Source organism: Rhinatrema bivittatum, chromosome 3, assembly GCF_901001135.1.
Source record: "Rhinatrema bivittatum chromosome 3, aRhiBiv1.1, whole genome shotgun sequence".
Taxonomy (NCBI): domain Eukaryota; kingdom Metazoa; phylum Chordata; class Amphibia; order Gymnophiona; family Rhinatrematidae; genus Rhinatrema; species Rhinatrema bivittatum.
In genome coordinates, this window is record NC_042617.1 from 416873601 (window position 1) to 417081596 (window position 207996).

The 207996-nt window shown below is 44.4% G+C and overlaps 2 protein-coding genes across 14 annotated transcripts; one reads left to right on the top strand and one right to left on the bottom strand.

The window, feature by feature from the left end:
* Positions 1-23109: 23109 nt before the first annotated feature.
* LOC115087952 (glutathione S-transferase A4-like) lies at positions 23110-99578 on the top strand. Of its 8 annotated transcripts, none has more exons than XM_029595730.1 (10): positions 23110-23249; positions 24143-24216; positions 27312-27408; positions 28288-28344; positions 30199-30250; positions 50443-50575; positions 72838-72979; positions 78798-78929; positions 90122-90220; positions 99175-99578. In XM_029595730.1, the coding sequence occupies exons 6-10, from the start codon at positions 50481-50483 to the stop codon at positions 99331-99333; spliced, it is 627 nt and encodes a 208-aa protein (XP_029451590.1). In that variant the 5' UTR covers positions 23110-23249; positions 24143-24216; positions 27312-27408; positions 28288-28344; positions 30199-30250; positions 50443-50480; the 3' UTR covers positions 99334-99578. The 8 variants fall into 8 exon arrangements, with proteins under 8 accessions (XP_029451590.1, XP_029451586.1, XP_029451584.1 ...); XM_029595726.1 differs by lacking the exon at positions 28288-28344 and adding an exon at positions 24838-24887 and having other exon boundaries at positions 99175-99576; XM_029595724.1 differs by lacking the exon at positions 28288-28344 and having other exon boundaries at positions 99175-99576.
* Positions 99579-111415: 11837 nt separating this feature from the next.
* TMEM14A (transmembrane protein 14A) lies at positions 111416-128063 on the bottom strand. 6 transcript variants are annotated; one of them, XM_029595735.1, is made up of 5 exons: positions 127882-128063; positions 126244-126327; positions 115638-115739; positions 113020-113107; positions 111416-111849 (listed from the first exon to the last, which is right to left on the bottom strand). In XM_029595735.1, the coding sequence occupies exons 2-5, from the start codon at positions 126317-126319 to the stop codon at positions 111810-111812; spliced, it is 306 nt and encodes a 101-aa protein (XP_029451595.1). In that variant the 5' UTR covers positions 126320-126327; positions 127882-128063; the 3' UTR covers positions 111416-111809. The 6 variants fall into 6 exon arrangements, with proteins under 6 accessions (XP_029451595.1, XP_029451594.1, XP_029451592.1 ...); XM_029595734.1 differs by having other exon boundaries at positions 127836-128063; XM_029595732.1 differs by having other exon boundaries at positions 127777-128063.
* Between the last annotated feature and the right edge of the window lie 79933 nt (positions 128064-207996).

Genomic DNA, 207996 nt, shown 5'->3' on the forward strand with positions numbered 1-207996 from the left:
CTTTCTACCAGCTGCCAAGCAGGAAAAGCAGATTAACCTGATCATATAGAAAGCCACTACCCAATACTTCCCAGTCTACAAAAAGGTCTGGCACGTGCACAAAACCTACTGTAATTATTTCACCATACTGAAATGCAAAAGAAACAGATAAATATGCATACAGTGGCAAGCAGTTCTGTTTCATATATCTTTTAGAACATGTTCTTATGTTAGAATATGTTCTTATGTAACTGGAAGCTTAAATGCTTCCTGGTATACTTTATTGGCATTACTTTATCAGTAATGATAACTTACGATTTTAGTGCAATATGTGACTACTTAAAATTTGCCTCTCTTGTGATGCTTTTTGTTTCCACAATCTGATTTCAGCTTGTGGTTGTGGGCAAAGGACATACAGCAAGAGGCCAGTGGCAGTTAATAGCATCCTTCCATCTGCCTGTAGATAGTGGAGGAGAAGAATGCTAGGGCCAGTGACATAGCCGTGTCACAGTGTGGGAGGAAGTTGTCCGAGAGAGTGCTGATGCTATTTCCCAACGTCTACAGCTGACTGGTTCTCCTGAGGAGGGTAAGCCAGTCAGCTGTAGGATATGGGAGATAAAACATCCAAATGTTCAGAAACACTTGGCGACTGTTGCTGCTAACTGGTATTTATTATTTCTAAAGTGCTCCTAGATATATGTAGCACTGTGCAGATACATTTAAGAGAAAGTGTGTGCTCCATGGAATTTATGATCTAGTCAAAGCAAACACACATGACAACACAAGTCTAATGGAAATGTATTTATTGTAAAGAAATACATAGGATTTAAAAGCAGCTTCAGAAAGGTGAGTTTTTAAAATGGATTTGAATACAGCCAGAGAGGGAGCATGATGCATGGACTCAGGAAGTCTGTTTCAGGCATGCGGCACAGCAAGATAGAATGGGTGGAAACATAAGTTGGTGGTGGAGGAGAAGGGCACAGATGAGCAACTTGCCAGATGAACAGAGTTCATGAGGAGGCATGTAAGGAGAGAGAAGAAAAGATGGGTAATAAACAGCAGAGTGAATGCATTTATAAGTGAATAAGGAAAGCTTTAATTGGAAGCAGCCAGGGAGATAGTGTAGCTACTTGAGAAAAAGGCATTACATGGTCATAGTGATGCTGAAGTTAAGTCGTGCAGCTGAATTTTGAACAGATGATAGTGGAGAAAGATGGTTCAGCAGGAAGCCCACAAAGGGTAAGTTGCAGTAGTCTTAAGTGGAAGGTGATAAGAGAGAGAGGCTAAACAGGTTAGGACTCTTCAGCTTGGAGAAGATGGCTGAGGGGAGACATGATAGAGGTCTATAAAATAATGAGTGTAATGGAACAAGTAAATGTTAATCAGTTTCACTCTTTAGAAATGTATAAAGATCAAGGGGGACACAATGAAATTACTAGGCAATATATTTAAAACTAATAAGAGAAAATATTTTTTTACTCAATGCTTAGTTAAGCTCTGGAATTCATTGCCAGAGGATATGATGAAAGTTGTTAGTGTAGCTGCGTTTAAAAAAGGTTTGGACAAGTTCCTGGAGGAAAAGTCTATTAACCATTATTAAGATAGAGTTACAGAAATCCCTCTTGGGATAAGAAGCTTGGAATCTATTTACTCCTTTTGTATCCTACCAGGTGCTTGTGACCTGGATTAGCCACTCTTGGAAACAGGGTACTGGGCTTGAAGGACCTTTGGTCTGACCCAGTATGGCAGGTCTTTTGTTCTTCTTATGTTCTTAGTGGATGAGCATTTTGGTAGCACGCTTAGAAAGAAGGGATAGATTTTAGCAATATTATAGAGGAAAAACTCACACATTTTAGCAGTATTTTCAATATCCATAGAGGAGAAAGAGGCATCAAAGTTGACCACGAGTTTATAGGCTGAGAGAACCACGAGGATGAAAGTGTCATCCACAGAGACACAAAAAGAGGGAAGAGAGTTTTTGGGGGAAACCCAGAAGTTCTGTCTTGGCCATGTTAAGTTTAAATAGTGGTGGGACAACTAGGTGACAATGTCAGAAAAGCAGACTAAAATTTGGAACGATCTGTGGTGAAATTTTTGGTGTAGACAGGTAGATCTAGGAGTCATCAGCATAAAAGTGGTACTGAAAGCTGGGGGAGGAGATCAGAACACAGAGGGAAGAAATGTAAAGAGAAAAGAGAAGGCCCAGGGCAGAGTCTTGAAATATAGAAGATATCAGAATTTTTTCCATTGTATGCAATCAAATGAAAACACCCCACAAGAGGGACATCAGCTTCATAAGATGGACTCTGATATGTATGTTTCAACAAAAAAGCAAGATGGTGACCTTTTGACCAGAATAAGAAGATATGTCCAGGTTATCTGATCTGTCTGTTTAACTTAAAGGCTATAGCTTCTTTCCACAAACAATGCTGTCCTGGATAGAGACAGGTCACAGACACAAAAACAACCCAAATCTGCCCAAAGACAAAAGAAAGCCTATCCCAAAGACAGTTTATCAGACAAGTCAGCTCACAGAAAAGTGCTGACACCTTGACAGCTTGCAGGTCAAGAGGTTGCAGGACCAAGATCAGATCCTGGTCTGGGGTCACCGTGTGGCAGGAGCAGTGACCCCCCTCCCTCCCCAATGGGAAAGGGGGGGGCCAGCAGTGTGAAATGGAGAAATACCTCCGTCCATCTTGCTGCTTGACTGTGCATGAGTTTCTTACATATTCATGATTTCCCTGTTAAAAGCAGCCCTAGAAAGGGCTCAGGGGGCCAGTGAAAGAACCATTAACACCTGAGGACAATGACCAAGCAGCAGCCCCTGGCCTCTCCCTGCAGATGAAGCAGATGGGCTCCGGTGTCCTGTGCATGTAAGAAGCCCTATTGTTAACTGGTTGTTCATCTCAAACATGTCTTTTTCCTCTCCAGGGCTCAGACCAGCCTTAGCCCAGTAAGCAACTGGGGCCAAGGACACCTGCTCCCTTTGGCAGAGACTGCCTCCTCAGAGACTTCATCGGGTGAAATGGAAAGTAATCTCTTAAAGTTATAAGGTTAGTTAGTTAGTTATGTTTATTAATATAGCCTGAGCAAATTAAAGTCTACTAATGATGCAGAGCCTTATTCAGTATAAATCAATGCTGAGCAGCAAGGACTGTAGAGATGTCTTGTCTATTTTATTTTAATTGATAAAGTCTAACAAATAAAAGCATGATTCTGTGGAAAAAAACCCCGTGGTCTTTTCTGAGCTATTCAGAGGTGATAGTGATAATTGTCTATAGCACTGCTCGTCCCAACAGGTGTGGGGAAGATGGAAGGAGGTGTGTTAAATCACAGGTTATAGAACACCGTTATATTGTTTACAGAAACCCACCAACCAATAGCAAAATAGCAGTGGAGGAAGAACCACTAGAGCATACAGTAAAAGTACAATGAGAGAGGTAAATAGAAAACCAGGAAAGAGCAGAGTCCCGAAATCTAATCAAGTACAGCATGTCAAGGAGGTGTTCAACAGTGTCAAAAGCAGATATGTTGAAGAGGATGAGGATCAAGTAAAAACCTTTGGCCTTGGCTACAAAAACGTCGCTGGAGGAATGTGTGCCTGCTAAAAGAAGCTAAACATATGCTGGGAGTGGAGAGGGAAGATAGGAGAAACCTGAAGGTAGAAGAGAGGGAAAGAAAGATAAAGGGGAAAGAAGAGCAGCAAAGAGGAAGGCCAAGACTGACACTGTGCAATTCTGGAGGGATACAGAGAGGAGCAGAGGCTCAGATTTTGCAGCAGGAGGAGGCCACAGGATCAGGAAAGCAGCAGGACTCCAAGGAGCTGTGCTGCCAGAAAGGAGGAGGAGGCCTGGAGCTGCATTATAGAGTCAACTGCGGCAGATAAAGGAGGAAAGTAGATAGAGGCCCAGAGGAGAAGGACCTGTACAGCAAGGGAGTGGAGCATGAGTGAGTCTTTGCATCATCTATTGTGGGATGGGCCAAGAAGGAGGACATGGGCTGAAGGGGCAATGAACTGTAGGGAGGGGAGTGTGAAGCAGAGGATGAAGCAGGCAAAAAAAAAAAAAAAAAAGCAACTCATGATTTGTATACTAAACCTCTTAGAAGGCAAAGTTCATAGGCATTTAGCTGAATAATTTGAGAGACTCCTCAAGAAATTGGGAGGTCATGGGATCAGAGATAGTGTCCTCTTGGGGACTGGTCACTGGATAAAAAGACAAGAAACAGAGGATAAAACTAAATGGTCAGTTTTCCAAATGGAAATAGGTCATTAATGGAATGCCCCAGGGGTCTGTATTTGGATCTGTGCTATTTAGCATATTCATAAATGATACGGAGAAAGGAACAAGTGAGGTGTTTACATTTGCAGATGACACAAAATTGTTTTGTGTCATTAAAATGGCAGCAGATTGTGAAGAACTGCAGAAGGGCCTTATGAGACTAGGAAGACTTGACTTCTAAATGGCAGATGCAATTTAGTATGGTCAGCTACAGGTACTAGATGCTGGGTTTCGTGTTAGGAGTCACCATCCAGAAAAAGGACCTCCAAGTCCTTATGAACAATACTTGAAATCTTTAGTGTGCGGTGGCAGTCAAAAAGACAAAGAGGAACTATTTGGAAAGGAATAGAGAATAAAACTGAGGATATCATAATGCCCATGTACAGATAACATAAGAAAATGCCATACTGGGTCAGACCAAGGGTCAATCAAGCCCAGCATCCTGTTTCCAACAATGGCCAATCCAGGCCATAAGAACCTGGAAAGTACCCAAAAACTAAGTCTATTCCATGTTACCATTGCTAATGGCAGTGGCTATTCTCTAAGTGAACTTAATAGCAGGTAATGGACTTCTTCTCCGAGAACTTATCCAATCCTTTTTTAAACACCGCTATACTAACTGCACTAACCACATCCTCTGGCAACAAATTCCAGAGTTTAATTGTGCGTTGAGTGAAAAAAGAACTTTCTCCAATTAGTTTTAAATGTGCCCCATGCTAACTTCATGGAGTGCCCCCTAGTCTTTCTACTATCCAAAAGAGTAAATAACTGATTCACATCTACCCGTTCTAGACCTCTCATAATTTTAAACATCTCTATCATATCCACCCTCAGCCGTCTCTTCTCCAAGCTGAAGAGTCCTAACCTCTTTAGTCTTTCCTCATAGGGGAGCTGTTCTATTCCCCTTATCATTTTGGTAGCCATTCTCTGTACCTTCTCCATCGCAATTATATCTTTTTTGAGATGCGGTGACCAGAATTGTACACAGTATTCAAGGTGCAGTCTCACCATGGAGCGATACAGAGGCATTATGACATTTTCCGTTTTATTCACCATTCCCTTTCTAATAATTCCCAACATTCTGTTTGCTTTTTTGACTGCTGCAGCACACTGAACTGACGATTTCAACGTGTTATCCACTATGACGCCTAGATCTCTTTCTTGGGTTGTAGCACCTAATATGGAACCCAACATTGTGTAATTATAGCATGGGTTATTTTTCCCTATATGCATCACCTTGCACTTATCCATATTATTTTATTTATTTTATTTATTTAAAGTCTTTTTTATACCGAAGTATAGCAAAAAATGCCTTCACTCCGGTTTACAGAATAACAACTTGATACATACAACGAGTTTGATACATATAACTAACAATATGAAAGAGAATCCAATTAAAAACAAACAATGAACAATATAAATGGGTAACATGTAAACAAGATGTTACGGGGACTATTAAGTAATTATTTTAGGTTGAACAAGTCTAACTATGTCTAAATATTGCTTATCAGGTTGAAAATAATAATAATAGTAAATATATATCTAACTATGTAAAATATTGCCTGAATATTAAATTTCATCTGCCATTTGGATGCCCAATTTTCCAGTCTCACAAGGTCTTCCTGCAATTTATCACAATCTGCTTGTGATTTAACTACTCTGAACAATTTTGTGTCATCTGCAAATTTGATTATCTCACTCGTCGTATTTCTTTCCAGATCATTTATAAATATATTGAACAGTAAGGGTCCCAATACAGATCCCTGAGGCACTCCACTGTCCACTCCCTTCCACTGAGAAAATTGTCCATTTAATCCTACTCTCTGTTTCCTGTCTTTTAGCCAGTTTGCAATCCACGAAAGGACATCGCCACCTATCCCATGATTTTTTACATTTCCTAGAAGCCTCTCATGAGGAACTTTGTCAAACGTCTTCTGAAAATCCAAGTACACTACATCTACCGGTTCACCTTTATCCACGTGTTTATTAACTCCTTCAAAAAAGTGAAGCAGATTTGTGAGGCAAGACTTGCCCTGGGTAAAGCCATGCTGACTTTGTTCCATTAAACCATGTCTTTCTATATGTTCTGTGATTTTGATATTCAGGAGAACGATAATGGCGGCCAGGCTGAGGGGCGTGGTCCGGCAGTGTCGGCAACAGTCCAGGCAGCGGCACTAGGCCACGGAAGACAGTGGCACGGTGTCTGCGGCCCACCGCGGAGACAGTCGGCGGCGATGAGTAGTGGAGAGGCCTGCTCGCGGGATGAGCTCCGCGAGCAGGATTGTAACATATTACGAAGAGGTTTTTAGACTTTTTTTAAAAAGTCTATAGCTCAAAGAGAGACAATGTGACTGTAAAAACCACATTCTTTGACAATTTGACTTGGCCTAAGCGGGGGATGATAAACTAACAAGGTTAAATAAACCTATTGGGGATTCTGAGGTCTTTGTGCAGTTTAAGAGTTGAAATTTTGGTAAGGCATGCAGATTGGATGGATTTGGTTCTGAGTATTATAAAATTTTCAAGTTTCATATTCTGGGCCTTTAACTAAACTGTTTAATGAAATGCTTGCCACATAGAAACATAGAAATGACGGCAGATGAAGACCAAACGGCCCATCCAGTCTGCCCAGCAAGCCTCACACATTTTTTCTCTCATACTTATCTGTTTCTCTTAGCTCTTGGTTCTATTTCCCTTCCACCCCCACCATTAATGTAGAGAGCAGTGATGGAGCTGCATCCAAGTGAAATGTCTAGCTTGATTAGTTAGGGGTAGTAGGGGTAGTAACCGCCGCAATAAGCAAGCTACACCCATGCTTATTTGTTTTACCCAGACTATGTTATACAGCCCTTATTGGTTGTTTTTCTTTTCCCCTGCCATTGAAGCAGAGAGCTATGCTGGAAATGCGTGATGTATCAGTCTTTCTCCCATGCCGTTGAAGCAGAGAGCCATGCTGGATATGCATCGAAAGTGAAGTATCAGGCACATTTGGTTTGGGGTAGTAACCGCCATAACAAGCCAGCTACTCCCCGCTTGTGAGTGCAAATCCTTTTTTCTTCTCCCCTGCCGTTGAAGCAGAGAGCTCTGCTGGATGTGTGAAGTATCAGTTTTTCTTCAGCCCTGCTGTTGAAGCAGAGAACTATGCTGGATATGCATTGAAAGTGAAGTATCAGGCTTATTTGGTTTGGGGTAGTAACCGCCCTAACAAGCCAGCTACTCCCCACTTTGTGAGTGCAAATCCTTTTTTCCACATTTCCTCTTGCTGTTGAAGCTTAGAGCGATGTTGGAGTCACAGTAACCATGTGTATGATTATTGAATAAGGGTATTATCTCCAGGCAGTAGCTGTCATTCTGGCGAGTCCCCCACTCTTCATTGGCGGCCTCTTGAATTTATGGATCCACAGTGTTTATCCCATGCCCCTTTGAAGTCCTTCACAGTTCTGGTCTTCACCACTTCCTCCGGAAGGGCATTCCAGGCATCCACCACCCTCTCCGTGAAGAAATACTTCCTGACGTTGGTTTTTAAGAAGATCACAACCAATCTAAAAAGAATAGAGACCTTCAAGATGTGGGTTCTTATTGATCCTTCTCTCTAAGAACATAAGAAATTGCCATGCTGGGTCAGACCAAGGGTCCATCAAGTCCAGCATCTTGTTTCCAACAGAGGCCAAACCAAGCCCCATGTTGCATCCGTCGCTGCTCGATGCCCTCACTCCGCCCTCTTTACCTCTGTGACGACTCCCTCCAGGTCTAGTGGATGGCTGGCTGCCGCAGCATCTCCATTCCGACTCCCTCCGGCGTCCCCGGACTGGCTCGACGTTGCAGAGCCGCCATTTTGCCTGATGACCTAGGGCGCACGCGTGCGCGCGCTCTGACTGAAGTACCAGCAAGGGCGCGAACCTCAGGGGCAACTCCTGAGATGACGTCATCCACTTCCAATATTTAAGGTCTCTATTTTCACTATCTAATTGAGTTAGCAAGGAGTGGAGAAGATACGGATACGGATCCGGTTACGATTCCTCCAAGCTACTCTGCCTTCTCGGACTTACCAGAGGTACCCACTCCTCGGGGGCCTCGCTCTCTCTTTACCTTTCAGATTACAGATAGGAACCGGTACTCGCTCCTCGAGGGCCCATGTTCCTGTATACTCTGAAGATTCTCTACTGCCTGGAAGATATCGCTACTACAAACAATTGTGAGTTACCATCGCTGTCTCATAGCTTTCCCTGGAGCCAGGTACTCGCTCCTCGAGGGCCTATATCGTTCCAGCTCCTGAGCTTCCTTGAGACCTTATGTGAGTTTTATCATCTAGTTCTGTTCATGAACCCTGTCTACTCTGCCTACTCACGTTCTACAGTTTCTCAACAGCTCAGCCATCCTGGATCGCTGTTCCAGTACCTGAGGGACTACAGCCCTGCCGGGCATATCAGCTCACTACTGCCACCTCTGGTGGCTTCATACCTGTTTAATAAAAGAACTAATGTGTGTCTATCTCCATACTCAATCCTAGCCGGTGGTCCCTCTCAGGATATCCTCCCGAGGGCGTGGTCATCTGCCACCAGCCCAGGGATCCACCCACAATTATATCAAATACTACAGATTGCTACTCCGCAGTCTACTAGTACAGATTCCTTCTGCTTGCTCCTCCCATCAGCATAACAGTTTCTATCAGATTGTTAACTCCTAGCAGAAAGTCTAACAGATTCATAACAGGTGACTGTAGAAGAGTTATATGTGGGTAGCGACACTGGCAAAAGATAAATCATGCAGCTGAATTTTGAATAGATTGTAGTGGAGAGAGATGGTTTACTAGGAGACCTATGAGGAGCAGGTCACAGTAGTCTTAAATGGGAAGTGAAGAGAGAATGGATAAGGGTTTTGATAATGTGTTCAGAAAGGAAGAGACAGATTTAGTGAAAGAGACAAGATGTTTTAGCAGTGGTTTGGATGGGTGTAGAGAAGGAGAGAAAGGGGTCCAAAATGACCCTAAGGTTACAGGCTGAGGGGATGGACTGTACACAGGTTTAGGGGTGCAGGGATCTGTCTGCTACAAGACACTGCCAACTGCCTTCCCACCTTACTTGCGATCCTAAGTCATGGAAAAGACAACCTGTATTCTCCTCATTCCTATCTCTAACATTCTGGCCACTAAGCACCAGTTTTCCCTAAAGAAAGTTCTGTATCATGGGTGGTAACAAAACATGCCAGATAAATCTCATTCGTTTTCAGATCTTTATTGAACAAGTTCAGGGCTATAGTCTTGATCTAAGCTTGGATTACAAACTTAATTTAAGAGAACAATTTTGGATTTTTACAGTTAATTCAGTGACTCCTTATGGATTAAACACAGAAATTGATTGGTATTCGCTAGTTAAAATGTTTGTATTTAATCGACATAGTGACTAATGATGTCATTTTGGGATGATTTCCTTTTTTGACATTTTTTATGTCTATTTTTGTATTCAATCCACATAGTGACTGATGATGTCATTCTGGAACCATATGAGCCAATAGAAGATTTTTTTGACATTCTTTACATTTAATTTACTTGGTAAGCAATGATGTCATACCATTATTTCAGGGCCGATAGGAGACATTTCTTCAATGAGCATTGGTCTATATAAATCAGATTACTTCTGGGGTCGGGTTTGAACCTGTGAGAAAATGAGGTTTAAAAGTATGGGGGGGGGGGGGGGGGTGTATGTGATGTTACCTTATAAGCTATGTGCTAGCATTCTGTTTCACTTCTTTTTCCTTATTTCAGCTTTTGGATATTTAGTAACCCCATCCCCTGAGGCAGTTTTCACTCGAAACATGGCGTGTGTCGGGACCGATGGAATTCGTTACATTACTAGTTTCATGAAGAAAACAAGAAAAATAGAAGAACCACACAAGCTCTTGTTTCAAGATAAGTGCCTGAAAAACAACAAAATAAAAAAAAATAAAGCTATTACAAATTTTTTTCATATTGACTCCTAGGAATTTTGGTTGGCACTTAAGTTTTCTAAAAATATTCCCACTCTTGCCTTTATAGGAGATTTGTTGTCCCACTATAAGAACTTGAGTCAATAAAAACTGATGATGCACTTGCAATGCTAGGAAAGAAAACTGACTTTATTACTATGTCCAGAAATGTCCCTGGCTTCCCTGATTTTCTTGTTGCATCATCCCTTTGCAGGTTTTATGTGAAAAACTGCTCAGTTTAGAGAATATCATGAGTGTGGTTGTGAAGACTGTCAACTTAATCCGAGGCAGGGTGTAGCAACAAGGACTATTCAAGACACTGCTGCCTGTGAACTTTATTTATTTAAAATTATCTAACTTATCTTATCTAACAGCATGCAGTCTTAAGCATGGTGACTCAGCAAGACAAAAGTATTGGAGTGTTTCCAGGCCTCCCTTCTAGAAATGAAAACATATTTTGAAGACAGAAGGCTCGATGATCAGCCATGGCTCACTTCTAAACCAAATGCTGTGAATCTTGAATGTCAAGGGCAGAACAAAACTCTGACCTAACTGATTGGATCAGTGACTGTGTAACCCTCTGTTGCTTCTTAGTTTAAGCTCTCCAGGTAGAAAGAGGTAGCTACAGGGAGAAGGGGAAAACATAATATCAAACAGCAATCTCCTCACTTTCCCAGGGTTCTTCAAGATGGAATTCTGGCTGTAAATGTCTGCACTTTTGCATAGGAGAACAAATCCAACATTATCTCCCATGCGCTTGCTACTTCTGAGCATGCAACGGTTAGGGCACATGGTAACAATAAACTATTCAACACAGGAAAGGAATTGCAACAGATGACTTTTTACTGAGGCAATCGAATAAGAGGAAGTAACTTTCACATTAGTATAGATATGCATGAATTAACACAATTGTTTTCACTGTATGTAATGTAGAACATTCTGCTAGCATTTAAACTTACAGTCCTATAATGTTGCTGAGTTCAGTTCCTTGGCTCTGTAGATCAGTGTTCCCCCATCCTCTCCTGGAGGCATCCCTACCCAGTCGGGTTTTCAGGATATCCATGAGACACATTTGCATACATTGGAGACCGAGTGCATATAAGTCTGTCTCATGCATATTTATTGTGGCAATCCTGAAAGCCTGACAGGATAGATGTGCCTCTAGGAGAGGGCTGGGAAACACCGCTGTAGATGAATACCAGTTTAATCCGCTTTCTGCATGGGTGCACAAGGTTTTCGTAAATGCACTCCTACTGTCTCTAGGTGGAATTGCTTCTTGCAGGGCTGAAACTTCAAACAGCAGGGGCAATGGGCAGTTGCTTGCTTCCCAGCACCTCCAGGATAGCCCTTTTTTTCAAATAAATAATAAGATTAGGGTCCTTCCCCGGTCTTGTATTCAGAGCTCAGTTAGCTTGGGAAATGACTTCTACTGCAGTTCTCTGCTTGTCTGATGGAGCAACTAACTCTCAGACAGACACAAGACCCCTAGTGATGACTTGCAAGGTTTGTGGAAGTCCTAAAGAGATCCCAGCTTTTGTTAGTACGTCAGTGCAGGAATTCACAGTAAGGGTTACAAATGGAGTCAGAACTAAGCTGCTCAAATCAAGAAAGCAGTTTTCACTTGCATTCCAGGTCCAGAGAAGAAGCAGGAAGATGATGCATCCTTTGGCCAGGTAACTTATGGTGAAAAAGGTTTTAAAAAATTGCAGGCGACTTTTAAAGACAATTCAGTGACTTCAGACACATCAAGCTCACTGCCAGTTACCTTCAGAATCCTTTCACTGACACCAATTACAGTGAAACTGCATCTAAGAGAGCAAACGTGGTGGAATGTGACAATGTCAGCCTTGTCTTATGGGGCACTTAAGCGCCAGTCTCTCTGTGAATTAAAAAAACAAAACTGGTCGAGCAGACGGTGTAGTGGATCTGGCGCAGAGGCAAGAGTCATATTACCCATACTGAGTTCAGAAATTGCCACAAAACATTTCTTTCCCCTCTGAGATCCCTCTGACTGCATCTCGACTTCTTGCAAGGACTGACAAAATGTCTCTCTTTAATCCACACCCTGGGTCTGTGGAGGGTCTCACTCAAAAGGTATCCTTAAAGAGACAATACTTTTATTTTTCTGGGGTTTCCAGCCAACTATTATATTAAAAGAAATAGAATAAAGTTTAAATAATTAACTGAATAAATCAAGGTTCACAGGATCTTACAACACTGATTTAGCAGCATCAATAGCAACAACAAAATACTCTTCCTCCAAATCTTCTCTTCAGTAGTACAAAAAATATCTCCCACTCTTCCTCAGCTCAGATGAGTTTCAGTATCCATATTTCTTCTCATTCATAATCCCATAGTACAGTTCACTCATTCTCCAACCGATTTCATCACAATCTGCTCGGGATTTAATTACCCTGTATAATTTTGGTCATCCGCAAATTTAACTCCTCACTCGTCGTACCCCTTTCCAGATCATTTTTAAATATATTAAAAAGCACTGGACCAAGAACAGATCCCTGAGGCACTCCACTATTTACCTTTTTCCACTATGAAAACTGACCATTTAATCCTACTCTCTAATTCCTGTCTAACAAGTTTACAGTCCACAAAAGGACATCGCCTCCTATCCCATGACTTTTTAGTTTTCTTAGAAGCCTTTCATGTGGGACTTTTTCAAAAGCCTTCTGAAAATCCAAATACACTACATCTACCGGTTCACTTTTGTACACGTTTATTCATCCTTTCAGTTGATAGGGATAATTTGGAATTCTTTAGCTCAGGTGATTCTTTACTTATAGGCACATGGACTATTTTTGCTTTTATTGGAACCTGTCTATTGGGATGCCCTAACTCTCCTGTTTTATTAGTATCCTTCAAAGATACATTCATCCGAACCATGCACTGAGTGACTGTTGGCTTTCCCCTTTGTTCTAATTTAAAAGCTGCTCTATCTCCTTTTTGAAAGCTAGTTCAGTTCTTTGGTGTCTTCAGTGTCTTTGCCAGCCCACCTGTGTTGTTCCTTGTCTTCCTGCCTGCCTATCCGTCCCATCTGCCCTTGGACGGATCTCTGGTTCTGACCTTGGCCTGACTATGCTTGAACTCCACCTGATACTGACCACTGCCCGACTCTTGCTCACATCTGAACTCTGCCTGCCTCAACCATCGCCTGCTCTCCAACTATGCCTATACCACCTTCCCCAGACCCTAGCCTGTGACCAACCTTTCTCCACAGATCTCCAGCCCAGCAGAGGCCACCACCTAAGACCTGCCAGCCCCGGCACCCGAGTGCTCAGCCTAAGGGAAACGATGGCTAGTATAGGTGAAACTGCAGTTCAGCCTGTCTCAGCCAGCTTTGCCAGATGATGTGGGGACCTGCAGGGCTCCACCCTGCATGTTGTGCCAACTCCACCTTGGTCCAAGTGTCCACACCTAAATCAAAAAGTACTGGAGAAGGTGTTTTTCTTTTGGGAACGCCAATTAGAGACTTATATAATCAGAAAAATAGGTTAATGACACAATGGCTGATTTCCAGCAAGGTGTGAGATAGCAGATGATGCTTGGAAGATGATTTCTCCTTCAGTGATGTGGCAGGGCAGAAAAAGGGTTTGGTCTGTACTCCTGCTGCAAAAAATGTACTGCTGTGTATCAAGATACATTTACTCAGTTATGGAAGTCCGTGCTGGTATTCTTTGAGAAAGAAGACGGTAAATACTCCTGAAGAAAAGAGATGTGGAAAATTATGCTAACGTTGATATCCTACAGCCAGTTCCCTCTCTCCAGAAAATTAGGAACTGAAAATAAGTGATTTGTGAATATATTTGTTTTTAATGAAAATTAAGTTTAAAAAAAAAAAGAAGATGGGTGGTGATGTTATCTATGTAGGTTGACTGAGAAATTATGCTTTATGTATATGATGGCAAAATATTATTATTAACCTTGTCTATGTTTGGTATCAATAAAAATGTAAATGAAAATAAGGAGACTTGACAAAAAATTGGGATGTGTTCATCTGCATTGTAGAAAATGACAGTGAAATGTTGTGTTGGCAGACAAGGATGTGGACCCTTTGCCCGAGGGGGAGTTGGCGCTACCTGAGAGGGCGAACCCCCGCAGGTCCCCACTGTCGGGAGGCAAGGCTGAACTAACGCAGGGGCCGGCTGGAGCTTCACCAATTTAAAAACATCTAGGCTAGTCAGCAGGGTTTTAAGGGTTGGTGCTAACAAGGTAAAAGGGAGGCTAGTTAACTAGGGGGATTAGGAAGTCCTGTCCCTTACCTGGGTGAACAGGGAACGAACTGGGAAAACTGGTAATTGCATTGGCGTGCATCTACTAAAATTCCCGCACTTACGCGGTAGAGGCGACATTTGCGCGCTCGTGCTCACGTCCATATAAAACTGTGTACACATGTATGCGTGTATGGCCTATTTTATACCATGTGCACATGTAAGCGTGTATGTTATCAAATGGACAAGTGCTTTGGTGCGAGCTGGCATAAGCGTGTACATGTGTGCCCGCGTGCCGGTGTCAAAGTTACCGTCCTTGTGTTTCCTCGCAGACAGAGCACATTAGCAAACATTACATGGTAACACGGAATAGACTTAGTTTTGGGGTACTTGCCAGGTTCTTATGGCCTGGATTGGCCACTGTTGGAAACAGGATGCTGGGCTTGATGGACCCTTGGTCTGACCCAGTATGGCATTTTCTTATGTTCTTATGTAAAACTGTGAACACTCCGTTCTCCAATACAGGCAATTTGATGCCAAAACGCTGCTGTGTCGGAGAGAGAGAAATGTGATATAAGAGAAAGTGTGAGAAACTTAGCGGGATGAAAACCTCACTATAGAGATTGTTCCACAATGCGAAATACCTAGATATCATGTTTCCAGAGTTGATGGCCTGGAAAGAGGACAATTGGTGAATAGAGATTATGAGGTCAATACTCAGTAGGCCGTTTAGTTGAGAAGTTATCCGGCTAAAGATGGCTGGATAACTTGTTCTGTATATTCAGATGGATAACTGTCCGGCTGAATACACCTGCTTAAAGTTATCCAACTACATATAACCGGATAACTTAAAAACCTAACTGGTTAGGTCTGAATTTAGCTGGTTAGGTTTCCAAGTTATCTGGCCTTGGGCTATTTATCTGGATAAGTACCCCCAAGAAAAATAAAAAAAAACAAAAACCAAGTACAGGGCCCTGTGGCCTGATTTCCTCCCATCTCCATCAACAAATAGCAAAAAGGCCATAGTGGCCTTGCAGTCCCCACCCCTCATCACCTCCTATATGCATCACATTAACATGCCCCGCTGTGGACCTTCTCCCCCCTCTCCCGGATTTGAAAGGATTGCATCAGGCCCTCCCACTCCCACTCTCCCCACTATCGTGATAAGCAGGCCGCAACACCCCCACCCCCAGACCCACTGTCCATCCCCCAGAACCCATAAAAGCTCTACTGGGAGCGGGATCCCAACTTACCCATTCCCGGCAATGTCCAGTGCAGCTTATCAAAGCTGTGCTGAAAGAATAACCTTGCAACCCCTACCCCACATCACCAACAGCAGCAGGAGGCTGTGATGGTGTGGATAAAGGATCAGCCTGCTGGGAGGAGGAAGGGGGTAGGGAGAAAGACAGCGGGGGGGGGGGGGGGGGAATGCAGCTGGACAACAGGGAAAGAGATAGAAAGATGCTGGGCTCTGTGGGCAAGGGAGAATGAAAAAGGGGGTCTGGGTAGAGAGATAAGAGAAGGTGCTGCTGGGCAGAGGGGGGATGCTGTGCCAGAATCACCACTATCGAAGGGGGAAAGGCTGTGCCAGAGATGCAGTCTCCGAAGGAGAAGAGGGGACGCCAATTTAAGTTTACACACAGGGCACCAGTTAGCCTACAGCCGGCTCTGTATTTTTTTTTATCTCCCCTTTCCCTCATTTGCTCCAGGGTATCAAGGTAAGCCTGTCCCCAGATGCTCTTATGATGAAGACTGCTGACCATTTTAATAGCTGCCCTCTCTTCGGTTTGTCAGGCTGAAGGTCTCTGCAGCACACACACACACACACAGGATTTAAGTTGCAATAGTGGATTTACTTAAGAGATGGTGATAACATAACAGTTCCTGCCTTCTGCACTGCATGAAAATGTAAATCATTCACAATTAGAGTAAGGCTTGCTTCTAGTCCAGGTATGCAGTCCTGGTCTTTTCACCATAGATTCTCTCAGTTAACAGCACTCAAAACAAAAGCAGACAAGACTTCTGGTTAGAGACACGGAACAGACTTCCGGACTTTAGCTCCATATAACATTAATACACATCCAAGGAAAGAACTCACAGGTCTCACCCGGCATCCCATGCTTTTTTTTTTACTTCCACATTGTCTAAATGCTGGAAACATCCTCCAGATCCCTCAGGAACTATATAGGAGGCTAATTTTAGTCCAAGGTTGGCTTTCTCCGAGCCATTCTTGTTGGGAAACCTGGCTGCGGCTCCCCCTTCCCTTACCCGCTGACGCCAGCTTCCTCTGCTGCCTTCATCTCCCCGGGCTAGGCCGCTCCGGGGCCTTGTCGCGGCGTTCTCCCCACGAGGGAGATGCTGCCGAACTCTTCTGGGGCTGTGCCCCTGTTGTGTCCGTCGCTGTTCAACGTCTCTGCTCCGCCCACCTTACCTCGTTGGCGACTCCCTTCGGGGTTGATGGAAGGCTAGCTGCTGCGGTGTCTCCATGCTGTCCTCCTTCGGCGTCCCTGGACTGGCTTGACGCTGCAAGCCGCCATGTTGATCTGATGCCTAAGGGCGCGCGCGCGCGTGGCCCTACGGATGTACCAGTGTTGGCGTGAACCTCAGGGGCGTCCCCCTGAGATGACGTCACCAGCTCCAGATATTTAAGGTCTCAGTTTTCGCTAATAAGACGAGTTAGCAAGGGATTCGTTTACCTAGCTTCCTCCTGGTCGCTGCGGATGGGATTCGCTCTCCGCAACCCTAGCTACTCTGCCTCCTCGGACTTTACTAGAGGTACCCGCTCCTCAGGGGCTTCGCTTTCTCTTCTTTTCAGGTCGCAGTCCGGAACCGGTACTCGCTCCTCGAGGGCCCGCGTCCCGGACTTGCTCCTGAATACCATCTCTGCTAAGAAGTCATCGCTGCTTACAACATCAGTGAGTTTCCATCTCTCTCTCAGAGCTTTTCCTGGGATCAGGTACTCGCTCCTCGAGGGCCTAATGCATACCATCTCCTGGGCTGCCTCAAGAGACTATTGTGTGAGTGTTACCATCAAGGACTTGTTCCAGAACTCTGCATATACTGCCTACTCACTTTCTTAGTTTCTCTACAGCTCAGTCACCTGGGGATCGCTGTTCCAGTACCTGAGGGACTACAGCCCAGCCGGGCGCTTCCAGCTCACTACTGCCACCTCTGGTGGTTTACTATATTGTCTAATAAAAGAAATAGTGTATGTCTGTCTCCTACACTAAGCCTGACCAGTGGTCCCTCTCGGGATTTCCCCCGAGGGCGTGGTCACCTGCCACTGGTCCAAGGATCCACCCACAACTATTCTAAATAACAACAGATTGCTCAATACCAGCTTTATCAACAGAGCTTTCTGACAGATTGCTAACTCCTAGCAGAGCATACAACAGATTGCTAATTCCTCTACAGAGCTTTGTTAACAGATTGACAACAGATTGCTAACTCCTAGCACAGATTCTGACAGCCCCCTTAGGCGCGCATAGGCCCGGGATTTAAAGGGGCCAAGGCGGGGAAACCTCGGCCCGGCCCCAAACTTGATGTCATCGGCAGAGGCCTATTTAAGACCACCTTAGACTTCTCTGCCTTGCCTTGGCAACAGGTCAGCTCTTCTGAGTAGCTAGTTGCTTGTTCCTGCTTGTTCCAGTGTTCCTGCTTGTTCCTGACGCCATTCCAGTATTCCTGCTTGCTCCTGCCTCCATTCCTGAGTTCCTGCCTGTTCCAGCTCCGTTCCTGTTCCTGTGGTTCCACTCCTTCTCCCGCCTTCGGTCGTCTCTTCGGTTCTAACTTCGGCCTGGTATCTGGATTCTCCTGTCTTCTGCCCGTCCTGACCTTTGGCGTGTTCTCCGGCTTCCGCTTGTCTTATGCCTGCCCCACCCTCTGGCCTTGTTCTTCGTATTGAACCTCTGCTGCCCGCCACGACTCCTGGACCACCACCGCCTCTTCAGACTTCTGCCAGCCCCAACTTGGATTGCCCTCTAAACTTCCTCCGCCAGGAGACCTTCGCCTAAGTCCTGCCGGCCCTGGCATCCAAGGGCTCAACCTGCGGGGAACGAGGGCTGGTATAGGTGAAGTTCCTGTCAGGTCTCCTGGTCCAGTTCCGCCTCCCGGCTACGAGTGCCACTGTAGGCCTTCCTTCAGTGGATCCTCCAACTCTTGAGTCGGCTCAAGGGTCCACATTTCCAACAATTCTATGGCTCTGTGCACAAGGCACCTGTCCTGAACCAAGCAGACCCCATTTCCAGCCCAGGAAATACACCTTTCTCCTGATATTTATATCCTTTTGAAGGTGAGGTCTCCAGAACTGTATATGGGATTCCAAATGGGGTCTTACCAGAGATATAAGAGGCAATACCACTTCCTTTTTCTTGCTGGCTATTCCTCTCTCTATGCACCCAAGCTTTCTTGTGGCTTTTGCCGATGCCTCGTCTACCTGTTTGGCCACCTTAAAATCATCAGATATGATCACTCAGATCCTGCTCTTGTTTTGTTCATGGAATGTCATTCCCTCTACTGTACTGCTCCCTTGAGTTTATGCAACTCAAAAATATGAGACAGCATATTTTTAGCATTAAATTTTAGCTGCCAGACTCCAGACCATTCCTCAAGCTTCACTAGATCTCTCCTTATGTTGTCCAAACCTTTCAGCATGTCTACTCTGTTGCAGATTTTGATATCATCTGCAAAATATAAACTTTTCTCGACAGCCCTTCTGCAATACTGCTAACAAAAATGTTGAACAGAACTGAACCAAGGACACCACTGGAAATCCCCCTTTCCTTGGAATAAACTCTGTTTAACACTACTCTCTTCCACCTTCACTTCAATCAGTTTCTAACCCAGTCAATCAATTTAGGGCCCATACCTTAGGGCACTCAATTTGTTTATAATTTGCCTATACAGAACTGTGTTAAAGGCTTTGCTGAAATTCAAGTAAATCTCATCTAGCGCTCTCCCCTGATTTAACTCTCTGGTCACCCAGTCAAAGAACTTGATTACATTCATCTAACCAGATCTACCTGCGGTAAAACCACGTTGCCTTAGATCTTCTATCCCATTGGGATTCCAGAAACCGCACTATCCTTTGGGTTAGCACCAATTCCATTAATTTGGTCACACCAGAGGTTAGACTCACTCCAGCCTGTAGTTCTTAGATTCTCCCACTTTTGTGACAAGGATCCATCTCTGCTTGTTTCCAGGCTTTTGGAACTACTCCTGACTCTAAATAAAGCATTGAAAAGGTCAGCCAGCAGAGTAACCTGAACTTCCCTCAATACGCTTGGATGTATCCCATTCGGCCCCATCACATTTTCTACTTTAATTTTCTAGCTCCTTGCAAACAGTCTGTCGTGAACAGACAGAATCTCCAACAGTGAGGACCTTAATATTCAATCAGGATTGTACAAGCAATCCAGGGTTTGCTCTTTTTAAACTCCCGATGCATTAGCATACTATGGGGCCGATGTTAAGCGCACTGTTTAATCCGTGGTTGAATGCACATCCACAGCCCCTTTTAAGGGGATTAGCGCGTCCAACTCCCTGTGAAACTAATAGTGCTCATCACATAAAAATGCATGTTGATGAGGCTATTAGCTATTCTCCTTAAATCTAAAAAAACATGTGTCCAACCCAGTGGCGTAGCCAGAATTGATTTTTTGGGTGGGCACAAGGTTAACATGGGTGGGCTGTAGGCATGCAGGTCTACTAGTTGTTTTTTTACTGATAAATAATGCCAAATTATGCAGCATAGCATTCACATCTACGCCTAAGTATGAGGTTTACTTAATGATACAAACATAATTCACGGTGATTTGTGGTACTTTAGCCTTCTTATTATTACGATTTTATACACGGCTCCTACCTGTCCATAAATTTTGAGAGAGCGGTTGTGTTGCTTATATTTAAATTGCTAACATCTCAAAATATAGATATATATTTTTACCTTTGTTGTCTGATCTTTGTATTTTTCTAATCAGTTGGTCCTGGTCTCTTTTTCCCATTTTTTCCCTTATAGCTCATTTCCTAATTCCTTTTCAGTGTCTTTCTTCTATTACTGTCTTCTTCCCTTCCACACACACACACACACACACACATACACGCTTTCTCTCACAGACTCCCTCTCACACACTCAAGCTGTCACTCTCATATGCTCTCCCCCCCCCCCCCCCCCACAAGCTCACATTCAAGTTCTCACTTTCTCACCCCTCCCCAGGCTTATATTCTTATGCACACACAGACGCACATCCAGGCACCCATTCTCACCCACACACATAAACCCAGACTCCCATTCTCACCCACAAACCCATGCTCCCAGTCTCACCCACACATATTCAAGCTCCCATTCTCATCCATACATATACACATTTAAGGTACTATTCTCACCCACACATACACACATTCAAGCACCCATTCTTATCCACATATACAAGCTTCCATTCTCACCCACCCACACAAACCCAGGCTCTCATTCTCACCCATATATACACACATTCAAGCTCCCATTCTCACCCACCCACAAACCCAGGCTCCCTTTCTCAACCACACATACACACATTCGAGCTCCCATTCACCCACATATTCAAGCTTCCATTCTCACCCACATACACACCCAGGCTCCAGTTTTCACCCACACACACTCCCATTCTCATCCACACATACACATTCAAGCACGTGCACAGCTTCCGCTTTCTCCCCCAGAGCAGGAAGATCAGCTGCCTCTCCTGCTGCCACCGGCCTCCTGCTATCTTCGGGCGTCGGGCCGTACTGCCCGCCGAACTTCCTGTCGGGGGGGGGGAGCGGAAGCGCAGCGCACAACGTCCGCTTCCTCCCTCCCCCCAAGCAGGAAGTTCGGCGGGCAGTACGGCCCGACGCCCGAAGATAGCAGGAGGCCGGTGGCAGCAGGAGAGGCAGCTGATCTTCCTGCTTTGGGGGAGAAAGCGGAAGCTGTGGGCGGCGCTTCCGCTCCCCAAACAGGAAGTTCGGCGGGCCGTTTGGTCCGAAGATAGCAGGAGAATGGGTGGCAGCAGGAGAGGCAGCTGATCTTCCTGCATTGGGGGGAGGAAGCGGAAGCTGCGCGCGGCGCTTCCACTCCCCCCCCCCCCGAACAGGAAGACCGGTTGGCCGTACGGCCGCAGCAGCGCTTCCCCATGTGTGCCGTGATGGCGCGCAAGGCGTGGGTTCTCTTGTTCGCTGTCGCGGGGATGGGATCCCGCGACAGCCTTGCAGTTCCGGTGCCAGTTGGGTGGGCCTGGGTCTAAGTTGGGTGGGCACCTGCCCACCCAGGCCCACCCGTGGCTACGCCACTGGTCCAACCTACACGTTTTTACGCTCAGAAATTAACCCCTACCCAGAGCAGGGGTTAATTTCTGAGCAGCCCCAAAACGTGTACAGAAAAGCAGAAATACTGCTTTTCTGTGTGGCTGTGCACGGGTTAGAAAAACCGATGCTGGTAAAATTGAGCATCTGTTTTCCCAACCCGCTGACAGCCACCTCTCCTGGGTGCCTGCTGCCAAGGAGGCACTAGGTGCCTACATTTGTCCCTAGAGCCTCCTTGGCACGACCCATCATTTACATATTGCATCATGCACTCAGGTGGTGCCTGGGCACACGATAGGAAAGCAGGCAGTCAACACTGAGTGTCGGCTTTCTGCACTCATTGCATCGGCCCCTATTTGCTGGAGTTATACATTTTTTCCCCATTTGGGTTAAAAAACTGCGAGCTGAATTTCAGCAGTTTTACCACGCACGTTATTACGTCGGGCCCTTTGATTTGTCTCAGATTTCTACGCCCACAATTTCTCTCTGAAATTCTCTAAAGTGAACATCTGCATCCTGGAATTTCTCCATATAAAATAATTCGTGCCTGTTAGTGAAATCACCAGTGCAGGGATCGTTCGGCTATGTCCAAAACTCAGAAGCATAAATCTTTCTTTAGTGCCCCAGGCCTTGCGGTCACTCGTAACCCCCTTCTATAGGGGCTGCTGCTTTCCTCTGCTCTAGCCCGTGCAGCAAAGAAAAGCGGCTCACGTGCCGGCAGGTGCAGTACTTCTAGCCCGCTTATGCTGGTTCCTTTCCCTTCTCCAGCAGTCAAACAGCTGATATGACCGGCATGGGAGCAGTAAAGAGACATCAGACCCCCGGTCTCACTCCACTGCTGCCCAGAATCTGGACGGGGTAGGCAGGTGAGGGAAAGGTCCAAGGAGGCGGAGGAGCAGATTAGGTGTTTGAGGGTGGGGGCAGAGATGGTTGGGATTCAGGGACGAGGGGTAGAGGTGATGACTCAAAAACGAGACGAGGACTGGAGAGGGCAAGGCAACCACGCCCGCTATCACTTCTAGCTGGCCAGGAGCTACTGCAAGTATAAACAAAACCCTCTTAGTCGCCCCCGCCCAAGCTCTTCCATCTGAAGCTGGGAGGACTCACTGAAGACTCGTGCCCCACACCCCACTATGCCCAGCTCTGCTTCCAACCCCCTTCCTCTGCACCCCTGCTTTCTACGAGCATCAGAAAAAAAAAAACACACCCGAACCCTTGACGCTTTGTCACGGCACCGCTGCAACGTTCCCGCCACCGATTGGTGGCAATCAGCACCCTCCCTTCGAGGCGGGGCGGGGCCTTTGGCCGCCCCGCCCCCTCCCCGCCCACAATAGTAGCACCCTCCCTTCGCGCCTCGCGTGCTCCGTGTTAGCCACACCCCCGAGAGATCTCCTGTGAGCGCGAGCGGCCAGGGTTCCTCCTTTCTGGTCTGTTCACGCGCTGTTGGGGGTCTCGCTGGGCTGCTGGTTGTTGATCTTCGCGCTCGGTGAGTCCCGGGCCGGGGAACGTGCATCGAGCGCGCGCTTTACGTCCCCCGTTTATCTGCTCGCTCGTTTATTTTGTTCTTTGCTATCTGGAGCGCTAGACTGCTGGAAGGTTTTAAGCAAGATGAGGGAGCGGATTGTTGGGACTTTTCAGAATTGCCCAGACTTTTGCTCCTTGCATTTGTGTTATGGGTGTTTTGTCTTCTAAGATTGGTAGGCGAGGAGCTCACGTTACTTCAGTGCCCCAGCTTTGTGTTGCATTTCGCGCACAATCAAACTGTGGAATCTGTTGCTAAAGGGCGATTAGTTTAGCAGGGTTTAAAAAGAGTTTGGTCAAACTGTAGGTAGGATTACTAGCCTCGGGCGGTTCGCCCCTATTCCCCTTTTACCATTTAATGCCAGCTCTATTGGTTCTTAAGCACTACTAGTATTGAAGAGAGGTAACTTTTAAAAAATCAAGTTTAGCACCCCCAGGTCACTTAAAAATGTTGGTTCCTATCCCTGTTAATAATAGTATGCAGCCAGTCTAGGCATTAAATGATTCTGTACTACTTAAACCCAGGATAACTACTTTAGTTTCTTTTCTGACCTGATGGAGAGAGGCTTACTGTAGAAACTCGTCGCGGATATATTACGTTAAAAGGTTCCACGAACAACTTGTTTGTTGACCGTTAGTTCTTCACGGAAAGTGGTAAATGAATAGAACACCACAAACAAACCAGCCTCCTCCTAGTGCAAGAGTTTCAAACCGAAATATGTAAAAGTTGTGAACCTTGGGAGTGCTGTCTGCATCTTTTTGTGTTATAAACTTGAAAATTGTGCAGAGAAGCTATAGTGAAATAGTGTGAATGGTATCACATTAGTGCAGTGCTTTTAGTAGACATTCTATTGGCAGATATATAAAAGGGGAGCCGCAGTACGCGACTCGGGAGGAGAGAGAGAGGACTGTTCAAAGAAAATTCACATGCAGTAAGTTTACCTTTTATTACTTTTATTACACTTTATTCACTTTTGTGTTAATTTTCGCCCTGCCTTGCTTCGGGAGGGGGGAGGACTCTCAATCCCCCCTGGTACCTGTCACTTTAAACGTCATTTGAAATGACAGGTACCAGCGCACTCAGGATACTGTATAGGCGCTGTATAGTGCTCTATACAGTAAAATGGATTGCCGGGCCTAACGCTTCACGGACGCTTTTCGGACGTGGCTTGCATTTGCATGCTATTTCAATACAGTATCGAGCGGTAGGTGATCCGAACTGTGCGTGCGGCAAATGCGGGTGCGCCCGGCCGTAACGCACCTCTTCCTACCGCTCCTTACTGTAGCGGCTGTAAGTTAGCTTAATTAAAAGCAGGTAATGGACTTCTCCTCCAAGAACTTATCCAATCCTTTTTTAAACACAGCTACACTAACCACATCCTCTGGCAACAAATTCCAGAGTTTAATTGTGCGTTGAGTGAAAAAGAACTTTCTCCGATTAGTTTTAAATGTGCCACATGCATCAGGAAGGGGCAGACTAGATAGCTACTATGGTCTTTGTTGCCATGTTTAATTTTCTGAAAGATGTACTTAACACTCTCATTTTTCTCCAGTACTGACACAGCAAGAACTAATCCTGTGCTGTTTGGCTGGAGACAAAAAAGTGAGTGGCTGGGAGTGGTTGCATTCCTGGAGTCTGGGCATCTCTCATGCACTGGGAACTCAAGGCTGTAAAAGTACCCTGCAGTCATCAGGAATGCCTTGCTCGTTGTGCATAGTATGTGATATGTGGGCTGGGTACAAGCACAGTACAGTCCTTTAAACACATATTTAGGTCAGCAGTGCCTCTTGGAGTCACATTTTGCACACATTACTACTTCTTCATACCATGGTTATTAGCCTTAAGGTCTTTGCTAGGTATTTAACTTTAAAATAGGTGATGTGCCCGTACACATCAGTGTGAGCAAACCTATTTCATCTATCTCCTATTGGACTTTGCCAGCTTTAATGCGCATATGTAAATGGATTTTAAAACGCAGTCGTATGAAGAACATTACCATTTTTTTCCAACTAGTCCCCTAGTTTGCCCAGTCAGTATTGAGGCCTCTCAGACCCCCCTGGTTCTTCATCCTGCATGCCCCCCTCACACTGGCCTGTAATTCCTAAAACAAGAGATCTACAGACCTGCTCCTTATCAGGAGCAGCAGTAAAGCTACACGACTAGCAAGCTGACACACTTTATGGCTTCCAGTTTTAAAGTACAGAGTTAGCACACGTAAATATTGGCTATGCCCTGCCTCTTTTCCGCCCCCTTATTTATGGCGTGTGCATGGGTATATACACACGAACATTTTAGCTTTTTAAAATCTGTGCTGTGCACGGCCCACGTACTTGCATGTATGGACGTCTTTGCATGAGCAACACTTTTAAAAATTGACCTCGTAGCATTTTCTGAGGCACTGCCTGGTCATGGTAAGTGAGAGCAAGGGCTGTGTCATCTCCCTAACTTTACATCAGGTTTTGAGCCATGTATTGAAGAGGGTGACTTGCATGGAGCAAAAGGCTATACTGAAGGATGTCCTAAATCTTTGTAAGCGGGAAAAGGGTCCTAAGTGACAGATTCAGGTCATAGTTGAAACATAGAACATAAGGGCAGGTAAAGACTATGGCCCATCCAGTCTGCCCATCCACATCTGCTGCTCAGTTTTATCTTCTCTTCTATTCCCCAGAGATCCTCTGTTCTTGTTCCATGTTTTCCTGAATTTTAATTATGGTCCTTGTTTCCACCACTTCCACTGGGAGGCTATTTTGTTCATTCACTACTCTCTCTGTAAAGAAGCATTTCCTTAATTACCCCTGAGTTTACCCTCATCCAGGGGTGGATTCCGGGTAACGATTGGCCCGGGGATTTTCCCCGGTTACTGGCCCAGAAGATACCTCATGGTCTGCTGAGCACGGCTCTGTCGCGGCTGTGCTTGGCAGACCACGTGACCAGAGCGACCGGCCCTGGCCTCATCCTATACACCTCGGGGCAAAGCCTTCTTTCTGTTGAGGCCCACTTCCTGTGCATTTATTAATTCCTTGGAGGTATGGAAATGATCACCGTTAACTATTTCAGTAGCTGTCTTCTGGAGAGCTTATTCGGTTTATACCCTTTGGAAGGCGCAATCTCTAGAAGTGTATACAGTACTGCCAATGAGGTCTCACCAGAGACTTACACAGAGGCATTGATGCATCCTTTTCCTGTTGGCTGTTCTTCTCCTGAAGCAACCAAGTGTCTTTTTTTGGCTTTTCTTTTCACCTTATCTACCTGTTTGGCCATCTTAAGATCATCAAATGTGATCACCCTCAGATCCTGCTCTTGTTCTATGCACAGAACTTCACCCCCTAAACTGTACTGCTCCCTTGGGTTTTTGTAACCCAAATATATAACTGTTTTAGCTGCCAAACGCAATTCCTCAGTCTTAATTAGGGAATAGCCACTACTTATCACTGCATGAAAATAGCATGGGTTCTATTTTCTGTTTAGGATCTTGCCAGGTACTTGTGAAATAGTTTGGCCATTATTGGAAACCGGATACTGGGCTTGATGGACCTTTAGTCTGACCCAATATGGCAATTCTTACGTTCTTATACATCCTCACGTTTTCCATACCTTCAAGGATGTCTAGCCTGTTACAGATTTTGGTATTTGCTAAAAGTTTGCTGTATAAGATAAAGGAGGGATAGTGAATGGAGACTGATCGATTTGGGCTGATTCCTTGGACAAGGTAGTGGAGCAATATAAAAGTGATGTTCTTATAAGACTATTCTTGAACAGTAGGATAGATGAGGGAAGCAGGGATGAGGCTTACATAGACTAGACAAGGTAAGGAGAATAGCTGAAAGGCTAAGAGCAAAAATGTTCATGGTCTCTAGGTATTTTTAGAATTGGCCATCCAAATGTGGAGATGGCTTCAGAAATATTTGCAGAAATAAAAAATGAACTCGTAAATGCTAAATATGCTGGATGCCCTACAAAATCAAATGAATCAAGGCTGCCACACCAAACCCATATATTTATTTCAATATTTTTTTCTTCTTTTAGATAACAAAACATGACTGCAAAACCCAAGCTTGTCTATTTTAATGGAAGAGGCAGAATGGAGTCGATTCGGTGGTTGCTGGCAACAGCTAATGTTGAGGTTTGCTATTAAGTTATTTAAAGAATTATGTTTATGCAAAGTGCCTGTGAAATGTTATCCATTTACTGAGCATTTTAAGACAAGGGACTCGTGGTTAAGTGATTTAAAAAGTAGTTTTCTAGATTAATCATTCATTGGAGGCAGCTGCAAGATGCATCTTTTTTTGCGTTTCCTCCTTTAAAAATTATTTTTCTAATTAATATTAGCTGAAACAAAAGATTTGCAATTGAAGTATCTCTATTACAACACCCCTCTTCCACACCACCCTTCTTTCCCCTCTTCCGATCACCACTCTTGCAGATATGGCCAGTTTCCTCTGCCACTGCAGCCTCGGGTTGCCAGACCATGACATCTTTGCAACCTTCTGCCTTGCTGTGTGACCTAGTAGCCCCCAGTGCAGCCTGATGCTACTACTCTGTTCCTTGCATGTTACCTCAAAGGCCCTGACATCCTCTGTACTTCCCCTCAGCTCAACAGTGTGGACCTTGCACATTGTGGCCTTCTGCCTTGCCGTACTGATGGCCCCCAATGCAGCCTGATGTCACTGTTCTGGCCCTGATATCTTCTGGAGCTTCCCCCCCCCTTTATGGCCAGACTCTCCATAATGAGCCTGGCAAAGCTGTAGCCGTTCTCTGCAGTATGCTCTGACCTGATGTCCCAGAGCAGCTGTTTCACTTGCTTTCCGTGGTGTTGGACCACAGTTGGACATGGTGTACGTGTTTACCAGAACTACAGGTACTAGGATAGTAAAGCAGTGGTTCTAAAATCCTGTTCAGAGTTCTCAGGTACTGGTCTGGTTTTCACAGTAAGCAAAATGTGCAAATTAACCTGTTCTTAGACCAAATGTTTGCAAACCTAACTTATGAATATTTATTATAGATATCCTGAAAACCAGACTTGATGGATTCTTGATCACTGGATTTAAAGTTCACTGTAGTAAGGTCATTTCCAGTATGCTATTCATTGTATTGACCACCTGTCTAAAATTACCAGAAGCCTGTTATCTAGCATTCTGAACCATATAAGTGTAACAATATCTCTCTGAAGATTTTCCGCTGTTTCATTTTTCTCTCATGATGCTTGAAAATATATCGTAGGCTGTTCCAGGAAGATTTACTGCTAAGCAGTCTCTACATTTTTCTGTAGAAATAAAGACTGCTTTGAAGAAGCAATGTAACTGGGAAGAAGATTACATCCTTGGTGTGGCAGGAGGTGATCCTGTAGCTAGGTTGATGCCTTATCCTCACAGCAAGGCTGTCTCTCCAGGGGCATGTGCCCAGGAAGGAAGGGTTAGGACTTCCATTGTAGTTAGCAATCCCATCATTAGGAATTAGATAGCTGGGTGGCTGGTGGGTGTGAGGATCTCTTGGTAACTTGCCTGCCTGGTACAAAGGTAGCAGATCTCACTCATGATCTAGGTAGGATTTTAGAGAATACTGTGGAGGAGCCAGCTGTCATGGTACATGTAGGAATGGGTGATCTAGAAAGAGCAAGGTTCTGGAAGCTAAATTTAAGTGTTTTAGTTAGGAAATTAAGTCCGGAACCTCCAGGGTTGCATTTTCAGGCATTATGCACTATTAACTGTGTTTAAGTCTTGCCTGGCTGAGAATAGTCTTTGAATTTAAGAGACCAATACTTTTACTTTCACGTCTTCCTGTCACTGATATGCCCTCTATTCTCATTGAGTAATTTACATGTTCCTGTTAGTGATTAGGTATGAAATTTGAGAGCCCAACTGGACTTTCTTTATCCACTTATTAAAGATGTGGTCAAAAACTCATTTTTCAAGCTTTGTCTCTTGTAGAACTTAAAACTTTTTCTCAGTCATGCGAACGTATGTTCCTTTTTGTCTAGGTAGGCCAGTCCATACAAGTGGGTTATGCAATCCTGCTAGCAGATGGAGATGTCACATATATGCTCAACTGAGGAAAGGAGGCTGGACACACAGATGGCAGACATGCATCCCTTCTTCTATGGACATAAATAGGCTTAACAAGTGGCGGCTGGCTCCTGAAGTGATATAGCTTGCCTCCTTTCCTCAGTTGAGTTAACAGTGTGGAGCTCTGTTAGTTCCCTGCCCCTGAAGACTCAAAAGTTGCTTCCAGCTGAGGTAGAAAGCTTAGGGCTCAATTTTTTTGACTGTTTTCACTAACTTTTTTCTATTAAATTTTTCTCTTTTTTTTTTTTGTAGTTTTTTATTTTGTGTTTTTGCTTATCTAATTTTTATTTGCCCTTCCTCTCTGGCCACTCCCCTCCCTATCTCACCAATTCTTTTGCCCTAGGTGGGCAGCAACTGCGATCTCTCTCTCTCTCTCTCTCGCTAGATAAATACCTGGCAGCAGCAGGAGTACCTGGGATGGAATCTGAGAGTAATAACTCTTCCTGGGTTATGGAACACTGCAATGAGAGCAAATCTTCCTATGTCTGGGCCTGCTGCAGAGGAGCAGTTCTTTTCCCAGCCCTACTGCAAAGGAAGCAACTCCTCTCCCTAGCCTGGTGAAAGAGATGAATAACTAAGCTGCAACATACTTACAACAACCACACTATGCCTTGGCAGCCCCCTCCCTCCTGCGCTTCCAGTGCCTCTATGCTACAAAGACTGCACAGCACAGACATCCTTTTTTTTTTTTTTTCCCCTGTCCTCGATCAGGCAGCCATTGTGCCCTCCTTCAGGATTGTTCATAGCCTCTCACCCCCATCCCAAATTAGTGCAACCCTGATGTTGATTGCAATCATCTTTTTAAAGTAAGGGTCATCAGTGTAACCATCTTACATGGCTTTCTTTTCTAGTTTGAAGAAACATTTTTGACTACCCGACAGCAATATGAACAGTTGCTACATGGTGAGTATTGGTATTTTTGCATCTCACTTAGAATATATTTGTGGATTGTAAAATGTTGTGTTCTAGCACTCTGCATGTTGAGTTGAACAGCTTAGAAACTTGAGGCCAGGGTGCCTTCTGTTTTTCTGAGGGTTACATTATTGTTCTGTTCCTAGACCATGATGGCAGGAAAAGACCATACATCCTATTCAGTCTTCCCATCCATACCAACTATTCAGCTCTCCAATCCCTACCACTCCCTTAGAGGTTCCCTCTACTTTCCCATGCTTTCTTGAATTCAGATACTGTCCTTGTCTCAACCACCTCTACCTGGAAGCTATTCATGTATTTCCTAGCGTGTAGCAGATGGACTCAGAACAAATGGGTATAGCGTGCTCGTGCTAGCAGTTGGAGACGGATCTGACATCAGCACGTGTACATATACCCCGCAGGAAGTGCAGCAAGTCAGTAATTTCCGTCTCCAAAGCAGTTTGGAGCAACCTTACGCTCGCTGAGCGTTTTTCCAAATTCTTTGCTGAAATCCTACCTGAAGACGAGCCCCGCACTCCTGCGGGATACCCTCTGGTTCCTCCCCTAGTTGTTTCCCGAGGTGATTTCCGTGGTCCCTCGGAGGTAAGCGCCTTGGTCCAGTGGCCGGATCGCGGCAGGGACCTAGCCCCCGAGTGAGAAGGGCTCGGGCGTGGCATAGAGGCAGCCTCGGTCCCGGTGAGGACTTAGTCCCTGAACGAGACGAGTTCGGGCGTGGCATAGAGGCAGCGGGTGCACTTCCTCGAGCGCGGCGGTGACGGTACTTACCCTCTCCCCCTGCAGCCGGAGACCGCCCGGGTCGCAGCCGGGAAGCGCCGAAGATCAGGTAAGGTGTACATCTTTACTTTACTGGTCTCCGAAGAGCGAGGATTAGCAGGGCCTGCCTTCGTGGCAGCCCGCAAAGGAGATCGCCATCTTGCCTGCCTACTTGCCGATCCGCCCTGGTTCGCCGCCTTGAGCTACGCGGGGCGACGGGCGCGTATGATAGGCACACATTGCTACGCGCATTGTAAGCGCACGTTCAGAGGCGCACAGTCATAGGCGCATACTCATAGGCATAGGTGCATATTGATCGGCGCACGTTGATAGGGAATCAGACGTTATGGAGCGTATGAGAGCCCCTGCGGCCGCAGAGCCGGCACCTCCAGAGTCAGGCATAAGAGCTCTAGGCCTCTGCTCAGCATGCCACCTCAGAGCCACACAGAGTGAGGAAGCAGACTCCCTATGTGCCAAATGTGAGGAGGCCCTGGGAGTTCCAGGCCAGGGCCGGTCACAGCCCAGTTTGACTGCCAGTTCCTCGGGGAACACCCCGAACCTAGCAGGCCGTGGTGAGCAGCCAGGGAACCCCACTGACCTGGGGCCCCTACGGCTAGAACCTGCCTCACTCTCCTGGGTGGAATTGTTTAAGGGGATTCATGCCTTCGTTAAAATGCAGTCTGATCCTCGACCGGACCCTTACGTACTAGATGACCCTGCCCCTGGACCCTCCAGACCTAGCCATGGCCACCCACCACCCGGAAGCCCCACTTTTGGGGACTCAGATTATTCTGAGGAAGAAGGCGAACCCCCCCCGAGGAGGGAGAACTTCCCTCGGGGATAGAACTGTATCGAACCATGAGACGCTTCTTTCCTAAGGAGGACCTTCCAGACCTGGTCTCTCAATGCCTGTTGGAGCTGGCTATCCCGGGCCAGGGCACCCCAGGGGAACCGAGGATGAACCCCCTGCTAGAGGGCCTGTGCCAAACGGCTCCCCATTTTCCCCTTCTACAAGCGGCACAACAGTTAATCGATCTGGAGTGGAATGCGCTGGAGGCTTCATTCAAAGGGGGTCGGGCTTTGTCTAGCATGTACCCCCTAGACCCGGCAACCAAGGAGCTGCTGGCGTGCCCGTTGGTAGATGCCATAGTTGGCGCAATTGTGAAGCGTACCACCATTCCGGTGGAGGGAGGGGCGGCCCTCAAGGATGCACATGACCGGCGCATGGACGCCATTCTGAAACAAGCCTTTGAGGTGGCAGCCATGTCCCTACGAATTGCGACCGGCTGCACGGTGGTGATACGCTCCTGCTTATCACAAGCCAGAAACAACACCCCGGGAGAAGAAATTGAATCAGCCCTCTCGTTCCTCACTGACGCTGCCTCCGACCTAGTTTGTACGGCAGCCAAAGGAGTGTCATCCTCAGTGGCAGCCAGAAGACACCTCTGGCTACGTAATTGGTCGGCCGACTTCTCCTCCAAGTCTCGCCTCATGAGAATGCCCTTTAAGGGATCCCTCCTGTTCGGCAGCGACCTCGAGAAACTGGCTAACAAATGGGGCGCATCTCCCTTACCCTGTCTGCCCGAAGACAGGTTAAGGAGGACCCAGCGCCCTTTTCCTAGACCATCCAGAGGTAGAAGCTCTCAACGCTTCAATCCTTACAGGGCCCTCTACCAAGCACCTCGTTTTCGGACCAGGCACAACAAGAGGGGAACCGGCTCGGGGTCGGGCCCCGGCCGCACCCCACAATGAGAATCAGCCGACCCATCTGGGGGAAGAGGCCATAGGGGGCAGGCTAACCCTATTTTACCACAGGTGGATCGAGATTACTTCGGACCAGTGGGTCCTCGCCATTGTCCGGGAAGGGTATTACCTGGACTTCCTTCATCTCCCATCCGGACAAGTTTGTGGAATCACCGTGTCCACCCCTCAAGAGGGCGGCTCTGGCAGCTACCTTGGAGAGACTCCTGTCCCTAAAAGCCATAATCCCAGTGCCTGCATGGGACATAAATTCTGGGCATTACTCCATTTATTTCATTGTCCCCAAGAAGGGGGGTACCTTCAGACCCGTCCTGGACCTCAAGTCATTCAACCGGCACTTACGGGTCCCAGGATTTCGCATGGAAACTCTGCGGTCGGTCCGAAGCGCAATACAGCCAGGGGAGTATCTCACATCTCTGGATCTGTCGGAGGCCTATTTGCATATCCCAATTCATCGGGATCACCAGCGTTACTTACGCTTCAAAGTCCTGGGTCAGCACTTTCAGTTCCAGGCTCTACCCTTCGGGTTAGCCACCGCACCTCGGACCTTTACCAAGGTAATAGTAGTGGTGGCGGCGTCACTCAGAAAGGAAGGCATTCTCGTCCATCCCTACCTAGATGATTGGCTGATCCGGGCAAAGTCACTGGAGGAGAGCCACCAGGCAACCATCCGAGTTATATCTCTCCTGGAAAGCCTAGGATGGGTAGTCAACATACACAAGAGTTCCTTACAGCCTTCGCAGTCGCTGGAATACCTAGGGGTCCGATTCGACACCCAGGAAGACAAGATCAGCCTGACCTCCAAGAGGAAATCGAAACTCCGAGATTGCTTGCAGAATCTGCTACGCACCGCTCGGCCCACAGCTTGGGATTACCTACAGGTCCTCGGCCTAATGGCCTCCACTCTGGAAGTGATACCATGGGCACGGGCCCATATGAGACCATTACAGCGCGCCCTCCTATCTCGTTGGCGTCCACGATTACGGAACTACACCGTGCATCTACCTCTACCGGCCAGAGTACGGAATCAGTTACGGTGGTGGCTGCAGCCCGGCCACATGAGCCGGGGGTCAAGGATGTCCTCCCCATCCTGGACCCTGCTCACTACAGATGCCAGCCTGAGCGGCTGGGGAGCCCACTGCGAAGAGCTAACCGCCCAGGGGCGGTGGAACAGAGTAGAGTCGGAGTGGAACATCAACCGACTAGAGGCACGGGCAGTCAGGTTAGCATGCCTGCAATTTGCCCACAGACTTTGAGACAGAGCAGTCAGAGTGATGTCTGTGGAACAGGTGGTTTGGCATACATCAACCGACATCCATCAACTGATAGGGCGGAACCAGAAGCCGACAGGTATCCTTAGAAATAGCCTCCCTGATGGCTTGGGCGGAGGCGAATCTCCAGGACATCTTCGCCGTCCACATCGCCGGGAAGGACAACACCACGGCAGACTTCCTTAGCAGGGAAAGCCTAAACCCAGGGGAATGGCAGCTGTCACCCACAGCTTTCCAGATGATTGTGGATCAGTGGGGGACTCCGGGCATGGACCTACTAGCGGACAGGTCCAATGCTTAAGTACCCAGATACTTCAGTCGCAGACGAGATCCTCTCTCCCACGGGATCGACGCTCTAGTACAGCCATGGCCTCAGGGGATCCTGCTATATGCCATTCCTCCATGGCCCCTGCTGGGCGCCATTATACACAAGATTCAGCGGCACAGAGGCCTAGTTCTTCTAGTGGCCCCGGACTGGCCAAGAAGATCCTGGTACGCAGACATGAGAAGACTGTTGGCAGGGAATCCACTACCCCTGCCTCCACACAGGGACCTGCTGAGACAAGGTCCCATCCTCCACGAGAATCCAGCTCAATTCTCTCTTACGGTCTGGCCATTGAAAGGGCTCGACTGAAGAAAAGGGGATACTCGGGGCCGGTAATAGACACACTCCTCCGAGCATGCAAGTTCTCCACATCACTAACTTATATAAGGATCTGGAGAGTATTTGAAGCCTGGTGCGAAACTCGCAGCACTAATCCGCATGCCACTAAAATCCCCATCATTCTGGATTTCCTGCAAGATGGACTTCAGAAGGGTCTGTCCCTCAGTTCAATCAAGGTTCAGGTGGCAGCGCTATCCTGCTACGGCCTCAGGAGTGCCGGCAATAGCATTGCCACACACCCAGACGTTTCACGTTTCCTGAAAGGAGTCAAACACATTCGCCTGCCGCTGAAGTGGCCAGTGCCCCTGTGGAACCTCAACCTAGTCTTGGAATTCCAGACGGGACCCGCCTTTAGACCCCTCCGAGGCCTGTCCCTCCGGTTGTTAACCTTGAAGATGGTGTTCTTGCTGGCCGTATGCTCAGCACGCCGCATCTCTGAGCTACAAGTGCTGTCCTGCCACGATCTGTTTCTCAGAATCACTCCAGGGGCTATCCATCTTCGCACGGTTCCTTCCTTCTTACCCAAAGTAGTCTCACATTTCCACCTCAACCAAACCATATCCTTGCCAACCACGGAAGGTTTGAAGAAGTCCGAAGAAGGTCGAAGACTGCGCCATCTCGACATTTTTCTGCTGCCGTGCCCCGAGATGCCCATTCCTCGTTGGACTGTCAGGGATGTGAATTCCCCTGTCTGTGAGTGTAAAAAAAAAATCATTTATTTCACAGAGGACCTTCCAGCAGTTAAAAAATTTAGACTTTGCTAGTGAGAAAAAAACCCAAAAAGGCAGCAGATTTTTGTGAGGAGGGAGCAGGGTTCGATCTCCCACCCATCTCCTCAGGGGCTCCCCGGTCAGCTGTTTCTCTTTGTATCGCAGCTGTTTCCCTGCTTCATGCCACGGCCTCACTGCTGTTTAGCGTGTGGAGTCTGCCTCCCGACTCTCCCACGAGGGGGTGTGCTCCAAGTGCCTTTCGAGGGGGGGGGGGGGGGAGGCTCCTCTTCGGCACTGCAAGCTGCTTGAGGACGGGCTCCTCGTCGCGTAGCCAGGCCGTTCCCGTCCCAGGAACAGCAGCCATTTTAAGTGTTTCTGAGGAAACAGATACTGCTCCTGGGGCAGGGGATCCAGTTTCTTCACTTTTACCCCCCGATTTGAGCCCGGTTCGCTCTCGGGGAGGGGATTCGGGCCCCCCCCCCCCGTGGAAAAATTGGCCCGGGCCTGTTTTTCTTCGGAATTTGTTCTTTTATTACATGAATCATACTTGACTAGCCTACAGAGGGAGGTAGGACCCCCCCCAATAGTTCCCCCTCCCCCAAAAATTCCTAGTTTGCCCGTGCCATCTCCCACTGCGATTCCAGACCCTCGGGGCTCGGTTCGGGTGGTCCCAGGCCCCCCCCCCCCCCCGCTCAAAGGCGACGATCCCAGTGTCCTGCGTTTGTTTCAGCGGGAGGAGCTGGAGCCTCTTATTCCCTTTGTTCTCCAGGAATTGGGAATTGATGCCCCACCAGATGACTCTGTGGCGGCGGCGATGACGCCAAACGTGGACCCGGTCCTGGCGGGACTCAGGGCATTACCACCTATTTTCCCGTTCCATCTGATGCACCGCTTGCTCCTCCTCCGGGAATGGGAGTCCCCAGAGACGGGTCTTCGAGTTGGTAGGGCTATGGAAAAGCTCTACCCGCTTCCTGAGGACTGCCTGGAAATGTTGACTATTCTGAAAATGGATTCTTCTGTCACCGCGGTAACAAAGCGTACCACCATTCCGGTGGTGAGTGCCACAGCATTACGGGATGTGCAGGACCGTAAGCTTGAATTTTATTTGAAGCGCATTTTTGAGGTTTTAGCTCTCGGAGTCCGGGCGACAATCTGCAGCAGTCTTATGCAGCGGGCAAGCCTTAGGTGGATGCAACAGTTATTCAGCACCCAGGACCTCCCGTCTGCAGAGGCAGAGCAGGCCGAGTCTTTGGAGGGCGCTATAGCCTATGGTGCGGATGCCCTCTACGACTTGCTTTGAGTCCAGGCAAAGGCTATGGTTTCCACTGTCTTGGCCAGACGTCTTCTCTGGCTACGTAATTGGTCTGCTGACGCTTCATTGAAGGCTCAATTGGGCACTCTTCCCTTCAAGGGCAAGTTATTCTTTGGTGAGGTCCTGGAGCAGCTTATTAAATCCTTGGGTGAGAACGAGGTCCACAAGCTGCCAGAGGACCGTCCCAGTCTAAGTCTTTCTTCCCGACTCGCACTCGCTTCAGGGGGAACCGCCGGTATGGCAACAGGGCGTGTGGCTCCTTCCCTAGAGGAGGCGTGTCCAGGTCCCAGTCGTGGTCGCATTCCTTTCGTGGCCGTCGAGGTTTCCGAGACGGCGACCACCAAGTCAACTCCCCAATGAGATTCGGCCGGTCCATTCCTCCGCATGAAACTTAGGTGGGCGTCTTTCTCTGGTTCACGAGGAGTGGGCCAAAATCACATCCGATCTCTGGGTCCTCGAGGTGATAGAACACTGCTACACGTTAGTTTGCCCTGGACCTGCCGGATCTATATATCGTGTCCCCTTGCGGCCGTTCCAAGTGGCCCGCGGTTTGTCACTCCCTGTTGAGACTCCAGGAATTGGGGGAGATCCTCACAAGAGCTGGAATTCCTGGGCGCTCTTTTCAACACTCGGGTTGGGAAAGTATTTCTTTCGGACTCGCAGGCACTCGGCCTGATCGATCAGTTGAACAGTTTCGTGTCTCTACCGCTTCCCACGGCGTGGGATTACCTGCAGGTCCTGGGGACCATGGCTTCCATGATCGATCTGGTCTCCTGGGCATTTGCACATATGCGTCCTTTACAGAAAGCATTGTTATCCCGCTGGAAGCAGATGTCCGAGCAGTACCAGGAGATTCTCCCTCTCTGACTCTACCATCGCCAATATACAATGTGGTTTTCCCCAGCACACCTCCTCAAGGGGATGCCTCTCCTGACTCCCTCATGGGTCATAGTTATGATGGATGCCAGCCTCTCTGGTTGGGGGGCCATCTGCCAATATCAAACGACTCAAGGTTTCTGGTCCCTGTCCCAGTCACGGTGGCACATCAATCGTCTGGAAGCCTGGGCGGTGCGCCTGGCCCTCAAATTTTTTCTTCCCCTGATTCGCCACAAGGCAGTCCAGGTGTTATCAGACAATTCCACCACTGTGGCCTACATAAATCGATAGGGGGGGACTCGAAGTCGTCTAGTGCAGTGGTCCCCAACCCTGTCCTGGGGGCCCACCAGCCAGTCGAGTTTTTAGGATATCCACAATGAATATGCATATGAGAGAATTTGCATGCACTGCCTCCATAACATGCAAATTTTCTCTCATGCATATTCATTGTGGATATTCTGAAAACCTGACTGGCTGGTGGGCCCCCAGGACAGGGTTGGGGACCAGGGGTCTAATGGCACTAGAGGCTGGCAAGCTCTTTCTCTGGGCAGAGGGGCACTTAGATCGCCTGGCGGCCTCCCACATAGTGGGCAAGGAGAATGTTCAAGCAGACTTCCTCAGTCGACAGCATCTCGATCCCGGCGAGTGGGAGTTGTCAGACGCAGCGATGGACCTAATCGTGCACAGGTGGGGTCCCCCTCACCTGGACCTCATGGCGACGCTAGCCAACGCCAAGGCTCCCTGGTTCTTCAGCCGGTGGAGGAAGCATTGCTCGGAGGGAGTGGACGCGCTGGTTCAACCTTTAGGGATGCATGTTGATTAACATCCTCATGACAGAGGAAAGCAGAAAAGTGGGAAGATTAGCTTCATTCTTCCAAGCAAACTCTGATCCACTCCAGATGCTTTTCTGCTCATCTGGCATGCAGATCTCAATATTTTTCCACAGATTCTGTTAAATAACCAGGACAATGTAAAAAGTGCTCAAAGATCAGACTTGCGTGATTCAGTATTATTGTAGGGGGCATGGTCCAGACAATTGTGGTTCTCATGCATACAATTAACCATCAGTGCCTGATTCCTCTAGGGACCAATCTGACCTTATTGACTCGAAGGCCATCTGTATCTTCCAAACCTCCTCTCGCTCAACTTGACAGCATGGATTCTGAGTGCTCTGTGATCGCATCCCTATCCCTACCCAGGGAAGTGGAAGACATTGGTATCTGCCAGGAATCCCTCAACAAGAAGGAATTAGTTTTAAATGAAAACTGTTTTCGTTCTGGAGTTGTCAAAGCTCCTTGGACCTGTTTGCAAATCACAGGAGCTGCTTCAGTGCTTATTCTCTTTCCTTCTAGGGACTTGGTACCTTGTCTGGGCTGCAACTCAGTACGATAGCTGCCTACCATATTCAAATGGAGGATAAACTGATATCCATTCATCCTTTAGTGACCACCCGCTGTGGCCAAACCACCTGTTCCATCGGACCTTAATATGGTCTGGCGCAGCTTATGAAGCCACCCTTTTAACTGTGGAGTTGATTTCTTTGAAGTTTTTTATTTGGAGAGTTATTCCTTGTTATGATGTCAGCTAGGAGAGTCGGTGAGCTTCAGGTATTGGTACATTACTGTCCATACATGTAGTTCTTCCACAGTAAGGTGATGCTCCAAACCACCCCAAGTTTCTACCAAAGGCGGTGTCATCCTTTCTTATAAATCAAGTCATGTTACCGATGCCCATGAAGGGGGGGGGGGGGGAAAGCCCTTCATTCATTGGACTATAAGAGTCTTGGCTTATACCAAAAGAGAACTCTGCTACATTGTCAGGCATCTTGACTATTCATCTTATGATCCTAACCATCTGGACATGGCAATTAAGTCACTTTGTCCAACTAGCTAGCAAACTATATTGGATATTGTGCACTTGCTGGTCTCCAGATTGCAGACTCATTAAAAGCTTATCAAGTGAGAGCCATGGTTAAAACTGGTGGCTCATCTAAAAGCCATGTCTGTCAAGGATACTTACAAAGGTGCGACTTGGTCATCAGTTTACACCTTCGTGTCCCATTACAGTTTATTGAGAAGTGACAGTAAGTTTGCACAAGCAATCTTTGTGCAGCCTGTTCACCCAGTAGTCCACTCTCCATGGTGGGGTTTGGGTTGGGTTTTCAGTAAGTGCTGCACTGCAACCCTTATCTTGGGACTCCCCACAATTCATGGCTAGTTCAGCCTAGCTTGTTGATGGAGAGAGACAGTTTTTTTCTGATGAATTAGCGATGCTGAATACCTGCCACCTCTCTGGAGAGTCAACTTCATAGCTACAGCTTAGCTCTAAAATTGAGGGGCTCATGAGGCAATACTTAAGCAGAGCTCCCGCATATGCTCTGTAGTGAAGAAGCTGTATGAGATGAAGGGTCCATTGAATGCCATTGGAGGATATTGCCCCACATATCATGGCTAACTCATCCTACTGTCTACAGAGAACATAGTTTATGGTAAGCAAACTTGCTTTTTATTCTGAGATTCATATTAATCAAGATATTGTATGGTCAAAAGTGGCATAATCCCCAAAACAGAGAGAAAAAATATTGAGTTCCTTAGATGTTAAGCTATCATTAAAATATTATTTACAAAAACAAATGACCAGGTGTGTGATTTGTATGCTCCTAATGAAAAAGGAATTACCAGCAACAAAGCCCTCTTTGCAGGTGGATAAACCCTGCAATTTCAGAAGCTTATAAACTATGTGGAAAAAATGTCTGCGGTTCATTAAATCCCATTGTACCAGATCCATTTCCACATTCATTGCAGAGGAAGCTTTAGCATCAGTTAAATGTATAAAGCACAAACTTGTAAGTCTAGCCATACACTTATCAAGAAGTAGTTATTAGCAGGGCAGCCTTTGGGAAAAAGAGTGCTTCACTTTGCAGTCGGTTCCATGATATAAAACACTGCGTTCACAAGTCCTTGGTTACAGAATAGTGGCAAACGCTATACAACAAGAATTGTTTTACTACATACCAGTCCTTTTATATTATCTCTTTCCCAGTGCCACGAGCCTTCAATCACGATGAAGCAGGAATCTTCCCTCCCCACCCCCCCATGTTTATATCCTTTCCCAATTTGCCTATCCAGTCTGCCCATCACTTCCTTTAGTGATCCCCTTTATTTCTCCCATGCTTTCAAGAATCCAGATGCTGTTTTTGTCTGCACCACCTCCAGTGGGAGGTGATTCCATACATCCAGTACCTTCTCTGTAAAGAAATGTTTCCAAAGATGACTCCTGTGTCTATCTCCTTTCACCTTCACCTTGTTCTAGAGCATCTTTTCTGTTGAAAGAGCCTCACTTTCCTGTACATGGAAACCTTGGAGGTATTTACATGTCTCTCATGTCTCCCCATCTCATCTTTCCTCGAGCCTAGGGAATGCAAGTATAGATCTTTGTTTTCCCCCAGTGCTTGTTCTATCCTGTAATCATGGCCCTAAATCCGGCCACTAGGTGCCACCACTGCTCCCTCACCACACAGGGGCTTTGAATGCTGCCTCTGTGGTATCTCCTGGCAGGCCTCTGCGAGTGGAAGCCCTGGCTCAGGAATGAACCTAGGTCCTGTTTGCATGGCTGTGTAGCAGTGCCACTGAAATCAGCCCCTTTTTATGTATTTGTTAGAAAATAGTTTCTAGATAAACTTGCTATTGGTCTTTGTTTAAAAAAAAAAAATAAAAAAAAAAAATTGGTAACCTAGTAATTGATGGCAGAAAGACTGTCCAGCCCATCCACTCTGCCCAGTTATGCTATGTAAACTAAGGATAAACTCCAGCTAGCCACAATGTTACACCTACAAAATTTCTCCTTAACCAGAAGAGAAGTGTGTGTGTGGTTTCTTTTTTTTTTTGTCTTCCTCCTTTGTACGCCTCCATCTTGGGTAGAAGACTATACAAGATCTCCTCATATTCCCTCCAGCACCCACCTTTCTCATGCCTAACCACAAGGCTCTATAATCTAACTAGCCAGTAATTCTAACATGGATATTGGCCAAGCATTGTCTTGTAGATCCTCTGCAAAGCCTGCCTTGCTATTTTCATTAAGGTTTACTTATAATTTTGAGCTCTGCCGCAAAAGAGAGCCGTGGGGCTCTGAGGAACATGAGCTTTGCTCTTCTTTAGCTTTGGTAAGTTCATCCTCTAGCAGCTGAATTGTTAAAACACAACCCAAGGCGTAGACTTATGTCATTACTAATATAAAAGGAATTTGTAGGTAGGACAAAATAGTGGCATAGAAGGACAGTGTATGCTGTGCCCTCGTGTAATGCGCAGTTCTAGTGGCTGTATTGGTCCTGGAGAAAACTAGTCTTCGTATGCTGTGAACTTTTTAAGGGGGCAATTTTGTAACCTTGCACATAAGTTAGCTGGCAAATACATGCATAAGCTGCACCAACAAAGTGGACTCACACGCAATAAGTCTACTTTGAAAATGATCCCACCAAATTTACCCACGCACACCTATACCTGCTAAAATGTGCATAGCTTTTTTTTTTTTTTTTTTCATGAACATTCACACACGCATGCATACTCCTGGATTCCCTCCCAAAATCCAAACTCCTTTCTAACCCTGCACACAGGAATGCTTCTGCTCAGTCCAGGTAAACTTGCACATATTCATGACTTATGTAAACTTACCAAACATATATACTGGGCAGGCAATTTTTGTAAAAGGCCATTTCTGTGCATAAAACACTATTTTAACCATAGAAGTCCCTTGAAAATTACTTTCTAAAGGACCAACAAAAAAGATGTTTGAGAAACATGAGCTTTTGAAACCTTAAGACCTTCGCTTCAGTTATTGAAAGCTCATGTTCTGCATCTTTAAAAGATATTACAGGCAACAAAAGCTCCTGCTTGAAAGTGAGGGTAGAGAGAGCTGGAACTGGTGCTAACATGATGAAGGCTCTGCATTTGTGTCAGTCCATGCTGTCTTTTCTCCAGCTAAATTTTCTGGGAGAGTATCTGCATCTTTGTGCCTCCATTAACCCAATTGCAGTTGACAAATGGCAGTATTCTTCCTCTCAACCCTTCAATATAGCACAGTACGAGAAATGCTTCCAGGCCATCCATCCAAGAGGTGGTTGCATGTGTGATGACATCAGTAATGCATCTGGCCACCTTTATGACCGTTAGATCTGTGGTGACCCATTCTGGTGGCAAAGGAACACCTGGCTTGTCCGTGGCAGTACAGGGCGCCCCACTCAAGCACGAACACGAAGATGACATCAAGTCAGGGGAAGTAAATGCCTCTTCCCTCCCCCCCCCCCTCCCCACTGCATTAGCTGGTGCTTTGTGTGATGCATATTCAGCCCTTGTCTAAGTGCCACTGGGGTGGAGGCAAGCGTAGTGGCTGAAGGGGATCCGTCATTATAGACAATCAAGGGTGAGCTGAGAAACAGGGAAGTTTTGCTGCAGAGAATATCAGCAGAGCAAATGGTGCAGTGGGGGAGAAATCTGAAATTTAGCTGGGTTTGTTTGTCCTCAGCAACCCGGTCTTTCCACCTGTGGAATTGAACGTGTGTAATTATTAGCCCCCCCACCCCTTGTTAGGCATAGTTTATCTTCAAACTTGAAATTTCATTATCTGGCTGGCTCCATGGGCCTGATTAAAGTTTCTGACTTCGGAGTCCAAAGCTTCTGAATGGGCCTTCACACTACAGGAATTTAATACAATGGAAGGGTTGCAAAGCCATGTTTTGCAATGTTAATTCTTCTCTGGTTAAAGAGAAGTGTGTTGCATGGAAAGTAGAAAACACTAGGACAATCTTTGATTCATTAACTTTCCCAAATTACAACCTTATGTGGTGCATTAGATAATCTGGAGGTAGCTGGGGAAAAAAACAAATTTTCCAGCAAGGTTGCTATTCCACCCACCTATAAAGTGTACTTGTTCCTTCTGGCCAGGCACAGAGCAGTTGAACCAGAAGTGGATAGAGATGGTCATCTGTCTAGAGATAGCCTGAACCTTAATATATTAGAATATTCACAGAGAATAAGCTGGCTTCCCAGGGGTACTCTTATTTCTTTAATATTTTAGCCTGAGAGGGAGTGGATTTTAGAGCACTTTTCTGCTAATAGATCCTCTTTTTTTGGTAAAACTATTCAGATTTAGAAGGAAAATATTCTTAGATGCCCAGTTTTTTGGGTTTTTTAACCCTATACAATCGAATTTTTTTCTGAAGGATAGCGTGCTTTGAGAGTAATTGCAGGAGTGCTTTCCTTCTCCTGCCCTCTGGCCGCCACCGGGCTCGTGCAATCGGCACCTCTCCCATCGGGGTAAGAGCCCCTTGCACCGCACCCGATTGATCACCCTCTGAGACCCGACCGAGCATCCGACTGCGTGGACTGCCCCAGACCGTGCCCCCAAGATCATCCGGGCCGATCGAAGGCCAGGTGCAGCTGAAACGGCATTAGCAGACAGCCAGCCGCGCGCATGAAGGAGCGTGACCAAAGGGGCCTGCCCCTTTGTGTGCCCCTTCATGCAGCCTCTTAAGTGCACTACAACCTTAACCTCCCCTCCCTACCTCCGTTCTCCCTGTGCCTCACCAAACTATTCTCACCCCTTCCACACCCCACCTTCCACCACTACATACCCTCTACACCAAAACAAAGATGCAAACCTTCCCCATCAATCATCTATACCGCAACCAGGAAAAAGCCATCCGCTTATACACAATCCCAACAAAAGAGATCCCTCTTACCCATCGTGACCGTCCCCCCTTACACAACTCCTTGGACTCATGCTCTTCTCACTAATGCTCTTAAATGCCCAATCCCTCACTAAAAAAACACACATTCTCAATGACTGCCTACTAGACTCGAAGCCAGACCTTTGTGCAATAACTGGCTTAAACACTGACATAGTTCTGACAAACCAATTACCACTACACCTCTGATATATTCTCACTATCCAGACATAAAAAAAAGAGGTGGCGGCCTACTATTAGCCGCCAAAAAAGATCTAAGACTAATTCCTCAAACTGCGAAGACACTCTAAACTTGAAATCGACCTCTTCAGTCTAATCAACTACAAATCTGTGTAATCTACTCTCTTCCCCCCCCCCCCCCGGGCTACTGGACACAGATGCCTCCCCCCCTTAATAGAATTCATCGCCAAATACATTAACACAGACTCCCCTGCTATTATCATGGGGGACTTCAACCTCCATGTCGACTCGACTCCATTACCCCCCAACTGTGAAGCAATTCTAGCTTCCTTTAGGGCTATGGGATTTAAGCAAATTAACAGCCCTACCCATAAAGCTGGCTATACCCTAGATCTCATCTTCATAAACTCATGCCTCTCATACATCACTACTCCCACCTGCACCCCATGCTCCTCCCACCAGATCCACTCATCGCACCGCCACTAGGGAGCGAGCCTTCTTTGCAGCTGGGCCAGCTCTGTGGAACACCATGCCTCCAGACCTATGACAAGAACACTGCCCGCTGACCTTTAAGAAAAAGCTTAAGACTTGGCTGTTCAAACAAGCCTTTCCTTAACCTTTTAATATTTAATGTTACTTCCAGTAATTCATAGTATATATCTTAGATGTATATTATTATTATAACCAATAGCATTTTATTTGTTCCTCTTACATCTGCTATTCGACTTATACTACTACTCAATTGTTCCTTTTACCCTGCACCTTCTTCCTTCCTCCAAGTTCTAGTAACCCTCGTTTCATTGTAACTTACCTCTTCTCTTAACTCTACCAGTATCTTCCTAGCTAAGACTATGATCAAGTTAATGTTAATATAATCTTGTTTGATGTAAATCGATGTGATATGACATGCGTCATGAATGTCTCTATAGAAAAGAATTAAATATTTTATTGTGCCCAAGAAAGAGGGGTCATTCCGACCCATCCTGGACCTCAAGAACATCAACCGTCTAAGGATCCTACGCTTCCGCATGGAAACTATCCGCTCAATAATAATGGCAGTGCAACCAGGAGAGTTCCTAACCTCCCTGGATCTCTACGAGACATACCTTCACATCCCAGTCCATCAAGACCACCATTACCAGTTCTGGGCACTACCCTTCACCCTGGCAACCACCCCAGAACGTTCTCCAAAATTATGGTGGTCGTGGCGAAGTCTTTGGAAGCGAGCCTGCAGGTGACCAGCAGAGTCAAGAACCTCCTGCAGGAACTCTGGGTTATGAAAACGGTCAAGAGCAGTCTGCAGCCCTCTCAGTCAGTGATCAATGGGTCCTGGAAGTGTTTTATATATGTGTGTATATATATATATATATATATATATATATATATATATATATATATATATTTGTATATATATATATATATATATATATATATATATATATATATGTATATATATATACACAATCTTTAGGAACATCTTATCGGTTTCCAGAAAACATAATGCAGCAACAGGCTTTACAAGGAACATGGAAAAACAAAAAAGGGGTAATAATGCTAGAGGGAATCCAAAAACAGGAGGAAGAGCTATAGAATCTAACGCAAAATTGTCGATTATGACAGTTGAAGAACATATATACACGGGCAAGCAACAATCTTGAATAATTACAGTTGTAAAGTGCGTGGCATTGAAAAGGGGAGGAAGTTATGGGGGGAGGGAAAGGGGGCAAAAGGCTATGGGAGAAGATAAGTAGGAAGGGAGGAGGGGCGAAGGCAGGGGGACAGAGTATAAGGGGGAGGAGGGTAAGGTATTGAGTTTCAAGTGAAGGCTTGCTTGAAAAGCCAGGTCTTGAGGTTCTGCTTGAATTTATGGCATGGTTCTAGGCGAAGACTGGGGGGCATGTTCCAGAGTGTAGGACCTGCTGTGGAGAGAGCACGGTCAGAGGTGGACTTAAGCTTTGTAAGTTTGTGAGAGGGGTGTGTAATATTGCCAAGTGTTGGTTTCTTGTGGGTCTTTTAGAAGTACGAAATTGAAAGTGTTCATTGAACAAGAGCATATTTTTGGTGTGTAGAGATTTATGGATGATGGTGAGGGACTTGTATCGAATCCACGATGTGATTGGCAGCCAGTGCAGATGTTTGAGAACAGGGGCAATATGGTCATTTTTGTGGGCATTTAGTAAGGTTACGGATGGCCGCATTTTGGAGCATCTATAGGGGCTGGATAGCATTTTTAGGGAGGCCTAGGAGGAGGGCATTGCAATAGTCAAGTTTGGACAGGATGGTGGCTTGGAGAATAGTGTGGAAGTCATTGAGATGAAGGATTTAAGTTTTTTTAGGGTATGCAGTTTGAAGAAACAGTCTTTGAAGGTAGTGTTGATGAACTTTAAGTTGATTGTCTAGAGTGACGCTGAGGCTATGAACGTGTGGAGAGAGGGTGATGTGTGAGGGGAGGATGGAGTGGGTATTGCATGGTGAGATGGCCAAGAGCTCAGTTTTAGTGGTGTTGAGGGCAAGGTAGTTATCAGAAAGCAGGGAGCTGATTGAGGCGAGGGCCAATTCCCAGGTTTTCAGGGCATTGGACAGTGTGTCAGTAATAGGTATGAGGATCTGTATGTCATCCGCATATATGAAGTGCGGAAGACCAAGATCTGCTAGGAGGTGGCAAAGGGGGAGGAGGTAAATATTGTGCTTGTCTTTCGCAGTATTCCTTGAAGTGTTGTCTCCTTGCCACTCCCCACAGAAGAAGCAGGTAGTGGAGTCTATGCTTCTAAGGCTCTTCCGGCTGAGGGCTGTGGTTCCCTTGTCTGTCTGTCTCAGGAAAGTACAGGGCACTATACAATTTATTTTATTGTGCCCAAGAAGGGAAGGTTCCTTTTGTCCCATTCTGGACCTCACAGGTGACAATAGTCATTTGAGGATGACTCATTTTCATATGGAAACCTTAAGCTCTGTAATGGAAATCGGGGTAATTTCTGACCTCCCTGGATCTGTCTGAGGCCTACCCTCATATTACCCATCCGTTTGGAGTACCAACGTTTTCTGTGTTTTGTTGTGATGAGATGCCAATGTCTGTTTTGGGGTGCTGCCCTTTGGTCTAGCCACTACCCCCAGAACGTTTTCCAAGGTTATGATAATAGTGGTGGTGTTGAGAAGAGATGGGATCCTGGTGTGCCCATACTTGGACAACTGGCTAATTTGGGCCAAGTCTCATGAAGACAGTCTCTTGGTGACCAACAAGGTGATCTCCTTGTTGCAGGAGCTTGGTTGGGTGGTGAACCTGGCCAAGAGTAGTCTCCAGCCTTCTCAGTCATTGGAGTATCTTTGTGTTCGATTCGACATGAGGCAGGGCAAGATTTTCCTGCCGGATGTTCGGATCCAGAAGTTGGTGAACACTATACGCTCGACAGTGTGGTGCTATCTACAGGTGCTCGGTTTGATGGTAGCAACCCTGGAAGTGGTGCCATGGGCAAGGGCGCATATGCGTTCTCTTCAGCACTCACCGCTTTCTAGTTGGAATCCGCAGTCTCAGGACTATTTGGTTTGCCTCCACTTGCCAATGGAAATCTGCTCTCACCTCCAGTGGTGGTTGTAGGGGGCTCATCTGAGAAGGAGAATTTTTGTCCTCCCTGACCTGGTTGCTTTTCATAACTGATGCAAGTCTCCAGGGTTGGGGAAGTCACTGTCAGGAACTAGCGGCCCAGGGACATTGGATGGCCAAAGAAGCATGGAAGCCTGGGTGGTCTGGTTGGCATGCTTGCAGTTCAGCTGCAGTGTCAAGCGGTCTGCTTGATGTTGGACAACATTGACTGACTGGCCTACATCAGTTGCCAGGGAGGAACCAAGAGCCAGCAAGTGTCCAGGAAATAGATCAACTTATGGAATGGGTGGAAGGACATCTACAGATATCTTGGCCTCCCACATTGCAAAAAAGACAACGTAAGAGCAGACTTTCTGAGAAGGAAGAGTCTGGACCCAGGAGAATGTGTTGTCAGCCGAGGTGTTTCAGCTGATAATGGATTACTGGGGGCCTGCTGTTCCTAGATCTGTTGGTGACTTCTCATAATGCAAAGGTTCCTCGATTCTTCAGTTGCAGGAGACATCCATGGTCCCTGGGCATCGATGCTTTTGTACAGGTGTGGCCGGAAGACGAGTTGCTTTATGCCTTTCCTCCGTGGCCCTTTTGGGCAGGATAATTCACAGGATTGAAGGCCACAGGGGGCTGATACTCCTGGTGGCATCGAATTGGCCTAGATGTCCATGGTATGCAGATCTGTGAAGATTTCTGGAGAGACCTCCCTTTATCTTCCCCCACACATGGATCTGTTGTAGCAGGGGCCAGTTCTTCATGAGGATCCGACTCTGTTCTGTCTTACGGTTTGGCCCTTGAGAGGGCTTGCCTGTTAAAGCATGGATATTTTTCTGTGGTGATTACCACCTTACTCCATGCTCGGAAATTCTCCACTTCTCTAGCCTATGTGTGGGTTTGGAGAGTTTGAGGCCCGGTACAAGGAGTGCAGGATTCTTCCTCATTCAGTTAAGATCCCGCTTATTCTGGATTTTTTTGCAGGATGGGTTGAATAAAGGATTGGCCCTTAATTCCTTGAAGGTACAGGTTGTGGCTCTTGCCTGTTTCAAAGGCCCAGTGAATGGTGTTTCCTTATCCTATCCTGATATGGCCCGTTTCTTGAAGGGAGTGAAGCATCTTTGGCGTCCCTTGAGGCTACCTGTTCCCCTGTGGAATCTTATTTGCTGGATTTTTTGGCGGGCCCTATGTTTTTTGATCGCTGCATAGCCTTTCCTTGCGGTTATTGACCTTGAAGACAGAGTTCCTGGTGACTAAGTTCTGCATGTCTCACATTTCCGAGCTGCAAACCTAGTCTTGCCGGGAGCTGTTCCTTCGGGTGACTCCAGGGGCATTACAGCTACGTAATGTTCCACCCTTCTTGCCTAAGGTGGTTTCGGAGCTTCATTTGAATCAATCCATTTCCTTGCTGTCAGGGTTGCAGAGGAGTATTGCCTCCTATGTCCTTTGGACGTCAAGGTACGTGTCTTGCAATATCTAGAGGATCAGAAGATGAATCGCCTGTTTTGTCCTTCATGGTGGCAGGAAATAGGATGAGCCGGCTTCACGGGCTACAGTAGCTTGCTGGATTAAGGAGGTTGTCATGGCCACGTATGTGGCTGCAGAAAAGCTGTTGCCTACTCAGGACTCATTCCACTAGAGATCAGGCAGTGTCATGGGCGGAGGTTAGATTGTCTCCCATAAATCTACAAAGCTGCAATGTGGTTCTCATTGCATACTTTTTCCAGATTTTATCGTCTGGATGTGCAGGCCTGGGAGGACGCAGCCTTTGCATGTGTGGTGTTGACTGGACTATGGGCAGCCTCCCATCCTGTTCGGGAGTAGGTTTGGTACATCCCATTGGTCATGAGTCCATATCAGGATTTTTGCTAAGTCTGTCCATAGTGGCTGGGGTCACAGCAGGAGTATAATCTACCATGACGTCAGCTTGCTCAGTCTCCATCTGCTGGCAGGGGCGCATATCCCACTGGTCCTGAGTCAATCAGTCTAAACTAAGGAAAACAAAATTATCAGGTAAATATCATCTCCATTCTTGCCAGTCATCCCCTCAGTATTTAACATCTTTAAACATTTATTAATCTTATATCGATATCAGAGCTACCAAACTGCACTGTTTTTCTCTTAACTATGGTAACTTTTTTATTTTTGGAGAGCTCCCATAGTATTCACTTTCTACTTTCTCCCATTCATTGTTTTAATGAAAGATAGATACGGACTATACGATGCAAAATGATCTAGTTGGCCATCAATCATTTGCCTTGGATGTGGAGTAGTAATCTAATCAATGATTTCATGGTTTTCTTTCAACAGATGGACTTCTGCTTTTTGAACAAGTGCCCTTGGTACAAATGGATGGGATTAATTTGGTGCAGACCAGAGCCATTCTAAACTACATTGCTGAAAAATACAACCTGCATGGGAAGGACATGAAGGAGAAAGTTCTGTATGAGATCTTCAGCATTTCCTCTTATATAACTACATGTAGCTTTGCTGAAACTTATACAGTTGTCATTGCTGCATGAACTCTTTATGACTTGATAGTCTTCTGACCGCCATTTAAGAGGCATCTCTGGTCAAACTGTATGTTTCAATGAATCTCTAAGTGAACAGAAACTGACACAACCTCTGCATGGTACAAAGTTAAACATAAAAAAAAAAGAAAAAATTGGAAAAAATTATTGTATCCTCTAGTGCAATAATTCTGAGCAGGGAATAGCGATAAGGTAAACAGGTATAACAAAAGCTATGATCCCAAACAATCCATGCAATTAATCGTGTAAGTACACAGTATAATGGTTGCAGACAGACCTCATATCAAGGCATACATATTCATTGCTATTTAGCAAAAGGTATACCGGAAATATATTATCATAGGTCTTAGTTGTATTTTTTAAGCTTTTCTTGTTGCTCAAGTGCAATAGTGCATAGTCCATACGTGACCTATATTAGGTTATTACAAAAATTTTTTAACTTAGCTTCATAGGCAAAATGGAGAATCGCCAGAGACATGGTCGTGAGTTCTTACAACTGGAGAGCCCGCCATGGACCGCGTTTCGGCGTCAGTAGCCTTCGTCAAGGGCGAATAGTATCTATGAATGCAAAATTTGAATTAATAACAATATAACAATAATAATAGTTACACATCCAACAGTTCCAAGGTACTAACGTGAAATAGTAAGCGTAGCATATCAGAATAGTAATGGTTCTCCTCTATCCGAGGGTCCGTTTTCGCGCCATTTTTAAAGGGAAGAATTAACCAATAGAATTCAACCTAGACCGGAAATGACGAAAATTGTTGATAAATTGTCATAGCAACGAATACCACTCGATAGCTGCATTTAGGCCATCGGGTTGCATAGTTTTTAACTGGAAAATCCAACGTTGCTCACGATAAATAAGAAGCTTCTGAGGATCACCACCGCGAGATGTCAAAAAGATACGGTCAATAATGCGCCACTTTAGTTCCACGAAAAGGTGTTTCATATCGAGGCAATGCTGAACGATAGGAGCATTAATCTTGCCCGTATTCAGGCAACTCCGGTGTTCAATAAGACGAGTTCTAAGCGCACGTTTTGTCCTCCCTACATATATCTTCATGCATGGACATATAATAATGTATATAACATGGCAGGTAGTACAGTCAGAATGGAAACGGGCTGAATGGGAATAGCCAGTCTGATCGGACCATGTGACTCCATTCATTGATTGAGAGCATACAGTGCATTTGCCACAAGCCCAATGTCCAAGGGGTCCTTCAGAAGAGGGATCGAAAGCTGGTTGAATAATCGGACGAGTGAGTAAGTCCCGTAAGTTCTTGCCCCTGCTGTACGCTATTAGTGGAGGTTCGTTGAACACTTCATGGGTATGTAAAACGTACCAATATTTGTGTATAATCGTAGCAATTGCTTTTGATTTAGTAGAAAAACGAATGGTGCATACCAATGGTGGATCTTGGGATTCATCGGTGTTTTCCAACAGAAGCCATTCACGTTGTGCATTAGATGCTCGTTTGAAAGCCCTTTTAATAACAGATGGAGGGTAGCCCCGGTGTAATAACCTCGTAGCTAAATACTGTGCCTGAGTTAAAAATTCAGCTTTGTCCGAACATAAACGTCTGAGACGGAGAAATTGGCCAGTTGGTAGGCTCTTTTTTAAACTGTAAGCATGGTAACTTGAAAAATGCAATAAAGTGTTCCTATCAGTTTCTTTTTTATACAAAGTTGTGTTAAAGTAATCACCAACTTGGCTGATAGAAATATCCAAAAAAGAAATCTGGAAATGATGGTATTGCATAGAAAAAACAAGGTTTGAATCCAAAGAGTTAAGCCATTGTAAAAATAACTTGAGCTTAGGAATATCATCATGCCACAGGAAAAAAACGTCGTCAATGTAGCGCGTCCAATGGGAAACTGATGCAAAATTAGAAGCCGGATATAAAAATCGCTCTTCAAAATCAGCCATGTAAAGGTTCGCAAGGCTGGGGGCCATAGTGGCCCCCATTGCAGTACCATGTATTTGATTATAAAAATGATTATTAAACAAGAAATAGTTGTCACAGAGAGCGATTTTCGCCAAGGCCACTAGAAATGTCGTAGGTACTCTGAGGACGAGGATGTGTGTCCAATGCTTTTGTCAAGATCACTAGAGCCGCATGCTGAGGGATACTCGTATATAAGGCTTTTATGTCCAGTGTAACCATAACACACGGAGAGGTGATATGTATAGAATCCATCCGATTCAACATTGCCTTGGTATCCTTAATAAGAGGCCATATGTGGAATTAAGGGTTGAAGGAATTTATCGACAAAAATAGATAATGGTTCCAAAAGAGATCCTATTGTGTTAACAATGGGTCTACAAGGTGGTCTGTCTATTTGCTTATGGATTTTAGGAAGCATATAAATAATCGGAGATCTATATGCCTTATTAATCAAAAAAGTGTATTCCTTTTTGGAGATAAAACCAACAGCAAACCCATCTTCCACAATGTCTTCAATCTGTTGTAAAAGAGCAGGGCCCGGATCTTGAGTAAGCTGCACATAGTTGTTTAAATCAGACACGTGGGCAAGTACAGAATTCGTGAAAACGACTCATCCATAATCACAGTGGCACCACCTTTATCTGCCTGTTTAATAGTCAAGGAAATTTTTGTAATTCCATGAGAGCTAAATGTTGTTCATAAGAAAGATTAAATGCAGGACGTTCACTACATTGTTCAATGAGGTCTAAATCACAAAGGACAAGGTCAATAAAAGTTTTATATGGGTATCTATAGGGCCAGGAGGAAGCCAAAAGGACTTAGGAAACACAACAGAGCCATCGGTCGTAGGAGTTTGAGTTGAAAAAAATAAACGCAACTGGAGTTTGCGAAAAAATTGGTAAAGATCACATCTAGTATGAAAGGCATCATATTGGTAAAAAGGCACAAAAGATAGACCCTTTTCTAGTAGTGATAGTTGTGAGCATGATAACTGATGGGAAGAAATATTGACTACGGTGGATTGTGGCTGCTCTGTGAGCGGGTCTGTGGACGCCCGCCCGTATCTGTCCAATTGTTCCCACGTTGGCGAAAAAAACGACGTCTAGAACGGCGAGTTGATCGGTAATTGTTGTATCTCGAATTAGATGTAGTCGATTGTTGGTTCTGATTGTCTGTATTATCTTCTTCAGAACCAGAAGAGGATTCAGCAAAAGCAACCTTTCTAGGTCTGGGATTTTTACGACGTTGCCAAGTGAAGATGGTACCTGCTGCATAGTCTTTCTCATCGCGCTTAAATTTAAACATGACATATTTCTGGCATGTGCAAAAGTTTGGACACCCAGTTGATTTAAAGGCCTAAAAGATGTCTGTCGTTAGACCTTCCGTTAGTCAGGTGAAGACAATTTCACAGTTGAACAAATGCTCTGACCCTTCTGTCTACTTTCAAGTGCCTTGTTCTCATTTAAGCAGCTGTCTGAGCATTTGAAAATGATGATAATTCATTCTTACAAAGCAAGGGAAGGCTATTAAAAAATAATAAAAAAAAAATCGAAATGCTTTCAGCTAGCAATTTCCACTATCAATCACTGTAAAGAAATTAGTGTCGTGTGTGGTTGTGGCCGAACAGTTCGATTTTTGTTTAGTTAGGCCATAGCACTTTGTTCCAAAAAACTTCCAGGCTTATCAAGGCTTTGTTTTGCATATTGTAGATGAATTTTGTAATAAGGAAACCTTTTCCTTGACCTTTTGACAACTTTCCCATGCAGATCATTGTATAAACAATGCTGTATTTGGAGATATGAGTAGTTGTCCATAAGTGCCAGCTAAACTATTTAGGAGGTCATTTGAAGTGGATTCTGTTTTGCAGATCTGAGTTTTTGGGAAGTTCAATCTGAGATTTTTCTTGGTCGTCTAGATTTTGTGTTGATTTCAACTGTTCCATGTAACTTCCATTTCTTAAGTGTTTCTGACATTTGATATTGTTACTTGGAAATGTCTAGAGTGTGTTGTTGTTTTTGTTTTTTTTTTTTAAATGGCCTTCTCCTGCTTGGTACGAATGAACTATCTTCCTTTTCAAATACTAGACAGCTGCTGCTTAGATGAGCCCATGGTTGAAAGTAGACAGAACTGAAGAGGTTAGAAGGGTCAGAGTATTTGTTCTACTGTGGAATTTTTCACCTGACTAAATGAAGGCCTTACGAGCTAATTATCTTTTCAGACCTTAACTCCTTTATTTTATTTTTTTTTAAGTAGTAATGAAGGTGTTCAAACTTATTTTTTTATACCTGCCATATTTACTATTTTTACTATTTTTAATCTGTTAAAATTGGCAAATAGTAATGCATTAAAAATTGCAGACAGATTTGTTTAACTTTGTACCTTGGTAGATTCATTGAAACATACAATTTTGACTACACTGTAGAGTTGACTTCTCCAGTGGTAGGTAGATATGTATGTTTCCTTGCTTGAGACTAAATCCTGATGTCAGAAGGGATAAGCTATTTGTGACTGCTATACTGGATGCTGGCACATAACAGCCATGCATTGTGGCACCTCACCGACTGTTAATACTCATTAGTGATGCTGATCATGTGCATTTAAATATTATCCACACTGATGTAAAATGTTCATGCATACCTATTGTCTTTACACCAGTTTTCAGAGTATGTAGAGGCTTCTCTTTTTGAAACTTATTGCGTGTGCAAATTACTCATGGACACTTGCACATCGCTTTGAAAAAGCCATCTATGCTCGTACGTTTCCTCATTTAACCTAACCTGTTGAGGGTTAATCAAAATTAACACTTCAAGGGGCTCTGCTCAAGCGTTAATAGAACCCACAAGGTAGGGTGTGATGCTTGACCTATGCTCACTAAAGGGGATAATGTGTCCCAGTGTCCAGGTGGGTGCCCACCTGAGCACCAGTGATTATCGAACGGTATGGTTTGATATCGCAAATAGGATACAGAAAAGTCACACGAAGACCCGAGTTTTGAATTTCAAAAACACAGACTTGGTCAAAATGGAAATGGACCTGGAGAGCTAAGACTGGGAGAAAATGGGGGAGGTGGAACAGTGGGCCAAATAAAAAGGAGCTATTACAAAGGCAACAAATCTATATGTTAGAAAAGTAAACAAAAGTTAAGAGGAATAAGAAACAGATTTAGTTCTCAAAGGAGGTAGCTAAAAAAATAAAGGCAAAAAGAAGTGTTCAAAAAGTATAAAGGATCCCAAAAAGAGGAACACAGGGAAGAATACTTGATGAAACTGAGGGAGACTAAGAAAAATCAGGAAAGCAAAAGGTCAAGCAGAAGGAAAGTATTGCCAAAGAGGCAAAGCAAGGTGATAAAACTTTGTTTTCAGACATATCAGAAAAAAGGAAGGTCTGAAGTAGTATAGTGAAATTTGAAAGGTGACAAGGAGCAATGTATGGAGAGAGATGAAGAAATAGCAGAAATATTGAACAAATACTTCAGTTTGGTGTTCACTAAAGAAGTCCCTGAAGAAGGACTGTTGCTGGTTGACAATGTAGATGAGGCTGGAGTACACCAAACTCCATTTACAGAAGAGAATGTCTGGGAAGAACTAGGAAAACTGAAAGTGGACAAGGCCATGGGGCAGGACGAGGTACATCCCAGGATATTGAGGGAACTCGGAGATGTGGTGGCCGAGCTGTTGAAAGACCCTTTTAATAGATCCTTGGAAACAGGAGTGGTGCCACAAGTGTTAAGCACCAAACACGCTTAAGGTGCTTCTCCACAGACACAAGGATACCATACCAAAATTTGTAGAAACAATTTTTTATTACATATCGGTAAGCAATATAGAGGTACCCTTGGGAGGTACAGAATCACAGGACTTCTGCTTATGAGAAGCACTAGCCTTTGTCTGTTTGTACATTAGTTACCTCTTCTTTTTATAGATGAAACAGGCAATCTCCAGTAAGTAAAATTGCATGAACCTATGGGAGTATCACGTACACAGTTTCTCATGTCATAAAAGAAGATAAAGTAGACCTATAGACCTGTTACCCTGATCCCCTTCTCAAATTGAGGCCTAATTGCCTGGTGTTCACATTAATCTTCCATTAGTCCTTTGTCCTGTCATTTATTCATCCTCAGATCTTCATGGCTTAAGCAGTTTTTTTTCAAGTGCTGCTGTAATTGAAACTTTAGCCTGTGATTCTGACTTTTGCCTTCTGCTTTTTTGACCCTATGACCCTCCATCACAAGTTTTAGACAAGTCCAGCTGCTGTCCAGATGTTTCCTGTAACATAAAAAATGGAATCCTAAATAAACAGGAAACTGTTGATCATACACAATATAGAGATCCTGAGTATGTATGTAGTGGATTGAAAATTTTATGGTATTTTATAATATTTCTCTAAGTGACCTCATATATCGTGCCTATAAGCAATAGGCTACGAAAGCTACAGGCTCTTCACTGAGCCGTAGCTTTCGATGCGGTGACCAGAATTGCACACAGTATTAAAGATGCGGTCTCACCATAGAGCGATAGAGGCATTATGACATTTTCCATTTTATTCACCATTCCCTTTCTAATAATTCCCAACATTCTGTTTGCTTTTTTGACTGCCGCAACACACTGAAACAATTTCAATGTTATCCACTATGACACCTAGATCTTTCTTGGGTGGTAGCACCTAATATGGGACCTAACATTGTGTAAATATTACATGGGTTTTTTTCCTTATATGCATCACCTTGCACTTATCCACATTAATTTTCATCTGCTATATCGATGCCCAATTTTCCAGTCTCACAAGGTCTTCCTGCAATTTATCACAATCGGCTTGTGATTTAACTACTCTAAATAATTTTGTATCAGCAAATTTGATTACCTCGTATTTCTTTCCAGATCATTTATAAATATATTGAAAAGTACAGGTCCCAATACAGATCCCTGAGGCATCCCACTGCCCACTCCCTTCCACTGAGAAAATTGTCCATTTAATCCTCCTCTCTGTTTCCTGTCTTTTAGCCAGTTTGTAATCCTCAAAAGGACATCGCCAGCTATCCCATGACTTTTTACTTTTCCTAGAAGCATCTCATGAGGAACTTTGTCAAACACCTTCTGAAAATCCAAGTACACTACATCTACCGGTTCACCTTTATCTACATGTTTATTAACTCCTTCAAAAAAGTGAAGCAGATTTGTGAGGCAAGACTTGCCTTGGGTAAAGCCATGCTGGCTTTGTTCCATTAAACCATGTCTTTCTATATGTTCTGTGATTTTAATATTTAGAACACTTTCCACTATTTTTCCTGACACTGAAGTCAGGCTAACCGATCTGTAGTTTCCCGGATTGCCCCTGGAGTCTTTTTAAATATTGGGGTTACATTAGCCACCCTCCAGTCTTCAGGTACAATGAATGATTTTAATGATAGGTTATAAATTTTTGCTAATAGGTCTGTAATTTCATTTTTGAGTTCCTTCAGAACTCTGGGGTGTATACCATCTGGTCCGGGTGATTTACTACTCTTCAGTTTGTCAATCAGGCCTACCACATCTTCTAGGTTCACCATGATTTGGTTCAGTCCATCTGAATCATTACCCATGAAAACCTTCTCTGATACGGGTATCTCCCCAATATCCTCTTCAGTAAACACTGAAGCAAAAAAAATAATTTAATCTTTCCACGATGGCCTTATCTTCTCTAATTGCCCCTTTAACCCCTCGATCATCTAAAGATCCAACTGACTCACAGGCTTTCTGCTTCAGATATATTTTAAAAAGTTTTTACTGTGAGTTTTTGCCTCTATGGCCAACTTCTTTTCAAATTCTCTCTTAGCCTGTCTTATCAATGTCTTACATTTAACTTGCCAACGCTTATGCATTATCCTATTTTCTTCTGTTGGATCCTTCTTCCAATTTTTGAATGAAGATCTTTTGGCTAAAATAGCTTCTTTCACCTCCCCTTTTAACCTTGCCGGTAATTATTTTGCCTTCTTTCCATCTTTCTTAATGTGTGGAATACATCTGGACTGTGCTTCTAGGATGGTATTTTTTAAGTGACCACGCCTCTTGCACACTTTTTACCTTTGTAGCTGCTCCTTTTAATTTTTTTTCTAACAATTTTTCTCATTTTATCAAAATTTCCCTTTTGAAAGTTTAGCACGAGAGCCGTGGATTTGCTTACTGTCCCCCTTCCAGTCATTAATTCAAATTTGATCATATTATGATCACTATTGCCAAGCGGCCCCACCACCTTTGCCTGTCACCAAATCCTGTGCTCCACTGAGAAGTAGATCTAAAATTGCTCCCTCTTGTCTGTTCCTGAACCAATTGCTCCATAAAAATGTCATTTATTCCATCCAGGAACTTTATCTCTAGCATGTACTGATGATACATTTACCCAGACAATATTGGGGTAATTGAAATCTATATAGAAACACGTGGTATTGAAAAATTAAACAATCACAACGCTATGAAACTTTATCTTGTATGTTTAAGGACCATCATACCACCCACAGTGCTCACAAGTCAAACTTGCATCTCATGCACTTTCACAGGGTCACATTTAATCAATTGGTCCAGATGGAAGGCATCAAAATTCAATTTTGTGTACTTTTTATAAATTTTTTACTATATATATTAAAAAGGCAACTTCCCTTGTTTTTGGGTTATCGGGGTTACTTATCCCGTAGCTGTCGGGGTAACTTGTCCGACGCGCGCGTTTCGCCACACAAGCTGCTTCAGAGACATCCGTATTCAAACTCTCCTGATCCAGCACATCCCCGTATCTTTAGCGGGGGTACAAGCCAAAGAAATTCATACAAGGTGCCGAAGGTCCATCAATTTTTCTAAAGTAAAAGAGCTTATGGTTATGAAGAGATTTCAGCGATTACAATTTTCTTAGAAATATTTAACAATGTATTTTAGCAAGTGGGAAAAAAGTTGGGTTAGTCTGACTCACCGAACGCCGACACCATCTCCCTGCCTAGTTAATTCTAGCAGTGAGGCGGCTCGGGTCGGTCTGATTTTAAATGCAGCGGTATTTTGTAACCACCTGATAGTCAAGTGATTCCTGATTTCGGCGGGCAATCACCAAAAATGAAACCATTCTATGTCCTTGTTTAAACCACCAGGTGTCACTGATTTCAATTGAAAAATCCACTTTTGTTCGCATTGCCTGAGTGTCTGTACACGGTTTCCACCTCTCCAATGTGGGTTAATGATTTCAAGTATTGTCCACTTGATATCATCAAATTCATGCTTGAATTCCTTAAAGTGAGAGACCAAGGGTTCCTCAACTCGATTGCTGAACACAAATACTGAACACAAATGCTGCATCAACACTAATCGAGTTGAGGAACCCTTGGTCTCTCACTTTAAGGAATTCTAGCATGAATTTGATGATATCAAGTGGACAATACTTGAAATCATTAACCCACATTGGAGAGGTGGAAACCGTGTACAGACACTCAGGCAATGCGAACAAAAGTGGATTTTTCAATTGAAATCAGTGACACCTGGTGGTTTAAACAAGGACATAGAATGGTTTCATTTTTGGTGATTGCCCGCCGAAATCAGGAATCACTTGACTATCAGGTGGTTACAAAATACCGCTGCATTTAAAATCAGACCGACCCGAGCCGCCTCACTGCTAGAATTAACTAGGCAGGGAGATGGTGTCGGCGTTCGGTGAGTCAGACTAACCCAACTTTTTTCCCACTTGCTAAAATACATCGTTAAATATTTCTAAGAAAATTGTAATCGCTGAAATCTCTTCATAACCATAAGCTCTTTTACTTTAGAAAAATTGATGGACCTTCGGCACCTTGTATGAATTTCTTTGGCTTGTACCCCCGCTAAAGATACGGGGATGTGCTGGATCAGGAGAGTTTGAATACGGATGTCTCTGAAGCAGCTTGTGTGGCGAAACGCGCACGTCGGACAAGTTACCCCGACAGCTACGGGATAAGTAACCCCGATAACCCAAAAACAAGGGAAGTTGCCTTTTTAATATATATAGTAAAAAATTTATAAAAAGTACACAAAATTGAATTTTGATGCCTTCCATCTGGACCAATTGATTAAATGTGACCCCGTGAAAGTGCATGAGATGCAAGTTTGACTAGTGAGCACTGTGGGTGGTATGATGGTCCTTAAACATACAAGATAAAGTTTCATAGCATTGTGATTGTTTAATTTTTCAATACCACGTGTTTCTATATAGTTCATTTCAATCGTGGGATTTTTCATTAAGAGAATTTGTGTGTTTGGTAATTGAAATCTCCCATTATTACCGCACTACCAATTTGGTTAGCTTCCCAAATTTCTCTTAGCATTTCACTGTCAGACTCACCATCTTGACTAGGTGGATGGTAGTATACGCCTATCACTATAGTCTTCCCCAAGACAAGGGATTTCTACCCATAAATATTTGATTGTGCATTTAGTCTCATGCAGGATGTTTATCCTGTTGGACTCTGTGCCATCCCGGACATAAAGCGCCACACCGCCTCCAGGTCAGGCTCAATAGTGCATTTAGAGTTCACATGGCCAGAACTGCAAACAGGCCAAGGCAGCAGAGGATTCTGGGTAAATCCGTCTCCATGTTGGTCTCAGACTCATGCACACATTATTGGAGAAGTGGTGCTATCCCACTTAAGACCTGATATTATTAATCATGAATATACAATACTATTATAGTCCTGAGTATATGATATTTATATATTTGATATTATTTAGTCCTGAGTATATGACCTGAGATTATTTAGTTCTGAGTTACTCATGCCTCTGGCTCTTCCTCATCCCAGTTCGAGTGCCCCTGTTTTATTGTAAATTTTCACTTTTTCCTCTATTTGTTTGTTAATGTTATTGCCCCATTGTTTCTTGTAAACCGAGATATGATCGGTATCATGAATGTCGGTATAAAAAAGCACTAAATAAAATAAATAAGAGTGGGAGCAGAGAGGAGTATGGAAACTATAGACTAGCTAGCCTCGCATCAGTGGTGTGAAAATTGAGATTTTGCTGAAGGAAAGGATAGTTCACTATCTACAATCCGATAGGATGCTAGACCTGAGACAGCAAGGATTTACCAGATGAATGTTCTGTCAAACAAATTAAAAATTTTTTTTTTAATTTAGTGACTAGAGAATCTAATTGTGGAAGAGCACTAGATGTGATTTACTTGGATTTCAGCAACGCTTTTGACATGATCCCACATAGATGAGTATCAAAAAGAGAAGCTTGGAAGTTGGTGCCAAGGTAGTGCATGGATTGCAAACTGGTTGACTGAAAGACAATGTGTAATGGTAAATGGAACCTACTCAGAAGAAAGAATGGTGTTAAGCAGAGTTCCACAGGGATTGGTTCTGCTCAGTATCTTTGTGAGTGACATTGCGGAAGGGATAGAAGGTAAAATTTTGTCTTTGTGGATGATACTAAGTTCTGCAACAGAGTGGACACACCTGAAGGAATAAAGAGAATAAAAAGTGATTTTAAGAAAGCTAAAGACTGGTTGACTATTTGGCAGCTGGGATTTATTGTCAAGAAGTGCAGTGAATCCCAGCTGGGGTACAGTAATCCAAAAGAACTGTATGTGGGGGTGAAAGACTAATGTGCACGGACTGGGAGAGGAACCTTGGGGTGATAGTGTCTGCTGATCTGAAGGCGGCAAAGCAATGTCACAAGGCTATAGCTAAAGCCAGAGGAATGCTGGCATGTATAGAGAGGAATAACCAATAAGAAAAAGGAAGTAGTGATGCCCTTGTATTTGGTAAGGCCTCACCTTGGGTACTGTGTTCGGTACTGGAGCCCATATCTCAAAGGATAAAGACAGGATGGCTGTGGTCCAAAGAAGCTGGACCAAAATGGTGTGAGGTCTGTATTGGAAGACTTAATGAGGGAAGGCTGAATAATCTGAATATGTACACCCTGGAAGAGAGGAGATGCAGAAGGATATGATCAGACCTTCAGATACTTTAAAATGATTTAATGATGCACAAACCTTTTGAACCTTTTCCATTGGAAGGAAACAGAACTAGGGTTCATGAAATGAAAATCCAGAGGGGAAGACTCAGAACCAACATAAGGACATATTATTTTTTCCACAGTGTAGTAGATGCCTGGATTGCTCTTCAAAAGGGCATGGGATAAACACTGTAGATCCGTAAAGGCTTGAGGAGGATGAAGAAAAGGCTGCATGGGGTTAACTTGCGTAGGTGGCAGTTAGTACCCTTAAATAGAAGGTATGAGGGATTACTACCCATAACCAATTAGCCTTGATAATTTTGACACAACTGCAACGTCGCTCTCCACTTTGATGGTGGGACAGGGGAAAAAGTGTCTTGAATTCTGAAGGCAGCCAACGCTGGGCCTCAACCTTTATGGTCTGGGAACTGAAATGCTGACATTGGGGATAAAGCTTCTACGGCCAAGAACCAAAGCAAAAAACATTCAAGCAACATTGTCTGTCTGAATTTATCAGGAAGGCCGCTCACCAGGTAAAAATGTTGCAGTTATTTTGTTATGGATTTGACAGTTGCTTGGTTTTGCTTGTAAGTATTACTATCCTTAACATAAGGCATGGTGGTAACCTGCACGGAGCGGCAATTACTGCCCTTGGTGGACACTTGGGGATAATCTGCATGGAGAGACAGTTGCTGCCAAGGGAAGCTTGCTGGGTAGACTGGATGGACCATTTGATCTTTTTCTGCCAAAAATAGTTACTAGGTTATGCCAGAGCTTTAGAAAGATCTTTAGAATATGGAATATTATAAGGAGAGTGCAAGGGAATTCAGAAACCGTCTTTCAGAGCATTGTTTATACAATAGATTAATCCAATTTACACACCAATGAACTAGTTTGTTTGCAAAACACTTTCCTAATTGGTTGACTCTAATTTTGTTAATGAGCAGGGATTCTTGTAAGTCATATGATTGCTTCTAAATTGAACCCAGAAGGCACAAATAAGGCTGAACTCGACATACTTTTTTTTTTTTTTTTACACTTCTGGCATATATTTTGGTAGGTGAGCAACTTTTGATTATTATTATTTTTTTTTTTTTTTTACAAGTCTGATCAGTGTAAACTCACAGTGCACTAATAGCTTCATAGGAAAACCTTTCAAAACACCCTAACAAAATGCCCTGAGGAACACTGCCTCTTGGCGTGGCCAAAAGTTTGTGCCTTGTGGAACATCATGACAACCTCTAGCTGCTTTGAGTGGGTAATTTTCCGACAGGTGATCTATGAGAATAAAATGCTCTGAAAATTGCACTCACAATGTTTAACTTAAGCTGCTTTTGTTTTCTATATATTCTGCGTAGCTTCAAAAGCTCATTTTATGAAGGAGTGGATATTTCAGTGTAGTACCTTCCCCCCTCCCACCCCCATAACCACTAAATTGTAAGTTCAAATCCAGTTCAGGTTGGTAGTGATTGAGCCTCATTGCCACCTGAAATCCATGTGACGCGCCTAAGGTTTCATTCCAGTTCCCAGCAGAGAGCAGCATCCCCATAGTGTTTTTTGCAATGGCTAAGTAGGACCATTGGTGGTAGTATTGGCAGAAATGCCAAGGATGGATTGGGCGTAGAGAAACAGGTCTGGCGTGAACCGGTGAGCATTTGCATGGGGCTGCACAGCAGGAGAGGCCGCGGGACTGCTGGCAGCCAAAGGAGAGAAGCTGGCAGCTGTTTGCGGCCGTCAGAGGCCCGTCTTCCATTTGCACACAGCTTCCTCTCTCCCTTCCCCCAATCAGGAAGGCCCGCGGGGCCGTGCTGGGGCTCATCCCACCTTGGCCCGAAGATAAACGTGTGTGTGTGTGTCACCTATAGGCTATCACAGGCACACACACACAATGTATCTGTGAGGGAGAGGGAGCCTGGGTATGTTGAGAGAGGGAGTGTGAGACAATATGAATGTGGTGTGTGTATGTGAGAGAGAGAATTACAATTTGGCATCCCTACCTTCCCAACTCACTGGAAATCAGATCATAGGTTTGGAGATCAGGAGGGTTGGCTTTTTTTTTTTTTTTTTTTAATCCTTAGTTTTAATTTGGTGTAATTTGATAATTCTCCTCTTTCAAAATATTTAATTATTGGGGGGGGGGGCGGGAATAGAACATTTTTTTTATTCAGATTTTGAAATATTTTCTTGGTGTTTTGGGAAATTTTGTATATTCTATTCATTAACTGTTTGAAATATTTTCTTATGAATGATTTTAATATTATGATATTTCTTGGTTTTAATATTTTTTATGAAGAATGGTAATGTTTCTACTTTTCCATTATTGCTCTGCATATAGAGGCTGGCTTGTTGTGGGTTGCAGTTCATTTCTTCTCAGCATGTTTCTATTGCTACTGTCTGATCTCTTTATTCTGTTTGGTCAGGGTCTCTGTGTTCTGCATATGTGACCGAGGTGAGGTATTTTGCTAGCATGTAATTTCTGTGTAGGGATCTATTGCAGCCTAGTTTCCTAATAGTTTTATTGGTGTTCTATGGCATGGTGTAATATGTGCAGTGTTGCCTTTTCATAGATAAGGTGGTTAAGGTTGTTTTGGTATGGGAGGTTTACTATATTGTAGTAATTGTTCATGGCTTTCTGAGGGCCAAACATAGAAGTGACGGCAGAAGAAGACCAAACGGCCCATCCAGTCTGCCCAACAAGCTTTCACACCTATTTGTTTTCATAATCTGTTACTCTGACCGCTGAGGTCAGGGCCCTTATTGGTAACTTTTTGGTTCCAATTCCCTTCCACCCCCACCATCGATACAGACAGCAAGCTCACACCCAATACGTATTACAAAAAGTATAATTCCATAGGCCAGGGGTCGGGAACCTTTTTGGCTGAGAGAGCCATGAACGCCACATATTTTAAAATGTAATTCCGTGAGAGCCATACAAGACCTACCAAATTAATTTACTACAACCCCCTACTCTCCTGACATCCCCCAAGACCTGCCAAATTAACTTTCTACAACCCCCCCACCCTCCTGCCCCCCCCCCCCCAAGATCTGCCAAAAGTCCCTGGTGGTCCAGCGGGGGTCCAGGGCTCGCAGACAAATCTTTAATAAAGTAAAAATCTAACAAAACCCTCCTGACGCCCCCCAATACCTCCAAAATTAATTTACTACAGTCCCCCACCCTCCTGACCCCCCCCAAGACCTGCCAAAAGCCCCTGGTGGTCCAGCGGGGGTCCGGGAGTGATCTCATGCACTTGGGCCATCGGCTGCCAATAGTCAAAATGGCACCGACGGCCCTTTGCCCTCACTATGTCACTGGGGTCGACCAATGGTGGCGGTAACCCCTGTGACATAGTAAGGGCAAAGGGCCGTCGACGCCATTTTGATTACTGGCAGCTGACGGCCCTTTGCCCTTACTATGTCACAGGGGTTACCGCCGCCATTGGTCGACCCCAGTGACATAGTGAGGGCAAAGGGCCGTCGGCGCCATTTTGACTATTGGCAGCCGACAGCCCAAGTCCAGGAGATTGCTCCAGGACCCCCCTGCTGGACCACCAGGGACTTTTGGCAGGTCTTGGGGGAGGGGTCAGGAGGGTGGGGGACTGTAGTAAATTAATTTTGGAGGTATTGGGGGGCGTCAGGAGGGTGGGGGGTTTTGTTAGATTTTTACTTTTTTATTAAAGATTTGTCTGCGAGCCAGATGCAGCCATCAAAAGAGCCACATCTGGCTCGCGAGCCATTGGTTCCCGACCCCTGCCATAGACGTTCCAATTGTCGTCTTTTGCGGAGTTTTCTGGTTGGCACCACAGGAGTACATGCAAATATAATGTGCATGTTATTTTTGCCTCAGCAGACTGTACTTTTGAATGTCTTTTTTTCATGTTAAATTTATTTTAAATGCATAATTTGCCTGTAAAAGATGTGGGGCTGTGTGGAGTGGTGTGGGCAAGGCTATAAGGTTTGCCTAGGATACCTAATACTCTTCCTTATCCATAGATTCTGGGGTGGGGGAGTGTCTGTTTTTAAAAATATAGATTGCAGGATGGAGCTGGACTTTATTTGATGGACCCAGGTGTGTGTGTGGGGGTGGGGGGGGACAGCACAGTAACATTTTTGCACAGGGAGGCAAAAAAGCTAGCACCGGCTCTGATAGAGAATGAATTCACAGAACAGGACCGAGGTAAACTGGCAGGGCAATGTGCTGAAGGATGCCATTGCCTTGTTAACTGTCCTGTGGACAACTGGAGGAGGGTGACTTGATACAATCTGCTGCCTGAAGTGAGAGGGATGAGATGGCGCTCACTCCTCAAGGTGCAGCATGGGTCAGATAACTGAGGGGGCTGGGGGAAGGGTCCTTCCTGGAATCAGATGTAATGGTGTGCACTGCCTAGCGTACAGGCTGACATTTGTTTTGGACGTACTAGATTAGCACCTGATTCAATAAGGGGGTTTAGTGTGTCCAAAACATGCGCCCAAGCAACTGTGCAGCCGATAGCACTCTTCACATGGAAATTTTGTGTAGATGGGGCTATTACCCCCTGATTCAGTAAATCACCGGGTATACAAGGCAGACTTTTTAACGTGGCAAATTTAACTCCAGCTCCAGAGCTGGCATTGTCATTCTGCAAGTCAAGAGCTCATGAGAAATGCAAAAATACTGTTCTGTGTGGTTCCTCCTAAGTATCATTGCAATACTTAGATCTGCTGTTTGTGGTGTTTAAGATTGAAGGAATAATGAAATGACCTGATCTTTAAAAAAAAAAAACAAAAAACTGGACGAAAAATATACATGTTCAGGTGATATTGGGCGAAACTGAGGTGGGATAAAACAGATGCTTCTATTGAGCGCCCATTAAATTGTAGGTGTACAGACACGTCTCCTGGGCGCTCGATTGCTTTGAATTTTTCTCAAGTGTCCTTTTTAATGCAGTAAACATACCTTCAGCTATCGGTGTGGATATAAATTCCATCGTGTTATCATGGAACCAAGCAATTGAAAATACTTTAGACTCAATTGCTCCATTCAAACACAAAACCAAACCCTCGGCACCCTGGTACTCTGCTTTACTTCACTCAAAGACTAGATTAAGGCAACTTGAATGCAATTGGAGAAAAGACTATGATCGCTAAGAACTTCTTTTTTTTTTTTTGTTTAAGAAAATATAGAAAGGAAGTCAGCATTGCTAAAAAGAACTTCTTTTCAAGCAAAATCAAAGCCGCAAATGGTAACACCCATTTTATTTAACATAGTTAAAACTCTTAACACTGTGGACATTGCCAGACTCAAAAATTGACAATAACCTATGTAATCAATTTGCTATGCACTTTAAGAATAAAATTCTAAATATTTCCAATTGTTTTCTAAATCTTCCCTATCCGGATGACACCTCTCACGTAGTAAATTGTACTTGCATCTACAGTAAAAAAAAAAAAAATTTGACCAGCTACCATCTTGAGTGTATTACACAAGATAAGTCTTCATCCCCATTCAACCCCTGCCACGGTCAATACCTGAAGGACTTATCAGATTTGATAAGTGACTTTCTTTCACAACTAGTAAATCAATCTCTTGCTTCAGGTGAATGTTCTGCTCTTTTTAAACAAACATCGATTTTGCTGATACCAAAGAAAAAAGTAATGACATTGCAGATTTCAATAGTCTCCACCCAAAAGCCTCTTTAACCATCTTAACTAAAATGACAATCTATAGTACAATATCAACTCACAAACTACTTGAATAATAATCTCCATCACAATCAACATGGGTTTAGAAAAGGGCATAGTACCGAAACTTTTACTTTCCTCTTGACACTATTCAGAGGCTTTGATGCCAATACAGATTACATCCTGGTGTTAGATATTTCTGCTGCATTTAACACCTTAGACCATTCAATATACCATTGGACTGAAGCCTTGAGAGTAATAACAGGCTTGTATTTAACTGGTTTCATTCATTCTTAATGAATCGCTCAATTCAAAGATTGGTCCCAACTCTTCCGACCGGTACACAATCTCCTCGGGTCGTGCCACAAAGTGTCCTGCTCCTTCTGCCACTCTCCAACATTTACCTGTTACCTTTATGCTACCTATTAAACAACTTAGGCATCCAATGTAAGATTTATGCTGATATTCAGTTCTTCATCATGGTCCAGTGCTCTCTCCAATGTCTCCCTATACATCAAAACAATAAATAGTTGGCTCTCACATAACTGTTTGAAACTTTATTGCAAAGACCAAAATTCTCCACCTAGCCGCAATTCCCCACTCTGCTTGTAGTCCCCCAACACAACTTAGATGGTATCTTAATTCCAATACCTAACTTTTGTGCTTTTGAAGTTATCATACTGGACTAGTCAGTTGCATCAAATTTCCCATATTGTAAACAATTAATTCTTCAAACTCAATATGCTGAAACACTTATGTCTGTTTTTATACTTAGATGGACTTTCACACAGTTTTACAATCTTTAATCTTTAGCGGCCTTGATTTCTGTAATGCGCTTCTGATTGGACTTTGAGAATGCCATCCGTCCTTTACAACTAGTACAAAATTCGGCAGCTTGTATTATACCTGGCACATCTTGCAGAGAACATATTTCTCCCATTTTATACTCTTTACATTGGCTTTGCATCCATTACAGAATAAGAGACCAAATTCTCTCCATTATACATAACTTAATATACAATGACACTTCCACCTGGTTAAGTACCCAACTTCAAAAATATCAACCGAACAGAAATTTACATTCCATGCACAAAAATTTACAAGTACCCACAATTAGAGTTGCCAGATTAGATATCACAAAAAGATGTGCCTTCTCTGTCACTAGCCCTCAAATCTGGAACCCTGACAATTTGAGACAGATTACCAATCATAAAGAGTTTGAAAACCTTTCTTTTCAGGAGTGCCTTTGATGCTATTATGTCTCCTTAAATACCCTTCCCCCTCTGCATTAAGAACATTATCACCGTAATACCACCATTATTTTGGCACAGTGTTTTCCGTTATGTCTTTGGTTTGTCAGTAGTCCAAATCTGTTTTAACTATTTCTTTGTGTTTTAGTTTTAATGTCATCTTATACTTTTATTATGTATGTTACTCGACTATGTAAACTGCTTTGACCACCATTAAGTGTAACAGCGGTATGTAAATTTTAAATAATTTACATATTGCCTCGGGCGCCCAGGAGATGTGGCTGGGCGTGCATTAGGAAAATGGGGCACACAATGAGTACCTGTTTTACCATGCGTCTTACTCCATTTGCCCGTCAATGATTTGACATGCTGGGGAAGGGGGGGGGGAAGCAGAAGTTGGGGGTCCCTGAGGAGTGGCAGATAGTGTCAAGTGATATTTCTAGAGAACTGGCAAACCTAACACACTCCTGGGAGCCCTACCAACTGCCACTCTCTCAGGGCATGTAAAAGGGTATTAGGTGCCCTAGTTGAACCTTGCAACCTTGTGCCATCACCACCCTCACACAATTAAAAAATCATATGTTTGTTTTAAAATTACTTATCTACTGTCCTAATCAAAAAAGGGAGATTTGATCTAAAAAGGCGTTCAAAGTACAGTCTTCTGATATACATGTTGAAGTGATATTTTTATATTATATTTACATGCACTGCTGTGGTGCCAGCCAGATAACCATGCATAAAATATATTTGGAACACACATTGTATTAGACCTATTATAAAGTACATTGTGTAAGCTTGGATCTCACATAGCCATTAGTAAACTGAATTACAATTATAATATAGTAAACCTCTGATACCAAAACACCACTAAATGCTAGCACTGAAACAGTAACAACCCTACCTATGAAAAGGCAAAACTATAAATATTACAGCAGAACCTAAAACACCAATCAACCTCCTATCTGGAAAACAGAACAAGGCAGGCTCCTATAAATCCCTACATGGAAACTATATGCTAGCAGAATACTTCACCTTAGTCGCTCATGCAGAACACAGATAGACCCTTGCCAAATGGAATAAATAGCCTATAAAGTATAAATAGAAACAGGCAGACAAAAACTGAACTGGAAACTGCAACAAGCCAGATTCTGCATGCAGCACCATAATGGAAAAACAAAAACATCACTATTCCTCATAAACCATCCAACAGAATAAAAAAAAAAAAAAAAAAGTTACCATACAAATAAAAGGAATAAATATTTTAAATCATCTAATGAATAGAATAACGTTCAATTACAAATCAAAAGTTTAAAATTTTATCAAACACCAATAAAATATTTCACAAAAGCAGACACCTCAAATAACATCTGATAATTAAAACTAATACAGATATAAAAATCTTCTCTTTACCTGTGAACTTTTAATTTCTAGCCATCCTGAGATTGCCCTGGATTAGTAGGGAAGAGGGAGGGTGCATAAAGTTTATATTCTCATGTACATACATTTATTCTCATGCACTCTCCCCCCCACACATGCTCGTTCAATGGCTCTCTCCTCATAAACATGCACAATATCTCACTTAACCACTCAGTGGTTCTCTCCCCCTCACACACATACACATACAGGCACTCTGATGTTCAGGGGCTCCCTCTCCCTCACACACTTGCATTCTCTCCTTCAGTGGTGTACTCTCTCCTTCACACAGTCTTTCCTTCACACATACACACAATTACTTTTTCACTCTGGCTTTCTCCCTCACACACACACACACACTAAGGTGCTCACTCTCTCACACTCAGTTGCTCTCACATAGGTGCTTGAGCTCTTTCACGCACACAGGCTCTCACACAATCAATGTCTTCCTCCTTTTTTGGGCCTCCCCCCCCCCCCCCCCCCCCCCCGGGCTGCTGCTGCAGAATGGAGTCCATGGTGGCCACATCAGGCCTTTTCTTTGGCAACTGCGGAATGGGTCCACAGTGACCCTATCTAGTTTCATCTTTGGCTATTAGGGGTGCGTTAAGGAAGCTATGCCGCCACAGATTTTTTTTTTTTTAAATGCCTGCAGTGGATGGGAGCACCGCAGGCACTTCACTGAAGCTGTCGCTGGTGCTGGCCTGAATGCAGGGTGAGGTGGCTGTGACAGCAGTATTTTGGGGGCAGTTTTTGCCACTTCAATTTTGCTCCCGGAGGCAGCCTCCTCACCTTGCTTCATGATAGAACTGCCCCTGGGGCTGTTTCCAAATGCTAAAATTTCACTGGGAACTTTTTAAGGTATAGAAACATGTAAATAACCTGTGGCTATAAAAACACATGTAAGATAAAACTGTTGCAATATGTATGGAGGGCAACCTTTCAAACTGGGACCCGTGCTTTTCAATATATTTATAAATGATCTGGAAAGGAATACGAGTGAGGTAATCAAATTTGCAGATTCAAAATTATTCAGAATAGTTAAATCACAAGCTGATTGTGATAAATTGCAGGAGGACCAATTTCTGCATGTTAAAACATTTGTTAGGAAAGCAACTTTCAATCTGCTAGTGTGTGCACACTATTTTCTTTTCTTGGGTTTTTTTTCATTGTTTTTCTGCATGGAAAATGCTATAGCATAATTCATTTTATGTGCATTTACAAATTACAAAAAATGTAAAATTAAATTTATTTTCATTGACACTTTTTTTAATTTAGTTTTCAAACTGAAACAGCCTATTTTGTTTTCAAAGCAAATGCACGTTCCTATTCGTTGCAACTCCTGTGGAGTTGAGCAGAGTTCTAGTAGCGATTTGGTCTGAGAAACTGGGAGGTCCATATTCATAGGGAAGTGTCTGGGTAACTTTGGAATTACCCAGATGTTTTAAGTTCCTGCCCCTCTGACTGGGTACATGTTAGCTAGGTAAGTCATTATCCAGATCAAATTTATCTGGGTATGAGATGGGGGCAGTTTCTGAGTGGATTTAAGTTGTCTGGCTAACTTAGCTGGATAACTCGGATATTCAGAATTTTCCAGATAACTTTAGTTGTGCTAAGTGGCAGCCCTAATGTTTGGTTTGTCTGGGTATATTTGACAGTGTGACTGTATCACTGAATATGTGATTATAAGTAACCCAGGTAACTTATCCAGACAGCCTGTAGCTCAGTATGGACATCTGGATGCTTTGCAGAATAGAGGTAGGAATTATCCAGCGATGATGTACAGGAGCATTCAAGAACTCCAGAAGCCCCTTCAGATTTGATTAGTAATGGACGCATCATCTGTGGATAATTTTGTCAATCCACGAAAAGGTATTGCAGCCTGTAGTGTTTCCAGTTGCCATCGGCTTTAAGTAGGCAGTTTACTTACTGAAAGATATTGCTTTATGAAACTTATCTTTTTCAGGATTGACATGTATGTGGACGGAGCAACAGACCTGATGATGCTAATCGTGGCCTATCCCTTTCTAACACCCGCTGAGCAGGAAAAGCAAGTCAACCTGATCGCACAGAGAGCCACTACACGATATTTCCCAGTCTACGAAAAGGTCTGGCGCCTACTGTAATTAAATCAGAGAACTACATTTAAAGCAGCTGTTTATTTTAGGTGGAAATGGCATTTAATGCCCAAAATTGTTAGAACATGCATAGTTCCTGTAAGTATGTGTAGATTGCTATATTTAGTAACATAAAAATATTGAAAACATTGTCCAGAGGGGTCAGTTTTCCAAAAATGCTCAGTACCTAAATTTCATCCTAATTTAGATACCTGAACCCAAAATTTATTTTATGTGCACTATTTGCATGTGCAAAAATGTAAAATGAAACTGATTTCATTGACATTTTGTTTAGTTTTCAAACAGCATGTCTTGATGTTTTCGTGCTTCAAAACAAATGCACGTTCCTATTTGGAGCTGAACAGAGTTCTAGTAGCTGAATTGGTCTGAGAAAACTGGGAGGTCCATATTAATAGAGGGCATATTTCATTAAGGACCCTAAAAAACAATCCACAAAAGAGAACGTCAGCATAAATAAAACTCAAAGGGTGCTCTGCCTGTTATCGTGCAACCATATCCTGCTGTAGATCTGCAGAGGACAAGGCTAAGAAGCCCTGCTACTCAGAATGAGTAGCTATTGCTACTTCGCAGCCATGGGAGCTATTCAGAATAGTCCATTCTCTGATTTCTATTCCTGAATGCAATTATCTCCCAACCGCTGTGGCTAATATTTACCAGGGTAAGACATCAGAGGTCATTGCTGGACTTGCCACCTCCCCTTCTCTCACTGTGCATCCTAATGCCTTTTCACTGACCTTGGATCCAGTACACCTTCCCATGTCTTACTTGGGTACTGTGCCTACATCTTGGACCAAATTCCCTCCTATCTGCTCGGCTGAGATTTTCTGTCTTGGCCGAGCAGAAAGATGAATTACTGCCCACTTAATTCCTGTTCCTCACCACCCTTATAAAAGTTCTGCATTCAGATGTGGCCGGTTTCCTTGCAGGCCTTGTGAATGTTTCTGTATCTGAAGGATGGTACCTATCCACTGCCATCTGCTATTTTGAATCTACTCATGAAAAAAAACTAACCTTGATGTTCTCAACCTACATAACTATCAGCCAGTTTCTTCCCTGCGACTTTTGTCCAGAGTTCCAGAAAAGTCTGATTTCATGCAGCTACACCAGTCCAGGCCTTAACAAGTGGGTTGATTCCCTGTACCAGCAGATGGAGGCAGCATATACTATTTTCTCACTGTGACATTACAGCCACTGCTTAGGAGTGGTGCTAAGCTGCAGGAGTCCCAGTATTTTCTGCCTCCAGCAGATGGTAGGATGGAGTGGTGTGCAGCTCATCGATGGATTCGAGATCAGACCCTGAGCTAGGCCACTGGTTGTGATCAGCAGAGCAAGCCCGCACAGTAGCTCCCTGTCCCACTGGGAGCTACTGTGCAGTTAGTATAGCTGTGTTTAAAAAAGGATTGGATAAGTTCTTGGAGGAGAAGTCCATTACCTGCTATTAAGTTCACTTAGAGAATAGCCACTGCCATTAGCAATGGTTACATGGAATAGACTTAGTTTTTGGGTACTTGCCAGGTTCTTATGGCCTGGATTGGCCACTGTTGGAAACAGGATGCTGGGCTTGATGGACCCTTGGTCTGACCCAGTATGGCATTTTCTTATGTTCTTATGAGGTCCTGAGTGAGCCTGGTAGGGGGTGAGGCACCTAAAAAAAATGTACTTGGGGCCTTCAGCCTTTACTCTTCTTAAGCTCCCCTCCTCCTCCTCTCTAGCAGATGGTAGGACTGGGTGGTGTATCTGAGGTCAGACCCTGGGCCAGGCCACTGTTTGACCAGCAGTGTGAGCGTGACTAGCCACTCCTGGTCCCCAGAGGGTCCTGGTTGAGCTTGATAGCTTTGGTTGAGCCAAATGAGAGAACTAAAAAAAAAAAAAAAATCCTGCTGAGGAAGCTCCTGTTTTGGCTCTGTTTCTCCTCTACCCCCGTCCCCATCTCTTTCTCTCATCACATTTCTGTCCCTGCTCCAGGACTGTCCTTTTGCTTTATTAAAGCTTAACAAAAAAAAAAAGGGGGGGGGGGGGGAAACATTAAGTGTTGAAAAGAACAGAGATAACCATTCTGGAGGACCGTTTTTTGGGTTCGGGGGGGGGGGAGGAGAGATTCCCACGGGCTGCTTGTGAACATGCCAGTGCGGTGAGCGAGGGGCACGCTGGGCCGGTGCAAGCGCCGAGTGCTTTGAGCCACAGCAAAGAAGGGGGCCCTGGTGCTTGGAGTATGAGTATAAGGGCGCGACGCACAAGGGGGTAGTTTGGGGGCCGGGTTTCTTCTTCTCTCCTACGCATGGCTCCTTATCAGTGCTGCCAAGCCTTGAGGGCCCAGCCACGTGGTCAGACACAGGTGCCTCAGAGCCAGTGGCCAGTTTGAGTGTTTTTCATGCGTGGGTAGGCCCAGGAGATATATAGACTTCAGGGGGTTTGTGAGGGGTCTAATGCTCCTCTTATCCTGGTGTCTGTGCTTTTGCCATCGGGAGCTTCAATGGTGAGGGTACTGGGTGCCCGTGAGGATTTCTCCCCAGTTTTCTTTAGGTTTTTGTGGAGATATTTGCGCCTTTTCTCGGCATGGGGAAGGCTCACACAGAGCTGGCGGTAAAGCAACTGAAGTCTTGCTGCCAAGTTTGGCCCCCCAGGTACCACCAAGAAGGGTGTGAGGGGCCATTGAGGCACCAGGTCCTTCCTGGGAGGTCCCTGGAGATGCGGAGGACCTGGGAGATGCTGATAGTTCAGCATCTCTGAAGGAGGGGGAGGTGCCAGGCCCAGATGAGGATTCTGATTTGGTAGTTTCACAGAGGACATAGGACTTTTGTTACAAGCAGGTTTTGTTTTGCCTCCACTTCAATGAGCCAAAGGCCCAAGAGACCCTCCTGTAGGCCCTTCCATCGAAGGACAATGGAAGTCTACTAAGGCTTTTCCCCTCCACCCGGAGGAGGAGATGATGTTGGCAGTGAGGGAGTCCCCTGAATCCAGACTGCGGGAAGAGGGGCAGTTCCTACAGAGACTGTATATCAGACCTATTAGTAAAAATTTGTAACCTATCATTAAAATCATCCATTGTACCTGAAGACTGAAGGATAGCTAATGTAACCCCGATATTTATTTAAAAAGAGCTCCAGGGGCGATCCGGGAAACTACAGATCTGTTAGCCCGACTTCAGTGCCAGGAAAAATAGTGGACAGTGTTCTAAACATCAAAATCACAGAACATATAGAAAGACATGGTTTAATGGAACAAAGTCAGCATGGCTTTACCCAAGGCAAGTCTTGCCTCACAAATCTGCTTCACTTTTTTGAAGGAGTTAAACATGTGGATAAAGGTGAACTGGTAGATGTAGTGTACTTGGATTTTCAGAAGGCATTTAACAAAGTTCCTCCTGAGAGGCTTCTAGGAAAAGTAAAAAGTCATGGGATAGGTGGCGATGTCCTTTTGTGGATTACAAACTGGCTAAAAGACGGGAAACAAAGTAGGATTAAATGGGCAATTTTATCAGTGGAAGGGAGTGGGCAGTGGAGTGCCTCGGGGATCTGTATTGGGATCCTTACTTTTCAAAATATTATAAATGATCTGGAAAGAAATACGACTAGTGAGGTAATCAAATTTGCAGATGATACAAAATTGTTCGGAGTAGTTAAATCACAAGCAGATTGTGATAAATTGCAGGAAGACCTTGTGAGACTGGAAAATTGGGCATCAAAATGGCAGATGAAATTTAATGTGGATAAGTGCAAGGTGATGCATATAGGGAAAAATAACCCATTCTATAGTTACACAATGTTAGGTTCCATATTAGGTGCTACTACCCAAGAAAGATCTAGGCGTCATAGTGGATAATACATTGAAATTGTTGGTTCCGTGTGCTGCGGCAGTCAAAAGCAAACAGAATGCTGGGAATTATTAGAAAGGGAATGGTGAATAAAACGGAAAATGTCATAATGCCTCTGTATCGCTCCATGATGAGACCACACCTTGAATTCTGTGTACAATTCTGGTCGCCGCATCACAAAAAAGATATAATTGCGATGGAGAATGTACAGAGAAGGGCTACCAAAATAAGGGGAATGGAACGGCTCCCGTATGAGGAAAGACTAAAGAGGTTACGAATTTTCAGCTTGGAGAAGAGACTGCTGAGGGGGGATATGATAGAGGTGTTTTAAAATCATGAGAGGTCTAGAACGGGTAGATGTAAATCTGTTATTTACTCTTTCAGATAATAGACTAGGGGGCACTCCATGAAGTTAGCATGTGGCGCATTTAAAACTAATCTGAGAAAGTTCTTTTTCACTCAGCGCACAATTAAACTCTGGAATTTGTTGCCATTGGATGTGGTTAGTGCAGTTAGTATAGCTGTGTTTAAAAAAGGATTGGATAAGTTCTTGGAGGAGAAGTCCATTACCTGCTTTTAATCAAGTTGACTTAGAAAATAGCCACTGCTATTACTAGCATCAGTAGCGTGGGATATACTTAGTTTTTGGTTACTTGCCAGGTACTTGTAGCCCAGATTGGTCACTGTTGGAAACAGGATGCTGGGCTTGATGGACTCTTGGTCTGACCCAGTATGGCAAGTTCTTATGTTATGTTACTAACCTCAGATCATATTTTCACACATACATGGGGCCTATTTGCTTCCTATCCATACATGTACTCTTCACATCCTGTTTCACTTCACACTAACACACCACTCTCCACTACAGTCTTGTCTAGTCATCACCAGCACTTTTAGAAATATCCAGGCTATTGACCTTTGTCTCATCTCTCCTCTGCAACTTTTTCAGTCTGAGGAAGTTTCTTCTTAACACTGTACTCTCCTCCGCTTTGGATACTCTTGTTCCACCCCTCTCATGTCCTATTAAGGAGAGCCAGAAACCAACATTGGCGCACCTCCAGAATTTGCTTCCTACATTCCTGCACCTTCTCAGCAGAGTATCAATGCTGGCTGAACTCCTGTTCTCATGTAGCCTTCATGGCATCAGATCCCAGCCCTGGTTGTGACCTGGTTGGAAGTACAAAGGGGTAGGAAGAAATAAACAAGCTTGTGTGCCACTACCCAGGGATTTTCCTCCTGTTTTTCATTGCTTTGCCCTCTCCTCTTCTTCCCCCCCCCCCCTTCTCCAAATTAGTCTACAGCACTGCTACTGAGCCATCGGCCAACTGTTTCATTTTTACTATTGGATGAGTTGTTGTTCATGTAGAAATTACTAACAGGTAAGGTTTGAAAATCAAATGTGACGTGCATTTTATAACATAACTTAGCAACATTACAAACTGCTTTCAGTGTTTTCAGTATTACTTAACTGATTAAACCATCAGGCTGATGGTTTCCCAACCCACAGTTTGAGAATCTCTGCTCTACAGTTCCCTGTGCAGTGCAAAGTGAGTAGGGACTCAGGTGACAGGATACTGCCCGAGGCCTTGCTCTCTTCCTTCAACTGAGCAGCTGGTGGGAGCAGCAGAGATATGGGGGAGAAGAGGTGATCTGCTAATTTGGGAAAATTAGTTCACTGGGATTGGCACTCCGTGATGAGGGGATGGTTGGGTGGGATGGGTGAAGGAGTAATAAGAGGAAACAGAGGATGCTCCCTCCTTATGTGGCTAGTTCCTGGACAGTTTATTTCCTGAAGTTCTATGGAGCATGGCAAGATTGTACAGCTGCAGCCAAGTCACATCATCCTGGGGGAAAACCATGGGCTGCAAGAATGTGAATATAACCTTAGAAAAATTGTTTTGGTTCTGCATATTTTAGCTATAACTTATTCTCCATGTGAAAAATATGAATGTGCATTTGATTTTTTTTTTCTAGGCTTTTAAATGTCATGGTCAGGACTTCCTTGTTGGGAACCAGCTGAGCGTAGCTGACGTACAGTTGCTGGAAGCCATTTTAATGGTGGAGGAGAAAATAACCGATATTTTGTGTGACTTTCCTCTGCTACAGGTATAGTCATTTTTGGCCAAATTCAGGAAGTTGCAGGGGTAAGCTCTAGGGCAAGCATAAAACTAATTTGAAATTGAACATAGCCCTCCCCCTTCTCTCACTCTTGGGGTGTGAAGACTGATAGGAGGTAACCTGCATGGAACAGCAGTTACTGCCAAAGGAAGCTGGCTGCGCAGACTCCATGGACCATTTGGTCTTTTTCTGCTGACCTTACATTCTGGCTGATTTCAGTATGGTGCGCTTGGCTGAGCGCACCTTTAGCCCCAGTTTGGCTGCGCATTTTCGACGTGCTATTTTTACCCCTTATATAGTAAGGGGTAGCGTGTCAAAAACGTGCGGCCAACCCCCCCCCTCCCCCGAAACTAATAGCGCCTTCAACATGCAAATGCATTTTGATGGGCCTATTAGTCATTCCCGCGTGATACAGAAAGTAAAATGTGCAGCGAAGCCGCACATTTTACTTTCAGATATTAACGCCTGCCCAAACGCAGAAGTTAATTTCAGCCAGCAGAGGGAAAGAGTACAGAAAAGCAGAAAAAACTGCTTTTCTGTACACCCTCCGACTTAATATCATAGCAATATTAAGTCGGAGGCCCCAAAATTTTAAAAACAAATTAAAAAAAAAATAAAAATTTAATAACGCCCGCGGGTTGGAAGGCTCAATTTAGCCGGTGTCTGTTTTCCTGTGGGTGTCAGTGGGTTCGAGAACAGACGCCGGTAAAATTGAGCGTCGGCTGTCAAACCCGCTGACAGCCGCCGCCTCTGTCAAAAAGGAGGCGCTAGGCACGCGCTAGTGTCCCTAGCGCCTCCTTTTACCACGGGCCCTCATTTAAATACTCGATCGCACACCCAGGAGAGTGGGCACTCGCCTCAGAGCGCTGGCTGTCCCGCAGTTTTTACTGTATCGGCCCGTATGAGGGAGAGGGATTAGTATAAGAATAAACACCACTCATAGCAGCAGCGTGTATAGCACAGCTTCTAGAAAGATGAGGACAAAATGTCAAATTTCCGATGCCCTCTGTTCAGACACTGCCCTTATCAATATTCAATAGAACATACACCAGGGTAAAATTCAAACTTAGCAGCAGTAGCCAGGTAAATAGCACATCTACAAAAACTGGATTATTATACAAGAAGTATACAGCAAATAACACAAACAGCAATTGCAATTGAAACCTTTTTTTTAGATGAAAAGGTAGTAAAGTGAGTATAGCTTTCACATCTGAGTCCAACAAAACAGCATAGTGCAGTTTCTGAAATCCAGTGACTTGCAGGATGTGAGGCCACATGGATTTACCAGAGGTAGGTCTTGTCAGATGAACTGATCAGGGGAGAGCTTTGGAAATAGTGTACTTGCATTTTAGCTCGGCCTGTAACACAGTTCCACATAGGTGACTTACAAACAGAGAGCTGCTGTTATGGGCCTTGAAGTAACCGACTGGATTAGAAACTGGTTGAGTGGGAAGCTATAAGGGGCCATGGTAAATGGAGAGCAGTCTGAAAAGGGGGGCATGATGTAGGGATCAGTCCTTGGGCCAGTTACTTTCAACACTTTCCTAGGTGACCTTGTGTGAGGGATTGTTTGTAAAGGTTTGGGTATTTTTGTTGCTGATACAAAGATCTGTATCGAAGGTGTGGGATCTAGTGAAGATGGAGGAATGGTCTGGCAGCTAAGGTTTAATGCTAAAAAAAAAAAAAAAAAAGTGATGCATTTAGGCTGAAAAAAACACAAGGGGGAGAGGTACTGCAAAGGGGGTGAAATTCTTCTAAGCATGAAAGAGTGGGATCTGGGGGGTGATCACATCTGATCTTAAGATGACCAAACAGGTGGTTAAGGTGACAGAAAAAGCCAGAAAAATGCTTGGGTGCATAGGGAGAAGAATGGTCAGCAGAAAAGATATTCTGGATGTTGCACCTTCAAAAGGATTTTGAAGACCAGTTGGAGTCTAAAAAGGGTGGCTACTAAAATGATCAGTGGTCTTTGTTCTAAAACACATAGGGGTAGACTTAAAGATTCAAACATGAGGGGAGATGCTAGAAACATTTAAATACCTCCAAGGTTTCCATGCACAAGAGGTGAACCTCTTTCTCAGCAGAGTTTGGAATAACTGTACAAGAGGATAGATACAGGAGTAATCTAAGGAAATATTTCTTTTCCCGTCAATAGCAGGGCTGAATTAGCCATGCTGTCATGGGATCTGTCAATCAGGCCCGGGAGGCGGAGCTTGTCAAAGCAGAGAACAGAGCTTTGCTCTCTGCGGCTGCGCGTGTGTTCCCGCGCAGGAAAGTAACGGAATCTCCTCAGTCTGGTTTTTCCGCGAGCGGGATCGCATACGGAGCTGATCTCTCCTCAGTGTTTAAAGATAGAATTAAAATGTCAAAACCGGTGTTTAAACCCTGTCCTTGTGGTAAAGTAATGTCGGTCACGGACGGACACGACCGATGTTACAAATGTCTCGGACCACATCACAATCGAGAGGATTGTGAATTTTGCCCTAAGATGTCACCTAGAGCATTAAAACAAAGGGCATATAGGCTTCAGGAACTTTTTGCCTCAAGAGATCCGTCGGAGGCTCATTCATCGCCTGGCACGCTAACTTTATCAGCTCCATCAAGAAAAAGAACTTTGTCGCTGGATCCTAAATCCTCCACTCTGGGAGGTAAGGGAAGCACAAAAAAACGAAGGCCAATGGATTCTCAGAAATCCTCAGAGCCTATAGAGCCGCAACATACCTAGTCAGAGAAGGAAACCTCGGCGCCGACAACTTCCAGGACTACGGCGCCGTCTGCGCATAACACATCGGCGCCGAGAAAGGGATCTGCGCACAACCTAGCACTTCCGGCGCGCCTGGCGCAGAAGAAACCACCGCACGCAACACATACGCGCACGGTGCCGGGAAAATCTACGCGTACGGCGCCAACTGCAGAAAAACCTATGCACATCGGCGCCGATAACACTGGCGCGTTCAGGATCAGGAACATATGCGCATACAACTACAACCGCGCACAGATCTACTTCCGCGCACAAATCTACAGTCGCGCGTACCTGCGCATAAGTCTACAGTCACGCATATCTGCGCATAACTCTACATCTGCGCGTAAGCATGTATCCGCGAATAAATCCAAATCTGCGCATAGATCAAAATCTGAGCGTATAAGCCACACTTATTCACCACAAAAATTAAAGGCTCAGGTGAAGAGACAGTTACCCTTCACACAGCTCTTCTTCGGGGGCTGATGCCACAGACACTGACTCATCGTCTGACAATTATCATAAGCACTCAGGTCACTCTCACCTTAAAAAATTGACAAAGAGGAGTGCTAAATGGGAGATAAGTCCTTCGACTTCTAAATCTTCTCGTAGAGTGCAATCTAGTACCTGCTCAAATAGAGAGGTGGTACAAATTCTTTCCTCTAATACTTCTTCAGATTCGGAAGACTTAAGAAGTACTTCATTCAATAAAAAACAAAAGGATAGGAAAGTTCCTACTACTTCACCTCAAAATTACTCTATGGACCTTAAAGCAGGTACCTCACAACAACAAGACAATCGTATGATAATGCCCTCTCATACAAGAGAAGCATTTCATCAATTGTCACAGTCTTTAGCAGGTTTTTATGAAACGCTGCAATCATCATTTAAAATGACTAATATTGCTGATGACAATTCTACGGAACATAAAGCACAGTCTAATGAAGAGCAGTCGGCAGAACCACCTATATCTCCCATGGTAAACCGACCAGCCTCGCCAACTCATATACATGATGCATCTTTTTTTTTTTTTTTAATTTATTCTTTATTCAATTTTCATTCAAAACAATTTCAAACAAAAATATACCGTATGTAATAGTGAATACAATAAAATTAAAATAATTCTTTTACATCAACATAAGTAAGTTTAGTTTCACTAATTACGCCTCATAATTGGGGGAAAAACCCAAATATTTAATTCATAACATAAAAAAAAAGATTCAAGAGGAGAGGGAGAATACTCTTACTTATTGACCATCTACATTTCCACCTTCTGTATTTTTATCCTGTAAAAACATCTCCAAATGTGATGGGTCAGAAAAACTAAATCTATTTCCCTGAAAAGTTACATAACATGTACTTGGATATTTAAGGAAAAAACTAGCCCCAATTGCTAGCAATTTATTTTTCAGGGAGAGGAAATGTCTCCTCTTAGCCTGAGTGGCTCTAGAGACATCAGGAAATATATATATTTTCTGACCACAGAAACTAAGATCTTTATGTTTAAGAAAATCCTTAAACAATCTGTCTTTATCAGACTCTAACTGCAAAGATAGAAATAAAGTTGCCCTTTTCTGAATAAGGTCTATGGATTCTTCTAGAAATGTTGAGACACCTATAGATGATGTCTCTATTTTCTGCCCTCTTTGTACCTCAGCTTTATCTATAAAATAAAAAATCTTAGATACCAAGGGTAGATCTTTATCCTCATACTGTAATATGTCTCTCATATACTTTTTAAACATTTCCATTGGGGATAATAGCCTAGTCTATGGGAAGTTGTTTATACGTAAGTTTTTATACCTCATCATATTTTCCAATCTCTCCATCTCCCTATGTACAGATAGACTATCTTTTATATATGCTGTTTCTGTTTCCTCCAACAATCTAATTTTAGAATTTACCTTTCCTAGATCTTCCTTTAAACAGGTAATATCCTGTTTTTGTTCACCAATTTGCAACTTATTTGAATTCACTATGACCGATAAAGACATATTCATTTGGTTAACATTTTCATTCATTTTTGCCATCATTGTCCAAATATCCTTTAATGTAACTTCTTCAGGGGGGTCAATAGGCCATTGATATGGCACTCTTGACTCTCCTTCCGGGTTCTGTAAAGCTTCTGCATCACTAGGTACTGCACAGTCCTTTCCCTTAGGTTGACTAGCAGTCTCTAGATGGAGAAACCCTTCTGGTAATGAAGGCAAAGGTTGGAGGGGGGATGATGGTCCCGCGCCAGGGCTCAAGGAGGCTGAATACTGACCTCCTGAGATATCCCCTATTGGCGATTCTACACGTCGAAAGACGTGATTGTCCATTGGGCCCTTAGGTGTTATAGGGGATATGGGGAAGCTTTTGACTTTTCTTTTCCTCCCCATTACATGGATCGAATAAGATGTAAAAAGTTTCCAATATCCAATCTTCAGTGTTGAGACTCACCTATAGGTCTTCCGGGCTTCCGGTCTTCGCCGGGCAAAGCCAAGCGCGCCCCTTCGGAGCGCGCGGCTTAGGAGTGCGGCGGTGATGCGCCGCAGTCCCGGCAATTTTATGGCCGGCTCTCGTCGATGACGTCACGAGCTCCGCCCCTCCAAAACGGGGCTCAGCTGTTTCCAAGGCGCAAAGATGGCAAAAAAGACCGGCTCACAGTCTCAGCACACTGGGGACCTCTCTCCCTCTCCTCTACTGAGGTTCCCCAGTTAAAACGCCGCAGGCCCGGCGATTTTATGGCCGGCTCTCGTCGATGACGTCACGAGCTCCGCCCCTCCAAAACGGGGCTCAGCTGTTTCCAAGGCGCAAAGATGGCAAAAAAGACCGGCTCACAGTCTCAGCACACTGGGGACCTCTCTCCCTCTCCTCTACTGAGGTTCCCCCTACATGATGCATCTTTTGATTCTCCTTCATTACAAACATCCCCATCATCATTTGTGGGATGTCTGTCAGATTCGCAGGATCAAATACAGGAGCCGTATTCACCTCCTGAAGACCTTACATACCCAAAATTCCTAGAAAAAATGGGTACCATACTACAGCTAGAGGTCCAAAAAGAAACAGACCCTAGAGCAGAAACTCTTGGTCTTCTAAAGATTTTTGATACTCAAGTGGAACCAACATCTCTTCCACCACAAGACATCCTGCATTCAGTCTTACAAAAATCCTGGGAGGCGCCTTATACAATTGCAGCCGTTTCCAGGAAAACAGACATTAAATTTCGAATGAAGAAAGCATCACTATACACTCTACCACAATTACCTCACGCTTCAATTGTAGTAGAGTCGGCAATGCAAAGGTTCACGAAAACAAAGTCACATACCACTTTCCCACCAGGGGAAAGACAACAAATATCTAGATTAAGTTGGCAGGAAAACATACCATAACTCGATGTTAACTGCACGAATTATGCAACATCAATTCTACATGGTACAATACCTATATGAGTGCATACAAGCCATGAAGGGTATGCTTTCCTCCACTGCTGATCAGATACCTCCGCCTCTTCATGACATGGAGGAGTGTTCTCGACATCTTTTACGTTCAATCTACAAAGCACATGAGACATCATCCAGGGCATCAGCAACAGCCATTGCAGCCCGCAGACTAGCATGGTTACGTTCCAGTTCAATACGTGAAGACTTGCACGAGAAACTTATAAACCTTCCATGTACAGGAGATACCCTGTTCGGAGAAAGGTTCCAAGACGCAGTCAGCAAATTAAAAGAAGAAGCTCTAGCAGTACAATCATTAACATCACATCCTACTTATTCGACTACACGTCGTTATATGGGATTTACTCGTAGGCAAACATATGCCAGAAGACCTTATAGATCTTATCAATCTTTTCGAAACCAACCATACCCTACTTATCAACGTCCTGCTCCGCAGAACAATACCTCAAACCAACGTAGGGGTAAACCACATAACCAGAGGCAGCAGGCACAACAACCTGCTACTGCAGCAAAACAGACTTCATCTTTTTAGTTACTCAGCCGCCACCACAACATCAAGCTCCACCAGGCAGAATTCGTTCTTGCCTGAATGCCTGGGAAAGAATAACATCAGATCAATGGGTTTTGGAGATAGTACGTCAAGGTTACCAACTCCAATTTCTCACAAAACCCATATTGCCTCATCTTTCCACACTCAAGACTCACAATTCTCATCCACAACTGGGGGAGGAAATTGCTTTACTTCGCAAACAACAAGCAATTCGACAAATCCACCCACACTCCAATTTAGCAGCATTTTATTCTCCATACTTCCTCATACCCAAGAAGTCGGGGGGACTTCGCCCCATACTAGACCTAAGGGAATTGAACAAATTTCTCATCAAGGAGAAATTCAAAATGGTGTCATTGAAGTCAATTCTTCCTCTCATTCAGACCAACGATTGGATGTGCTCCATCGATCTGAAGGATGCTTACACGCACATTCCAATCCATCCATCCTCGTGGCGTTACCTATGCGTTCGCTACAGGCATCAACACTACCAGTACAAAGTTCTTCCCTTTGGCCTTTCGGCTGCACCCAGAGTATTCACCAAGTGCATGATAAGTGGTGGTGGCTCATCTCAGGAAACAAGGTATAACCATCTTTCCATATCTGGACGATTGGCTCATAATAGCCTCAACTCCAAACATCTTACTGGATCACCTCCATCGGGTGATACACTGCAAGAACTAGGGTTGGTGATCAATTTTCAGAAATCACACCTACAACCAACACAACAGTTGCAGTTCATAGGCGCATGCCTGGATACTACGTGCAACAGAGCATACCTCCCAGTCGACAGAATATCACATTTCCGTCAACTTCTACACACCTTGAAACATACTCAGAGGCCGTCAGCAAGACAAGTCTTGGTAATTCTGGGCCACATGGCAGCAGAGAACTTCACGGTTCCCAACACCAGGTTACACATGAAACGCCTACAATGGGGTCTAAAGCGCCAATGGAAACAGCATTCACAACCATTGACGCAGAGGGTATCGCTGACCGCAGAAATGAAAAAAGATATAGCATGGTGGCTCCTAGATTCCACCCTGTCCAAAGGAGCGTTGTTCAGCCCTCCTCCTCACAATGCAGTCCTAACCACAGATGCGTCTCGCAAGGGATGGGGTGCACACCTCGAGATTTACGAAACCCAAGGGTTATGGATGATCTCAGAACAGAATCTACAAATAAATCTACTGGAACTCAGAGCGATTCGCAATGCATTGCGAGTCTTCCAAGACCACCTGAAAGGGCGCAGGGTCATGATCTACACAGACAACCAAGTAGCAATGTTTTACATCAACAAACAAGGAGGGTCCGGTTCATGGTCCCTCTGCAAGGAGACCCTGACAATCTTCGAACATGCTCACAAGAATTGCATACATCTCCAAGCAACTTACCTACCTGGAATTGCAAACACAAGAGCGGACAGACTAAGCCGCATCTTTCATCCTCACGAATGGACACTCAATACAGAACTAGTCCAGGACATATTTCTGCAGTGGGGAACACCTTCGATAGATCTCTTTGCAACAGAGACCAATGCACAGGTTCCCAACTTCTGCTCCACACGACCAAGCCAATACAGGATCGCCCAAGATGCCTTCCTCATTCCGTGGATGACAGGCCTTCTCTATGCCTTTCCTCCCATACCTCTCATAACAAGAACAATTCAGAAGTGTATAGCGGACAAAGCTCAACTGATACTCATAGCCCCGGCCTGGCCGAGGCAGCCATGGTACAGTTTCCTGCTTCGACTATCCATCAAGGATCCAATTCTATTACCGAATCGTCAAGATCTTCTCAGCCAAGATCAAGGAATACTCCTACACCCGCTACACTCATCTCTACACTTGACAGCTTGGAGATTGAAAGGCTCCTTCAGACAGAACAAGGAGTTTCCACTTCAGCACAATTCATTTTGTTACAATCAAGGAAACTCTCAACCAGGAAAAATTATAGCTATAAATGGAAACGCTACTCTGCCTGGTGCACTTCCAAAGGTGTACCACCATTGGACTGTTCCCCGGAACTGCTCATTGATTGTCTTCATACACTATATGTATCTGGTCTAGCAACATCATCCATCAGAGTTCACCTCAGTGCCATAGGCGCCTATCATAGACCAATCAATGACATTCCTATATCCAATCACCCATTACTGACTCGTTTCATGAAGGGTTTAACACACATTCATCCTCCGATATCCAAACCTCCAGTTCCATGGAACCTCAACATAGTTCTGGAACAGCTCATGCTTTATCCCTTTGAACCCATGGACTCGGCACACATTAAATACTTCACCTGGAAGGTGGTATTCCTGGTTGCAGTAACATCAGCACGAAGAGTTAGCGAGTTACAAGCTTTGGTCCATTATCCTCCATACTTGCAATTTCATCACCAGAAGGTAGTTCTACGGACTCATCCGTCCTTCCTACCCAAAGTAGTTACCCCATTCTATCTCAATCAGACAATGGAATTACCAACTTTTTTCCCTAAACCGCATGCAAACGATAGGGAAAAGCTACTGCACACACTGGATTGTAAGAGAGCTTTAACACACTACAAAGACAGAACGAACTCGGACTCCCGTGTTTCTCAACTTTGTCTCCTTTGACCCAAAGGCACCTGGACTACCAGTGGCTAAACGCACCATCTCCAGTTGGATAGCACAGTGCATCAAATTCTGCTACGACAAACAGAATTTAAATTTACAGTCTACTCCTAAAGCTCACCAAGTTAGAGCAGTAGCAACCTCCTTAGCACACCTGAAGAATGTGCAACCCATAGACATTTGCAAGGCAGCTACATGGTCATCACTGCATACCTTCACATCTCATTACTGCCTTGACCAGCAAACAGCCACTGATGCGAAGATAGGGCAAGCAATACTGCAATCTCTATCTTCCTGTCCATGGTGACTGCCACACTGTCACAGATCACGTCCAAACACATATATCATAAACGACCTGATCGGGAGCTTGGGACTCCCATGACAGCATGGCTAATTCAGCCCTGCTATTGACGGGAAAAAGCAAGTTTGCTTACCGTAAACGATGTTTCCGTAGATAGCGGGATGAATTAGCCATGCTGACCCACCCTCCTCCCTGGCAGTCACCTAGTCTTCGACTACACTACAGCTTAATTACAGACTGAGGAGATTCCGTTACTTTCCTGCTCGGGAACACACACGCAGCCGCAGAGAGCAAAGCTCTGTTCTCTGCTTTGACAAGCTCCGCCTCCCGGGCCTGACTGACAGATCCCATGACAGCATGGCTAATTCATCCCGCTATCTACGGAAACATCGTTTACGGTAAGCAAACTTGCTTTTACCAAGATGGTAACGAATGCATGGAATAGCCTCCCACTGGAGGTGGTGGAGACCAGCGTATCTGAATTCATGAAGGCATGGGATGCACGGAGGATCTCTGAAAGCTGTAGGGATTGTAAAGTTGTATTGTTGGGGTATTTATATGCTTCATTTACTGCCAGATAAGTGAGATTACTTGTTCAGATTGCCAGTTATTTTAATCTTATTTCTGTTCCATTATTGTAGTAGCTTGTTTAAAGTATTTTCTACCCAACAGTATGTCAACGTAGTGTTTTTAAAATTAAGCAGTAAAATTAAAAAGAAGAAACCAGCTTTCCCATGCTAGCGGAAGGGCTTCACGGTCTATTGATCAGCACTGCAGATCAGTTGGCAAACCACATGGCCCAACATAGTCGTGCACACTGTTGCTCGCCCTCTCTGTGCTGGCCAAATTGTAAAGAATCCATGCTGCACAGCTCCCCAGGTAGGAACATGGCACTCCTCTAGGGCATCCCCACACCTGTGAGGTCCATTGGTTAGCATGGGGGAAAACTTTCTTTAGTCATGTTGCATCTCCTCCATTTTAGAACTGACACAGCATGTAGCCCTTCCAGTAACAGAGGATCTAATTAACACATTTTAAAAGCACCAGGAGTTCACAGCTGCCAGCAACTCAAAGAAAGGGAGAAGGGTGCAAAGCACAGGTAAACAGAGGAGAGAGGGAGGAGCCATGTTCAAAAGACTTTATAGCAGTGCCCTCAGGACAAGTGTTGTGCGTTGCTTTAAACCTCTACAGTGGTGACGTTCCTGGTAGGCAGAGGATGAAGATGAGGCTGATGTCAGGCATGGTTATCCCTGGCTACTTCCTCAGCGGTTAAACCAATTTTCCTTGATTTCCCCTCTGACTCGGGTGTGGTGTGACATTTGTTCATTTCCGATTTTAGTTCCTTACTCTCCACCTTTTTCAGACTGGACCTGTTAAACTACACCTACTGCTCTATTGACTGCTAGGATGCTTCCCAGTATGTTGTTACTTTTATAATATGTTGTACCTCACCTTGGGTGAATTCCTTACTCAAAAAAGGTGGGTAATAAATCCAATTGTCTGTTTTTTATTTTGTTTTGTTTTTTTGTTTTTAGGCTTTTAAAGCCAGGACCAGCAATATTCCTTCAATTAAGAAATTCCTGCAGCCCGGTAGCCAGAGGAAACCCGTACCTGATGAGAAATACGTACAAACTGTAAAGGAAGTTCTTCACCTTTAACTAATGTTTACTAGTGTCACTGTTCAGAAGAAGTGTACTTAGAAATGTAAAAACATTTTGAAAACAGCTAACCATGATTTTCGAAAGCAATTAGACAATAGATGAGATGTTAATGGGCAGTGTTCTAGGCAATAGAAATTTAGATCCTGGTTTAGCAAGGCTTTTTCCTATTCAGGGATTATGGAGGAAAAATATTTATGAAATAAATATTTATAGAAACCTTAGGTCTGCTCTGTTCTGCTTTGTTTTCTTATACATGTCAGGAATCATGCCAAAAAAACCCCCAAAAGGCTTAAAGTATATCCATCTATAAACACACATTAAAGATGTACCAATTCATTTGTCATAGAACAATTCACAAAATATTTTAAGAAAAACATCAAATCTAATTTAATCACCCCTAATTCAACAAGATAAAGTTTTAATCATTTTTTTAAATTTTATTTTAGATTTTTATATTCCATTTTCACACGTTTTTCAGCACTTAAATTCAACAAATTACAGGAGACAAGACAGCAGCTGGTATTCTGGTGTTGCAAGAATAACGTGAGTTAAAGCACCACACAGCTCTCGCATATAGAAATGTTTCTCATCATAGTATTAAAATACGCTTTCTAGAAAACATTCCAAAATCTTAGATGCATGACCCTCCCATCCCGACTCTCCCTTCCCCCTGAAGGGGAGGCAAAACATGCACTGGAGTTCACTTGTACGCCTACTTACTATTTATCTTTTTTTTTTTTAATATATTTTTATTAAGAGTAGTAATACAATAAGTTATAAATGCATGGAAACATTACTAACATTTAGTTGCTTGCTAACATGATTTCCTGAACCTTTACAGCATCTTCTAATGCCCATAATACTGTACCCTGTTTTTATACTAGTACCCCTTGTTACCCGCCCCATCCCTTCCCTTCTGTCTCCCAATATCCTTTTTAGTTTGCAGGCCTGTCGCTATGGAGTGGAGTAAACTAGAATCCATTATTTTGCTTGTAGCAACCTCAGAAACTGACATACAGTGTGGTTCTGCCTCGCAGCAGCCCCCTTAGCATGGATCTGGTCCTGAGCACAGAGGCTTATGGTCAAGGATAGGTCCCATGACCTCCCAGCGTTCCTGCACAGCGGGGAAGATGTTTCTCTTACAAGGATCATAGGATATCTTTTTGCTGGGGCTCTTCCACACCGCATCCCAGTAAACAAAATAAGCAAAAGCATCAGCTGTGCTCCCAGACCATTGTTTCAAAATAAAAGTTTTACTGCCATTGAATGTCAGCTAAAATAAAGTCCAAATAGTGATATACTAATGGCCAGTGCTAGGGTAGGCAACTTTTTTGAAGTGATGTGCCAAGATTTAAATCGAGGGTAGGTAATTGAGGTCCTAGATTATCACAAGCCAGTCAGCATTCTGATCCTCCAGATTGCTCTCACACAATTCTTGAATATTAATTTTAATTGATATTAATTCTCAATTGAAATATTAGTTATGTAAATATGATTGAAACTCATATGTTTTTCCTCATGTAAGAGGAGCAGAGGAAAATATCTCTCACTCTCTCCCCCACCTTACCAATACACCTCCTATTAGGAAAACAGAACAGGCCAGGCTGCTATGGATCCCTACACAGAAACTACATGCTAGCTACCAGAATACCTTACCTCAGTCACACATGCAGAACCAAACTAAATACAGAATAAACTGACATTAAAAAAATAACATGCCAGGGGAATTTGAGGGGGGAGGGGGACGGGGAGATCTATAATCCAAATAACTATTAAGCGAACAAGACATGATTCAGATACATTTGTTATATGTGAATTGATGGAAATCTATGTTGTTAATTCTCTGTTATCGATGATACCACATGCACAACAATTAGTTATATATGTTAGAATGGTTCAATGTATAATGTAATATGCTTAATAAAAACTTTAAATTAAAAAAATAAATAAATAACGTGCCGACAAAAACTGAACTGGAAACTGCAACAAGCCAATTTAACAATGGAAAAACAGAAACATCATCATGCCTCAGAATACATCAAAAAAATTAAGAAATATAAGAGATCAATCACAATAATAAAACCATACCAATAAAAAGAATAAATATTTTATAACAGCTGACAAACAGAATAACATCCAATAATTTAAAACTCGCACAAATGTTTACAGATTTTCCAAACACCAAGAAAATATTTCAAAACAGCAGACATATCAAATAACACCCCATAATTAACATTTCTAGGATAGAAGTTGAGTTCCAGTCACCCTGTGTTAGTCACAAATTAGTTGGGGTGGGAAAAGGTACACACAAACTTGCTCCTCTCACGTGCACACACTCTCCAACATACACATATATGCTCTCCCACATGCAGTCACACATACACATACGCTCTCTCCCACACATGCAATGATACACACACATACTCGCTGTCTCCCACACGTGATCACACACATGCTCTTTCTCCACATGTAATCTCACACTCTCCCACTTGCAATCACACACAGCTTTCTTGCCCCCACACATGCATTCACACACACACAAGCTCCCACACATGCAATCACGTTCTTTCTCCCACATATGCAATCATGACAGAATCATGTTCTGTCTTTCCCATACATGCTCTCTCTCCAACACATGCAATCATGCACATGTGCTCTCTCCCATACATGCAATCATGCACTCATGTTCTGTTTGCCACACAAGCAATCACATGCACAAGCTCTCACACATACAATCATGCACAGGTGCTCTTTCTCGAACACATGCAATCATGCACACATGCTCTCTCTCCCAAACATGCAGTCATGCACACGTTCTGTCTGCCATACATGCAATCATATGCACAAGCTCTCTCCCACACATGCAATCACACACACATGCTCTCTTTCCCCCCACACATACAATCACACACACATGCTCTCTTTCCCCCCCACACATACAATCATGCACATATGCTCTCTTTCTCTCCCACACATGCTCTCTATCTACAAGCAGACTGGTTTGGTGGTAGTGATTGGCTGCTGGCTGAGCTGGTCCCATGTAGTTCAGGCTGGACTTGAGATTAACTGATGCCAAGGGACCCTCCCAGCAATCTCCGTTTCATTTACTACCCCCACATCCCTCCTTCCCATAATGATCCCCAGTTCATTTACTGCTCCTACTTCCCCTTCCCCATGGTGATCCACAGTTCATTCACTTTTTCTCTTCCTCTCTCCCCCCATCTCTATCCCCAGTTCATTTACTTCCCCTACATCCCCACCACAGTAATGTCTAGTTCATTTTTTCCCTTTCTCCCTGCCCCCCCCCTCCATAGAGGTCCCCAGTTCATTAACTCCATCCCCCCACCACAATACCCAGTTCATTATCTTCTCCCTATAGCTCCCCAGTTTATTAATTGCCCCCCCCCCCCGAGATCCACATTTTTTTAAACTCATAACGGCTCTGGCCCAAATCTTCTCTTAACTGTGCCCTATCCTAAAATAGGAGTTGAAAAGCAAAGCACGTTCAAGCAGCAAAGTCTGAATTATCAAGAAGGCTGTTGTTAGCGGTAATATTGTTATGGGTTACAAGTAAGATATTACAAGTAAGATATTTCTTTCTGGGTCCTTCTATGAATCTGTCTCCTCCCCTCCCCCCTCCAAATCCTAAATCACCTGTTTCCTGTGTACTAAATTAGATAACCCAGAGGCACTAGCCCATCCTCTTTGCCTTCCAGTTTAACCAGTCCTGCATCCAACTTATTCCTTTCAAACATGCCCACATAAACTCTCCTCATTCCCAGCATTAGCTCCTCCTTCCTTGACTTGGATCCTATGAGTTATGAGAAGCTAAGCAGAATTAGATTTGATCAGCGTTTGGAAGACATACGTCAAAGATCACTGAATGCTGTGGAAATGAGGAGCTTATCAGAGCACATGTCTCATCTAAACTTCCAGATATAATGAATCTGTTCAAATCTGTTTCAGACAGGTGTGCCTGTGAATGTGGTGCTCTTTCACGGACTGCACACTCTGCTGCTACAGAATGCCATGTTTTCTGCTGCCCAGCTAATCTATTGCTACTCCACAGCCTGGCTAGATCTTGATTTCACTATGTCCATTGTGAAATCTAACTTTGTATTTCTGTTATGCATATGTTCAATTACAAATCCTACTATTGCTAATTAGGGATGAGTGGGGAAAAAATGGTGGTTTTTTAAAATTTAATTATTGGGGGTGTATTTTTTTCATGAATTTTGTTTTGTTTAATGTTTATTTTGTTTCCTTTTGTGTACAAAACAAAATAAACATTTTTTGCAAGTAGGGCATGTGCCTGCTAGGCAGATTTGGCTCCTTGTAGAAGTGGGCTTAATATGTCTGATGGAAATGGGGTGGGGTATGTATTTCAGGTATAAATTTCTTCAGTTCTGTATTGCTTTAAGGGTGCTACTGGCTTAAAGTGCAACTTTAGCAATGAGGGCATCGTTGGTGCCAGTGCACTTTCACTTCTCTGACCTCCACTCTTATGGCCCAATTTTAAAAGGGCCACACACATAAATTACGGGAGTTATGCACATGGATGGGCCTTGCGTGCATTTTACAACAGGCCCAACCACGCGGGTAACCTCCGTTACCAAAGAAAGGGGCAGACCAGGGGCGTGGTCTGGGCGGGGAAGGGCACAGCAGGGGGGCAGGCCGGGACAGTGTGCAGAGGAGCAGTAAGTACCAAAATAAAAAATTTAGGAACAGTTAGGTTAGGATTAGGGGGTGGGGAGGAGAGGGAAAGAGGAAGGAAGGTTAGGTAGTGGGGAGGGAAGTTCCCTCCCAGTCCAATTCTTAACTGGAATGGACTAGGAGGGAAATGGGGGAGGCCCGATTGCATCACCGCACGTATTTTGTGAAAATCTCCCCCTGCGCGCGTCGCCTGCACATGCATGCGCAGATTTTAAAATGTGGTGTGCATGTGCCTGCCGGCGTGCGCATGTTTATAAAATCTGCACGTCCATGTGCGCGCTGCTTTTAAAATTGACCCCTTCTGGTAGTAAAATGCTGTTTTGTTCTCTCAAGGATCTCAAGTTGCTATTTATTTTAGTTTTTTTTAGAGGTTGACATTATCTATTTTTTTATATGCTTCTGTTCCAGACATTCCCTTGCTTATAATTTATTTATTTATTTGTTTATTTTCGAGTTTTATATACCATCATTCGGTAATGCCATCACAACAGTTTACATTTTTCAGCAGGGGCTATTAGAAAACCGCTTCTGTACTTTCAGGACTTCAGATCTGTACTCCAGGCCATTATATTTTCCAAATTAGACTACTGCAATTCCATTCTACTAGGCCTTCCCGCCTCCTCCACCAAACCGCTTCAGATACTTCAAAACTCGGCTGCTAGAATCTTAACAAATTCCATCAGAAGAGACCACATCACACCTATCCTAAAAAATCTGCACTGGCTCCCTGTAAGCTTTAGAATCCTACACAAGTGTCTCACCATCATTCACAAATCCATTTACAACCCGGACCCCTATCGATATCCACTACCCACTCACTCTGCACACATCTTCTAGACCCATCAGAGAAGCTTACAAGGGCTCACTGCACCCTCCCCCAGCCAAATCCACACCCCACTCATCCACCAAAGAACGAGCCTTCTCGACAGCGGCACCAACCATCTGGAATGCTCTGCCCCCTGACCTCAGACAAGAACCCTGTCTACTGATGTTCAGAAAAAAACTCAAGACTTGGCTATTTCTACAAGCCTTCCCTTGAGCAGGGACCTCCCCAGCTACAGTAACACTCCAAGGCCCTCTAGTCGATGCACCCCAAATCCGATATTGTACATGACTTGACATTGTTTAGTTCCGAGTTACCTCTGCCTCTGGCTCCTCTTCTTCCCAGTTCGAGTACCCCTGTTTTATTGTAACTTTTCGCTATCTTTGTTTATGTTAACGTTATTTCCCCCTTGTTCCTTGTAAACCGATATGATATGATCTGTATCATGAATGTCAGTATAAAAGCACTAAATAAATAATAAATAAATAAATACATATTAATAATAAACAGTGTTGTCCCGCTTTGCACTTTAGAAGAGAATTGAGCCATCTTGGACAGTTCCTCCCCCTAACACACACACTTTTTTTCTCAGGATTGACCTTACTGTGCAGAATGTAACATCTGGGAGAATTAGGTAATTCATATTTTTCCCCTCTAGCTCTGAATAACAAACGATCATACAACAGGTGGTGCATATTCAAGGCAAAGTCTGAGGCTTAACTATCCATTTATGGATTCTTAACATATTTGAAAAAACTCTCCTACTTAAGGTCCTTTCTGCCTATAATATGAAAACAAACAAAAAAAAGATCCCAAAAACAAATTTAAAAAAGAAACAGGGCCTCTCGAGACCTTCCTTCCCCACCACCCATCCATCCCACCTGGAAAAATAGAAAGGCCAGGATCCTCCCCAGCCCCCACTTACCTGGTCTAGGGGGAATCTGCTGCCAAGGCCTTGGCCCAGCCTAAAACCTCGGCCTTGTATAGGCCTAGGCTGCAGTAGTTGCTCCAACCTTGGCCTAGGCCCTAATCAATAGCTAGGATTCAAGGCCTAGTCTCGAATACTCAGACTAGGCTCAATGCTGAGACCTAGGCTGGAGGCCAAGGCCTGACGGGGCCAGGTCCCGATGCCTGAGCCTCGGCCCAGAGACTGGAGCCCAGGCCTTGTACACACCGTTCTCTTTTTTTCTTTAAAATGACAGTGTCTGCAGGGGATGTGCCAGAGTTAATTAACTCCAGTGCCTTCTTCCAAATCAGAGGGTGCCATTTTGGTGTATGGCGTTGGGCCTTGACCTAGGCTGAGACCCAGGCATTAGGACCTGGCCTCTGGCCAAGCCCTGATGTTTGGCCTGAGCTTGGGCTTGAGCCGTGGCCAAGGTTCAGGCATTGGGACCTGGCCTCCAGGCTGGGCCCAGGCATTGGGCCTGCACCTAGGCTGCGTCTTCGGATCCCTGTTAAATAGGAGCTGGGAAGTTTCTTGGCTCCTGAAAAATTTTTGAGGCCTGGGCCTTTGCTTGGATCTTGATTGAGGTGTATGGCCCAGGCCTAGGCCGAGACTCCGGCATTGTGCTCAGGCGTAGGCTACAGCCCCTGGGTCAGGCCACAGCCTATGCCTAGGCAGGGCCCTGGCCTCGAGCCTAGGCCGATGCATTGGCCTTGCACTCAGGTGTAGGCTGAAGCCCCTGCTTTGAGCCTCAGTCTGTCCCTATGCGAGGCCTCAGCCTCTGGCCTGGGACTAGGCCAATGTGTGACCTTTTGTCAGGGGGGGTTTCAAAACGAAACATGAAAACAAATGAAATTTCATCAAATTTTCAATCATTTCATTTTTTAAAATATAATGAAAATGAAATAGGAAATTTTATTTCCTATTTTGTTTCTAATGAATGCACATCCTTACTACTAATACTTAACACTTCTATAGTGCTACTCTATGCATGCAGCTCTGTACAAAAAAAAATCATAGGCCATATAACAGGGGTTTCCCTTAGTATTTAAGACAGAAGTTCTATGGCAAGCCGCAGTGCCTTGTGAGGAGTAATTCTAGAGAGAGAAGTCATTGGAGTTGCTGGTCTGCTCTTTGTGGGTGTTTTCTGCTTTACCTCTGTTTCTAGACCTAGTGGACCTACTCTTTTGTATTTTCTTACTAAATTTGTGAGTGGGAGAGTTTCCCCTTTTTTCTCTCATAAGATAAGAAAGCTCAACCCTCTCAGAGGTTGTCTCCAAGGGGAGAAAGCTCTTAGACAAAACTTTTTTGGTGATCAAAGATATCCCATTTTTGTGTTGGAGCAGTATTTATGGCCTTGCTGGAGAAGCCTGCAATACTTGGAGCATATCCAAAGCAGCTGAGCTGTCAGCCATCCTTAGAGGCTGCCTAGATTACAGGTATCAAGGGAGATTGTGTTGTAAACTGCTTTGATGGCACTGTATCAAAAAGCGGTCAATCAAATTAAATTAATAATAATTATAATTAATGATAGAGAAACCTGCATTGGTTCTGGGGAGTTTTGGAGGCAAGAAAGGTCAAAGAAAATACTGGAATATTTACTAACATTTATTGTTGTGTCTTTTTACAGGACTGTATTCCTGAGTTGACTAATTCTGAAAGATGTTGTTATCTCATACTATTTTACTATCTGCTTTAGTAAACTTTTTATGTCTTAGAACAACCCTTTAAGGTGTGAAGACCTTTGAGTGGCACTGCTACGGATCTCCTTCCTGTCCCCTTTTAGCTGGAGCAAATCAATCACCAGGAGTGTAGTGAATTTGCTTGGCTTCAGCAAATTCCCAAAAATGTGCCACCTGCTCATGAGGAAGTCTGGAAAAAAGGAAGATTATATATCCAAATATGTGGCCAGTACTCTGTTATAGAGTCCTTACATGGCTGTTAGTTCATTAAAGCAGGTGACTGTAACGGTGGCAGAGCCAGAACTGATTTTTTTGACTGGGCCCAAGGTTAACATGAACACTAGGCAGTCTGAGCCATGGTAGTTATACTCATTGATAAATACTTTAGAGCATACCCCACAACAGATTTCTATAATAGTCTGCCACAGCTGTCTACTTTTAATATTTTAAACTCAACAACGTCAATGCTAAACTATTTATATACTTATGGAAATTTGGAAACCAGAAAATACTTAATGACAGGTGGCTGTGACTCTGAGCATGCCAAACATATACCAAGAACATGAAGTATGATTAGTACAATTCTCCCTGACTCCCTCTCCCTCCCCTCCCAATACAATATGCATTGTTGGTAAGCGACCATCAATAACAATGAAAAGAATAATCAATAGGTATTCAAAACCATGCTTCTAGCACGTGGTGGCAAGGAAGCTACAGTATACTGTATATGGATTCCAAATGTCCAATATTTTCTTCTTTCTTCTAGGAGAGCTCTTCTTCCCAACCATCAGTTCCAGGTTTAACAGATTATGGACCGCATTCCTCCAGAGCATGGGAGATGGCTCTGACTCTTGTCTCCCTATTTCAATTCTATTTAAAGATGTCCCCAGAGGCTGTATCCCATAACTTAAGCATAACCAGATAGTAGGCTATAAAGACAAAATATCGCAACACATATCACAAGATCCAGCAAGATGTTTCAGAACCCTGTAGGATGTTATGACAAAATATGGTGGGCAACTGAGAGATCCATGGTGGTGCCCCTGATGCAGTTCTCTCAAAATATGGATCCACATTGGGAGAATAACTGTGTACAGATGAATGAACAAAGGGAAATCGAAGTGGTTCGACTGCCAGGCAACCCATTTGAAATATTGAAACAATCCATAAGGGAATAAATTGATTTTATTTTCAAAACTCAAAAAAATAGTATATTACAATGATTTGATTCTGATGGTTTCCTATCATTATATAAAATATATGAATATGTTCATATGCATGGCTTTTGGACTTTAAATATGGTCTGCAATGGTTCAGAAGAATAACTGATACTTCACACATCCAGCAGAGCTCTCTGCTTCAACGGCAAGGGAGAAGAAAAAGGGTTCGCACTCACAAAGCGGGGAGTAGCTGGCTTGTTACGGCGGTTACTACCCCAAACCAAATGTGCCTGATACTTCACTTTCCATGCATATCCAGCATGGCTCTCTGCTTCAACGGCATGGGAGAATGACTGATACATCACGCATTTCCAGCATAGCTCTCTGCTTCAACAGCAGGGGAAAAAACAAAAAAAAAACAAACAAAAAAAAACTGATGCTTCACGCATATCCTGCATAGCTTCAACGACAGGGGTGAAGAAAAAAAAGGATTTGCAATCACAAAGCGAGGAGTAGCTGGCTTGTTACGGCGGTTACTACCCCAAACCAAATGTGCCTGATACTTCACTTCACTTTCAATGCATATCCAGCATGGCTCTCTGCTTCAACGACAGGGGAGAAAAAAACTGATACTTCACGCATATCCAGCATAGCTCCCTGCTTCAACGGCAGGGGAGAAGAAAAAACAACCAACAAGGGCTGTACAACATAGTCTAGGTAAAACAAATAAGCATGGTTATCGTGGCGGTTACTACCCCTAACTAATCAAGCTAGATATTTCACTTGGATGCAGCTCCATCACTGCTCTCTACATTAATGGTGGGGGTGGAAGGGGAATAGAACAAAGAGCTAAGAGAAACAGATAAGTATGAGAGAAAAAATGTGTGAAGCTTGCTGGGCAGACTGGATGGGCCATTCGGTCTTCTTCTGCCGTCATTTCTATGTTTCTATAATAGATTTTATTATCTTCTTCTTTATGGATTGATTTTTCTGTACAGATCTTGAACATCATTCTGTTTTGGAACATCATCGAAGGGTGGTAGTATGACAAAATATTTACCATAATTTAGCACATATCCCTTCTGGGGATAGGATGCAGAGTTCCCGCCGTTCCTCTCTGGAATTTCAAATTGGTGCAATTTTATAGGGAAGAGACAAAGCAGCTCTAGCTACTTTAGCACCACTAGCACGGTAATACTTAATGCACCTTGTTGAATAGGGGCTGTAGTATTTGCACAGCATTTTACATTTTGTGACTCTAGATATCAGAGATGTACATTTTCCAAAACTGAGCAGAAAATGAAACACTTCCCACAGAAGAATGAGCAGAAAATACTCCTGGAAGAACATAACGGTCACTTTTATATAGCACCTTCCTCACCAGAAAGAGGCCCAAGGCATAACAAGTATACATATCTAAAAATACATCAGCAAAAAACAATCTAATAAAATACCACCTTTATTCCAAAAGCACATTCATCCTTTGCTACAAAAAAACAGGAGAAACAGCGAATATAGCACCAAAATATGCTGTATCCCGCCACTAGGCCAAAAACATGATTAGCTGCAGTGTGACCCACCACCAGAACCTGAGAATTGTTCTCACTGCTATTCTTTTTTTAACCTGTAATTTTTTTTTCCTAATTATCACTTATGCAGCTCTTTCACAAACATTCCTTTTCTTTGGAGTACTTAGTATTACTTTGACAATGCATGTACAAATTGTCATGCTAGGCAAGTTTCCTAAATCATATTCTCTCGTCTCAACCCCTATCCCAAGCAATCTCTCTCAATGCCCCTTCTCCCCAAAATGAGGGAGAGAGAGAGCATGCGAGAATGAGGGTTGAGACGAGAGACTGCTGGGGACAAGGAGGGGCATGGGGGGACAAGTATCTCATGCCCTATACCCCTCTGTCCCAGTCTCACCCTCACCCCACAGCCTCACACTCACCCCAACTAGCCTCCCAGTCCTATCCCCAACAACCTCCTACTTACTCTCCAGACCTCCAGCCCTGACCCCATCAGCCTCCTACTCACCCCCAAGACCCCCAGCCCCACCCCTACCAGCCTCCCACTCACCAGCTAAAATCTACAACAACCCAGCAGAGAGGGCAGCATGGTAAAACAGGCTGCTCATGCTGGTTTATATTTCAGTATCTGTGTCTGACCTCTGCTCGCCATCACAGACACCGATCCACCCTCGCAGCTCCCATTCAGACTCTGGCATGTTTATCACATGAGCTGCTGCAGCATCCAGCCTGCTGCCGATCTTAGTCCCGCACCACTGATCCTAGCTTAGGCTGCTGCTCTATGATTCTCTTACATAGGCTTCAGGGCAGACTCCTCCTGACCCGATTCTTACTGCCGCTGCACTGAAGTCTTCTTATTCTTCTACGGTTTCACTGACTGCCGCTGCCATAAGACGCCTGCTGTAATTGTGAGTGGCAGCTGGACCCACAGTGCAGGAAAACTTTGCATGCCAATATACCAAAAAAATTGGGTGAGCCGGAGTGCAAAGTGGGTGGGCCAAGGTCCATCCATGGTTACACAAATCAGCTGTAAAAGAAAGTGCACCCTGCTTGGCAAAGTTGGGGTATCTTGGTTCTGTTAAGCTTTCACAATAAAGCAGACAACTTGATTATGGTCTGTTTTTATTTAATAAAACTTCATATCAGATTTCATTTTAGACAAAAATAACTTTGCATGTTTTTCCAGAACAGCACTTGAAACTCGGATACAATATTCACACACTAGAATCTTCCTCTGTTCCTTTCAGCTTGATCTGATGGAGTCACTGCTTAAAGGTGAACTCCAGCCTATGGTTACCCATTCAGTGTCTTACAATGGAAGTCATCAGAACATAAGAAACGCCATGCTGGGCCATCGAGCCCAGCATCCTGACTCCAGCAGCGTCTACTCCGAATCACAAGTACCTGTCAGATCCCAAAAAGTAGATCTACTCCTTGTGGCTCACTCCCAGGATTAGGAATAGCTTCCCTGGTCTACCTGGCTAATAATGCTATGGACCTTTCCTCCAGGAATGTGTGCAAACCTCTTTTAAATCCCGCTGTTAGTCACCTTGCACACAACCTCTGGCAACAGATTTTTGATTGTGTGTTGAGTGAAAAAGAACTTTCTACGATTAGTTTTGAATCTGCTGGTTGTGAATTTCATGTAGTGTTCACTTGTTTTAGTATTATTTGATAGGATAGCAGTCCTATATTTAGATGTCCCACTCTGCTCGTGATTTTATAAACTTCTGTCATGTCCCTTCCCAGCCATCTCTTGTCCAAGCTGAAGACCCCTAACCTGAGTAGTATCTCGTCACAGGGAAGCCAGTCTATCATTTTTTATGCCCTCCCCTGCAATAGGATACTTTTCGTTTGATTCTCCAGTCCTTTTCACATCATTCCTAACATTCTGTTTGCTTTTATGACACCTCTGCATACTGAGCTGGGGACTTCAATGTATTGTCCACTAGAACTCCAAGGTGCTTTTCCTGAGTGGCGACTCCTAAGGCAGAACCCAGCATTTTGTACCTGTAGTTGGAATTATTTTTCCCTATGTGCATCAATTCCACATTAAATCTCATCTGCCATTCAGATGCCCAGTCTCATAAGGTCCTTCTGCAGTTCCTCACAATTGGTTGCTATTTAAACAACTTTGAATAGTTTTGTGTCAACTGAAATGTGATCACCTCACTCATTACTTCCTTTTCCAGGTGTATATGTTAAACAGCACAGGTCGGTACAGATTCCTGTGGTACTCTACTCATGACCTTTCTATAATCTGGAAACTGACCATTTAGCCCTACCCTAACCTGTTACTGATCCACAGTAGGATACATACTATCTCCTGTCCCATGACTTTTTAATTTTTTGAAAAGTCTCTCATGGGAGAGATGTTCATAGGTTTATTTCTGTGTTCAAATGCTACCCCTGACTTCCCTCACTGACCAGTCTCGTTGTCCCTTACTGAGAGGCCGATGCACAAAGGTATGTTCACCCGCTCTTGAATGCTTATTTTGTGAGCGTAAACCTTACTGTCAATGCAGCAAAATGAACATTCAAAAATCTGTGGCCAGCTTAGCGCCCTTGCATGGAAATTCATACTAATCAGAACATCAAGTATGCCCTCCCAATGCAGAGAGGTGCGCTGGCTGAACACATTTTTTAATGCTGGAAACCTTGTCTGGGTCAGAGGTGGAAAAAAGTATCCAGTGGGGCTGTACGGGCACATAAAATTTAAAAAAAAAGTCTTTCCCGCTCCTCCGCCTGACAAATCACATGGACTTATCTGGCTGATACTTTTCCACTAACAGATTCCTCACCCCTCCCCTTGAGTTAAAATATGCATTTAGCCCATGCTGAATGCACGTTTTAACTGGGTGAGTGAACAGTTTAACTCCTGATGCATTAGCATATGATTAGCTTACTGCATCAGGAATTAAAAATATATATTAGCCTGTGCGTTAGGAAACCGTGTGCTGAATTGCAACACACAATTTTGATCCTCAGATTTCTGCATTGACCTGTTAGTTCTTAAATCACACCCTGGTCACAATCAGATATGGGCCACTTGTGTATTCACAAAATTACATAGGATCCCCTTACTCATGCTCCTAGCTGTAAACATATGAGATGTCTTCACAGGTAGAATTTAGGAGGAGCAATGCCCCTGCAAATGCAGTACCAGCCCAGCACTAGGGAAGGGAGATTGATTGGTGTGTTTGTCTATGCTTCCACTGTGGCTGCTGCTGCAGCAGCAAAGCACAGAAATTCAGCAGGAGGCCTGGGAGCCAGCGCAAGCTCAAAGGCCCTCCCAGCAGCCCCACCCTTGCATAGGTTTCCTAGGTAACAGGAAGCTGGTGCGGGAGGAAGGGGAAAGGTCTCTGAGCCAGCCTGGGTTCCTGAGTCACACTTTGAATGTCTGTACTTTGCTACTGTGGCCTGAAGACTGATGCATTGTGGGACTAGGCCTGAGGCAATGGATCAGTCTGAGCCAAGTTAGTGGGGAAAGGGGAAGGGAGGAGAAACAGAGGTAAGGGGGCAAGATGGCGGCGTGAGGTCACGGAAACGCTGAGCTCTGTTTGAGAAATATCTAAAGATGCCTGCAAAGAGAAAAGGACAACTCTGCGACTTTCCTTCAGACTTGGAGGTTCCTATTACTACTCAGCGATTGATTACCTCCTTCGTACCTGCTAAGGCGTTGGACCGGGAGGAGAAGTCTCCGTTGTGGGAACCGGTGAGGGAGCATCGGTCTCACTGGGAGAAATTACACTCAGCCCCCCCCCCCCCCCGATCCTTGATTGCCCTTCATAGCTACCTTTCCCAACCGTTCTCAGATGGCTGGTTCGCAGAGCCATGATGCGGCGGAGGCGACGTCAGCAGGAGGAAGTCAGAGAGCAGGAGACGCCGCAGCTCCAACACAACCTCCAGAAAGCCTGGAACTACCTGGAGTAGAAGCTCTGACTTTTGCGCCTCCCGTATCAACTCCGACACGGGAGAGGGAGATGGCAGTATCGGAGGGAGCAGCAGCTGTTGAAGGGGAGGATCCACTGGCTGGAATATCTCCTGTGGCTGAAACGGGTGAGTTTTTCCCAGCATCCTCGCTTTCAGATGCCCAGTAAGCCGGCAACAGTCACGCTGGACGCTATCTGGGACCTAGTGGCGGCATTAGGGAATTCGATGGGAGAATTTCAAAATAAATTAGATTACTTTGATCATAATCTTGAATCCCATGAAGCCCAGATAAGAGGAATAAAACCACGACTGGAGACTATGGAACTTGATCTGATGAGATCTCAAGAATGCAATGCTAAGATGGTAAAAGATCTCAACTTAGTTTCACAGAGGCTGGAACATTTAGAGAACCATTCGAGACACTTGAATTTACGGTTCTTAAATTTCGCTAAGATAGTAGGCGAGCTCCCTTATGTTTCTTTAAAAAAATATTTTAAGGAAATCTTGAAAATCCAAGAGGAAGAATTCCTTCGGTAAATAAGCTTTATTATTTGCCAGTATCAGCAAGGAACAGAGATATCCTACAATCCAGTTCAAGTAAAGGGAAATTGACCAAATTCTTAGAAGATTCTACTTCTGAATATTATGAATGTGCCACTTTAATGGTTTCATTTATTTCTGAAAGAATATTTCAGAAATGTAGATATACCCTTTCAGGGAATAAAGATATGAATATCTTTAATGGTTCTCTAAATATGAATTTTTTGCTCCTGTTACTCAGGATAGAAGACGTGATTTTTCTAGCTTTAAGAGCTCAAGTGATTGCTTTGGGATTTTCATTTGTTTTAAAGTATCCTTGAAAATGCGTTGTTAAGTCCTCTACAGAATGCTTTATTTTCTTTTATCCTGAGCAATTAAAATCATTCCTTAATGCCAGGAGGGTAGTTATTACCCCCAAGGAAGAATCCCTAGTGCGAGGATCTTTATGAAATGAATGCCTTCATTCACGTTAATGCCTGATACTTGCATGCTGTTTTCCTTTGTATTCTCTCTATTTTTCTGCTCCCTAAGTCATAAGTTTCTTTAAGGGGAATAGCAATAGTTCTGATAGTTTGTTAATCTGCAATGATTTGTTTCTTTGTATAAGTTTACTGAACTGCTTTTCTATTTTCTGTAAGTAAGATTTATCTTGAAGTAAATGTTAAAATGATAAAAATAAAAAAAACTCCAGAGGTAAGGGACAGATACTGCAAAAGGGAAGGGGAGATGCTGGGCTGGGGATGAGAGTGAGAGAGAAAGGATTTTATGACAGGGAGATATTGCAGAACTTGCACCGGAGATGAAGAAAGAGTTACTGCAGGGTAGTGGGATGGGAGAGAGAAAGGGGAAGTGATGTTGCAGGGCACAAGGGTGTGTCTGTGAGAGTGAGAGGTGAAAGAAAGTTTGCCCGAGTCCCCAAATTAAAGTTACAGCCTACCTATGGATGTTTTCCAAGACACTGAGTTACTTCCAGTAGGGTATCAGGGTCCTCCCTTGAATTTTATCATAATCCTACCAGTAAGTTAGCAACTACCCACTCCAAATGGATTGTTTTTCTCCCTTTCTTTAGGTAGAACCCTCTGAATTGCTTCCTTCTCTCTCTATAAGAAGTAAGAAAAGAGCCTAGATCCTTCCAACATATACCCAGCTATTCCCTAAACCCAACTACATGGGTCTGTCTACAGGAATACTCTTGTGTCATACCATGGTCTAACTACTGGGTTACATTCATGTAACCCCTGTTCCAGGGGGCCACCTTACTAGTCCTGGGGAGCAATGGAGTAACTCTCCCAGGGTGGGGTATACTATTTCTGTGATCGTAAGCTGGAGGCAGGTTTCCCTGCAGAGCCAAACTGGGCTGAGGACCTCCCACACTAAGTCCAATGCCCACATCAAACTTGTGCTCCAAAAAAAGCAAAACATTTATTAGAAACGCCAAGAATATTTATTTACCAGCTGTTTAACAATTGTTCCTTCCTTGTTAAGTTAGTCCACAGAATAATTCTGATGAGGATGCTGCCAATTTGTTCTCAATTTTATTAAAATGGGGCTTGCGTAATGCCAAAACTTTTAGTCAATGGTTTGACATTTACTGGGATGTAATTCATACACAAGTATTTCTTGACAAAAGAAAATTGTTATATAATATTTCTAGGACATGCAATCCTAAGATGGTGATATCATCACACCTCCAGGATCATGTGTTGCATGGTAAGCATGCACCAAAGGATGCACCAGCAACCAAAGACAATATGCTAGCTGTGACGAGAAATAATTTACCAGTTTACTGAAAGTAAGCAAAATGCATTTTAATTCCATGCTGTATAACATCTCCTATTTTGTGCTGTCGAGAAAAAGCTGTACAGCCCCTATTAGAAGTACGACAAAACTCTAATGCTGAGGGGCGTGTGGGTCTGTGTCTGTCTGTGAACTCCGAGTCAGCCAGTTAAACTGATCCGATTTGAAGATAAGTAAAATACTCTCTGCAGCCTCAGATTTCCGTCCCGTGAGAGCAGTTTGGGAACAGGCATGCCTGGAGGCTCAGTGCTTGTCATGGAAGTTGTCCAATTCTTATTTTACAATCTATTCTGTTGCTTTCAGTTTGCTTCCCTGCCAGGACAAATCGATAATTCCACCCCCCCACTTGAGGCTGTGGTAATCATTAGCTATTGTACAAACAGAGATCAGTTTGCTTTCCTTCCTTTTTCCACTGTTCATCAAAGAATTCTCTTCTGAGGCTCAAATTGAATGAACACTTAATGGAGCACTGCAAAACTAGACATTAAATCAAGTTTAGGTTAAAAATGTAGAATGAATGCTGAATGCCCCCCCCCAAGAGAAACTCCTAAACAAATTGCAAAGTCATGGGATAGCAGGCAATGTCCTACTGTAGATTGGTAACTGGTTAAACGGGTAGGGCTAAAATATACAGACAGCTTTCCAAAGAAAAATGGAGTACCACAGGGATCTGTACTGGGACTCTGCTGCTTAACATATTCATAAATGATCTGGAAAAGGGAATAATGAATGAGGGGGATCACATCTGCAGATGGCACAAAATTATTTAAAGTTGGTAAAACAGCAGCAGATTGTGAAGAACTGCAGAAGGACCTTGTGAGACTAGGAAACTGGGCAACAAAATGGCAGATGAAATTTAATGTAGAAAAGCGTAAAGTGATGCACAGATGGAAAAATAATCCCAATTACCCGTACATAACACTGGGTTCTGTATGGGAGTTACCGCCCAGAAAAGGACCTTGGAGTCCTCGTGGACAATACATTGAAATCCTCATCTCAGTCTGTGGCAGAGGTAAAACAAGTGGTCAAAAAATGTTTGAAATGATCCGAACAGGAATGGAGAATACAACGGAAAATATCATATTGCCTCTGTATCGAGCCATGCTGCGACCACAACTTCAGGCTGATGTGGTGTGGTGCGCTGGCCGCAGCGCACGGCTCAACATGCAGTTGAACACACATTTTGGACACGCGGCCATAGCCCCCCATGCAAAACGGGTTTAGTGCATCCAAAACGTGCACCCACCTGCTGACATAGATAATAGCACTCATCACATGTAAATTCATGTTGATGACCGCTATTATGTATTCTCATCAGTGCAGAAAAAAAATGTGCACGCAATCCGCACCTTTGTACTCTTAGGGCCAGATTTTCGTACCTACGCGCAAGCGTAGATTTGTGCGCGCAACCTGGTGCGCACAAATCTACGCCCGGTTTTATAATACGCGCGCGCAGTTGCGCGCATGTTATAAAATCCGGGGTCAGCGTGCGCAAGGGGGTGCACACTTGTGCACCTTGCGCACACCGAGCCCTAGGGGAGCCCAGATGGCTTTCCCCGTTCCCTCGGCCCCCCCCCCCACCTTCCCCTCCCCCCAGCCCTACCTAAATCACCCCCCTACCTTTATTTTATAAGTTGCGCCTGCCTCTGGGCAGGCGTAGGTTGCTCACATTGGCCAAGTACCGGCGAGCGATCCCCCAGTACGGCCGCTGTGCCGGAGGCCTAGGTCCCGCCCCGCTTTTCAAGTCCCGAGACATATGCGCGGCCCGGAGCTTGTGTGCGTCGCCAGGCCTATGCAAAATAGGCTTGGCGCGCGCAGAATCCGCCCCTTAGAAATTAACGCCAGCACAGAGCTGGCGTTAATTTCTGAGCGGCCAAAAAAAGTGTACTCGGGTACCTACGAGACATGGCTGAGAGCCCTGTCTGACCTGCCCTAAGCTCCCTCCCCCCAAGGGCTGTTCCCGATTGGTCCTTTGCCATTTGTCAGAGAAAGGACCAATCCCCTTTCAGGACAGCCTTCTGAAAGGTGACTGGATTTTCACTGACATGGGACAGTGAAGGGACCAATTGTCAATAAGTGAAGGCGTGAATAAATTAATATTAAGTGCCTGACACTTTAATATTGATTTATTCAATCCTTCATTTATTGCCGATTGGTTCTTTCACTGACAAATGTCAGTGGAAAGGACCAATTGGAGGCCAGAGCTTAGGGCAGGTCAGACAGGGCTCCCAGCCATGTCTCCTGGGTGTCCGAGTCACTAGGGACGCGCTAAGGGTACACATTTTTCCCTAACGCTTCCTTTTTAGCGCAGCAGGTCATTTGGTTATTACATTGGGTCCCCAGAAGAGGTGGTTGGGCGTGCGTTAAGAAAGTGGTCGTTCAGCGTTGAGTGCCTGCTTTATACCCGCCGATACTGCATCGGCCTACTTGCGTATTGTGTGCAGTTCTGGTCTTCCCATCTCACGCGTTAAGAATATATAAACCTATTCATGGGTTGAGATCTTCACAACTTGGTCTACTTGACATACTCTCTGTTCGTCTTGCGCATCTTTCTTCAACTCGTGAAACAGCTTTTTCTGTAGCTGCTCCCGCCTCATTGAATTCCCTTCCATATGAGATACACACACAAGATAATTTAAAAAAAATTCAGGCGGCAATTAAAAGCTTTCTTCTTCAATATGCGTATGGTATGCTCTAAATTGATGATGGATAATTATTGTTGGTCAAAACAATTTGAACTTCCTCTGGTAAATGTGTTCTGTTTTGTGCCTGTTATTTATTTTTGTTTTAATGGTATGACTGTGTGTTGTACTTTATGTTTTCAGATTATTTTATGTATGTTTTATTGTAAATCACCTAGACCTACTTTGTGACAACCAATTAATAAGTTTTAATAAATGAAATGAAATGAAATGACGGAATTAGAAAAGGTGCAGAGGAGAGTGACAAATTAATAAAGGGAATGGAACATCTCTCCTATGATGAGAAGCAACACAGGCTAGGGATTTTCAGTTTGGAAACCAGACGGCTGAGAGATGCCATAAAAGAAGTTTATAAAATCATGAGCGGGGTGGAATGGGTAAATAAAGGATGGTTGTTTACCTTTTCATACAATATTAAAACAAGAGGATATCCCATGAAACTAACAAGCAGCAGATTAAAACAAATGGTAGAAAGAACTTTTTCACCCAGCGCACTATCAAGCTGCAGAATCTGTTGCCAGAGGACATGGTTAAAGCGACTGGTACAGTGGAGTTTAAAAGACGTTTGGACAAGTTCCTGGAGGAAAAGCAAATAAAACATGATTAGCTCCGTAGACTAGGGAAAGTTATCGCTATCCCTGTAACTGAGTACAGGAAGGAGATCTACTTTTTGGGATCTGCTGGTACCTGTGACCCGAACCGGCCACTGTCGGAGACAGGATGCTGAGCTGAATGGACCCTTCATGGCACATCCTATGTTATGATTTAAAAAAAAAACCCTAATTAAAACAGCTTTTCAGTAACTGTATTTTGTAACGCCGATGGTGCCTTTGGCAGAAGCTCCTCTCAGATAAATATCATTGCTGTATTGCTCAATGCCCTCTCCCTTGCCTCAGAATATCTGACTGAATGTGCAAGAAAGAAGAAGTGCCTGGGGAGGGACAATATTCAAAGGTTTTTCCATTGGTAAAAAAAAGCGTTTACCCGCAGACACTGCCTGTCTGAAAAATTGCCCAGCCCGCGTGTGGGAAAAAGTCTATGCACTGTGCCACAATGTGCGCACTGTCACCTCTGTTTTCGTGCAGGCATCCCCGGGGACGGGACAAGGCCGAGGGAGGCAACGAAGCAGGTCTTTTGGGAATGTTCCAACACTCTGCATGTTGTTTTGATTGGAAAAAGTATCCGCAGGGAAAGAAGGTAGAGTTCTCGTCGTATATTTTGTTTTCCTTGGGAAATTTTCAAAGGCAAAGCACGCGTGTACTTTCTCTCTGAAAAGGGCTGCACAGTCTATGAGTAAAAGTGCCCCGGACCGTTCACCTGTTGCAAAATGTCCACAATACACTCCATACTGTGCAGTATCTTTAATAGACTTGTCTTTCATATTTATGATACACCTTGTATGAATTAAAAGCTTTATATAAAAAAAACCCAAAAACCTCAAAGACTGTAAAGGTTTAAGAACTGAAAATGTGCCTTTGCACTTGTGAGGCGATGTTTCAGCTCCAGGTATTTTAACTGAAAAAAAAAAAAAATGCTGTAAACCACCTTGAGCTAAAATCGGAAAGGTGTGCTTGAAATACAAAATGATTATTATTACTGTATTATTGTTAATTTCAGAAAAGTAGACATACAAATGGCAGCAGAGAAAGATTTGTTAAATCTCCTCCACATCCAAAAGGACAAACGTCTTGCCAGCTTCCTGCAGTAAGAGCACCTCGGTCTCCAGCGGTTGCAGGCTCCTTACAGGAGGCTTAGGATAAGTCTCAGGATCATGACGACACTGCAAACAATGCACAGAGCAAAATGTGTCAAGGATGGGCCAGCGTTTGAAGGCTCAGTGACGGTTTTCTCTCAGTAACTGTACAACGAAGCTACTACTGGAAAGGTAAGGGGGCCGATGCAATAAACAGTGTGTAAAAAACGGGCATCCAAACCGTGTGTAAAAAACCAGGTATCCAAACTGGGCGCCTGTTTTTTTTTTTTTAATGCGCGCACAGCCAGGTCTCCAGGGCGCCTGATGTAGTATGGAAATGAGGTGCCGCGTTAACAAGGACGCACTAGGGATCAATTGTGCGTCCCTAGAGTGTCCTTGGCGTTGGGCCCCCAGGAGACCTGGCTGTGCGCACAGCCACTGGTTAGGAAAACAGATGCTGGTAAATTGCATGTCCGTTTTCCTAAGCTGGCTGCCGTCAAGACTTTATTTTTATTTTTTTCATGTTGCTGCTTTCTGTGGTTCCTCCTGCTTAGTACTGTGACAATAGTAAAAGTAGGAGGAACCACATAAAGCAGGATTTTTGTTTTTGTTTTTAGTGAACCCTTAATGCCTGGCAAGACTTAACGCCAGCTCCGGGACTGGCATTAAATTTGCCAGGTTAAAAAAGTGTGCATCGGGCGCATGTCAATTTTTTTGCATCAGGGTAATAGCTCACAGCCTCATTTACATGGCATTTACATGTGATGAGAGCTATTGGCTACGTGTGAGTGTGGACGTGCGTCCAAATCCCTATATAGCATCGGCTGTTAGCCTAGCGCGTCCAATCAATGGTCAAGCTGTGCACTAGCTTGAGCACATGATATTGCATCGGCCCCAATGTGGGGAGTGTCAGAGTATTGGGGGCGACGGAGGTGTGAGGGGTCAGGCTGCTGTGTCAGATAGTTAATGAGGGGCTACACTGATGCAGCTTGTGGCAGCTGTTCCACAGCAGCCAGACTTCAAGCGAGCATCTGGCACAAGGGTGCACTGTAGCCAGGTTTGCAGGGATAAAAAAAAAATGGAAATCAGCACTAAATTGAGGTAGGCCTGGCTTTTTGACAGCTGGCTTGGATTTTGCTAGCCCTAGCCCCAGTGGTTTGTGGAAGGTCTGATTTGCACTGCTCCTGCCACCCTTACCCCCTCTTCATTTCAGACTCGCCTTATAGCAGGAAGACTCCACAACGAATGCATGCTCACCTGAGGAAAGCTATCATGCCGGCTGGCATTAGCTTCCTTGATCTTCTATAGCGAATCCCCATAACTGTAGCCAGAATGAAAGCCGCATCTGGGGTTTAGAGAAAAATGCTCACTGTATTTATCCGCTTGTGCTGCACCAATCAAACCTGCCACTTAGACATAAAACTTAACAGCCCATCTATGGCTTCTGATTTCAAAAGCCTTAATGCAACGATGTTGAAGTATCACATTTTCAATATAGCGCTTTTAAAATTCAGTTAGTTACACGCAAGCCAGTTTTGGTTTTTATGTGTGCACAAATTGCCGTTCTGAGGATAATTTCTGCGGCTAACCACGGAATAATGTGCTTAGATTTAATTTAAAACAGATTTGCTATTTTCTTATTTATTTAAAAACATTTATATTTTGTTTTTTCCAAAAAAAACCTTGTGCAATGTGGATAACAGAGGTACATTCATAACTTAAGCCAGACACGGACAACAGATAATAAAACAGATAATATTAATACAAAAGTACATATTATCTAACCATAGGCTTGTTGGAAAAAAAAATGTGCCTTTGATTTCTTTCTAAACTTTAGAAATCATCAGAGTTCCTAACAATATACACAAAATAAGCATGAAATAAAGCACAGGGCATGTTACTAAACAGTATCAAACCAAACTGCCAAAGAAACAAAGCTCCTCAGACACCCTATGAGGCAGTAAAAGCCTCCGGAAACAGAACGGCCTTAAGATTCTCATGAAAATGTTTCTATTATTATTATTATTAATAATTTTTATATACCGATGTTTCATGAGAACATATCACATCGGTTTACATTAGTTAACAAATAGTCATTTAAAAATATTTGCATTTCCAAAATTAATGAAAAGAAGTAAATACAAAGTTTCATAATAAACTAATAAAAACAAATAAAATAGTAAAATAATTAATCATACAATTTAAAACAGTTAAAGATGCAGAACAGTAAGAGCAGAGATAATATATATATATAAATATATATATTAAAGGGGGTATATAATCATTAGGTTAAAACTCTTGGAAAGCTTGTTCGAATAGTCATGTTTTACCTTTTTAAATCCTTCCTGGGCATGCTGCAGGCAGGGCAACTGAATATAGGTACGCGCTTTCACAGTACGACTACATTTTGAAAGTAGGTAATTCCAGGGGAGTTTTTGGTTTGGAGGAGAAACGTCCATGCATAGAATTACATTTATAGTTCTGCATAACTTTCTTTCCGCTCCTGTAGCATACCCTCCCTTCAGCTGCAGAAATGACATGTGCGAAGGATGGGAGAATCTTTCAGGCCGACGCAATACTGCGCGCTCAGGCTAGCGCACAGGTTAACCCGCGGTTGGATGCGTGTTTTGGACGGGGACGCTTATAATGCATGGGACCGATAACAGCAACGAATGAATTTACACAGGTAGACGTGATAAAGAAGCCGGAAGTTAGGTTTTCTTACATCATTGTACTGCTGCTCTTCCTCCCCATCACTCTCAGGGACAGAGCTATGCAGCGTGAGGTTCTTCGCCTCCCCTCACTGCACCATCTCACTCAGCATGGGGACAATATGTATGCACAGGCTTCGGTGACCTCTTTGCCTGGGAGGGTGCTGTGGGGACAATCTTCTGGATAAATTACCTTTAAAACAGGAGCTTTTTTTCCCTCGGGCTGCTATTAGAAAGAACTATCTTCCTCTTTCTGTAGCTCAGGCACATAATCCCACAGCTGTCCACATTAAGGACGCAATTTTCAAGCTCAGCAATGGGACAAAGACTGCACATACGTTCTATCTCCAGTTCTCACGCTTCTTCTCAAAGCAGAGGACCCACGTCCTTTCACTTCGAAGCCTGTCGCAGATATAAAGTTTGTGCATCTGCTTTTTGTGCTTACAGAACTGTACTGGAAAAGCAGGATCTGAGGATCTGAAAAGGAAGTCTGCGTGTGATACTCCCCCCCCCCCCCCCCCCCCCCCAGAGGAAAACATGCCCCCAGGATCATTCCCCTCTCGAGTGCTGCGGGTCACAAGGCAAAATGCTTGGAAAATTCTCTTTCCCATTTTATCTGCTGATTCTCTGCAAGGATGGAGCTATGACTTTTCTGGTTGGGGGCAAACATTGCCACAAAATCTCTACAAAATCGGGCAATGAGCAGCATAATTATGTAAATCAGCTGGTTGCCTGTGTTCCCATAGCTACATAAGGCTCTTTTAAATGTGTGAATGTCACCGCACAGTTGTTATAGTGAGAAACTTAACTATACCTCCCAGAGCTGTAGTTAAGTTTTTCTATGCCGTATTAAATTTAACATGCGCTATTTACTTACAAACCCTTCTGCAGGCGGTTAATATGGGCCATTATCATGCATTAATGTGTGATCATGGCCCATTTTGTGGCAGCTTAGTGCATCAGTCTCCAGGTTTACCTATCCCGATAGACATCTAAAGTCCTCTGTTCGCCACCTCTGTTCCTGCTTGCTTTCTGTACCATTTTTTGTTAATCTGAGTACCTTTTGTGAGGCATCCTGGCTAGGGTGCTATAGAAAACCCAAAAATGAAAAAGATGAATGAATGAATGAATGAATGAACGAATGAATAGAAGTCCAACACTTACACAAGGATATTTTCACATCCCTCGGGTCACACGTTACGCAGTAAGCTCCATAACCAGCCAATGCACCAAAGAAAAGTCCAGCAATCAAAGACACTATACTGCCTGCAACAAGAAATACAGTTTACACAATTAGTCACACCTCAAGGCAAATCAATTACCACTAATATCTTCTGTTTTGTGCCTTAGGGGAAAATCCTTATTGCCCCCATTAGAGGTGGGAAAGTCTGGCACTGCCAAGGGGTTCTTTATTTGTCACCGAATCAGCCGATTGAACTGATCTGAATCAGAGATTTCTATCCAGCGAGGGTAGTTTGTGACTAAACCCACCTCAAGGCTCAGTGCTGGTCAAGGAAGTTATAACATTTTCATTTTTACAGCACTGAAGCTGGAGCAATTCTTAAATTTAAGACTCACTCCAGACACACAATGGAGCCATTCAGATGGCTCATATAAACAGGTGCTTAGTATTTTTGTATTTTATACTTCTTTCTCATCTTCTGCATTACTGTTCTTTTTTCATGGGCAGAAACTACATATGTATTAACATCTCTATTATTTATTTTCCCCGATTTACAGCAATTTTTTGTATGTCTTCCTTTTATCCCAATTTGGTAGATCAAACCTAAAAAATTTCCAGTAATTTGTTTTTCAAAAAAAAAAAACAAACAAAAAACTGAAACAGTTGAACACTAAATTATAGCATATGCAAACTGACTACAAAAAAGAAAAAACCTGCATGAGCATCCTCAACAGGATTTTGCTTAGCTTATGAGGACTGATATTCCAAGGAGCTAGATGCCTAACTTAGGAGCTCAGTTGCTTTATTTATATGAGACTTTAGTTGTCTAGGTCTGCCAAAGAAAAAATGTCTCCTGTTGAGTGCCTATATTTAGCCACTTAAAAAATGGGTGGGCAGATAGACTGAGTGAAGTCAGGAGAGAGAATTTAGGTGCCTAGCCCGCAGGAGGAAGGAGTCATGCACATCTACAAGGGCAACACCTGGGAGCCAGAGTTAAAGGTTAAATTATTCTACCTGATAATTTTCTTTCCTTGAGTTCTACTAGACCAGCCCATTCCACCTGGGAGTTTGCTGCACACCACCTTCATGACGTCACTCTTTGCCATAAAGGGCGAGAGGTCATAGGCCTTGCCAGAAGCCTCCTGCCAAAACAACTGGATAAGGACTCTACTTTGTGCCTTGTATACATATAATATATCATCATTATTTTTTGGTCCCTCAAGGTTATTCCCTCTCCCTTAGTGGAGGGTGAAGAGAAATAAAGAGAGGAATAGAGCGAGAGAGCAAGTTTGGCTCCCAGCATGCCTCCAGTCATGATTCCTGTCTTTCTGGGTAGGGCTTGGACTGGTCTAGCAGGACTCAAGGAAAGAAAATTATCAGGTAGAATAATTTTACCTTCCTTTTTGCCTGCTAGACCAGACAATTACACTTGGGAGATATAAAAGCTACCCCCTAGGCAGGGTGAGAGGAAGAAAAGGCTGCTTTGGGAACCCCAGACCCAAAAGCCGTTTCCTCCTTTGCATAAGAACAAAGATATGCCATACTAGACAGACCAAGGGTCCATCAAGCCCAGCATCCTGTTTCCAACTGTGGCCAATCCAGGTCACAAATGCCTGGCAAATACCCAAACATTAAATAGATCCCATGTTACTAATGCTGACCACAAGCAGTGGCTATTCCCTATAGATTAAAAGCAGTTTATGGACTTTTCCTCCAGGAACTTATCCAAACCTTTTTTAAACCCAGCTACAGTAACTGCCTTAACCACATCCTCTGGCAATGAATTCCAGAGCTCAATTGTGCACTGAGTTAAAAAAAAAAATGTTTTCTCAGATTTGTTTTAAATGTGCTATTTGCTAACTTCATGGAGTGCCCCCTAGTCCTTGTATTATTATCAAAGAGTAAATGACCGATTCACATTTACTTGTTTAAGTCCCTTCATGATTTTATAGACCTCTAGCATATCCCTCCTCAGCCAACTCTTTTCCAGTCTGAACAGCCCTAATCTCTTTAGCTTTTCCTCATAGGGGAGCCTTTCCATGCTCTTTATCATTTTGGTCACCCTTCTCTGTACTTTCTCCAGAACAACTATATCTTTTTGAGATGCAGCAACAAGAATTGCACACAGTATTCAAGGTGCGGTCTCACCATGGAGTGCTACAGAGGCATTATGACATCCTCCATTTTATTCACCATTCCCTTCTTAATAATTCCCAACATTCTGTTTGCTTTTTTGACTGCCACATTACACTGAGCCAACAATTTCAATGTAATATCAACTATGACGCCCATATCTTTTTTCTGGGTGGTAACTCCTAATATGAAACCTAACATCGTGTAACTACAGCATGGGTTATTTTTCCCTTTATGTATCACCTTGCACTTGTCCACATTATATTTCATCTGCCATTTGGATGCCCAATCTTCCAGTCTCACAAGGTCCTCCTGCAATTTATCACAATCTGCTTGTGATTTACTATTCTGAATAATTTTCTGTCATCTGCAAATTTGATCACCTCACTCATCAAACTGCTTTCTAGATCATTTATAAATATATTGAAAAACACCGGTCCAAGTACAGATCCCTGGGGCACTTCACTGTTTACCTTTTTCCACAGTGAAAACAGACCATTTAATCCTACTCTCTTTTTCCTGTCTTTTAACCAGTTTGCAATTCACAAAAGGACATCGCCTCCTATCTCATGATTTTAATTTTCTTAGAAGCCTCTCATGAGAGATTTTGTCAAATGCCTTCTAAAAATCCAAATACACCACATTTACCAGTTCACTTTTATTCACATATCTATTCACCCCTTCAAAAAATGTAGATTAGTGAAGCAAGACTTTCCATGCTGGCTCTGTTCCATTAAATCATTTCTATCTATATGCTCTATGATTTTATTCTTTATAATAGCTTCCACGATTTTTCCTGGCACTGAAGTCAGGCTCACCGGTCTATAGTTTCTCGGATCACCTCTGGCCCCTATCTTTCCCTGAATGTCCACTCTGTAATCCCTGCAGAATGAGTTCAAGGAGGTCCAAGTGGTGGACCTGCGGATTTCCCCTGGGAAACATAGAAACATAGAAGTGATGGCAGAAGAAGACCAAACGGCCCATCCAGTCTGCCCAGCAAGCTTTCACACCTATTTGTTTTCATACTTATCTGTTACTCTGACTGCTGAGGTCAGGGCTCTTATTGGTAACTTTTTGGTTCCAATTCCCTTCACCCCCACCATCGATGCAGACAGCAGTGCTGGAGCTGCATCTAAGTGACGTATCTAGCTAATTGGTTTGGGGTAGTAACCGCCGTAATAATCAAGCTACTCCCACGTTGGTTTACCCTGCCTGTGCAATTCAGTCCTTGTTGGTTGTCTGAATATAAATCCTCTTTACTTCATTCCCTCCTGTCGTTGAACAGTGAGCTGCGCTGGATATGTATTCCAAGTGAAGTATCAGGCTTAATTGATTCGGGGTAGTAACCGCCGTAACAAGCAAGCTACACCCATGCTTATGTAATTCATTCCTTGTTGGTTGATGCTGAATATAAATCATCTTTTCTTCATTCTCCCTGCCGTTGAAGCAGAGAGCTATGCTGGATGTGCATTGAAAGTGAAGTATCAGGCTTATTTGGTTTGGGGTAGTAACCGCCGTAACAAGCAAGCTACTCCCCTGCTTTTTTGTGGATACAAATCCTTTTTTCCACATTTCCTCTTGCCGTTGAATCATAGAGCAATGTTGGAGTCGCATTAACCGTGTGTAAGTTTATTGAATAAGGATATTAATCTCCAGGTAGTAGCCGTCATTCCCGCAAGCAAGCCACCCCCGTGCCTCTTCTCTTCATTCACATCCTCTAGACCAGCGGTTCTCAACCGGTGTGTCGCGACACCCTAGTGTGTCGCCAAGCGCCGGCTAGTGTGTCGCGTGCTCCGGGTCTCTCCCGCTGCTCTTTCTTCCTTGCTGCCGTTGCCGCCGGGCTATCAGCACGTTCAAGCCCAGCGGGAACGGCAGCGGCGCTAAAAGAAGCTGTGGCACTTGTGGCTGGCCTTTTCTTCTTCCCGTGCGCCCCCCCCCCCCGTGACCCGGAACAGGAAGTGGTGCGCGGGAAGGAGAAAGAGCCGGCCCATGCCGCGTGATAAAGTAGCAGCGGCAGCAGCATCATCGGCCTCCGGGCAATCGAAGCAGCCGGTAATAGAGAAAGGAGAGAGCAGCAGGAGCCTCCCGCGGTCGATGGAATTCTACTTTCTTGGCTTGCGGGGGCTGGAGGAGGAGGCTGCTGCAGCTCCCATTTGTGCTCCGGGGGGGGGGGGGGTTTAGGGAGGAAGTGAGTGAGAGAGAGAAAGAAGCAGCCAGCCTGCGTGTGATTGAGAGCACGTTTGTGAGTGAGAGAAACTGGTCAGAGAGTTGATGTGGTGTATATGTGAGAGACAATGAAAGTGACTGCTCAGGGAGATAACTGATATGAATGTGAGAGTGTGAGACATTAGACAAGGAAGTGACTGATGTGTGTGTGTGTGTGTGAGAGAGAGAGAGAGAAAGCACTGAAGTGAGAAATCTGGGTATGTGAGAAAGCATGGGCATAAGAAGCCTGGTGTTGGGGGGGGGGAGGGGTGTGTGTGTGAAAAAAAGCATGGGAGTGAGAAGCCTGATTATGTGAGAGAAAGAGCATGGGAGTGGGAAGCCTGTGTGTGTGTGTGCATGCATGAGAGCGAGAGACTGGTTGGTAAGGTGACGGGGTGTGTTAGAGAAAGAGACTGGTGTGTGTGAATATGAGAGAAAGAATGTGATTCAGGGAATGAGAAGCCTGTGCAGTGGAGAGCGAGCATGGAAATGAGAGAGAGACTGGTGTGTGTGTGTGTATGTATGTGTGTGTAACAGAGAGAAAGTGATTATGGGAATGAGAAGCCTGTGCATGTGAAGAGTGAGCATGGGAGTGAGAAACCTGGGTGTGTGTGAGACACAGCATGGGAGTGAGAAGCCTGTATATCTGAAAGAACATGGGAGTGGGAAGCCTGTGTGTGTGTATGCATGAGAGAGATCAGGTGACTGGTGTGTGTGTGTGTGTATGAGAGAGAAAGAAAGTGATTATAGAAATGAGAAGCCTGTGCATGTGGAGAGAACAAGCATGGGAGACTGGTGAGTGTGTGTGAGACAGAGAAAGTGATTATGAGAGTGAGAAGCCCGTATATGTAAGTAGAACACGGGAGTGGGAAGCCTGTGTGTGTGTGGCATGAGAGAAACTGTTCAGGAAGGTGACTGGTGTGTGTGTGTGTCAAAGACTGGGAGATGATTAGTGTGTGAGAGACAGAAACTGGTCATGGGGGCATGACTGGTATGGTGTGTGTGTGTGAGACATGGGCATTAAGGAAGAGGACCATGATTATAGAGCTTAGCCTCTACTGCTGCTTCTGGTGTGTGCCACGGCCTGCATGGAAGAGGAGCAGGAGAGCTGCTGGAGGGGGTAAGTAAAAGTGGCTTTTTAAGTTTATTTTTCTTGATTGACTGCCATTTTAATTATTTAATATTATGTGATGTGTCTGCTTTTTTTGAAATATTTTATTGGTGTTTGGAGAATTTTTTAATAGTTTTTATGAGTTTTTAATTGTTGGATGTTATTCTGTTCATAGCTGTTTTGAAACATTTATTCTGCTTATTAGTATAGTTTTACAATTATTTCTGTGTGGGGATCTATAGCTGCTTGCTAGTTCTGTTTTCCTAATAAGAGGTGTATTGGTTTTTAGGGCCTGATTTAATATTTGTAGTGTTGCCTTTTCATAGATAGGGTTGCTCCTATTTGAGTGTATTCCATAATACAGGTGTAACTGTGTGCGGATTAGTTTATGTGCATTACTACAGATCCTGGGAGTATGTTGGGTCGGTTCTGTATCTGTTACTGAGATGAGATATTTTACTAGCATGTAAGTGTTTGTATCGGTCTTATTTGTTGTGTTTTCTCAAGAGGACATGCATTGGTGGTAAACTGCTGTCTTTTCATAAGTAGGGCTATTGAGCCTGGAAGGAGAAGGAGTTTGAGTTGCTGTTACTGAGATGACACCAGAACCAGAATATCTTTTTTGTAGGGTGAGTTGTATTGGGAATGTCATAATTCTGCTTTACATCCATTATTGTGGGTCAGGGGGGTTCCCGTGGATGCAAACTCTACTTTTACATCTAGCCCTGTGACGATCATGGGTCAGTGTGTCACGCATGTGAGAACCATCTGTCAGGTGTGTCCCGACAGAAAAAAGGTTGAGAACCACTGCTCTAGACTATGGATCCACAGTGTCGATGTTTCTGCCAGGAAGATGCCTGCACTCTTGTGGAGTATTGCTTTTTTTTTATTTATCTGATTTTTATTTTCCGATTTACTGGACTTCAAAGCGGATTACATTTAGGTACTGTAGCTATTTCCCTGTCCCCATGGGGCTTACAATCTAATGCATGGAGCATCACTGGCACCTGTCTTCCATTGAGGTTATGTGCTGAGGAGATGTCCTCTTTGATCCATCTTGCTATCATAGCCTTGGAGGCCACTTCTCCCGTTCATGGCCCACCAAAGAGCACGAAAGCCAGTCAGATTTCCTGAACAAATTTGTTACTTTCAGGTACCATAAAACTAACTGATGAGCATCCAGTCGGTGAAGATTACTCTCCTTTCCCTTGCATTCCTTCCTCCCAATTACTGGCAGATTCACTTCCTGATTCAAGCGCAAGGGAGACACTACCTTTGGGAGAAACGAGAGTACTGGTTTAAAGGTGACCGAATGCGAGAATAGCACAAGGTAGGGCTCTTTACATGAGAGTGCTTCCGGCTCTGAGATGTGTCTGGTGGAGCAAATTGCTATCAAGACAGTGTCCTTTAATGAGATGTTTTTAATGGATGCTCCCTTCAGGGGTTCAAAGATTGCTCCTGCTAATTGCCCTAAGGACCAGATTAAAGTCTCATTGAGGAAAGATTGGTCAGAACTGTGGTCGAATCCATTTTGCACTTGCAAGAAGTGCACTACATCAGGATATGCGGCTACATGGATAACTGTAATGTGGCCTCTATAACACGATATGGCTGCCACCCAAATCCTCAGTGGAGGTCTAAGCCCATCTGTAAAAATGTTAGTTTTCCACCAAGTCCAATGATGCCAGAAATTCTCCTTTTCTTACTGCTACCATGACCAAGTGGAAGATCTCCATTCTGAAATACAGTACCCTTACGCATCTGTTGACCCCCTTTTAGATCCAACACAGAACGAAAAGTGCCTACTTTCTTTAGCATGCCAAAATAAATTGAATATGCTCATTGCCTCCTCTCTTGGGGTGGTTCTGGAACTATAGCTTCTAGATCCCACAGTCTTTTCAGGGTTACTTCCACTGCCTCTGGTTTGACTTATGATGTCCTGGGGGCAGACCATAAACACATTTGGTACTGGGGAATCACACTCTGGTGCATAGCCCCTTAAAATTATGTCCAGGGTCTACTGGTCCGACATGATCTGGACCCACACTGCACCCACTGGTATTGCTGGATGTCATTGTTGGGTGGCGACTGGCCCTTGCAGCTTCGGTGGGTCTGATCTTGGTCTCTTGCCTCCATGAAAGGAGCTTCTTGCCATTAGTCCCAACACTTTGATTTTGCGTTGGTACTTGAAGTGTTCTTGTCTAAGTTCTCACATGGCTGACCCTTCTTTATCTTCTGGGAGTCCTGGACTGCCCAGGCTACACAGCCTCCACAAATCAAAGCCTGGATCGCCATGGCTCCCATGGAAAAGGCCTTTTTCAGGACAGCTTCTATTTTCCTATCCTGAGGGTCCTTTAAGGCCTAATCATCTTCCACCGGAACGGTAGTTCTACAGACTATTACCGACATTACCATGACTACCCTTGGGATCTGAGTAGACCATCCTTTTGTTCCACAGAAAGTGGATACAATGTCTTCATGATCTTGTCTCTCTAAGATCCCCCAACGAGGAGTCCCATCCTGAAAGTACCTTCTGCCTTAAGACTTCATGTAGGGGAAAGGACCTTGAAGGTTTCCTTATCCCTTGTAGGATAGGGTCACCCTCTGCCAGAATGTCTGACTTGGTGCTAGAAAACTTCAAGGCTTCCTGTATGCTAAAAATGAACGCTGACAGCTCATCTTTCTGGAGCAGCCTAACCACCAAGGAGCTCTCTTCGTCTGACAAGCCCTGCCCTTCCTTTTGTGAGGTCAAGGGTCCACTAGCCTCAGAGTCATAAACTGACCAGTCCTATTTGCCAGTGCTGGTGTGAGTGTAGTGAAGGGCGATGGGTTGGGTCTAAGCATGTTTTGCATTCACTGAGGGGCCCCTCTCTTTACCCGCTTCCAATATTGGGGCAAGGGTTCTGAGTCTACTACTGAAAGCCTGGTGCATAACCAAAACAAAATCTGTTGAAAAGCCCATGGGGAAGGCTCCTATCGGGCCTTAGCTGGGCCTGCGTCAAGGCCTAGCCCTAGGTTCACCATTCTTCCCCCAGGGGATGCAGCGGCCCTGGTTGCCCTAAGGGCAGCAGCTCTTCCTCCCTGGAGGTTGTGTTTTGTACCTTACCCAGGACTTTTGGATGGAGCGAGTAATAAATACTTTAAAGGAAATAATTAAATAAACAGGGCCTACTTACTAACAAGGCACACTAAAACACTTTATCTCAGTTTGATAAATTGTCTCCTACTTGGCTTCCTTTTGAGATATCCTGATGATAAGCCACAGGATGACTGTTATAAATAGAAAACCCAACAGAACCGCTTCCATTCTGTGGGTGGAATAAAAATGACCTTCATAATCCAATTAGATGTAAAAGTATGGGGCCAGCCTGATGGCTTGGAAGCAGGATTGTGCTATCATATGTAAGACGATGTATGGGACCAGGGTCTGTCACCCTGACTAGCGGGGGCTGGGAATGACAGAGACACAGTACTGAAAGCTCCTGGAGGCAAGTGACTTCCAGCCATCATGCTTGTAAGTGCAGGTCTGCAGTGCCCTGAAGGGAGCTGAACAATAAGGATGTGTATTCGTTTGAAATGTGGTAGGAGGCCAGCACTATTTTGAAGTGTGGCCATATTCCAAAATGGCACTGATCTTAGGTCGGCCAACATCATTTTGAAATATAACACTGGTGAGGCAGGGGTGAAAACTCTTGCCCCCTTTTCACCTATGGATGGGGTAAGATATGAGGTGGGAAATGGGGAACCTGTGAGAGAGCTTGTTTTTCAAACTTTCCTGACAGAGGGAGGGTACAGAGCCTGGACTCAATATTTTTAATTTTGATTTTGTTCTTTGCTTTAAATAAAGCAAAATGAAACAAGAAACGAAATGACAAAATGAAAAACTTTCAGTGCACAACCCTACTGGGCAATACAAACTCTGGAGACCATCTTTCCCTCCAGAGGTACAATATTTTTCTACAACAGAATAAATATGACAGTCTATATTTGCTTTTTCATACTATTTTAAAAAAATGCAGGAAAAGAAGTTTGATGTTATTTCATTGCTTATTGCCTCCTATGTGAACATTCTGTTTGATCGTGTGACCTCTTCTTGACTAATGGGACGTGCTGTGATAATGAAGGTGTGTGTGTGTGTGTATATAGTAAGGGGAAATTTGGTAGCATCCTGGGTAATTTTAAGTAGCAAATACATCCATAAGATACACCAAATTTCAAAGGGAACGTAGGTTTGCTTTTAAAATTGTCTCAATGAAAGTGTCCACATAAGGTACATTTGCTGGCAGGAACACGTAAGTTTCCCATGTAAACTTACATACATACATTTTAAAATCAAAAAGTATGAGGTAGATTTAAAAAGAAGCTCGTGAGGCCTACATGTGCGCATGCTACCTGGTGCGTGCACACGTATGCCCAATTTTATAACATGCAAGCGCAGCCACGCACATGTTATAAAATCCGGGGTTGGTGCGCGCAAGGGGGTGCACAATTATGCACCTTGTGTGCGCTGAGCCGCACTGCCTTCCTCCGTTCCCTACCAGGCCACTCTGAAATCGTTCCCTTCCAGGCTGAAATCGGAGCGGCCTGAAAGGGAGCTTCCCTTCCCTTAACCTAACCTTCCCACCCCTTCCCCTAACCTTTCCCCCCCCAGCCCTACTCTAACCCCCCCTGACCTTTATTTTACCTTTTGCGCCCGACTGCCGGCACGCGATCCTCTGACAGAGCTGCAATGGCCGCTCTGACGGAGGCCTCTGGTCCCATCCCCGCCCCCAGACCGCCCCTTTTATAAAGCCCCGGTACTTACACGCGTCCCTGGGCTTTACGCGCGCCGCCGGGCCTTTTTAAAATAGGCCCGGCATGCGTAACCTTTTTAAAATCCGGCCCTATGTTCGTAACTCAAAATTCAGTCCCAGTCCTGCCCCCGGGAACACCTCTGCATAGTTTGGGTAATCTTATACACAAATATGACATATGTGCATAAGTTTATTCACACATTGGGCAGGCAATGTTATAGAATCTATTTCAGCACGTAAAACGGCGTTTCACACACAGAAATTCATTTCCAAACTACCCCCACATAGCCTTTCCTTACCTTTACATTTATTTTATGTAAAACTTTGTGATTATTGCAGCATTACCTTTTCGAGTATACCCCAGGACACCTCCCAAAGCCAGAGTCGCAGCATAACTAAAACCAATCCAGTCAATTGCCATGGTTATTTCTAGGGAGAATAATAAAAATAGAACAGTTTAGCAAATATGCAGCTGAGACACTGTGCATGGTACTGAGTGTTTCTATAAAACTGCATAGCAGGAGTGGTAGGACACTGTGCATGGCAGTTAGTGTTAATATGGGACACAATGCATAACAGTGAGTGGGAGGGTGAGAGATGCTGATTGGGACGGAGTGGTATACTGAATAGGTGTGAGGGGAAGAGAGATGCTGAGTTGCTGTATGGAAGTGGAAATAGGGAGTGGGAAAGGAAGCACCAGGAATATACAAGATGCACATGGGAGTGCAGGGGTGATGCATGGTAGTGACTGGAAGATAATACAGTACATGGGACTGAGATGAGTAATGATGCATGGCAGTGAGATGAGAGAGTGAATATGAATAAAGAATAAGGGATGATGCATGGGAGTGAGAGATGATAAGGTGCATGGGAGTGAGAGGATGAGGGATGCATTGGATGAGTGGGGAATGAATGCAATATTCTGGAGTGACAGGACATGGGGAATGGAAGTGAGTATGGGAATGACATGGAAAGATAAGAAAAGGTACATAGCAGTTAAGTGGAGGGCCAAGCGATACTGCACTGTGATAGTGTGAGAAAGTTGGGGGGAGGGAAGGAGGGTGCAAATGAAAGACTGTATGGATGTCAGTTGGGAAACTGAGCTGATGCCTGGGTGTAACTTGTGGGATGACAGACTAGATGGGAATGAAAACCAAAGACATGAATAATGACAAGGAGACAGCCGCATGGATGGAAGAACAATGTGACTGGGAAACCTGGCAGTTTTGACAGAGCATGTCTAATGCAAATACATGTTTAATATAATGCAGAAAAAAAACACACACGTGTAGAGGTCAATTGCAAACGCTACAAAGTGTTCCTGAGGGTTAAATTCCTGTCTCGCGCGCTCTCTTCCTCCCGCCCTACCTCCTGCACAGGCGGTACTCTGGTTGCACTGCTGCCAGCCTCGGGGATCCCCTTATGTAGAAATGTCACAAGGAGTGGTCAAGAAGGGCACACGGCTGAGCCAAAGTATCTTGATGTATATTTTGGAAAAGTTAAAAAGAAAGGGGGGGGGAAAAAAGAAGGGCCCACGGTTGTCCTTTTGAGTCAGTCTGTGAGTAATGGAAAGGGGTGGGGCGGAAAGGAAGCCTTGCCCAAAGGGCCCTTTCATCCAGAGTCTGCCTGCCAGGTCTCCGGATCACAGAAGAATGCGAGAGGGAGGCGCCAGCCCTCTTACACAAATCTCTCTTAACTCTTAGCCGTCAGGAGAGCCCCACGCCCCGAGGGCCACCTGTTGCTGGTCGGGTGGCCCCTCCGTCGCCACCCTGTTGTTCTTGTTATCTCCCTCCCCCCCTCTGTTCTCGTTCCTATTATCCTCCTTCCCCTGCTCTCCTCCCTCGTGGCACGATCCCTTCCCCTCCCCGGATACCGTACACTTTCCCGCCGGGGTCAGGGTGCCGGCCTCAGCTCGCACAGAAGCAGAGTTTCTTCACCTCTCGGAGCTCCTCCTGCCTTTGGTGCTTGCCTCCGGCTGCTAACCTTTGAACCTTATCCTCGCATGTTGCCTGCTTTTTCTCGCTGGAATTGGTGTGAAGCCCCTCTGCGGGAAAGGTTAATTATTATTAACGTCCGCCGCTGTCTGTGCTCCACTTGAAAAAAAACAAACCCGTGGCTACTCCGGATCCAGAGCGTTGCTCTTCCCGTTCCTCTCTCAACTTGTTTTACTTTCTTTTTCCTCTCCCTCGGCTGCAAGTGTGCAGTTCTCGGTCTAAAGCCTATGCTTGTCTGCCATCTACAGTGCAGTTTGGTTTTCTCGTGTTACTAAAAAATTGGATGGAGTTACCGTAGAGTTAGGTATTTATTTATTTGCTGTAAACTTTGAATGTGCCTTGTTACAGTAGAGCAGGGTTCCTGTAGCCAGTTGGTGCTGAAGTAAATTGATTCTCTGCTGGCAACCATACTTTTTATTGGGTTGGTGCGCTTTTTTTGGGCTAAGTCAAATGTAAGTGGCTGAGTTCTGAACTCAATCTTTCTGGCAGAGATTAAGAATCTGTACAGTTTGGGGGGGAGGGGGGGTTAATGCCTTTCCATCTGTCTCCATTGAGAATATGAAACAATTTGGATTTACATCAAATTGGGAGTATTTATATTCGTGTAATAATAAGAAAAAAAATCATCCAACCCTCGTATAAATGTGTGTGGGTGTTAGGCTATCTTAATCGGGCCCATATTCTTATCATCCTGGGCATGATATTACAGCCTGAATTCCTTTGATTTGATGAGATATATATGCCACCAGTGGAAGTGGAGTCAGAAAGACCCAGTGGTTTGGTCGTATGATTTTTTTGGAGGAAATAAATTCCAGTCAGTGACTTCTGGGGAGCCACTGATGTAGGTGCTCTGTTGCTGCTGCTGCAGTATATGGTCAAGCCCAGGGAGAGATTTGACTGTAAAGAGTGGAAAGTTCTTGTTGGAGATCTGCTGAAGAAACCCAGTGTTGATAGAGGATCCAGACTGGAGCAGGAATAGATTAGCTGGCAAAGAGACATCTCTGTTACCTTGACAAAACTAATGGGGCCGATGCAAAAAAGATGCGCTGAAAGCAGGTGCTGAGTGTTCCACGCCCGCTTTCCTAACGCGCCCCCAGGCACCTCTCCTGGGGGTGTAATGCAATATTTAAATTAGGGCTCACGCTGTCAAGGAGACATTGGGGGCGATTGCGCAGCCCTAGTGCCTCATTGACAGCCTGCAACCAAGAGAGGTCCGCTGTCAGCGGACAGCCACGGATTCAGAAACCGGACGCCGGCAAAATTGAGCGTCCGGTTTTCAAGCCGCGGGCCTATTTCAAAATTAAAAACAATTTTTTTTTTTTACTTTTTTTAACTTTCGGGACCTCCGACTTAATATCGCCATGATATCCCCGGCGCCGGAAGAAATTAAAGTAAAATGTGCGGCTTGGCTGCAAAATTACTTACTGAAACGCGCGGGAATACCTAATGGAGCCATCAACATGCATTTGCATGTTGCAGGCGCTATTAGGTTTGGGGGTGTTGGACGCGCGTTTTCGACGCACTATTACCCCTTACTGAATAAGGGGTAAAGCTAGCATGTCGAAAACGTGCGTCCAATCACGGGTTAACAGTGCGCTCCGCCTGGATCTGAGCATCAGGCATTGGTGACTTTGTGGCACTCCTGATCAGGTCTGAAGGCACGCTGGTTGGGAAACACTGCCCCAGATGATAATGGTAATCTAGGATGAAGTTGAAAATCCTAGGGTCCTGATGGGATGGGCAAGGATTGCTGGCAAGCACTTATTTAGCTCATAGATCAGACTTTCTCATGATGTACTGGCAGAGACCAATGACTTCTTTGAAACTTAGGAGCCGATGCAGTATCATGCGCAGTGGCTAGCGCACGGCTTAACACGATTGGATGCGCATTTTGGACGTGTGTGACCTTAACCTCCGATGCAATATGGGGATTAGCGCGTCCAAATCACTGCGCAGTTAATAGTGCTCATCACATGTAAGTTCCATATAGATGAGGCTATTAGCTAATCCTTGTGTTGCAAAAAGTTTTCGTCGCGACCATTGCAACGCGGCAAATTTTACGCCAGTCCAGGGATGGTGTAAAGGTGTGCCATGCTTAAGGGTGCATTGAAGAAAAAGAAAAATCCTGCTTTCTGTGATTCCTCCTAATAGTAACCTTGGGATACTAAGTAGGAGGAACCAAAGAAAGCAGGTTTAGGTTTAAAAAACAAAAGTTTTCCCTGTACGTACCTGGATCAGTCCAGACACCTGGATTTTGCCTCCCCTCCAGCAGATGGAGACAGAGAAGTTTTAAAAACAACCCTGCCATATATACCAAGGTGCCACCCACAGTCCCTCAGTCTTTCTCTGTCTCCAGCAGATGGCGGAGGTGCAAAACCCACAGTCTCTTCTAATTATTAGATTGTAAAAAAAAAAAAGGCAGGAATGTAAGGTTAGGAAGTTAAGGGGTGATGTTCCTTTAATTTCTACAGGTAAAAAAAAAAAAAAATTAGGAGTTCGGTGACAGAGAGTCCGTCAGTCTCCCAGGGGGTTGCTAGGTCCTGAGGGGACCATCCCCCCCCCCTGGTGTGGTGAGACAGCTGCTTGTAAGGGTTGAGGACCCTGTAGCCATTTGTTAGCAGCTCTGGAGTGATATCGGGGAGCCCGGCTCACTCTCCCCAGCAGGAGCTTCGCCAGAACCAGGGACAGCGATCGGGCAAGTTTTTACCTAAAAAAAAAAGTTTTCTTTTACTTCCGCGTGCCAACTCTCCGGTGCTTTTCTTGGCTTCCCCGCTTCTCTGCACCGCTTTTTGCCGCTTTATGTCTGTAGAGGGAGAAAACGGATGCTTGTTGATTGACATCCATCTTCCCGACCATGCACTAACAGCCACCTCTCCTGTGTGCCTGATGCCAAGGAAGCTCTAGGGACGTACAATTTTCCCTAGCGCCTCCTTTTTAGCGTGACCCTTAATTTAAATATCGCGCACCCAGAAGAGGTGGCTGGGCATGCATTAGGAAAACGGGCGCTCAACACTGAAGGCCTGTTTTCTGCACACAAATATTGTATCAGCACCTTAAAGCTGTTACTTCTGATTGCTTTGGAACTGATCAAGATCCAGTGATCTTGCACTTTTGCTATTTCTATGCATCTAATTCTCAAGACTTAGATTTATGTTAATTGTTGGAAGACCGATAGAAGAACGTTATCCTCAGGGCAGAAAACAGTTAACATTCCTGGGGTGAGTCTTCTGACTCTGTGGGGGAAAGGATGAGTCTGCAAGGGCTATAGATAGGATGTAACATGTATTGCTAAATTTAGTCCCATCTTTTTCCCTGCCTTGACTCGATGGCCTGCACGCTGGACTTGGTTCCCTGGGCGTTTTCCCATATAAGACCACTACAGACGGCATTGTTGTCCCGCTGGAAGCCAGAAGAATATCATATCCGCTTACCTCTCGAGGGTTTGCTGAGAGACAGTCTGTCATGGTGGCTTCAGACTTCCAATCTCAGTCGGGGAGTGGACCTTGAAGTTCCCGATTGCATGGTGGTTACTACCAATGCCAGTGTCTCTGGATGGGGAGCAGTTTGTCAGTCCCATTCGGTTCAGAGATCCTGGTCCACAAAACAGTCTGCATGGTCTATCAACCCTCTAGAGCAGTGGTTCTCAACCTTTTTCTGTCTGGACACACCTGATAGATGGTTCTCACATGCGTGATACACTGACCCATGATCGTCACAGGGCTAGATGTAAAAGTACAGTTTGCATCCACGGGAACCCCCCTGACCCACAATAATGGATGTTAAGCAGAATTATGACATTCCCCATACAACTCACCCTACAAAAAAGATATTCTGGTTCTGGTGTCATCTCAATAACAGCAACTTAAACTCCTACTTCCAGGCTCAATAGCCCTACTTATGAAAAGACAGCAGTTTACCACCAATGCATGTCCTCTTGAGAAAACACAACAAATAAGACTGATTCAAACGCTTACATGCTAGTAAAATATCTCATCTCGGTAACAGATACAGAACCAACGTAACATACTCCCAGAATCTGTAGTAATGCACATAAACTAATCCGCACACAGATACACCTGTATTATGGAATACACTCAAACAGGAGCAACCCTATCTATGAAAAGGCAACACTACAAATATTAAATCAGGCCCTCAAAACCAATACACCTTTTATTAGGAAAACAGAACTAGCAAGCAGCTATAGATCCCCACACAGGAATAATTGTAAAACTATACTAATAAGCAGAATAAATGTTTCTAAACAGCTATGAACAGAATAACATCCAACAATTAAAAACTCATAAAAACTATTAAACATTCTCCAAACACCAATAAAATATTTCAAAAAAGCAGACATCACATAATATTAAATAATTAAAATGGCAGTAAATCAAGAAAAATAAACTTAAAAAGCCAGCTTTACTTACCCCCTCCAGCAGCTCTCTTACTCCCCTTCCATGCAGGCTGTGGCACACACCAGAAGCAGCAGTAGAAGCTAAGCTCTATACTCATGGTCCTCTTCCTTAGTGCCCATGTCTCTCACACACACACCATACCAGTCATGCCCTCATGACCAGTTTCTTTCTCTCACACACCAATCATCTCCCAAACAGTCTTTGATACACACACACACACCAGTCACCTTCCTGAACAGTTTCTCTCATGCCAAACACACACACAGGCTTCCCACTCCCGTGTTCTACTTATATATATGGGCTTCTCACTCTCATAATCATTTTCTCTGTCTCACATACACACACACACCAGTCTCTCACTCCCATGCTTGTTCTCTCTACATGCACAGGCTTCTCATTCCCATAATCACTTTCTTTCTCTCACACACACACACACACACCAGTCACCTGACCTCTCTCATGCATACACACACACAGGCTTCCCACTCCCATGTTCTCTTTCAGATATACAGGCTTCTCACTCCCATGCTGTGTCTCACACACACACCCAGGTTTCTCACTCCCATGCTCACTCTTCACATGCACAGGCTTCTCATTCCCATAATCACTTTCTTTCTGTTATACTGGTACGTGGAACCAAGGCCGGTGACCGCTTACCTTGAGTAGTTGAGACCCTTGGAACCTGAACTCGGAGGGTGGCATTGGGTAGGAAACCCCTGGTGGTCCAGGTAGAGCCAGCAGCGATGACAGGAACCAGAAAGAGTAGCCCAGAGGCAGGCAGCAGGTAAGGTAATCTAGTAACAGTCCAGGTCAGGGCAGGCAGCAAACAACAGGAACCAAGGCAACTTATCCAGAGGCAGGCAGCAAGCAGAGTAATCCAGTAACAGTCCAGGTCAGGGCAGACAGCACGCAACAGGAACCAAGGCAACTTGTCCAAAGGCAGGCAGCAAGCAGAGTAATCCAGTAACAGTCCAGGGCAGGCAGCGAACAACAGGAACCAAGGCAACTTATCCAAAGGCAGGCAGCAAGCAGAGTAATCCAGTAACAGTCCAGGTCAGGGCAGGCAGCGAACAACAGGAACCAAGGCAACTTATCCAAAGGCAGGCAGCAAGCAGAGTAATCCAGTAACAGTCCAGGTCAGGGCAGGTAGCGAACAACAGGAACCAAGGCAACTTGTCCAAAGGCAGGCAGCAAGCAGAGTAATCCAAAAGGCAGTCCGGGTCAAGCAGGCAGCAAGCAGCAGGAAACACAGCAAAGAAACTCCCCAACGCACTTGTGGCCGAAGCAAAGTGAAAGAGAAGAGGCTCTCTATATATAGGGCAAGTTTCCCGCGCTGCCCCACACTTCCACCGGCGCCTGACGTCATAAGGGGCGTGGCCAAGCCCCGATTCACGCAGAGCCGCGCCGCGAGAGAAGCCAGCGTTAGGGGGAAATGCCGACGCCATCGGGAGAGTTCCTGCAGGTAACAGTACCCCCCCTGCAAGGCCCTCCTCTCTTTTCTCTTGGTCTGGGCTTGAGAGGAAAGTGTTGATGGAACTTTTTAAGCAAACGAGGAGCCTGTATATTATGAGCAGGTTCCCAAGTGTTCTCTTCAGGTCCAAAGTTCTTCCAAGAAATTAAATATTGGAGTTGTCCCCTACACCTTCTGGAATCCAGGATGTCTTCCACTTCGAATTGGTTATCATTCTGTATTATGTGCGTATTAGGCCTTCTCCTTTTGGAAGGCCAAGATATAATGGCAGGTTTGAGTAAAGACACGTGGAAGACGTTGTGAATCCGCAAGGAGGACGGTAAACAAGTCTATAAGTGACTGCATTAATCTGTTTCTCAATAGGGAAAGGACCAATAAAGCGAGGGGCAAATTTTAATGATGACATGCATAATCGAAGATTGCGCGTGCTCAACCACACGAGATCTCCAGCCTGGAGTCGAGGAGCAGGACATCTCTTCTTATCCGCTTGGGTCTTCATTCTAGCGGCATTCTTTAATAGTAAGGCTCGTGTCTCCCCCCACAACTTGGTCATAAAGGCGATGGCTGTGTTGACGGCCGGACAAATAGAAGAGATAGCAATAGGCAACGGGAGTTGTGGGTGTCTACCAAAGACTACAAAAAAGGGAGATCTCCCCGTAGCTTGGTTCAAATGATTATTATGGCATATTTCTGCCCAGACCAACAAGGAAGTCTAATTATCTTGTCGTTGATTGACATAAGATCGAAGGAAAGCCTTCAGAGATTGATTCGTCCGTTCCGTGAGTTCATTGGATTGAGGATGGTACGCTGAAGAAAACTCAAGTTTGATTCGTAGAAGTTTGCACAGTTCTTTCCAAAATCGAGCTGTAAATTGCACCCCTCTATCTGAAACAAAACTGAGAGGTAAACCATGAAGACGAAAAATATGTTGAAGAAATAGGTGAGCTAACTCTGATGCAGAAGGTAATCCCGGCAGCGGAATAAAATGAGCCATTCAGGAAAAATGGCCCACCACCACCCAAATGACAGTATTATTGTCCGAAGTCGGAAGATTAGTGATAAAATCGGTGGCAATGTGAGTCCACGGTTTAGTGGGGACAGGTAATGGTTGTAAAAGGCCAAAGGGTTTCCGTCGAGGAGTCTTCTGAGCTGCACATACCGAGCAGGAATCCACATAGGCCTTAATATCTTTCTCCCACCGGGGCCACCAATAACATCTGGATACCAGATCCTTGGTATGTGAAATTCCCGCATTCCCTGCTAATTGAGCGTCATGCGCCCAACGAAGAACTTTTAATCTCAATCGTTTGGGAACCACCGTTTTCCCAATGGGAACCGTAAAGGTGGCAGCCAACTGTATCTGCGCAGGATCTATTATATATCGAGGGGGGTCAGGTATATCTTCACGATGAAAGCTTCTCGAGAGGGCGTCTGCCCGCAGATTCTTCTGAGCAGGTCAGAAATGCAGAACAAAATTAAACCTGCTAAAAAAAAGTGCCCAGCGGGCTTGTCGAGGATTTAATCGTTGAGCTTTCGCCAGGTATTCTAGATTTTTATGATCCGTGTAAACAGTTACAGTATATCGAGAGCCTTCTAAGAGATGACACCATTCCTCAAAGGCCAACTTTATCGCTAAAAATTCCCGATCTCCGATGGTATAATTTCTCTCCACTGATGAAAACTTTCTAGAAAAAAAAGCGCATGTCACCAGATTTCCATCGTCTGCCGTTTGTAGCAAGACCGCACCCACTCCTACTGCAGAGGCATCCACTTCTAGGATAAAGGGTTTGGTGGAGTCGGGGCGCTTGAGACATGGGTCCTTGGTGAATTCCTTTTTTAATTGAAGAAAGGCATTGACGGCCTCCTCTGGCTATTTCTTTTTTTCAATTTGAAACTTTTATTGATAATGATGCATACAAAAACATCACAAGAAAGCATAAAGCATTATCTTTCAAATTTTCCCTTGATAAACCTCCCCTCCCTCACCCTCCCTCCTGCACCTGCAAGCAATCGGCAAAAGTAATATGAAACAGCGAAACATAAAAACATAGAAATCATATGATACCATATGTAAAACAATAACAGGAATAAGAAACAAGACATTAATCTGCCTCAATCTGGTAGATAAGAGACCTGCGTGGACTTTGTAAGGGAGAAAATGATCAACATACAAACATATATGCGCTCTAAGAGGAACTACCACCCCCCATCTAAGGACTAAAGGTCTAAAGGACAATGTTACGGGCTACAATATGCCAAGACATAGAAAATGGGCCAAAGGCAAAGTCCAAATCCATAGAAAGCTGCTGAGTAGAATGGGGACCTTTCTCAGGATGACTAAGTGTCCGACACTTTATTCCACTCAATAAAGGAAGACCAAACAGCATGATAAGTAGATAAACGTTTTTGTCGAAGTGCAGTGAGATACTCTAGTTGACTGAGGGCAGATAATCGACGTACGATGATCGGTAATGTAGGTGGTGTCGATTGTCTCCAATGTAGCGCTAAGGCCATGCGAGCAGCAATGAAGACTTGGAGGCAAAACCTATTTTGGTATGTGGAAAGATGCCCCATTGTATCCCCCAAAAGTGCTACCGCAGGGTTAGAAGGCACCTGTTGTCCAATAACTCGAGACAACCATTCCAGTAACATGGACCAGTACTTTTGGACAATAGGGCAATCCCACCAAATATGTATGTATGTCCCTGGGTGACCACAGCGCCTCCAACAGGCCAGGGGGTTAGAGGGGTACATCCTGTGTAACCGAGCCGGAACGTAGTGCCATTGATACAGGACCTTCATACAATGTTCTTGCAAGCGTGCCGACATCGAGCACTTGCGAGCAGTGAGAAAGATGGTCTCCCACTTTTCCACATCCCACTCAACATGAAGCGCCTGTTCCCATTTAATAGCGCATGGGGGTTTAGATGCATAGGCGCCTTGCAGCAATTTATAGAGCCGGGAGATCGCCCCCTTCACCACTCTGGGATGCAGACAGTAGGATTCAAACATCGATTTGGAGATACAGAAGTGCGAGAGAGCCATTTCCCGTCGGAGAAAGTGAGCTAGTTGAGCGTATTCCAAAAAGGGGAATGTAGTGCCTGGGTATCGGTCTTGAAGAACCGAAAGAGGTATAACCGAGTTCTGATGCAAAAAAAGTCCCATAGAAGTTATACCAAGCTTCTTCCAGATAGTAAAAGCTGGTCCGGGTAACCCCGGGGAAAAACGCAAATTGTGAAAAAATGCAGAGGAGTGACAGTAGGGAGGATCCCCCACCAACTTGACTTTCCAGCGCGACCACACACGCAGCGTGGTATGGAGTGGGGGAGGAACAACCCGAACGCTCCGCCAGGTCTCTCTCGGCTGCCAAAAAGCCGCAGTGAGCGGCATACTCCCCAACATAAACTGTTCAATATGCTGCCAAGGTAAGGGATGTTTGGCACAATTGTGAATTTGTAGAATCGCTCTCAATTGAGCTGCAGCATAATACCAGACTAAGTTGGGAACACCCAACCCCCCATTAAGCTTGGGTCGATAAAGGATGGAGCAGGCAATCCGAGGGGGTCGTTTTCTCCAAATGAAGGCAAAAATCTTCCGTTGCGTGAGTTTGAGGAGATTAGTGGATAGATGTATCGGTAGAGAAAGAAACAAGTAAAGCAATCGAGGTAGGACGTTCATTTTGACGATAGCGATTCTACCCAGCCAGGAATGAGAATCCTGGTACCAACGAAGTAGGTCACGATCAACAGTCTTTAATAGAGGGACATAATTAAGCTGAAAGAGATGATCCACATCCGCGGAGAGGTATACCCCTAGATATTTCATGGGTTTAATAGTCCATCGGAAAGGTAGGTCCCTTTGGAGAACCTGGGCATCGGATGGCATGATGTCAATTGGGAGAACCTCCGACTTGTCTAGGTTTACTTTGTATCCGGACACAGAGCTGAACCTTTGTATGGCGGCCAGGACCGCAGGGAGTGATCTCTGAGGTTGAGTCAACGTAAACAGGACATCATCCGCAAAGAGGGTCATTTTATATTGCCGATCACCCAGTTGTACTCCCTGAATGCTATCGTCAGATCGAATAGCAGCGGTGAAAGGCTCAAGGAAGAGAGCGAATAGGAGAGGAGAAAGCGGACAACCCTGACGGGTGCCCCGCGCTATGGGAAATTTAGCTCCGTAATTTCCATTGACCTTCACCTGAGCAGTTGGCGTATGGTACAGCTGGGTCAGCCACTGAAGGAAATGTGCTCCAAACCCCATTTTGGTAAGTGTGCTAAAGAGAAATGGCCAATGTACCATGTCGAACGCTTTTTCAGCGTCGACAGCGAGGAGAGCACTTGGAATGCGTTCTCGGCGAGTCCACCAAATGAGGTCAATAGTGCGGCGTATATTATCCGATGCTGCTCGATCAGGAATAAATCCCGCCTGGTCTGGGTGAACCAAATCTGGTAGGAACTTGTTGAGACGTTCAGCCAGAATGCGAGCCAGAATCTTAAGGTCCAGGTTTATTAAAGAGATCGGTCGAAACGATCCACATAGGGTAGGATCCTTCCCTGGTTTGGCAATCACCGAAATTCCGGCCGTGTTGGAATGGGGACCCAGGTCTAAGCCCTCCCGTAAAGCATTGAACAATTCCACCAGCTGTGGTGCTAACGTGTTGGAAAAGGTTTTATAATATTTGCTGGTTAGCCCATCCAGACCGGGAGCCTTTCCGGGTTTGAGAATTTTGATCGCTTGTTGCACTTCCATTAGAGATATAGGATTATCCAGTAGCCGCTGCTGTTCAGGAGATAATACCGGCAGATCAACAGACTGGAGATATTGATCGATAGCGGGTTGTACAATGTCCTCCCGTGCGCTATAAAGGTTAGCATAGAATTGAGTAAAACAGGCACCGATGTCAGCGGAGCTGGTCTGGAGGACGCCTTGGCTATTCTTAATTTTAGCAATACAATTTCGAAACAGTGTCTGCTTAAGTCGACGTGCAAGCATGCGACCAGCCTTGTTTCCTCCTTCAAAGTAGAGTTGCCGCGTTATATTTAAAGCGTGCGCTATACTAGCTGCATCCAAATCTTGAAGGGCTTGGCGGGCCCGAGTAAGTTGTTTAAATGTCGCATTAGAGGCATTAAGCATGTGTTGTTGGGAGAGAGTTCTAATGGTCTGAAGGATAGTATCTCGTTTTTCGCCTTCCACTTTCTTGCAGTAAGATGCGCGAGCAATGAATTCCCCTCGAATATACGCCTTGGAGCATTCCCAGATCAGGGGAACAGTAGTATCAGAAGATGTTTGGTTCCGGAAGTATTCCGACAGGCGACTATCAGCTACTTGAACATACTTCTCATCGTCCAAAAGGCTCTCGTTAAGTCTCCAGTAGCGGGTGCCCGGCATCACCTCCGGCACCGTAAGATCCAACCACACCGGGGCATGGTCGGACCATGTGATGGGTTCCATTTCCACCCTTGTGATAGAGTTCTGTAAACTTTTATCCACAAGCAGGTAATCGATACGCGTATAAGAGGAGTGGGGATGCGAATAAAAAGTATATTGTCTGGAGCGGGGATTGCGTTGTCGCCAAATATCAACAAGATTCCAAGTGTCCATCAAGGTAAGCATACGTTTGCGGGCCACTCCAGAAGAGCTAGCACCCACTCTAGAGGCATCCAAGGGAGGACGGAGCGTCAAGTTTAGGTCACCACCAAGTACCAAGTGATTACGCGCATCTCTGGTCAGACATCCCTCAAGATTGTGGATAAAGGCTACTTGTGCAGTATTGGGGGCATACACGTTGATTATGGTAAATATTTCAGACCCAATTCGCAGCACTAGTACTAGTATGCGTCCCTCTGAATCACTAAATTGATGCAGCACTTCATGGACCACACTTGACGAGACAAGGATAGCAACGCCAGTATATTTGGAGCGCACAGTGCTGGATGCGAAGTACTGAAAAGGATAAGATGAGTGATATAACAGCTTCTCGTGGCACTTTTTCAGGTGGGTCTCCTGAAGGAGCGCAATGTCGACACGGAGAGCTCGCAGATCCTGATATAGCAGTTGTCGTTTTCTGTGGGTGTGTAGTCCCTTCACATTAATAGAAAACAGTTTAATCATGATATTGCAGAAATAATACAATAAGCGCATGTCCCAAACATGTCCACACTAAAATAGAGGTCAGGTATATGCAGGGTACCATAGAAATACAAACAAAGAGTGCTTCAGAAAACAAGGTGCAATAATCCCATCCAAACCCAATTTCTGCCCAACCTAACTGGCAGAACGCCCATCTATTGGGGGCAATAGCAAACGTGTGAGAGAACATGCCAACTTCACAGCCCCCGAGGGACTCCTCCCCCCCCCCCCCCCCCCCCCCCGTCAGATAGCATATAAATTTACCTTAACATAAGTAAATATAAGCTGTAAGAGAGCATACAGGAGAACAATAAGGAACCATTGTTGCCCGTTATAGGGCAGAGAGAACTGTCAACAAGATAAAGTCTGAGCAGTAAAGCAAACGTAATATAGGAAAAAACAGCTCAAGAATACATCAGGTGTGCCCAGCACGAAGAGACACAGTCATCCCTGCTCGTGAAGAGAAGATCCGGTGTCCTCAGACTGTCGGCGAAGGCGTCTTCTCCCATTAGGCACCCTTTGCCATCGAGCAACTGTGGACTTTTTTGAAAGTCCCGAATCCGGTTTTGGAACGGTGAAGGAGAATGGTAAATTCGCCGCACGAAATGCTTCCCCCGCTTCAGCCAGAGATTTTACCCTATACGTGGTGCCCTGCATCATAAAGGAAAGCCCAAATGGGAAGGTCCACCTGTAGCGAACCTGCGCCTCCCGCAAGGTTTTCGTGGCTTCCCTAAGATCAAAGCGTTTTTTCAACGTGGTGGGAGCAAGGTCCTGAAATATAGCAATGGAGAGGCCTTCCCAGGACCACGTGGGCTGCTTTCTGGTAACCGCGTAAATCTGTGCCTTTTGAGGAAAATCACGAAGACAAAAAATAATGTCTCTAGCCTGATTAGGAAGACGGGGGCCCAGCGACCTATGCGCCCGTTCAATGGGTACAGCGGGGGTGCTTACCGCCTCCTCCGAAGTCCCGGCAGGGGAGAGCATTGCAAGGAAGAAGACACAGACCTTTCGTGCCACCTCCGTAGAGTCAGCAAAAGCGTCCGTTTCAGGTATGCCCCGGATCCTAAGATTATTTCTTCGTGATCGGTTCTCGATATCCTCGAGTTTATCCAGAATTGCCTGTTGCTCTGTTTGTAAAACATTTTGCTGCGTACTGTGAGCCGCCATATTGAGGGCTTGGGCTTCGACGGTCTGTTCCAGGTCGTCTACGCGATTGTTTAACGCAGACATATCCTCCCGGATGTCCGCCATAGAGGCCAGAAGCTCACTGCGGTGCTGTCGTAAGTCCGCTCGAATCTCCATGAACCAGCCCCGGAGCTCCGCGCGGCCCACAACATCAGCTGTAATGGCGGGAGGAGCAGGGCCTGAGTCGGCGTGCGCGTCCCCGCCGCTTGCCTCTAGTAACGCCGCATCATCACTCGTCTCGGCCGGCTGCGAAAACTCCGGCGGCTGCCGGTGGAACCCATAATGTTTAAGATCGGCCGTTTTTTTCTTGGCGGCCATGGCACCGAAAAGTGAAGATAGTAGGTCCCAAAAAAGTAAGTCCAGTTAAGGTAAAAAGCAAGAAAAATAGGGGTATAGAGGGCCCAACTGCAGGAGCTCAGAGCTCACACGTCCATCCACATCGCCTGCGCAACAGCGCCCCCCTCTGGCTATTTCTGAATAGGCGCTCCTCTCCTAGTGAGAGCAGTAAGAGGAGCCACTAAAGACGAGAAATTCGGAATGAATTGTCTATAATAGTTGGAAAAGCCCAGAAATCTTTGTAAGGCTTTCAACCCTATGGGTTGGGGCCAGTTCAAAATGGCTTTGAGTTTGCCCGGGTCCATGGATAATCCTTTGTTGGAGATGATATATCCCAGGAATGGTAACTGGTCTTTATGAAACACACATTTTTCTAATTTGGCAAACAGTTTATTTTCTCTGAGACATTGCAGAACCTGTCGCACATGCTCCTGATGCTGTTTCAGGTTGTTGGAAAAAATGAATATATCATCCAAATATGCAATGACATGAGAATAGAGGATGTCGCGAAAGATGTTATTGATCATGGCTTGAAATACGGCAGGGGCATTACAAAGACCAAACAGCATTACCCTGTATTCGTAATGTCCATCGTGGGTATTGAAAGCCATTTTCCATTCATCTCCCTCTCGTATTCGAATCAAGTTATAGGCCCCTCTTAAATCCAATTTAGTGAAGATTTGAGCTCCTTTAATCCGATCAAATAGTTCCGAAATAAGGGGAATAGGATATCTATTTTTCTTGGTGATGTTGTTAAGCCCTTGGTAGTCAATACAGGGTCTTAAGGACCCATCCTTCTTTTTAACAAAAAAAAACCCGCTCCAGCTGGTGACGTGGAAGGTCTGATGAATCCTCGTGCTAGGTTCTCCTCGATATATTGTTTCAGGGCTGTCAATTCGGGCTCTGATAGGGTATAAATCCTACCCCTGGGAGGAATCTTCCCGGGGAGAAGGTCAATTGCACAATCGTACAGTCGATGGGGTGGTAAAGATTCAGCTTGTTGTTGACTAAAAACGTCTGCGAAGTCTTCATAAGGGGCGGGAATGCCGGTAGAGAGCATCGTAGTTTGGATTCGACAATTCTGAACTTGTTTTAGACAATTTTGAAAGCAGAATGGACTCCAACTGATAAGTTGTAAAGAGGCCCAATCCAGTCGAGGTTGATGTGTCCTTAACCAGGGTAGACCCAAGATTATTTGGTTGACCGAGGATGGAAGAACATACAGCTGAATGCTCTCTTGATGAAGAACTCTGGAATTCAGTAAAATGGGTTTGGTAATGTGAGATATCCGATTTCCCACGGGCTGTCCAGATACCGAGGTAACAGAAAGGGAAATGGGTAATGGTTCCACAGGAATATGAAGGCTTTTCACCAGGCTTTCTTCAATGAAATTGCCGGCCGGCCCTGAATCAATGAAAGCCTGAAGTTGAATCGGTTTGTCCTTGAGAATAATGGTTAGTGGAATTAGTAGTTGAGGAGAGGGAATGGTGGGACCCAGGGACGCCTCTCCTACCCGACCTAGGTCCGAGAGTTTCCCGATTTGTTGGGACATTTGTTAACAAAATGGCCTGAACCAGCACAATACAGGCAGAGATTTCTCAATCTTCGCCGTTGACGTTCCTCAGGAGTTAATCGAAATCTGTCTATTTGCATGGGTTCCTCAACGTTCACGGTTGCTTCAGTCGGTCGCGGAACGACAACGGGTTGCTGAAAGGTGGGAGTCAGATGAAAGGTCCTTCGAGTGGCAGTCCGTTCCCGTGCCCTTTCTTGAAATCGTAAGTCCAGTCGAATGGCTAGCCGGATAAGTTCCTCTAAAGATTCCGGGGGATCCCTGCCAGCCAATTCATCCTTTATATTCTCGGCCAGCCCTTGTCGAAATATGGCGGTGAGACTATCCTCACCCCATGCCAGTTCTGCTGCCAAGGTTCGGAATTGAATGGCATTTTCCCCCACTGAACGGGAACTTTGTTTGATTTGCAGTAAATCATTAGCTGCCGAGGTAGAACGCCCTGGTTCGTCAAAGATGAGTCGGAATTCTTTCAGGAACCGATCCAAATTGTTAAGAGTAGGGTCGTCTCTCTCCCACAAGGGTGAAGCCCAGGCTAGGGCTGGGCCCTCCAGTAATGATAATATAAAGGTAGTCTTAGTCTTATCTGATGGAAACGAAGATGGCTGCAGTGAAAATTGCATTTGACATTGATTAATAAAGCCCCGGCACAACGCTGAAGTTCTGTTAAATCGTGGCGGAGGAGATAAACGGATAGGGTTAGAAGAAGCAGTGGTATTCGTTGCTGGGGCTACAGGAGCGTGGGCCAGTGCATCCATATGGGCGACTAAATGATGGAGTACCCCCGTTACTTGATCAAGGACCCCTTGTTGCTGCTGAAGCTGGGAGGCCAAACCTGGGATGGCCTGCAGAGCGGTCAGGTCAACTGGTTCCATGGCTTCGGCCAACTGTTACACTGGTACGTGGAACCAAGGCCGGTGACCGCTTACCTTGAGTAGTTGAGACCCTTGGAACCGGAACTCGGAGGGTGGCGTTGGATAGGAAACCCCTGGTGGTCCAGGTAGAGCCAGCAGCAATGACAGGAACCAGAAAGAGTAGTCCAGAGGCAGGCAGCAGGTAAGGTAATCTAGTAACAGTCCGGGTCAGGGCAGGCAGCAAACAACAGGAACCAAGGCAACTTATCCAGAGGCAGGCAGCAAGCAGAGTAATCCAGTAACAGTCCAGGTCATGGCAGGCAGCGAGCAACAGGAACCAAGGCAACTTATCCAGAGGCAGGCAGCAAGCGGAGTAATCCAGTAACAGTCCAGGTCATGGCAGGCAGCGAGCAACAGGAACCAAGGCAACTTGTCCAAAGGCAGGCAGCAAAGCAGAGTAATCCAGTAACAGTCCAGGGCAGGCAGCGAACAACAGGAACCAAGGCAACTTATCCAAAGGCAGGCAGCAAGCAGAGTAATCCAGTAACAGTCCAGGTCAGGGCAGGCAGCGAACAACAGGAACCAAGGCAATTTATCCAAAGGCAGGCAGCAAGCAGAGTAATCCAAAAGGTAGTCTGGGTCAAGCAGCAGGAAACACAGCAAAGAAACTCTCCAACACACTTGTGGCCGAAGCAAAGCGAAAGAGAAGAGGCTCTCTATATATAGGGCAAGTTTCCCGTGCTGCCCCACACTTCCGCTGGCGTCTGACGTCATAAGGGGCGTGGCCAAGCTCTGATTCGCACGGAGCCGCACCGCAAGAGAAGCCAGCGTTAGGGGGAAACGCCGACGCCATCAGGAGAGTTCCTGCAGGTAACACTTTCTCTCACACACACACACAAACACACACCAGTCACCTGATCTCTCTCATGCATATATACACACACACACACAGGCTTCCCACTTCCATGTTCTCTTTCAGATATACAGGCTTCTCCCTCCCATGCTGTGTCTCATACACACCCAGGTTTCTCACTCCCATGCTAACTCTCTTCACATGCACAGGCTTCTCATTCCCATAATCACTTTCTCTCTGTTACACACACACACACCAGTCTCTCTCTCATTTCCATGCTCTCTTTCCATGTGCACAGGCTTCTCATTCCCTGAATCACATTCTTTCTCCCACATTCACATACACCAGTCTCTTTCTCTCACACACCGTCACCTTACCAACCAGGCTCTCTCTCTCACATGCATGCACACATACAGAGGCTTCCCACTCCCATGTTCTCTCTCTCATAATCAGGCTTCTCGCTCCCATGCTTTCTTCCCTCCCCCCCCCCCAACACCAGGCTTTTTATGACCATGCTTTCTCACATACCCAGATTTCTCACTTCCATGCTTTTTCTGTCTCTCACACACACACATCAGTCACCTCCTACACACACACATCAGTCACCTCCCTGACTAATGTCTCACACTCTCACATACACATCAGTCATCTCATTGTCTCTCACATATACACACACATCAGCTCTCTGACCAGTTTCTCTCAATAACACACATGCTCTCAATCACACACAGGCTGGCTGACTGCTTCTCTCTCTTTCTCTCACTCACTTCCTCTCCCCCCCCCCCCCCCCCCTCCCGAGCACAAATGGTAGCTGCAGCAGCTTCCTCCTCCAGCCGTGGGAGGCTCATGCTGCTGTCTCCTTTCCCGATTACCGGCTGCTTCGATTGCTCGGGGGCCGATGCTGCTGCCACCGCTGCTATTGCTTCCCGCACACCGCGTATCACTTCCTGTTCTGGGTCACGGGGGGCGCAGGAAGAAGAAAAGGCCAGCTGCAGGTGCCACTGCTTCTTCTACCACCGCTGCCGTTCCCACTGGGCTTGAATGTACTGATAACCCGGTGGCAACGGCAGCAGGGAAGGAAGAGCAGTGGGAGAGACCGGGAGCATGCAACACACCTGCCGGTGCTTGGCGACACACTGGTGTGTTGCAACACACCGGTTGAAAAAGTGCTGGTCTAGAGACCAGAGCGGTTTGCTTGGCCTTGAAGGAGTTTCTGCCGTTACTACGGAATCGTCTGGTTCGAGTTCTGTCGGACAACAGTATCGTATATAAATCGGTAGAGCAGAACCAAAAGCAAGGCAGTGGCTCTAGAGCAGGGGTGGGCAGTTCCGGTCCTCGAGGGCCACAAACCAGTCTGGTTTTCAGGATATCCCTAATGAATATGCATGAGAGAGATTTGCATGCACTCTGCCTCAGTTGTATGCAAGTCTATGTCATGCATATTCATTAGGATATCCTAAAACCTCGACAGGTTTGTGGCCCTCGAGGACTGGAATTGCCCACCCCTGCTCTAGAGGCTGTTGAACGGGATCGTTAAAAAAAAAAAAAGTTAAAACCCTGAGATTACCCTACTTGGTTTCTTTCTTGAGAGATAGCTAGTGACGAAACACACTAATTCTTCAAGGCGCAGAGGTTGGTGCTCTGGGCGGAACAACATCTAGAGAGATTAGCGGCATCCCACATCGCAGAAACAGAGAATGTTCAGGCGGATTTCTTGAGTCGCACATACTTGGATCCAGGCAAGTGGGAACTCTCAGAGACAGCCATGCAGTTAATTCGAGATCATTGGGATCTACCTTAAGGCGACCTCTCGGAATGCCAAGGCCTTCCGATTCTTCAATCACTGAAGACAGTACAAGGCTGAAGGGGTCGACGCTCTAGTTCTACCATGGCCTCAGGGAGTTCTACTATATGTTTTTCTTCCGTGGCTGCTGGTGGGCAAGGTTCTACGTCGCTTAGAAAAGTATTGCGGAGAGGTGATTCTGGTGGCTCTGGAGTGGCCTCTATGTCCATCGTTTGTGGATCTGGTCAACCTGGTGGAGGGGAGGACCCTCACGCCTCCAGGAGAAATATTTACTATTAAGTAGAAATGAGTCAGAGCTCTTCTGTGGCAGCAGGCAAGGGTTCTTTACTCAAGGGCAGCTGAACCTAGTTTTGGTGGGCGGTGGGCAGAGGGAGCAACCACTGCCAATTTCTTACTTGACATTTATAGTTAGTCATTCTTTCTTACATACATTTGTTGCATAAATGATAATTAGGGCCCCTGCAATTCTAATTCAGCAGTTCCTGTGGAATTAGCCAGTTCTGGCCAAATTGCCATGGGAGACAGGAGACCCTCTCAAAACAAACACATTGGTGGCAGTGGATGATGCAGTTCCCCTTTCCCTCCCTCGTGTGCACATGTCTGCTCCAGAAGAGAAACACTGGTGGGAGCAGTATGATACAGTCCACCACCCAATCCCCTCACAATCCCTTTATTAACCGCTCTTATGGTGAGACAGGAAGAGGAGGATGGCAGCCATACAGTGCCCTGGTTTATGAATAGTAAAATGAACCAATAATATATTGCACTAGGTGAGAGAGGGGATACTTACAACCCACTTTCAGGGAGTTTACATGACTTTTCCTAGCCTCGCAGGGTTTCCAAATTCAAGGGACAATAATCCAAGCTGCCTGTGTTGGTTAAAAAGTACCTGCGGAATTTGTACCAATAATCTGCACAGGCTTTTGCTCTGATTAATGCCACACCCAGAAAATTATGGGCAGAGATTGTGCCAGCATTTACATTTTTCTGTCAGAAATCACACGTATAGCTTTGATTATACAATACTTCTTGCATATTTCTGATCGCTGCCCCCTCCCCCTCCCCCTCCTATCTTTCACACTATGAAGAATGTGCAAACTTTTATCCCTGGATTGGTTGGGCTTTGCTTTCTACAGAGCATTTTCCCTATAGAAAATGCTTTCATTATTGTCCTTACCATATTTTTATTTAACAATGTTGGTAAATATCCTTCTGCTAGAAATTTTTCTAAGCCTTAAATTTGGCTCCCAAAGTTTGCTTTATTTAAAATAAGAAACAGCACTATTGGATAATTTTCTATTAGTTGCTTTGAAATACATTGTGTGAGGAGTCTTGTTGACTTACAGCTGTCATCAGTCATTATGTGAACATAAGAACATAAGAAATTGCCATATTGGGTCAAAGCAAGGGTCCATCAAGCCCAGCATCCTGTTTCCAAAAGTGGCCAATCCAGGCTTCAAGTACCTGGCAAGTACCCAAACACAAGTATATCCCATGCTACTGATGCCAGTAATAGCAGTGGCTATTCCCTAAGTCAGCTTGATTAATAGCAGTTAATGGACTTCTCCATGAACTTATCTAAACCTTTTATAAACCCAGCTACATTAACTGCACTAACCACATTCCCTGGCAACAAATTCTCCCCATATAGATTCTACTGAGCATTTAGTCTCTTCTATGATCTTTATCCTGTTGGATTCTATACCCTCTTGGACATAAAAGTGCTACACCCCCACCAAGTTGATCCTCCCTATCATTGCAGTACAATTTGTACCTTGATATAGCACTGTCTGATTGGTTATCCTCCTTGCACTAGGTCTCTGAGATGCCAGTTATGTCTATCTTATCATTCACTGTTATACATTCTAACTCTGCCATCTTACTTAGACTTCTGTCATTGGCATACAAACATTTCAAAGTGCGTTTTTTGTTTGTATTAACAACCTGCTTTTCAGTTGATATGGATAATTATTTATTTAAAATATTTTCTATACCGTCATTTAGCTAGATGCCGTCACAACGGTTCACAATAAGGCACATAACTTCATGTTGCATAAAATGTCTTAAATTATATCAACTAAACAGGTGCCATCAAAATACTGTAACATAGTTTCATAATAAATATTAATTGGTGGGTGTGATAAGTCATGTCCAATTTTATCTTTATCATCTATGAGATAAATTAATACTTAAATCTAGTCCTTTGTTGTTGAAAGAAAAATAAAATACACACACTTGAGAAAGAAGGTGTGTGTGTGGGAGTTCTACTGACCGCATCCTACATTTCCCTGGATTCTACTCTCCATTCTCTTTGTGGTGTGCTTGCTTAAATGGTCATGTTTTTAAACTTTTTTTGAATGTTTTGATGTTCTTCTTTGCAATCTGATTTCTAAAGGCATATTGTTCCATATTATAGGTCCTGCTAGGGATAGGGCCCTATCCCTTACTTGAGTTAGTCTAGCTGTATTAACTGAGGGAATAGTTAGCAGTGCTTTGTTTGCTGATCTCAGGTTTCGGTGGGGGACGTGTACGCGAAGGGCAGTGTTCAGCCATCTGCTTTTTCTTCAAATATTTATATATGGTACATAGTCTTGTATTGTATTCTTTGCTCAATGGGTAACCAGTGTAGTTCAATTAGGGTATCGGTGATATGGTCTCTTTTACTTTTATCAGTTAGAATTCTTGCAGCTGTGTTTTGTAATATCTGTAGTGGTCTTATTGTGGTGAATGGTAAACCCAGAAGGAGGGCATTACAGTAGTCAGTACTAGCAAAAATTAAGGCTTGTAATACTGATCGGAAGTCGGTTGGCGTTAGTAGTGGTTTTAGTCTTCTAAAAGTCATAAGTTTGGCGTATCCTTCCCTTACTTTTAGAGATATGTAGTTTCATACTTAGTTCCATATCGATTATCACTCCAAGGTTTCGTACTTTCTCAGCTAGTTGTATTTTTTGGTTGTCATTGATTGTGATTGGGTTTTGAATGATTGCTATGTTTTTTCGTTCTAGATGTAGGAATTCTGTTTTCTCTATATTAATAACTAATTCCATTTGGTTTAGGAGTTGTTTTATATCTAGATATATGTTGGCTATGTTTAATGTTTTCTCAACTGTGTCATCAATTGGAAGTATTAATGGAATATCATCAGCGTATATGTAGTGTGAGATGCCTAAACCAGCCAGCAGGTGACATAAAGGCAGCATGTATATGTTGAATAGTGTATGAATACATCACAAAAGAGAGCTCACATATAAATAATGTGTAAACGTTTATTAGATCCACCACAAACTTCCCTACCTAGACATGATAAAAACTAAACTAGCACATTCAATCCATACTCACATCCATTTAAAAAAACATATATATTGCACAAACAATATTGCATAACCTATTCCAATGAAATACATTCATATAATTTAATTAATTAAATACATCCATATGTTTACAAAAAAATTTAATATCAGATGTGTAAATTCCCACTGAATTACATAACAAGTATGTTTTAATCCCCAAATACTTTATCCTTCTTGTCCAACAACAGATATCTTCGTTTTGCCTATAAAGGCTTCCTCAGGGACCGGTACTTCTCATACTTAATAATTAATCCGAAAGGATTTTATATACATGTATTTCCCATACCAAAGGTCTTTTTCCTAAATTAATGGATCCTCATCATCCTCATACTTATACTAATGTCGAATGGCTCTTAAAGGTGTGTTTAACACTTAAGGGAAATCCACTTCCGAACGCACATCATTCACTTAAAATTTATAACCGATGACCCATGTATCACTCCAACGCTAAACAGCAACCTCCGATACCATCACACCAGATAAACTGTTGAAATCTCAAACACATTTTAAACGGAGGTTCAGGTGATTCAATCAATCGTTTCACTGGGTCAACGGAACCTCACATATTGTGCTTCATAATTTACGTAATCCGACGCAACGTCGTACGTCAGGCAACAGACGTACGATGTACGACGTTGCGTCGGATTACGTCCCTGTAGCTATTTCATTACATTTATTTACTGGTAGGTTCTGTGAAGAGTCAGATTTGTCATTAGTGAGATTTTTTACTATGGTAAACAAGGCTCTTGGGTTATTTGCGAATTTCTCTATTTTAGTGCTGAAATAATTTGGAATTATTTAGCTCAGGTGATTCTTTATTTATAGGCACATGGACTACTTTTGCTTTTATTGGAACCTCTCTGTTGGGATGCCCTAACTCTCCTTTTTCATTAATATCCTTCAAAAATACATTCCTCCGAACCATGCACTGCTGAATGACTGTCGGTTTTCCCCCTTGTTCTAGTTTAAAAGCTGTTCTATCTCATTTTTGAAAGCGCCAGCAGCCTGGTTCCATTCTGGTTAAGGTGGAGCCTGTCCTTTCCGAAAAGGCTCCCCCTTCTCCAAAAGGTTTTCCAGTTCCTTACAAAACAGAATCCGTCTTCCCTGCGCCATCATCTCATCCATGCAGTGAGACTCTGGAGCTCTGCTTGCCTGTGGGGACCTGCACGTGGAACAGGGAGCATTTCAGAGAATGCTACCCTGGAGGCTCTAGATTTCAGCTTTCTACCTAAAATCCTAAATTTGGCTTCCAGAACCTCCCTCCCATATGTACCATGACAGCTGGCTCCTTCCAACTTGCTAATGAATCACTTCATTTCTGACACCCATGCAAACTTTGGATACACCAAGGTACATTACAAGTATTGATTGTACAAGTGCATGAACTCCGGTATATAAAAGCCTTTAAATAAATAAATAAAATAAATAATATTCAGTCCATTAAATATGACCTGATTAATACCATGAATTGCCTTTTCTAAATCACATTGACCTGCATCACTAGTTTTATAACTTTCTTATGAAGATTAATGACTCTGGACTTCAACTTGCTCTTTTTTCTTTTTTATTAGTTGATACACAGAATTTAATACTTAACCTCATATTGTGCAATAACTATTAAAAATATACATCTACAGCTTGAGTAACGTTTGGCCGTATTCATTGTGGGTATCCTGAAAATCCGACTGGCTGTGGGATCCCCAGGACAGGTCTGGAAAGCCCTAGAATATATTTTACTGAAAGGAATCAATGCCTTTGGCTGCAAATCTATTGGTCAGTCATATGGCTTATTTGAGGGAAATATGTCAGCTCCTTTTTTGTTAAATACTTTCTAACTGGATGTATATTTCCCTGGCAGTTACCCAGTCGCATCCTTGAGTGCAAGACAACACTAATTCCCCAGGCTCCCATCCTTGGACCCTGCTTTTTGTGCCTCTTCATTGGGCATATAGTTCGGCTGGCAGTATGATGATGAAAACTTCACCTGCCAGGTTTTCCGGCTGATATGTGGTTCATGTCTGTAATCATTGAAAAAATTTGTATCGTGATGTAAGCGGCATTTCTTCCAGCTAGTAATGCATTACATCACGATACGAATTTTTTCAATGATTACAGATAAATTCAGCCCCTTGAAAAGGCAGCCGCCGAAACACGGTCCGTGTCGGGCTTGGACACCTACAGCCTCTTGACTTTGAAAAACAGCGTTTCTTTGCTACAATACAGCTAAGAGCTAAGTAACATCCACTTGAACATGTTACCGCTATATTCTTAAATGAAAAAAATTGAGTAACAGTACATCACTAATCGATGGTGAATTCACAAGCATATAAAAATCATTTTTGGTCCTATGATTATATTATCGGCATTAACAGTCTCTGCTAATATGCATTGATATCTATGCCCACATATGAGGCCCATCAAATTGAGATAAAAACAACTTCCTCTCCTTTCTCCTCCCGCCATGAGGAGCAGTGCAATATTGGACCAAAACAAGCATTGCCCTCCTCCCACTGGCCAGCCACATGCTGTCAGGAGCAGCGCAGACCCAATGGAAGTGGCAACATGGCCGGCATGGATAGGAAAAGGAGCAGCGCTGCATGCTCTGCTGGAAGGCGCAGGAAGCCAGTGCAGGGTTGGCTCTCGCAGCCAAAGAAGAAATCTTCCCATCTGTCACCGGGACTGAAAGAAACTTCTGCCACTTCTGATTCAAGTGAGGGTGAAAGTGAGTGAGAATGAGAGAGAGTATGTGTGTGTACAAGAGATCGTGTGTGTGTGTGTGTGTGCGCGCAAGACAGCAATTGAGAGCATGTGGGTATGAGAACGTGTGTGTGTGTGTGTGTTATGTATGTGAGTGTATGTATTTATATATGTATGAGTGAGAGAGAGCATGGGGCAGATCTTTAAAAAGTACACGCAAACAAAATCCAGGGTCGGCGCATGCAAGGCTGCGCAAAATACGGCAGCTTGCGCGCGCCGTGCCGCGCAGCCTGCCTCCGTTTCCCTCCGAAGCTGCTCTGAATCAGAGCGGCCTCGAGGGAACTTTCTTTCCGGCGCCCCCCCGGCCCTAACTAATTCCCCCCCACCACCTTTGTTTCAAAAGTTACGCCTGCCGGGCCAGCTGCTGGCGCTCCATGTTCCCATCCGGGGGCTGGTCCGGAGGCCGAAGTCCCACCCCCGATGACGCGCTGGCCGCAACACGCCCCCCCAGGAAAGCCCCGGGACATATGCGCGTCCCGGGGCTTGCGCGTGCCGCCAAGCCTATGCCAGATAGGCTCGGCGCGCGCAGGGGTGGAAGGGGCAGTTTTTTCGGGGGTTACGTGCATATCTTACACGCGTAACCCTTTGAAAATCTGCCCCCATGTGTGTGTGTATGTGTGCACAAGACAGCAATTGAGAGCTTGTGTGTATGAGAACGTGTGTGTGTGTGTGTTATGTATGTGAGTGTATGTATTTGTATATGTATGAGTGAGAGAGAACATGTGCATATGTGTGTTGGGGGGGGAGAGCATCATTCTCTACTTTGACAGTGGTAGGGGGGTGGGTAGGTGGAAAAGGAATTTGATTTAGAGAACAACCAACACAGGCCCTGACTTTTATGGTCTGGGGTACTGATATGCAATCATAAGTGAAAAAGCACAAGACTGCTTCTAAGGCCAAGTCCGTAAGCAAAACACTTCAGCACTGTCTGAATTTTCAAGAAGGCTCATCACCCGGTAAAAATGTTGCTGGCAGTACATTTTTTATGGATTATCATAAGGCTTGGGAATAACTGCATGGAATGGCAGTGGCTACCCTTAAGAGAAACATGGGGATAATCTGCACTGCATGGCATGAGAAGCTTGACTGGATGAACCATTTGGTCCTTTTCTGCTATCATTCCTATATTACTATGTGTTCGCGAGAGAGGAGAAAGTTTGTGTGCAACAACCCCTCTTCCTCCCTGCTAATCCATGACAATCTCAGGGCATCTGGAAATCCAAAGTTCCCGGATATAGACAGCAGGTAAGCTTTTAAAAAAATATTTATTAGTTTTAACTAGCGGTGGCCCGCCATGCGTTGCAGTGGCAGAGTCAGGTTCTTTTCCCCCCCTCCCCCTTCCCCTTGCTCATATACATCATCACACATCGTCCTCCCCCTTTGGTCACTAACCCCCCCTTCACTCCCCTGTCCCCACTCCAACTCTCACCCCTCACACTCACCTCTCCCCTCTGCGTCTCGGTGGCCCGTCACACGTTGCAGTGGCAGAGTCAGGTTCTTTTCCCCCCCCTCCCCCTTCCCCTTGCTCATATACCTCAGTCACACATCGTCCTCCCCCTTGGTCACTCACCCCCCCCTTTCCTCCCCTGTCCCTACTCCAACTCTCTCCCCTCACACTCACCCCTCCCCCTTTGGTCACTAACCCCCCCTTCACTCCCCTGTCCCCACTCCAACTCTCACCCCTCACACTCACCTCTCCCCTCTGTGTCTCTCCCTGACACTCACCGCCCCTTCATTCTCCCTCCTCTCACTGTCACCTCTCCCCGCCTTCTCCTACCTTCTACCCTTTCGTCAGTGACAGCACACCCTCTCTGAATCTTCTTCCCTGACTCTGATCCCCTCCCACTTGCAATGCCCTCCCAGCTGATCCCCCCCCCCGCCCCTCTCCCTCTTGTGTGGTTCTGCGTGGCCCGCTCCCAAAGACGCGAAGTCAGCGAGGATCCCTCCCTGTCGTGCACGTGAGCCATACCAGATTGCCGCCGCAGCTCCTCCCAGGTGTCGAAGTTCGGCCGGCCGACACCACCATGCCCGATATCGCCGCCGGTCCGCCGCTGCTGCTCCTCCCAGCGCCATGTTGGTCCCGCTGTGCCAGAAGTGCACTGTTGCTGCTCCTCCCAGTGCCATGTTGGTCCCACTGTGCCCGACGTACGCTCCCGCTCGCGCATGCACAGTACAGCAGCTTCATTTCCCAAGGTAGATAGCGTGTATTGCATGTCTGTCCAACAGATGTCGCTGTCTTCCCCACACACATGTAAAAACATGTTTTTATCTGTAACCGTGTGACATCTATGTAATCTAGATAGAGAAGAACCTTGCCGAAAGTGAAAGCAAGGTTGTATCCAAATTTGAAAGCAATTGGTGCAGTAGTTTCTGAGATTATCGATTACGTCCAAACTATTTTACATTTTATTTATATAGATTATTGGGTGTTATTTGATGTGTCTGTTTTGAATATTTTATTGGTGTTTGTAAAAATGTTTAAATATTTTTAAATTATTGGATATTATTTTATTCATTGACTGTTTTGAATTATTATTTATATTGGTATAGTTTTAGAACTTGATATTTATGTATCTTGATTTTATTGTTTGATGTTTTTATGAGGAATAGCAATATTTTTGTTTTTCCATTATTGCACTGCCTACAGAATCTGTGTGTGTGTGTGTGTGTGTGTGAAAGAAGGGTCTGTCCTGGGAAGGAAGTTGGAGAGGTTCTTGGGGTCTTCCTCCCCTCCCACAGGAAAGTGACCAGAACTTTAAAGTTCCCAGATATGCTTCTTGGGGTTTCTAGTTTGTCTACACATTTTTATTTGTAATTTATGATCCCTTGTTCTGCATTTGCTAAGAATCTGTCCATATTCTGCATACATCTGTGCAGACATAAGTCATACTTTTGGGACTTATGTCTACTACAGATTATAAATAGTAAGTGTTGTGTTTTAAATGTAAAAATCAAACCTTTAACAGAGTCTCCCAACTTATGGTGAGAGAAAGGGAGAGAGTACAGTTTTTCACTTGGCCATAAGTGCTAAATTGCTTGGCTCAGCTCGGACTGGTAGGAATGCTTGATAATTACAATTCAGCATAAGACTACAAGTAAAACTGAAGACCATGACTCATAATTCTTTTAGGCTCATATATATGTTCCATGGATTTTTGCCCACATTTGTATATCATCATTTGTTGTTTCATATGTACAAAGTAGATGTAGGGGAGCAATGCAGGTTCAGATATATCTGACATCATGTTTCATAAGTAGAAATAAAGACAACTGAAAGCCGCTGGTGAAGATCTGCCAAGTTGATTCATATTACCCATCAAGCAACACACAAGATTAGGTTGTGTCTGTGGACCCTTGGGCTGAGGTGAAATTGGTTTCACCTGCAGGGAGGAGCCTTGCAGGTTCTCACCATCAGCAGGTGGACCCAGGCAAAGCAGAGACCAAACAGGACCTTCACCTATACCGGCCCACTTTACCCTAAGGCTGAGCCTTTGGGTCCTGAGGCCGGCAGGACTTAGGCAAGAGTCCCTGCTGATGACTGGAGATGTGATCCAAGGCCAGGCAAAGGTTGTAGGCAGGCAGCGAATAGGCGTGTTGAGGTCCGGGCAAGGGTCAGCAGTAGGTAGCAGTCAGGTAATCCAGAGTCCAGCCAGAGGTCAAAACCAGGTATCCATCTGAGGGAGAAGAAGAGGAATGGATAGGGTGAGGCAGACAGGCAAGGCAAGAGCAAATCAGGCAGGTGAGAACTGTGGCAGGCGGAGACGAAGATGGACAGGTGGGGACGAAAACTGGAACAGGCTGAAGAATGAAGACTGAAACAGGCTGAAGACGAAGGCTGAAACAAGCTGAGGAAGCAACACACACTACACTCGGTTGCTGAGGCAGTGAAGGAAAGACAGAGAGGGCCCTTTATAGCGCTAAACCAGTAAGATCATCAAGAGGCGCCACAGGGCTTTTCCCACCACGGGCCCTTTAAATGTGATGTTTAAATATGTTTGACGTGTGTGCTCCTAAAGTGGATCATGGTTGGTCAGGTCTGGCAATGTCCTGTCGCGTGGGTAGTTGGTGGCGTTCTGGGCGGAAAGTTGAGCCACTGGTGAAGGAACTGTCACAGGCAGTGGCAGAGGAGACAGAGGTTGTTTTCCATAGATCAGCTGGAAAAAGGAGGAGCCGATGGCTGTGTTGACGTGATTGTTATGGGAGAATTCAGCCCAAGGTAAGAGGGTGGACCAGTTATCCTGGCGCTCATTGACATAAGAGCAGAGAAAAGTTTTAAGAGCATGATTGGTATGCTCTGTTTGCCCACTGCCTTGTGGGTGGTAGGTTGTAGTATAGTCAAATGTAATACTAAACTTTTTGCAGAGAGCACCAGTACCTCGTGGTAAACTGAACTCCTCTATCCATGGTAAGCCATGTAGATGAAAGACGTTTAGAGTGAAGAGACACTATAATTCAGGAATGGACAAAAGGCCTGGTAATGGGATAAAATGTGCCATCTTAAAGACTCAATCAATCACCACCCAAATCATGATGGCACCATTAGAGATAGGGAGATCCACAATAAAGTCTGTGGACAAGTGGGTCCAGGGATCCCTGAGGGCTGGCAATGGCTGTAACAGCCCCCAGAGTTATCCATTCAGCATTTTTATTTTGTGTACAAGTGGGACACGAGTTAACAAAGACTTTGACATCTTGCTTCATTTGCACCAGTAGTGCCATTGAAGCAATTTAAGGATTCATGCCCACCCAATGTGTCCTACGACATGAGAGTCATGGGCCCATTTCAAAACTTTCTCATCCCATCTGTAAGGTACTACCCATAGTCCCTGGAGGGATCGGTACCATAGTGACCAGGAGTATCTAAGCAGGATCGATGATGTGCCTTGGAGGTTCTGGAACATCCTCGGTCTGGAAGGAATTAGAGAGAGCACCTGCTCATAGATTCTTGAGCTTTGGGCAATATGTAACTCAAAATCAAAGCGAGCAAAGAACAAAGATCAAGGGCCTGTCTTGCACTAAGCTTCTGAGCCTGATGTAGCTGTTCGAGGTTCTTGTGGTCCATGTATATATTGGTGCAGGGTTGAAACCCCTCAATTAGATGGCATATTCCTTGAAAGCTACTTTGACTACCAAGAGCTTTCGATCTCCAAAACTGTAGTTGCGTTTGACTGGGGAGAACTTCTTAGAAAAGAAGGAAAATGAATGAAGTACTCCTTCTGGAGTGTGTTGGCTGAGAACTGCTCCTACCTCCAGGGTAGAGGTATCTACCTCTAAAATGAAGGGTCATGTGGAATCTGGGTGACATAGGCAAGACTTGTCAGCAAAGGCGTTCTTTAACTTCTGGAAAGCCTCAATAGCCTCTAGTAAGCAATCTTTGGTGTTGGTGCCCTTGCAGATAAGAGCTGCCACGGAGGAGTATTTGGAATAAATTAACCGTAATAATTAGTAAACCCCAGGAATCTGAGGCCACCCATGATGGCTTTTACCTTAGCAGGGTCCATCCGAAATCCACCTTGTGAGACTGTGTACTCAAGGAAGAGGAGCTCCTCTTGTTCAAAAAGACATTTTTCAAGTTTGGCATAGAGAGAGACTTACTTATTTATTTATTTATTTATTTATTTAAACATTTTTATATACCGGCATTAGTTGTGGACATCATGCCGGTTTACAATGAACAATTAAGCTTAGAAATTACATTTTAAAAGGGAAAGCAAAACTGGGAGAGAGGGTAACAAGAGGTAGCTGAGAAGAGAAAGGCATTGCAGAAAGGGACGCACATCTGTACGATGGGAACTCAAGGTCTGGGAAAAAATACTACCATGAGCAGAGTCCATCCTTTTCGCAGCTGAGAAAAGCAGACGCTCAGTGGGTCGTGAGCAGCACCCATCTTGCTCACAGCCGAGAGAAGCAGTCTCAGCGTGCCACGAGCAGCGCTTCTGTGTATGTGTGTGAATAAGAGCATAAGATATGCCATACTGGGTCAGACCAAGGGTCCATCAAGCCCAGTATCCTGTTTCCAACAGTGGCCAATCCAAGTCACAAGTACCTGGCAAGTACCTAAACATTAGATAAATCACAAGCTACTATCGCTTATTAATTACCATAATAGCAGTTTATGGATGTTTCCTCTAGGAACTTATCCAAACCTTTTTTAAACCCACTTACACTAACTGCTGTAAGCACATCCTCTGGCAATGAATTCCAGAGTTTAACTATGTGCTGAGTGAAAAGAATTGTCTTCGATTTTGTTTTAAATGAGTACTTGCTAAGTTCGTTGAGTGCCCCCTGGTACTTCTATTATCTGAGAAAGTAAATCACTGATTTATATTAACTTGTTCAAATTCTTTTATTATTTTGTAGACTTTTATCATATCCCTCCTCAGTTGTCTCTTCTCCAAACTGAACATCATCTGCCATTTTCTCACAGGGCAGCTGTTCCATGCCCCTTATCAATTTAGTTGCCATTCTCTGCACTTTCTCCAGTGCAGTTCTATCCTTTTTGAGATGCGTTGACCACAATTGCACACAGTATTCAAGGTGCGGTCTCACCATGGAGCAATACATCCTAAGTTTTATTTACCATTCCCTTCCTAATAATTCCTAACATTCTGTTTGCTTTTTTGATCGCCACAGCACACTGAGCTGACGATTTCAATATAATATCAACTATGATGCCTAGATCTCTTTCTTGGGTGGTAACTCCTAAGATAGAACCTAACATTGTGTAACTACAGCAAGGGTTATTTTTCCCTATATGCATCACCTTGCACTTATCCACATTAAATTTAATCTGCCATTTGGATGCCCAATTTTCCAGTTTCACAAGGTCCTCCTGCAATTTATCACAATCCACTTGTGATTTAACTACTATGAATAATTTTGTATCATCTGCAAATTTGATTACCTCACTCATTGTATTCCTTTCCACATCATTTATAAATATATTGAAAAGCACAGGTCCCAGTACAGATCGCTGAGGCACTCCACTGCCCACCCTGCTCCACTGAGAAAATTGTCCATTTAATCCTACTCTCTGTTTCCTGTCTTTTAGCCAGTTTGCAATCCACGAAAGAACATCACCACCTATACCATGACCTTTTACTGTTCCTAGAAGCCTCTCATGAGGAACTTTGTCAAATGATTTCTGAAAATCCAAATACACTACATCTAGTGGTTCACCTTTATCTACATGTTTATTAACCCTTTCAAAAAAGTGAAGCAGATTTGTGAGGCAAGACTTGCCTTGGGTAAAGCCATGCTGACTTTGTTCCATTAAACCATGTCTTGCTATATGTTCTGTGATTTTGATCTTTAGAACACGTGCCACTATTTTTCCTGGTACTGAAGTCAGGCTAACTGGTCTGTAGTTTCCCAGATCGCCCCTGGAGCCCTTTTTAAATATTGGGGTTACATTTGCTATCCTCCAGTCTTCAGGTACAATGGATTATTTTAATATTTTACAAATTTTTACTACTAGAGCTGAAAATTTCATTTTTTTAGTTCCTTCAGAACCCTGGGGTGTATACCATCCAGTCCAGGTGATTTACTGCTCTTCAGTTTGTCAATCAGGCCTACCACATCTTCTAGGTTTACCATGATTTGGTTCAGTTCATCTGAATCATTACCCATGAAAACCTTCTCCGGAACGGGTATCTCCCCAACCTCCTCTTCAGTAAACACCTAAGCAAAGAAATCATTTAATCTTTCCGTGATGGCCTTATCTTCTCTAAGTGCCCTTTTAACCCCTTGATCATCTAACGGTCCAATTGACTCCCTCACAGGCTTTCTGCTTCGGATATATTTTTAAAAGTTTTTACTGTGAGTTTTTGCCTCTACGGCCCACTTATTTTCAAATTCTCTCTTAGCCTGACTTATCAATATCTTACATTTAACTTGCCAATGCTTATGCTTTATCCTATTTCTTGTATTGGATCCTTCTTCCAATTTTTGAATGAAGATCTTTTTGCTAAAATAGCCTCTTTCACCTCATCTTTTAACCATGCCAGTATTTGTTTTGCCTTCCTTCCACCCAATAGTTTAATTCTCCCCAATATTTTTAATTGTTTTAAAATGTCTCCAAGCAGTACTAACTGATTCTTTCCAGCCACCAGCAAGGTGATCCCCTCCTCTCAGTACTCCCACTGGATTGTGAGAGGGTTTTTGTGTGTACAAGAGAGCAATGGTGTTAGTCAGAGAGAGGGAGGGAGTCTGTGAAAGGGGTGTGTGTGTGTGTGTGTGTGTGAATAAGACAAGGAATGAAATGTGTATAAGAGAGGGAGCCTGTCTGAGTGAATGATGTTGGGGCTGGAGCTGGGGCCTGGACCGGGGGGGGGGGGGGGGGGAGGGCAGGCAGAAGGTCCATCTAGGGCGCCTAATACCCTTGTACCAGTTGTACCAGCCCTGCTGAGGAAGCAACAAGCACTATGCTCTATAGATAGCTGGACTTTTTCCTGAGGCAGTGAAGGACAGACAGAGAAGGTCCTTTATAGGGCTGTGCCAGTGAGGTCATTGGGAAGCACCACTGGGATTTTTCCACCGCACCTAAGGGGGGGGGGGGGGCGTGGCTGGTCGGGGATAGCGGCGTCCTGCCGTATGGGTAGCCAGCGGCTTTCCACTGCTCTGAGAGGTTCAAGAAAGGCCCAGCCGGGGGAGGTAAGTATGGCAGTTTGCGGGAGCAGTCTGCAGACCGCCAGACACAACAGATTAAAGTAACAACAGAGACAGGAACTAGAAAACAGTAAGATATAACAAATCAGTTACAAGGTGGCATCAATCTATACGCTAACATATTTGACATCTGTCTCTGTAGGATGAAAGCTGGCTAACCCTGGAGGATATTCAGTGGTGCAGCGCACTATTGAATATAGACAGCATTCTTAAAAATAGATGGCTAACTTTAGCCAGCGAACTTTAGGACAGCTCTACAGCATGACCAGATTTAGCTGGATATATTATCCAGCTAATCTAACTCTTCCCAGAAATACTCCTGGAACATCCCTACATTATCTGGCCAAATGTTAACTGGATATTGAGATATCCAGCTAAAGTTTAGCTGCATAATTGCCTGAAATATGTAAACGTCCGCATTTACCAGGATAACTTCTGAGTTATTCAGCTAAATGCCTTTGAATATGAATCTTTTAAAAGTATCTTTTAATTGACCTCAGCTGCTCTACAGGCACATAGGAAAGCAGTAGGTCCATGATATATTTAGGTCTAGTGTTTCTTATTAATTTCAATTATAGATTGCATATTTATTGAAACTGAAATAAAAGCACAGATGAAATTTTAAACGCGTCACTAGATGGTGCCAAACACATAGTTCTGAAAGAGTAATTTAGAATTGCAAGAGACTTACTCTCTATAATCCCTGTCTGCTACATCCAAATCTTTTATTTTCCATCAGTATAATGTCTGGTTTTGAAACTAAGCTAGACCTCATAGAGAAGTATTCTATCTTTTTAGAATTTGCCAGCAGAGCATTGCGTTATTATATTACCCATTTATATCAGAGGATGCTGGGAAAAGCTTTTTTATAGGGTATTCCATGCAGAATTTCAGTAGCTAAAATATACTCATGCCTGCCACATAAATACATTCATTTGTAAGATAGCATTTTGAATAGGTACATATACCACATAGATGTGTATTCAAAAAAGAATTAGGAATAGTAATGTTACTGATCAATTTAAACATTCTTGTGCTTTTGAAATCCCTCCATGCAGCGATTGGTCAAAGTTACCAAAAGTATTGGGATAATCTACCTAGAGTGGTGTTTACAACCGTGAACAACAGTGGTACAACAGCATTGGGCTTCCAAAAAGGCTGTGGTAACCCTCATGAACGGACCATGGTTAAAACCCAAACTTCAGTGACCATAGGGGGGCTGGGTCTTTGTTTTTCTTATAACAAAAGCATCATTAACCTTGGTGGCTGTGGGGATTTTTACAAACCTTGGTAATAAGACAGAGAAAGAGGCCTGGGTATTGGTATAAGTATTGTTTTGCAAGAAACAAAGATGAAGAAGGCAAGGCCTGAAATAGCCTATTAGTGGAAGTGATGGAGGTAGATTTTGGGTATGCTTGGGACAGATATGGAGGGGTAGGAAAAGGTTGAAAGGTCAAATAAAAGACACGGGGTGGGGAGAGTTGATGTTGGGTCGCATATGGGAATTTATTTGCGCAACTACCCAAAATAGATGAATCTCAACTGAGCAGAATGAATGGACCATTTTGGTCTTTAACTGCCATTATTTACTATGTTACTATGTAATTAACATCTGTTTTTAATTTTTAACTTGCGTATATAAGTACTTTTATCTTACTACTGAAATAAGTCTGAAGGAAACACATGATACTCATAAGAACATGCCATACTGGGGTCCATCAAGCCCAGCATCCTGTTTCCAACAGTGGCCAATCCAGGTCATAAGAACCTGGCAAGTACCCAAAAACTAAGTTTATTCCATGTTACCGTTGCTAATAATAGCGGTGGTTATTATCTAAGTCAACTTAATAGCAGGTAATGGACTTCTCCTCCAAGAACTTATCCAATCCTTTTTTAAACACAGCTATACTGACTGCACTAACCACATCTTCTGGCAACAAATTCCAGAGTTTAATTGTGCATTGAGTGAAAAAGAACTTTCTCCGATTAGTTTTAAATGTGCCACACGCTTACTTCAAGGAGTGCCCCCTAGTCTTTCTATTATCTGAAAGAGTAAAAAACTGATTCACATCTACCCATTCTAGATCTCTCATGATTTTAAACACCTCTATTATATCCCCCCTCAGCCGTCTCTTCTCCAAGCTGAAAAGTCCTAACCTCTTTAGTCTTTCCTCAATGCAATGTGCTCCAACCATGGAGCACATTACACTCATATCTGTATTAAGGGGTTCAGTTAAATATATGTAGTCATTTTGCAGCATAATCAGGTGCTCACTATTTCTGAAGACCTCATTGGGGTGTTGCAATCAGGAATCCTGGTGAATCAGCACTTGAATGTCTGTATGTCATAATTTCTTGCATAACAGTTATGGAACCACTTATATGCAGAGAGCCTTGCAAATTAGGTCCAGAGATCCAGTGTGTTTAAAGACCTGTAGTGTTGGAACTGTATGGAGTGATCAACAGTTTTAAAAAGCAAGGTGAAGTGTGAACATCTCACCAAGCTGGCTCCAGAACTAGTATGAAAAATTACAGCAACCCACCATATTCCTAGATTGGGTTTTCCTAATGCCCCTAGAACAGGGGTGGGCAAATTATGGCCCATGGGCCAATTCCAGCCCAGTGACAAGCTTTTTCCTGCTCTCCTTCTATGCAGTTTGCCTCATTATAACTGACCTGCCAGCGCCTTACAATGATGTAATTAAAAAATGGCCTGACATTGTGGGCCTTTGTTAATGACGTCAACTGATTGTCAGTGGCTGTCGATGACCACCTCAAAGGCATAGCAGCATAAGGAGAACATTGTGGCTGGTGCGCAGGAAGAGGAGGAGCATTGTGACTGGTGGGCCTGATTCTTTGCGACGCGCAGGTTATAAAATCCCCACTGTGCGCGCAAATCACGGGCCACCTGCACATGCGCACGTGGATTTTAAAATCCGGCGCGCATGTTATAAAATCAGTGCATCCATGTACGCGTGCTCCTTTTAAAATTGACCCTCTTTTAAAACTGACCCCTATATGAATAGTGTTAGCGGAATGATGACCAGTCTCCCTTTCTCTCTCTCTCTCTTTGGCGTTACATTGGCAACCCTCCACTCTCCAGGTACCATAGATGATGTTACTCAGAGTTTACAAATTACCAATAGTAGGTCTGCAATTTCATTTCTCAGTTCTTTCACCACTCTGGAATGTATACCATCTGGTCCAGGTGATTATTGGGCATTATTTGATGTGTTTGTAGTTAAATATTTTATGAGTGTTTGGAACATTTTTATACAAGTTTTAAACTATTTAGATCCCCCCCTCACAGAGTTCTAAGGAGGACCCCCCTCCAGCCCCCACTTCTGATAAGCACCAGAAATATGTCCCTGTTTAAAATAGTTTGCCCGTCCATGCCCTAGAAAGCCAATGCAATACAAAACATCTTTCCATGAACTTCCTTTTGGTGTCAGCATTTAAGGACTGTGGTTAATAATTTTTGATATACTGGGTACTGAGAGGGCTTCTGGACTTTAACTGGAATGCCTTTACTATTTCTAGGATGCCCAAGTAATTTGAGCTAAACAGACAATACATGAAAGCAAGGACTCAGCCAATTGTAGTTACTCCAGAGGAGCCTTGGAGTCTAAATTTTAAACTTCACTCAGAAAGTTGCCTTTATTGAAGTAATATTTTACTGGTGCTACAGTAGTCTCAAAGCATAAATGTAAGGTGCATTTACTATAATATTTCTTGTGAATCGGACTTTGTAAATACTTTGCTTGTAAATGAAAATAGGCCATTTGAATCTACGAGAGATTGTAATATGAAATTCTTCCTGATTTGTACTAGAGAGTATTAAACCATCCAGCAGTGGCATATCAAGGGGAGGAGGGGGGACCAAAGCTCAGGATCCGGGTAATAGGGGGTGCAGCTGGCCAACATATGAAGGAGGACAAGGAACTCTGCCGGGCACCCCCCACCCCCCCACCAGCTCCTTCACACCAGCACAGGTCTTGAGTGGCTGCAATCAGCAGCCAAAGACTACATAGGGCAGGAGGCAGAGTAGCAGCAGTAGCAACACAGGTGCAGAAAGCTACCTGCAAAGATTACTCCTGGGGGAGTTCTGCACTACGGTGGGGCACAGAATTCGCCTCCCCTGCAGAATTTTCTTGCTCTGTGCAGAATTTTAAGCTATCCGTCAGACCGCAAGGGGAACACATCCTGTTCGCAGCCAAAGTGGCAGGAGGCCTGGCAGGCCACGAGTGAAGCCCATCCCGCTCACAGCTGAAGATGAAGGAGGCCTCGGTGGGCCTGTGAGCGGAGCTCATCCCATTCACAGCCAAAGTTGAGGGAGGCCCCAATGAGCCCCGAGTGGAGCCTATCCTGCTCGCAGCTGAAGATGAGGGAGGCGTCGATGGACCGTGAGTGGGTTGTGGCCGAGGAACAGTGAACAGTTGATGACATTGATACAGCCTATGAGTGTGTGTGTGCGCGCAGAATGACAGGCACAGGAGGGTGTGTGTGTGATTTGGAGCCTGAGTGATATGGAGCTAGCCCAGCTCTTCATCACGCACATCTTCTGCCTATACAGCATGCCTAAGCTCATAGTCTCCGATTGCAGAGTCCAATTCACAGCTAAATTCTGCAAGGCATTCTGCAAGAAGTTTGACATTTCTCTCGACTTCACCTCAGCATACCATCCAACGGTCAAACAGAGAGGATGAACAGGACACTCAAGCAGTTCATTCATGCCTATGTGAACACTCGCCAGAATGATTGGGCAGAAATGTTGCCCTGGGCTGAATTCGCCATCAACTCTCATCCAGCAACATCCACTGGATCAACACCATTCAAAGTAGTTTACAGATGTCTACCATTGCCACTTTCACTGTCTGTGTCATCCCCAGCAGCTCAATCTACTGCCAAAGAAATTCAACAACTCTGGACTCAGACCAAAGAGATGCTTCTCAAAGCAGAACTTCGAGCTAAGAAAGGATACGATTGCTCACCACTGCAAGGCTCTTGTTTTCCAGCCTGGTGAAAAAGTCTGGCTATCCACTAAGGGGCAGATTTTTAAAAACTGCGTACTTTTGTTCGCGCACCAGGCGCGAACAAAAGTATGCTGGATTTTATAAGATACGCGCGTATCTTATAAAATCCGGGGTCGGCGCGCGCAAGGGGGTGCACATTTGTGCAACCTGCGCGCGCCAAGCCCAGCGCGGCCTGCCTGTTCCCTTCAAGACCGCTCCGATTTCGGAGCGGCCTCGGAGGGAACTTTTCTTCGCCCTCCCCCCACCTTCCCCCTCCCTAACCCACCCCCCGGCCCTATCTAAACCCCCCCCTTACCTTTGCGCGTGTCGCCGGCAGCCCCGCTCCGTCTTCCGGTCCCGGGGGCTGGTCCGGAGGCCTCGACCACGCCCCCGGGCCCGCCCCCAAAACGCCACGGCACGCCCCCGAAACGCCGCGTCGTTTCGGGAATGCCCCGGACACGCCCCCTCCCTCCCCTTTTCGAAAGCCCCGGGACTTGCGCGCGCGGGCCTTTTAAAATCCGCCCCTAAGCACTTAAGATTTAAATTCCCTTCAGCTTGCTTCGCTCCACACTTCGTTGGACCATTTCCTATTCTCCGACGACTAGGCAATCTCACCTATAGTCTGAAGCTACCATCTACTTTGAAGATTCATAAAACGTTCCACATCTCACTATTGAAGCCATTGATCCTTAGTGAGTTCTCTAACAAGACACCTGAAACTACACCAATAGATGCAGAAGAAGACATCGAGTACAAGGTAGATGCTGTCCTTGACGTAAGAAAAAGAGGCAGAGTATGGGAATACCTCCTGTCATGGGAAGGTTATGGACCTGAAGATAATTCATGGATACCTTTGGCTAATATACTGGATAAAGAGATGCTACAAGATTCCATAAGATGCATCCTCAAAAACCAAGACCAGGTAGGAAGCCTGGAGGATGCCTTTTGACGGGGGGTACTGTTGCATCCATCGGTGCTAGACGGCTTCACCCCGTTTGCCTCACCTTGTTCACGGCTCCTCCCGCATCCCTAGGGAAAATGGCTGCTGCCGCATCCTCAAGCTGACCTCTCTGGCGTCCCCGGAATGGCTATGGTGCTGCCTCCTGCCATGCTCCTCCCAAGGATCTACTAGGGTGCGTGTGCGCATGCCACCTATGTCTTTATTCCAGTAATGGCGCGAACCTCGGGGGCATTCCCCTCTACTGATGTCACACCATCCGGGTATATAGTCTGTACTATGTTGCTAGCTCGTTGAGTTAGCAAAGGATTGGTTTCAGCCGGTTCTAAGCTACTCTGCCACTTCCGTGCTGCCGCTGGAAGCTCTCTCTCTGCCCTTTGGGGTATTGCTAACCTGGGTACCTGCTCCTCGGGGGGCCCTCTGCTTTATTTCAGGTGCCTTACAGGGATAAGGTACTTGTTCCTTGAGGGCCTGCTCTCTCTGCCTCGGTGCCGCTACCTAACTTCTTCAATCTGGTGGAATCGCATATCAACAGCAACCATCTAGTGAGTAATCTAACCTTCAGTCTATCTCATCCACAGTACTACCTTGCTGGGAAACCTGCACCGGAATTCCCCTACACCACCGGGGTGAGAAGGGTCCCCTCTGTCGAGGGTCCTGAAACTGCTACTTCCAGACTACTTCACTACTGCCACCTCTGGTGGTACACTACAAGCTGTTTAATAAAAGAACTAAATTCTGTGTTTGTGCATCTGCGTTTAGCCCAGTACTGTGGCGCCTCACAGGGCTCCTCCCTGTGGGTGTGGTCACCTGCCACAGTACCCAGGAATCCAGCCAAACATCGCTTAACCATAACAATTGCATTAAACCTATTGTAACATGTTGCGTGTAGGCCCGGCTCTCATAAAGCCTTGGTTAACCTGAATTATAATTAAAATATAGCAAAACTCCACTATAAAAATAGCAATAACAGCCAGCATTCAAACAGTGACAACCCTACCTATGAGTAGGCAATGCTACAAATATTACACCAGGGTCTAAAACATCAATTTGGAAACCAGAATAAGCTAAGCTACTATAGGTCCCTACAATGAAACTACATGCTAGCCAAATACCTCACCTCTGTCACACAAGCAGAATACAGATTGACCCTCACTACTTACAGAATAGAGACCTTAAAGTATAAACGGAAACATGCAGACAAAAACTGAATTGGAAACTACAGGCTAGATCCTATATACAGTGCAACAATGGAACAAGAGAAACATTACCATTCCTCAGAAAATTTCAAATCAAGAAATATAAATCAGCAATAGTAAAGCCATACTAATAAAAAGAATAAATATTTCAAAACAGTTAAACATGCAATAATTAATACATATAAAACTTTTAAAAATTTCCCAAAAACCAATAAAATATTTTAAAACAGCAGACATCAGATAATACCCAATAATTAAAACCATTAAGAATTTAAAAAATCTTCTGCTTTCTATACTTTCCAATCACCCTGAGATTGTTCTGGATTAATGGGGGTGAGGGAGTGCACAAACTTTCTCTTCCCTCACACGTATGCTGGCACACAGATAGCAAATGTTGCTTACCTGATGTAACAGGTGTTCTCACAGGACAGCAGGATGTTAGTCCTCACAAATGGGTGACATCGAGGATGGAGCCCAACCACGGAAAACTTCTGTCAAAGTTTCAGGAACTTTGACTGGCCCCTACTGGGCATGCCCAGCACGGCACTAACCCTGCAGCCAGCAGGGTTCTCCCTTCAGTCTTGTTTTGATAGCTACAGGCAGTGCCGAAAAATAAAATAAACGAACCCAACATCGCGGGGTGGCGGGCGGGTTTCGTGAGGACTAACATCCTGCTGTCCTGTGAGAACACCTGTTACATCAGGTAAGCAACATTTGCTTTCTCACAGGACAAGCAGGATGGTTGTCCTCACAAATGGGTGAGTACCGAGCTGAGGATGTCCTGGCTTGCACCAAATGCACCCAACGGCGTGCAACAGGCACAACAACTGGGGTGGAATTTGGTAAAGGGCATCCGCACCCTACCGGGAAGGTGGAAGGGTGTTGGTACATCATGTTGGAAAAAGGTTACGCAAGACAGATTGGCCGAAGATGGAATCCTGTCTTCCAGCTTTATCCAAACAATAGTGGGCTGCAAAGGTGTGAAGGGAACTCCAGGTTGCAGCTTTGCAGATGTCAGGAAGCGGCACCGATCGAAGGTGTGCTACTGACGTCGCCATGGCCCTCACAGAGTGTGCTTTGACACGGTCTTGGAAAGGAATGCCAGCTTGCTGATAGCAAAAGGAAATGCAGTCCGCCAACCAGGAGGAAAGAGCCTGCTTACCCACAGGTTGTCCTAACTTGTTAGGATGGAAAGAGACGAATAATTGAGTGCTCTTCCTGTGAGAAACTGTACGGTCTAGATAAAAGGCTAGAGCACGTTTACAGTCCAAGGTATGCAGAGTCTGTTCCCCGGAGTTGGAGTGGGGCCTGGGAAAGAAGATAGGTAGTATGATGGATTGATTGATGTGAAACTCCGAAACTACCTTAGGTAAAAATTTAGGGTGAGTGCGGAGTACCGCCCAGTCCTGCAGGAGTTTAGTGTACGGCGGATAGGTAACTAAGGCCTGTAATTCACTAACCCTGCGAGCTGAAGTGATAGCCAAAAGGAATAACACCTTCCAAGTAAGATATTTTAAGTCACAAGAGTGCAGAGGTTCAAAAGGTGGTTTCATTAGACGACCAAGAACCAGATTAAGGTCCCAAGATGGGGCCGGAGGACGTAAAGGTGGCTTCAAATGGAGCAAGCCTTTAAGAAAGCGTGTTACAAGGGGTTGTACTGAAATAGGAACACCCCCAATACCTTTATGGAAGGCGGCTACCGCACTGACATGCATTCTAATGGAAGAGGGTCTTGAGACCGGATTCTGATAGATGCCACAAATAGTCCAAGAACTTAGAGATTGGACAGGAAAGGGGATCAAGGGACTGAGAAGTGCACCATGATGTGTACCTTTTCCATTTGTATGAGTAAGATTTCCTTGTAGAGGGCTTTCGTGAAGCTATCAGGACACGAGAAACTGAATCTGAAAGGTTAAAAGGCTGAAGGACTAACCTTTCAACATCCATGCCGTCAGGGACAAGGCTTGGAGGTTGGGATGAAGGAGGCATCCGTCGTTTTGAGTGAGCAGATGCGGGTCCCTTCCCAGAGGAATGTGCCTGCGGATGGAGAGATCCTGGAGTATGGGAAACCACACTTGGCGTGGCCAGTGCGGTGCTATCAGGATCATGGTTCCCCTGTCCTGGCGTAGCTTCACGAGAGTCCTCGACAGAAGAGGAAGTGGAGGGAATGCATAGAGCAGACCTGTTGTCCAGGTGAGGGAGAATGCATCCCTCGGCCGAGAGTGCTGGCTCTGAATGAGAGAGCAATAATTGTCCACTTTGTGGTTCTGAGGGGACGCAAAGAGATCTATGTGGGGGTAACCCCACTTGTGGAATAGAGAGGTCGCTACTACAGGATTGAGTGACCACTCGTGTGGTTGGAAGACACGGCTCAGCTGGTCTGCCAATACATTGTCTACTCCCGGCAGGTAGGTGGCCCTGAGGTACATGGAGTGGGAGAGGGCTTCTGCCCAAATTTGCACAGCTTCCTGACACAGGAGAAAGGAGCCTGTGCCTCCCTGCTTGTTTATGTACCACATGGCCACCTGGTTGTCTGTCTGGATTAAGATTGAACGGTGTGATAGGCAATCTTGAAAGGTCCTGAGAGCATAGCGGATTGCTCGGAGCTCCAGGAAATTTATCTGGTGTTTGGCTTCCTCTAGTGACCAGAACCCTTGAGTTTGTAGATCGTTTACATGGGCTCCCCAACCGATGTTGGAAGCATCGGTAGTGAGGATGACCTGAGGATCTGGTGGGAGAAAGGGCAAGCCCTGTAGGAGGTTGAATGGATTCGTCCACCAGGCAAGAGACAGACGAAGTGCGTTGGAGACGCATATTATAGAGGACAGAGGCTGAAGAGCTTGAGTCCACTGAAGTCTCAGAGTCCACTGTGTGGCCCTCATGGCCAAGCGGGCCGTAGGAGTCACATAAACCGAGGAGGCCATGTGTCCCAGAAGAACGAGGAAGTGGCGAGCTGTAGCTGTGTGTTGAGACTGCAGCTGGCGAGCTAGGGACACCAGGGCTTGGACTCGTTGATGAGGAAGGAAGGCTTTTGCCTGTAAGGTATCCAAGTCTGCCCCACTGAAGGATAAGGTTTGAGATGGGACTAAGTAGGATTTCTCGTAATTTACCAGAAATCCTAGAGAAAGCAAAGTTCGAATTGTTAGGGTCAGGGAGGACCGAGCCAGTTGCTGGGTTGGGGCCCTGATCAACCAATCGTCTAAGTAGGGATAGACGTGGACTCCTTCTTTCCTTAGAAACGCTGCAACCACCACGAGGCCATGTAGTTAAATCACAAGCAGATTGTGATAAATTGCAGGAAGACCTTGTGAGACTGGAAAATTGGGGCATCCAAATGGCAGATGAATTTAATGTAGATAAGTGCAAGGTGATGCATATAGGGAAAAATAACCCATGCTATAATTACACGATGTTGGGTTCCATATTAGGTGCTACAACCCAAGAAAGAGATCTAGGTGTCATAGTGGATAACACATTGAAATCGTCGGTTCAGTGTGCTGCGGCAGTCAAAAAAGCAAACAGAATGTTGGGAATTATTAGAAAAGGAATGATGAATAAAACGGAAAATGTCATAATGCCTCTGTATCACTCCATGGTGAGACCGCACCTTGAATACTGTGTACAATTCTGGTCGCCGCATCTCAAAAAAGATATAATTGCGATGGAGAAGGTACAGAGAAGGGCTACCAAAATGATAAGGGGAATGGAACAACTCCCCTATGAGGAAAGACTAAAGAGGTTAGGACTTTTCAGCTTGGAGAAGAGACGACTGAGGGGGGATATGATAGAGGTGTTTAAAATCATGAGAGGTCTAGAACGGGTAGATGTGAATCGGTTATTTACTCTTTCGGATAGTAGAAGGACTAGGGGACACTCCATGAAGTTAGCATGGGGCACATTTAAAACTAATCGGAGAAAGTTCTTTTTTACTCAACGCACAATTAAACTCTGGAATTTGTTGCCAGAGAATGTGGTTCGTGCAGTTAGTATAGCTGTGTTTAAAAAAGGATTGGATAAGTTCTTGGAGGAGAAGTCCATTACCTGCTATTAAGTTCACTTAGAGAATAGCCACTGTCATTAGCAATGGTTACATGGAATAGACTTAGTTTTTGGGTACTTGCCAGGTTCTTATGGCCTGGATTGGCCACTGTTGGAAACAGGATGCTGGGCTTGATGGATCCTTGGTCTGACCCAGTATGGCATTTTCTTATGTTCTTATGTTCTTGGTGAACACTCGTGGTGCGGATGCTAGGCCGAAAGGTAACACACGATATTGGTAGTGATTTGGGCCTACTAGAAAACGAAGGTATTTGCGATGAGATTGTGTTATCGCAATGTGGGTATATGCGTCTTTGAGGTCTAGAGAGCATAACCAGTCCCCTCTTTGCAGCAGAGGGAGTAGGGAGCCCAGGGTTACCATCTTGAACTTCTCCTTGTGAAGGTACTTGTTGAGGACCCTCAGGTCTAGGATGGGACGAAGTCCCCCTGACTTTTTTGGGATCAGGAAGTACCTGGAATAGAACCCTAGGCCTCGTTGCAAGGGAGGAACGGGTTCTATAGCGTTTGACTGTAGGAGAAGAGAAGCTTCCTGTTCTAAAAGAAGAGAATGATCGGTAAGACTCCACGCCTGCAAGGGTGGGGAGTCTGGAGGGAGAGGCAGGAAGTTGAGATGGTAACCCTGTGCGATGATCGCTGTCACCCACTGATCTGTGGTGATCCGATGCCACTGTTCTAGAAAGTGGCATAGCCGACCTCCTACTGGTATAGCTGGAAGAGGGGTCTGGCATGTGCTCTCTAAGTGGAAGTCAAAAACCCGCCGCAGGGCCAGGAGGTGGAGCTGCTGCAGGTTTTTGTTTACGAGCCTGGCGAGGCTGAGTCTTATGGTAGGACCGTGCAGGCCGAGGCTTGGTAGATGGGGGATAATACTTTCGTGGCCTAAAGAAAGACTTTTTGGAGTCCTTCCTAGACGGTTGCTTGGAAGGCAAGTCAGGAGGAATAGATGAGAGCTGTTTTAATGTCTCATGATGATCCTTCAATTCAGCAACAAGTTGCTGAATTTGCTCACCAAACAGATTATCCCCTAAGCAGGGTAAATCCGAAAGCCTGTCTTGAACTTCTGGGCGAAGGTCAGATGATTTGAGCCAAGCCCAAGGTCTAGCAGAAATGGCTGTAGCAGAAATTCTAGTAGAAGCAACGAAGATGTCATAGGCGGTTTGGATTTCATGCTTTCCAGCTTCAAACCCTTTATTTAAAAGGGACTGAATCTGAGGCTGGAACTGCTCTGGCAAGGCGTCAGCATATTCTTGCATTTGCTTTAAAATGACTCTGTTATATTGAGTCATATAAAGTTGGTAAGAAGCTATTCTGGAAATCAGCATAGCTCCATGGTAAACCTTCCTACCTATACTATCTAGGAATTTATTGTCCTTAGTAGGAGGTATGGAAGAGTGTGGTTTTAGTCGTTTAGCTTTTTTCTGAGCTGATTCGACGACCACAGAATGATGATCTAACTGAGGTTTTTGAAAACCTGGTGCTGATTGTACAAGATATGTAGAATCAGCTTTTTTACTGACTGGGGACACAGAGCCAGGAGATTCCCAATTCTTTTTAAGAAGGTCTAGAAAAACCTGATGGATGGGAATAGAGGTGATGACTTTCGGGGCATCCAAAAATTGGAGCAATTCCATCATTTGGTGCCTATCATCCTGTTCAGATTGAAGTTGGAAAGGAACCAACTCTGACATTTCCTTCACAAAGTTTATGAAAGAGAGGTCCTCAGGAGGAGAACGCTTTCTACTCTCTGCAGGAGAGGGTGGTGAAGGCAAATCATCGGTGTCAGTAGATGTATCATCACCCCAAGTGTCATAGGGATCTGGTTGATGACCTGGAGGCCCTCTAGGGTGAACTCCTGAGGGCCCAGGTTGAGGCTCCGAAATATTGGCTGGAATCACCGGGGGCATCGAGAAAATCCTCGATGGAATCGGTGTCGATATCGGTGCCGGTCTCGATGGAATCGGTGCCGGCATCGGAAACCTCGGTGGAGCAGAGGTGCGTATCGCCCCCGAGGAAAAGGTCGGTGGCGAGGGACGACATGGCACCAATGGAACTATCCCCGAAGGGGGAATCCGATACGGTGTTTCTCCACCTGATGAAAAACCTGTCGGTGACAGCGGTCTTGCCGGTGTCGGTGACACAGGTATCACCGGTGGAAGGGCTGTCATGAGCGCTTCCATCCGTTTTAGCAACGGAGCCAGTGCCACTGCAATCGGCTCGGTGGCCGGTTCTGCTCTCGGTGCCGGGGTAGGTGCCGGAGGAGGCTGGAACCGTTGCATCGCCTTATCGATGGCCTCCTGGACCAGCCGGTCCAGTTCTGCCCGGAGACCAGGGGTAACAAGACCCGGCTCGACGGGAGAGGGAGGCTGAGGCTGAGCCGGAGGGACCACCGTCACCGGTGGGATCGCGGCTCCCAAACCCGGAAGGGGTGAGGGTTGCCTCGGTGCCTGCGAAACAGAAGTGGACGGTGCCAACTCTGATCGAGGCTTTTTCTGCGGAGGCTCGGTTGGTACAGAGGTCGATGACGTCGATTCCTCGACAGGCCGAGACTTATGACGTCGATGGCGATGTTTCTCCTTCCTATCTCCTCGATCGGGGGAAGGGACAGGAGTCGATGGCCGAGAAGTCGTCGATGGCGGACGGTCACCGGAGGGCTGTCGATGGCAGTAAGACTTCGATGGTGCCGGTTCCGATGATGTCTATGCAATCGATGGCGTTGGGGTGCGAACATGGAAGAGGAGCCCCATCTTCTCCATTCTGGCTTTGCGACCCTTTGGTGTCATTAGGGCACATTTGGTGCAAGTCAGAACATCATGCTCACTCCCTAGACACAAAACACAGACTCTATGAGGGTCTGTGATTGACATAGTTCGGGTACAGTCCGGACACCGATGGAACCCCGACGCCATGGCGGAAGGCCAAAAATTTAGCCACGGGACTGTCGACTGCCAGCGGGCCTCAAGGGCCAAAGTCGACGGAAGTCTATGAAACAACGTCAAAAAACTTACCGGAGTTCCGCGGACGAAAAAATTTACCGAAGGGAGACCCCTGAGGGGCAAATTTTCTTCAGAATAACGAATTCTAAATTCCTGTCAGGAACGTGGTTAAGAGCTCTTTCACCGCGTGGCTACTGCTGCGCGGAAAAAAAAAGACTGAAGGGAGACCCCTGCTGGCTGCAGGGTTAGTGCCATGCTGGGCATGCCCAGTAGGGGCCAGTCAAAGTTCCTGAATCTTTGACAGAAGTTTTCCGTGGTTGGGCTCCATCCTCGATGTCACCCATTTGTGAGGACAACCATCCTGCTTGTCCTGTGAGAAATACATACACACAAACTTCCTCACACCCACTGACACATTTACTCACTGACACACGCACGCAGGCATCCACTGACACACACGTCAGTCACACGCACGCACGCATCCACTGACACACACGTCAGTCACACACACACATGCTCAGTCACATCCACTGACACACATACATTGCCTTGCACACACTAACACATATGCACACATGCATGCTCCCTTGTACACTCCCACTCTCTTTTTTCTGCTGCGACCTCTGAATATTTATAAAAAAAATTTACTTACACTGGTGGGCAGGAGGAATCCAGGCAAGGATACTCGCTGATGGCCTTGCTGTGGGAAGAGGTAGGTAGAAAGGCCTGATCAGTGGAGTGGGCTTATTTTTTGCCTTGGCCCCAACATAAGGAGGGCCGTCAGCAGAAATGAGTCAGAGGGCATCAGTCAGAGCCTGAGGCCTTCAGCCATGATGCGGCAGCAGCAACAGTGGGAGGTCTGTTGGCTGCCTCACAAGACAAAGAGAGCGAGGGGGTGGTGTGAGGGAAGGCCTCGTGAACGTTTCCTGCCACTGCAGTGATGAGAGGGGAGCAATCCCACAGAGCTCAGCCATGTCGCGGAAAAGAAAAAACCCAAAAATGCAGACCTATAGAGCCACGCCGCAGCTGTGGAGACAGAAAATAAAAGCCATGGAAGCGTGGCTGCAGCTGCAGGAAAAGAAAAAAAAAACAAAATAAAAATGAGTAGAGAGCCTCGCTGGAGGCTCCTGCTCCACAAGAACAGCTTCTGCGGGCCAAGTTAATCACAGCAGCTCCGCGAGCATGGGGCCGCTGTGATTACCACCACCCTCCAGGGCATGCCTGAAGCCCTGATAGGCCAATCCACCCCTGACCATTGAGGACTCAAAAGAATTCAGAAAGGCACATAAGGCTTTTTTTTAAAGTGAGTCTAAAGAATTGCTCCATGATCAGTCCAACTCATGATTAATTTTTTTGTCTCAGTCCTCTCCACACAGTACTCTGATAAGGCCTTATATTAGGCCAATGTTTGTCTTATTTTTGTTCCTATTTTATCCTTTTGTTCTTTTTTTTTATGATGAATGATATGATGTACCCTGCCACGAACTTCAGAGGGAGCGGGCAATAAATGATTTTAAATAAATATTTTTCCTGGTTGTATTTTAACAATGAGAAAAATACTGAAGAATTGACAAAGCTGTGGGACAGAGTACTGCAGCCTTGTTAATCCCACAGTATTTTTCCAGCCATGCTGCTGAATACCCCTTGTAAGTTAGACAGATAAGCCTTATCCAGCTACCTTATCCATTCACTTTGAAAGCTCTGCTACTATGTTTATAAAAGAAAAAAAACATAAGGATAAGATTCATTCTGTAATTGGTTGCCATAGAGACGTGATCTTTTCTAAAGACTGGTTCCAGTTCAAATATTTACTTGCTATTTTGCACATTCAGAAACAATAAAACATTCATTGGCTAACATTTCCTTCTACTGGAATGTATGGTCAGCAAGGATCTAGCATAACCTTTTATTTTCCATACTTGTAAAAGCATAGCCTGTTCCATAACTAAGCACTATTAGCTCTTGAAGTGACATGCATAACTAGAAGCTAGACCAGCACTTAAAGAAATGTTACATTAACTAGAAAACATGAAATGTTTAATTATAGGAATGTAGCTGTTTTAATTAATGATTTTTTTTTTGCATTAGTTTTTAAACACTGGATTTATATTTTTGTTTGAAACCGCATCATTGCCTAGTGCTATGAAAACCAGTGATAATATTCATGTTTCCTTCATGCTCTACAACACTAGAAAATTTGCCAACCTCATCAATCTTGCCAGGACTAATGAGTTTCAAACTGGCCAAAAAGGCTAGCTCATCATAAGATGCTTCTTAATGTTTTGGAAGAACTCAATTATAAAAAAAAAAAAAAAAGCCAGTTTTGTGGGAAGTTGGTGTTCAGTTTCTGAATCCTGCTCTTTCTTCTGAGGCTGAGCATGCTGTGGAAGGCAGTGTTCACAGGCCCCGGGAGGGAGCTCCAGTCATTCTCCAACAGTCACCCCTATTTGCAAGTTTCAGGGTGCAAACATACTGGGTTTGAAGGGAGCCATGGTCTCTAGCCCTTAACCAAGGATGATCCTTGTGATGGCTGGGATAGATGGAAAGGGGGAGAGGGGGAGAGGGTTGAAACTGGAAGAAAAATATTGTGGGTAGGTGTAAAAGGATCAGGGCAGCATGACCACAATAAGGGCTGTAATGAATAGGAAATCCTAAAAGTGTAAAAGGAGATAGTTGGGCCAAAAAAAGAACAATTTGCTATCCTGCAACTGATAAAGAAAATGTCAGAAAACCAAGTGGATCAAGTGGTCCATTGGAGCCTGGCCCTCAGAGTTAGTGGCAGAACCTTAAGTCAACATAACATGAATTCAGAAAATTAAGGTTAACAAACACTCGCTCTTTAACAGGGGGTCTCCTCTTTGTAGAATACAATTCTGAAAAAGTGACTTCTTCAAACTTCTGTGCTCTGATTAAACAAGTCTAGTTAATGGAAATGCTAATCAGATCCAACATATATATCATTATCTGGTTTATGAATTATTCTCACATTTGGGTAGAAAACACATCCAAATTATTGGTGTAATAATATCTTGTAGTTTCTAAAAACAGAGCGAAGATAAATAGACCTTTTAGCAGACATTCTTAAATAAGGATTGTTAGAATGTTTTCCCCAGTTATGAAATGTAATGTAAGAATTATTGGAATGCAGTATTATTTGTGTGTGCACTGAGGTGACACGTAAACAACATAACTTTGATGGGCTCTGTTTTTTTGTAATTGAACAAGTTGAAGAGAACCCTAGACGAGAGGACCATTATGCCATATTTTTATTTGAATGGACTTTTAACATACATGGGCTTTTTTTTTTGTGTGAATGAACCCTGATGCAGGAGCACTCATTAAATAATCATGTGACACATTTTGATCAAAAGTTCATCAAGCAATGCTGATTAGTTATAGTGTGACTTCCGATGTTGGATTGTTTTACCATTCAATCAGTTTCAACAAATGAGAATTTTGTAATATATTTTTGATTGGTTATTTCAATATTTTTTGGTGTTTATAAGCCTATACCACCTTTATGTTTTACCTTTATTGCCTGCTGTTGGGTAGGTGGATAGTTACAGAGTATGTTTGTTACATTAATTATCACACATTTCTCAAGTATTTATTTAAAGACATTTATTACCCGCCTTTCCTACATTCAGACTGGAAACAATAAAAGCATACATAAACAGAAATAAAAGGGGAAACAGACAGTGCATATATTATCCAGAAATATAATTGATCATTATAATAATTTATGATCATGGGGGGGGAGGGGAGGATGGAACTAAATTGTCTGGGGGAAGTTCATACATTCCAGAAAGCTGGTTCTGCCCTTGCTTTTGGCCCTAGGTGGCTTCCCATAAGTGGGGACATGCTGGGAATAGACTGTTATCATTTAAGCTTAAGAAAGCTTTTTTTGAAAAGAAAGGTTTTGAGGGCTTTCTTTTAAAGAAAGTTCTGTTTTGGAGGCATCTTAGTTTTTTGGGTAGGGTTTTCCCCAAAGGAGAGGTCCTGTGGTGAAGAAGGCATATTCTCTGGTTTCCTTGAGGTGTGTGAGCCTAGGGGATGGGACCTTTAAAAGCATGAGATTAGATGAACTGAGGCGCCGGGAGGTGGTGTGGATTTTTATTATAGAGAAAATCCAGGGAGAGTGCAAGTTATGAATCGAGGAGTGTATAACCATGGCAAGCTTGTATTGTACCCAGAATTGGATTGGGAGCCAATGTAGGGATTTGAGAACAGGAGAGATGTGAGTGTGCATGGGAGTGTCCATATGGAGTCTTGCTGCTGAATTGTGAATGATCTGTAGAGGATGGTTTGTGTATAAAGGTAGACCTGTCAGGATGGAGTTGCAGTAGTCTATGGCAGAGAATATTAGGGATTGGAGGACATTCCTAAAGGCGGAGGGTTCAAGAAAGGGTTTAAGGTGATGGAGTAAGCGTAGTTTGTGGAAGGAGGAGTTGGTAATAGTTCTTATATGTTGGTGAATAGAAAACGATGAGTCAATAGTGATTCCCAGATTTCTTACATCTTGTGAAATAGCGATTGGTTGGGAGTTAAAGGAGAAAAGGTTGGGTGTGTTATCCACCGGGTAGCATGATAGGATAATTATTTCAATTTTGGAGATGTTTAGGGTTAGTTTATTGTTGTGTAGCCATCTTTGGATGGTTGTGAGGCAATGGGTGAGGAAAGATTCTGTAAGGGTCCAGGTTTCCTTTAGGAGAAAAAAGAATTGAATGTCATCAGCATAGATCTTGTAGGGGACTCCAAGGTTGGCAAAAGTGCAACCTAAAGGAGTAAGGTAAAGGTCAAATAAGGCAGCGGATAGGTCAGAACTTTGAGGTACCCCAGAGCTCAGGGGCATCAGCGAAGAAGTTGATTGTGACTTATTGGGTTCTGTTGTTCAGGTAAGATGAGACCTAGGCTATCACAGAGTCAGATATTCCAATGGATCACAGTCTTGAGAGTAGGATGGCATGGTTGACGGTGTCAAATGTGGCGGAGATGTTGCATGTTATTTATTTTTCATAAGTTGGTGCTTTTGATTAGAACATTTCTCAAAAGGCTTATTTTTTCTCTTCAAGAAGCTTCCAGTTCTCAGAATCAGCAATTGTTTGGCAAAATGCTGACCACATCAGATGCTTACTTGTACTTTGTTGATACTGCTGCTTAGTTGAAGTCATGCATTGAGTGTCGTAATTTAAGTTGATACCTAAAGTCTTTTTCCTCCTTCACAGAGAGTGAAATCGCATTTGTGTCTACATTTGTACTTCACTGTCTCCAGTTGTGGGGATTGATAAACAAATGACATACTGAAGGCAATAAATTTTATTCAAAAGAAGAGATTTTAGTGGTAAAAATTAAACCTTTCACATGCATGCTGGATTATGGAGATTTCCATGAATAGCAGCCTTGCCACACAGTAATAGAGGCATAACAATCAGCTTCAGAAACAAGTATTCTTCAAATTTTAATACTGCCCCAAGCAAGCAAAAGAAGCATTCATAATACAACACATGACAGATTGCACCTTGTGCCTCTGCTAAGCACTATCAGTAGTGGGGCTGTGCTATCCCCAACCTAGAACTTCCATTTTCTGAGACCCTCCCCCACAACAACAGACTTCTGTTCCCTGAACCCCATGGACATGCAAATTCTTCCCCTCCCCCATCCCAACTGATTCAATTCCTACCCCCCTCCCTCCAGTTACTCCTCTGATTTTATTCCCTCACACACACAACAAACCTCTGAGCTCTAGCTCCAGTACTGGTGCTCCTATTATGAGAAGACAGTACACAAGGACTGAGTAAGACCGTGCCCCAATTCACAGGCAATTAAGTTGTTATTCCCACCTTCCATGCAGGAAGTGGGACCTGTGAGGGCAGGGCTGTAGGCTTACTCAGTCCTTGGATGATGACTCAGCATAATAAGTGCACCAGTCTTGGAGCCAGAGCTCTGAAGTTGGTTCTGGGGGAGAGTGGTAGGAAATAAAATCAGACTGAAGGTCCATGAAGGGAGGGGGATAGGATTGGAGACCCACAAGAGGGGGACAAGAACTATGCCACTTTCAGAATTTTACTGCCCTAGGCAAAGAGGACTAGTGTATAAATCTAGGCCTGAAATCAATCCTATCATTGAACATGCCAGGGTTCTGTCTAAAACTTCTAATATTTATTTCCCTTAGTACCCTCAAATACATCTAAGATTAATTAGAAGTAATCTTAGGAAATATTTCTTTAGAGAGAGGGTGGTGGATGTGTGGAACAGCCTCCCATTGGAAATGAAGACAAAAACAGTATCCAAAATCAAGAAAGCATTGGGATAAATACAGGGGAATCGCTGAGGAAGTGATGCTAAATTAATTGGACGGATGGGCAGACTGAATGGGCCATATGGTCTTTTTCTGCCGTCATGTTTCTATGTTTCATTTTCTTAAAAACAAGGTCATGTGTTTTCTCCTGGTACAACCCTTTGCTGTACTCTTAGGCACTGATGATGATTTGATTTCCAATCATTCCAGCTGATGCAGCAGTGTTAGAAGGGTCTTGTTTCACAATATACAGAAGCCGTCATTCCTGAAGCTGATAGAACAATAAATGCATTTTATTTCCTTTACAACATCACAGCATTATTCTTCACTTTGCAGACTATGCCCTCAACTGTACTCCATGCCCCTTGTTTTGTGGCAAGCAAAAGGTTCTGCAAAAAGCAATGCACTTTTGCCAGCAATAGCTAAGTATAAGACGTGGGCAAAGTTTTCAGCACTTTCTTGCAGAAGATTTTGGGGTTTTTTTGCCTATGAAATTCTTTCCTTTCTTGACATTGAAGAAAATTAAAGCCTTGAGAAAAAAAAAACTTAGCTATTTCAATATTGTACATGTGAACTAATTTGCAGATTTCTTGCACTTTTTGACCAGTCCTTCACTATGGCATTAGCAGAACTGCTGGCTCAATAGCAGTGCTCTGCACTGCCATGTGGAAAACCTGCATTCAATTCCCAGGTTGTCTTCTGCTCCCTGGGCCAGACAGGACTTGTTCCTCTGCAGAGGCAGTGTTCGCAGCCTGGGGGAGTCCCCATTATCATGCAGTGGCAACAACTAGTGTCTGCAAGTAGGGAATGTTTTCATAAGCCTACGTACATGCGTAAAACCCATTTGCAATTCAGTAACATATAGCGTAGCAATTTTCAAAAGTGCATTTATGCACATAAAACCCAGTTTTAAACATGTAAGTCCTTTAGAAAATTACCCCCCTATGATTGTAGGGTTCCGAAAGTAGCCCTGGGCAAGGGACCCAGCTGGGCCCTGTCCATACATTGTCTGGACTAAGTGAATTGGGAAAAGAATATAAAATAGGGAGCAAATGCCCGGATAGTTGTGATTGAAAGCTCAGGATGTTATAACCTGAGCCCTAGTTCTAATAGAACTGGAAGCCTAAAGGAGCAGGAGGAAACTGCTGGCCCTTAAACAAAAAATAAAAAAAACACAATACCTGGGAGTTAGTATCGCTTATGTTCTTACCTTTTGCATGAGACATTCACATAGAACTCCTCCAGGCTACAATACATTCTGAGAGTTGGAGGATCTTGGAAACAAATATGACTGTGCCGAGATTTCACTGCTCTTTAATTTCTATTTGTCATTTTCATTCATTCCTTTCTATTCTGTCTTTCTGGGTAAGCATTTAAAATTGGTTATAAAATATTTAACAGATACAAATGAATCACAATCAGAACCTTAAAGCACAGACCAATGACAGACAAAATGATCAAAATACCAGGAGGCCGGGGATTTTTAGTTGTGGTTTTTCAGTTTACAAGTTCTTTTGTCTAAGTATCTGCTCAAGCAAAGTATCTATCTTGCTCTTTGCAAAGTACAATTTTTGTTGAAGAATGACTGAATAAAACCAATTCTGCTGTACATAAGTCTTGTATTTTTTAGAATATTACACATATTATTAAAAATATTACAAAATAAAAAGACATAATCATGGAAGTAAAAATGCTTCCATAAAGTGAAACTCCCCAGACAGCATACTGTGACTTCCTTGTACTTATAAAACATTTCTATTGAATAACAAATACTTGTTAAATAAAGGCATTATGGGAAGTCATCGACAAGGTTATATTGGGTATCATTAATGCTTCGCTGGTTGAGGAATATTTACCATCTCAGTTAATGTGTGCTTCCATCTGGATGATTTTGAAAAAGCTATCATTGAACCCCACCAATCTTGCTATTGCTCTATTTTCTCCCCCCTTTCTAGCAAAAATAATTGAAGGGGCAGTGCTGAAGCAGTTGAATGATTTCTTAAATGAGCACGGCATTCATAACTCTTACCTGTAGTGGGTGGCATGTTGGAGGTTTTTACCTTGTAGTCGGAATCACACAAACACACTAAGAAAATAATGACACCTGACTATGGCATATGTGAAAGTATGAAAAGTTATATTCTCTGTGTAATAAATGCATAAACAGATGCTTTAAGAACATCTGACAATAACAAACAAAAACAGATTATATATCAGCAAAATAAGCAAGGTAAATATCTTTCCTAACTAATAGGGATTATTATAGACAAAGGCCTAGCGACAGCTGAACTTTCCTGAAACCACACCCTCCCAACTCCCAGTTCGTAGCAGCAAAGTAGGTTCTCTTTGGCAAGGCTAAACAGTTCTGGAGATTTCTTTTGTCTTTGCTGAGATGGGTCTTGCTAAAGTAATCTGATGCAGCTCTTGGTGAGAATTTGCTTGCCCTACCATGTGCTGGGGATTATATGTCTTTTGGATGGAACATGCGCTGTGGGAATTTTCATTGTTTCCCTGATCTCCTGAAATATTTGCCAAACTACTGACAAGAGAAACTATTGTGTGTGTGTGTGAGGACTACTTTGAAATGGTGGATTTCTTGTCTTCGTTCATACCTCCGATCACCATTTTGTCCAGACATTCTCTCTTACAAGTGTGTGACCACTAACTTTCTACACTCCCTGCACCTAAACATATTCTGTTGGACACCCCAAAATAACAAAAATTAACATAAATATAAAATTGTCATTATCCTGTAAATCAAAGCAATCATATAATATTTCAGACAGCAAGCAAAACACTAGTTACATCCCTATAAAAGAGCCTCTAAATACTATTTGCAGTTTTTATTGTGTCTACAATCCATTACTTAACAAAGAAGTTTTACCACAAACTAATCTGGGCACATGCCATTTGTTTTCCAATTCTGCTTGGTGCTATGCTCCACTAGACATAAAACTCCCTACCAGCTGGCACTAAGTGGTATTTTTATCATCTAAGGTCTTGTTTCCATCTTGTATTGCTTATCTCTGTGTGTGGGACCTTGAAGTGTTCAGGCTTCAAGTTAGGAGGAAGAGAGGGCTAAGGAAGGCTGTGAAAGGAGGGTTATCTAACAGCCCAGAATTCTGTCTTTATGCTTTAAGCAGTACCGTGACTTTGTTCTCTTTTCTAGCAACATATCTAGTACTTAACAATAAGCTACGTGCTGACCTAGTAGTAAATTAATGGACTATAACTTGCTCTCTCTGTAATATCCTCTTTCTCCATTACTTCTCCTGCACCATCTTGTGAATACCAACCTCTGATCATACTAGGGGGACAAAGAGGAGGGCTTTGAAGCGAGAGCTGAAACAGAATGTTTCCCAGTGAACTTAAGCTCAAAACTGCATGGTTTAACTGTAACTCATAAACAAATCATAACTGTTTTTTCTCTCTCATAAGGGACTAAAATAACTCTTCCCGTGTTCCATTCATATGACTTCCGCAAGAATGTCTCTTACTACCTAACACATTACCACAGACATTGATCTTGTCAAATCTTGAAATATTTAGACGTGGTTTCAAAGGAGAAACTAAATACATTCTGGTGTTTCTCAACATATCTGCAGCTTTTGATATATTGCACTCACACACAGGCTCTCTCTCACTCCCACATGCTGTCTTGCTCAAGCACAGGCTCTCACTGTCACATGCTCTCTCTCATACAATCATTCATACACACAGGCTCACACTGTCACATGCTGTCTCTCTCACACACACAGAGGCTCTCACATGCTGTCTCTGCAAACATTCAGGTCCTCACTCCCACACAGTCTCTCAACTCATCTCATACACACACACACACACAAACACTACAGGCCCTCAGCCTCTCTCTCACCTCTGGGCCTCCTCTTCAAGGGTCGCCGCAGGATGGGCTCTGCAGCAGCCCTGATCTTCTTGGGCCCCCTCCTCTTCTCAGGCCGCTGCGCCGAGATTCACGGCGGCCCGTAAGCACTGCTCCTCTGCACGCGGCTGATGCTCCTCCTCCTCCTTCCTGCCCGCGCGGCTCCGGCAACGTTTTCTTCCGGGGCCTCGCAGGCAGGAAGGAGGAGGAGCACCTGCATTGGACGCAATCTTTTTCTTCGGGCTGCCAATCTTCCTGCTGTGTGTGTCTGGCACACAGCACAGCACAGCGGTAGCTCTCAGCCGCCAGTGGGATGAGGTCCACTGGCGGCTGTATTGGCTCCCCCTGACCTCCCCTCTGTATACCACTTGCTCTGCCCCCTCACGTGCACCGAGCTTGCACGACACACTGGCACACTGCAGGCGACACACTAAAGTGTCGCGACACACACTTTGGAAAGCTCTGCACTAGAGAGCTCCTTAAGCCACGTGGTTACTGCTGCATGGAAAAAAGAAGACTGAAGGGGGACCCCTGCTGGATGCAGGGTTGGTGCTGTGCTGGGCATGTCCAGTAGGTGCCAGTCAAAGTTCTAGAAACTTTGACAAAAGTGTTCCGTGATTGGGCTCCATCCTGATGATGTCACCCATATGTGAGGACCACCATCTTGCTTGTCCTGTGAGAACCAGTATTCTCTCATGACAGGGAGTAAGAGAAGACTATTGGAATTGGTGGGGAAAGGGATGAGGGGGGAAGGGTGGATGGGTTGAGGGGGGCAGGAGAGGGATTTTTTTTGGGGGGAGGTAGCGCGGGAACAAGGTTACAGGTCATATACCTGCTGCTTCGCTCACATCAGGAAATTTATGTCATATTTTATGTTCACATTGGGTGGGTTCCTTCGCTACACTACAAGCTTGGCATTGCACACAAAAAGGATTTTTTTGCTTGGTGGCAGTGTCTGCCCTCAGTTCAAGATTGTACAGGTTGATGATGGGGAGCCGGGTTAAATTTATTACCTGGAATGCTGCGGGATTGGAACACCGATTAAACGTGAAAAAGTTATCTCCCATTTAAATAGACTAAAAGGATCCATAATGCTACTACAGGAAACGCATATGTCTCATTTGGAACACCTCAAACTTAAACGTCGGGGTATTAACCGGGTTTTCGCAGCTTCAGGCTCCTCCCACAGACATGGCGTAACCATCTTAATTCATGTCAGTTCCCCTTCAGCCGCAAACCTCGGTGGCGGATCCTGTAGGTTGCTACATATTAGTACAAGGGTTAATTTTTGGGCAGCCATATATAATAGGCTCCATTTATGGACCTAACAACCACGAACATGTTTTTTTTTTTTTTACTGACATCACATCTCAAATTTTTGCTTTGAGCAGCGTATCTATAGTTTTAGGGAGGGAGACTTTGTTGGCAGACCCATGTTTAGACAGGTCGCCAGTGGGGCGATTTGTGCCACGGCTCACCTGGAGTCTAAAGGTAGTCCCTTTTTGTGCAATGCTTTGCGACTTCTAGATTGCTGGCGAGTTTTACATCCTGGCGCAGTAGATTTTACTCATCACGCAAGAGCCTGCGCTTCTAAATCTAGATTGAATGGAGACAGAAATTGAATCGATGGTCATATCAGACCATTGTCTGGTTTCTTGCATTCTCAGAGGGCCTAGCCCACAGAGGGTCTTCTCAAATTGGAGGATGCTGATTTGGCTCCTCCAAAATAAGGCTTTCCTGCAATTTTTAAGAGCTTGATGGGAAGATTATGAGCGCAACAATGAGCAACGAAGGTTGTCCTCCGTGGAGAGATTATTAGTTATGTCATAGCCAGAAGGTAGGAACTCAATAAAGATATTTTAGAGCTCACTAACCATCTGAACCAGTTGAAGCGGGAACTGCAAAATAATTTTTCTGAAGCCTCCAAGGCAGAGTTTACTTCAATGCGCAAACTGTTAAATGACAACCTACTTAAGAGAGCTACCTGCTCCTTGCTATCTTTATGGCACAGGCTGTTTGTGTTTGGCAATCGATCAGGCAAAATGCTGGCTAACCTAGTTAGGGGGACTCGCAACTCTACCTATGCAATGGAAGTGCGCTCACAGACAGGTGAAATGGTGCTTACATCAAAGTGATTAGCTGTTTTTAAAGATTTCTATAAGGCACTCTACACAGCAGAAGAGGGGGAAAGGCCTACGTGTCAGGATTTTTTGAATGGGTTATCTGCCCCCTCGCTCATATCCTAGCAATTGGAGGACCTTAACTGGCCTCTCCAAGGGTCTGAAATAGCCTTAGGGGCATATTTTAAAAGCCCTACGCGCATAAATCCAGCTAGATTTATGCGCATAGGGGGGTTACATGCGCCGAGCCTATTTTGCATAGGCCTGGCGCCGTGTGCAAGCCCTGGGATGCGCGTATGTCCCGGGGCTTGAAAAAAGGGGCGGAGTGTGGGCGGTCCGGGGGCATGGCATGGCCAGAGGCCTCCGTAGGGCTACTCGGCTGGTAGGCGCAACTTGTATAACAAAGGTTGGCGGGGGGGGGGGGGGGGGTTAGGTAGGGCTGGGGGGCGGGCTAGGTAGGGGAAGGGAGGGGAAGATGAGGTGGGCGGAAGGAAAGTTCCCTCCTTGGCCGCTCCGATTTCGGAGCAGCCTCGGAGGGTATAGGGAAAGCCATCGGGGCTCCCCTAGGGTTCGGCGCGCGCAAAGTGCACAAGTGTGCACCCCCCTTGCGCGCGCCAACCCCGGATTTTATAACATGCGCGCGGCTGCGTGGGCATGTTATAAAATCGGGCGTAGATTTGTGCATGCCGGGTTGCGCGCACAAATCTACGCCTGTGCATAGGTATTAAAATCTGCCCCTTCGTGATCAAAAATCTAAAGTCTCTTAAAGCACCAGGGTCCAATGGGATATCCACTTTTTTTTTACAAGACGTTTTCACCTCACATTCAAAACAGCCTTTTAAACCTTTTTCAGAGGATGGTACAGAATTGGCTGCATGCCAGACACTCTCAAAATGGCACATATCATAGTTTTACTGAAACCAGGCAGGGACACATAACTGCCTTCCTCATACAGTCCCATCTCTCTTTTAAATGTAGATGTTAAGATATATGCAAAAATTATCGCTAACAGACTAGCAGATATTTTACCCTCATTAATTTCTAAGGGCCCAGCAGGCTTTAAAAAAGGGTGCCGCTCCAGTATTCTGATGCTATTGGAAATCTGTAAACAGGGATGCTTTGCTGACCCCATTTTGGTGGGCTTTGATGTGGAAAAAGCCTTCGATCGTGTATCTCGGATGCTTCTTCACGCTGTTTTACAACTTTACAAATTTGCAGGTTTTATATTTCAGATGATCACAGTGTTAATAAGTAATCCCACGGTGAAAATCTGTGTTAATGGTGTCCTATCAGATACCTTCTCTCCCCTTTTGTTCATCTTATCCCTTGAACCACTGATATTAAGTTAAACAGCATTCTCCAAGCACATGTTTATTGGGGTTTCCGCTTCTAGCCTCTTTTCTTTTTTGCAGATAATATCCTGCTTTTTGTCCCTCAAGCCAGAAGTCTGCACCCAGAGATTTTAGAGGTCTTTCGAGCTTATGAGCCGATCTCTGGGCTAAAATTAAACTTAGATAAATCAGAGGTGTGGGATATTTTAGGTCATCTTCATACAGCTTGGGACGTCTCTCCGCTACGATAGGAGATGGAGTAAAATTAAATATTCGGGCATTTATATACATAGGAATCCTAGTCATTGGTATTCCTCATACCATACAGGAGTGTCATTCTGGTACACAGGACTGGATGAACTTTTCTCTCTCCTTAATGGACAGAATAGCCCTACTTAAGATGTCTCTCCTCCCCAAATTGTTATACGCTCTGCCCACAGGGCCTGTGCTATTCTTCAGCTACTGGCAGGTTGGGCTCCGCTAGTGGCACACAAGGGCAGGCAGGTTCTCTCATCTTCCACTGGCAAGTTGGGCTTCTTCTCTCCTTCTGCCCCCTGCAGGCATATCATTTTTCTATGCTGCCGCAAGGCTCCTCTTCTGGCCTGCAGGGGGTGGAACATAAGATATCTCATACTGGGTCAGACCAAGGGTCCATCAAACCCAGTATCCTTTGTCCAACAGTGGGCAACCAAGTCACAAGTACCTGGCATGTACTTCACAGTCACATCATCTTTTTGCACCACTCTGTGGCTCATTCTTCTGGCCCATGGGGTGTGAGAACCCCATGGGCATGCCTTTAACTACATGTATGGCAGCTAGGTAAGGCGGCTGCTGGAGGAGCTTGGGGGGGGACGGGGGACGACACTTTTTGACACCCCAAGCGGTAGCCTCACCCTAAGTAATGATAGAACAGCCCCTGCCTTCCATGTCATGCTGTTGTGTAGCGCCCCTCTTGATTCACTATTTACCTGTGGAAGTAGATGCCAATTGTTAGGGAAGGTAGGTGGATTTTGAGGACTGATATTCTGCTCTCCTCAGAGAACAACTCTTTTTTTTTCTCCAAGGACAATATGGATAAAGTTTATCCTGACAGGTGGGTAACAAAAACAGTAACAGAGCCAACTGGCAAACACATTTTTTGTTGGCAACATGATATTTTTTATTTTTTAGGGTAACCAGGAAATAATTAAAATAGGCCCTGGGAGATGGAGTTGGATTCTAAACCTCAGAAAGACCTTTCAGGACAGATTGGATAGTAACTCCCAATATGATAGTAGTTTTAGTCTAACATTAACAGAATGTGAATCTGTGGAGGGAATTCCACATCACAGACTTATAAATCTCTTCCATGGAAACTGATCGCAGGTGGGCTACCAATGTTGCCATGGCTCTAACCATATGAGCCTTGATTTGCTCTTTCAGTGTCAAGCCTACCTTGGATAATAGAAAGAGATGCAATCTGCTATCCAATTAGATAGAATGCATTAGCTATAGCAATCCCAGGTCTATTTTGGTCAAAAGAAAAAGCTAGGTGGACTTGCTAGGAGTTTCAGGTAGAAGACTAAAACTCTTTTACAATTTATATTGGGCAAAGCTTAAGAACGTAAAAACATAAGGCTTGTCATACTGGGTCAGACCAAGGGTCCATCAAGCCCAGTATCCTGTTTCCATCTATGTGGACTTGTGGTCTAGGGAAGCCTGTTTGACTGACTGGTTAAAGTAGTAGTTCAACACTATCACAGTTAGGAACTTGGGAAGCATGTGCACAACCACCCTATTATGGTAAAACTTGATATAAGGTTGATAAATCATTAAGTCTTGGAACTCACTAACAGTGTATTACAGATCATATACTTCAAGTCATAGTATTTCAATAGCTCAAAGTGAGCTTTCATCATTTGAAGCATTGCCATGTCAGGATCCCAAGACAGCAAGAATCTTGATGGGAGGCTTCAACAGATGCAAACCCTACAAGAACCTAACAACCAAAGGCTATACAGAGATGTGTTTACCCTCAACATCAGGAGTGGCCAACTCCAGTCTTTAACAGTCATAAACAGGCCTGGTTTTCAGAATATACACAATGGAGCAGTGCATGCAGACCTATCTCATGCATATTCATTGTGGATATCCTGAATACCTGGCCTGTTTGTGGCTCTTGAGGACTGGAGTTGGACTCCTCTGCTCTACATGGAGGAGATAAATGCCAATAGCACTGAGGCGAACCCTAACAGGGTTAGTCTTGAGATTGGACTCAGATGTATATAAGATACTCAAAGCTTTTGTGTGGGGTAGGAGAAAGGATCTAGGGTCTCCTCCCTCACACCACTTGAAATCATAAGACTTCCTGCTGGAATCTTTCTTAGAAGACAGAAGAACATGGGAATCCTACCCTACCGAAAGGGTTTGATGTTGGGATGAAGTAATGTTCTTTAGTTCTTTTTCTCTTCTGCTGGTGAGTTGGGCTCTGCTGGCAGTCTGAGGGTCTTGTGCTATTCTTCGGCTGCTGGCCAACAGGGCCTGTGCTATTCTTCAGCTGCTGGTGGTTGCATGATGAGTGCTGGGGAATTCCCTAACTGGATTGGTTTCCTGATGGAAAACTCATCATAAAATAATAAATAGCAGAAAAAAATCCAAGTGGTCCATCTAGTTTGCCCATTAATTTTATTTTTTGGTTTATTCTTAGGGTAATTGTTGCTTTGTGCAGGTTACTCCAGTCAACATAGGTTACCCTTTCTTCATCTCCTTCATTTAGCCACTAAGAATCCTGTGTTTATCCCATGCTCTTTTGAACCCCATTACTGTCTTTGTTCTCACTACCTCTTGTGGGAGGGCATTCCATGCATCCACCATCCTTTGTGTGAAGAAATACTTCCTGACGTTGGCCCTGACTTGATCTCCTTGGAGTTTCATATTATGACCCCTTGTCCTACAGTTTGTTTCCATTGAAAAAATGTTTTAATTCCTGTGCATTATTAATATCTTTTTGGTATTTAAAAGTCTGTATCATATCAGTCCTGTCCCTCCTCTCCTCCTGTGTATACATATTTAGATTCTTCAATCTCATCTCACAACTCTTTTGGTGCAGGCCCCCACACCATTCTGGTTACCTTTCTCTGGACTGCTTCCAAGCTGTCTCTATCCTTTTTGAGATCCAGTCTCTCTCCCAGTCTGTTCAAAAATGGGGGCACCTTATAAAGCAACTAGTCTTCTTCTCGAGGGACATGAATTTTGCTGCAGCTATTTTTCATTCAAATGACTATTTTGAACAGAAAACCCAACTATGCTAAACACTGCACTGATGTTGATGCAGTTTGCAGCTGTGCAAAAAAGAAAACTTGTAACTCTGCAAATATACATCTCAGGGTATAAATAAGTCAGAGAGAGGTTGAACTGAGCAAAGCTATGTGGAAAAATGCAGATTTGAGTCAAGTTCACCAAAACATATGCTTACCTTGAAAAATGATGACAATTAGGCTCCATGGAAGAAGTGAAATTGAAGGTGGCTCCATAGAACAGCCTGCACATGCCATACTGGGTCAGACCAAGGGTCCATCAAGCCCAGCATCCAGTTTCCAACAGTGGCCAATCCAGGCCATAAGAACATGGCAAATACCCCAAAACTAAGTCTATTCCATGTTACCGTTGCTAGTAATAGCGGTGGTTATTATCTAAGTCAACTTAATAGCAGGTAATAGACTTCTCCTCCAAGAACTTATCCAATCCTTTTTTAAACACAGCTATACTAACTGCACTAACCACATCTTCTGGCAACAAATTCCAGAGTTTAATTGTGCGTTGAGTGAAAAAGAACTTTCACCGATTAGTTTTAAATGTGCCACATGCTAACTTCATGGAGTGCCTCCTAGTCTTTCTATTATCCGAAAGAGTAAAAAACCGATTCACATCTACCCGTTCTAGACCTCTCATGATTTTAAACACCTCTATCATATCCCGCCTCAGCCATCTCTTCTCCAAGCTGAAAAGTCCTAACCTCTTTAGTCTTTCCTCATAGGGGAGCTGTTCCATTCCCTTTATCATTTTGGTCACCCTTCTCTGTACCTTCTCCATCGCAATTATATCTTTTTTGAGATGCGGCGACCAGAACTGTACACAGTATTCAAGGTGCAGTCTCACCATGGAGCGATACAGAGGCATTATGACATTTTCCGTTTTATTCACCATTCCCTTTCTAATAATTCCCAACATTCTGTTTGCTTTTTTGACTGCCGTAGCACACTGAACAGACGATTTCAATGTGTTATCCACTAATACGCCTAGATATCATTCTTGGGTAATAGCACCTAATATGGAACCTAACATTGTGTAACTATAGCATGGGTTATTTTTCCCTATATGCATCACTTTGCACTTGTCCACATTAAATTTCATCTGCCATTTTGATGCCCAATTTTCCAGCCTCACAAGGTCTTCCTGCAATTTATCACAATCTGCTTGTAATTTAACTACTCTGAACAATTTTGTATCATCTGCAAATTTGAGTACCTCACTTGTCGTATTTCTTTCCAGATCATTTATAAATATATTGAAAAGTAAGGGTCCCAATACAGGTCTAGAAGCTATGTGACCGTGGCATCAACCTGGTCTCTGTCACATGGCATTACCTATCCTGCTCATCTTTGTTCATGTACAGAAAAACAGTGCTATAAAACTCACAGCCAAAAAACACGAACAAAAAAATAAGCATCAAATGACTTTAGCTTCAAGAACTATCAAAATGCTTAATTATCAAATTTTTAGGATCCTGGAGTTATGTGCTGACCTAGAATATGTGCACAGTTGCCACAAAGGCCAAGATTTGCTGCACAGCTACCTGGAATCATATTTTGGCTCATTTTTATATTGTTCTTGAAGATGCAATATTGAACCATTTGTCAGCCATTTTTATTTGTGAAACAATATATTGGCTAATCTAAAGTCACTTAGATGCCGATATTTTAAAAAAGCGGAGCTCCTAAATTTAGGCTCCTAAGTAAGGAACATGGTGCTTGGTTTTTAAAAGCATTTATACGCTTAAAAATAGATTTTACTTGTGTAAACGCACGTTACCTGTAAGCACCTCCCTCTCGGCGCGTCGTCGAATCGGCGCGTCGTCGAAGCCGCGCGCGTCCAAGGGGCGCGCACGACTTTGCCAGACTTCGCCAGACGGAGCCTAAGAATTGCAAGTTAAAGAGAAGGATAGTGCTGCATAATCAAGTGTTTATATACGAAAATTGATTGAGTTATGCCAGCGAAGAGGAAGGGGAAAATACGTGTCTTCCCGCCGGACCCTATAACCTCAACCTCAACGCAACAAGAAATACAAAAATACTTGACTCAGCTGGGGAAGCAAGGAACCGATGACTCCATTGGGCCCCCTGTTGAAGGAGAAACTAGGAGTCCCTGCGAAGAGGTATCCTTGAGCCCTGCTAACAGAACACCACCGGTACAACGAGCTTTCGAGGAACAGGCTACTCAGCCTAACACCCTGAGTAGGGGAGAAATGGTTGAGCAGGAGGGAGCCTCCTCCTCGATTACAGAAGAATTAACTCAGATGATGACTAGACCGGAGAAAGTAACCCTTGAAGCAATTTGGGACGCAGTAAAGAACGTGAGTGGCGCCGTGAATCGGTTGGAAAATAAGATGGACAAAATAGTATTAGATAATCAAGCAAAATTACAAGTATTTCAAACTAATTTAACTGAGGTTTCCCAAAAGGTTAAGAAAAATGAGGATGACATGCAAATAATACAAAAATTGAATATTATAGTAGTTAAAGATCAAATGGCTATTTCACACTGATTGGAAATGTTAGAAAATAAGACTAGGCATTTGAATATTTGTATTACTAATTTTCCTCAAATATTAGGGGAATTGCCTTATAATACCTTCAAGAAATACCTTAGAGATGTATTATCATATACAGAGAATGATATGCCATCGATAAACTCATGTCACTTTATAGTTAAAAAATCTTTGGTACCTGAAAATTTAACTAACTTTTTGGAAGATTCCACTTTAGAAATATTACATAGGAATACTCTTATAGTTTCCTTCATTATAACAAAAGATATAAGTAATCTTATGAAAAAGTATTTTCAAAATTTTCCAACTAGTTTTCACGGACAAACTGTTAAAATTTACCCAGACTTGGCTCCCACCACTAGGATACGACGGAAAGAATTCTTAAAATTAAGACAACGTGTAATTTCCTTAGGATTTACTTTTTTCCTACGATATCCGTGTAGATGCGAGTTAAAAAAAGGGGAAACAGAATATGTGTTTTTTCAATATGATAAACTATTACAGTTTATAGATGCCCAACCCCCCTCTGTGTCTACTCCATTGCTAAACGAGATAATAACCAATGAGGTGGTACATACTAATGAGTGATCTGTTATAATGAGCATTAGATTTAATCCAGCTGTTAATATGTATAGCTAACGTAAAATTATTTCATAGTTAATCTCCTTTATTTTCTTCCTTTAAAAAAGAAGCCTTATAGTTCCTCAACATGAGAAATAATTGTTATGCTTTTTATGTTTAAAAATATGCAATTTACAGATTTCTGTGTTGTAAATGTATCTTCTATCTTAAAATATGTTTAGATTTATGGATATATCAATGAGAATTTCTAGATATTGGATAAATGTTTGTGAAGATTTAAACATAATGGAAGTTATGTATATCTGAAAACATGGAAAATGATAAATAAAGAATTAAAAAAAAAAAATAGATTTTACTTGTGTAAACGCACGTTACCTGTGTAAGTGGGCTTTTGAAAATTCCTACAATATGTGCCATTGAATTATCCATAGGATTTACCCACATAAGTGCACATCATGCAGGTAAATGGCTTTTAAAAATTGCTAGAATAGTAGTTACATTTACACATGTAAATCCTTTGAAAATTACCCCTCAAGTTTTTGGTTGCAAATTCACATAAATAGAGGATTCTAAATTTGTGTGCACTATTCATTTGCCTAGATTGTCAAAATGTGTTAGGGCCTGAACATGCATCAAACTGCTCTAACTCGTGCGATAAATAGCGCAACACATGTCAGTATGCAAATTTAACACTTAGTATACAAGTGGGAGGAGTTAGTGGAAATGAGGGTCTGTTGGCACGAAATGCGGTAGAGTAATGCACAGAAATGCAGGATTTAACATCAGAAATAACTACACCTTTTTTTCCTTGCATTGTCCTTGCGTTACTGGGCATCATACAAATCAACTCTTTGTTGTACCTTTCATTGATTCAAATGATAGAAATTCTTCAGTCATATCAAATTTGCAATTAATTCCTCTTACTGTGTATGTAACACCACCCCCCAAATTCACCCAACCCCCCCTGAGTTGAATGTGCCCACCTACAGTGCTACTTATATATAGAGTCCTATTCATCCTATTGAAGTGCACGCTCTATCTCTCAATAAAAACAAATAACGTGGGACGTGATAATGTACCATGCGTTGCAATATTTGTCTATGCAATGCGGTAACTTTATAATTTACCAAGCCATGCCCATTCCTTTTTGCGGGCGCTATTTCCACTACATTTATAGCAATTTGATGAATCTAGGCCTAAAGGGTTCATTTACTAAGTATTTTTCCCATAGACACAAAATGGGAGAAAATCTTTAGTAAATGACCCCCTAAGTTAGGTGTCTAGTTCTGAAAAATCAGAGCTAAGCTCTTAATTTTATTTTCCCGCCCTAACTCCACTCCTGTAGCCACCCACTTTTTAGGATTCTAAATTTAGGCCCCCAATGAAAATAGGAGCATAAATTTAGGGACTCAACCCTAGCACTTTTTGAAAAGGGCCAATTTAAGATCCTAATTCAAAAGTTGGGAGTCTTAAACCATTTGAAAATTGACCCCTTATTTTTTCTGTTCAGGCTTTTTGATTGTGGGATGTCTGCAGTGCTTTTTTTTTTTATTTTTATTTTCAAAGGAGTCAGCACAACATAGTTAGTCAGAGAAGTGATACATCTGAGATAGCAAAATGGAGGTTACACAAATTACAATTAAGGCCCGATTTTAAAAAGGGCCGCGCGCATAAAAAACAGGGATTATGTGTGCAGCCGGGCCTTACGCGCCGAAGTGCCGGGCCTGCTGAAAGGGGCAGCCTGGGGGGTGTGGTCTGGGCAGGCCAGGACAGTGCAATTGGCTGCTGTCCTGGGGAAGCGTGTGCTGGCAGCCGGCCGTTGAGCAGAAGATACGTCTGCTCCAGAGGAGCAGTAAGTATTAAAATAAAAAATTAGGGGCTAGGTAGGGTTAGGTTAGGGGTCAGGGAGGAGAGGGGAAAAGGTAGGAAGGGCAGAGTTAGGGTTAGAGAACTGGGGACCAGCCGATCACGTCATCGCACGTAGGTTATAAAATTCTCCACCTGCGCGCACATGTCCATCGGATTTTATTACATGCCGTGCAAGTTATAAAATTGGCGAGTCCATGTGCGCACACCAGGAACTGCATGCACATGGATGTGCATGGGTCTTAAAATCAACCCCTAAGTGAATACACAGTCCGTTTTAGCCCTACACCCCTTCAGAACTCACATGGTAGCCATGTACCCCAAGCACAAGAGTCAAGAGAAAGCCAAATAAAACCTAAATAAGCTTATTTATATGTAATATTGTGTATTTATGGGTACAATCAGTTAGTAACCCTCTCCCAATAGTCCCAGTAGCCATGCCATACCTTGCCATACATTTCCTCATGTTTTAATTGGTGTGTCGATTGTTCCGTCAGAGCTATTTCATGTATCTGCTTGTGCCATACCACTATCCTGGGGGTTTGTTTCCATAAGATTGCTATAGTAAATCTCCCTGCATGCAGTAAATGATCTCATAGAATGCACTTTTAGGTTGAGAGGCTCCATTCTGCCCAGAGCCTCAATACACATAGCTCCAGTGTAAGGACAATTTCCGCCTTCAAAATGTGAGAGATCACCGCCTCCAAAAAGTAGCCAAAGGACACTGCCACCACATATGCAGGTAAGTGCCCTCAAGTCCGCATCCCCTCCAACACAATCAGGAAGACCCAAGAAGAGAAATTGGTATAGAAAAGGGGGAATCGATAAGTATGATGCAACAATTTAACCATTAATTCTACCCTCCTACAGCAAATTGATAATCTTTGAGCACTTTGCCAGATATATTTCCAGTCTCCTTCACCCAAATGTACACATTTCTATTCCATTTTGCTACACAGGGGAGTGAGGAGCCAACAACTATCAAGTTTTCAATAATTGGCAGGGCTTTCTGCGTATAAATATTTTACACATGTAATGTTTTTCCAATAAAAGTATTTTTTCTATAGGTGAATTTTAATATACTATTTTGGGGTTACATTTTGACAGCAACTGCTAAATATTTTATTCAGGAGCTGAGAACATAAGAATTGCCATGTTGGGTCAGACCAAGGGTCCATGAAGCCCAGCATCCTGTTTCCAACAGAGGCCAAACCAGGCCACAAGAACCTGGCAAGTACCCAAACACCAAGATCATCCCATGCTGCTGATGCCAGTAATAGCAGAGGCCATTCCCTAAGTCAACTTGATTAATAGCAGTTAATGGACTTGTCCAAGAACTTATTCAAACCTTTTTTAAACCCAGCTACACTAAATGCACTAACCATATCCTCTGCAACAAATTCCAGAGCTTAACTGTGCATTGAGTGAAAAAGATTTTTTTCTGATTAGTCTTAAATGTGCTACTTGGTAACTTCTTGGAGTGCCCCCCTAGTCCTTCTATTATCCGAAAATGTAAATAACCGATTTACATCTACTCGTTCAAAGCCTCTCATGATTTTAAAGACCTCTATCATATCCCCCCTCAGCCATCTCTCCAAACTGACCTAACCTCTTCGAGGAGCTGTTCCATCCCCTTTATCATTTTGGTTGTTCTTCTCTGTACCTCTCTCCTCTGTACTTTCTCTTTTTATTCTTTATTTATCATTTTCAATTTACAAACAAAAGAAAATGTTTGCATATCACAGTTGGATAACGTATACATATCAGAAAATACAATTAACATATTAAAAAAAAAAAAAATTACACCTAATTTATCCAATCTGTATATCAAAAGAAACAAAAACAAAAAAGCGAAAAGAGGGCAATGGCAATAATATTAGGGAGAATTAAGGAAATTTACTTTTAAATTAGGGCATTAACATAGTATTACTCCACTGGTGTCAAAACCATAAAAAAACGACCTCTCCTTACTTAGGTTACTGGGGATGAGGTGGTTGGCCTACGGGCATCTATAAATTGACGGATTTGATCTGGTTGGAAAAATATGAAACACTCATCACCCCTTTTTACAATGCATTTACATGGGTAACGTAAAGAAAAGGAAAAACTTAGAGAAATAACATTTTGCCTTAAAGAAAGAAACTCCTTTCTACTAATTTGTGTCACCTGAGCCAAGTCTAGATAAATTCTTACTGCCTGGCCGTAAAATATAACAGGAAATTTCCTAAAGAAAATACGCATTACATTATTTAGATCTTGGACTTGAAATAAAAGATACTAGTAAAGTATTTCTATCCATTACATCCAGGTTAGAATTTTCTAAAAATCTAGTTAAGTTTGCAGGAATATTAACAGCTGCGGTTTCTCCTGTTGAAGAAACTCTCCTATTGAGAAAGCGACAAAAATTGACTGATGGAATATTTTCTTCAGGAAAACCAAGAGCTTCTTTCAGGAACCACTTCAATGTAGTAAAAGGTATTTCTCCAGCAATTTTAGGAAAGTTCAGGATCCGCAAATTCAGATGTCTACCAAATGTTGCTTACCTGTAACAGGTGTTCTCACAGGACAGCAGGATGTTAGTCCTCACATATGGGTGACGTCAGTGGACGGAGCCCTGTTACGGAAAACTTTTCTGTCAAAGTTTCTATAAAGCTTTGACTGACACTGGCACACTGAGCATGCTCAGCCTGTAATTATCCCTGTGACCACAGGTGTCTCCCCTCAGTTTCGTCTTATAGCAAAAAGCTAAAGCGAAACTAAAATAATAAAATGTATGTAGACCCAACTCCGCGGGGTGGCGGGTGGGTTTCGTGAGGACTAACATCCTGCTGTCCTGTGAGAACATCTGTTACAGGTAAGCAACATTTGCTTTCTCACAGGACAAGCAGGATGGTAGTCCTCACATATGGGTGAGTACCGAGCTGAGGATGCCTGAGAGTGCACCAAATGCACCCAAAGACGTGCAAAAGGCGCAATGACGGGGGTGGAATTTGGTAAGGAGGGCATCCTGAAACCCTTAACGGGTTGGTGGAAGGATGTTGGGTAGTTAAACTGAAAAGAAGATGAGTAGACGGACTGGCCAAACATGGAAGCACGCCGGCCAGTCTTATCTAAGCAATAATGGGCTGCGAAGGTATGGAGAGAGCTCCAGGGCGCAGCCTTACAAATATGTACAAGCGGCACCGGCCGAAGGTGAGCTATTGAGACTGGTACAGCCCTAACAGAGTGTGGTTACACACGGTGTTGTAGTGAAATGCCTGCTTGTTGGTAGGAAAAAGAGATAGACCGTCAATTAAGAGGAAAAGGTTTGTTTGTCCACTGGAACTTGCAGCTTGGCTTTTGCCACAGAAGGAAAGAGTTAGGTGTAATTCCTATGGAGTGTAGTGCGGTCTAGATAGAATGCAAGTGCACTCTTACAGTCCAAGGAGTGGAAAACCCTCTCGCCCTGGTGAGAGAGAGGTGTTGGGAAAAAGTGGGCAGAGTATATTCTGAGTAAGGTGAGATGCTGCGTCTACCTTAAGTTGAAGTTGAATACGTAAGACCACTCGGTCACAGAGGAACGCAAGGTCGGGTGAGTATGTAACAAGATGTGGAACTCACTGACCCTGTTGGCAGAAGTGATGACTACGAGGGAAAGAATTTCCCATGCCAGACTGTTAAGTGAGAGGAATGGAAAGGCTCGAACGGAGAACATATGAGTCTTGTAAGCACTAAATATAGGCCCCATTCCGTAACCAGTAAAAATAGAGGCGGCTTAATCAGTGGATAACCCATGGTAAGCTGACTCAGAAGGGGTTGAGCTGTTAATCGGGTATCCCCACTCCTAAGTGGTACACCAATTGGAACCGAGGTGTACCCATGTGGAGGATGTCTGGGGAGCAGAATCCGAGGGAGTAAGAGAAAAGAGTAGAAAAAAAGGGGGTAATACCCTTTTGTATGCGCCATGTGGTAAATCATGCCATTTTGAATGGTAAGATTTATGTGTGGAAGGTTTTTGTGACGCTACCAGTACCTAAGAACATCAGTGAGTCCATGATATGAGACTGACCTGTGAGAAGGTGAATTGGTTACTGGTGTGATAGATTGAGAAGTATGGGAAAGCATACTGGTCTCGGCCAGGATGTGGGTCTGAGAAACAGTGAACCCTGTCCCGGTGCAGTATAATAAGAGTGCTGGCTATGAGAGGCATCGAAAGAGACACATATAAGAGGCCTTTGTTGCAGCAAAGGCGTCCATAGGAACGCATTCCAGACATGTGTAGGGAGTAGAATCAGTCCACCGTATGGTTCGATTCAGACACAGAGGGCAAGGACAGTTGACCTCATTGCTACAAGATTTTTCTCGCTACACATGTAGTCCGAGACCATCTGAGAGGATGGAAACCTATATGGAGAAGGTCTGCTAGTGCGTTCAGTAAGTCTGTTAGATGAGTGGCCCGGGGATGAATGGAGTGAGCAAGGGCCAAGAGTAGGGCTGCGCAGCTTCCTAGCAGAGCAGCTAAGAGGTTGTGCGTGCTTGTGTGTTGGAAATACCACACTGTCACTATGCTGTCTGTCTGTATGCACAAAGGTTTGTTGCAGAGGCAGTATTGTAAGTCATAAAGGCATAACTCATGGCTCGAAGCTCCAGGAAGTTGATGTGAAACTCTGCATGGAGCGGAATAGACGCATATTGGGTTGAGAAGATGTTAGTTCGAATTCTGCAACCCTGAGTAAATGCAAGCATGAGCAGGACCAGCCTAGGTTTTGGTTCTAGATCTGCAATATGGATCAGGGACGAAAGCGGTTGAACAGCTTAGATCCACTGATAGTTGAAATTTCATTGAATCTTACTCATAGCAAATCTGGACCTATGAGTAAAGTGCATGGTGAAAAAATCCCGTGGCCCAGCAATGAAAGAATTGAGGGGCTGAGGTTATGTTGTATGCGTGCAGAGACATAGGAATTTGTCAGAATGTCTGCGCGGTTGTTGGACAGGAAGTTCGTTGTGACTGTGGTGTCCAGATGTGTTCTATATGGAATTTATGGTAGTTAACAGCAATCCCAGGTAGTAGATTTATAGTGAGTCATGAAGAAGACAGAGCTCCTTGCTTGGATTGACTGTTGTTATGCAGCTGTCCATGCAAGGAAGAGCGTGAATGATGTTTTACTTCGTAGAGAAACAGCAGTCACTGCTAGTGATTTAATGAAATACCCAAGTTGCCGAAGCTGGAGCAACCGGCAGAGTTTGGGATTGTAATATTGTTGACTCACCATGAAGCACATAGAAAGATTAGAGGAAAGAGGCAACCTACTTACTGCGGTATGGAAGTATGGTGACAAAAGACACCATTTTACCTGTCCCTTCTGAAGAAAGTTGATATTTCTGAGGTCCAGGATGGGCAGAGAGTAACTACTTTCTGTTGAAAGAAAGAATAGTGAGATTAAAATTCCCCTTTCCCCCACCCCATGATTTGTAGCGTCCGGGGGACTGTACCCTGAACCTTGGTACCAAGTGGGGTAGCCGCTCTGATATCTGGCAAGTTGAGAGACCAGAAGGTGTCCAACTGGCGGGGCTGATGTAATCTGGATATCATGTAATCTCCCACGGGAGCATGAGCGGTAAGTTTTACCCGCATATGAGGAAAGACTAAAGAGGTTAGGACTTTTCAGCTTGGAGAAGAGACGACTGAGGGGGGATATGATAGAGGTGTTTAAAATCATGAGAGGTCTAGAATGGATAGATGTGAATCGGTTATTTACTTTTTCGGATAGTAGAAAGACTAGGGGGCACTCCATGAAGTTAGCATGGAGCACATTTAAAACTAATCGGAGAAAGTTCTTTTTTACTCAACGCACAATTAAACTCTAGAATTTGTTGCCAGAGGATGTGGTTAGTGCAGTTAGTATAGCTGTGTTTAAAAAAGGATTGGATAAGTTCTTGGAGGAGAAGTCCATTACCTGCTATTAAGTTCACTTAGAGAATAGCTACTGCCATTAGCAATGGTAACATGGAATAGACTTAGTTTTGGGGTACTTGCCAGGTTCTTATGGCCTGGATTGGCCACTGTTGGAAACAGGATGCTGGGCTTGATGGACCCTTGGTCTGACCCAGTATGGCATTTTCTTATGATCTTATTTCTGTGTGCTGTACAAGAAAATGTCGAGACATGTCGCCAGGCCTCGAGGTGGATTTGCAATTGAGGCAGTGTTTGCTGGATCTTGTGTTTAGCAGATCAGCAAATTCATCTGGGATTTCAGTCCTTAATTAGGAACCAGAAGCCAGAGTATTAATCAGTACAAAGTCCTGTTGCTGACAACGGGAGGATGTCCTGATACAATCCCAAATGATTGGTAGAGAGGTTCTCTTGGTATTGTGTCCGACATAGCTGGCAATAGCAATATGTGATATTAATACGGTTCTTGGAAGACAAGACGACCTAGAACCTTTCGAACCATATGGCCCAATTTAGAGAACAGGTCTCAATGGGATTGTCGCTGAAGTGGGATAAGAGTACTTACCATACGTCGTGGATCGCAGAAGGACGAGCCGGTGAAGATCGATGGCTCTGTGGATTTCAGGAGGCATCGAGGGACAGCCTGAAGGACGTAAACGTCCGACTCAACTTTAACCTGGTAGGGTAGCGCAGGTACCAGAGGAGACAGGCTGAGCGTGTCTGGCGCCACCACAGTAATTTGTGGAGGGTCAGAACCCCGCACCGGTGTTGGTGGGGAACGCCTTGGGTACAGGGGAGTCATTATGATTCATGAACCCGGCCCTCTTTGCAGCGGCTCGATGTATCGTCAGTGCAGAATTCCTCGGAACTCGGTCTGGTTATTCTGGAGCACCGAGGACTGCCAGCACTATGTGGAACAGTGGCGGTGGCAGTAGCGATGTTGCTCGGCCCGGGCATTCTCCAGCACCAAGTAGGATAGCACAGATGTCTTGGATGGCATCGGTGGCGGATGGTCACCGTGCCGGTGAAAATGAGTGCCACGTGCTTGGTCCGGTCTTTCCCCAGCACCGAGGTGGATGCCCTTGCCGTCTTGGATGGCGAATGATGATGGACTGTCAGCATGCCTGCACCGTTCCTGGCACTATGTAGTGTTGTAGGCTGATACGGGGCTTTAGTTAAGAACCCAAAGCATGGAGCACTGTTTAGGCGAGGGCATTGCGTGTAGGTGCTATGTCAGTATTGACGGTATCGATGGCGGCATAGAAGCGACCTCGAGGGTATCATCAAAAATATAGATGAAAAAACATCGATGGCCCGGGCAGAGCAACGATAACAGTGACGGAGGCACCGATGGCATCGGCGTAAGTATCGATGGAAAGGAAGTGGCATCGAAGAATCGAATAGACATCGATGGCATCGGGAAATTGATACCAGCATCGACGGAATCGATGACCGCATCGATAGGAACGACGAGGACACTGATGGAAACAACGTGGGCGTCGACAGCATCGATGGATGGAGATGGGCGCCAAAGGCATCCGCAGCATGGCCACGAGTGTTGACAGCATCGACCCGGGCATCGACGGCATCGATATGGGCGTCGATGGAACTGGCCCAGGCATAGATGGAACAGACCCGGGCATCGATGGGCGTCAATGGAATCAACCTGGGCATCGATGGAATTGACGATGGCATCGATGGAATCGACCTGGGCATCAATGGCATCAACGAACACCAAGGTGTGCATCGATGGCATCCACCCGGGCATCGATGACATCGATGGAAAAATCAGCGCCATGGATGAAAACATTGATGGCACTGAAAGAATCGATGCAGGGATCGATGGCATCGACGGACCGTGGGGAGAGGGGTGTCGATGGCATTGGAAAAAGGCAGGACGGCCTGGATGGGGGTACCAATGGGGGTATCGACTGCACGAAGGTACAGAGGTATGAATTCGACAGAGGCCCTGGCGGCAGTGGTAACCGTTGAAGTCCCTATCCCACTAGCGCTAATAACTAGGCAGAGGGTCAAAGGAGGACACTCGCAGGCTATGTGGGGCTAACTGTGAAAACATAGGGAGAGGGAAGGCCACAATTTGGTTGGTAGGCCGGGTAACCATAGTGAGGTGACAGGAACTGACCGAAAAACAGGGCATAGTACTCACCGAGCGTCGATTAAATGTATGCGAAGTGAGACCCGTGCAGGGAAAAAGCGTTTGTGAAGTAAAAGTTTAAGTGTTTTTGTGAGGAAAAATTGTGAGAATTTCTCACAGAGCTCCTAACAGCTATGCTTACTGCAGAGCGGAAAAAAGAAGACTGAGGGGAGACACCTGTGGTCACAGGTATAATTTCAGGCTGAGCATGCTCAGTGCACTCAGTGTGCCAGTGTCGGTCAAAGCTTTATAGAAACTCTGACAGAAAAGTTTTCCTTAACAGGGCTCCATCCACTGACGTCACCCATATGTGAGGACTACCATCCTGCTTGTCCTGTGAGAAGGTAACTTTTAAACAGGTACGTGGACACACATGTGCACGCATTCGTCAGCTCATGCTTAGGACAAGCACATGTTATAAAATAGCCTGACTGTGCAGACATGTGTATGTAATTTTAAGTGGACATGAAAATATGCATGCAAATGCTGCTTCTACCATGTAAGTGGGGGGATTTTAAAGAACACGCATGCTGACGCCAATACCAGTTTGCTCCTAGGACCTCCAAGCCTCCCTAGTTTAATAGCCTCCCTTATCCCCAGTTAGCACCGATCCTTAAAACCCCACCAATCTATTTTGTCTTTATTTTATTACTTGTATGTCATCTATAGCAGAAGTAAAGTTACGTGGCAGGAGACCCCAGCATGTACCTGTGTGTATAAATATTTACATGCAGATTTCAATGTGAAATCCAGGAATGCCTATGCCCCGCCTCTTTTTGGGAACTTTTCATTTATGCGCGAAGTGCCAAGTATGCGTGTACGTGGGTAGCTTTTAGAATCCGCTTGTCGTGCGCCGGCCCATCTTGTGTGTGTATCTCCCCCTTCTGACGCACGTCGGGCTTTTAAATTTCACCTTTTAGATTGTAAGTCCTCTGAGGACATAGAAATACTTAAAGCACCTGAATTTAATCTTCTTTGAAGTGGGCGACTAGTCTTGAAAAGTGGAATATAAATTCATATAATGTACAAAAAAAACCCTGAATTTAAGTTACATATCTACCTTTCTCTCCAAGAATTATTGCCAGTATTTTTTCTATGTATTAACAGCAAAGTTATCATCCGTATGTAAATGCTTAATTAGGGCACTGCCCAGTGCTGCACACATACAGTTTAGGTATTTTTTGAAAGAACAGCAGCTTTAATTCTGGCAAAAATCCTGATTTCACAAACTATTCCATTTATTGGGAGGAAGAAAAAAGAAAACATTGTCTACCACAGCACTAAAAGTGCCTACCACAGCACTGGGGAGACCCAGAAAGCAGAAAGTTATCACATGGTTGGGGGATCTTTTCTCCTGGCCCTGAAGAAAAGGACATCCTGGTGATGTTGGTGGGGGGATGCAGGGATTCCATCTCCTCAGCCTCATACAACAGGAGATCTGGTGTGGGGCCAAGGATCACCTCTCTGTTGCCTTGGACAATAAACAGACTACATAAACCAAGGATTATTTCTTTCTGGCCCAGAACAGCACAACAGCCCTTTATGACCCACTTCCTCCATAATGCAGCGTTGGCCAGTTTTGCGTCCTGTCTTACTCAATCCTTGTTCTATCGCCTACCACATATCGGCAATGGCAACAAAGCGAGTATCCCCTTTAATGCTACAACCAGATCAAAAGTACAAAGAAGTGGGTAAGGAAAAACACTGAGAGACGTAGGGGAATGATAGGGGATTGAAGGGATGAGTGTGAAAGGGGGTAGACTCAGGAGTCTAAGGAAATATTTCTATACAGAGAGGTTAGCGGATGCATAGAACAGCCTCCCTGTGGAGGTGGTGGAGATAAGGACAGTATATGAATTAAAAAAAGCATGGGATAAGGCTTGCAAAGCTGAATAGTTAGTGTTGCTGGGTAGACTAGATAGGCTGTAATGATCCTTTTCTGCCATAATGCTTCTAAGAATAGCCCGGGAGAAAAGCAAAGGGAAAAAAGAGGAGAACATAGGGAGGAGAGTAATCTGTGGATACACTGAGAAAATGTCGGGAACAAGCGGAACCTGAGGGGAAAAGGAGACATTCATAGTAGGAGAATGAGAGGACAAAGTGGAACCTGGGGAAAAACAGAGCAGAAACTGTGGAGACAAAAAACGAGAAGAGAGTTTCTACTTATCTTAAATATTTAAAATTTATAAAACCTACTGAGAGTATATATACAAAGCAGATAGGGAAATATTACATTAATTCTCCCCCAGGCCCAATAAGAATGGTAAAGTTAAATACCACCACACACAGGGATTGTAATAAAGAAAAAAATAATTAACAGATGTTTCTTGACCAAACTATTAAAAGCAAAAGAAACTGAATTAGAAGTATATACTATCAGCTTATTGAACAATGAAGCAAAGTTTCAAATTATCAGTGTATGCTAAGAAATAAGAGCTGATAAATTTCTAAGCAGATGAAAACAAACAAATTTGAAGAGAGGTTATCATTTTTGAAGTAAAGACCAGTACTATGTGATCTGTATCAGTTACCATTCACATAATGGAATAAAATGACAACACTCGAAGCAACAGTAGTCAATT

Coding starts and splice junctions, on each gene's coding strand:
- LOC115087952 (XM_029595726.1), top strand. CDS start 27,322: ATGACTGCAAAACCCAAGCTTGTCTATTTTAATGGAAGAGGCAGAATG. Junction 50,576..72,837: donor GACATGAAGGAGAAAGTTCT/GTATGAGATCTT, acceptor TATCTTTTTCAG/GATTGACATGTATGTGGACG. Junction 78,930..90,121: donor GTGACTTTCCTCTGCTACAG/GTATAGTCATTT, acceptor TTTTGTTTTTAG/GCTTTTAAAGCCAGGACCAG.
- TMEM14A (XM_029595735.1), bottom strand. CDS start 126,319: ATGGCAATTGACTGGATTGGTTTTAGTTATGCTGCGACTCTGGCTTTG. Junction 113,108..115,637: donor GGATGTGAAAATATCCTTGT/GTAAGTGTTGGA, acceptor TCTAAACCCCAG/ATGCGGCTTTCATTCTGGCT. Junction 111,850..113,019: donor GGCATGATAGCTTTCCTCAG/GTGAGCATGCAT, acceptor CATTGTTTGCAG/TGTCGTCATGATCCTGAGAC.